This window comes from Cuculus canorus, chromosome 6 (assembly GCF_017976375.1).
Source record: "Cuculus canorus isolate bCucCan1 chromosome 6, bCucCan1.pri, whole genome shotgun sequence".
NCBI lineage: Eukaryota > Metazoa > Chordata > Aves > Cuculiformes > Cuculidae > Cuculus > Cuculus canorus.
This window is the reverse complement of record NC_071406.1, coordinates 39245900-39475604: the sequence shown is the minus strand read 5'-3', so window position 1 is coordinate 39475604 and position 229705 is coordinate 39245900. Positions and strand designations below refer to the sequence as shown.

At 45.1% G+C, this 229705-nt stretch overlaps 1 protein-coding gene across 5 annotated transcripts; it reads right to left on the bottom strand.

Annotated features, from left to right (window-relative positions):
- Nucleotides 1-18321: 18321 nt before the first annotated feature.
- On the bottom strand, nucleotides 18322-226325 carry VWC2L (von Willebrand factor C domain containing 2 like). 5 transcript variants are annotated; one of them, XM_054069933.1, is made up of 5 exons: nucleotides 226257-226325; nucleotides 207051-207177; nucleotides 75016-78821; nucleotides 55645-55774; nucleotides 22328-22566 (listed from the first exon to the last, which is right to left on the bottom strand). In XM_054069933.1, exons 3-5 carry the CDS (start codon nucleotides 75424-75426, stop codon nucleotides 22538-22540), a joined length of 570 nt encoding a protein of 189 aa, XP_053925908.1. In that variant the 5' UTR covers nucleotides 75427-78821; nucleotides 207051-207177; nucleotides 226257-226325; the 3' UTR covers nucleotides 22328-22537. The 5 variants fall into 5 exon arrangements, with proteins under 5 accessions (XP_053925910.1, XP_053925907.1, XP_053925906.1 ...); XM_054069934.1 differs by lacking the exon at nucleotides 22328-22566 and adding an exon at nucleotides 45357-48759; XM_054069935.1 differs by lacking the exons at nucleotides 22328-22566; nucleotides 55645-55774 and adding an exon at nucleotides 18322-20435.
- Between the last annotated feature and the right edge of the window lie 3380 nt (nucleotides 226326-229705).

The window sequence follows — 229705 nt, the reverse complement described above, 5'->3', positions numbered from 1 at the left end:
AGACTGCCTCGTGTGACAGAGATCAGCTGCGGCTCCGCTCCGGTACGAAAGCCTCTGAAGGGAGTTTTTTCGGATTGCCCTACACACCCGTGCATTCCACATCTCCTTGAGGCCATCCCAGCCTCCCTGCAGGGTTTGTACTGGGTGCTAGCAGCAACCTGACCAGGGAAGTGGTCTCTCCTGCTTCCATTCCACAATCTTGAACAGCTGGGAAACCACCATTACCTATAGTTTGAGTCCTTCTGGAATTCATGGTCCATCGCAGAATTCAACTTCTTTTCTGCAGCATAAGAGATTCGGAAGAACATTTTTAAATAAATAAATAAATAAATTAGGGGGGAGCTTTTAATTGAATTAAATATTAATACGGCTCACGCAATCAATGCTGTATTGATTGTGTTAGCCACAATGATGTTTAATTCAGTAAGTCTGCAGTGTGGGATCTTTTTTTTTTCCTCCTATATTTATTTTATGCTGTGTAATGCCAGGCTGCACTCTGGGCTGAACTCCTTCGGGTTGACTTTATAATCAGGTCGCTGATGCAACCTGGATTTAAAACAGGTGCTCTAAAGACCCTGCATGAACAATACTTATATTAATGTAAATACTAATATAAACGTAAATACTTATATTAATGTAAATATTGCCTGTGACCTCCCCGTGCTTTCCTCCCGTAGCCTGGGCGCGATGCAATGCTTCATCCCTGCTCTCAGCAGTTGATTCCCAGCAGCTGCGTGTGTCAAACTGGGAAGATTTTCTACCCTCGGCTCTCTAATGCGCTGCTGAAGAGGTGCCAGGTTGTGGTTTTAAACTCAGCCAAGCATGAACGATTTTATCTGTGGTTATAGGCTGAAGGTTTTTTTATTAAATTAAAATTCACGGTTTTGTTTAACTGAAAAAATCAGAGGCAGATGTTCCCTCAGCTTAATCCACCCACCGCACAAGTCTTTTGGTGTCTGGTTCTTTGCTTGCTGGGTACCTGTTGAACAACATGGTAAAAATATCCAGGAACAGCCTGGAATAAGCATTTGGTTCTTACTATGCATGTCTTTTTGTGGACTCTTTCAAGGGTTCGCATGGAATGTTGCCTTCTGTTTTAGGAAAAGCTGCTTGATGAGCTCAACTTTGACTCGATAATGAGAGATGGAGAAACTGCTTACACTGAATGAGATGTTCCTGTGATCTGTGGCTCAGGAATGGGGTATCCAGAGCTAACTCGTGTCTTGTGGTTGCTCTCCCACACATGGCAGGACACCAGACTTGCCCAGGGAGCGGGGTGCAGCCCTCAGCCTACCCTGTAGCCTGGGTGAGGGTAGCACACAGCTGGTCCCATGGGCAAGGCAAGCTACCAGGCTCTGTGGATGTTGAGGACTCTTCCATCATCAGGAAGGGCGTGGAAATGAGGAGGCCATGGAGATCACCTGAGGGCCGGAGCACCTCTGATACGACCACATGCTGGGAGAGTTGGGGCTGTTCAGCCTGGAGAAGAGAAGGCTGCGGGGTGACCTTAGAGCAGCTTCCAGCACTGAAAGGGGCTCCAGGAAAGCTGGGGAGGGGCTCTTGATCAGGGGGTGCAGGGACAGGATGAGGGGGAACGGTTTTAAGCTGAAAGAGGGGAGATTGAGTGGAGACCTTAGCAAGAAAAGTTTTGCTGTGAGGGTGGGGAGGCCCTGGCCCAGGTTGCCCAGAGCAGTGGTGGCTGCCCCATCCCTGGAGGGGTTCAAGGCCAGGTTGGATGAGGCTTGGAGCCCCTGATCCAGTGGGAGGTGTCCCTGCCTATGGCAGGGGAGTGTGAAACTGGATGGCCTTTGAGGTCCCTTCCCACCCAAATCATTCTATGATTCTTGTTGCATTCCACCTGCATTTGTCCCATCCCAGGAAATCCCATAACTTTGCTTTTATTTCCTCATTACAGGACACACGTGTTTGAGCACGAAGCCTGATTCTTGTGCTGGGAAGCAGGTCGGTCCTAACAGTATCTGGGTGAAAAAGCGACAGGCACAGCGAGCACTACTTAGTCAGCTGTCGGCAGGGACCACGTTTGGAGACAGCCATGAATTTTTACTTTATTTGAGCTCAGGTACTTTAAACTGGATTTGGACTGCAAAGACAGATCGTGAATGCGAAATGGAGCTCTGGGTTTTTGAAAGTGAAGCCCCCAAATTCACGTGTAAAGGAATAGGTGATCAGATGCAGCAGCTCCTACAGGTTGGGATGCTACGGTTGTGGCACGTGCCATCCAAAGGGCAAGTTCTAGAAAGCCCCCAAGTCAGAAGGAACCACAGCTCCTACCTAGGACCAGGCAAGGTATTAGCAGCTCTGGATGAGACCAGCGTGAACTCTTACATTGGAGACGGCACTTGCACCACAGGCACGAGCAAAGAAGTGGCAGCGCGTGAGCAGAAAGAGAGAACGTTCTTCACAAACACAAAGGTCCAAAGTCCTCACTCACTTTCTCCTTGCAAACAGCAAGCTGCAATCCTAGAAAGCCAAAAAAATATGCACCTCGCTCTGTGTTTAAGCAGAGAATGCTCAAGACAGCAGTAGAGAGCCCTGGATGGAAGATCTTAGGTCGTGTTTGCCCCAGGTGCTGTGCTGTTTGCACCCCAGAGGAAGCCATGCGGCCGGGAGATTGTGAAGATATGAGGATTCTCATCCTGGATCCCATTCTAAGGGCAAGCTGCCTTCCAGGCAGTGGTGGTGTCTGCCCAATTGTACCTGCACTTAGTCCTTCAAGGTCTTCTCAGTTGGAGGAAAGGACAGAGATGGCAACCAGAGACCAGAATCATAGAATCACTAAGTTGGAAGGGACCCCCTGGGTCATCGAGTCCAACCTGAAGAGGTTTTATGGGGAGCTGCAAGTTGTGCAAAGTACTGGGAGCGCCAGCACCCAGAGAGAGATGTCCAAGCTCCTGTCCTGGCAGCAGTAAGAAGCCCCAGATTGGTTCTGATGGCTTCTGGCTCGCTCCAGATGGTAAATGAAACTGCACGCACCAGGGCCTCTTCTGCTTTAGGAAGATAACTGTTAGCTGTGACTGCCAAGGAGGCTAAATCACACCTTCCTTCTGTGCTCTACAGGTGATAAATCTTTGTACATTTTATAATATTTGATCGTGGTCACAAAACACGCCTGAGTGCAGCAGGGAGAGAGGCTATAACCAGCCCTTGGGATGCGTCGCGTATTCCCACAGCTAATTAGTGCACATTAAGGTAACTATTGAAGCTGTCTTTGCGTATTAAATAATATTAACTTCTCCTCGTCTCATTCTTTCCCCTTCCTCTTCATATCCCTGGAAGAAAAGCACTTAAATGTTACAATTTCAAAGCTGAGCACCCAGCAAGCGAAGAAATCCTCAAATGAGGCTGTTTTGTGTCTTCAGTGCCACGGTCACCACCCCCGTTTTCTGTTCCTGCTTCACACTGTGCCCAGGCTGCTCCTGGCATTTCTTTCATCTCCAAAATGATGATCTTGAAAAATAAAAATCATTTCCGTACCTTCTCAGAGGACTGAACTGTTGATTTTTCCAGACAGATACTGCTGCGGTGATGCCCCCCCAGAAGGATGCCTGTGTTTCGCTTGGAAAAACACATCCTTGTGGTGTTTCTGCAAGCAGCGAGTCGTTACTTTTCCTATTAAAGGCACTGAAAAGATGGAAATCATCGCTTTGGTGCTGCCCAGACCAGCACGAGAACTTGGAAGGGGCTCATGCCTGTATAGAGTGGTGTTGGGCTGCCCGTCAGCCAAGTGCCCATGGTGAAAGGCAGTGTTGGAGCCAGCAAAGCCCTTTCATCTCCTTTACCACAGTCTCCACCAGTGAGCTGGGCAACGCTTGCAGAGGCAGGTACGCAACGGAAGAGAAGGATACGACAGAAAGAGCGTCTGTGTGGCAGCAGAAGAGGTTTCTGCAGGTTCTTCAAAGCTCTGGTCTTCGAGCAAGAAAGTTCTTCTGCCAAAGGGGCAGCTTCAAAGCTCAGTTTCCAAATCTTCACCTCTGCAAACCCATTTTTTTTTATTTTTCTTTGCAAGGTTTCTCTGCCCAAAGCGAATCAGAGAGCTCCTTTAATCGTTTTGCATTTGCAACCACCTGTGCATGGGTCTCTCTGTCCCTGCCATGTGTGCTCCAGATTCTCATAGACTTATTCACTGCATTATAACGTTTACGCACCATGGTTCCCAGATATTTCCTTCTAATGGATTTTGCATTAGTAGCGAGTACTGGGAAATCTAGTACCAAAAGGTTAATGTACATCCATTAGGCCTTTTTTTTTCCCCCCTTCTTTATGTGCTAGGAGAAGACAACCAATTTTAGTAAATACATTAGGTCTGGAAGCACTTGAAATTCTGTATGTACAGCGCTGTGGGGCTATTAATATTGTCCTGTGCAAGCACTGCAGGTAAAGTGGAGGATTTGCAGATGTTGGATGATACCTTTCAGGTGTTTTCCAGCCTCCAGAACTTTTCTTTTCTCCATAGAAAGACTTGGGGGTTTTGAAGCCTGTTCTTTCCATGGACTGGACTACTTGCTCTGCATCTCCTACATCATGAAGGAAGAAGTGCTTTCATCCGTGTGCTGTCTCCACTATACGCAGGGTAAGTGGGAACGATGTTGGGGTAGTTGGGGCAGCTGAGCCGGATTTAACAGCTCAACTATTCCTCAACCTGCAGAAGGTGGTTTCTCCCTCCTTGCCCCAAAGCCAACGTGACAGTTGCTCTCCTGCTAATTGGAGCAAAGCTGAGCCCTAAGTGTATCTCATTCCATTCTCTGACCTGCACTTTAGACAAGGTTAAGCTTTTTGCTGAAGAAATTAATTGCTCTGATGACCTCGAGCAGTGAGCAGGAGGGGTAGAGAGGGCTTTTGATGTATTTATGATTTTCAGAACTTGCCTTGTCCTTTGACTGAAACCTTATGATTTAGCACCTCAGACCTTTGGAAGATAAGTATTTGGGTCACCATACTCTAGTGCTGGCTGTCTTTGTGATTGGTGAGCAGTCAGCATGAGCTGAACCTCCCTCACCTTTGGAGCCACCCACCAAGACCTTAATGGAGAGCCACACCATTACCCTCAGTCTTTCCATGCTCTCTTCCCCTCCCCAAACCAGGACACAACCTTCAGGTCTCCAGTTTCCCCCAGGTCCTTCCACATAACCAACCAGATTCTCCATGCTCCACGGCATCCCTCTGTCCGTCCCTGGTGGCGCTAAGGGGCTGGGCAGCACAGCAGACATGGTATGGGCAAGATCATGGAATCATAGAATCATTTGGGTTGGAAGGAACTTTAAAGATCATCCGGTTCCAACCCCCCTGCCGTGGGAAGGGACACCTCCTAGTGGATCAGGCTGCCCAAGGCCCATCCAACGTGGCCTTCAACACCTCCAGGGATGGGGCTGCCACAGTTTCTCTGGGCAACCTGGGCCAGGGCCTCCCCACTCTCTTAGTGAGGAAATTCCTCCTTATGTCCAGTCTAAATCTGCCCCTCTCCAGTTTATACCCATTCCTCCTCGTCCTATCCCCACAAGCCTTTTTGAACAGCCCCTCTCCAGCTTTCCTGCAGCCCCTTCAGGTACGGGAAGGTCGCTATGAGATCTCCTGGGAGCCTTCTCGTCTCCAGGCTGAGCAACCCCAACTCTCTCAGCCTGTCCTTGTATGGGAGGTGCTCACTGTTCCGTGATCCAGCAGCTCCTGATTTCTGAATCTTGTCCCTTTTATTTCCCAGTGCCATGTTGTTGTTCAGACTGAGGACTCGTGCCTGGTACTAAAATGCTGTGGCTTATGGAGAACACCTGCACTGGTCTTACTGGTGCCCTTATGTGAACACCTCTGTGATGACCATTGCAGACTGACCTGCTGCAGGATGGTCTACCACCACGTGTGGAGCTCAGTTCTGCAAGATGCAATGGCCCCATGCCCTTGACTTAGCTGACTCTTCTCCGCCAGGGGAGGTTCAGGCTGGATATCAGAAAAAAATTCTTCATGGAAAGAGTCATGGGGCACTGGAACAGCTGCCCAGGGAGGGGGTCGAGTCGCCTTCCCTGGAGGTGTTTAAGGAACGGGTGGATGAAGTGCTGAGGGACATGGTTTAGGGAGTGTTAGGAATGGTTGGACTCAATGATCCAATGGGTCCTTTCCAACCTGGTGATTCTATGATTCTCCAGGTAAGTTCTCCTCTTCTGGAGGTTCACAGACTTGAAGGTGAAATCTGGGTGCACGAACGGCTCTGGGTATATGAGTTCAAAACGTCACAGAATCAAGGCCAAGAGAAGAAAAAAAAACCCATGTGCTTTAATTTCACTTAATGAGAAACCATTCACAACTTTCCATTTCTGATCCGTATCTTTCCATTTCTATTCTAATGGTAATTACTGTAGCAGTTTATTAACAAAGAAATCATTTGATAGCTTTCGCATATTCCCATACTTCAAGTATGTAACAACCTATTGATTCGATAGCTTGGCAGTGTTCCTGATTGAGGAGTTGGAGTTTGACTGGGTTTTTTAAGCACTTTGGTCATTTCACATGCAAAGGACAATTATTTTTCTAGTTGAAACAAGCGATGGATTGTGGATCAACGGAATCTACAGGATGTCCCTGCTTGTGATCCCTACCGTGTCCACAGCTGGAGCATTTTCTTATAGAAGGACCTTAAAATGCTGTCTTTGGCTTGGAGTTCTCATCCCTGAGTTACCACAACCAGCAATGAAAACGTACGCAACACACGTACTGTAATTTTAGTAAATTTAGAGGTAATTTTAGTATTTTACGCTTCTGAGCAGAACAACTACAATTGCCTGAAAGGAGGTTGTGGTGAGGTGGGTGCTGGTCTCTTCTCCCAAGTAACAAGTGATAGGATGAGAGGGAATGGCCTCAAGTTACGCCAGGAAAGATTTAGATTGGATATTAGGAAAAATTTCTTTACCAAAAGAGTGGTGAAGCCCTGGCAGAGGCTGCCCAGGGCGCTGGTGGAGTCCCCATCCCTGGGAAAGTTAAAAAACCGTGTAGTGTGGCACTTTGGGACATGGGTTAGTGGGCACAGTGGGGTTGGGCTGATGGTTGTACTGGATGATCTTTGAGGTCTTGTCCAATATTAATGATTCTATATGTTTATTAAGGGGTTTTGTACTCACAACTGTATGTCCTGTTTTCCACAGGGCCCCCGGCAAAGTGCTCGATGGAAAAGGCTTTGCGATGGCAATGCAAATGCTGTCACTCAAGGTACAGAATCGTGAGGCTGCCGGTTGCTTCACCACCTCTGTTCTTACTGCATGGATGGCTCCTCACTTCTCCCACGTAGCTGGAGGAATTTTCTCTGACACCGATTCGCACGCGTACAGAAGACCAGGACACTGCAAGAGCTGCCAGAGGACTCTGCAACGCGTGATGGGTGAGTCTGCAACACCACAGAAGCCCAACCATGGTCCACCAGGCATGATCCGGGTCCACGGTGTAGGCATGGCATAACCACGGTCCAAAGACAACCAGCACCAGTCTGCCAGTGCACTGGGATGGCTGGCGTGCGTGAGATGGGAGTGAAAAATTCGGTGGTGTTTCTGGAAACGGTGCGTGGTATAGACGGCGTGTGCGCATTGCTCTCATTTTTTTTGTGAGTTTCTAGCAGAATGGTCTCAATTATATTGGAGGTCTACACAGGAATGATGTCTGTGCTCTTAGATAGCAGGGAAAGCTGCCTAGAAAGAGGTCCCAGAGACTTCAGTAAGTGTTCAAGCACCGCTGGTTGCGTCACGAGCTGTCCTCGAAGAAGCGAGGGGGAGCAAAATAGATGGAGGCGATTCGCTCGAAGTTTTCTCCCGCAGGTTTGGAAAGAACAGAAACATTTGACCTCTATGAGGAGAAGCTGTTACTTGTGTCCTCGTGGGGCTTTTTATGCACATGACCCTAATGGGCTTCCTAAACCAGCTTGTTAATAATTCATAGGCGTCTAAAGCGGCCCGGTTTGATCGTGCAGTGACTAGGTGACCCTCCAACCTATTGGGAATAAGGCAGTGGGAGAACTTGAATTACAGGTTAGTCATTTTCCCGTCTAATATATCACAGACTGAAAGCTTTATGACTTCGGAGCTTACTGTATTAATTTTATGCATGAGTGCTTTATTTTTGCCATACGAGATATATCACGGGCTTACTAGAGCAAAATATCATTAGACCTGGAAAGGGATTTGGTCACTTACACTTTGTCACCGAGGATCATTGCACATAGATTATGTAGGGCTGTGCTGTGCCATTTCTCATGTGTTTATTAAGTGATTATAAATATCGACCAGCGTGCCTTCAGGGGACACTTGAGATCTGTTATTGTAGCAACATTTCATTTAGAAGGATGGCACACACGCAGTGATTTGTGCCTTGGGAGGGTCTGTCGAAGGGTTTGTCTGATGAGAAGACAGGGAGGTAGCCTGGTCTGCCTTGAAGCAGCTCTCCTTTGTTGATTTTAGTCTTCGACTTAGCTTTGTGCATCTTCTCTCGTCCTGGTGGCTGGCGTTGAGGGTAGGATCCTAAGACACCTGGAGTGCTGCCCTGCCTCTGCCAAAGCCCTTGAGTACATCACATCCAACTACTTTGGGTCTTTCGTTTTTCTGTAATTTTCGTTCAGGATGTCACTCTTAAAACCACAAACTTGACTCTTCAGAAGTGCTAAGCCCTCAGCCTTTATTGTTTCAATGATAATGGATGGGTTTTGTATACGAACCCTTAAAATACAGCTGTTTATGCTGAGCCGAATTCTGCATAAGCCTGGAGAAAAGAGCCTATGGATGTATCGGACGGATGACAGCTGTACCAATGGCTGAGAGACACCTGTGTCCCACCTTCTTGAGACCTTGGAGTGATTTCCCACAGCCTGAAGCTGTGCAGGAGTCCACCTCAGAGCTCTTCCTCTCCTGAAGCACCAAGATCAACCACCGTCTCCAGACTTTGCTTTCCATTTGCTGCCAAGACTGCCGGTGAGCTGATATCTTGAGTCACACTGTCAGGAGAGCTCTCCTTGGTCACTGCAGTAGGTTTGCTTTATCCATGAAAAATGAACTTGTAAAGCGTCTGCAGCACAGTTGGTGAAGGTGAAGCCTCTCCTAGAAACTGCTGCTTCATTAGGTCCCTTCTTTCCATTTAAAATTTTATATTAAGGTATTTTTCAGGTTGTAAAACACAACCTGAAAATGGAGCTGTTCTGCATTTCTGGATTTCCACTTATGACCAAACAACACACGCCCACCTTTGAGTAAGTGATCCACGGAAATAAAAAAACCAACACTATCTGCCTCTTAAACATTAATTAATGCTTCCGTGATTCATTAATGAAAAAGATCAAGATGAGAAGAAGTAGGTGAGCAGTAAAGAGCCTCATAAATTCGCTTACAAAACTGGTAGAAGTCTGCAATTTTTTTTCTGAGACTGAGAACACGGGGAAATGGGGTAAAAGTGATTTGCGATCAGGAGAAGGAGGAATTTCCTTGTGTTACGACTGCATGCTTGTATTAGTTTGATGATGTACAGTGGGACTGTTTCTCTTGGAAATGGCTTTTTGGTTAACATTTAATTTTCCGTCCCAAACTCTGACTCGCAGTGGTATGAAACACAGCTCCCCGCAATCAGCTAGCCTTAAACTTTATTAATACCACTTCTTGTTGTGATCTATGTCAGAACAAGTAATAACCCTCTTGTTCCACGAGTAAGCAAGCCCTTGCCCTTTATTGCATGGCATTTCCGCAGCAGGGGGAGAATGAAAAACTAGTTAATATAATAACTCTATAATAATAATTCTATATATAATAATTATATATAATCATTCTATAATAATAGAAAAAAAGAATATAACTCATAATATGTTGCATTGATAGTTATATCACTTTTATATCACTCTTTAGGAATTTAATATAACTAAATCGTCCTGTCTTTTGATGTGATCAAGCCTTCGGATAACTGCGTCTCCAGCTGTTATTACTTTGATATTACACCGTGCATCCAAAGAACGACATCTGGAAAACTGTAAAGTTCGCTTCTACCTGCAAAAGGCACGAGTTTCCAGGGTCAGAGAGGTGGTGCAGTTCTGGTGGCGTCAGATTAATGAACATTTATCATCAGATAATGTTCAATAATAAGAGAATCGGATTGAGGGCGCTGTTGCTCATACTCGGGGGAATAATTTCCCCTGGTGAGTAGAGCTATTAATATTGGGGATGGGGAATAATGAGAGCCTCCTGGTGTTGCTGGTGCTGGATGTAGCATCTTAGAATAGTTTGGGTTGGAAGGGACCTTAAAGATCATCTAGTTCCAACCCCCCTGTGATGGGCAGGGACACCTCCCACTAGAGCAGGAAAATCTTCACACAAGGAAAACTGTTTCCCCTGCATCTTCTCCAGGAGCAGGTACTGGTCCAAATTTGTGCTTGTTTGAAGGAACTGTGCCTCAGATATTTTAATGTTTGTTTCTTTTCATGTTTTCTAACATGCTTAGTTTCTCTTTTCTCTTTATTGGTAACAATAAGGCTGTGACAACTCAAGGTTTCCCTCGGGGAAGGCTCCAGCGCTGTCACCCATTGGTTGCCCCTGAACATGGAGGTACCAAAATCGTAGAATCATAAAATCATACAATGGTTTTAGTTTGCAAGGACCTTAAAGATCATCCAGTTCCACCCCTTTGCCATGGGCAGGGACACCTCCCACTGGATCAGGGGCTCCAAGCCCCATCCAACCTGGCCTGAAACCCCTCCAGGGATGGGGCAGCCACCACTGCTCTGGGCAACCTGGGCCAGGGCCTCACCACCCTCTCAGCAAAACTTTTCTTCCCAATATCTCATCTCAATCTCCCGTCTTTCAGCTGATAACTGTTCCCCCTCATTCTGTCCCTGCCCTCCCTGATCCAGAGCCCCTCCTCAGCTTTCCTGGAGCCCCTTTCAGCACTGGAAGCTGCTCCAAGGTCTCCCAGAGTCTTCTCTTCTCCAGGCTGAACAACCCCAACTCTCTCAGCCTGCCCTCATGTTTCGCACGCTGCTGAGCAAACCAGTCGAATTTAGAATGTTTCAAGTAAAACTACGAGGGCTAAAATACCCCGTGAGGCTTCTCAGCATGATAACAAACATACTTTATTTTCCAGGCACATCCTCATTTGCTTTCTTTTCACGCAGGCGGGGCGAGGAGGGGCAACACTACTGTTTGTTTAGAAATGCAATTAGCCCAAGGGTGCAGGCCTGCAGCAAGCCAAGAGGATAACCTTGAATCCGGAGAAAGTTAGGGGAAATTTAAAGCCATCTGCAGCTCCAATGGGTCCCTGTGCACCCTTTTCGCTCGTAGTTTCTATTCACGCCAATAAAGTGCCAGAAGATATGCAATACAATGGGAAATTGCTTCTTTGGGTATCGTAGCATCTTGACTTAGAAGTGTTTTAACCTTGGCCTCATGCTTCCTGTGGGTCCTGTTGTCTTTGCTGCAGAAGTACCGGCACCAGCCAGGAACGGGTAGGATTTTCCATCTGAGTAAAATTAAACCCCGAAACCTTTACCATCCTCTCGATGCCAGACACGCTCTACCTGCATTAAGTTGAGCTTAATGGACTGCAAAACGAGCCTTTCAGCATGTATGGGAGGGGATTATTTGTGGGAGTGCAAGTTCTTTGCAGTTTTATCTCTTCCCTTTTCCCACCCCACTCTGGAAACGCAGCCAGCTCTCCAGGATCGGGATGAAGAGAGTTGATTAGCACAGCGCAACTCCAGCACAGCTCTATCTCAAAACGTTAAGGATGATTTTTGTCCCCTGGGAAGTTATTTGCTGCCCCCTCAAAAAAGCCAAATAAATAAATAAATAGATAAATAAATAGATAGATAAATAAATAAATAACAATTAACAAAGATTTTGTCCTCTGAAAAAAAAAGAAATGGCAAATTCAGGGACACAACTGCACTCCAGAGCTGTTTGAGCAAGGCAGAGGTTGCATCCATCAAGCTGGCTAAGAGCAAAGATCATCACTCTCTACCTATTAAACCAAAAGGATTTTTATTAACTGAGTGCTTGATGGTGATGTTGAGGATGTTGAAGCGACACATTGGCCCAGGGCAGCTGAATGGCTACCTCTAGCTTGGTTACAACCTCTTCTGAAGTCCTTCAACGCAGGACCCGAGGAACCAAAAGCTGGAGCCCACGAGCCCTACTACTGCCGGTGGTAGGACTGCTCTGTCTTTGCAGTCTGCTCCAAGACGTTGTCTGCAATCTCCGCTCATGCCTCGTTTGGTGGGATAGCAGAAAGCTTAGCAAGCCCCATTTTTCACCTGCTTACTTGGAGTTTTTCCTGCCAGATTTATATGATTTTTCCCAAGCTCCCCAGTCTGGGATTTGGCCGTTTCTCCAAATACAGGGCCAAGGTAACACCAGAATACCTGAAGGGATAATCCGTGTGGGTAACAGGATAATCCCTATTGGTGGGTGAGTGGCCTGGCAGTTTCTCTTCAAGCTTTCATGGGTCATCACCATAGAGAAAAGCAGCATGAAATATTGTGTGTATAATGACCAAAAATACCTTGGTTTTGTCCTTTCCAGTACGAGACGCCTTACAGTCTAAACGAGCATCTTTAATAGGGAAATTAATATTACTGCTGGAATGGGTCCAGAGGAGGGCTACAAAGATGATCCGAGGGCTTAAACATCTCCCATATGAGGACAGGCTGAGAGAGTTGGGGTTGTTCAGCCTGGAGAAGAGAAGGTGCCAAGGAGATGTCATAGCAACCTTCCAGTACCTGAAGGGGCTACAAGAAAGCTGGAGAGGGGCTGTTCACAAAGGCTTGGAGTGATAGGATGAGCGGGAATGGGGATAAACTGGAGAGGGGCAGATTTAGACTGGACACAAGGAATTTCTTCACAATGAGAGTGGTGAGGCCCTGGCCCAGGGAAGCTGTGGCTGCCCCATCCCTGGAGGTGTTCAAGGCCAGGTTGGATGGGGCCTTGGGCAGCCTCATCCAGTGGGAGGTGTCCCACTGGGGTTGGAACTGGGCGATCTTTAAGCTCCCTTCCAACTCAAACTATTCTATGATTCTTGGAATCCTGGTTTGTCCTACTGAAACAAACCTAACAGCTCAGACTCGCTCTTTCTCTTGCTCCCTCCTTTCCTCTGACATTGCCAGCTCCTGGGTCGGAAGCAAAGATCACAAAGTCTCATGGCAAAGGGTCCTTTTGACTGGCTGGTTGGACAACCACAGTGGAGAGACCGCACGAGGGCTGACTCTGCTGAGCGCCGTGCTGACCACGGGAGCAGAAAGCCCTGTGCCTTGCATGGAGGGCACAGCTCTGGGTGTGCAGATGGGGTCAGACACGGGTGTCAGCCCCGGGGACGCTGCACAGGCTGTGCAACGGAAAGGTCGTGTTGGGAAGGTTACCTTGAAAGTGTTGAATAACGGCTTTCGGTGCTACTCTACTCACCCTCTGTTTTCTTCTAAGGGAAGCCCAGCGCCAAGAAAATATCGACTAGCAGCTCCCGGGGATAGAGATAATGAATTAATTAGTGACCCTGAGGGAATCAGCGTGGTTGGAGGACTTGAACTCCCTGAGAAAGGAGAGGCTTTGTCTGTCTCTTGCTGAATGGCCGTGGATAACACCCAGTTGGCCGCCTGCCCCGAAACAGAGGGCAGATGGCTGCAAACACCACACATCCCCTTGGCCTCTGCAGGGAGGACACCAGCCAGTGCTGGTGGGGACACCATCTAGCTCTGGGCTACCTCAAAAGAGCCTGAGTTCACTTTTTATTGTGTTGGGGTTTATCTTTCTTTCCAGTTCTTTCCATTCATTTTTCCATCTATGCATTTCTTTCCATGCATAATTATCCTTTTTATCTGGGCTTGCACATCTTGTGTCCACAATCATGCCACATCTTGGCAACAGCTTATTCTTTCTTGTTTTGGGCCGGTTACACACGTAAAGCACAGTAAGGCTCAAAATAATATTTTATAGGGGTTAGTATGGATCCCTTGGCTATATCAGGGCCTCTGTTTGTTGTTTACTTCTGGGTTATTCCTGCTGGCCTGCCTGTTCATGGGCTGTCGGCATGCGTGGCCGTGGCTCTAGGAAAGGGAATTGCCAAAAGAAGAAATTTTGTGACCGAGGGCAGTTACCTGGATTAAGAAGATACGCCGTAGGGGTTTCTGTGGATCTCAGACACTTCATTCTCTGTGTGGAGGTGCCAGAAAGAAAATACCAACTGTCTACTCTGTGCTCCTCTGTTATTCATTCAACGCCAACCTTGTGGCCACGGTGGTTAAAAAGGTTTCCAAGGCAGGGTCAGCTGCTGTCTAGGTGGCTTGGAGGACAGATCAAGCTCGCAGTCATCCTACTAAATCCTATGTATTGAGAGGCCCCTTAAAGAGAACTTAGAGGATCTCCATCACCTTAGTATGTGACCTAAAACAGTCGTGTTCCTAGAGCTCCTGTACCCAGAGGGAAGGAGCATCACCATGTTGTGTTGGGTATTGTCCCACGTTGGGCATCTTCAGATGCAAAGCTCTCCCTGCCGCCTGTGGCACTGGGGTGTTGCTGGCTCTCCTGGAAGAGCACGGCTGAGTGGGACCGTGAACTCTGCTGACTGAAGTTACTTGGGGTGAAAAGAATTGTTCCCCAGTGGAAAGTGTCCCTGCTCATGGCAGGGAGGGTGGAACTGAGATGATCTTTAAGGTTCCCTTCTAACCCAAACTATTCTATGATTCTAAAAAAACAATAACATCTGATAATGCAGGAATAGTAGAATAGTTTGGGTTGGAAACGACCTCAAAGCCCATCCAGTTCCAACCCCCCTGCCATGGGCAGGGACACCTCCCACTGGATCAGGGGCTCCAAGCCCCATCCAACCTGGCCTTGGACCCCTCCGGGGATGGGGCAGCCACAGCTTCCCTGGGCAACCTGTTCCAGTGAGGAATTTCAGCGGCAAATATAAATACATACATATGGAATATTAAATATATAAATACAGGCACTCACTTCATTTCCATGTGCTCTGTCCCCTGTGTTTTAAAAGCTGGCCTTCCACGCTACGAAGGAAGGTGGGTTTGGGATAAACTTTTCATTTTCCATGTTGCTTTGCTGCTGTACAAACACATAATTTCGCTATATAAAATGCATTTATTTGCTATGCAATCACATGGGCCTTCTTTTCCCTTTAACGGCCACCAAAGAGAAACGTCTCATTGCTCACACTGTGCTGGAAGCTGCATATTTGCTCTTTGCCTTTACATTGAGCAAAGCTGTGGCTCAATAGGAGTTGCTGCAGCAGATCCCGCATCCCTGCCGGCCAGGAGAAGGTCATGTCAGGTGGGACTCCACTCATTATATGTCACTGAAGTTGTTGTACGCTGCTGACTCGGGATGCTGATGCTCAGCATCCCAGTGCTGCTTGGAATGGGATTGCAGGGTGGAAAGTACTCAAAGAACAGGTTTTTTTTTCCCAGCCACGTAGCCTGGTTTTGTGTGTGCTTTGCAGGCTCTCGGGGGGACAATAACGTGGTTATGGTTTGCAGGTGATCCAGAGCTGGGAGGGTTCCCCCTGCCCAGGGTATGCGGGAAATAATCTCATAATAATCAAATTATTTGCAGGTAACGGCATATTGATGAGGACAGGGCGAAGGTGATGCTTTCAGGGTGGGCTTTGCCACTGCGTGGAGGAGGAGGGAGGGAGGGAGGCTGTACACGGCTGCTGCACTTGGGGGGTAAAAAATTGCATCAAAGCAAGACTTGGCTGTAAAACACCCCAAAAAGAAGGATCTGGGCTGTTTCTGGCTTTGGGAATGTTTCTTCTGCAAAATTCACTGTTACTCATGCTGAAGGGGTTACCTCTAAGCTATCCACTCTCTGAGCTGCTCTTCTGCTCCAGTCTGAGACCTTTTGGCTCCCTTTTCTATCCACATCTCTCAGGCTGTATCGTATCTATCTCCCCTCATCCCATCCTCTTTATCTGTCATCTTTCCACCCCATCAGCTCCACCTTCCCTTGCGTTCTGCCCTGCTGAGCCCCCTCTGCTCTTCTCTCTACCCCTCTGCATCTTTGTCCACCTCCTCATCTTCTCCATCTCTGACGAATGCCTCTTGTATTTTCCAGAGCGTCAGCCCGGGAGGACGGGAAGGACAGAGCCTGTGGAGGAGGTTGTGCTCCCCCATCTAATAACACATGGATCAGACACCTCTCCCTTGAGACGGCAGCCTCTGGAAGCCCAAGACGAACCTTTCAACAAGATTAAAGAGATGGTATTAATTGCTATTGATCATGGGTCAACAAATTAAATTGCATCTGCAACTGCTTCTCTGAAAGGTCTAAATGAGAAGGGTAGTTAATGGGTCTGGCTGGCCCAGAGCTGTGATTAATTAAAGGGAGAAATGAACTAAAACATTTGGAAACAAAAAAAAAAAAGTAAAATAAAAGGAAGAAAGAAAGGAGATTGAGATGAGGCTGAAACTCTTTGGTTCAGAATAAAAATAGCAGATCTGGAGAGGGCTCAGCTCTCTCAAAGAGAGATTTCCCTTCTGGATCCACGCTCTCTGGCAATGATTTTGGGGGCTGTTTCTCCGGGCACCCCAGGTACTGTGGAACACTGCCCAGCGGTGACCAACAACTCTTCCATACAGGTCTCCAGAAGAGCCCACCTGTGACCATCTCTCCTCCCTACAACCCAAGACCTTGCCCCACTGCCACCTTGGCGCTCAAGAGAGCAACAGGATCCATCAGCAGAACCACATGCCCAACGGTGCTGGATTCATGGGAATCAGATCCCTCCAAAAGTCCAAGCCAGCATCTCATGGAGACTTCTCAGAAACACCCCTAACATCTGTGCCGGCACCTCATGGAGACCTCCCAGAAACATCCCTGATATCCAAGCTGGCACCTCATGGAGACCTCCCAGAAACATCTCTGATGTCCAAGCCAGCACCTCATGGAGACCTCCCAGAAACATCAAGCCAGCATCTCTTGGAGACCTGCCAGAAACATCCCTGATATCCAAGCCGTCATCTCATGGAGACCTCCCAGAAACATCCCTGATGTCCAAGCCAGCACCTCATGGAGACGTCCCAAAAACATCAAGCCAGCATCTCATGGAGACTTCTCAGAAACATCACGGCAGCACCTCATGGAGACCTCCCAGAAACATCTCTGATGTCTGAGCCAGCACCTCATGGAGACCTCTCAGAAACAGCAAGCCAGTACCTCATGGAGACCTCCCAGAAACATCGAGCCAGCATCTCATGGAGACCTCCCAAAAACATTGAGCCAGCATCTCATGGACACCTCCCCGAAACCTCCCTGATGGGATCTGCAGTGCTTCCCACTCCTTTCACCCAATCCCACAGTCCAGCTCACTTGGGGTGTCCTTCTGCCATTAGCTTTTTTTCCGCCCCCCTCATTTTCTTTTTTGACTCAATGCCCTGAAATGTTGAAGGGAAAATCATGTCCACGTTGCTCAGCAATCCCACTGGCCACAGATCCTGCTCTTCCCGCTCCCGTCCTGCGCGGCAGCCAGCCCCCAGGATCCCAGTGGGAGCTGGGAGTAAAGTACTCCTGGGTGGGAATAAGGGCGCTGGCGCAACTCCTTGGGAAATAATGAAGTAGCACAGCATGGGTTGGAGATGGTGCTTAATTAATAATGAAGAAAATAATAATATGTGGCACATATAGCGCTGTACTTGTTCCAAGCACTGTGCAAACATTAACTACAGTAATTAAGCTGTAATTAATTAGAGTAACTACTAATCAGTGTAAATAATGCCGCATCTGGAGGTACTAAATGGAGTTTGTGAACTGAAAGCAAATTTCCATGTTCAGGAAATGGCATCAAATAGAAAATGGCTCCAGAAAAAGGCAAAACCATATGGAGGTCAAAGCGAGAGCCGGGGAGATGTGTCGGTCCACGATGGCTCCCAAATAAGGGAATCCCGGTTTGGCAGATACCTGGTGACAAAGAAAAGCTGATTTCATTGAATCGTGGAATAGTTTGGGTTGGAAGGGACCGTAAAGATCATCCAGTTCCAACCCCCCTGCCATGGGCAGGGACACCTCCCACTGGACCAGGCTGCCCAAAGCCCATCCAACCTGGCCTCGAACACCTCCATACGACTCTAATTTACTGATTTCCTATTAACCGCTGAGGAACTGATCCCATCCGTAAGACTTTCACAGCCATTTCCACGTTCTGAGTCCGCTCCTCCCACCCCATCCACGTTTCCGCACTCACCAACGCTGCAGAATCGGGGTCTGGAGTAAAGGATGCGATGGGGAACCGGGAGCTTGAGGGGCTGATGGTCAGCACAGTAAAATACACCACAAATATATAGTTTTGGGTTTGTTTGTTTTTGTTTTTTTGGTTTTTTTTTTGCTGGTTCACACACTTTATATTTAACAAAATAATTTTTTAATAATATAGTCTTTTACACATCAAATATTCTAGACCTCCCCCTCCCCCCGTGTTTTACAGAATAGTTTGTTTTTTTTTTTTCCTCACTAGTTTCAGGCACACTATTGTTTGAAAGTCTCGAAACCCGATAGTCATTGACAGGCAACAGCGTACGAAGAAATGTGGCGATGACTTCTTTAATGGGACCAGTTCAAAGCGCAGGAAGCCAACGCCCAGCTGCAACACGGCAATCGCTGCGCCAGTGCTCGTCCTACACAGCGGTAAAAATGCAAAAAAACGGGAAAGAAATAGAAGTATAAAGGCAACAGTGTGCATAAACCGAGACCGACCGTGCTGAGCCATTTCTGTGGAGGATGCTGTAAGGAGGATTTGCTGCCATCGCCGTTCAGAGCAGGTGCTGGGCTGGAGTCTGAACAAAGAAAGCGCCACCACCCTAATGGTCATGACCAGAAAGCAGCAAACCGGGCATGGACAGGGATGGGAAAGCGCCCATGGAAATGACATCGGTGGCTTTTCTCTCACAGTATCGCTTGGAAGATGCAGCCTGAGAAAGCAAGAGGCGCCGGGGCTGAAAAGACCAAAGGGGACTCTGGGCTGCTGGCAGGGACTTGGGGGGCTTCTCCTATACAGCATTGCCACTTTCTAGAGACCCTTTCCCAGGAGCTGATCCCTGCAGATGCGGTCAGCCCATCCTCAGCCCCCCCGGCTTTATCCCCAGCAGTACGGATGCTCCCGGGACTCAGTGGGAGCCAAGCAGCTCCCTCGTGCTCCAGCAAGGGGATGTACCCACCAGCCGAGCTGGCTTAGTGATGGGATGGTTCTGGAAACCTCCCTATCGGTGATGGGCAAAGGGGAGAGGTTAAATATTTTCATTTTGACTCACGGCAGCCAAGTCCCGCTCTCGCTGAAGTCAACACACTGGTGTCTTTGGCTCCAGCAAGAGCAGCCTCAGCGCCAGCAAAACAGCAACGGGGCAAGGCAGGTCCTGCAGTGGAACCTTCTCCCCTCTGCTCCACCACCCAGGCCCCAGCCGGGCATCACACAGAGACAACCCAGGGCAGAATGTTGCTTTCTTGGTGCCTTTCCAATGCTTTTGGCTCGCTGCCCCCACCTGCCCGCTCCGCCGGTGTTGGCTCGTGCTCTGATCAAGGTCACGGTGACTGTGTAGATGTCTTCGACTTTATTGTCCCCACTCAGTGGAGAAAGTGTAACACAGATACAGCTTGTGTTTAAAGTGTCCGGTTGTATACCTGTGCGTCTATCTCGGACCTTCCGCAGGTTACATCCCAGTTGGGGTTTCTTTAAACCCTTCCTCCTCTTTTAATTCCTACCTCCCTCCTGTCCTTACTGCTCCCCTCCCTTTAGAGACACGATCAAAACGATCCATCGCTTCACTCAGAGCTGTATTGCCTCGATCATCCCAGCTTAGGAAGAGGCTTTAAAAAAAAAAACAACCAAAAACACAATAGCAAAAAAACCCTCAAATAAATAAATGTGAAACCCCCGTGATCCACATTGTAGAAAGTGAGAGCGGTGAATCGATCGGCGTCTCGGAGGCATCACCATTCCAAGGACTTGCGTTGGCCATTTTCGCCTTCTCCTCCCCAAATCTGACCACCGCATCCCTACCAAGCACTGTTAATTACAAAAGCAGAGTAGATACCTACATACCGGTTACATAGTGTGTAAAGCAAGAGAAGAGCAGGAGAGGGGGGCGGAGAGGGAGACCCTTCCCCGCGAGTAAAATCTCCGCTTGTGTGAAACCATCGCAGGTTTTTTTGCTGGTGACCCTGGTGCAGCTGGCGGGAGGTCGGACGCATGTGTGGCGTCAAAGCTGTTTCTTCGTCATCGTCATCATCATCATGGGTGGGTTGTTTGCCCGGCGGTGGAGAAGATTTGCCGCTACAGAGCCTGCTTGCCCTGGCACTCGCGCTTGGAGCACTGCGCCGGCTTCCACCAGTCCCCGTTGTGGCAGTGGCAGATGTTGCAGTCGTCCACTTTCACTTCGATGCCGGCGGGAATGATTGTGGTTCCTGCAAAGCAGTTCGGACCTGCAGAAACACATGGGAGTAACAGAAATAAATCCTTTTTTTTTTTGTTTTTAAGTGCGGTGTAGCAGCTCTGCTCTGCGAGCCTTGGAGCAGGCAGGCGCTCAGCCCCAGCCCCTCGCTGGGCTCCGGCTGCAGCGATGCTCCCAGCCCGCTCACGGCCAAGGTTTCACACTGACCACTTTTTCTGGCTGTCTCCAGGCACTAAACTAAATAAAAAAAAGCCTTGAAACTTTCCTTCTCCTGTTCCTTGGGACTTTCCTCCTCCTGTCCCTCTACCCAGCCGCCAGCATCAATGGCATCGGGTGCCCCATCAATGCACCCAATGCCCCACTGATGCGCTCAGCTTTTTCTGCTCACTTGCTCACTAATTCAGCGTCGCGTTCTCCTAAAATCTGGCTCTGACAAGGCCACCACGAGGAGAAGCATCAGGACACAGACCAGCCTTTGCTGCCCTGCCAGCTCGTGCCGAGCTGCAGGGACCAGAGCTGATCCGTGTCCCTACCGTGCCCAACTGCCCAGTACCCCCAGGGACCTCCACCAGCTCAGGACTATTAACCAGAAATGATTTATAGCAACGAATTAACAAAAAATAATTACTTCCCAATTAAATTTTCCGATAAAATTGTTTTTTTTTCTCGCAGGTGATTCCTTTAACCTGTGTATTATCGGTAAGGTTTTGGGCTTCTTTATTACACAAGATCAAAGCTGAGCAGCAAGTCAGCAAGAATCTTATTTTCCTCCTTCTCATAAGAGCCTGTGGAGAATGCCCGTGGCCGGGCTGCCCCTCTTCTCCTTCCCTCTCACTCCGTTAGCACTGGGAATTAATGTCAGTGCCAGCAACGCATGGAAAAAACCATTGGGGTGGCGGCATTTGTGGCATCAGGGAAGTGTGAAGACATTTGGAGAGTGTCTCGTGGCTCCAGTGCTGCTCTGAAATGTCAGCCCTCAGCTGGCCACGGGTTTTAATCCCTGCCTCCCGCGCACGAGGTGCATTCGGAAGATGAGAGCACATACGCTACACGGAATTACAAGTCACCAGTGCTTAAAATAAAGCGTAAGACTCTTTGAAAGGGAAAATAGGGTCCCTTTGTGGCTGGAAAGAGGCTGGGCTGTAGCCGACCCAGCACTGGGGTCTCATGTTTTATAGTCTTAGGGAACGATACGTTCCAAGTTGCTGATTTATTAGTGCCCTGACTTCATTAAGACGCTCCTCAGGACCCTGTGTTTAAGCTCAACGGGCCACAAGTTTGACAGCGCTGGGCTTCTCCAGACACAAGCAACTCAGATGCCCGAGTTCGGTTTGTATTTAAGTGCCCTCCTGCCTTTATTAAAGGTCTCTTCAAATGCAGGTCAGCTCTACACCAACTTTTCACATCAGTTTTAATGAAGCCACAGCAGAAGGTGCCCCTCATGGGTCCTGTATCAGAGTTTGGGGGGTGGCTGTATCCCAGGGCTGCTGCTTCAGCCACAGGTGGGACCCGGGAAGGCAGCCTGTGGCTTAGGAATCATAGAATAGTTTAGGTTGGGAGGTCTGTGTCTCTCCGTTAAAGGGAGATGATGCCTCCTCCTTCACCTGGGCAGCACCTGAATCCGTCAGGATGTCAGGAAGAAGCAGGCTTTTGCTCCAAACAAGGGAATTCAGCATTACTTGTTGAACTTGAGTTGATGCTACGCTGGTCTGCCAGGACCAGTGCACTGGGTGGGAGGATTTTAGGTCTGCTTTGAGCTGGGCTTTAGACTTCCAAAGGTCCCCTCCAACCTCAATCATCCCATGGCACAAAGAACATGAAAGCCAGGAGTTACCAGCAAAGAACACACAGTGATAGAGAAAAGCCAAACTCTATGTGTACACACGCGTATTTTACTACATGTGTTTTTCTTTACATGCATGTGGTTGAAAAAGTTCTTCTGCTGAGGTTGGTGTCTCTCCAGAACACACAATCCCTGTGGTATTTCTCTGACAACTCACTGAAGGTGTTACATCTTCCCACGGCCTTTGTGTCCCTGCGCTGGCATCATCACAGGTGTTAATCCTCTGCTTCATCGTGGGTGGTGGTGGTGAGTTATGACACTCACAGCGCAGAATATGCCATCAGGTCGCCTCATTTGCTGCTGCCGAATGTCTGGGGTTCTAAAGCAATGAAAATGGTAGCTGGTGGTATTTAAAGCTGAGGGAGGAGCCCGTCCCTCTTTAATAGAACGCTCCAATTGGCTGCTGACGCCGGAGCCAGGCAGGATGGGCAGCCTCCACACAACAACCTGCTCCGTGCACCCAGAGCAAAAAAACCTTTTCATTAAAATTTAAACAAGAGGTTTCCTCTTGGAAAGGGGAAGATTGTTTTCTCCCTTGTTGCCCCGCGGCTGCCCGTTAATCATCTCATTTGAGAAGCCAATACTGCCTCAACTCCCACGTGCGTCTCCAGGTACAACCCTCTCACTATTGGGGATTTGTAACGCTTCTGGCCTCTTCAGCACAGCGGAAAACACGCGTGAGGCCAAAAGTGATAGGAGTCAGCGTGGCTTCTCGCTCACAGATGGGCAAACCTTCGCCGCCTGCCACAGATTTGGGGACCCTGTGCCCCCTCGATGGGGTTTTGGCTGCATCTATGCACTGAACCACTGCGAGGGCAGAGCACAGCGTGGGTCGTGGTCAGCTGAGGGTGAGTGAGTTTGGATTGGCTGATATAGAACTGCAAACTCGGGAAAAGCTTATTTGTCCTTGTGTCCTGCTTGTCTGTTCATCCCACAGCTGCTCCATCACAGCCACAGCTGCCCTTCTGCCCTTCCTCCTCGAGGCAGCTCCGGGTCCCTTCTCCCTCGTGAGCTTCTCTGGGGAAGTCATTTGGAAAAAAAAAAGCATTAAAACATTCCTCATTAATGTACCTGTCCCAGAATCACAGAATGGTTTGGGTTGGAAAGAACCTTAAAGATCATCCAGTTCCACCCCTGCCATGGACAGGGACACCTCCCACTGGATCAGGGGCTCCAAGCCCCATCCAACGTGGACTTGAACCCCTCCAGGGATGGGGCAGCCACCACTGCTCTGGGCAACCTGGGCCAGGGCCTCACCACCCTCATCATGACGAATTTCTTCCTGAAGAAGAGCTGAGAAGCAGAAAGCAGACACTGAGGTGAAAAGCAGTGGTGGGGTGTACTAAAAGCATCGCCCGTGCCTGTGGATGGATGAGGGAATGACGCATTCTGGAGAGAGCAGCAACGTCCCTGCCCCAACCAAGGACACAGGGCAGCTCTGCAATATAGTAATTAAACACTAATAATCTGCCCTTTGATCTCTGGCATCTATCAAGCCAGGAGAGACCTGGCAAGCATCTCTGTGTCTGACGGAAAATCCTTGGGATGCTGCCAGTCCCCACAAAGGGTCTGGGCGAGGTGAAAAGGAAAAAAAAAAACAGCTATTTTGGGTAAATCTGAGGGACTGAACACTGGGAGGAACAAGGCATGGCCAAACCACCCCCTGCTGAAGTATCACCGAGCATCCCTGGGCTGGCTGGTTAAACATCACCTGAGCTCTCAGAATCATAGAATAGTTCGGGTTGGAAGAGACCTTAAAGATAATCCAGTTCCACCCCCTGCCATGGGCAGGGACACCTCCCACTGGCTCAGGCTGCCCAAGACCCATCCAACCCACCTGGAACACCTCCAGGGATGAGGCAGCCACAACTTCCCTGGACAACCCACCCCAGTGCCTCACCACTCTCACCATAAAGAAATTCCTCCTTATGTCTAAATCTGCCCCTCTCCAGTTTATATCCATTGCCCCTCATCCTATCCCCAGAAAACAGCCCCTCCCCAGCTTTCCTGGAGCCCCTTCAGGTACTGGAAGGTCGCTATAAGATCTCAGAGCCTTCTCTTCTCCAGGCTGAACAACCCCAACTCTCTCAGTCTGTCCTCGAATGGGAGGTGCTCCAGTCCTCAGATCATCTTTGTAGCCTCCTCTGGACCAGTTCCAACAGCTCCATCTCCTTCTTATTTTTGAGGATTCCAGAACTGGACACAATACTCCAGATGAGGCCTCACAAGAGAGGAGTAGAGGGGCAGAATCCCTGCTGGCCACGCTTCTTTTGATGCAGCCCAGCATACAGTTGGCCTTCTGGGCTGCGAGCGCACGTGGCCGGCTCATGTCGAGCTTCTCCTCCCCCAGCATCCCCAAGTCCTTCTCCTCAGGGCTGCTCTCAATCACATCATCTCCCATCGGGCACTGAAACGGGGATTGCCCCGACCCAGGTGCAGGACCTTACACTTGGCCTTGTTGAACCTCATGAGGTTCTCACAGCCCCACTTCTCCAGCCTGTCCAGGTCCTGTTTGTCCAAAACGAGAGGCAGTGAGCGTCGCACTCACAGCTCAGGTATGAGATAGAGGCACTCAGAGCACACTGCGCTGCTGGAATTCAGAGGAATACGCCCCAAACAAGTGGCATTTTCTATGGAAGCCACCAGGGAGTTTCCCAGCAACCTCAGGGTTTCATAGAGCTGACAGCTAACGGAGACAACATCCAGCACCTGGGGACGCTACGTGGCTTCACACCGCTGCGGCTTATGAGGCCACAACCGGATCCCACAGCAAGAAGCAAAGGTTTTGCTCTAACTGGTTGCCTTTAAGTTCTCCAATATTTCTTTTTCTTCCATTTTTAAGCTGAAAGAGGGGAGATTGAGATGAGATTTTGGGAAGAAATGTTTTCCTGTGATAGCGGGGAGGTCCTGGAACAGGTTGCTCAGAGCAGTGGTGGCTGCCCCATCCCTGGAGGGGTTCAAGGCCAGGTTGGATGGGGCTTGGAGCAGCCTGATCCAGTGGGAGGTGTCCCTGCCCATGGCAGGGGATGGAACCGGATGGCCTTTGAGGTCCCTTCTGACCCAAACCATTCTACGATTAGATCAGCCTCCCAACATTCCAAAAGCTCAGCGTCCCAACCCCACGCTGCTGAAGACTGTCCTAAGCTTCTCCTACTGTGGCTTTGTGTTGCTTGGAGAAACAGACTGAGACCAGGATCTGCCAAACTGATGTTAAAAATCACAAAGAAAGGGACAAAACAGCACAGTGACGCGGTTTTTTTTATTATTCAAAGGAAGACGCTACTCAAAACCACTTGATGACCCGTCAAGCACATCAAGAAAGTTACTTATGGTAATAGCAGGAGGAACAAAAAGCTGCTTTGGGCAAGGGCTGGTGTCCTGGTCTTTGTAAAAGCATCTTAAACCATGACTGCGATGCAAACAGCACAGTAATCTCTCTTTTCCTTGCTCGAGGAGACTGATGGGAGAAGTTTGCTGCTCCCACAGACAACGTAATTGTGAGATTTGCTTTGCTTAACATAATTAATACTCATAAAAGAGCGCAGCACTCCAGGCTGTTTGCTAGAACAACTGTGAAGATTTTTATGGAGATCTATTAGGGGCATTCAGATGCTGTTTTGACAGGAGAGATGTAGCGCAGAGAGACAAATCATACATGGCTTGTTTGGGAAGAGTGATGGCAAATTTTGCAACTGTCTGTGTGAGAGCAGATACTTGGGTGACGCCCCACGTTGTGCTGCTGAATTGCACCCCCTCTACGAAGGGAATTCCTCTAATTCCATGCACAGGCATTAATGCACTCCTACATCATGCAGTGCCACTCAGGAGTGTGAGATCAAGTCCTCTCAGGACTCAGTGGCACCTCAAAGCAGTCCAAAACGGATGCTCTCATGCTGGGAAAATCTCATGTCCCAAACGTAAAAGGAGAGACCAACCCATCTCCTCTGCATGGTTCCCACCACAGGGAAAATATCTGAATTCAAGCGCACCCCACGCGAATGGTGAGTAAAGGTAGAAACAGCAGGAGTGTGGAGTTTGATGCTCTTGAACGCCGTTGAGTGCATGGTGTCGCGCTGATGCTTTGGAATCGCTCAGCATCAAATGCTAGCCCGGCTCCCAGGGGCTGCAGGCTGCTCCCAGCTGCTTCTTGGGTTGGTTTTACTGAACTCGATGGCTTTGCCTGTGGCTTACAGAAGCTCTGAGTTTGGCTTCGTGTGCGCAAAGAAGCAATAAAAGGAAAGAAAATGTTAAGCACCGCGAGCAAACACGGATCACTTCAGGCCAACTGTGATATTCAGATTTGCCCTGAATAGCATCTTGCACCAGGCAAAGCTCATCGCCTTCACTTAAACTTCTCATGGTACAACATCAAATTCCAGCAAAGAGTGGTATTTTCCTCTTAGTTAAATATTATCTGATGACAATCTTATGTCTCCCACCACTCCTTTAAAAGCCTCCACATCCCTTTAGGAAATATTACGGCTGACTCCAAGAGAATTTAGCACAGCCAGTCAACGGATAATGTTGTCGAGGAGAGAGGTGCTTATGGCTCCGCTTATCTACCTCGCACTGGTAGTTTAGATAGCTGCTAAATAGCAACTCAATTTAGCCAGCCAGCCTTCAGGCTGTACCCCACAATTAAAGTCACAGGGGATAAACAGAAGATGGTGGTGTTTCCCGACAGTATTTAGGAATGGATACAACCTGAAAGCATCCCCATGGATGCTCATTCAGCTGAACGAGCCTCAACGAATCTGCTTTTGGAGCTCGACTGCAAATGCAATAGAGCAAGGGAATTTACTGCTGGCAAGTCACACCGAACTGGGGCAGCTGTTCCTACTGAACGTGGCCAAGTGTCTTCTCAGTGGGAAGGAGGATTTTGCTTTGCACGTCTCCACAAAACATGCATCTCATAGTCTTCACTATGGCCGTCCCACTCCGTAAGCCACGTGGTCTCCGGCGCTGGCCTCCAGCACACCCAGCATCGCTCGGTTGACACAACCACTCGCAAAGCAACGACGAGCTCAAGATGACACCCCAAAACCTACACAAGGATGCCAAGCAGAGAAAGAGGCAGACCACAGCTGAAATGCTAGTGCAGAGGGCAGAAATCATCGGCTGCCTGCACCCTTGGACTTTATCCATGTCCGGGCTGAACTCTGTGCTCAGAGGGAAGGAAAAACAGCATCTTGTTTTTAATGACAACTCCTGTTTCTGGAGGTTCGTGCAGCTCCTCTGTGCTGATCCAGCAGGATCTTTCCAAATGTTCATCTAGCGCTGTCAACGCTATTTATGTGATCACTTCAGAGTGCAAGGAAACAGCTCAACTTGTGGCTTTAATTAATGAGTCATGGAGAGAAGGACTCTCAGTTTTGCTGCCTGGTACCAAGGCTGCCTGCCCCTCACCTCTCCCCAGGGGGAGGAGAAGGCAGCGGGTGAAGCTGGAGGTGAGACATAAAGACGTCAGCTGATGATGCTGAGTTTTGCCTTATTGAAAATTAAATTTGGTGATGCTCTGCATGTGGGGCTGAAAACTTCACGAAAAGATAACAACCCTGGAGCTCTTTCGTGTTAGAAAGAGGCCGAAGCTGAAAGTCCTGGCTCAAAGCACCGCTGAAGGCCAAGGGTGCACCAGAAAAGGGGCTACCACGACTGTGGCATGTGCAGAGGTGAATTTATACCCCAATAACACCCAGGTCTAATCCCTGGTCTGTGGCCAATTGTTTCTTGGTGGTGGCAGGAGAGAAGGGAGCACACCGTGGCTCTGCTCCTGGCGCTGATGTCCATGTCTCCCAGACTACAGAGGACACAGCTTTTTGCAGATTATAGGACATCTATTCAGCCCACATGTTCCCAATACATACAGCAGATGAAAATATCCCTCTGGGCTCCCGAGTCCATCACCATCCAATCACCCAACCTGCAAACAAGCAGGGGCTGGAGACGGGATTGTCTCACGTCAGTGACCCCACTGAGTTCACCAGCAAGACTTTGAAAGCTCCTATCCAGCCCTCTCACCCTCTCCATCAGCAGAATTGTGCTCCTAAGCTGCTTGCACCCAAACACAGACGCTGCAGCAACGCCTCACCCACCACCCCGAGAGTCTGGAAGCTGCTCCATCTTCGGGAGGGACTGGGAGCCGAGTCCACCAAACCACATCAGCCTCACCTCCGCAAATTAAGAATCCCTACAGCAGGCACGCGGGCGATGCTGGAGGTGTCAGTCGTCACCGCCGTAAGCAAAACACTTCACAGAGCCATCTGCCACTCAAAGGCTCATCGGCTGCACATCTCAGTTGGGAAGCCCCGCTCGCTGGAGCACGTCAATGTTTGCAGCGTGGGTAGGGGAAAGTTGATCACCAGCACAAACAAGCCATCGTCTGCTAATTTCCCGCCGCGCTGCCGCAGACCTGCTGGATGGCAATCGCATCCTGTGGGTATAAGGAAGCCCTACCCAGCACAGCAGCTGCCAGAAACGTGGTGTCTTCCATCTGGCAGGCGGGTGGGCTCCATCTCATGGTGGGACGGGCAGTGAACGGGGGAAGGAAGCCAAAAGCGATGCTGTTTTTTTGGCAGCAGGCACATGAGCAAACACGTGCTGGGATGAAATCACCGTGGGTTTCATCCCATCCTCCTCTGTGAGGGAAGAACACCAAGACAGGCACAGGAAGCTTTGGGGAGGAGATGTGAGCAAGCACAGAGCTAGTGGTGGGCCCTGCAGTCCCTCTTCATCCTCTGCTCAGGAATTCAGGGTCATACAAGAAAGCTGGGGAGGGAATTTTTGTAAAGTAGTGACAGGACAAGGAGGAATGGCTACAAACTGGAGAGGGGAAGATTTACACTAGACCTAAGGAGGAAATCCTTCACGATGAGAGTGTTGAGGCCCTGGCCCAGGCTGCCCAGGGAAATTGTAGATGCCCCATCCCTGGAGGTGTCCAAGGCCAGGTTGGATGGGGCTTTGAGCAACCTGATCCAGTGGGAAGCGTCCCTGCCCATGACAGAGAGGATCAAACTGGATGATCTTTAAGGTCCCTTCCAACCTGAACTATTCTATGATTCTATGAATTTAAGTGACATTTGTGTGACAAGGCCACCTTCTGCCTGGGATGTTTCTACTTTTGGGTACGATGATGGCTCTTAGCTGTGGTAACCAGTGTCACCTCCTTGAGGTAACCACAAAATGCACGGTTCACTCCTCCCTTGCTGCCTCATCCAGGCACACATGGGCACCTCCAATAAACGCCCCAAATTTCACTCCATTGTCTAAAGCATTGGAAAATGAGAGCCTTCTTTTTTTTTTAATTTGTGGACAACCCTCCCTGGAGCTGGCCAAAAGCTCCCTGGAGACAACTGGTGATATCTTCTAGCCATCCAGGAGCTTTTGATCTTGTGGACCATTGCCCCAAAGAATTAATCCCCTTCAAAGCCGGTCTGCAGCTCTTTTCCATCGTTCCTGCATATCTCACTCCTTACAAGACGATGCTAACAGCCTTTCTAAAGCACTGCCTACTTACACGAGAGGTTTTTCCAGACATAATTCACATTGCTGGGTGCCTGAAGATGCCTAAAAGTTATTTAGTCTCTGCGTTATATATATATATATATATATCTATCTCTGCAGTATCCTCCAATCTAAATGCAAGTTGCTCACTCCAAGAAAGCCCTACATCATTAAAAGGAGTGCATTGAAGAAGAGAAAGCGAGCTGAAAAGCTAAATTCAGGGCAAACTCAGCCTTTCCCCTGAGAGCCAGCACAATAAATGAGATAAAACACACCTGCAGCCCAGTGGGACAGGGATCTGGTGTCCCGTGTCCCCTTCTGGCTCTCCCCATGCGGAGATGTTCACATCATCCGGGCTTTGCTAAGACAACCCAAGCACCCACTGCCTCGGAGTCTAATGAATGCAGAGGACCCACTCGAGTTCCGTAAATTATGACCTGGCTTCCAGTGACACAGATTAATTTAATCCTCGCTGCTTTGCACCGCGCTTAGAAAATTACCAATAGTTCGTTATCCATCTTAATCAGGAGCAGCAAACAAATGAGGGACAGGGAGACATCCAGAAGGGAATACACCGCATTACTCCTCCTTATTGATAGCGCAGTTACTTAATTTGATGTGGAGACACAACTTCAGGCATCACTAAATACTGGAGTGGGAATGTTTTGGTGCAAGGAAGATCTATGGGTGCAATTTAAAAGCAGTCTGTTTAGGAGCGGTGATGTCTACCAGCACCAATACAGATCCGAGCTGTGCAGACAGACTTGAGATTATCACTCAGCAAGTTAAATAAAGGCAGTGGCTCTTTGACAGTTAAAAAGCACCAGCTGAAAATCGCAGCCCCACTTCTCTCTTCACCAACTGTGCTTGTGGGATGAGCACGACCAAGCTCAAGGTTGATGGGTGCCTCCAACCTGCCCATCCCTGAGCAGTGCCCACACCGGGGCAGCAACAAAGCTCTCGAGTAGATGTTTGGCACAGCTCGCTGCAGCGTAGATAACATGGAGGTGATGGAGAAAATGCATGTTCCATACAGCTGCAGAAAACAGATCAGCCACAAGCGTTGCCAATGACTGGCAGACGACGCTGCTGCCGGCAGGTACAAGGGCCAACCTTGAAGGCCAACGGCATCTTGGCTTGGATCAGAAATGGGGTCACCAGCAGGTCCAGGGAGGTTATTCTCCCTCTGTACTCGGCACTGGTGAGACCGCACCTCGAATACTGTGTTCAGTTCTGGACCCCTCACCACAAGAAGGATGTTGAGGCTCTGGAGCGTGTCCAGAGAAGAGCAACAAAGCTGGTGAGGGGCTGGAGAACGTCTGACGAGGAGCGGCTGAGAGAGCTGGGGTTGTTTAGCCTGGAGAAGAGGAGGCTGAGGGGAGTCCTTATTGCTCTCTACAACTGCCTGAAAGGAGGTTGTGGAGAGGAGGGAGCTGGGCTCTTCTCCCAGGTGACAGGGGGCAGGACAAGAGGGAATGGCCTCAAGCTGCGTTAGGGGAGGTTCAGGTTGGATATCAGAAAAAAATTCTTCACAGAAAGAGTCATCGGCATTGGAACAGCTGCCCAGGGAGGTGGTCGAGTTGCCTTCCCTGGAGGTGTTTAAGGAACGGGTGGATGAAGTGCTTAGGGACATGGTTTAGGGAGTGTTAGGAATGGTTGGACTCGATGATCCAATGGGTCCTTTCCAACCTGGTGATTCTGTGATTCTGTGAAGGGGACGTTAACCTGGGCAATTCCCAGGGTTAAAGCCCAGAAGGGGCAGAACCTTTCCTCCAGCAGGAATATTGTGGATTGAGACACAATAAGAAACTTCCAGGAGTCTCAACCGTGAGGACAGATCTATTTAATCAACTTTTAGCATGCCAAGACTAGTGCAGATAACCTAAAAAAACCTGATCTGGACATGGTAAAGAAAATAGGGGCGTGCTAAAGAAGATAGGGCAAGAGGTGCACTCTCACTGCTTTAGATTAAGGGTATTTGCCTCATCATATGGGCATTTCGCTCCATCCTGTCCATCCAGCCTCTGTTTCTGATCCCAAGTGCACTAAACCCAAAGCTGGAAGCACATCTGAGCGCATCTCGAGCTCCCTGCAAAACCTTTCCCCATTCTACTGGGTTTCTACTCCAGCGGCGTGTTCTAGACTGTTGACCAGCAGGATTAGGCATTGCAGTAGCGCAAATTAATATAAAATTAATTAATATAAAATTAATTAATATAAAATTCATAATATAAAACTCATAATAATAAGCCACACACTTTGCCAACCAAATCATACACCTGAATTGAGGGCAGCTTTGAAGCACAACCACAAAGTCATGGAGAAGCCAATACGCGGCGTGTCTCAGGATCAGCTCCCAGACAGCAGAAGAGCAAATCATCGGGCTATAAACCTAGCCTTAAATATAAGGTTTCCCTCCCATCTTTTCATAGAAAATGCAGGCTGGCATTTCCAAAGCCACCGATGGGGTTTACGCACCAAATTCCTCTTCATTGTAAACGGATCTATGTATGCAAATACCTTCATCAGCATGGAAAATTTTAGCTTATGGTAAAAAAAATGCCCAGGGAAGGTGCTCAGCATTGCACTGTGCATATGAAACAGCTTTTCCGAATCAGACTTTCACCGTGTACATTGAAGGTTGAAGAGGGAAAACAGTAACACCTCAAAGGCAGCAATAACTATCTATTAAGTGATAGCAATGCATGTTTCACACTTACCTGACCAAACGAAAAGGATTAGCTCATAAAAACCTCTTTGCAGACGGCATAAAGCTTTGGGAGAATATCATATATTTAAAAAAAAAACCATAGAGGTTGATTTTAATTGTGGGCAATGAAAGTTACTCCGAGGTCATTATAACCTTTCAGGTAAGTAATAGGCTTTTAAAAACTTGTCTAAATAGATATTTTCCAAAATGAACTCCAGCAGCGCTGAAGGTACGTGAATTCTTATAATGGTTGAAACATGGCAAATAAAGTGAGGTGGTTTTTTTTCCTTTTGCAGCTGGTATCAGATAGATTAATTTCAAAGAAATCAATTAATGAAAATACCAATAAAATACTGCATCAGCTAACAATGTTACAGGGAAAACCAGCAGTCAATGGGAAGGAAAGCTGAAAATTCCAGAGGCTAAACTTTTAACTGAAGAAATATGTATCTAGAGTATGTGTGTATACATATGCATATCTATGTGTATATTTATATATATCATAGAATCATAGAATAGTTTGGGCTGGAAGGGACCTTAAAGATCCCTTTAAGGGATCCACCCCCCTGCCATGGGCAGGGACACTTCCCACTGGATCAGGCTGCCCAAGGCCCATCCAACCTGGTCTTGGACACCTCCAGGGATGGGGCAGCCACACCTTCCCTGGGCAACCTGTGCCAGGGCCTCACCACTCTCATGGTGAAGAATTTCCTCCTTTTATCCAGTCTAAATCTGCCCCTCTCCAGTTTATACCCATCACCCCTCGTCCTATCACTCCAAGCCTTTGTAAAAAGTCCCTCTCCAACTTTCTTGTAGCCCCTTCACGTACTGGAAAGTCACTACGAGATCTCCTCGGAGCCTTTTCTTCTCCAGGCTGAACAATCCCAACTCTCTCAGCCTGTCCTCGTATGGGAGGATCACCTTTGTAGTCTCCTCTGCACCTCGAACAGTTCTATCTCCTTCTTATGTTGAGGATTCCAGAACTGCACACGATACTCCAGACGAGGTCTCACAATACAGGAATAGAGGGGCAGAATCACCTCCCTTGACCTCCTGGACACGTTTCTTTTGATGCAGCCCAGGACACGGTTGGCTTCTGGGCTGTGAGTGAGCATTGCCAGCTCATATGTGTATATATATATATATATATATATGGTGCTGTTGTGCTTCTGCTGCCTTGACCTCACCACCTTTGTGCCAAGAGCAGCCATGGGACAACACGTGCCATGGGATCGCATGGTGATCGTGCCCTTATAGCTGCTTTTTCCCAAGTCACCCAGGAAAGGAATTGGGCTGTGGAGGGGCAAACTGAGCTGGTGACTTGGCTGGATGTTCATCTGGCCCCATCAACCTCGCAGGACGCCGTCCTTGGACACCAGCTGGGAGAAAACTGAAGGGGAATCTCTTATCTAGCGAAGCGAGTGGCAAAATAACCCTTGATTGCCAAAGTACCAGGTCTTTGCTCTCTGCCTGGATATCTCCATTCAGAGGCGAAGGTTAACAACAAAAGAATAACAACTGGGACTTTCTCTCTGGGTCTTTGGAGCTTTTAGCCAACTTATTCACCTCCTGGTTGTGCTTGGTGTGAAAATTTAATGATTTTTATGGCCCATTTTAACATTTTTATGTCTTTTTTCTTCAGAAAAAACCCCACATTTGGTGTAAGAATTAAAACAGTATTTCATCCTTAACTGCAATCACAGATGATCTATGGAAGCGAGCTGGCTGCACGTCAACTCAATACAGAGCCAGAATTGAATCTAACTTGGTCACTACAGCTGTGCACGATGTTTTATGGCGTGGGTATGAAGTGGAAACAGTGACTGTGCTAATTTTGTATGAAACAGGAGGGGAAAAAAAATGCAAAATAGGGGGCAGGGTTAGAAGAGGCAAGAATCAGGATTACTATACCTTTACATTCTGCATTTAGGTGTGAAACCCAACGGAAAACCCAACTACGCACATTAGTTGTGGCAATGGTTGTCTGGTGGTATCAGTAAACCCCTGTGCAGGGGTCTTCAGCTGCAGGAAACCACACACTCAGAAGGAACCTTCACCTCGCTTCCTCGCAATCCCAATGACCGCAGGAATGTGTCAATAGGAAAAAAAATGCATTTATGCCTTTCCCCCAGTGTGAGATGAAATGCGATTCTTTAAGAACATCAGCACAGTCCCCTCCTCCTTCTTTTTTTTTCCACCTGGCAACAGCTGTTTCTGATGAAGGTCTTGAACGTGGGGTTGTGTTAGAAATGGAACTTCAAAGCAAAGCAAAGACTTTTCATGTAAGGAGAGAGCGGCTTCTGAACCCATTTCTTTCTTCTCCCAGCTCCTGTTTGAGTTGCTGGGTTTTCTGCTGCCGGTTTTATGCAGAACCTGATTTTCACCCTTTGTGTGACACAGCAAGCCCATCTCCTGCCATCTTCACCACTGTTCCACACCCTCCTGGACACCGAAATGACGGGCCATGGGTGGGCAAGACGCAAGGGAGAGATGGATTTAATGAACAAATATGCACATAAAGGCCAGACACATAATTCAGTCACCAAAGATCCCCTTTCCAGGCAAAGGGTGGACTCTCCTGGAGGATGTCTAACAAAGCCAAGCAGCAGCATCCTTTGGATGTGCCTTTTTTCCATCCTTCTAAGTCTGCTGGGTGTAATCCCGCCTCAGCCTTCAGGTCGGGCTGCAACAGGAAATCTAGTGCTCCTATGCAAATCCACACAAACAACGGATTGCCCAGAGAAAGGCAACAACCGCAATGACAGAAATAGAATTTCTTAATTCATTTGGAGAATTTAATTCCCTATCTGGGAACATGGAAAAAGAAACTCGAGAAAACCCCTCCCCACTGACTCCACCGCAATGAGTTTGCTGTGAGAGACACGACACGGCGCCGCTGTGCTGAAATCTGCGGCAACTGGTGGAACAGGAGGTGGAGGAAGGGGTAGGGAAGGATGGATGGGACCTTGAAAGCACACACACGGGGAGCAAACCACTGCAAGGACGGGCACATCTTGGTCTGATGGACAGGTGAGACACACAGAGATGATGATCTTAGAGGTCTTCCCCAACCTAAATGATTCTGTGAACAAAGAGACTCCTAAACCCTTCTGCTGGGACCTGCCCTGATTCTCTAACAGCTGCAGAAGCAGCTTTAATCCACGCTTTGTCCCCAGATTTTGCTCTTCCGAGGGCCCATTATGCTACCTGAATGTAACGGTATCCATGGCATTTGCACAATGCTTTCTGATCACGCCGTCCAAAGAGTCGGGTTGCTAATAAAAATAAAATAAGTGCTGCTGGTTTTGCATGTGAATAGTTGCATTTAACAAAATCATCAAACGGAAAAGGATTGTCCTCTCTTTCGCTAATAATTCTGGGCACCACTACAAAATGCATTACCACAATCTATGTGGGCTTTTATAGTCAAGCAGATGCCATGTGATATTGTGCTGATGTGCCAGGGCACGATAGTTATTGTGCACTAGGAACGATGAATGGCTGCTGAAAATGCATGGCGGTGCTGCATCTTTCCCCCCAAGTTTTCAGAACGCTTTGTTACCTCATTTTGCCACTCTATTTTTATTATTTAATTACCAGATAAAACTATTACACACTCTGTGGTCTCAGTGGGATCTCAATGGTCGAGAGCCTGTTAGAATCACAGCATCCCTGCGGGAGTTGGGAGTGCACAGGGGAAACTGAGGCTGCTCAAGGGGGCACAGGGTGTTAAAACTAAAGGTAAACAACAGGAACACTAAGCACAATGCTGACCTGATGTGCAGCCCTTACATTTTCCTCTCTCGTTAGTCTATAGCTACAAGCTTTGGGGTTTGGTTATAGGAGCTTTTGTCATGGTGCGGAGACGTGAGGTGATGATGCTCCTGGCCCAGGTAGAGGTGGGGAGGGCAGGCCAGCTTCAGAGACCCCTGTTCCACCTTCATTAGACAGACAGTACCCCCAAAACTCCAACAGATTCATTCCACTAATGTTTAGTTGTGGGTTTACTGGGAGAATTAAACCCGTCATCACCTCCTATCCCTTGTTTCTGCAGTAAAGGCCGTGCTGCTCGGCTGTGTGGTGGGGACAACATCACCCTCTTGGTGAAGGAAGCACTCAGGTCACTCTCTCCTCTTTGGCACACCACTATTCTTAACAAAACTTGCGGCACGTGACAGATTCAAGGCTGCAAACTGCATTCCCAAACGTGATGGAAATTGGTTCAGACCTCGTTGGCACAGGGAAGGAACTGCGGGACAGAGCGGCAAAGTGATGGACAATGACTGCCAAATGAAAAACACTCGTGGTCATTTCTTGCTCACCATCTCTCCCGACAATTCCCCGTTTCCGAGTGCCTTCACACTTGTTAGCAAGTATTCCCTGCCTTGTTTTTCCTGCGTTCATTTTGTCCTTCAGAAATATTTTGAAAGCCAGAAGGGGGATTTAGGTATTAGAACAGCTACTGACCTGATATAAGTTAATGATTTTATAAAACACCTAAAAAATGCTTTACTTTAAAAGACTAATGTATCCTATTGTATTTTTTCAATGCCAATTAATTACTTAATTCATTAGCAATGTAGCACAAGAAGGGTCTTTGAAAATCCGGTGCTTTGTGTAGATGCCTTTAATTATGGATAATTAAATACTGTGGAAGGACCTGATTATACCTCTGAGCATTTTCTAATCTGGAAAATGAAACACCCTCTTGTACTCCTGAATGCACAGAATAAAAGCTGAGCTCAACTACTGCACGCGGTAGAAAAAATAAGATGGAAAGAAAGGCACCCCAAAATCCACACCAGCCCCAAACCCCACAAATAAAGGATAGCAGAAATCCTGGAGAAAAGCGAGGGCTTTGTGCACACCCTGCCTGGTTAACTTCTCCACTGTGCTGTACGCAGCCGCTGCCTTGTTGGGAATATGAGTGGAAACCCAAGCAAGCTCAACACGGAGCCGCAGCAGCCAGCGAGGAAAGACGGACTCTGGGTAACTTGATGTTAGCGCTTGCTAAAGTTGGGAACAGATTTCCAAATGTTCCTTTGTACCTACGGCTGCGATAGCCAAAACTGCTAAAAAGAGCAAAGCACGCTCCAAACACAATCAGGGCTGACCTTGGAAGATGAAACCTTGCCAGTGCCAGAAGTTACTCTATTAGTTTGGCTTTCATTCCTTCCCTTTCCCTTTTTTTTTCCCCCCCCCTCTCCTCTTTATTCCTCCACAGCGATCACAGTGAGAAAGTCAGCATGCAAAGGGCTATAAAAACCAGCGCCACCGTCTCAGAAAGGGTTTTAATCTCAGAAGAGAGCCAGGGAAATGTTTGTTTTGAAGACAGCATCGCCCCAGTGCTTTCAAGACAGATGCCCTCCCCACCGCAGCTGAGATCCGGCAGCAGGGCTCAGGGAGGTTTATTTTCGGATCTTTTTGTACTCGCTGGATAGAAGCGAGGAGAAAGGAGGGGCACTGACATCTAAATGAAGCCAATTTGTGCTGTCACGCCCAGCACACTCGCTGCGTGCGCTCTCCCTTCCTCCTCCCCCGCGGCATCTTATTTACGCTGTGGTCAATTCCTCCCTACGCTTTCCGCGCCCTCCTCAACCCATTGCCTTCTGCCTTAATTAAAAGCCACTGATTATGGTGCCGAATGATAAAACGAGGCTCGGGCTTTTCGTTGCTAGCGGCCGGTCCTGCTTGGCTGGCGGGGAGCTGACTTTTGCCGCTGGGCAGCCCGACGGAACTCCCTAATGAACAGCAGGTTATCGATGCACTGAGCACATATGCTGCAGAACAGGGCTGTTAAGAACCGTATCACAAATGAACCATCAGCTGTGGGACTAAATACTTACAGCGAGCACAGGCCAGGGCTTGGTAAACCTCCTGTGGATGCTTTTGAGAGCAAACAGCATCTATTTATACCCCACAGACTCTTATTTTGCATCCTTCTTCCCCAGACCACAGAGCGATTGCCAAATCCAGTGAATAAACTGTCATCTCTACTGAAGGTACTTCTCAGCTGGAAAAATTTGGGATGGATCCTGTGAAACCGTAAGGGCAGGTTGACATGAGAGACACAAGCAAATGGGCTTTGCACTGGCAATGAATGATCCGGAGCACCAAAAAGAGGGAAAACGTCCCTATGACGCATGGGCTGCCTATCTATGTTAAGGAGTCCAAGCACCGTGACTTTGTGGCTGCTGATGTCCAAGTGTGAGGTGTTGCTCCACCCTGGACCTCTCCTCCTGGGGTGCACAGCCAAAATCCTCAGCGGAGGCAGCTGATTTCAGCTAAGAAAGGAATAAATTCAGCTACTGTGGGGTGAAATGCATGACCAGACCCTACGGCAAGTTGGATGCGTTATTGACGCCACCCAGGGATGTGGTGGTCATTCGTCGGTATGTGACACTGCCAGAAAGGGTCCGTCCTGCACCAAGGGTGAGAGACGCACTGCAAGCCCTGTGCTAAGAGGCAACCTCCTCCCAACAGCGGGGGGTAACGCTGAAAAGGGGCTGAAGCAGCCCCCCAAAAGACAGCAACACCACCTCATTAAAAGCTGCCATGTCCACAAACACCTCCACACTCACTGCAGCCTTGACCCGACCAGTTGGGAATGTTTTGGCCATAACGAGCTTATGGGGGAGATAATATTTGATGTTTTTTCCCGACGGATTAGCAGAAAACAGAAAGCCAATGATATGTAATCTCTTCGCTGCCCCCCTGCCTATTAACACACAGAATGGAGAGCCATTGAGATGGCCCCACAAAACTGAAAATCAACAAGAACACGCAATCCCTGATTTACTGCGGACCTCGCTGTGCAAATGTTTCGCGTACTGGAGCAGGTCATGCCTAGAAAGCCCCATCCTCGGTCAAGAGGACAAAATGCACTGATTTCCTTGAGGCGCTGTGAGTATACCCTCCACATCTGGCAAATTCTATTCCAACACGGAAAAGCTTTCACACGCTGCTTTGATGGTGAAGGGTTTAGAGGGGGAAGCTGTATGAGGAGCAGCTAAAGTCACTTGGTTTGTTCAGCCTGTGGTGGAAGAGACTGAGGGGAGACCTCATCATACTTTACAGCTTCCTCACAAGAGGAGGAGCAGGTGCTGAGCTCTTCCCTCTGGTGACCAATGACAGGACCCGAGGGAATGGCAGGAAGATAAGCCAGGGGAGGGTTAGATGGGACATGAGGAGAAGGTTCGCCCCCTGGAGGGTGGTGGAGCCCTGGAACAGCTCCCAGGGAAGCAGTCGCAGCCTGACAATATTCCAGAAATGTTTGGCCAATGCCCTCAGCCCCACGGTGTGAATGCTGGGGTTGTCCTGTGCAGGGACGGGAGTTGGACTCGATGATCCTTGTGGGTCCCTTCCAACTCAGGACATTCTATGATTCTATGATTCCATGATCCACGGGGCTGGGAGAGCCCATCCCGTTTGCTGAGCACTGGCTATCCTGGCCAGTGTGACGATGCCTCTCAGCATCCTGTGTGAACCTGCCAAGCGCGGTCACTGCCGCTGCTCCCAATTAGCCAGCAGTCTCCTCCAATCTCGTCTCTGGCTACAGGACGGTTGTGGCACTTTGTTTAACCCACAGTTAGGAAAGAAGCTTTTTGTTTGATCACAAGTGAACCCAAGGAGGGAGAGCACGGGCAGCTCTTTCCTGAGATGGAAAATCAAATAGGGTGGAAGGGGCAAAGCGAACTGCAAACAACACTACTACATGCAAGACAGGAGCGAGCTAAGCCCTGCGCTTTGGCTGCTGAGAGCTTATCATCCCTCCCTCTGAGGCCATTCCCATTCCATTACCACTCCTTGAGGCTTTAGATCCATTAATTAGGTTAACCCTGTAAGAAAAGTCATCAATTCTACTTCACTGGTGGACCCTGGGGAACCCAAGCGACAATTTGGGCAGTGAAGTCCTTCACAGCACAGGTGAAGCTGTTCAAGAAGGGGCTCTGGGGGAGGTTCACACCAAGTACTGGGAGAGCTGAACCAAGCACAGCGCCGTTGTGTTTCCCAGTCCCTTACGAAGACTTCAGCAGGATTTGTTTGACAAGCCAAGGGAGGCAGAGCAGCAACACAAGAGGATGCGCAGACCCTTCTAGACCAGACAAGGGAGCTCCCTTCAGAGACAAACGCACCTCGGGAGGACAACTGCCTGTAGCTTTGCTGTTCATCCCAAGCGGAAACATCCCCTCACAGAGGTGACAGCAGCAGCATCCTCCGACTTGGAGGCACAGGGCCAGCTTACACAGGCACAATCACTGGTCCTGGATAGTTTTTGCGCATAAAAACTTAATTGTCAAGCTGTTAGGACAAAACGGGAGAGGGGAGGAATCTGGGAGGGACATTTTACAGAGGCTTGTAGTGACAGGACGAGGGCCAATGGGTATAAACTGGAGAGGGGCAAATTTAGACTGGACATCAGGAGGAATTTCTTCACACTGAGGGTGGTGAGGCCCTGGCCCAGGTTGCCCAGAGCAGTGGTGGCTGCCCCATCCCTGGAGGTTTTCCAGGCCTTGGGCAGCCTGAGCCAGTGGGAGGTGTCCCTGCCCATGGCAGGGGGGGCTGAAATCAGATGATCTTTATGGTGCTTTCCAACCTAAACTATTCTATGATTCTGTGAATCCCCAGCTGCTGAAAAAACACAGGAACACAGGTGTTTCCCTTGAAGAGAGGCAGCTGGGCCAATTTACACCAGTCTAAAAGAACTGGATCACAGGGTATTTGCTCTCTAAGGAGGCACAAATGTAGCTGTGGCTTCTGTGCACAACATAGTAAATGCATCTAATTGCTACTATTGTGGACAGGCTTCCATTTTTAATCACAGTTTTCCAAGTCCTTAATAACTACCGTTTGACATTTCCTGCAATATATTTCTTTTTTTTTTGTTTGTTTGAAACAGCTTGAAAAGTAATGAAAAATTCCCTCTCGCTGCTCTCCTCGTAGCACGGGAAGGGCCTCGCGCGTATCAGCTGTGGTGTGTCAGACAAAAGCAAGCTAAATTCCCTCATTAGCAGCTGGCGGCCGCTGCCCCGATCCATAACGCAGTGGGAAGGTCTGCGAGGGCCGTGCCATGGGGAAGGGGCCAGTGCCCACACCGCCCGCGCCACCGCCGGCCTCTGCTTGCCGCGAGATAAGGGATGACGCATCGGATGCCGCTGTGAACCCGGTTCAGATGAATAATCCTCTTGCAGGAGGAGTCCCTTGGATGTCAGTGGTGGCCGTGATGAGTCAGAGATCAGAGAATGAGGCTTTTCTGGAAGGAACACCCAATGCTGGCTCGGCCCTCATGAAATCAGAGCTTTTGACTTGCAAACAGAGCTGGCTCGGCATCGAAACGCTGTGTGTCGGCTGCAGAATGTTCCTCAGCCTCAGCTCAGCACAGCCCGAGGAGCTGACGGAGGGATTATTTACTCCTCACTTACTGTAGCCCTTTCTGTATGCAGCGAAAGCTGAGCAGGGATGGTATAAAAGCATGCTGGTATTTTGGTTCACAAGTCAGAAACCAGGCAGACACACTAACCTGAGCTAACGAGACTCAGGAGAACCGAAGCGGTATCGACCGAGGGCTCTTCCACCCGCGCCTCCTGACATTTCCCATGCATTTCAATCAGACCAGAAAGTGCTATTCAAGGTGCACTTTCGCAAACAGCAAAGCCTGTGGGCTCAATCCTGCAAGGTGAGGAGAGTTTTCCCGAGAAGCCCTGGGTGCTGGCAGCCTCTCCAGCCAGGTGTGGAAGGTGGTGGCCCCAAAGGCATTGAACCCCAGAGGAGTATTTCAGTTCCATCCTGGATCTGACTACGTAGCCAGGGAAGGGCAAGAGCCAAGCGGGAAGGATGTTCCCCATGCCAGCTAAAGCTATTTCTGCTATTCTTCTCTCACTCAAATTGGGGGAGAAAGTCAAAGTCACAAACATCGTTTGGTTTTAATAAAAATCAGAGCGGGTCATCTGAAGTAATTAATCGGGTAAAAAAAAAGCCATACAATCATAGAATGGTTTGGGTTGGAAGAGACCTCAAAGCCCATCCGTTTCCACCCCCTGCCATGGGCAGGGACACCTCCCACTGGATTGGGGGCTCCAAGCCCCATCCAACCTGGCCTGGAACCCCTCCAGGGATGGGGCAGCCACCACTTCACGGGGCAACCTGGGCCAGGGACTCCCCACCCTCACAGGAAAACATTTCTTCCCAAAATCTCATCTCAATCTCCCCTCTTTCAGCTGATAACTGTTCCCCCTCATCCTGTCCCTGCCCTCCCTGATCCAGAGCCCCTCCCCAGCTTTCCTGGAGCCCCTTTCAGCACTGGAAGCTGCTCTAAGGTCTCCCTGCAGCCTTCTCTTCTCCAGACTGAACAACCCCAACTCTCTCGGCCTGTCCTCATACAGGAGGTGCTCCAGCCCTTGGATCATCTTTGTGGCCTCCTCTGGACTCGCTCCAACAGCTCTGTGTCCTTCTTGTGCTAAGAACTCCAGAACTGAACGCAGTAGTCCAGCTGAGGTCTCAAATCCCCTTCATTTCTGTCCTCCCTATTTGTAATTGTCCAAATTATCAAATATTAAGATCTACATGCAGAACCCTGTTGGCTCCTCCGCCCTCCCAAACTTGAGCCAGTTCATTCTGGAAGCATTTAAATGAGGCATCTGATCGTTTCAATGCTTCTTTCCCGGTATTTTTTAAGGTATGAACAGCGAGTATGCTATAATTGGCCTTTTTCCCGGGGACTTTTCAGTGAGTCAGCATTTTCTGACCAACATATTCCCACTTTCTTCCAATACTCTCAACCAGCTGCAGTGAAAATGGTCTGAGCTTTGAAAGGTTGGGGAGAACCTGTGCACTCATCTTCACACAAACCCGTTTCTCTCAACAGATCTTTGTGCAGGCCATCGGTACTTTTCTTTTTGGTACATCAGCTCCTGCTCCATTTATTTTTACAAACATGAGCTTCCCTACCAGCACAAAACATTTTTAACTCGGGCAAAACCATGACTTTATGAAAAAAAATGAGTTATATCAGTTAAACTGCTTGCAAGACTGGTCGGTGTCTAGGTTTTTTTCCTTCAAAACACTTATTGAATTCCTTGTAGCAATTATGATTTCAGAAATGGGTACAAGTGGAAGAGGTACATCCTAGAGTTTACCTGAAAAGAATAAATAATAGAATTGTAGAATTGTTTGGTTGGAAAAGACCTTTGAGACCATCGAGTCCAGCCATACCTGTCTACTACAAAACCATATCTCTGAGCTTCTCATCTGCCTGTCTTTTAAACACCTCCAGAGATGGGGACTCCACCTGGGGAACCTCCATGCACAAGAAATGCATGGTGAAGAGTATGTGTGATGGGGATGTAGGAGCTCAGGGATACTCAAGGGGAGCTTTGATTGCCTTTCCACCTTCCTAAGACGTGAAGTCTAACATGCAGTTGATATCCTTTGTGCAAGCAGAAGGATAATCATAGAATCATTAGGGTTGGAAAAGACCTTTAAGTCCAGTCATACATATAATTAGATCACATACATCCTGAGTGCACTGCAGGCAGGGCAGATCTCAAACTCTGTTTGTTAGGTAGGACTTCCAGTCCATGGTGTATTCCATACTCTTCTGAAGGGGTTTAGCCTGATTTTTTGAGTTTCTACCATGAGCAAATTCTGGTTTTTAGAGTTTTAAGTTTCAAGAGCGTGTACAAAAAGAAATGATAAGGAACAGAGGCACGCCTACACAGGCTTGCTAAGAGTGACCATGTTTTGTAATAAGACCCACCTGGAACACACCTACACCCCAAAGGATGGGTTCCTTTACTCCAGCAGAAGAGCAGTGTGTCTTCAGGACACAGACAGAAGTTAGGAGGACCACAGGGTCAGCACACTTTTTGCTAATGACCTACTGTAGCACCTGGCATGGATCGCTGCCATCCTCCCTGCTCCTTTCTCCTCCCCAGTCCCTATTTCAGGTGTGAGCTCTACACCTCAAGTCTCTACGCATGAGGTCTCCTGGTGGCTTAGTGCTCCTGGAGACAAATATGACACGGGGTACGAGGGCAGTGGCAGCTTTTCTTGTGGAGGGACTCAGATGGCGCACCCATGCTGCTAAATGAGACAGGGCATAAGGTGCTTCTCTGGCTCTAACACCAGGCAGCAAAGACTATCCTCATCCAGACCACCTGGCACTCCTCCTTGGACCTCCTCCAGGTCCCAAGAATCACAGAATCATAGAATCACCAGGTTGGAAAGGACCCACTGGATCATTGAGTCCAACCATTCCTAAGACTCTCTTAAACCATGTCCGTAAGCACTTCATCCACACGTTCCTTAAACACCTCCAGGGAAGGCGACTCGACCCCCTCCCTGGGCAGCTGTTCCAGTACCCAATGACTCTTTCTGTGAAGAATTTTTTTCTGATATCCAACCTGAACCTCCCCTGGCGGAGCTTCAGGCCATTCCCTCTTGTCCTGTCCCCTGTCACTTGGGAGCAGAGCCCAGCTCCCTCCTCTCCACAACCTCCTCTTGGGTAGTTGTAGAAGGCAGTCTCTTCACCCAAAGACGTAACTACTTTGTGTGCATTACTTTGGACTGTCCAAGCCAGCACGGGGCCGCCCCACAGCCCAGAGGGGTCGCGATCCCTTAGCACCAAAGGTCCTGTATTTGCCTTGGGGTTGGAGTGAAGACATGGCTGGGTGCTGGATGACACAAAGCCTGCTAAAACAGCACGGCCTGACTTACACCAGCCACCCACCATGAAACGCTGACAATCAGAGTCCCGCGGGCAAGTTCTCTGCCCAGCTCTCTTTTATTTTGCTGTGCCAACATGGTCAGAGGTACGAGGAAACGAACCACACCAACCCACCCACCAAAGCAAAGAAAGCAACATCCTCTCCTCTTTTCCACCGGGCTTTTATTTGCTGATGACCAAGCCTAAGCTCTTCAGTCTTAGGTACAAATTCAGACCAACACTGCGGAAGGGTTTTCTAAACACAAACACAGAAAGCAAGATATCACACCCAATCAGCCAAGTTCTTTGCAGCCTGTGGGGCAGGAACTGAGGCAAGAAAAGCCTTATGGTGCAGGAGTGATGCCCTGGTGCTGAGCTCATTGATCTGCTGAAAGACCAAGAGCTGAAAGCACACGTGGAAAGCCAGAGCAGGAAAACGGCTAACTGAAAGGAAGAGGCCAAGGAGGTGGAATGAAATGGATGGTGATGTTTTCGGGCAGAAGAGCATCTCTGGACAACAGGGACTGGCAATATCTGATGGGAGCCTTGGCACGGTACCAGCTTTGAGCCTGTTCTACAGGAACCCTCTCCAGGCAGCACAGGTCCACCACTGTCAGACAGCACGTATAAATAATGCTCTTTCACCCTCACCTGGACGCGCTTTAACGAGTTATGCGTCCCTCTGCACAAAATTTGCAAACTTATTTTTATCCTGCCCAGAAGATGCACTCCATCAGCAAATCAGGGATAGAGATGAAGAAAAATGCATCTTAAAAATAACTTTCAGTCTCTTCACTTGACCGGACCGGTGAGTTGGCAAGCGTTAACAGGCTAGGATGATAGTCAGACATACAGTGATACTCAGAATGAGATTACTGCACTGATTTCTTTCACAGAGGTGTGCAGGTGTAGAAGAGACAGAAGGCTGTGGCTGAAATGCAGGACCCTACCAAAGAAGCAGAGAGGATGGAGATGTAGAAAAGGTGGAGGGAAGGGAAGGAAGCGGGAGGAGAAATCTTCTAAGTGCCTTTTTGAATTCTGAATTCTAAGTCTTTTCAGACTTGCTTTGCTCTAATCTTTAATTCATATTTTCATTACAGTCTCTTTGCTCTGTAAAGTCTGCATTTCATGTAAAAGGAGCAGCTCAAACATCAATTATTTGACATAAGTCAAAGCCTTGTTGAAGTCCTCTAACTCTACATATATGTAGGCTCCAATAAAAGAAACATTAAACATTCATTAAATTAGAAATACATGAAGACAGTGTCTGCCACTCTTCCCATACAATATGCTTAACAACCCCAACCTTCTAGAGCAGCAAAAGCAAAGCCATCTCTAATACTTTTGGAAAGCCTGACCATGCAAAACAGCCCAACCTCCTGCAGTCTGCCTGAAAGTCACCCAGAGATATCAGCTCTTGCAGGTCAGATCCTCAGCTGGAGTAAATCAGAGCAAAACAACGCTGGCAGTGGTGCACGAAGTGACACGGACTCAGGATTTGGCTTTAGGCTTCTCTTACAGCAAAACGTTTTACAGCAACGTAATTTGATAAGGGTGTCGCTTCTGGTCTTTTAAGTTACACCAAGCAGCTGATCAGGTGCTTTGATTTCAGCGCTTCCAAGGCTGCTTGTGTTCTGCAAAAGGAACTCGGCTTCCCAACCTGAATCTAGAAATGTTTTCCTCCAAAAAAAAACCCCAACCCCACCCCCTCTTCTACAATACACTACCATGACGACAGTGGAATTTGAGCTACTCTGCCATAGGCTCACGCACACAAATTTCAGCAACATTTTCCCAAGGAGAAACAATCACCGGCGAGGAGATACTCCTTCATAAATATTTCTGAGTTTAAAGAGCAATGCAGACCGTGTAATTGTTTCCCACACCTCTGCGAGCCGCGTCCGCTTAATCCAAGCTTTGGAGCAAGTGGCATCCAATAAATGACTTCTCATAATGCTCCTCAACCCTTCTCTTAAGGGTGCCTGTAGACATTCAGTTTGAACTCTGCTGGGGTGGAATCATGGAAACATGGTTAGGAACCTGGGTACAAGTTCAGGGTAACAGCGTTCAGCTCCTGCCTGGCCTTCAGCTGTCCATCAGAATCTTCTCCTGCTTTGTTTAATATGTGAATTATCCTTTTCTTGCTTCCTGGGCAGAGGACAAGACCACAAATGCTGGGGAAGCGTTAGCTGACCTGTAAGCGCGCAGATGAAGACGTTGGGTCGAAAGGGGCTGCTGTCCTGCTGGCGCCCTACCGCAGCCCTCTCTGAACCAGGTTTTTCCCGTCAGCGTCCCTCTGTCGCTCTGACGCTGCGCAGTCCAGCAGCTCCTGCTCTGCGGGAGCACTGAGCTGTGTGATAGAGTTAATCACATTAAGTGCTGTTCAGTTCATGTCTTTTTTTGTTCTCTAAAGGCTCTTCCTCTCCCTCGCCTCTTTTAGTCACTCTTTTTTCTAAACCACAGGAGGTGGCAGATTCAACTCAGCCCTCCTTGATGCTATCCAGCCCCAGGATGGTTAATTTTGGAAGGTTTAACCTCTATGTACCTTTCCAAAGCTTTTCGCCGTCATTAGATGACTTTGCCGACAGCTGTATCCACAGGGAGCAGGTCACAGTCTTGAGTCAGCAAGGCATTTAAGCACCTGGATAATCCAACTGTGTGAGATTTCCAAAAGCCACGGAGGATCCTGCTCTTGACAGATGCTTACGGATCTAACTCTCACCAGCAAGTCCAGCATCTATGTGTCTTTAACCGCTTGGCTTAAAGTGATGGAGGTGATCGAGCTCTATTGAAAATCAATTTCAGCGAAAAGACTTCTTTTTCAAGGAACAGTAAAGCAAATACTGAAGTATTTTGTCAGGGCGGTGACTTCTTGGCCCAAATATACCGACTTGTTCTCAGTCTTGATCTTCTACCAACTTTTAAATCAATTCTCTTTTCCCCTCCGTTGGTAATCAAATCACTCCTTTAATTGAGCTAATTGGGCACCACAGTTTACATTCCTGCTGGTAAACACAAAGAGCATTAGCTGACAAACAATCAAAACCGCATTCTTTGTAGTCTCGGGAATTATTCAGCCATTCAAAACCACGGGTTTTCACAATCGGCCACAAAGCCTTGGTGCACGGGGGCTTTGTCATCGCAACGTTAAGGTGGCTTCTACAGCTTCTGTAAAAAAAGGAAGACAACTCCTGATTTGGGATGGTGTCTCTTCATCAGAACAGCAACGCTAAGGAGTTGGCTGTGGGACAACCACCGGGCAAGGAATACCCAAAGAGAAGCAGGTCCTTCCCGTGACCATCTGGTTGGGGTGTTGGAGTCAAATTTAAGTATCATAAGTACTCCAAAAGCTGTCTGGCTGTCGTGAATACTTCATCCACCACGAACGAAGGGGGATGCGGCTACGCTACACTACTGGCTTCCGTCTCCAGGACCTATGAAGAGGATTGTGAAGTCCAGCAAAGTCCAGTGAGGGGGACAGATCTTCTTCTCGGCTGGTCACGTTCAACTTGCATCTGCACAATCAATCAGCATATTGCATAGACTTTGACTGAAGGGGTTTTAACTGCAATCTTAAAATCTGGCCATTTCAGGAATTTCTGAAATAAATTAGAAGAGGAATTTTATTTAGTTGTTTTTTTTTGTGAAAGGTTTTTCCCCATGGCTTCAAACCACTGTTTTCCAAAAAGTAAATGAACATGAAGTCTTCTCTTGTCCTCTTGCCACATTTTCTGTGTCATCTTTATCCTGTATATAATGAAATGGCAGACAAAACATCCTCTCCCCCAAACCTTCCTTCTTTTTTTTTTTCCTCAAAATTTTAGCTTTTTTTTTTTCATATTCCATTGATTTTTTGGTCACTGATCACGTTAGAAGCAGATGCTTTCCAAAACAATGACCTGGAGATTCAGTGATCCACATCTTGCAGATAAACAACAACTTATATTTATGCAATAAAGCACAGGTAACTTATTATCCAAGCACTGTATTATTTGATATTAAAATCTTGGCACTTTTCAAGGTAGCTGATAATTTGGAACAATAGAGACCACATGGAAACATTCTTTTTGTCCATATTGGTTAACAACTTGCACTGTTGATCCATTACCTTCGCCTAAGATACAATCAATACTTTACATTCATACGGAGCCTTTTGTCCCCCTCAAAGCCCAAAGCATTTTGCAAAACAAACACATGGCACTGCCCCTCCAAGACAATCCCTGGGGGTTGATTTGATTGTCTTGCTGAGTGGGAAAGAAGAGTCCCAGTCACTGACTGCATCACCAACATCTTTTTCTAGGGCACCTAGACTTTCCCTTGAGTTCTACCCACTCGAGTGGTAATCAGTATTAATCTTGCTTAATTTATGAAAGTAAATTAAGTTCCTGGATGAATTTTTACCCGGCACGTGGCTGGGCAGGATGGAAACAGCCTGGCTTGGGGGCTGCCTGGCACCAACTTTCCTCATTGAAGGACATCCCTTTGGCCCTCGGGGACTTCAAAACCCTCCGGCTTCCAAAAAAAAAAAAGGCATTTCTACATACTGCTTGCTAGGAAAAGGTCAGCCCCTGAGTGTTGTTCTACACAGGAGCACGCAGAGCTCACTTAGGGACACGTGTACCACAGATTTGTTTGCCAAAGGAAAGGCTGCCCTCAGCTTTGACAGGCTAGGGAAATCCTTGGGGGAGTTTCTGGGCAAAACACTCTGTGTTACAGCAGGAACGGGCTGGGGTGCAGCATGCTTATTGCAAATTAACTCAAACTGAGAAATAATGAGCAGCAAGTTTATATTCTGAGTAAATAAAGAGAGAAGGCTGGGTAAAATGTGGCTTGATATGCATAGAAATAAATTATTATTTACTCGCTTTTGTGCTCATGCCCTCAAAGATGAAGGCATTTGGATGGAATTATTAATATTTATAGCATATTACAAAGAATACCCATAAGAACTTTGCCTGAATACACGCTGTTTTACCAAGGTAAAACCTGTTGAAGGTCAAGGGGATCTTGTACTTGCTTGTGGAGGGCAGGGTCAGCCTCTTTACTTTGAAACCTGTATCAGCTGTGATAATTTAAAACTTTAATTAAAGACTCAGTGACAGATTATCTACAAAATGTCTTCCTGCTGCCCAGTATTTCATCACAAATGTCTCCAGAAGCCCACGCTAACGTGAGTAAGCACACTTGCCAGGAAGTATTTCATTGCGGACATGTTAGCTTTTATCTGTCTTGTTGGGTAACAAATCCTTTTGTTGGGGATTGGTGGCAACAAAAATTAAATTAAAAGCAAAACCAGACCCCAAACCGGAAATTTATAATGCTTATTCTCTTCATCCCTCAAGAAAATGAAAGTGCCGAGGTAAAGTCTACTTCAGCAATTGCGTTAATGTATGTGTAAATGGGTGAAGGCGCCTTTGAAATGCTCTGAAAAGAATTTCACACTTCAGAGAGGAGGAGAAGTTAACAATTCTATTGTGGCATTTATTGGAATTCCTAAATTAATTTCCCCGACACAGCTGTGCCCTAAAATCCCCCATGATGATGAATTTTTTGCTAATGCAGAGATTACTTTTGGACACAGTTCTGAAGGAGCACTTTGTAAACCTGAGAACAGAGGTTGTCGGGAACCCTGTGCTGCCCTTTCCTCACCTCCAGTCATCTCCAGCCTTTCCCCAAGCAGCTCCAAGGCTGCAGCTGGTTTTTCTTTCATGGAGAGATGGATGTACGTACAAGTGGCATGAAGCCCCCTTGGAGCAGTGGGCAAAGAACAGCCTATTACTAGTGTTGGACCTCCAAGGACACCCAGGGACTCCCTGATGGAGCACAGAGAACCATAGAATGCCCTGAGTTGGAGGGGACCCACAAGGACTATTGAGTCCAACACCTGTCCCTTGCACAGGACAACCCCAACGTTCACACTGTGGGGCTGAAGCTGTCGTCTGAATGCCTCTTGAATGTATCTACTCATACATCTACTCAACTCCCCCCTAGAAAGGGCATGTTGGAAGTGGGTGGTTTTGAACAAAGAAAGAAAATGCAATGAATTTCTCCCTTTGCGCATCACAGTAGGTGAGAGTTGTTCCAGGATGGCAAAGAAGAGGAACTCATTTAATCTGATTTACAGATTAATCCAGATTAACACACGGGAGTGATGATACGCTGAGGATCCTCCCCATCCCCGTGTCCTGCATCCTTGTCTAAAGGGTTGAAAGAAATGTAAAAAACAACTTCACAGCAACGCTTAAGGGCTTTAAAAAACACACATCCCGCCAATAATCAGGCTGAACTCACAGCTGTGGATGGATTAATGGGGAGGGACCAGCAGAGTTTGGAAGTGAAGAGTTCAGGGCTGGGTGAGAAGACCTGCCGGAGGTATGAGTAAGACCACACAAGCATGTCCACAGCCCTGGACACTAAAGGATGGGAACCTCGTGGGAGATTTTTACTCAGAAAGGTTTTGGTGTAAGCAGAGTGGATGGATGTTCTTGCTGAATCATAGAATCATAGAATAGTTTGGGTTGGAAGGGACCTTAATGACCATTTAGTTCCAACGCCCCTGCCGTAGGCAGGGACACCCCACTAGAACTGCAGGAGAACCTGGGGGCAGGAGGGACAGCACTGATGGTGGCAGCCATGAGCTTGATTTTAACAGTCATCGGCAAGTTTTAGATCCCGCAGAGGAGAGAGTTAAACGAGCTGACACACTTTTGTCTGGAGAACTCACAATGACTAGAAATAACAACTCGGGGCCATAATTCTGCAGTCTGTCACTACCAGGAAACGTGAAATCCAGTGACCTTTCATCTCCACGACAGAAATGCTGCACAACACCTGGAGCCATTGCCCTTAAAATCCACTCTGCCAAATCGGACGATGGGACGCGAAGGAGAAAATGTCCTTCTTTTCCCTCCTCACTCCCCGATTTTAGCCTCCCCGTGAACTCCGCCTGCTCGGCGTGTAATGCGGTATCCCCTGCTGAGCAGAGCCGGCTCTGCCCGAGCTACACCGCATTTAGCAAAGCGCAAGATAACAATTCTATTTCTTTTGACAATAAGGAATAAATCTCCAGAGCCACTTGTTCAGACTGCTCTTAAGTGATGGCAGAGGGAGGGAAATTGATATTGGCTTTTTATGAATCTTCAGGTCAGGTATGGTAGAATCAACAGATTTTCACATTAACCTCACTGCTTTACAGCACTTTTGCCCTTGGCAAGACGTAATTAAGGAAGGCATGAAAATCTATCTGAATGTATCGAGAGGAGATTATTCTCCCGTTAATGGCAGCAACAGCTAAACAAGCAGGCAAGCCATGCTGCTAGCAGGGTGCAGCAACGAAGCAGGGCTGTGTTTTAATCTAAAGCCAGGATTTTCCTTACCAAAATATTAAGGAGTAGCTTTCGAAATGAGGATCTGAGCTACATGTTGTGCTGGGGATTAACTTTTTTTGCCCCTAACAGCTGTATCCCTTGAGCTCCTCAGTTTGCCACTGTAAAATGATGACCAGAGGGAGTGAGACTAAGCTAAAATCTTTTCATCAGACTCAAACACGGCACTGTAACTGCCTTCACCGCTTTGGTAGAACACGAAAGCTACTGGATGGAAGGCAAAAAACCAAATAAATTTACAAAAGGGAAGGTTTCAGTCATTTAAGTGGGTCTGTCAGCTTGTGTTACCTTCATGCATTTGTGAAACCAAGCTTTAATTGACCGGCTGCACCGGAGAGCTGAAAGATAAAATCTTGGTCTCAAGACGAACAGACAACTTAAAGCGTTGCGATCCTTATTCATTAGGATGTGTCACAGGGATTCAGAGGGGGAAAAGACACAGCGATATCCGTTACTCCTTCACATGCACTTCCCAAAAGGCGAAGGGTGTGTGCCACACTCGGAGCAGCATCCAAGGGCATAACATAATTTGGTCATCACATTCCCTGTGACAACAGAGACTATCTCGGTGCCCACCACTCTCTATCACTACATGAATTACTTCATTTTACTTGTGAAGGATAAAACCAAAACTACAAGTGTTGGCCAACTGTTGGCCACTCAGCTCCAACTGCAGCAGGAGGGCAGAAAGTCAGGCCAGCTGGGGTTCCTGCATCTCATCTTTACAGCCAGGCTGGGACGCAAGGAGGGATTCGGCTCCCCTCCACAGTAACCCCCTGCAGATGTGCTCCTCAATCCCAAGGAACAGCTGTGCCACCGTGGCGCTGCTCCCCTTCACCCACGCTGGCTCAAACTGTGCGGGAAGCCCCAGCCTCCCCGGCCCCACAGACCAGGATCCCCTTGGCGTGTGGGCTGCTCTTTAAAGGAAGGTAATAAATATTTCCTTGCCTGAAAGAGGTTTCAGAGAACTTTGTATCTCCAACAGATAAGTGAAGAGAGGAGCAGAGAAGTTCCGCAAAACCATGGAAGAAGCCTCATGGCTTCTAGTTGAGTGTCCAAATCACTACAGTGTGCCCTGAGTCCCTCCAGCAGGTGACTGGTTCTCCTCCTGTCCTCATTCTCATCAGCAAGACCTGCTTCTTCCCCTTCCCTCCTCGTTATCTGGCCGCACAGACCGTATTTGGAAGCAAGACGCTGCCCATTCTCAGTCACCGGGGATGCTGGGGACTGAAACACAGAAAGCCACCGACCCTTCAAGTGGAGACGTCTGCATATTGAGGGAAATGAATCATAGAATGGTTTGGGTAGGAAGGGACCTTAAAGATCATCCAGTTCCAACCTCCCTGCAAGGACACTCTCCCACTGGATCAGGTTGCTCACGGCCCCATCCAACCTGTTCTTGAACACCTCCAGGGATGGGGCAGCCACAGCTTCCCTGGGCAACCTGTGCCAGTCTTCCATGGTCATGGTGGTGAAGGATTTTCCATGGTAGGAAAATCCAGCAACTCCTGGATCTGTGTGAGGCCACTTTTGAGTGGGGAAGCCTGACTGATGCTCACATTTGGATTCACATGATGCAAACCAGATGGGAAGGAATCGGCACCGTAAATGAAGGCGATTCAGTATGGCACCCGGTATTTGATGGGAACACAGAGGCCAAACACACATAAACAGCGCTTGTTCCGGTGGAAATGAGTCTGAACTACAGCGAAAGGCACAGCGATGGCCGGTGTTACTCCTCCCAGACACCAACCCAAGACATCAACCTTGTTGAGTGCGATGGGAAATCTCGCACCCAAGCACAGCGGGCCATACGCCAAGGCGGTGGATAGAGCTGGTTAACGTAACTTTTCTCTGAAATTCATCAACAACAAACCAATGAAATTTCCTACGAACATTTTCTGCTTTTCAACAGAAACATAAAACTCTGAACAAAAACCTTTCAAAGAATTTTTTCAGTAAAAATCATGGTTTCATATAAACCTCAGGTTGTCGAGTAGTATTTTTGGTGTAATTTTCAAGTTCAGCCGCAATTTTGACAATTCAGTAAAAATATTTTGCATTTCCAACTCCTTGCTCTTTCTCTGTCCTAAAGAGCAGAAAATGTGTTGAAAATGTTATTTCTTTGCAAACATTTTCATTTAGATCCAAAAGCAGCCATTACTCTTATCCAGCAGTGGTGATGTATGTAAGAGGAAATATATATGGACAGTGAATTCTAAACACAAGAAGATGAACCTAAGTAGCCATTTCTTATATGTTAGGAAAGCCGTGGAGAGGTTTATGTGACGCTAGCTCACCTTTTAATCTGCCTTCATATCTACGCTAGGAGAAAGGTGCTTTTCCAGAGACATATGTGCGTACAGGCTGCAGTACAAGACCGGGAAGACCTTCTTGGAAACAGATTTATATTCCAAAAGGGTACTTCCAGTCATCTGCAAACCTTTCTTGAAAGCATTGCTGAATCCGACTCCAATTCATGAAATCGTTTCAGCGGGACAATGAGGGCCAACGCTACACACGCAGACTCCGGCACACAATATTTTGGGCTTGGTGGGTGTCTTAGTGGCCCCCGTGGAAGTTTTGCCATCGATTTCAGTGAGTTTTCAACTGGATTTAGATAATCGTGGAATTATAGAATGGTTTGGGGTGGAAGGGACCTTAAAGCTCATGCAGTTCCAACCCCCTGCCATGGACAGGGACACCTCCCACTGGATCAGGTTGCTAAATAAACATTCATTTCTTAATTTTGGGATGAGATGACTCTCTCTTTTTTAATATACTTGATTTCACGTTAGACTAATTATGAGCAAATAACAAACACATGAAACATCTATCACCGATATCAAGACTCAATCCTATAAAGCCTTTCTCAAGTCAGCAATCCCATAACCTCCATGTGAAGACACAGGCCAGGAAGGGCAGCCTTAATTTTCACAGTTGCCACCTTGTAAGTGAAGCCTACGAGCAAGGAGAAGTGACACCCAACACCAGCCTGTGTCGATGGAAGCAAACCTTCTGGCAATGCATCAGTAACAACATTTGAATGGAATGTTTCCTTTAAATCTCTTTGTTAAAGCCAATACAGTACTTTCTTACCATTTTTGCAGACAGGACAACACTGCTCTGGTTCATAGACTGGGTTGACACACTCGGGGACTGCGCAGTCTGCTACAACACAGTGAACTTCATTGCTGGGCTCGCAGCGACACCATTCGCATGGCGAGGGCTAGGAACAAATCTAAAATTAGCCCATTTCCTCCCGTAGCTCACAAGTTTGCAACATTTCTATCTTGCCATAAGATAAACACATCAGCGTTCAATACCTCTCGACCGCATTCATTCATCATGGGTAATACATTAACCTAAAGGACAAAATAGCAACATCTGAAACAGGCAACCAGAACATTAGAAAAACCAGTGACCATGATACCCGTTTTCCCAGAGAGGCTGTGGGGGTTTTGAGCTTTCCTGAGACTTCAGGTCCCTTCGTGAAAAAGACTGAGCTGAAGCCACCAGGTCACATCTCACTCTACCCATCTGCTGTAACCTTACACATCCGTCCAGGAGCAGAGCAGATCTTTTTGGAAGATCATTAGTGGTGGTTCCTCCCAATAATGGGTGGATTCAGAAGGACAGGGTGATTTTCTCAGGTCATACCCGTATCTCATGTAGATCACCACTGTCGGAGAACCCAGAGATGTCAGAAAGATGCTGCTAGGTGGCCTGTCCACCTGCCAGCCTCTCAACGTGCTTTTAATTCTCATTTTTCAGGGCAGAGGAGAACAGTGTTATTATTGGAGTGGCAAAACCATTTTATCTTGTGTTTGTGCAGCACCTGCATCAGGAGTCTGTAAGAGGTCCCACAACATATCCATTAGGTCTGGTCCTGGCCCCATTCCTGCCTCTTTCGACAAGGTTTGTGAACAACTGCCTCACGTAGAAAATGTAAATAATTAAAAGCCTGAATAATTCTGCTGGAGTCAGGGAATTCTAGATTAAAACCCCCAGCTAAATGGTTTCACTTCAGCTCCTTCAATTCAAACAGGAATCTTTATCTACCTCTGAACAGTGGAGAGCTGTCGCTGCCTCACCCTTGGAAATAGGGTGAAAAGCAGAATGGTCAGCGTCCTAAGGTTCCCAGTGTCATGATGTGCGTGTAAGTGTGATGAAAGGATGACAACGCAGATAAAAAGGGAGAATAAGAGGAGAGTTTGAAAAGAAAATAACTTCCTTTTTGGTACGGGAAGGTTCAACACAAAGCTCCCAGTTCCGCAGCAACAGTAGGTCCATCACTAACACTTGAATGAGTAAACGTAGGTATTGGAAAACATTCTGGTTTCTGCTGCATTGGTGGGAATCTGCAGCAGTGGGAATTCCCCTATATTAAAAAACCCTGAGATGTAAAGGAAAGGAGGACTCATCCCCACGCGTTTCAGACCCTAGTGATGCGTCACTTGCTTTTACAAGACAGACACAACCTGTGTTTTACCTGTTTCTGGCAGGTAAAAAGCTTTTCCGTTCACCTCTAAGAAGCTCCATATGTCTCGTGTCAAATAATTTATTCCCAAGAATTTATTTCTACCTTAAAACGCACTAATTAAAGCTTCCCTTGCTTTGTCTCAGCATCTGCAGTCTATAATTCCCATCACCTCTCATTTGCTCACAGCTTTGGCAATTTAGATAAAATCAGCACTCCTTGAGCAAGGGAAGAAGTCTGTGGAGGTGGAATTCCTCTCTCTAATTATCTTTCCTCATTCAATCTCGCTTTGATTTCTGTCTGAAGCACCAGGAATCTAAATTCATTTGACTGACATTTCTTGTTCAAGGCTATTTAATAAGAAGAAACAATACAGAAGAAAATAGACAGAACTATTTGCTGGGGGATCGATAAGAAAATTGCTGCTTTGTTTTCACTCATTTTAATCGCTGATTATGTGGAGCAATAGAACTAGATCTTGTGATTTGTGGAGGCTTTCAGTGGCGTATCCTTCAGGACATCTTCACTATTACATTGGCTACAATGCTAAGAAATACGTGATGCAATTCCAGGACTGCTGCCCAATCTACAGCTTAGAGACGATCAGCACAAGAAGAAGATGCCCCTGAACAACTCTGCAACTGATTTAATGAGACGTGACATACACATCTTTTGGTTTTGCATTGTTGATGTGACCTGAAAATGGCACTGTAATAAACTACGATGTTGCTTGACACCGAAAGCAGCTTTTCAGGAGGGAATAATGGCACACTATTAAAGAAGGACAACACACCTCAGCGGGACAAGGAATGAACAGCCGGCAAAAGAAAAGGCTGCGTAGGCACCAACCACAAGACTTTTCTCAGCCACATCCTCTTCCCCATCTTATCAAGTTCGAGGTACTTGGCTTTGCCTCTAGAATCTTCCTCTATTTGATCGTTCTGTTCACTTGCCGGTGCCCCTCGCTGTGGCTCTTACTCAGGTGCTCACCTCCATGAAGAACTCTGGCCTTCCTATCTCTTATTTCCAATTCCTATCCGCTTACTTTATGACTTTCTCCCATGGGATGTGCTTCAGGATCAAACCCTGACCCTTTCAGAAAGGACTGGAGCGTGTCCAGAGAAGAGCAACGAAGCTGGTGAGGGGCTGGAGAACAAGTCTGACGAGGAGCGGCTGAGAGAGCTGGGGTTGTTTAGCCTGGAGAAGAGGAGGCTGAGGGGAGACCTTATTACTCTCTACAACTACCTGAAAGGAGGTTGTGGAGAGGAGGGAGCTGGGCTCTTCTCCCAAGGGACAGGGGACAGGACAAGAGGGAATGGCCTGAAGCTCCGCCAGGGGAGGTTCAGGTTGGATATCAGATATCTTCACAGAAAGAGTCATTGGGTACTGGAACAGCTGCCCAGGGAGGTGGTCGAGTCGCCTTCCCTGGAGGTGTTTAAGGAAAGGGTGGATGAAGTGCTTAGAGACATGGTTTAGGGACTGTTAGGAATGGTTGGACTCGATGATCCAGTGGGTACTTTCCAACCTGGTGATTCTGTGATTCTGTGACTTTACCCCAAGCACGCTGCCTGAGCATCTTTTTTATCGTTGCCTGTGTGCTCTGCATCCCAGCTATTAATGTCCCTGAAGCTACCCTTTTTATGGAATAACTATGGAATGCTGGCCAAAAAAAGTCCTCTATTTATTCACACAGGCATTTTGTAGAGCAAATGGGAACCAGTGAGGAACAGGGAACCAGTGAAAGCTGTCCCATCTGCCTCAAATGCTTTTCTTTTCCTCCCAATCATAGTAGTTACTCTTCTGTGGTCACCGGCGTTCCCACCTACATGCTGCCGCTTCGCTTGCTCTCTGCTCCAACACATGATTAGGAGCACTAACAGGATACACTAGGCAGCTCTGCCAATCTCTGCACGTCCCAGAGTCTGGATTTAAAGGTTTATCCCCCCTGGACAAAAGGGTGGTTTACACTTTTGTAGCCACTGAATTTCAAACACCAGCAAACATCAGTGCCTGAAAAGAAACTCTCATCCCTACTGGAAAACAAGGTGGAAAAAACACAGAGGGTTTCTGAAGTATGAAGGACAGAGGACACAAATCAGAGGTTATGCCATTCCCACATGGACACTGCAAATGTTTTACTGGTGTCCCTTAAACTGATATGCTAGAAAAAGCGTTAAGATTAAAGGATCATAAAAGGCTTGAGCCACAAGATGATGCATTCACTCTACTTGTCCAAGGCAGAAACATCCTAGATGACTCCCTAGGGAAGGATTTGTTAGGAAGGATTTCAAGAGATGCTGGTGCAGAAACATCCCTCTCACTATGTTCCAAGAGCAAAGGGCGTTCACGGTGCCCAGCCATAACACGGACACACGTCCACACAACTGCACGGCCCCTTACTCTTCAAGGCAGGTTTTAAAAAATGGAGCTATCATCGAAACCAGAGGAGCAAACTGGGTCCTATTGTACAGAAGGTACCAGCAGAGCAATTGGATTCGGGAAACCAGGTGCAAAGCACCTCAAATTATTTTTACCCAGTTTTCACTTACAACAAGGGGTGAGATCAGAGAGACCTTCAGATCTAGTGAGGAAATATGTTCTTTGATACTGTTGTCAGTGCAAAGGCCAAGCTGACCAAGATGGTGGGAAGCAGACACAGGATCATAGAATCACTAGGTTAGAAAAGACCTCTTAGACGATCGAGGCCAACCATACGACCAACATCTAACCACAACTCAAGGGCTTTTGAGAAAAGATGAAGGAGCACACAGACCACAAACGACCTTCTCAATCTCCACCCTGAACCCTACTGTCCTCTCCTTTGGCCAGCCACTTCAAAGAGACCAAGGAAGCACAAGGACGTACGCCCTAAAAGCCCCTGTTTATAACCACACCTAAGATCGTGGCCCAACTTCCATTTCTCTTCTGGACTGTTGATCTCAAGGAGGACTGTGACCCCAGGTTTGACGGGGAGGATAGGTTCATTCCCTGTTTCTACCATCTGCGCAGCACGGCAGCCGGAGGAAGGAGCCCGCGCCCATCCGGCTGCTTGATGGGAAAACCTTGGGCTCAGGTGCCACCAAATGGGAAACATCTGCGATCAGCAGAGTTTGTTAACAAAGAAAGAGAGAAGGGAAATTAAAACGGAGAATAGAGAATACGCGTGGCTAATAAAGATTTTATGTGCTTGAGCACATAATGATAAATTTGATAGATGATATAAACAAACAACCGAAAAAGGCAGCAAAGGACACACAATGAAAAGCAAGATTTACTCTGAGCAGGGGAGATGAGGAAGCCAAACAAGATGTGGATATTATTATCTCCTAATCTTCACTCTGGCTCCCACACACACCAGCTCCTCACCATTTTCACCCTCTTTCTGGAAGCACATGCCAGCATATGTAGGAATTATGATGGCTAAGATCATTAATTCCATCACAGTGATAAGGGGTTCCCTCTCCTATAGGGCCGGGCACCACGTGGGTCCTTCTTTAGACAGCTACTACGTTTCATAAAGCCACGGAAATTTCATACCTCTGAGAGGTCTACACTTCAGGGCTCCCGCAGGTCCTCAAATCATCCAGAAGATGGGTGGACAGAGACAATGCATGGTCAAACGGTTCTCCAGGAAAACAGCCTGAAAAACTACTCGTTTCCAAACTTAAGGGAGAGGTGGGGAAAGGAAAATTGAATTCAAAACTCAGGGTCTAAATCTACTCTTTTATGCCTTTCTACAGCCGTAAAGATCTGAATCAAATGATTTTTTACACCAAGGCAGCTGCTACAATCACACAAATAACCAACACACAACACTTCATGTTTTAAGGCAAGATCTTGCAAGAAGCTTCTTCAAGACCTAAGCTTTACTGCCTCTGAGCACCAAAATTCTCTTGTCCCAAATACTGAACCTTCCCTGTATTTCACCCTTAGCTCACGCCCTGTCCACAATGACAGCAGCCTAAGCCTCATCTCTGGTGTCGCAAATACGTGAAAGACTTTTCTGTAACACGTAGGTTGCCCTACAAAAGCTTATTACTGAGTAGTATGTATTCTTGAGTGAATGGAGGAAGAAAATATATATATATATATATATATGAAACATTTACTGCAGCCCTCCTCCTCCCTGCCTCCAGTAAGAATTTCTCCATCTACACGGCTGCTTGTCAATCACTTGGCTGCTTCTACACAAACATCTCTAGAGAGGTGGGAAGGGAGTGATTTACCTAAGATAAACGAAAAACTCTGAAGATGACATCTGATTGATACTTTTTCTTTAGCTGTTCTTCCTGTCAATCAGAAGCAATCTCCCGCAGCTTTTGCTCTGCTGTCACGTTCACCAGGCTGGCTGTGGCTTCCAAGCGCACTCCTTTCAGCCCGATACGCGGGCTGTCACCCAGCTCTGAAGAGATCTCAGAGCAGGTTTTCAGGCTGCAGTGTCCTCTGATCAGCGGTGATTAATTCAGCTGGCTTCACTCGCAGCGGGGCTTTGTGGCTCATACCCCTCCAGGAGCTGGGACGACGGTGCTCATTTTCCAAGCAGCCTTCTGAGAACAAGTGCTATTTGGCACCTAAGCATTTCAAGAGACAGTGGATCTTATATCACAGACCTGTTACTCCTTGAGGTTCTACGAACTGAGATGCTAGCTCGCGATTCCCTCCAGGCACAGCCACCTCCTGAGGCTTTGGAGCTCTCCTCACCTTTTCCAGGAAAGACTTTGAATTACCAAGTAGCTTCTCTGTACCCAAGTTTTCAGTCTCATGGAAGAAGGTTTACATCTTTGCTGGAGCTAGAGTACAGGATGCTCGAAGCTACCGCAAATTCTTGCAAATGCCTTCCAGTCATCTGTTCTGAGATGAAGTTATCAGGATTTACTGGGCTGCTCTCCTTCCTACACTCTCCAGCTAAGCCTGAAGAAGGTATCTGTAAAAGAATGCCCCATCATCCCACACTCAAAGATTTCATCTCAATGACAAGGTCCCATGAAGTGGTCACGGAAGGACCATGCCCTCGTGCTGCCTGACTATTCCACAACAGCCCTTCATCCCTCATACACAGCTACCAGCAATCAGCTAGAGAGTAATACAAACTTTACAACCACTCTATCGCAAACACTTGACATTTCTTTTGAGGAAGGAAACAGAAAAGCTTCATGTGTTTACAACCATCTAATCGTGGTACAATAGGCACATACTGATCATCATGCAGGGGCTGTTCAAGTTCGTAGGAGACAATCTAAGTATTTCCATCGAATTGAATAGATCCGCTATTGGGGCCGGCGATGCTTTTCGCAGTCAAGTAGGTGTATTTACAAAAGGAGCAGAATGAATGGAGAAACTGGTTTGCTCGGCTGGAATCTGAAGTGGTGTATAACCAAGAAATGAAGCCAGTGGCCTTGCTTTCTGAACCCCACGGAAACCCAAGGATCCATCACACCAGAGCAAACGAAGAGCAGGCTCTGGGGCTCTTAGTATCACAGCAAACCTTAATTAGGTGCGCGAGCTCCCACCTCCTTTAAACACTAAAAAGAAAATGGGGAATAAGTACAGGTCTTTTCTAGATTATATTGCAAGGGGAGAAAGTTTTGATGGTAGTTTTAGTGAATATGGAGTTGCAAAGCTTTCTCCCCCTTCGAGAACACGTTAGAAGTACAAACTCCTTAAAAAGAAGGAGATGCCACTTCCATTTCTCCTGATGTCAAGGGAGTTTTGAAGGCAATGGATCCAACCTGGTACCCTCGCAAACACTTCAACTTAGATTTGGATCCGCTGGCTGTATCCACATGGAGCTCCTGCCTGTATGACCATGGGAAGGACTGGATTTTTTCCCATTCCCTGTGAGTACTGGGCTCCAAGCGAAGGAACGCTGAAAACCATCACTGCTGCCAATCTCTCCATCTTTTAGTTCTCAAGAGAGTGTGTGCGAGCACTCATACAGATAATCACATTCAGTCTCCCCTCTCAGACAGGCTCGACTGATGGCATCCTGCTCCATGCAGATAAAACAGCAGGAAAAGCAGAGTGATGTAAAGCGAAGTCTGTCAAATTGGGCACTTATATCTTAAGAGTAGCTGTAACTTTTAATGGCACTAAGGACAATGGCAATTCTGATGGAAATGATTTCTGTAGCTACAGTTTCAGGTGGTGAATTTATTGGCAGGAAGCAAGACAGGGAAGAAAGTTAAAAAAGACCTGATGAATAAAATCGGAGGCAAAAGCGGTTTCCGCATTACAGCTGAGGTGCGAAGTCATAAACCAGGGGAGATGAATGAAAAAGAAACCGGGATAGCATTCATCGAAGATACTCCTGCCGTCGAAATTAGAATCATTTTCATTGTTATTGAAATTGCCTGTGATCTCAGGCAGATCGGCAGGAGATTGCAAGAAAGTTCAAAGAAAGCTTTCAACTGGGAAATTTTGGAGGTGCCAACCTGGGGGGAATGGGCCAGCGAGTCCCACCTGAGCCGCCTGCTCCTCTTCTGGGCTGCGCACTGTGCCTTTCCTATTAGCAGCGCATAAACAACCACCTGAATTGTGTTTAAAACTCAGTAAATGGCTCTTTTTTTATGTGTGAGCCAGTAGAGGAACTTGCACGGGGGAAAAAATATTCACTCATTGTTGTCACTTACTTAAAAAATACAAATCAACCATCCAGCTAGTGGAGACCCAACATCAACTACGCTACAGAAACCGTAATGACTCGGATTTTCCACAGGTGGAAAGCTGCTCAAATAAACAATCCAGTGAGCGATTAGAAATGAGTACAATCACTGAAAACACCATCAGGTTGCAAATCATTTTGCAACCGGGAAAAAACTACGAAGTCATTAGATAATTTATTTGCAGTGAAAAACTGGAGCCGTGTCCTACTTCTGTGGAGCACGAGCAAAACAAATGAACTGTGCCATCCGAACGGTGAAAAATGCTTGCACCACACTGCAGCTGGGCTAAAACAAGGAGCTGGCTTCCAAGAAGCAGCAGGTGGATACTGAGATCCTGGATTTCTAAGAGAGGCCCCGACACGCGCACAAACATTACTAACGCAAGACTGCAATGAAGTGACACATTCCTCACTCAGTGGAAAGGATGAGACAGTTGTAGTATATAACTGTAAATATCTTCTCTAAACCGCGACTCCGTCCTGTACTCGGAGCAGCCCTCTACCACAAGGAAGTTGAAGATGGTTTGTCTGTTTTCTTTGCCTACAGACGCTGCAGCTTTCCAGTCAAAGTCTGATTTTAGTTAATCCTAACTGCTGCTTATCTATTCACAGCTACGAGAACCTGACCTGGCTGGGATTCTGGAGATGGAAAGGCATGAAGATCGTAGAATCATAGAATGTCCCGAGTTGGAAGGGACCCACAAGGATGATCAAATCCAACCCACTGCACAGGACAACCCCAACACTCGCACCATGGGACTGAGGGCGTTGGCCACATGCCTCTGGAATATTGTCAGGCTTGGTACCGTGACTGCTTCCTCGGGAGCTGTTCCAGGGCTCCACCACCCTCTGGGGAAAGAAGAGCCTTCTCCTGATATCCAACCTAACCCTCCCCTGGCGCATCTTCCTGCCATTCCCTTGGGTCCTATCATTGTTGCCAGAGCGCTCAGCATCTTCTCCTCCTCTCCTCCACGTGAGGAAGCTGCAGATCACCATGAGGTCTCCCCTGAGTCTTCTCTTCCCCAGGCTGAACAGACCAAGTGACTTCAGCCACTCCTCTGGACACTCTCCAGTAGCTTTATATCATCTTTTACACTGTAGCGGCCAAAACTGCACATGTTGCTCAAAGTGGGGCCTCATCAGTGCAGAGTAGAGTTGGAGTACAGCGTGACTGTAGATGCTGTTATCCTCCCAGGTCATGTATACCTCCCCTCAGCCCCACACCGTGCCTGTCCATACCTGGGAACAACATCAGCCTTGCCCTCCTTGCCAGATGAGGGAGAGAAACACAGAAGAAACGTCTCACCGTGGGTATCCTGGGCCACATCTGATGAGTCAGGATTGTCATGGCATTGGGAGCCTTGTGCTCACACATTTGCTACCTGCCACACAACTTGATAGGTTTAAAAAACTCCTGGAACCCCATCTGGGTTGGTTTGGAGAGAGACTTTTTCCATGGCCCTTTTTCCATGGGACCTGCCCATCTGCAGTCTTGTGGTTGCTCTTCTCTCCCAAGAGCAGCAGTAGAGCTTTCGGTAACAACATGACTTTGCACTTCTTCCCCAAGAAAGCGCTCTTTGTTTTGATATATGTCTCATTTTATTCCTTACAATACCTGCACCTCACCTACCCTGGGGCCGAGGGGGATGGAGCTCTCTATTACTTTGGTGATAATTTTAATGACTCTATTACAACAGTTTTTCAGTCCAGACGTGCTCAGTGCACAGGGAACAGGACTCCTTTTGAAAGGTTACGGATATGACAGATGGAACCACAGCTCTAACGCGCAATATGCAGCCCCGTTCGGACACAGACAAAATGTTTGTGTGTTCTTCACATGTGTTAAGCTCCTTTGAATATCAATCGGGAAAGCGAGCCCAGCTGGCGGCTTCCTGCTCTCCATTCCCCCCCTGTCAGCTCTTGTAGTGAAGGAGCCTTGTCTGGAAGAAAGCCCTCTGGGGCAGGAGAAAGGAACCAAGGACCTGGTCAGAAGGGCAATCCCTTTTACATGTGCTTTCCCTGTGCCTAAATCCATTCTTTCCTTCTTCATTCATGCCTAAACATAGGAGAAGGTGGTGATATCAGCGATACGCACTAATAAAGTATTGGATTTGTGTTAAGGAAGCAGATGTAACACCACCAGCCATCACTGGGAAGGAGATTTGGATCTTGGTTCCCCATTCCTGCTCCTGAAACTTTCCTTCTGGATCATCAGATGCACATCCCGCAGCCAGGTAGATTTACACCAGTGACAGTTTGGGCCCTGTGACTCTTTTACTCACCAGGTACCCAGATGACGGCTCTTTGGCCAGACTGAATGCCATCTCTGGAGTCAGTCTGCCTTGTCTGAAGACATTCTCCGTGTTTGCACACAGCTCAGGCAGCTGGAAATAATCACCCTGGCAGATGACTCCTGGCTGGGTCACGGAAGCCAAGGGAAGATGCGACCTCTTCTTGCTGTAGGCTCCACACTGCAGATTCCAGTGCTTTATCACCCTCAGTCTCAGCGTTTTGCACCTCTTGTGCCCCCAGGGAAGCCAGTCCCACCTTCCAGGGAGCTCCTGCGTCCCACTGGCACATCAATAAGCTCCCTCCTTTCCAAATTTGCTCTTGCTCACCTCTGCTGAACTCAGGATTCCCTCCAGCATCGGAGCTGGAGACGAGCTCATTACTGATCCCCATTAACACGCTCTGCTGCCACATGGCACTCATCTCCTCCCAAGAAAAGATGCATTGGCTGAACCTAAGTCAGTGTCCAAGGAGCCACTAGGAGTAGACTTGTTTTTTATCTTTACAGTGCCGAGGGTATAGAAGCTCAGAGGTGCTAAGTATCCATGACTACATCTACAAGCACATCCCCTTCTCCTTCGCTGTTTCCAGGCTGTGCTTCAAAGCCCTGTCCTGCCAAGCAGTGAGCTGAGGTTGTACCCGTGGGTTCACATCATCCCTCTGCGCCGTTTTGCTATGATTTTAGAATCGTAGAATGGTTTGGGTTGGAATCAATCTTAAAGCCCATCCGGTTCCAAACTCCCTGCCATGGCAGGGACACCTCCCACTGGATCAGGTTGCTCAAAGCCTCATCCAACCTGGCCTTGAAGGTCTCCAGGGATGGGGCAGCCATGACTTCTCTAAGCAACCTCTCCCAGGTTTTGGTTTCCTTTGTTCCTGTGCTTTGACATTGGTCCTTTTTTCGTTGCATGTTAAGAGATGGGAGAAGATCAAACACATCGTATCAAACACTGACCTGTTCCTCATTGCTTTTTTTCTTTCATTCTCCACTATCTGTGCTTTTTTGATAGCTCAGCATAATTTCCTACTTCCTGGCAGCTGGCAAGGAACATTAGACTTTATGGAAGCTCCCTCAGGGAGATCCTGATCTCAGGTCAGCATCATGCAAACTCCAGAGAGGAATATCCAACTGGTACTGAACTTCACACCAGTGCGACATTCCCAAGGGCCACTTCTGATCCACGGTGCTCCAGCACCAGTTCATAGCAGCAGAGAACCTGCTCCACCAAATAAATTGGCTCTTTACTGGAGGGCACTGTGGATAAAGTGTTTTTCCATATTCCCTTGTCTGCTGCTTGCATCCAGTTGCTATTGCTCAAACCCTCCAGAGAGAAGCCAGTAGGATCTGGAAGGTTTCTGTCCCTCAGAGAACATTATCACACTCAGCTATGAGCACAAGCTGGGAAGGATACGAAGTGAAAACAGGTTCGAATAGATCATCTGTGATGACAGAATACGCTGGGGTCTGCTAACATAGGGAGCACACTGTGTTAGCCCCCAGGGAGAAAGGTTTTCCTGCATGGAATGACCACAGTTAATAGACTGAGAGTTTCCCTGCTTTGGGGAGTTGTTTCAAACCCTAACGCTCCTCCAAGCATACCAATTTTATTGTAATTCCTGAGGAATTACCTCTCTGCTGTACCACAAAACAAGGGAGCCCAACGCTACGTGCATTTTTATTTTGCAGCTAGACCAAGCATTGTCACTACATGACTTATCTAATTATAGTCTTAAAAACAATAACTAGGATAATTAGCTAACCGAGCATTATTTTTAATGAAGGCAATTCCACACAAAGCACTTTCCAGCAGCAACAAATACACACCTGCACTTTCCCTCACTTTGGTAGGAAATAGTCGTCCAAAGGACTTCTTGCCAAATGATGTGTCAACATTTCCATGGACAACATTCCTCCTCAGGAGCTGGTGACCTGAGGACTTCATGCTCACCAGCCCTACAAAACCCCTCTTGGGTGACAGAGATGGACATGTCTTGGGAGAGCCAAAGGCTGAGCGCTTCTCTCTTTGGCCTCACTGAACATTGCATGGTAATAAAACCTCAGCCTTGATTTTACTGCTCTTGGAAGAAGCTGGTAACAGTCGCACCAACTAAATATCCCATTTTCTTGACAGCATAGCTGCAGCAGCAATAGAGGTGAGAGGAAGTGCCAGAGCCTCCTCTCTGGCTGTGCAGAGACACCTCCTCTCTTTCAGTAGCTCTCTGGACAGCCCCCAGTTTGGGAAGCAAGCAGAGCTGATGGGCTATTTCTTGGAACGCATATCTGAAAGCTCAGCCACGGCTTTGGTGGTACAAACACAGGGCACGTGTTTATTCCCGTGTCATGTTTACTGGAAACCCACCAATTCCTGAGGCTGCACACACAGGCCAAATTCTGCACCAGTGCACTGTGATTAAAACACTGGGGCTTGGACTTAATTCCTGGCGATTTTGAATCCTGCTGACGCTCAAATTTCGGGTCTCATCTATTTCGATGAGGAGCTTTGAGAGAGTATGTGTGTAACGCAGCCGGTGCCACTGAGCTCTGGGAGCCTCCAGAAATTACTGTGATCCAGGGAAAACAGCAACGTGGATTCCCCGTAGCCAGATTCTGAATACAGCCCATCTTCTTTCACTTCTCGTAACAATATACTTGTGCATAATGTAATATATGTGTTATAGAATCAGTAGCTAAGTACATAACGTAATTTAAGAAATAGCTATCACTGTAGACCAATATGTGACATGCCTATCTATTTAAGTATGTTTTCTTGGTACAAATTATGACAGAAGTACAGTAAGTCAGTAATTTCAGATTCCTTTGCATAGGCGCTGTCACTGTAATTTTGCCAGGAGGGAGATAATAAATCATACTTTTCCATCTGACTGATGTTCTGTTTCCCCTGTCTGATTTCAATGGCTGTGTGCAATCTTCAGAGCTGGCATTGTTCATGGCTCCTTTTATTAAAGCACAGGCACGTTATTGAAATTTCTTTTGTATTATGATTTTCGAGCCGTATGTGAAATTGCAGAACACACAAGAAGAAGGAGGGGGAAAAAAAAGCCCTACTCGTTAGAGTCACGGTAGAAAAAAAAAACCAACTCTGCTGTATGTACCTTGGTGAGAAAAATGCCAATATTAAAATCAGGGCCCCACGCCCTTGGGGTAGTAATCACTTTCTTGTAATTTAAGAGCAAAAAGCTAAACCTTACTAATGATTTGGATGAGTGGTTGGTATACTACCAAAAGGATTTAATAATGCTAGCTCGCGCGGTGATGAGCTTGCCATGATTTGAGTGCTTTCCAAGATTTACCGAATGCTCCTATTATAGAGGAGAAAACCCAGGAAAGAACCTTCCTTCCCTCCCCGCTTTGTTTTTCTAGTGACCTGACGATTTACGGCGTCGTATCTCTGTTCTCTCGGGTGGATATACTGCAGTATCCACCCTCCCAACCTGCAGGTGGACAGGGCTGAGGGGCTCTCCAAGCAGCCCCCGCACCACAGCAGGCACTGGAAGGTTCTACGCTTCCTCCCCTCACCCCAGGGCTGAACCACCCCTTGTTTTTCACCTAACAGCATCATCCCATCAGTAATGCTCTGGGAAGATCGCAAGTGTTTCATTCATATTTGATAAGGTTGCTGAGTGGTCAGAGCAAGGGTAGGAGTTTGCACCACTTAATTTCTATTCCTGTCATGGTTTTGGGGGTGGGGAGTCACTTTTTGGTTTCATTGCCTCCTTTTCTCCAGCAGCAAAACGGACACACTGCATTTCAGGGACTGAGAGATGCCGAGATAGCAGCTCTTGCATGTACTAACGCCTTTTGATGAGAGGCCTTACTTTGTTAAGTTATAGTGAGATAATTGCATTAATAAAACATTTTTAAAGAGCATTAACAAAGGCGAAGGAGGTATCTCTATTCCAAAGTAGAAGTTTCCATAATGAGCTGCGAATTAGCATATGATAAAGCTATGCTTCTGTAGTCCCTCATTTATTTTGGATTCTGATTATACCCCAAAGATCTCTGTTAGTGCCACGATCCCTACTGTGCAAAGTGCTGCTCGAGAAGACAAAGTCAGGAGATACAGAAGCCCTAACTGAAGGATTACATGTGATTTGTGGAAAAAACAAAGCAATGAACCTAAGATATAGTGGCAGAAAACATTGCAAAGAAAAATAAAGTAGAACTCCAGCAGTGAAATCCTGGATCTCTTCAAGTCAGTGGAGATTTTGCCTTAGAATGAAGCTAAAATTTCCCCTTTCCTGGTTTTATTTTTCACAGTGCAGGGGCCTACCCAGAGGCAAGGGTTTTTCTCCCACCCCTCCACACCTGCGCTTGATGCAAAGAACAGACAAGGAGGTGGAGAAGTCATTGGGAAAGGCATTGGGAAGATGAAAGGCAGCAGCAGAGATTAAGTATTGGCAGAGCCAATGGTTGGAAGAAATTGCAGGTCTGCGCTTGGCAGATTGCAGGGCACTCACTGAAAAGCACTCAAAAAATGTCATAGAATCATAGGTTAAGGTTGGAAGGGACCTCAAAGCCCATCCAGTTCCATCCCCCTGCCATGGGCAGGGACACCTCCCACTGGATCAGGCTGCTCAAAGCCCCATCCAACCTGGCCTTGAACGCCTCCAGGGATGGAGCAGCCACAGCTTTCCTGGGCAACCTGGGCCAGGGCCTCACCACCCTCAGGGGAAAACATTTCTTTCTAATATTTAATGTCCTTGATGTTCAGAGCTGTTTCCAAGCTCAAATTTACAACTGCAGGTTGAAGCTGCTCTTCTGTCATGAAGAATACCAGGAAGGCCAAGCTGTGATGCCAAAACCTCCCTTTTTCCCACCCAAAGGATGACTCGCTCCATGTCCCACCAGGCAAAAGGAGATATTTTTAAATCTGTGGATGGAAAAATTGTGCCACTGACTTTGAGGAGGATGGCACCTTGCTACTGAAACCCATGTCACTGGGACTCACTCTCCTGCAGGGACAAGGAGCAGCTCCTGCCTGTAGGGTGTAAAATGAAGAGAACCTTTCAAGATGTGGGCTTGACAACCTCTTGTGAACCGACTGTGCATTTCCCAGCAATGGTATTTTGCCACAAATTCACAGAGGTCCATAGAAAGAAGGTTGTTCTGGATATGCCCGTATCGGGTGAGGAGAAATCTAGGAAGTCCAGGAGAAATTATGGACTTCTCCAACTGACAATCTAATCTTTTTCAATTGGCTCCGAGCTGTGCCTACCTTAAACCACGCCATAAATTGCATTCCTCCAATCTGGGTAGGTGTGCGCTTTTCTGTCAGTAAGTTATGCAGGAGAGTGAAAACTAATCAGCGCTTCGGCAAACTGTTGTCTCACTGACATTTGCAGGATTCCTCCGTAAGCTGCCAGTGAACATCCATCACGCCGGCAGTACGCTGTCTCCTAAGTTTACATAAGCTGCTGGCTGGGAACATTCATTTAAAACACAACCATGTCTGCTTACAACAACCAGGACTGCTCTCTGGGTTGTTATTTGCTTGTTTTCTCTCCCTGGGAAGAAAGGGGAGGGTTAATAACCTCCCTGAAAGATCTCTGCTAGTACAGGCGAGCACAGAGCGCTTGGGACTCGGACCTTAACCTCCAGGACTGAAATCAAAACCCGGTTGCTGTGTAAGAGAAAAAAAACAAGCTGCAAAGTGACCCCGAGAGCCCCCACTGGATCTCTCCGAGGAAAAGGGAGAGAGAGACCAGCAGCATCCTTCACACCTTCCCTGCAGCCACCGCGGCTGCCTGTCACCCCACGTTCGCTGCCAAGAGGGACCAGAGGAGACCTGAGAGACCAGATTCGAGGCTGACAAGGAGGAAAGTGGAAAATGAGATGGCAAAGAGAGAAATGGACACCAGTAAAAGCCACCAGATCTCCCCTCCGTCTTGCCCATTGCCCCACAGGAACCAAAATCCTGAACACCAGGCAGCAATTTATAAACATATCTGAGTCAGATCTTGATCCACACTAGAAAGACTGTGCTGACCTTTTCTGCAGGGGTTTGCAGGTGGAACTGTAGCCTCAACTAAAGTCAGGATAAGTCCTAGTCAAACCATAGGGATAAGGCAAGCTCCGTATCAGCAGCTGGGGCCCAAAACCCACAAAGATCTCCCAGGACCCATAGGAGAGCTGTGAAGATGCTACACAGGATTACTAAACCATCTGTCAGGGACACGAGGTTTCACCAAAGGATACAAGAAAAACTACTAATGGGTTTAGATTTACCGTCGGACTTCGGTTCAGCATTTCATTTGTACGTGTTAACAATTTAGGGGCACGAGCGCAAACATTTGGACAGCTGTCTAAGCTGGGTGGCTTGTTGTCATGTTTAGATTTTGCACTTGTGATTGTAATGAGTAAAAATAATCAGATGTTTTAGAGCAGCTACTTAGAAGAAAGCTAAATATTCAAGAAAAGAGTTTTTATTACTACTCCTTTACCCTGAGATAATCACAGGGATAAGAAAAAGATTATATGGCATATGGATTACTCACTCCAAACCTAACTAGAATGCTAGAAACAAGACAGGAAAACTCTCCCAAATGGAAACCTCTCACAGATTTTGATATCCCAAAGAAAAAAATATTCCTAGAGAAACTAAAAATCCTAATGAAAGATCAGGGAGCTGAAGTCTCTATAAGATGAGTCAGTCCTGGTAGTACTACTGGAGTAATGATCAATGTTTGCGTGAACACAGACACAAACACATGGACAAGATATTTAAATGAAGGCGAACTGCAGCTGTAACCAAGGAGGGATAAGCACATCTCTGGATGGTGACTTTGAAGCTACGTATTAGCCAAAGTAAATCTAGTGGGTGAAAGGGTTACAAGAACACATAAAATAGTGCCTCCATTTCCACTGGAGTTTTGAGGCTGCTCTTTGACTTCAGCATGTGTGGAATGGAGTTGAGAAAGTTTGCAGACCTCAGTTCACCAGGAAGAGGAAAGAACAGAGCTCAGAACCTGTAAAACCTATCAACTGCTCAGAACTTCTACAAAGATAGCAGGTAAAATCTGTGTTCTCTTGAAGTGACCATCAACACGCTTGGATGTTTCAGGAAAGCCAAGATTTCACTTCATAGCAGCAGTTTCCTGCATCTTGAAATTCTGTCATTTATAAACTCCCAGTTCATGGGTGTCCCCACCACCACCAAAGACCCCTGGAAGCACATCATAACCTTCTAGTGCCTGAATCTATTCCACTACTTGGAGGAAAATAGAGTTCTGCTATTTATTTTAGGCAAACGCATAGATTTCAAAACCATGGGTTTCTGCTCTGCTCCACAAAGCATCACGCTCCCAGCAAAATACAGATCCAGGTCAAAAGCTCCACTGTCAACTGAAGGAAGTCTGAAGGATCTCACGTTAGTCCTGGACAGAATGGTTACCGCGTGGCAAGAGTAACGGAACACCATCTTCTTAGAGGGTACCGGAACTTTACTTTTCATACCACACCTCACCGCTGTTGAGCCCAGCAAACAATGAACCAGATTTCTCCAACTCCCTCTAACAGCCTTTCTCCTCTGAACTCTTTCTCCAATCTTTAATCTCCTATCAGGGCGCAATTATATCTTTCAGGGAAAGTGATTAGCACTTTTGTATTTCATTCACATGCAAAAGATACTTTAATGAGAAGATCCATCTCCTTATTCTCTCCCTGAAGCCTCCTCAAAAGGAGTCTTTATAACTTTCACAGAAGAACCCAACCATTTGGCATAATTACATCGAAGTGCGACACTCCATCACTCAACGTTGGACCAGTAAGGCAAGATTGTGGGATGAAGTCGGGTTAGGCCTTCTTATGGCAAGAAGAAACTTATTTAAGCAGTTCACAAAATCAGCATCTTCACATTCCTCAGCAAAGCAAAGCAGAGAACAGTTTGATCAGGATGGCCCTCAATAAGATATTCCTTATATGTTTGTTTTGCCTTGTGTCTGGGACATTAAACTGTCTTGCCCAGACTGAGTGACTGCAGCTACAGATGGAGAGGAAAAGATGAACATAAACCATACACGATAGAAGAACTAAACATGACCTACACTGGAAATGACAGTATTTGGGAGAAAGGAAATTGTGATCTATGTTACCTAGAGCTTGCGAAGAATACTTCCACACAGATCTACGTGGAAGTATTTTCATTGTCAGGAAATGAAAATAAATTGGCAAGTGTATAATGAGATCAGGGATACAGCCACGAGGAATTATAGGCTGTTGTTAATTAAGGAGGTACAAATCCTAAAGCCACGTGACCTGGGAGAACACACTCAGGTATATCTATTGCCTTTGCAGACTCTCTTCTTCATCATGAAATGCTATTTTCCCCTAGCAGAGCTGAAAACGTGCAATCAAACTCATTAGAATGAGAGATGCAGGTTGTGTAAAGGGCAATGCGTTTTGAAAATCTGGTCTTGTTTTTAAGATATACCCCAGAAGGATTTCTTTACAACATTCCCAACAGGAACTCAACCATTACAATTAAACCCCACACTTCTCATTACTCGAGATGGTCATCTGCCTGGGAATTCACCTTCTGCCATTCTACACAGCCTTATCACAGTTGAAATGAAAACATTAAACACGGCTTGCAATCTACTCACTTGCATTCTCAGACAGTAACAACTCTCAGTACCCATTCCATCAATTTTTGCCATCCAAATCGGAAAAGGGGTTCTCAACAAGCACTGTGTATTCGTTTACTGCCACCTTTGCAGACACCATTTTCAGTCCAACCTGAATTCATTCCATGACCAAAGGAGGAGTTGGTCTGGAGCAGCAGATTCCGAGGGCTGGTGTTTCCCACTGGGGTTTGGACTGACCACTGGCACTCACTGCCTGCGCAGAAGGGGGCAGAGGACAGCTTTTATAGCAGCCAAACCTGCTTCACAGCTAAAGGGGACTCCAGATTTACCATCAATTAATCGCAGTAAGCAAATACAGAGTGCCTTTGAGAGTCCCCCAGCAGATATAGAACTCCTATAGCATCCTAATATTAATAAAGAAGAAAGGGTTTCTTACCTTAAATTCCTCCAATATTTTGTAATTTTTCCCGTGATATTCACAAAAGTTTCTCACTTCTTTGCATTCTGGACAGCATCCATTGTGTTCCACTTTTGTACACTTTGGGTGGATTTTAGGGCATTCTGGTTGATCGCAAACAGGTCCATCCTCAGTACAGACACATGGACAGTTGGAATGTCCCGGGAAAAAACGTTCTCCCAGTTTGTACACAAAGCCACTGTCATCCACGCAGCCCTTCCCTCGGTAGTCATCAAAGATCAGATTGTCATTACTGGAGGTCTGGTCCCCTTCGTCGGCGGGGTAGTCTTCATGATTGATGGCAGCTGGAGTGACCAAAGCAGGGATTACAAACAGAAGTATCCAGGCTTCATGGATACGAAGAGCCATCCCCCTCCTCGGCTTCTCCATGGGATCTCAGTGCTGGATAGAAACAGCTGCTTCCATAGGGAGACCAGTCTTGTGGTCTGAAAACAAATATTTTTAAGTGAGAACAAACTCAAAAATCCAAGGAATATCGGCTTAGAACAGTGATAGTTTCAACCAGCACCCAATCCTAAACCAGTGCTTTCAAACCCCACAGACAACCATCCCTATTTATTTGAATTAAGCTAAAAGGAATAAAGCAGGTGAAATACATACATCAGACACACGTGCCTGTAAGCATATACCCACAACAGCAGAAATCGTGGCCGACAATCATCTGATTTTTACTTTTCTCATTTGTGCCATTGAGTTTTCTGATGCACCAGAAGTTAAACCGGCTGCCTGCAATCGCATGGGGATGGGCAGCTTGGAAAGACTTGAACCCAAGCTTAAGCATGGATTTAAGCTGCCGTAGGCACCGTCCCCCTGTGCTACATACAGTGCACAGCACTTATCATTAAACTGAGGTGGAAACACCGAGCTGAAACACGAGATAAACGTGCTCTAGGTAGATCTGCAGCCAATACGAAAGATGATGTTAGGTTATACTTGGGTTTTGAGAGGTGGAATAGCAGGGAATTTGTAACATGGCATTTCTGTAGAGGCAAAGGGACTTCCTCGGCCATCAACACAGCTCAGCCTGCAGCAGATCCATATAATCCCGACAGAAACAAAGCTGTAATTCACCTTCTCCATTATTCAGCATTTCAGTAATCCCCGGAGAGAAGCGCAGAGAGTAGTGTGTTAAATGCCTGTGTAACGCACGGAGCCGATGAAATGGGTTTGTCTTATTGAACAGGAGCCTTTCTAAAAGTTTGGGAGTGATGCAGCATGGCCCGACCTTTGGCGAGCTCTCCTTTAGGACCGACCCAGGGAGGGAGAGGAGGTTTGCACTGCCCCCAGGAGAGCCAGCTCCCAGCCAAGGCTCCGCGTCTGTGCGCGTCTGGGGTGCGCTATTGGCTGCCGACAGTGCCACATCACTGCCACCAACGCACCGTCCTGCCTGCGCACCGGCCAGCAGCCACCCCAGCAGCAAAATGGTTTCTGACCTCTCTTCAGAGGACTGGGCAAAGTGTTAGAGGAAACTTTTAAATGAGATGAAATAGCAGCATTATACGGATTGAGAAACGATGGAGCTAAAAAAGCAAAAATGGACTGTTTGGATGCGCATCCCTTCCCTTCCTCCGTTCCCAAAGGATGCACACAGCATATACAAACATGCATTAACCTGCACACAGAGCCAAACACAACCATTCTCCCCCACCCCACCCCTCTGGGAGATATTTCTTATGTATCGGGATTTTTGGTGGACTGCAGACATTCAGCAAATCATTCTCCCTTAACCGAAGCAAAAAAAAAAGCAGCATGAGAAAGCTTTAACCCTACAAAAGCAGCTAAGGGGTCCTGTTGACAAAGCAGTTTTCCCAAAGCCACAACAGAGGGAGACACCGGATATTACACAAGCTTCATCAAATTCACAAGATATCTTTTTAATTGAAGTGCTAGCCAGGTTTCCATCACAAAGACCACGCACTGTGTCAGTATTAGCAGCGGTACCTATCGTAACGTGTTGTTTGGGAGTTGGGTGATACGTGCAGACAGCTCTGCTTTACAGGTCTACCGAGCAGAGAATCTCACCCACCCAAATGCTACAGGTAGGTTGCAATATTGCAGATCTAAGGTGGTGGTGGTGGTGGGGAAAAAGCCGAAGCAAACGAAGTGATTAATGCCTGAGGAAACGCGAATCGAGAGAATCTGTTTAAAGTTTGATGAGGAAGCTCTCCAAATTAAATTAAAAACGAAAAAAAAAAAAAGTTCGCTGAGAATCATAAATAAGAATATTTTGCTACAGTCATCTGAGCTGTCCCACAGCAACTCACGAGCGCTCGGCTCAGCGGTGATCCTGGAAACCAGACAGACTGCAGACGCCTTGCACGGACAGATTTCAACAAGTAAACAAATGCTGCTCAGCTCAGAATTAGTTTTACGGCTGAACTTTCTCATCATTTCTCATTACGAGAGAGGCCAGGATCGGAGGTAAGCCTCCGAGTAAAACGCCTCCATCCGCCTTCCCTCACCCCAAGTGAATAATTTACACTTACCTAATCAGGCTGGATCTGAAAGCTGAAAGGGGTCACAGGCCAACATGGACTAAAAGGTTAGAAACAGATTAGTGAAAGCAGTTCCTCCTAATCACATTTTCAGTGTTGACTCACGGACAATCCCTTTTCCTCCACCTCCCATCATAAAACAGGGGGAAGCGGCAGCCCAGCAACCACAACATGAGAATTAAGCTTTAACCCAGTATTCAGGATTCAAAGCGAGCAGCAGCGAGGCGGTCCAGAGGCAGGGATGCCGCGGAGAAACCCCGATGCCAGCAGCAGAGTCATCGTGGCGAACTTGGGCTGGATTTCCTCAGGTCTTGATTGGGAGCGGGGAGGGGGGGGAAGAGAAAAAAAAATCCCATTTCTATCCCCTCCCTATGCCCAGCGGATCTCTTGCGATTCAGGATTTGCCACGGCGGGGAGAGGAGGGTTGTGGGGGTTGGTTAGGATGTAGGCAGGCAGGAGAGAGAAGGCGGAGGAGCCCCGCTCTCCTGCGGGGACTCCCCAAGCCCGGACATCGCCAGCGCTGCATCCCACACCTCCGCCCGTTAGCCGTATAATTAATATTGTCGGGGGAAAAAAAAAGAAGGAAGAGGCAAAAAAAAATCCCCCCTCACCGCCGCTCTCTCAAACTCATTCTCACTGCCCTGCCGGCATCCAGAGCGTTTGCTGCAGGAAAAAATCCCCCATTGCTGCATTATGAAAACTTCACATCTTCCCACAGGCTGGCGCTGGGGAAGGGGCGCCCGGCTCGTGTGGCTCGTGTGGTGTTACATTAAAAAAAAAAAAGAAAAAAAAATAAAAAAAAAAAAAAATCAATCTCCTTGCAATTCGTCTGCTCTGTCATTAGGCGTCATTGTAAAGCTATTTCTCCAGAAACCACCAAAAGAGAGATTCTTGATGTGCAGAAAAACACGGTGTCAATAGAAAGAGGGAGAAATTGGAGATTTTATTTGAATAAAAAGCAGAATACTCCTCCTTTCAGGCAATTATTCCCACTGCCAACATTAGCTAGGAGAATACCTCACTAAGCCCTCGCTGCTATGTTGTCAAACCGCGTTTTTCCGTAACACCTTGAGATTAAGCTTACGTTAAGCAGCGTGCTGGTCCTCGGTTCCAGAGACAAACCATACCGTCGGCACCCCCAGAAAGCAGCTGCTCTGCTCTGCTCGAAGATAACGCTGTGCATTTCACCTCTGTGGCTGGAGAGCTGCACAAACTCAAGTTGCAGAGCCTTAATAGATCCATCGCTGCTCGCCAGAACCACGATACGACCTGGAATTCAAAGGAAAGTTATTGAGGTCTGCAAAGGCACAGCAAGAGAGCGGCGCTGGAAGTTGTGAGATTGCAGCTTTAAGACACCCACATTTTGCGTACTCCTATGTTCTGAGAAAGTTGGACAGATCGGTAATTACGAGAGTGGATTTTGGAGGGATTAAGCGGATTTGGAGACCCTGGCACGCTACTCGTTAGGAGCACAGTTATTCGGTTTATATTTGGATACAATTATTCAGGGCCAGATTCCGACACGCAGGCTGAGCGCTGGAGAAGTTGATGTTCTTCTGATGCCTGGAGGGACTGGCATCAGATCATGCTCTTAACCACGCTGCTTTTCTTGTACAGCTCTATAAGAAACGAAGATGCGGGTTTTCAACCGAATTCCAAGGCATCTAGCTGAACCGAGTGCCTCATTCTCTTATACCCTTAAGGAAAAATCCTTATATCCTTCTCTTATATCCTTAAGGAAAAATCACCATGACAAAATTATTCATATAACATTGTGTCTTACAGTAGAAAAAAAAAGAAAAAAGAATCCTAACAAAGTTTAAGGTGTTCATAGTTTCCATGTGTTTATTTACAAACCAAACTGCCTCCACTTCCACCAATCTCAATGAGGCAAAACGCCTTCATAAGTTTATTATCTTCCTGCTTAAATAAAAGCAGAGGCAACAGCTGGTAGGAGATATATTTGAAGCACTTTTTACCTATCCAGCCATCAGATAAAGACTCCCCTTTTAGAGATTAACTATAATAACCGTGAGTTTCACGCACAAAAAAATTAAAGAGGATCAATGAAGTCATTTCCAAGATGACGTGGAAAACAAAGGAGGCAGGCACGATCTTGGCCAAACACCTTTCGCCGTTACGAGCAAGTTCAAATGCTTACAGCTCTTCTTATGTATCAGGATTTTCTCTCTGAATGCAAAGTCATCATCAGCAGATGAGTAATTAATATTGACACTGACGAAGTCAATCTGGCTCCAAGGCCATCACTTTTGGGAAGATTATGAAAAACAGGAGCTACTCGGCTATTTTTAGTCGTCTGGGTTATTTGCCAAGCAGCCAATGGGAACATATTGTCCAAGAGAAGCCAGCATGGAGGAATCTGTCCCAGTTTTAATAATACACAGACCACAGGGCCTTGGGTGTGCTGACGTGATGTATAGTTTATCCACAGAATAGATCGTCCCTCCATTCAAACTAATTCATAACAACGATGTTCTCCGCTCTGCTCATCGAGGTCTGATGGCTTCGTTTGACAGGCCAGGATGTAAACAACTGCCCTCTGCTCCATTTATCACAGGAAACGCACAGTCCAAAACAGTTTACAAATGCACGGAGAATATTTAACCACAAGTTATGCTTAGCCCGGTCATGGATATTTGTGCGAGAAAGGGAAGTAGAAAGTAGAGCTAACCATGATAAATATGCCCTATTTGCAAACCTTTATAACTACCCGGCTTCTTCATCTAGAACAAAGCCTGACACAGCAAAGATCCGTAGGATGGATTAGAGTGTCCAAAGCAGCAGATGTGAATATTTATTACAAACTCTCTTCCAGCAAGTCTTTGCTGACAGAAGCATTGCATATGGATTTCACTCACAGCCAGACTCTCCGGGCTATCGCTGGGATGACTTCTCTAGGAGCCAAACAAATGCCATTTTGCCTGGAGCCCTGACACTGCAGCAGCTGGGCAGGGGGTTAATGTCACTTTCAGCTTCTCCAAACCAGTAACGAACCCATTCATTACAAAGGCAGAAGGATGGGAAGGAGAAAAGGTTTGGGCAACCGCAGTGCATATCAAGGCAGGACAGAATAATAACTGAGACAACAGCTTCAATGTCTCCTTCTCCCTCCCAGTTTGGCAGTAGGGCGGGAGCAGAGCCCAAACTCTTTGCTGGGAAAAAATCACACACCCGAAGCAAAACACGAGTGTTTTCATCTGGTCAGTCCACGCCAATATTCTGACAGTACTGGGAAACGGCAAAACCAATAAGAAAACAGAGAGTTGGGGTTGTTCAGCCTGGAGAAGAGAAAGCTCCAAGCTGACCTTAGAGCAGCTTCCAGTGCTGAAAGGGGCTCCAGGAGACCTGGCGAGGGACTCTGGGTCAGGGAGGGCACAGAAAGGACAAAGGGGAAAGGTTTTCAGCTGAAAGAGGGGAGATTCAGATGGGATCTTAGGAAGAAATGCTTTCCTGTAAGGGTGGGGAGGCCCTGGCCCAGGTTGCCCAGAGCAGTGGTGGCTGCCCCATCCCTGGAGGGGTTCCAGGCCAGGTTGGATGGGGCTTGGAGCCCCTGATCCAGTGGGAGGTGTCCCTGCCCATGGCAGGGGGGTTGGAACTGGATGGGCTTTGAGGTCCCTTCCAACCCAAAGCATTCTATGGTTCTACCTATAAAAAAAGGTCAGCTAGGAGGTACGGTAGTAAACTGCCTCTGCCTTCATCACTAGTCCTCACCAGGGAAAGGGTTTGAGTGCACAAGGCAGCCCTGGTGAAGAATGATTCATGTCACGTGAATTTTTGATAGCCAATTTATGATGTGTTACCATCACTGACCATGAGTGCAGCCACTTCCTTGTTCAGTAGGAGCAGCATCCGTTTGCCTGCGTATCCAAGAGGGAGCATAAGGGGAAGGGAACACACAAAAAGAGAACGTGTAATTTCTTTCACCCTGTCTGTCAACACTGATCTACTGATCTACCGTGCTCCTAACAATTTGCTTATTATAATGTAAATCTACTCCCTCCTTCCTTCCAAAAAAGAGATGCTTCATTTTGGAAAGAGGGAACAAATTGTGTTTTATTGTTCTTTCAAAATGTTCTCCAATTAGGAAAGCAAACAAAAACTATTACATAATAGTCAGGCAAAGCTCTGTTTCTATGAAGGATACTTACTCGTGCACTAACAAAGGCACTTTGATACAACACTCAGAGGAGGATAAAAGCCTGGAGATAAATTTTTCTTCATACTTGAGACCGAACTGTTTGGTGGGGCTGGTGTATGCAAACTCACTGAACTCAGCAGTTAAGCACATTCGCATTGAAAGGAACAGTTTCTGCTTAGAAGATGCAAAGCCTCAAAGACTCCGACCTCTAGTTGTCACATCCTCTAGATCTCCAGCTCATGAGGCTTCCAAAGAACTCGCTCCAGATCTGCTGGTGCACCTTCCGATGGGCAACGTGGGGAGCTAAAATGAAGATATGCTTTGGCTGGCATCATGCCATTCCTGAGCTCATCCTCCTCCTTCAAACTGGCAGACTGGGAGTGATGACAAAGCACATTGCCATGACAAAGAGACTCTACAGGAGCGGCTTTTGTACTAATTACAGCTGATTTGCTGTTGCCCATTGCTAAAACATAGGTACTAATTTTTCTGATGTACCCCTATTATGTCCTTCGAACAACATAAGCTCTGACCATCTGGTCATTTGCTTCAAAAAGGATGCAGTGAGTTAGAAAAGGTAGGGAGAGAGAGGTAGCAAAGGCAATGAAAGGTATAAAAAACTACTGTGCAAGGAATCGTTAGGAGGGATGACAACCCTGAAAAAAACCCTATTTGTGCACTAAAACGTACTCGGCTGATCACGCTTTCTCCACAGACAAACCTCAAGCTTCAGTCAGCTCACGATGGGGATGGCAGGAAGCTCTGCCAGGGGAGGGTTAGGGTGGATATTAGGGAAAGGTTCTTCCCTCAGAGGGCGGTGGAGCACAGGAACAGCTCCCAGGGAAGCAGGCACAGCCTGACAATATTCCAGAAGGGTTTGGCCAATGTCCTCAGCCCCATAGTGTGAATGTTGGGGTTGTCTTGTGCAGCGACAGGAGCTGGACTCCATGATCCTTGTGGGTCCCTTCCAACTCAGGACATTCTACGATTCACTATCACTGCTGCTTCCCTTCATGGGGACCCACAGAGAAATCCTGAGCTGAGTCAAACCCCAAACTACCATCCACGTGGTGTGGGTGAAACACAGAATTTCCACCAAAACACCGGTCGGAACCCCAGCTGACCTGGGAGCTGCTGGAGAAGCTGTCAGAAGCACCACAGGATGGGCCGTGGCATTTCTGAACAGTCACCTTTCTCCCTGGATGAATCTAAACATCCTCTGAGCAAATGGTGCACCTCAGCTCCCTCTTTCCCTCATTGGTTCATTCCCTCATTTCCCTCATTCCCACATTCCACTCCCAGTGTCCTACAGAGAGAAAACTCTGTTCCTAATCTCACCCGCGATACTTTGCCAGGCTGCCATCTCCAGGCTGGCAATGCTCTTGCTTTCAGGCCCTGATTAATTACCAGTGCAGTGCTGTTGTTTGGGCTGGAAATACATTTGTACTTAACAAAATAAAAATCACTCATGCCCTCCTGAAAAAACTATTGCTGATATAAAGCCACATCCCTGCATTGTTTTGAGGCCAGAACTTATCACCTAAAAACTATTGCTGATATAAAGCCATATCCCTGCATTGTTTTGAGGCCAGAACTGATCACCTCAAGAGATGGGATTCATTGAAGACATGTACCCCACTTTGGAGAAGAGGGTAATTAAAATGAATTAGCTTGTGTGGAAATTTGGTCCTGTGGATTTTCTAAATGTGCATCAAGTTCTGGGCCTAAGAAAAGCCATAAAGTGTCAAAAGCAGGAATCTGGCAAAAAAAAAAAAGTAATTTAACTGGAGTCTCCACACTGACCTAAACACGTGAGCTCAGCATCAAAGCTCTTGCATTCAGTGAAGCTCAGCGATGTCACACATATGGAAGCAAGATGCTTTTCCTCATCTGCAAGGAACTTTGCTTTCCCGTGTTGCTACAAAAATACCATATAATCATAGAATAGTTTGGGTTGGAAGGGACCTCAAAGATCATCCAGTTCCAACCCCCTGCCATGGGCAGGGACACCTCCCACTGGATCAGGCAGCCCGAAGCCCCATCCAACCTGGTCTTGGACACCTCCAGGGATGGGGCAGACACAACTTCCCCTGGTAACCTGGGCCAGTGTCTCACCACTCTCATTGTGAAGAAATTCTTCCTTATACCAACAAAACAGACTGCACCACTGAGACCAATGGGATGAGGTTCAACAAGGCCAAATGCCGGGTCCTGCACTTGGGGCACAACAACCCTGTGCAGTGCTACAGACTGGGGGAAGAATGGCTGGAGAGCTGCACGGAAGAGAAGGACCTGGGGGTGCTGGTTGACAGCTGACTGAACATGAGCCAGCAGTGTGCCCAGGTGGCCAAGAAGGCCAACGGCATCTTGGCTTGGATCAGAAATGGGGTCACCAGCAGGTCCAGGGAGGCGATTCTCCCTCTGTACTCGGCACTGGTGAGACTGCACCTCGAATACTGTGTTCAGTTCTGGGCCCCTCACCACAAGAAGGATGTTGAGGCTCTGGAGTGTGTCCAGAGAAGAGCAACAAAGCTGGTGAGGGGCTGGAGAACAAGTCTGACGAGGAGCGGCTGAGAGAGCTGGGGTTGTTTAGCCTGGAGAAGAGGAGGCTGAGGGGAGACCTTATTGCTCTCTACAACTACCTGAAAGGAGGTTGTGGAGAGGAGGGAGCTGGGCTCTTCTCTCAAGGGACAGGGGACAGGACAAGAGGGAATGGCCTGAAGCTCCACCAGGGGAGGTTCAGGCTGGACATCAGGAAAATATTTTTACGGAAAGAGTCATTGGGCACTGGCAGAGGCTGCCTGGGTTGGTGGTTGAGTCACCTTCCCTGGAGGTGTTTAAGGGACGGGTGGACGAGGTGCTGAGGGACATGGTTTGGGGAGTGTTAGGAATGGTTGATGATCCAGTGGGTCCTTTCCAACCTAGTCATTCCATGATTCTATAAAACCTAAGCCACTCTTGTGAATACAACGCAAAATCTCCCAGTTTGAACCGGCGAATAAATTAAAATAGCATTGGTCCATTGAAGCAATCTCATCTGTTACTGCATTTCTTCACAAGAGAAAACTAGACACGATCAATTTGCTGGGTTGGTGGAACAAAATTACTTGGGGTAAAGGGAACAAATCCCGTACTTGTCAAAAGCCACTTTAACACTGTGCATTCTCTAACAGCCTGATGGAAATCACAGCCAAGGTTATAGTCTTCTTTGTAAAACGAATTTTGAGCGAAACCTTGCCAAGACAAGTACTACTTTACGGGTTTATGCATTCAGACAGCTGGAAACAGTGACATCTTTGGACTGGGAAAGCAGAAAGAGCAGAGCAGTTCACCGGTATGAGCCTCTGACAGTCAGTAAGTGACGTTGACCAAATCCTTGAGACTTGATAATTTTTAGATGAAATCTCAACTGTAAAAGTGACCAAGCAGCTGATTTCTCAGACAGCTGGAAATGGAGCCCTCTTCAAAGGGAAGGCTCTGACAAACCTAGCCCGACTGCGTCGTCCCAGCGCATCCCACTAACACTGCAGATTGCTACATGCACGCTGCCTTGGCCGCAGAAACCAACAACCACGATCCTCATCAATGAGCCTTTTACGGACACATTGAAGCATTAAACTTCTCTTCAGGCAAATTATTTTACAAGTTACATAACATTTCAAGTCCAGGTTGAATGAGGGAGCAACCTGATCCAGTGGCAGGTGTCTCTGCCCACGGCAGGGGACTGGAACTGGATGAGCTTCGAGGTCCCTTCTGACCCAAACCATTCCATGATAACATTTAATTATTGGATACACAGAAAATTCCTGTTTTAGCAGACACTAAAATAATTCTAGAGCAATCCAGCAGCTTAAATGTTAATAAATAATATTGTTACAACAGTCAGAAACTCACAACTTAGTGCAGCACTTTAGGCTGACGCATTCATACTGATAACTACCACTGTTTGCTCTCTCAGAATACCTTTTTCCATAGACTCAGGAGCTCACATGAATTCTTCTGCTCAGATTCAGAGCAAGACAAGGACACCGACAGATCAAAAACTCTCCTCTCCTTTCTACCAGCTCCTACTCCCGAAGCACGTGGACCCATCGAGGTGCTAGATTTGGACAATTGCTTCTAACGAGAGTACGTTGGTCAATGTAGACATTCTTGTAAATAATTCAGATGCAGTAAGCAAAGCGTTCATTTTCAAAGACACACCCACAGTTACTTCTTGTTTCATTAAAATTATAATAATCTTGCATGGATTGAAGAAATTGTTTATCGTAACTGCATGGAGAAGCCTGAGACCTCTATCGATGGCAGACACGAAATAATATATCAAAGAAAGAAAGAAAGAAAGGCTTTGATCAATAGGGAAATGATTTTTATACACATCAGGACCAATTTAAAGGATTCTCTAGGATCAATTTAGATAGACAGAAATGCTTCTCAGCATTTATTACCTGTGGAGGGAATATTGATCCCATCCATTGATTTCTCCTATGCATGTAGAACAGCATCTGGTTTTGTTGTGTGGGTTGTTTTTTTTCCTAAAGAATGATGCCCCAAAGTGGAAGATATCAAGAAACTACTTATATTGTAAGGACTTACATTAATGGTTCAACCAATGTCATTATTCAGAACTTTTAAACTTTATTCAAGAATAAGAAAAGTGCAATTTAGCTTAGTTTTAGCACATGATAGTTAGTCAATAGGATGTATTTTAAGAGAAGAGGTTTTTTTAAACCTTATGGACCAAAGGCTGCTAAATCCTTGCATAACACATCGTACCAAACATTTTCTTTCCCATTTTCTTTTTAAAATTAATATCTCTTCACGATAACATCACAAATCACACAGTCCTATTGGATTACATACCCTCTGAATTAAGATCTATTGTCGTTATTGGAGCCACAACCATTTGTATCATCATGACAGCCACTCAATGCAGTCTCCCAGGAACAGGGCACATCTCAGGTCAGGTGCAGAAGGCAAAAAAACCCAGTCCCTGCCTTGAATAACCTGCAGTCTAAGTGTCATTAAAACACAACCAACCATATCAAGGAATACTACAACTGGAAGAGGGAGGATAATCATAGAGTCACTGAGGTTGGAAAAGACCACTAAGATCATCAGGTCCAACTGTCAGCCCAACACCACGGTGCCTCCTAAACCATGTCCCAAAGTGTCACATCTACATGTTTTTTGAACCCCTCCAGGGATGGAGACTCCACCACTGCCCTGGGCAGTCTCTGCCAGTGCTTCACCACTCTGTCAGAAAAGGCATTTTTCCTAATGTCCAATCTAAACCTCCCCTGGCGCAACTTGAGGCTGTTTTGTCTCATCCTATCACTTGTTACTGGGGAGAACAGAACGGCACCCACCTCGCTACAACCTCCTTTCTGGGAGTTGTAGAGTCCAATGAGGTTTCTCAGCTTCTGCTTCTTCGAGCTAAACAATCCCAGTTCCCTCAGGAGGTCCTCATAAAGACTTGTGTTCCAAAGTCTAATTATAAACCTAATTAGCCACGATCGCACTGCCTTGCCATAGTTAAATGGTTTATGGGCATTGTGGCAACAGGAAAGGATTTGGGTCCGAAGTCGTGCCTACACATCACCCCATGGAGAGGTACCAGGTAGTGCCCCCTGTCCAGAGTCAGTTCACGCACACAGAGCACATCTAGAGCAGTTTTGGTGCACCCCTAGTTAATACAACTTACTTCTCAGCTCAGACACAACATGGCATGACAGCAGCCATGGGATCTCCAGCTTCTGAGGTGGTATCACCTATGCTGCAGAGGGGCTCGGATCCTGACCTGAGAAGTGCAAGCGAAGCACTCAGTTGCCTTACGCCAGCTCATGCCCTGGCCAATTGTTTTCACTAGGTCTGAACCTGGACAAAACTTGACTTTTGAGGAACCTTTCTAAGGGGAGTAGAGAGACAGAGGGAGAGGTTGCCAAACACTACAGATTCTTCACGCAACTGTTAGCGTGCTTGCCTAAATAAGAGTAAATAAAATGCTTAACAGATGCTGCAAACTATGATTGCAGTGGCTGTAGATAAAATTCTTCATTACTGTCACACCAAGCAGAATGTTATTTACCAAGCAACTGATTTCACCATACGATAGATGTTGTACATTTTTTATTGTTCTGTAAACAGCTTTCAACAAATATAGCAATTATTTCTCATCTTCCAAATGTACAATATGTTTTGCTTAGGAATGCACATTATTTATCTTCTTATAAAGTCCTTCATTCTCCAATGTGACTGAAACCTCCTAAATATGCTTCTCTTGGAAATAACGGCAACCCCCTCCTCCCTTTCCCTTCCCGCTGTGCTTGTTTAGATGTTTCATGGCAGAGGGCATACGAGAATAATCTTGAACAGCAATTTACTAAATATTCTCACTAATGGAGACCAAAAGGCAAGCTGGGAACCAGAGGAGATGCCCAACAATCCACTAATATAGGTCTTTATATATTGGTACCAAAATAAAATCCTTTTGTCATTCTCTAATGTAATAACTTTTTTTTTTTCCCCCCCTTCCTTTCTCAGAAATATTTAAATAGACGGAGATTTGGTAAAGTATATCAGGGGAAATTAGCTCATCTCGGTACGCACTTAAACTCGTGACTCACCTTACGCATGTGAAGTCGTTCGATTCAGTGTAATCATGTGCTTAAGCGACGGTGGGATCAGGGCATCACAAACAGATTCGTTATCGCAATAATGAGTTACACCGCAAGGTCCGATAACGAACAAATTCACTGTTGTTTGACTTTTAGAAGTACACTAACAAGTAGACCCTTGAAAGAGAAAGGCAGCTCTGTAGCCAGAGGAGGAGGGACAGACAATGCAGATTTTCTAGACTGAGCTTTTAGAAGAACAGAAGGGCAACGAAGCTGAGGAAGGGGGTGAAGCACAAGTCTTACGAGGAGCGGCTGAGGAAACCAGGGTGGTTTAGCCTGGAGAAAAGGAGGCTGAAGGGAGACCTCATCGCCGTCTACAACTGCCTGAAAGGAGGTTGTAGAGAGGTGGGTGTTGGTCTCTTCTCCAAAGTGACAGAATGAGAGGAAACGGCCTCAAGTTGCACCAGAATAGGTTTAGATTGGACATCAGGAAAAATTCCTTCACTGAAAGGGTTCTCAGGCACTGGCAGAGGCTGCCCAGGGAGATGGGGGAGTCTCCATGCCCGGATAGGCTTAAAAGATGGGCAGATGAGGTGCTCAGGGGTCTGGTTTAGTAGTGGACAAGTATGGTTGGACTCCATCTCAAAGTTCTTTTCCAACCAAACAATTCTATGCTAACAGAGAAGTAACTGCAAGGAAGTTCCTTAGAGAAATTGCTTCATAGACATTTACAAAGGTGGAAAGTGAATCCCCCAGAACACAGAAAAACTCAATTTATGCAGGCACTGTGTTAACAGGAATTCAGTTATTATCTTTAGAAATTGGTGTATAGAGATTTATCCTGGGTGAAAAGCGAGTGTGCAGCAGGATCTGCCCTTATGCATTTCCCTCAAAAGAGTCAGGGTGTGGAATAATGTTTGGCCAATGGAAAAAGAAGTTTCCACAAAGTTTCTTAACTTCCTGGAAAACGTGACCTAGATGAAGGCGCATCATTTCCAGAGCTTAAACAGATCTCAGAACTCAACAAATCCTTTTTCAATCAAAAAAAAAAAAAAATCACCAGAAAGCTACTCACAGCAAAGAAAGCATTTATCTGATAGAAGAAAATCCTTTATATAAAAGAACTCAAAGCCTTTTTATAAGGATTTCCAGACCTAAACCATTAGTGTAAAGCTACCTTTCAGCTGGACTTGAGCTCATTTATATTAGATTTTAGCTGGCCTTTCGGTAGCATTTAGGATTTTCAAAATAGTTTTGAAGCAAACCAGAAAGTATTAAAGCAGAAACTTTTTGCGGCGGAGTCTTCAATATGTTAAAACCTTTCTGGACGCGTTCCTGAGGCATGCTTGAATGTATTTAGGAAACATTAAAAAAAGTAATATATAGAATAAAAGAGCTACAATCTCCATCTTCTTACCAGGATTCAAGGTTTTTTTCATGAAAATTTCTACCAAAGAAGAATATTTTTGTGCTTGTTGAGCTTTCAGGGTTACCTAGAATGTGTGGGCATGTGTGTAGGTCTATGCTTCCAAGCAAATCTGCCTTGAGGGGGGAAAAAAGCAAATGAAAGACAAGGCAGATGGCAAAACCCCTTGGACTAATGAGTGTGGGACCTCAACACAATAAAGAATTCCAATAGGCAGCATGAGGTTTTTCTTTCCCTCTACTTTGCTCCCATGAGACCTGGAGGTCTGCATTCAGTTCTGGAGTGGCTGCCCCATCCCTGGAGGGGTTCAAGGCCAGGTTGGATGGGGCTTGGAGCCCCTGATCCAGTGGGAGGTGTCAAAAAAGTCAAATTTTAAAATGCTGCAAGATGGGAAAGCAATGGAGGAAAAGAGCAAAGATCAGTACCTTCTGATGATCTTCAAAAATGAATAAATCACCATCAAATTATCCACAGAAATTGTCAAGCCGAAGCTCTGCTTGTAAAGAAATTTTCTCAAGGACTTTTCATGTGATGGCAAATGCTCCAGAGCACAGTTAAAGTTCACTCTAAAAACTTATTCTGAAGAATAAGCTTTTCTGTTCTATTAAATGGAACTATTGGAAGTAGCATATCAAGTATTGTAGAGTGTGTAAGGCTGTATCTATAGCTCATTAGATGATTTCTTGGTGTTTTAAGAGTCTGAGAGGAAAAAAAAAATAACCACATGTACCTTGAATTAAAACTTCTGTTAAGAAGAATAAAACTTACTGATGCGTTAATTTAGAAAAATTAAGTTGCAGAAAAACCGTTGTCACCACAAATCTAAATTTATTCAAGTTCCTGCTACAAGTGAGGTCACTGAATATAGGTTTGGGTGCAAAACCATGTTCCTCTGAACTTCCTACTTGACTGCAGCTGTAGGTATTTTAGGCATCAAGATGTCTCATTTTTAAGAATTGAGTGAAGTTGAGCAATATATAAAGACAAGAAAAATTCCACGTATGCAGAAACATAGCTCTGACTAACAGCAGCACTACTTTGAAAGCATTTAGAGAACTGAAGACAAGGGTTTTTTTGTTAATATTCTGTTATTTCTTCCCCCTCTCTTTATTTTCAGATGCTTGCAGTCATTCAGTTAAAACCTCTTTGATCCTCCTTCCTTTCTCAGATGGTAAGATGGATATGCTTGTGTTACAGAAGCTGAGACCAGGTTGTGAACAATGATTTATTTTTCCCTTGGACAGCATATGCATCATCCTTTCCATTAACTCTAAAGGAATGACCAGATGCGTAATCAGTTTTTGACACACAGTGGGATTCATCTCATCTAACCTCGCCGTCTCGAGACGGGTAGTTAGTTCATCTGGGCTCCTTCTGCCACTACCAGTGAGAAAAACTTCCTTTTCAAAGCTCAGCTTGCCTCTTTTAGACAGATATCGCAGGTGATGGTCTCTGCTCGGACTACAGAGGGGCTCTACGTGGCTCATTCGCAGACGGCAGAGTGAGACTCAATCTCACTCAACGCTCCTGAAAACATAACTATGCACCTGTGTGCATCTCCAGGCAGTTAAATACCATCGAAACTAAGACTTACAGAGGCAATGACCTCTGTTAAACCCAACTCCTAATTATTTGGTGCAAATCCCAGGCTACGGCAACAACGAATAATCTAAGTGGCGTTTGGTAACAAAGCAGATTGCGTGCATCGTCAACTTGTAACCCTAATAACTCTGTGATAATGGACTTGTCTCTGCTATATTTCTGCTCTTATTGTACTGTAAAATGGACAGTAATTAGCACTTCTCTTCTGATATAAGCCTCTTGACCCCAAGCGCCGGCTCTTGCATCACAGCAGGTGATCAAAGCCTAAGATGAAGGTGGACTCGGAGAACAGGGTTTGCCCATGCAGACCTGGAAGCCAAACTTCAGTTTACTACTAGGTTTTCAAGCATGAAAACCACAACTTCAGAGAGAAAGCACTTTCGAGGAAAACCAATATTTATCTTGCTGTACTTCACAATGTTCTGCCTAAACGTTTTATCTCTGAACACACTCCTTAAAGAGAAGTCTGGTGTCCTTACGAGCCCAGATCAGAGCAGAAGCTCTGGGTAAACAGAGTTGATTCCTAATGCTTCTTGCCTTCATCAGTCTTTTCCAGTAAATAAGATCAGGAAATGGTTCTGTTTTGTCCTTAAAGCTAGTTTGTTGTTATCGCTATTATTTCAAGCTTAGAGGATGATCTAATGTATGTAGATTCTGCTTTTTGTCAAGCGAAATCCTTCCCTACACAATGCTCCCTGGAGAAGAAGGCTGATGTAGAGCTGGTTAAGCACTGCTGAGGTGGCGGGGAAAGCTGAGCCCGGCTTGTGCCGGGTGTGCCTCGGCTTAGCCTGAGGTTATCCCCCTCAATTTTCCATGCGCAGTCCATTGCAGCTGCCTGGGCATTTTCCATGGTGACTGGAAAGAGATGAATGGAATAATATGTGCCCACTCTCCATTCACTCCAGATGTACCCCGTGACTAGCTCAAACCAGTCACCTCTTTTTTAGGTAGCCCCTGGGATGCACTCAACGCCATCCCTAATCTTATTAGGCTTCATGAGAGTGGTGAGGTCCTGGCCCAGGTTGCCCAGGGAAGGCATGACTGCCCCATCCCTGGAGGTGTTCCAGGCCAGGTTGGATGGGGCTTGGAGCCCCTGATCCAGTGGGAGGTGTCCCTGCCCATGGCAGGGGGGTTGGAACTGCTTGATCTTTAATGTCTCTTTTGAGCCAAACTATTCTATGATTCAACCCCTAAATTGGTTTGTCTGTTCATAAACTTCTCAGGATAAAAAAAAAGGAGACTTTTAACGCTAATCCACGCAGCCTTCAGGTGTTGCCAGCACTACCCTGATAATTCAAGTGATATAGAGTACTACAGGATGACTTGTCTCTCTCTCTCCCACATTACAGCTAAATAATATTTTACCATGGTTGTACAAACAAACACACACTGGAAGGCTCTGAAAACAAAACAAAGAAGCAGAAAGTAGAAAAACTGCCTTAATAAAATTTTCTCCAAGTAAAAGCTCAAACAAAGAGTCTACTTTTAACGTACGCGTGTTATTGTCAACAGCGGCATCTCTATTAGGCTTGTTCCCTTACCTAAACACTCCTATTACTGTCATTTCTCAGGGCTGTCACATTCGCTGCCTTGACAGCACAAACACCACGCTGTAAAACCTGTCAAAGAGGCCAGTTGATTTCCTGCATCTTCTGACACTTGCAGGTCTTTAATATCAGCCTGTCAGAACACCCAAGAGAAAGGCGGGTGCTTCCCTGTTCACTGCTGTTACTGTGACTACCACCACACATACTTTAATCATTAGCCTTATCCTACTATGAAAACCTGACTTTTATGCCCTTGGAGTCTCATCCTAGCAACTGCTGCTGGCATAAATCTATCGTCAAGGTTAGCTGGCACACTTGCCCATGGAGTTATATTTGTGAAATGAAGCCTTACGTAGTTTTGTTTCCTTAAACTTTCTTCTGTGACTTTATTTTTTCTTTGAGAAGGGAGCTGTAGTAGGTGTAATGATTCTGCGTAGGTGAAACTCCGCTGCTTAAAATAAACCTTCTACACCTGGACCATTTGGTCTGAAAGTACGGTAACGTGGCAGATGAGCCCACTGGGCGCAAAGTTTTCTGTAATGCAAAACTCATAGCATCACTAAGGTTGGAAAGTACCTCTAAGCTCATCTGGTCCAACTGTCAACCCAACACCCACTAAACCATGTCCCACATCTACAAGCTCTTTGAACACCTTCAGGGATGGAGATACCACCACTGCCCTGGGCAGCCTCTTCCAATGCTTCACTACTCTTTCAGTACAGAAATATTTCCTAATAGCCAATCTAAACCTCCCCTGGTGGAACCTAAAACTCCTCTCACTCAACAACAAGACGCAAGCAAGAGGAAAAGAAAATGAGTAAATCAGAACAGAAAAGTCAACAGCCTTCACAGTTTATGGTACTTACTTCACAGTTAAGAGAGCATCTGCATTCCTGCTCTTGCTCTGCTGCTGTCCCCCAGTGATGATGAACAAACTATTTCCTGAGCTAATTATTATACTGGAGAAGACTTTGTTGAACATCTCCTGTTTCAGCATTCCATGTTGTATAAAAAAACCAAAACATTAAAAAGACTATAGAAAGGATTTTATAGCCCTCAGGTCAGGACAACGCTCTAATCTGTAGCAGTCTCTGCTTTTACTAACAAATTAATCAAATTAATCACCCAGCACGCCTGGCTCCACAGATGCCACACAGTGGGTGGATTTAGGAAGCCCCACCTGCAAGAACTAAGGGTGTGATAAGCAAAGCAAATACTTTCAGGTGCTATGACTTAGGTAACCACCAGGAATCACAGGTGGGTGTTTATGTAGCTTTAAGGATCTGTATCCCTGCTTTAAGGATCTTTATCCCTGCTCTAAGTGTTTCTATTCACAGAGAAGAAAGGAGCAAAAATTTAGGGCCGTAGTTCTTTAATTGTAAAAAAAAATAAAAAATTGCTGGAGGAACGTAATAACTTTTTTATACACAAATTCACGAACAACCTGCAAGAGCATTAGTGAGGAATCAACAGACTTGTGTCTGAGTCAGAAGGAGGACAAGTTCCAACAACTGCCTTTCGTTTCCCCGTGCCTCAGCTCCCCATCTGCAACAGAAAGCAATAGCTCTACTTTGTTCAGGTCATCCCCTTGGACTGACTGGGGCAGGAACTCTTACAGATTGCCCGGTGGAGCCTCCAGGCACTATTGAAAAAAAATCATAGAATGGTTTGGGTTGGAAGGGACCATTAATAATAACAAAAGTGTTGATTGCTGTAAGTCAGCTACGGATCTCCCGGCTACACGTGAACACAAGGCATCAACTGAACCATGGAGGACAACACAGTGTTGCTTTAAAGAATCACAGAATGGTTTGGGTTGGAAGGGACCTTATAGATCATCCAGTTCCAATGCCCTGCCATGGGCAGGGACACCTCCCACGGGATCATGCTGCTCAAGGCCCATCCAACCTGGCTTCTTTGGGCTGCTCCGCTCCAACCAGCAGCCAAATTACTCTCGCCTCTCATCAAGTACCGGCTAACTACTGTAAGGAATTGCAGTCTGGCTGCTGTTGCTTACAGTAATGAATGCCGTTGTCGAGTATAACAAATGTTGTATGTCATAATGGCATTTATGACACTAATACTGAATCACTGGATAGCATCCAATAAAAATCCATGGTGAGGTAATGGGATGTAGCTAAAGAGCGTTGAAAAGGAATCAGTTAATATAGTTCTTCTAGTTTCAGGTACACAAAACATCTTGTAATACTACAGCAAAGTGATAGTTAACACCAAAAAAACCCTCTTTGTAGGATACATTGGACATCTTTCAGATTTATGGTACTTCAAATGCAACTCCTTGCAGTGTTCCCCGCCAAGGTTTCACGCAGGGTTAACGTTTTTGACTGTTTGTGGCATCTCCTGTGCTTTAAGTGTCTGAAAGATAAGAATTGGTTTTCACTCGTTGTCCTGGACAGACTGGTGCATTACTGCGTTGACTCACAGCCAAAAAATATTTTTAATTCTTTATGGATTATTCATCCCTTGCCGGAGAAGCCAGCATAGGTCAAGTCCGAATGAGTTTGTCTGCAAATTGACTGCTCTTTCAAGCCTTAGTTCACCATGCGTAACAGTTCTCAAAATGAAAATGTCCTACGAGACCCAAGGAGTCTCTCGTGTACCAGGTTAAAACATACAAAGTGACTTGAACTGTGTTCCCTTCCCTTGAGTTTGCCATTTGCAATACTGCTTTGAGATGGTAGTTGCTCTTTCTGTGCTCGCAAAGCCAGTTACACTAAAATTATGGAGGTAAGGCTTTGTAAACCGAATCCCTCCCTAGCACTACATAAGCACTGGGAGTTTAAATTATTCTCATTTAAATCCAGGTTTCCAAAGCAACCCTATCAAATGGAGGCATCCACCTTTCATCTGCTGGATGGCCCTGGCTAATATTTAGGCTGTCATGGTCTCCGAAAGAGGGAGGATTGCAGTCTTCTCCACCATTGTATTAGCTTTTCTTACTGCTTTATCTACATTTATATTCTGGCAAACACACAGTGATAGGAAGTAATTCTAGCTTGTAAGATCCCAGAAGAATTGAATGCAGGTCCCAATACATATCTTTCATATCTAAACATGTAATTTTCTGCAACCTTCCTGCTTCCTTCCAGTTTATCCCAAAAAGCTCCCGGTGAATACCTCACTGTTCTCCCTTCTTTGAAAATGTACCCTGTGCTCTAATAGCTCTTTTTCTTCCATCAATCATTTTCCTCCTCTTTATACCGAGGCTCTACACATACCCGCAGGTGCTGTTCTCACTGTATCTCGGTTCTTCTATGTCCTCCTCATGTTCTACATCAGCCCAGTTCTTTGCTTCACACTCCTTACGCTTCATCTTCTCACCTATCATAGAATAGTTTGGGTTGGAAGGGACCTTAAAGATCATCCAGTTGCAACCCCTCTGCCATGGGCAGGGACACTTCCCACTGGATCAGGTTGCTCCAAGCCCCATCCAACCTGGCCTTGAACACCTCCAGGGATGGGGCAGCCACAATGTCCCTGGGCAACCTGGACCAGGGCCTCACCGCTCTCACTGTGAAGAAATTCCTCCTTGCGTCAAGAATTCCTCCTTATCCCTAAAGAGGTCCCATTTCAAGCCTCGGTTTCCAGTCATCCACCCAGCATTTCATTCATCAGGCTAAAATAGAGCATTTCTGGTCTTCCAGCTCCTGTACAAAACCTACTCTCCTCCCACTCGAATCACTGGTTTGCATTTTTTGGTGAGTTACGCGTTCTTCTGACGATTTCTGAAAAACCTCTTTTTCATTTGGCTTTCCAGCCAGCCTGTTAGCTCAACTGGGCTTCTGTAACCCCATGGATTACTAAATCACCTAAATTACTATTCTATCAGGACAAAAAAAAAAATGACCGTACGGAAAAATCACTTATAAATTCCATTGCTCCACGCAAATATTAAATGTTACCTGAAATGCGGTCTAGATTATTCTTAATTAGGAAGTGGCTTATTAATATTGTACTGACATAGTCCAGTGTGGAAGTGGAGCTATTACAATGCCAAATTTTCATTGTCAAAGGACGAGTCTTGTTCTTGCAGCACACAGACCCAGGTAGGGTACCAAGAAAAGCTTAGGCTGTACGGTAGGATAGAGTTATCAGCCACGTCGGCCGAAGAAACCACCAACCTTTTTTCTTCATTTACATACAAAGTGTCTAAACATTCTCCTCTGGTAAACAAGAAAGGATTATCTTAGGGTAGAATTCCAGGAACTTATTTTCTGTATAAGGAATCTGAGTTATCTTGCATCCCTCCACAGTGGGAGACCTTTTGTTATTGTAGTCCCGTGATTCCATTTCCAGGGATGCAGCTCTCTTTCATCTGGATCCTCCAAGTGAATGGATGATTCCACAATGCAGTTAACATTCGTTATTAACTTTCAATAACCTCTATGATTAAATTAATCGGACATTTCCATTAGACAATGCTTTTATTGTATCTATTCTTTTTTTTTCCCCCACTATAAGTAAGGCTTCAGATCTGCCTGAGAGTTAAAGTGGCAAATTCAAGCACCTTTATTAAATTACATTTGTTTTAAGACAAGAGTTCAAACCCGGTCATAGTTTTTCTCCAAATTTCGAGACGCTCGAGATCGAGGTTTCTATCACAGCAACTACTGAAGGGAAAAATCAGCCCCCAGTTTCATACCCAAACTCTCATAAATCCTATATATATATATGTATCTCCAAAGGTCTGATTCAGATTCGGCTCCTATTTTCCTTACGCAGTGCTAATATGTTTGCCAGGGTGTGAGTTTGGTTTCACAAGAGCTGTAGCAACATAACCAAAGCAACCATGCCAAGCTGCATAAACAAAATATCAGCAAGTACTTTTGAGCAGAACCTCTTCCCAAAATTGTTTTTTCTGTAATTGAAAAATGTATTTCAAATGGAACCACTTAGCATAGCTCTGAACTGTATCCAGAATGGTCATAAACTGCTGCTCAAAGGCTAAGGGCCAAGATTTTAACTTCAGATACAAACGCAGTAGCAGATGCCAGCACTGCTAACAATGAAATCTGCCCTGATAAGCTTGATTTTAAAGGGTTTGTTTATTTGTTCTCATTTCTGCTTGTAAAATCAAGGAGCATGTTCAAAGCAGAGCTCAGATGAAATATTCTTTGGGAAGTTCACCATGAAAACTCTATCCAATCCAGGTTTCTGCTCTGCCTCAATCTGATCATAACCCAGACAGCTCGTAAGAAAGTATTCTCCAGACTCCCTTATTCTTTATGAGCAATAAACAGGTCAAGAGGCTCAGCATTAGCTTCAATCCCTTCCATCAAAACATCCCAATTATATACAATTTCATCACTTATTCCATGACATCTCCGGTGAATCACCTTCAGTTCTTTCTCACAACATCCCCCCTGCATTCAGGTTTGGTCCTCGCTATACATAAAAAGATGTGAGAAGGCCACTAAGATGATCAGAGTAGGTTAGGAAACCTCCCATATGAAGTAAGGCTGAGAGAATTGGGTTTGCTCAGCCTCGAGAAGAGAAGGCTTAGGGGAGACCTTATTACCATGTACCGCTGCATAAAGAGTGTCTGCCAAGATGATGGAGACTCCCTTTTTACACGGAGTCACATGGAAAAGACAAGGTGAAAGGGGTACAAGTTGCTCCTGGGGAGATTATGGTTGGATTCCAGAAGAAAAACTTTCACCATGAGAACAGTGAGACGTTGGAATAATCTCCCCAGGGAAGTGGTAGATTCCTCTACACCGGACACTTTTAAAGCTCAGCTTGACAGGGTGCTGGGCCATCTCATTTAAACTATCAATCACCTAAAAAGGTTGGACCAGGTGATCCTTGAGGTCCCTTCCAACCTGGCATTCTACGATTCACTCTCTCATTCTGCCTCCCCCATAGCAAAGCACTGCTACCGAGATCACGACTGTTAACTATTCTCACCATTCCACTCTCAACGACCTCCACTCCTCAACCGCACCAATTCAGGCTTCTTTCTGCAAAGACATCTCATTCATTTAGCTTTCTTTCAACTTTCTCTCTTACACCTGTTTAGCTTTCAATGTCTCATTTGCCTGATTCACCCAAAAGGCTTTACGCCAACAAGTTCCACGACTCAAATAACTTGTCGACACTTTCTTCAGGAACACAGAAGACTCGAAGAAGATCAATTGAAGCCACTGATGCTAAATTTCCTCAATCAGAAAGCTGTTCAACAGAGTTCCTTCTGCTTCAGCAAAGGCACCTGGTCCATTCTTCATACTTTTGGTAAAGGCTGTTGAGGAAACTGTTCCACGAGATGTGTTGCTAAGTCAGGAGTCTGAACAGGGGCAGACACTGAAGATGGCTTAACAGGTAGAAATACGTCAGCAGTAAATCAAGGAGGAAGGAGAGAGGGGGAAAATGCCTTTTATGTCATATATCAGCTTCTTTATTCCTCTTTTACCCCAACATCAAGAACAGATCTAAAGGCAGCAACCATGCCACCCCTTTTACAGAATCACAGAATGACCTGAACTGAAAGGGACCCACAAGGATCATGAAATCCAACTTCTGTCCCTGCGCAGGACAACCCCACAGGTCACCAGAGAGAAGAGCTCAGCACCTGCTCCTCCTCCTCCCCCTGTGAGGAAGCTGTAAACTCCTACACAGTTCCCCCTCAGTCTCCTCTTTTCCAGGTGGAACAGACCAAGTGACTTCAGCTGCTCCTCATACCATCGCTCCACCTTAATTATCAGGGTAGAATCTAGATTTTCAGGCTGACCGAGGGTACCAAAGTCTCAGCTTCTGCTGGAAGTTATTTTGGTTTGGCATCCAACGCTCAATTATATTTCTGGTTAATACTCCTGGTGCACTAAGAAGGAATGGCCCTAATTCCATCGCACAACCGGTGTTTTCTCTGGAAGATGTAACGCTGGCCTGCTTGCAGACAACAAACAAAATAAGGACTTCGGTGCTTTGCAGCTTGTAATCATTTAGCAAAGAAATGGGATTCTTAAAAAGGGATTCAGCCTACGGAAAAATGCACTTTCTGTACTTACTGCTGTTGTTCCTGATCTAATATGTCTGGGATAAGGATGAGAATTCCGGCAGACAGATGATAATGAATAGAAATAATTTAGTATTATCTGTTTTTCTATCCCTACTGGTGGTATATTTTGTTTCTTACAATTTTGGGTTTGTACCACAATAAATCATGGGTAAATTCCTGATTAAATCTGAGGTCCTAAAGACATCGAGTAATTGTAATAACTAATATTAGAAAATAATGTAACTTTTAGAATCTAGTGTTTAACACATAATTCATGCGATTCTTCTTGTTGTTTTAAATACAGTTTAATTTAAAGATAATCTTCTAATCCACTGTATTAAAAAGCAATTATGGCAAGAGTGCATTAACTAAGAACCAGCCTCACATCCCAGAGACATAACGGATCCAGGATGCTATTAGAACACATTCATGTGGAGGTGACACAACAACTGGGGAGGGCATCAGTTAATCCATCTAATCATTTAATGCAATAGGATTTAACTTGCTCATGAAATCCACAAAGTTGTTGGATACTGGAAACACGCTGGCTTGTGAACACCAACCACGGCGCTCGCTATCCCAAGCTCTTCCCTTCCTTTGCAGGCGTGGGATGGTGGCGGTGAACTGGTGATGAGCAGCAGTTATATTGAGAAAGGCTTTTCAGATGCCCTTTGAATGGAATTTAGATACTGAGATACTGGAAGACAAAGCAGCAATCGAGCCATCCCATACACAACAGCAACACAGCTTCTGCAAGCATCTCCTGGCCAGTGTGAGATACACTGACTTGTTTAAGGAAATCTGGAATCGTCAGGTGCAGAGTTAGACAGAAAAGCAGAATTCTCCCTAAATTAAAGAAATTAGGGAATGAAAGAGAAACCCACACAGACAGAACTCCATTGTTTAGGATGCTAAAGAGATTCCACTTAAAAATTAAAAACACCTTTTCCCTTAGTACACGAATATCCCTCATTGAAATACTCAGGTCGGCAAAAACTATTCCGTATTGGATCCAAAGGAACAGAAGAAGTCCATGACAAATCCAGGATTAGGACCCAAATGTTTTTTTCTCAGAAAGTTAAACCATGTCAGAAAACCTCCTTTTGAAATGCTCTTAGTGCCGCACGGATCAGTTCTCATCACGTCGGCTGCCTCAATAGGACGCAACGGAGTAAGGATTTAATTCCTCCCGAAGTCAAGGGCACGTTACAAACAGTTTGCATCCTCCACCACTCGTATATGCAAGTTGTACACCTATTTGTACCCAAAGGGGGCCCATGTACCAGAAGGGGCTACAAGAACACTGGGGAGGGGCTGTTTACAAAGGCTTGGAGTGACAGGATGAGGGGCAACGGGTATAAACTGGAGAGCGGAAGATTGACACTGGACAAAAGGAGGAATTTCTTCACAATGAGAGTGGTGAGGCCCTGGAACAGATTGCCCAGGGAAGCTGTGTCTGCCCCATCCCTGGAGGTGTTCAAGGCCAGGTTGGATGGGACTCTGATCACCCTGATCCAGTGGGAGGTGTCCCTGCCCGTGGCAGGGGGGTGGAACTGGATGATCTTTGAGGTCCCTTCCAACCCAAACTATTCTAGGATTCTATGATTTGCCTTCTGCACAACTATATTTCAATCTTATTTTCATTAGGAGCTTGTACTGTGCTTGGATTAATTATTAAATGAAAAAGAATATCATTACATATGGCAAAGATAAAAAGCTTGCAAATGGAGAAGTAAAATTCCCTCATTGCGGGTGTTACGCTCACAGCCTCGCAGAGTGTATTATACATCCACACACGTTCAAGCACTGAAATCCTTCACCTGTGTCTCTGTTAGGTAAAACAATGTCCCCCTTTTGATATCCTTAAGCTTTAGATGGTCTGAAAACAAAATGTGGCCCCAGCAGCTTCGTATTATTTATTGATATTAGCTGTATCTCACTGATCTGCCCTATGGAAAGAGAGATGTTTCTTTGTTTCAAAGATTTATCTGAAAAGCTGACTTTTCATTATTTAAAAGCCCAGCCCAAGTTTGATGTATGACAATAATTAGAAGAAATCAGGTCCGAGTAGAGACTTGTTGATGTATAGTAACAATTGTTTTCTTAACTTCAGCTCCCTGTGATTTTGTAGCAAAGGCAAGCATAGAAACCTAAACCCAATTCAAATCAACCTGTACTTATCCAGACTGGTAAATTATTTTTAAGTGTATAGTGTCAATTAAGAGGAATAAAGCTGCTCAAATTGTTTCTGGCAGAACAGGAAAGTTCTGTTTGGAGGCCACAGGCATAAAAGATAAAGAAGTGTATTAAATTAAGCAAGAGGCCACTTGTAAAAGAACAGAACACAGGCAGTGTTAAAAAAAAACTATGGTTAAGTGACTCGAGGCTAGATTGGAGCTGGCTCTGAACAGCAACAACAGTGCCAGCGATGAGATAGGAGACATCCCACAATGGAAGAAACAACAGAATCACAGAACCATAGAATGTTTGGGTTGGGAGGGATCTTAAAGATCATCCAGGTCCAAATCCCCTGCCATGGGCAGGGACACCTCCCACTGGATCAGGGGCTCCAAGCCCCATCCAACCTGGCCCTGAACCCCTCCAGGGATGGGGCAGCCACCACTGCTCTGGGCAACCTGGGCCAGGGTCTCATCACCCTCACAGCAAAACATTTTTTCCTAAGATCTCATCTCAATCTCCCCTTTTGCAGCTTCAAACCCTTCCCCTCATCCTGTCTCTGCACTCCCTGACCAACAGCCCCTCCCCAGCTCTCCTGGATCTCCTTTCAACACTGAAAGCTGCTCTAAGTTCTCCCCGCAGCCTTCTCTTCTCCAGGCTGAACAACCCCAACTCTCTCTGCCTGTCCTCGTATGGGAGGTACTCCACCCCTCGGATCATCTGGCTCACTCTAACAGATCCATGTCCTTCCTGTGCTGAGGACTCAGTTCTGGAATCCTTAACACAAGAAGCATATGGAGCTATTGGAATGGGTCCAGAGGAGGCGACAAAGATAAGAGGGCTGGAGCACCTCCCATAGGAGGACAGGTTGAGAGAGTTGCGGTTGTTCAGCCTGGAGAAGAGAAGGCTCTGAGGAGATCTTACAGCGACCTTTCCATAACTGAAGGGGCTACAAGAAAGCTGGAGAGGGACTGTTCATAAAGGCTTGGAGTGATAGGACAGGGGGGCAATGGGTATAAATTGGAGAGGGGCAGATTTAGACTGGACATGAGGAGGAATTTCTTCACATGAGGGTGGGGAGGCCCTGGCCCAGGTTGCCCAGGAAAGCTGTGGCTGCTCCATCCCTGGAGGGGTTCAAGGCCAGGTTGGATGGGGCCTTATTAAGCCTCATCCAGTGGGACATGTCCCCAGCCATGGCAGGGGGTTGGAACTAGATGATCGTTAAGGTCCCTTCCAATCCAAACTATTCTATGATACTATTCTGTGACTCCAGAACTGGTTCTGCCAGAATTCAGAGCTGCTACCTGGTTAATATAGAGGTTCTCGGAGACCATCACTTAGTTCAGGGAACAAAGATGAAGTAGAGAGAACTCTATTAGTGGCTGAAGTACATCACAGGGAAAGAAAGTTCCAAACCGACAGTCATTTGGGATCACCCACAGGGGACACCAGGGTGGGGTGGGCTGGGCTTCTTCCAGAGACAATTCCCACCACCTTAGATCAGTAGAGTGGAATGAGAAAGTGCATTTTTGCTGACTGGTCCTAGTCCTTAGAAAAGGAGCTAAGCAGCACCAGGAAAGAGTTAGGAAAAGCGGCTTCCCAAGTAAGTGCAATGGTATCCTGAGATCAACCATGAATCGGTTTGCCCGTGCGTTCTTGAACCATGTCACGATTCAGCATTCCCATTTTCCTCCCATCTATTCCACGATTCCAAGAAAACCCAAAACTAAGACAATCTTCTGAATGCATCCGATTTGCTTAGAAACCAAAGACTTTTTTTGCTCATCCTGTCTGTCTGTGGCTGAACTTTATGGGCTGCATTTCTATTGCCTCGTTCGCACAGTCTGGGGCCAATCTGGATGTTTTTAAGTAAGAGTTATTCGTTCAGTAGGAACAGGTATTTCACTGCCTATCCGAATTGTTTAGGCAAATTCCCTGCACTATCAAAGCTTTTGCTCCCTACATGCTTATGAAGCTTATCTATTACTCTTTGAAATGCACATTTAGCATCTTTTACTGCTTTCCCACAGCTAGAAAATTATGACATTAGAGGTAAAATACCAGCATCTGTCCTGAAAGTCTTCTCCTTCTGTTCCCACTACTCTTAAGCTCCTGATTTCCCATCTTAGGGCCCCGAAGGAGAATAAATACATGTTTTGTATTTGATTTATTTCTATGTTAGTAGATCTTGTTTGTGCTTCAGCCAGATACATGTAACAATGTGAACTTATTTCACCCTGCAATGGATCAAGTCATTGTTCCCACTGGAAACACTGCAGTTTCTCGCAGGCTTGGGAGCGTAGGATACTCCTGACTCAAGATCCTGTGATAGGAATGAAATTCATAGTAAGTCGGTAATTACATCTGGTCCTATAGTGGGGAGATACAGGCACTCAGAGACAAGCGTGTCAATACTCCGTGTTTATATTTTCGCCAGATAGGAGAAATTCAATTTTATTCGGCTATCTCCCAGCAACTTTCTGCAGCTACGTATCGGCAGAACTTTCCCCACTTTTTATTTTAAAGATAAATTGCTTGGTGCACTATCAAGGATACTTAGAATTTAAGAATAGAACCTATTAGCCTGTCACTCTTCAGAGACACAGACCTTGAAGAGCCTGGAGAAGTAGTCTTTCTGTGACAGCATAATAAGGATGTCAGGCCCCCACCCTCCTCCCCCAACCTTCCTGAACGACGTTTTCCCCAGCAGGGAAAATTAATACATTTCCAAAGTTATAACATGCTGGAAAACATACATCAGCCTGGATTTTTTTTGGTTTTTTTTTCTTTTTAAATGAAGCAGTGTAGAAACCACCTTCTTAATCAACTTTCGTCAACCAGCTCTCTTCCTTTTTCTAACAAAAATAATTAAAAAACCCTACTTCATAATGCTTTTACTGTGGAGCATTAGATTTGCTAGCGGAGTGTGGAATATTTCTCTTCTTATGTTATTAAATTTCAAAGACACACTCCTCAGGGCTTGTCTTAAGTCTGTCATCTGTGCTGCTGGGAAAGGCTCTTAACACTCAGGCAGCTCCATCCCTCCCCTTGGATCCCACCAGCAAATCAATCAAAACAGCACCACCTCTCCTCCACGCAGGCTCTCAGCAGCGTGCCAGGAAATGTTTATATTTCATCACCGCTTAGCTGGCTTTTGTCATCACTTGAGAGTTGTCTGTATCACTTGGCAAGAAAGGGATGCGCACAAAGGGTTTATCTCCTTAGTGTGAGAGAAAGCACGATTACGGTCTTTGAGCACGGCGAGGAGAGTGGCTGGTGTCTTGCGAAGGATGAAGCCAGAGAAAAGCTAGGGAATTCAACTAAGGCAAAATAAAAGAGGAGAAAAGAAAAGAGAATAAAAAAAAAGGAAGAAATGGAGATTGATATAAATAAGAGAAAAAAATGACACAGGATGAAGGAATACAAATCAACATCAATACAAATCAAATATTATGTCAACAGGAAAAGTAAACGTATTAAAAAAATAAATTGAGATAAAAGGGAACAATACGGAACAAACCCAGCAGATCGGACTTTAAAATAAGAAGCCAGGTCTCAACGCTGATGTTCTCCTCCCCACCCTTCTAGGCTGTTTTCCAGGTGTCTGTAGAGAGGTATATATATATTCATTATTGCCCACCAATGGAATGTCTGAAAACAAAAGACAAACATTAGATCAGGGAGGAAAGTGCCCTATTTTCTGACTTGCTGAGGATGGGAAGCTTTACTTTCTGGTATTTCTAAGGACCTCAGGAGAAGTTCACGCTACAAAGCAACGTGCAAACAGATGTCCTTGACAACAAAAAGAGAAAATATTCAATGCGCTGAGATGCTGACCCGTCTCTGTTCAGGGAAATACTAAGACTCTGTGGAGTAAAGTGATTCCCCCATTAGCATCAGTCATGTGATGGAGAATCAGAAACTAGTTAAGTCGTCTGTGAAAAATCCAGGAGTCCAGAATTATATCCGAGACTTGCCATGAAAGGGCTGAGCCCAAGTTAGGAGTCTTGCCAGCGAAATGGGAAGGTCTAAAACGGTATTAAAATGAATAGAATCATAGAGTCATTAAGGTTGGAAAAGACCTCTAAGATCATCCAGTCCAACCACCAGCCCAACACCATCGTGCCTCCTAAACCCTATCACAAAGTGCTACATCTGCACAGCTTTTTAGCCCCTCCAGGGATGGAGACTCCACCACTGCCTCCACCGCTGCCCTGGGCAGCCTCTGCCAGTACTTCACCACTCCTTCAGCAAAGACATTTTTTCCAATATCCAATCAAAACCTCCCCTGGTGCAACTTGAGGCCATCTCCTCTTGCCTTACAGAACAAATCTGAGCTTACAACATCTCAGAGCCAACGCAGCAGAACAAGACAACTACAGCATCAACTATGGACTTAAAATCCCTCAGGACAAGAGCTGAATTAGACTGAGTAGGTCCCGAAGCAACTTTGGGGAAAAAGTAAGAATATTGAAGGATGTATCCCACTGACTGAATGCAGAGATGTAATTTATCTGTATTTCGGAAGAACTGATCAGTCACAGGAAAAACAAATCCTGGCTTTGCATCATGTGTGAAGCTGAGAAGGCGACTGGTAGTTGGTAGTAGTTTAAAGCACTGCCAGTTTCCTGATTAGCTCCCGTAGAAATAAAACAAACAGAGATGACAGATGATGATGTCCCTATCACTGAGCAATAGTTTTTGCTACACAAATCCTGTTCTTTTCTGTTTAGAGGAGGCAGCGTGGTTATATCATTAAAAGAATTGCTGACAGCTTCTCTTATTAATGGTCCCAACTGTGCCTCCTGCCATCTGTGATGGGCAAAACATAGTAGGAGGCAACGTTCTGCTCTCAAGTTCACTTGCCTGACTACCACTTAAGGAAAAGGCAGGGTTTTTCTGAAGAACAGATCTGTTTCTTAGTGGCCCTCGAGAATGCTCTTGATATGAGTCATCTGCTCTGTAAATATGGTAATCTCACAGGGCAGAGCCACTATTCTAAGGACTAAAGATACGGTCTGCTCTTAGGAATGTATTTGCATTATAAGCGAGTTTGGTGGGAATTGACTTTGATATCAGTACAGCAAACCAGAATGGTGGGGGTTAGGTTGGTATATATATATATATATATATATATTGGTTCGAGGCATATTGTGTCTTTGAGGTGACGCTGTGCTGGTTTGCTATGGGGTACAAGTCTCTCTTCACGTCAGTTAAGGATTTATCCAGGACACTAAGCAATTGCGTAGCCTCAAAGAGATGTGCTGCTCTCCACCTCAGCCTTCCCTTGGAGGGTTTGTCGATACACAGCTTTTGCTAAAACTGCAGTTTAACCAGTGCTGGGGTTAAATATTTTCATTAGTTTTATTTTCTTGTGCAACCTCAGGATGCTTTATGTTTCCTCCTAGAAGGTCACATCAGTTGATCACGTCGGGACGACGATGGCAGTCCCAGGTTTCTTACATCAGCTGTCCAAAAGTTTCAAAGAACCAACTTGGAAAATGATCAAAAAACCCAGAGCAAGCTGCAAAATGCCTTCCCCCCCCAATATATAAATCAAGAGAACTCAACTGACTTGGTGCTTGATGACTGCTCTGAACATTTCTGCAAGCGCAATGGGAGAGACAAGCATGTACAGGACTGAATTTCAGTGACAGGTCAAGTGCCAGCAAAGGTGGCTTTGTTGGCAGGCTAGTTAGAACTCCAATTTATCCAACATAATGAACACATCCTCTCTTTCCACTCTAAACTGAAATTATAATCTATCTTTAAACAGAAAAGTTTCGCAATCCTCTAATTTACACTCTGCTAAGTACACAAAACCTATTAAGGTTTATAAAGTTTGTAGTAAGGTTGCAAACGTGCTAAAAATTGTGTCTTTACAGAAATGCGGTATTGCATTTTGCATCTAGAAGTGCGGTACTGCAAGCTGATGCTTGGATTTGCATCTGGTTTGGTTGTTCTCAGAACTACCATTAAAGAAACTTCCTTCGGAATAGAAATAGATGACTGCCAAAATTCTCTTAAATAGAATCATAGAATCATTTTGATCGGAAGGGGCCTTAAAGCCTATTCAGTTCCAGCACCTCCCACTGGATCAGGCTGCCCAAGGCCCCATCCAACCTGGCCTTGAACACCTCCAGGGATGGGGCAGCCACAGCTTCCCTGGGCAAACTGTTCCAGGCCCCTTCAGGTACTGGAAGATCACTATAAGGTCTCCCTGGAGCCTTCTCTTCTCCAGGCTGAACAACCCCAACTCTCTCAGCCTGTCCTCGTAGGGAAGGTGCTCCAGCCCTCCGATCATCTTTGTAGCCCTCCTCTGGACCCGTTCCAACAACCTCATATCCTTCTTACATTGAGGATTCCAAAAATGGATACACTATTCCAGATGAGGTCTCACAAGAGAGGAATAGAGGGGCAGAATCCCCTCCCTCACCCTGCTGGCCACACTTCTCTCGATGCAGCCCAGGACACGGTTGGCCTTCTGGGCTGTCAGCGCACATTGCCAGCTCATGTTGAGCTTCTCAGTGACCAGCACCCCCGAGTCCTTCACCCAAGAGCTGCTCTCAATCACATCATCCCCCATCCTGTATTGAAACTGTGGATAAATAAAGGATGAGAGTCTTCAAAAGGGAAGATGCTGCACGTTGGCCAATTTTTTTTCACCCCTCTCAAGTAAACAATGCAAATAAAAATATTTTCCACTGTTTATTTACGATATAAGGATAAAAACATCACTTTAGGGTCAAGTACAGCACATAAAAGTGAATTACTGACACGGCAGGGAATCCTGCCATCAGCCTGCACTGACAGGACGGAGCTGTTATTGAATTACATTATGCTGTTAATTTTCAAAGAAAAATTAGTAACATTTGCTATGAAAAAAACCCCTCTCTAAGCTGTAAACAGTTTCTGTACTGAGATACAGTTGACCCTGGAAAGAGCACAACATGAGCAAGGTGGGCAGGGGGAGGAAAGGCAGCATAGTTATAAACGTTGCCTTAAACAAGCTCAATCTATGGCTCTACTACAACATTTGCATACTGTGTTATTTTAATCATGAGTAATTACTGAGAAACAAAAGCAAGTCATGGCAGGATAAGAACTGTAATGGAGAAATCATTAAAAACATCAGGGGATTTCTATTAAGATCAGATTTAAGAGGGTCATCCCTTTAATTTTAATATTGCCAGCATAAAACTTAATTTAATGCAACAGAGCTCAGCTTTTATTTAGGCAGTTATCCTTCTGGATTAATCGAACGGTAGAAAAAAAAATAAAAGGTCAATAGTTGTATTGAATCTATTCTAGTGCCAAATTAATTTAACAGTGCTCATGCTGAGTCCATTTTAGGGAGGGGGATCTTTGGTTTCTGGATGTAGCCCCAACGCGGCATCCAAGATGCCTTTTGCTGTGCCAGAAAGATCCCTGAGCTCAGAACCTCATCTCAGGGTTTCAGTGATGAGAAGGTGATGCTCGTCCCATGTTTCTATGCTGATGGGTTCAGTCCTAACTTCTGCTGATTATCAGCAGTGTCAAACCGGTGCAACACCGGAGTAATAAGGAGGAGAATCAAGCCCTGATCCCCCTCTCTCATGTACGCCGCGGCTCTCATCTGGAACCTCACAGACATGAAACGGAAAGCCAAGGGTTTCCTCCCACGAGAAAAAAGGTGAACTACTGCTGCCTGGCTAGTGCTTTGGCATTAGGTACTCCTTACAACCACAGAAGCAGAGGAGGAGATAAGAAAAGGAAGAGATCAAACTACTTCATATTCTCATTCATTTACATGAAGTCACTTTGCATCTCAGCATAAAGCTGGCTGGAATACTTAGGAAAAAAATTACTGGAAGGCAGTTTTGCTCACAGTTCTCATTTGATGGTCCTTTTGCATGCAAAATTCCTATTAACCTGTGCATTCGAAACACAGATAGGATTCTAGACAAATCTGCCCAGGCATCCTCGATGTATATTCATCTAGAATAAAAACCAGTCGGGCGCCGCCTACTTCTCTGTAAGGACACTTCAAAAATACAATCCAAATTCACTCTTAAAGATGATATTTGAAATTTCGCGTCCACACTGGGAGAGAGGGAGGTTTTCTCGGCGATACAAAAACTACTGTTGCTTCCAGGTAGACATGAAACAACCCGCCCATCCCTCCCATCCCAATATTAAATGAAAGGATGGCCGTTGTCCAGAGCTGGGTTCCTGACAGCCGCAGACCGGAGAGGCCATGGGAGAGTTGTCACCACCGACAATAATGTTGCTCTAGCATCCCTGCAGCAGATGCTGCTGCTGCCGACAGCATCCACGGCACTGGGGATGGACGAGAGTGCCCTTCTGCTCTGGCATCGGAGAGACTTGTCAAACGTTCAAAAGCATCTGCAGGAGCTGCGAGACAGAAGACTGTTTCTTATGGAAACACAGAGAGACACATGGGCTGGGAAGAGGTGTACGGGATAAATAATTAACGAAGTACAATGCTGGGAAAATAAAGCTTTGGAAAAAGCAACAGAAATTCATGTGCTCGTTGAGATGAGAAATGTGACATTTAAATGACCCACTAAGTTTCTACGAGCAGTCATGGTAGGTTTGTTGTTAAAGGGTTTAAGGGATTTCAGGCCTCATACTTCAGGACATAAAGCAGTTTTTACCTGCTTGAGGTTGGCCAGAACCACACCACGAGCCTTGGCGTGTTATTGCTGAATCATCTGTTATAGGGGTTTTAAACCATTTTCTGAAGCATCTGGTCTTGGCTGCTGTCAAAGGCAAAGCACCTCAGCAACTCCAGATGAACCTTTGCTCTGATGTGTTATGACAATGTCTGTGTTCCTACAAATGTCTGCATTAAACTCGATTTTCATTTCAGCTAAACGCTTCGCTTTACAAAAACAGCTCGTAAAAATAGTCAGCAGAAAAAAAGAGAGGACAGCAACCTGCCCAGAATACTTTGTTGAGCAGGATAATTAAAATATAGTATCAAGGGCTTTGCCTAGAAGTGATTTTAATACGAATCGTGTTATACGGTACAATATAATGTCAGGCAATAGGTATTCCTACTCAATCGACAACTCATGCCGTTGAGCTGTGGAGATTAGTTTGATGTCTGTTGAGTTGCTTTGAAGATGCATTGTGACAAACCCTCTAAAAGGTTCCCCTGGACTGCAACGGTTCTTGATAGTAAAGAAAACATTAACTAGAAAGCCTGGATGGATGCTAGCGTAGCAAGGCTGACAGTGCCAACAGAGTTCCTGTCAAGAACAACAGAAAATTATCCCTGGGGTTTGAGCTAAAAAAGGGCACTGGATGATTTCTGAAAAAGTGAAAACTCTCTTGATTTTAAACCTTGTAAAGCAACGTCAAATCGAAGCTATCACCATAATCTGAACAGAAGTTTCATTTTGAGTCCCTCACAACCTATAACATTCTTATTTTAAAGGTTAAACAAGCAGAAGAAACACAAGTTGATTAACCCTTATCTTCTCCTCTCCCAAACTAAACCTAAGCCAGCGAAACTAGTCAGAGGCCAAGTTTAATGTGGTAGCCGGAGCTGGAGGAAATATTGATGGAAGAGGAGGAAGAGTAAGAAAACAGTAACTCTAGCAAACTTGAAAATGACGTCTTAGAAGATTCCACTCATCCTAAACTTCTGGCATCAGCTGCTTCACAAAAGAGAAAGAGAGGGAGGAAAGAGTTCTCCTTGGAGAGCTCTTTAACATACATGAACATATGAGGAAAATATCTTGGTCCCCCTTGCCAGTCCGGTCTGTCAGAATGAACAATTCCCAAGCCAAAGAAACTTCTTTCTCCTACTTCATCAAAATACTTCGGTTTTCAACATACCGGATAAGATCATTTACACATCTCCTCACTCCTTTTTTTTTTCCCCTTTCAAAACCTGGGAGTTATATCTCTCTTCCCTGCAGAAAGGGGAGGACTTATGCTATTTAATTCACTTCTTTTGGGAAAGGAGAAACATTCTTCTGTACCGGTGTTTTCATTACAGCGTTACAAGCTCTCCTCTTCTTCACAAAGCAAGAAACACAAATGACTTTTTCTATGGATGTGTGAATTGCCAGACAGCAGGGATAAAGATCCACACGTTCAGAACGACACAGAGGACATTTATAGAGGGAGGAGGAAATATTTTCCTCTAATATAACTAAAGGTATGTAAATGTTCAGTACCTGAATATTTTCATCAGCTTCCCATATAGGAATGCCTTCCAAGAAGCTTTCCATGTGTGAAAAGTTACGCATGTGCCTCACCGTACTGAGACAGACCAGAAGGACAGGTTAGTTGTTATTGCTCTGTCTCTCTATTAATTACTTTCCCAACTGCTGCCACTCTTGCTCTTTTTTATCAATGCAGCTACTCACCAGCGTGCAATCTATTTCTTGATTTGTGTCACCGCTACATTTGCATCACATGAAGCTGAATGACTAGGTGACAAAATTCTGGAGATCTGATGACTTCACCTCTATCATCAACGTAACCTGTTTTCCTCTTCTGTAGAGGAAAGGCATACAATCAAAGGAATGACACAGAATTACTGCCTTTCAACGCTATTAAAGTAATGAAGCTTTTCTCAGAGAGCTTACATTCAACCAGGCATCAATCCAAGGTAGATCTTTAGCTCAAGGAGAGTCTTGGGTTTGCCATCAATAAAGGAAGACAAATTGACTTTCTCTTGTCTGAATTTCCTCCCCTAGATGCTCTCCCTAATGAATGGATCAGGAATCACAACTCCTTGCCGCGGAAAAATGAAGGACTTCTGCAATATACCTCTAAATTTGAGCAAGGAAGTGCTGGGTGGTTATGCATGACCCTGACTGATGAAGTTGCTGACCTAAAGTTCTAGGCACCTTCAGCACCAAAGCTCAACAATGGAATAAATAACCAGAAACCACAGCCACAACAGAAGAGCCAACAGCATAGGAATGCTTCTTGGAAGACTTCAGTGCTCTTCTTTCCAGCTGAGAACTCTACGAAATATTTTGGTTTAAGATGGCTAACACTGAAAAACCAAATCTTAAGGGATGAAATTGTGATAAATCATAGACTCATTACAATTGGGAAAGACCTCTAAGATCACCCAGTACAACCATCAGAACAACATCACCGTGCCTACCAAACCATGTCCCCAAAGTGCCACATCTACATGTCTTCCGAACCCCTCCACAGAAGGAGACTCCACAATTGCCAGGGTTTCCCCACTCTTTCAGTAAACAAAGTTTTTTTACTAACCAATCTAAGCCTCCTCTGGCCCAACTTGAGGCCATTTCCTCTCAACCTATCACTTGCTACTTTGCAGAACAGACCAGCACCCATCTCACTACAACCTCCTTTCAGGGAGCTGTAGAGAGCAATAAAGTCTCCCCTCAGCCTCCTCTTCTCCAGACTAAACAATTCCAGTTCCTTCAGCCACTTCTCATAAGACTTGTTCTCCAGCCCCATCATCGGTGTCAATACATGACATCTCAGTAAGGTTTCAGGTTCAGAACTACAATTCTGAGCAGGTTTGCATGTGGATGAGAAACACCATGATGTATGGGGTAGTTAAGCACCCCACACTTGTTGCAGACATGCAGCAAGAGCAAAGGGGCAAAAGACATAGTTATATCAACACCATCTTGATAATTCAGGAAAAAAAATTCTAGGAGGACTCCAGTCTTTTAAGCTTCACTAAGAATAATTTGGAAATCTCATCACATTAAGTCCGTAAGATCCAGTAGTAGGTCTGTAGACAAGGTCCACGCTTGTCATTGGGGAAACGCAGCTACAGCGCTAATATATAAATTATAACAATTTATAATCAGGGAGTTTTCATATAGAGGAAATCCAGATTTGCTGGATTTTGTAACCAAGCAGAGCAGAACAGCCATGTAGGTAAGAGAAGGGAGTACAATTCCCACAAACTGACAAGGAGTAAAAACGACGTTCAACTGTCATAACCTGAACAAAAGGACAAATTGTACGAAAAGAAAGAAGTATATCACAAGAAAGAAGTTTCCGCATGCATCAGGACACCTCACCAACTGCCCGTGAGCATGGTGCATTTACACCTGTCCAACACACTCCGCTCATATGAATCGCAGAACAGTTTTGGTTGGAAGGGACCTCAAAGCCCATCCACTTCCAACCCCCTTGCCATGGGCAGGGACACCTCCCACTGGATCAGGTTGCTCAAAGCCCCATCCAACCTGGCCTTGAACACCTCCAGGCCATAATCTCCTTTCAAAAACGTCTTTCTGCTGGAGTAACTTATCCGTTACTGAGGACATGCCTTCACTCTTATTGCTGAAAAAACATTTCCATTAGAAAAGCAAACCCAATAGGAAAATGTTGAAAAAGGGTTATTTACATCACAAGAAGAAATTCCACATAATTTTGAATTTTCCGTCTGCATTAGGTCTTATGTCCGGGTATTCAAGCCATTAAATTAGGTTAGAATCCTGTCCATTAACTGTAGAACTACTCATAATTCAATCTTCCTAATAATAACATTAAGAGTGCAGTACGATTCTTCCAAGAGTAAGATGACCTATTAGTATTTCAAGCGTGTTTTCATGCAGGGTTACTGATAATAATATAAACAAATTCTATAAAGTATGAGTAATACGTTATTTACTGAAACCTGAAAACAGAACCACTGCCTCATCAAAAGTACAGTTTAGGCTTTTCAGGAGACTTCCGCAGAATTTATTAGAGATGAAATTAAAAGTGTTTTGTATGAGCACATTGGGGTTCTGTAGAAATGATTCAGAATTCCTGCTGTGGTGAGCAGAGGATACTTTTTATTCTCTGTAATTGTAAAAACAGTGAAACGAATTGAGAATGAAGGGGTAGATAGTTGGTATTGGCTCCGTGAAAGCAGGATGCGTCTTCCTGCTGTGGATCAGGAGCTGCAGGTTTCTGTGCATGCATTTACCAACTACACAGAGAAAAAGAACGCATGTTTACCTTCCTCGCATCCACTCTGGGGTGATCTATTAAATGAAAACTCAATGACATATACAAAGAACCACAGAATCATAGAATAGTTTGGGTTGGAAGATTATCTAGTTCCAATCCCCCTGCCGTAGGCAGGGACACCTCCCACTTGATCGGGTTGCTCCAAGCCCCATCCAACCTGGCCTTGAGCACCTCCAGGGATGGGACAGCCACAACTTCCCTGGACAACCTGGGAACTCCTGGACAACTCCACGTTGGAATCACTACGTGCAAGTAAATGTTAAAAAATAGCAAAAATGAGCCAGGAGTTGGAATGAGACATTGGTAGAAATTTGTAAATTAGTTGGTATCAATGGTTATGACACATCAAGAACAAACAGGCAGAAGAGCATCGTCCAGGGAGACCTTAGAGCAGCTTCCAGTACTCAAAGGGGTTCCAGGAAAGCTGGGGAGGGGCTCTGGATCAGGGAGGGCAGAGAGAGGATGAGGGGAATGGTTTTCAGCTGAAAGAGGGGAGATTTAGATAAGATCTTAGAAAGAAATGTTTTGCTGTGAGGGTGGGGAGGCCCTGGCCCAGGGTGCCCAGAGCAGTGGTGACTGCCCCATCCCTGGAGGGGTTCAAGGCCAGGTTGGATGGGGCTTGGAGCCCCTGATCCAGTGGGAGGTGTCCCTGCCCATGGCAGGGGGTGGAAACGGACGGATTTTAAGGACCCTTCAATCCCAAACTATTCTATGGTTCTATGATACATTTAGATCCGGGACAAGGACTGAAGCCCAGGTTTTACTTTTAGTGTGGTGTCAAACACTCCTATTTAAAGTATGCTGAGAAGTATTAGGTAGGACTTCTACCGGCCACGTCCATTTCTTATCACCTGCAAAAGATAACAAAATAACAAACCCCACTGCCTCACTTCAAGGTAGAAATTACATCTATGTAAATTCATTTTTCCATAAATGACTCCTTGCATGTTTGAAGCAATAAATCACCTCCTTTTTCATCTATTTCTATCTCCTTTTAATGTCTTATTTAGTTATCCTAGCAATATTTTTTTTTTTAAACCCAGGCTAAGAAAGAGTCCAGGACTCATGAATTTAAAAAGCCGTTCCGGCTTCGCTGGCAGCCCTGAGGGACTCCACTGCCGAGAGCAGGCGATGAACACGCAGTCAGGAATGATATCCCTTCTCTTACGACCTCTAGTTTTCTTGACAGACAAAACACCTCACAGAGTTGTAAGATAAAGGTCTGCGATGATTCTTGAGGCCACAAAGATCCTGAAAGTCATTTTTATATTCTTTTTAATGGTATAAAGAAAAGGGACAGCAGCAATACTGTTGCTAGAAATGACTTTGTGAAGGATCTCTCCTGATCTTCACACCCTAAACTCTCTTTCACAGGCACAAGTCTAATGTTTTCATTCATCACCTCAGCATAGATAAAAATGATCCATTTTTTTTGAGGGGCTTATTGTCTTTGGATTACCTCTTCTAAACACATAACCTTATCTGTTCAAGGCGGATGCCTGGCTCAACCCTGACCTTGTCAAAATCATTAAGTCTTGAATGAATTCTCTCAAATTTTCTTATCAATCAAGGTAACTGCTTCTTGCAGGAAATCCAATCTTCTGTTAACCACATCATTACCTGGTGATCGAAGTCCTCAAACCCTGTATAAGCTGGAATCATTCAAATCATCCAAGAGAATAGAGAAGCCTAAATTCACAAACAAACCTCCACAGGTAGTTTCCATCTCAGCAGCTGTCAGATACCTTGAACTATTTTTGAGAATTAAAAGTCCTTTTACATCATAGTTTTACCACAGGATTTAGAGTCGCAAAAGCTGAAACTCTCTTCGCAAAGGCTGTGTAAAAAAACATGAAAAGAAGGAAGAAAAAAATGCCTGGAAGAAGTGGATTTTCAGCAGGGATCTGAAGAACATAGTGAATAAAAAACCTAAAAATATAAGAAAATCCATACAGATAGGGCTAAAGGTCCATTTAATCTAATCCTTCCCTACCTGGGAAAGAGTGGTAGAACGGGGCAGGAATGTAGTGATACCTCATAGAATCATAGAGATTGGAAAAGACTTCTAAGCTGATCACCCAGTCCAACCGTCAGCCCAACCCCGCCGTGCCTACTAAACGCCACGTGCCACATCTACACGTTTTTTGAACCCCTCCAGGGATGGTGACTCCACAACTTCCCTGGGCAGCGTGTTCCCGTGCTTCACCACTGTTGCACCAAAGACATTTTTCCTAATATCCAATCTAATTCCCCCTTGGCACAACTCAAGGTCATTTCTTCTTGTCCTTCTCAGAGTAGGTTCCTGGTCCGGGGCAGCCTGGTTATATTTCACAGTCCACACTGGGTTTTTCTTCTCTGATTCCATCCAGCTGATTTGAACCCACACAAGCTTTTAGCACATACACCATCTCCATCTCTGTTTTACCCATGAGTGACTTGGACACCATACTAATTCAGGCCAGAGATAAAATGACTAGCTTTGAAATTTGGGAATGTAATTCAGATGATGGTGAAGAAAGGTTTGGGGAGGGCTGGGAGCAAGTAAGGAAACTGGCTGCTCTGTTGATACAGATCATAGTCAGGAAGATGTTCCAAACGGTGCCCTACTTTCAGAGAGACTACACGTGTTCTTCTCCTACAAACACAACAGCTCTGGTGCTGTGGAGACTGGTATTGTACGCTAATAATGCTGAGCTTTTATGACTCAAAAATAATTATTTCACACACAAAACCAAATTAGTATTTCCAGTAACAATCAATATTTTTACAAACATACAGCTCAGATATTTTATTTTCAACATTTGAGAAGAAAATACATTAATACAGAAATCTCTCTTATCCTCTTTCCTAAGTATCTAGGCAGAAGCCCTTGTCCTATTGAGTTGGTGGGAATGCCGTCATTGACTTCAGTGCGGCAAAGATTTTTGCTGTTGGTGTGTTGTAGTGAAGCTGGTGAGAAATCTAACCAGACCTGTAACTATTTACCTTTATGTATACATGGACTTTCTATAAACTTCAATCATAAGAATCGTCACAGAACGGTTTGGGTTGGAAGGGACCTCAAAGCCCATCCAGTTCCACCCCTGCCATGGGCAGGGACACCTCCCACTGGATCAGGGGCTCCAAGCCCCATCCAACCTGGCTTTGAACCCCTCTCCAGGGATGGGGCAGCCACCGCTGCTCTGGGCAACCTGGGCCAGAGCCTCACCACCACATTTCTTCTTATGATCTTATCTAAATCTCCTCTCTTTAAGGTTCAAACCCTTCCCCCTCATCCTATTCCTGCCCTTTCTGACCAAGAGCCCCTCCTCAGCTTTCCTATGGGCTCTGAGTGCTGGAAGGCTCTAAGAACATATACTGCCCCGCCAGCCACACATCTATACACCTTCCAATTCATCCCAGTTAGCAGTTACACAAATGCTGGGCTTGCTGATGTTCTCTTCAAAGGAAGGATGTTGGATGACGCCATCAAAGGAACTCGAGTCAAACTCTACCCTCTCAGGAAAACCGTGGTTAAACTTTCTCTCCTTTTATGTCCTGTTCCACACCACACAAGTAATTCATCACATCACAAACCTTATTTTGCAGTACAGTAAACATTTCTCAGCCTGTTAAGCTGCAGATTAATTTTCCTCCCACCTCAAGTCTGTTATGTTATTGGAATGGTTACTTTCCTTCCGTTTCCAAATGTATTAGCTTAATAGGATAACTCCAATTGAATGCACGGGATGGAAAGGTGCTTCCCAGCGGTTCCACTACCCTTGGCTAGTATTTGATTAACGCTAGCACTTCTGATTCATATTAATTCATGAAACAACTAAACAACTACAATTAATTCATATTCATTCATGAAACTTACTGGGCAATATCGAGTTATAACGCACAGCTGCAACAGGGAAACTTCCAGACGGTGTGTGAACCCACAACCACGATGCCACACCGTGAGCCAAACGCACTGACATGCTGAGTAAAGATATCCACAGCTTGAAGATGACATGGGCTTTGGCTTGTTTGGACAAATTATAACTTCAAATCTTCAGAAAAACGGCTCAGAAAAGACCTCAGGCAGATTTAGAAGCGAAGATAGATCTAGGATGTAAAATAGACTCAGAGGGAAGGTGTTCTACCTCTTGTGAGGACTATCTCACTCGACGTTTTTCAACTGACGACGGCTGCTCTGCATCACCAGGAGGACTTTGGCACACACAGATGTAGACTCCACCTCCACTCCGGAAACCATCACATCTTGCAAACCGAGTCATTTTTAATTACAGCCGGATTCCTGTTATCCTGTTCCACATCCCCCTCCCACAAGAAAACTAACACCGTGACCGAAACGGAATAATCTCTTTCACGGAGGCTTTTGTAAAAAGATCACTAAGAAGAACAGAAAATACGTTATCACCAGAGAATTGCGGCTATCTGCCAGAGAACTGAAGAACAAGAAAATGACTGTGATTGTACTTTACACTTCACCTCTTAAACAAACACAAAGAACACGAGGAACCCAAGGACAAGGGCAACGCAGAAGAGGAGACACGGGAGCAACCTCCACAAAGTCACCAGCCACTTTATTGTCCCTTTTACGTGACTTAAATCTTTCCCTTTTATCTCTTGTTCTGGTCTCACAAGGAAAATAAATGCCGGATTTCTGGATAACCTGCACTTGCACAATGACCATATTTAAGCCTGGAAAAGATTTTTGGCTGACTGTAAAATTTCAAGACACGCTTTGCATTAAAAATAAAACAATGGCAACCGCAAGGTTTTCATCTTTTCAGGAGTGGAATTCTCTGCAGACGGTGCCCATCCAAGGCAGGAAATGACAGCTGTCCACTTGCAAACTCCTAGGCAGCTCTGCAGAACCTGGGGAGTCCTTACAGGATGCATTTCAATGCTATTAGCTAGGAGGAGTCAGTCATTAGCAATAAACTCAGCCTGAGATAAACAGCAGATGGAAAAATCAGAATCAGGCAGAGGCCCCGAAATGCAATAAAGCGGCAGTTCTCTTAAGTGGAAGCAAAAGTCATTGTGGACGCATTAGTGCCGTGAGGAAGACTGCAGACGAGTGCGTCCTGACTTAAAGCCGTCTGCTCAGAGAAAGATTCACAAAACACTATTACTTACACAGCAGATATTCACCAAATGAGCTGCTCTCTTGTTTCTCGCCATGGCTGGAGGTGAGACTTGGGACTCTCCAGAGACCACGGCGGAGAAGTATAACTTCAGGATGGCCTCCAGCAACACCGACCTCTCTCCACCAGCCTAAAAGGGGATCGAAGAGAGTTTGGCCTTCCAAACCCCAGCTTAGCTTATGTAACCTCCTGTAGCAGAAGCCAAAAAACCTCCTTCCGAGGATGCTTAATCCATGCCAGGCATCTCACATGCCTGCAATAGCAAGAGGATCTCAAGAAATGACATTATTATACAGTGAGAGCTTTATTCTATCATTTTTTATTAGCCCGCTCCACGTGCTGGTATTCCCCCCAAGACCTCAATCAATGATCAGGGCTCCGTTCGGCACGAAAATCTATTCTTATATCATCCCAATACACCGTCACACCATTATTGTACGCTAAGAACATACTGCTGGCATTTAAGATTGATACATTAATCTCTTAATTTTTTAAAATGACTATAGCAGAGTGTTTACAGCTGCAGAATTAAGCCTTTGCTCTATTATTCATCAACACTGTTGCCGCTGATGCGCGTGTCTCATGTGCTAATTGAGTTTAAAGGTTACAGTGTACCCTTCCAGACGTAGTGGCCCTTTTAATCAGCAAAACAAATAACGCGGCGCATTCATTAATGAGATTTTAAAAATCTTTTTGGATGACAGACAGAAGTCAAGCATTAAAACTATTCAGTGGAGAGTTCCTTTTTCTCCTGTTTAGCGTTCCTTGCCTATAGGTATGGGATTATTTTTAAAGCTAAGATAAAAATAAATATAAAATTATTGCTAAATAAATAATCGCTTCTTTGCTGCTCATGCATCATATAATTAATGCCATGATGTGATCTAACATGTTAAGGAAATAAGAATTCGCCATCAGCAGGCTGAAAGAAATTTGTTTATTAGTTTACTGTGATTCAATTTATGAGAATGTGCTTCATTGATCTTTGCAAAAGAACTTTAATTGGAAATGAATATCACAATCTATTTACCACACCACTAAACCCAGTCTGCTACAGTTCATTAAAACTACACCTGCTACTTAATTTTCCAATAAGAGGAAAACTTTGAATTAATACAATAAGAAGCAGTTAGAAGGTAGGCTCAGCAGAGCGCTGCTTTAATCAAGGTGTTCCTTGCGTGCCCTTATGAAATTCTGCGAGGAGCTGATTGGGATTTTGCGTAGCGTTTACATTAGAGCTTGGATTCAGACACTGTGCATTTTGATTACTACCTTCGACATGCAAAGTCATTCCTCCTTTGCTGGAGAGATGTAAAATCTATATCCAGCATGCAGATTCAGAAGAAATATTCAAATGCTTTGGATCATTGATGCTCCTGCCCTGAGGCAAGGACAAAAAGAGCAAAACGAGGCTTTTCCACCGCTTGTGTGATCTCTGGAGATTTAACCCGTGTACCTAAAGAAGCGAATCGGGGAAGAAGAAAGGAGCTTATAATACTCTCACGTCTTTTTCCCCATATCTAAACAAGAATCAGAACAACAATCTTGGAGACTGCAGAAACTGTATTATTTGTGCTTTTTTTCCAAGGACATAAGCCACATCTGCCACCTTTATTTCTAGGTGGGGCAAAGGGGTCCCTCTTAGCCGCTGACTAGGAATGAAGAATAACCTGGGTCCCTGTCTTGCGATAACACAGAATTCAGGATAGAGGCCTTTCCTGCCAAAAGATGAGAGGAAAAAGCCTTGCCAGGTTCAGCTGGCTTAAGACAGCTCTTCACACACCTCTCCTCTGAGCCACAGCACATCCCGTTCAGGTTCACAAGCACTCACAGGTTGCCGGAAAGGCTGAAGTCCTTGCAACGCTGCATGATGGTGTTGGACAAAAGGCAAAGTCTGGGCTGTTATCCTCAGCCTTTAACGCAAAATGAGAGCAGGGAGCATGAAGAATGAGCTGGAAGAAAGCAAGCCTGACATGAGTGACTGTAAAAGTGCCATAAGCAGCTGCCACGAATGACCTGTCTCAGTGAGGAATCGGCAGGAGCCACCTGCATGGTTTGCCAGCGTAACACAAAATATCCCATCCCACCATGCAGCAGCAGGACCCATGACCCAGGAGAGCAGCTACGTCTGAAGCTACACATATCGAACAGACTCAACGTTACAGTTGAATGAAAAATTCAGTAGGGGTGACAAAATTCGATCTGGATATCGTAGGATCATGGAATGGTTTAGGTCTGAAGGGACCTGAAAGCCCATCCAGTTCCACGCCCTGCCATGGGCAGGGACACTTCCCACTGGATCAGGGGCTCCAAGCCACAGCCAACCTGACCTTGAACACCTCCAGGGATAGAGCAGCCACCACTGCTCTGGGCAACCTGGGCCAGGGCCTCCCCACCCTCACAGCAAAACATTTCTGCCTAAAATCATATCTCAATCTCCCCTCTTTCAGCTTCAAACCATTCCCCCTCATCCTATCCCTGCACTCCCTGATGAAGAGCCCCTTCCCAGCTTTCCTGTGAGCTCCATTTGAATACTGGAAGGCTCAAGTACTGAAGACCAGCTCAGCTCCTCATTGCTCACGGAGCACTCCCCAGGCACAAGGCTGTTTCCTCAGCCCACCTGCGGTTCAGTTTCCTTTTTTTTTTCCCTGGGGAGATGCAGCTTCGTATTTATGGCCCTACCACCACAACACCTAGTCAAAAGCAAGGTGGTGAGAAAGCAGGGAAGACAGTTGGCCAAGAGAAGCAGCAGAGAGGCTCAAGAGGAGCTTCCCATGGCACAAGAGCAGGATTGAACCCTGCAGCACCAGCAGTTTTCCATGACTGCTTCACTGGAGCCTCTTCTACTCAACTTACTTGTGAAAGAAGCAACAAACCCCTAGCTGGGCAAGGACTGGGAGATTTTTCCCCTTAATAGTCGTCCCCCTCACAAACAGCCCTCTACCCGCCTCTCACCACTGGTCAGTTATTTCTTAGCTGCGGGGCCAAGGTTGAGTCTTGATTCAGTCAAGTTCCCCAACAGTGAGATTACTAAAATCCATAGCTCTTCCTGATGTAATACGTTCATCTTGATTAAAAAACAAGACTGCGGTGAAACACCGTAGTCTCCTTCATAAAGCCTTTTTTTTTCATCTTAACACAGTGTCTAATTAATAGAATTCTTTTAACATGATTACCCTCTGTGTAATATTTTAAGAGATTCTGAAATATTAATTCTTTTACAGGTTATACTCAGATCGGTATAATTTTTCATTAAAGATGTGTCGCGGGGTCAACTTCTGACCCTGCATTTTGCAAAAATGGAAGGCAGTAGTTATTGCAGAGTGATCATAGATTTATCACATCAAGAAACCACACTATTGTAAAACCTCATTGGGAACTTTGCCCTCTGGCTAGTCAGAGGGGCTCTGACAGAATTACTTTCTTCCTCTAGAAACACTCATTTGTCAAAATTGAAACCGTTCCCCTCAATAAAGAGTTTTCAGGTGATTCTCCAGACCTGGAAAAATGTCGCATAAAATATAAGGACAATCAGAATATTCAGTCTGACGTCTTTAGGATCAGAAATTTCAAGGGGAGGTTTGTATAAAATCGCTTTTGTTTGAAATTTAATTTCACAACTATTTCCAAAGAGATGAGACATAAAATGAAAAAGAATCATGGAACGGTTTGGGTTGGAAGGGACCTCAAAGCCCATCCAGTCCCACCCCCTGCCATGGGCAGGGACACCTCCCACTGGATCAGGGGCTCCAAACCCCATCCAACCTGGCCTGGAACATCTCCAGGGATGGACATCCATGACTTCCCTGGGCAATCTGGGCCAGGGCCTCCCCACCCTCACAGCGAAACATTTCTCCCTAAGATCGCATCTAAATCCCTCTCTTTCAGCTTAAAACCGTTACCCCTGATCCTACCCTGCACTCCCACATCTCGCTATGTTCCTCCTAAATAGTTAGGCGTATCTTATTTTCTGCCCAATTTGTGTTTTCTAGTTGCATGAATATTTCTAGAAAAATAATGCAGATTTCCGCCTCTGTGAAAACATGATGAGAGAGGAGGATTTAACGATCACACACTTGATGGGACAAGCAGAGGCGTTACAGTGATAAGGAAGGCATAAGGGCATCCATGGAATGGAAGGGATAAATCAATTCACTAACAGCCACAGTGAATGAAGTTGTAGTGAAATATTTTGAAGATATTTACGATTAATACTTTGAAAATAACAAAAGTAAATATTTTCAGTGGCCACATCCCTGGAGGTGTTCAAGGCCAGGTTGGACGGAGTCTTGGGTAGCCTGATCCGGTGGGAGGTGTCCCTGTCCATGGCACTGGGGTTGGAACTGGATGGGTTTTAAGGTCTCTTCCAACCCAAACTATTCTATGATTCTGTTTTCCCCCCGTATGTATGAAGATTGTCAGATCACCTGAGTGGGAACACTCCTACAGGAAGAGATGAATGGTTTCCATTTAGGTCTGCTCTCCAACCTGTGAAGAGAAGGCTTTGTGGTGAGCACATATGCAGAAAAGACAGGAGGAGAGCTGACACCGTGGCCAACGCTTGGGAAGGCCAAGATCCGCTGAGGATGGAGGCAGCTCAGTGGTCTGTACGACGCGTTGTGCTAATACTTCACCGCTCCCGAGATGAAGGAAAGCCCTTTAGCAGAGCCCATTTTTCCTGACTTTCTGCATGGCCCTATGAGTAGGACCATTCCATTATTTTTCCCGTACTTAAATTGTTCCCCACTGGCTTGTGAAAGTATGATTAATATTCTTCAGGAATCTGTTATTAATTCTTCATTACAGCGTAGTCACACAAAAGGCAGGGGGAATATTATGTCTGGTTTGTTGCACCTCACCAACCATTTCAATAAATATCTTAAAGAACAGAGGGTGTGCAGAGAATGAAGAGTACCGGGGACTGCTTACATTCCACGCACTGCAAAATAGATCACCGATCTGTCTGATTTAACAAAAAAATAGTACAGAGCAGAGTTAAATCATAGATTTGGGTGTTGAGGAGTACAGCGCTGTGAATGTGCCTTAATATATTCAGCATCGAGATGGATATGTATTATATATGTTATTTATTTTAGCTGCACAAAGGCAAAAAAAAAGGTGTTTTTTAAAATGCTATACTGTTCTAATAAATATCGCGGTTCCAAAACAAAATTATGAATGGTATTAAAAATGAAGTACACCCAAACCACGCGACCTGTAAATAAAGAAAATCCTATGGGGGAGGGTGAGAAAGAGCTAAAAGAATTCACCAGTGAATAAATACAACACAGCATAATTACCAGTTCTTGTGTTTTTCAGCAAGGGTACAATCATACAGTTTACTCAAAAGTCTTCTAATATCCTCTGGGTACACACTGCATTTACGAGAAAGCTTTCTATTCCGAGCTCTGTCTCTTCCCAGCCTGGCCCTCCACACTCTTTAAACGTACTTTTGGGAAGAAGTCGGCACTTGAAAGGGGATGGAACAGATTCTTGAAGAAATAATTGACTTTTTGAGGTTCTAATTTTGACCATTCTCCCTTCTCAGATCCTCCTAACTCCAATTCATAGTTATTTTTTAGCTGACTCTGATTGGCCTTGAATCACAGGGTTTGGTTTTTTTTTTGCCTGGTCTCAAATTTACTTATTTATTATTTTTTCCTGGCTGTTAAAGGAGACGAAAATATATCAATAACTTATTTATTCTAGGTTATCGCCCCACTCTTTCTAGTGAAGGCAATTTAGCACATTAATCATTTTAAAGATCCTACCACAGCAACCCAAGGAGGTGTGATCACACATATTTCGTGCCACCTGTGCCCACCTCCCCCCGTAATGCATCTCCTGGCAACACGGAAAGCGTAAAGAGAGAAAGAGCCAATTTTGCACAGTCCTAATTATTATGCGTAACTTTAAGGGAGCAATAACTCTGAATAAGTGACGTTACGAGCGGACTGCAGAGCTATGTGTCAATGCCAACTAAGCAGGGTCTCGGCTATTCCACCACGAGATCCGGTCCTGTCATTTTTTTCCCTGCAGGTCACGGATATTCAACAACACTGTGAGTTTTGAGGGATATAAGAAGTATTTATACATGATACTTTGACTGTCTTTGAGACTTTCACAGCATAAGGAAAACTCATATTGGAAATCCACTTAATACTGAAGTCAGAGAGATCTTTCATAGCGATTATTTACTTTAAAAGGACCCAAATAAAGCATCTTAAATCCATTTGTCATTGGTACAAATGGATTTGCCTCTTTTTTGCTTTGATCAATGGGAATTTGGTAGTTTGTGAGGGAGTTAAGCTTTCCGAAGGCGGAAAAAAAGAAACCAATCCAGCTACAGGTTGTATTTGTGGAAGCACCAGCTCGCGATAATGATAAAGTTTGACTGATTTACTAAAGCATGAAATCAAAGCTTGCTTTGTTCAGAGCATTAGCACATTTTCTTTTGACTGCGTATTTATAATAGAAGGTGTACTGAAAAAAAAAAAAAAAGAGATAGAATAAAGCTGTTCCAACCCAGGTAGGACATGGATCAACTGGAATGACTCCAGAGGAAACCACAACGATGATCCATGGACTGGAGAACCTCTGCTATGAGGACAGGCTGAGAGTGTTGGGGTTGTTCAGCCTGGAGAAGAGAAGGTTCCGGGGAGACCTTAGAGCAGCTTCCAGTACTGAAAGGGGCTCCAGGAAAGCTGGGGAGGGGCTCTGGGTGAGGGAGGGGATAAGGGGGAACAGTTTTAAGCTGAAATTGGGGAGATTTAGATGAGCTCTTAGGAAGAAATGTTTTCCTGTGAGGGTGGGGAGGCCCTGGCCCAGGTTGCCCAGAGCAGTGGTGGCTGCCCCATCCCTGGAGGGCTTCAAGGCCAGGTTGGATGGGGCTTGGATCCCCTGATCCAGTGGGAGGTGTCCCTGCCCACGCCAGAAGGATTGGAAATGGATGGGCTCCATGGTCCCTTCCAACCCAAACCATTCTATGATTCTATTGGGATTAGATGATGGAGTTAGAACCAAACACCGGTTCACTTAGTTAACCACTAACAGAAGTTCGTATTAAGATACATTTTAAAGCAGTCCTGGGATCTGAAAACAAACTGCCTAGACCTGAATCGGAATCAGCTCAAGAACACCGTTGTTCTTACAGAGAAAGCTGAGGCGCTGTGAGTGAAGGCAGACTGGCGGATCCAGGGTACGAGACTGGACACCACACCAGTCTCACAGTGAAAAGGGCAAGACCAGCTTGCTCCTCCAATACAACTTACACGTGTTGAAGTGAAATACTCACTACAGAGTGAACACTCCTGAGATGAAAATGAGGTAAGAACTTGTTCTCCAAACCCCACTCTCCAAACATCTCAATGTGAGCTCTCCATCACTCCTTGCTGTCTCATTTTCCACCTGCTCATCATTTAAGCTTCTCGTTGTTCCCTCAACAGGAGATTAAACTTTACTTCCCTCCTTCTCAATAACCAACTTCCTCTCCAAACATGACCTCTGGCCTTTGCCATCCTTGTACTGGGAACCTTGCAAGGACAAATATTGTGTTAAGCAAGGTTTCGTCGAAGCTTGTATTGATGCACACCTCCCAAGGCCCACAACAGAGTGCCCAGGGAAGCAGCAAGACCAGGATGGAACAGGACAAGACAAAAGCTTCTTCTAGAAGTGAGGAGACACCCTGCCTTTTCTTTCCATTCTCTTCTCATCATACAAATTCACCACAGAAAGTAAGAGTTGATGATTAAACTGTGTAAACGCGAATGTCCTGGAAAACAGTCATTGATCGCTTCAGAGCATGCAAGAAATAGAAAGTGGTCTTGATCCCTATTATGTGTCAGTTGAAACAGATCTTTGATCTTCATAAACACCTATGAAAAATCCTAAGGTATCACACATCACAGGTGAGGCACATCTCACCCTGCCTGAGCTATCCACACGCTGCCTGTCTCGATTATACTTGTGATTTATTTAAACTATTTTTGGATAAGATGAATCATCGTCGAGAAAATAGCTCTTTATCTCTCCAGAGACCACAGAGGGAGCAACTTCTAGACGAGAAGTTTGACTCTTTCACAGATAAATGAACAAACTGTACAAAATGTACAAATTAGGAAGATGTAATAGAATATTTTGCCTGATTCTCAACTGAAATGTGTCAACAGGCTATTATTTGCAAACTACTGGCTTTGTTTAAAGCTGCATTTGCTGAGCGAACTGGGATTGTTTAGCCTGGAGAAGACAAGGCAGAGGGGAGATCCTATTGCTCTCTGCAGCTACCCGAAAGGAGGTTGTAGTGAGATGGGTACTGGACTCTTATCCCAAGTAACAAGTGACTGGACAAGAGGAAATGGCCTCAAGTTGCACTGGGGGGGATTAGATTAGTTATTAAGAAAAATTTCTTTACTGAAAGAGTAGTGAAGCATTGGACGAGGCTGCCCAGAGCAGTGGTGGAGTTTCCGTCCCTGGAGGTGTTAAAAAAACATATAAACACATCACTTCAGGACACGGTTTAGTAGGCACAGTGGGGTTAGGCTGATGGTTGGCCTGGGTGGTCTTAGAAGTCTTTTCCAACCTTAATGATTCTATTCGTTTCAGCAATAGAATGTAGTTACAAAAGCAACTTCTGTTTCTTTGAGGCACTGACGTTAATTTGCTAAGTTTTGGAGAAATGAAGCAGTCAGCTATAAGTTGGAATTGACTCTAAACATAAAGACACACCTTCAGAACTCTTCTTTCTCAGAAGATGCGTGGTTCACAGGAAAATCTTTTTCAATCAGTAACTGGTTTAGTCTTAAATGACTGATCTTCTTCATGCCACAAAATAATCTGTTCACATTCAGTGTAGCAGCCAAGCCTGGCAAAGAAAAAATTGACAAAACGTACTTTACAGCTGACATGAAAATATAAAAGAGATCCAACAATATGAAATAAGGAGCAGAGCTTTGATAAAAGAGTATGGTGAACACAATCTAGAAATATTCATCCATCAGATTGGTTTGGAGAATTTGGATAAACTACACGGGTTTTGATCTGACTCCGGAAAGACTGAGGAATTGCTACTTCATCCAAGATATGTACTAGAGAAGGTTTTACATATCATACAAATGAGTGTATAGTACAGAGAAAGAATAAGAAAATTCCGATCAAAAATGAAATCCAAATAGATATAGGGACTGAGAAAATTTGGATTCATATTGCATAGTCCGGGTCTGAAAAGGTGTAACTTAAAGACTCCATGCAACCCCAGTCCAGCTAATCAACGGGAATACGTTGAATTTATAGTGGCTGGATTCCTCATACTGAATTAACAGTCGTCCTTACAAAAAGCCCCTCCTAAATTAACGTCTGTTCTTGAAGTAACAGCATCACATCCAGCGTTCCTTTTGTGTTGATATAAACACATCAAAGGTATCTGGTAAAGATCATTCCTGCGATCTGCAGCTGCACAGTATCGGGTAGTTGTCATCCTAATATTGGATATTGGTTCAATTACAGACGCAGATTACAGAAGTGTGTGAACAGGAGGTCCTCATCACACATCAAAGCAGAATTAGCTTTCTCATTAAATAAAAATAATATAAAATACCATTTGGGGGTTTTTTTGCTTTCGTTAAACATTAACAACAGGCTGAGAGAGTTCAGCCTGGAGAAGAAAAGGCTCCCGGCAGACGTTATAGCGACCTTCCAGTACAAGAAAGCTGGGGAGGGACTGTTTACAAAGGCGTGTAGTGATAGGATCAGGGGCAATGGCTATAAACTGGAGAGGGGCAGATTGAGACTAGACATAGGGAGGAATTTCTTCATGCTGAGAGTGGTGAGGCCCTGGCACAGGCTGTCCAGGGAAGTTGTGGCTGCCCCATCCTTGGAGGTGTTCAAGGCCAGGTTGGATGGGGCTTGGAGCCCCTGATCCAGCGGGAGGTGTCCCTGCCCATGGCAGTGGGATGATCTTTAAGGTCCCTTCCAACCCAACCTATTCTATGATTCTAGGATTAAGATGCCTTGATGGCTTTTAAGAAAGCTTTACTGTATATTTATTCCAATCCAGCTCCTCAGAAACAGAGAGGAGTTCCAAATGAGTTACAATCCCTTAAGAAAAAATCTAGGAGCCGTTGGAGACAGTAACTCAGCAACAGCAAAACTGACACCAGCAAACCAGACTGCAAAGTCTACAATACAGGAGTTCCTGTGTTAAGCATTGGCATTTCATAGTCTTAAAAAGACACCCTGAGGTGTGGTCACTCGTGCCTTGAAAAGGTCACAGTGGCTGCAAAGATGCTTCAATGAAAGGTGATGCAGCGGGCACAGATGTGAGAGAGGGCATTCCCAACAAAAAATTACACTTGGGTGAGGTGGACACTCGGCTCTGCTCCCAGGAGAAGGACCTGTTTCATCGACAACCCACGGGATACCAGCAGAGGAACACAAGGGCAGACTACTACAGATAACCACATCTGTGTGAGAACCAACTGCTCCACCCAGACTGCCCTTTTGCCAGAAGCAGCTGCTCCTCCAGCAGACCATGCAATATGTACGTGCGAAATCCAAAGGCTTAGCTCATATTGTCCGTGGGAGAAGAAAGGGCAAACAGCAGAAGGCAGTAGCGGCTGAACTTCTCACAGATGTCTGGCAAGTAAATGAGAAGCAAAGACCTTCCAGAGAGGAAAGAGCGGCCAATGCCAAAAGCCAGAGTCGAGGAGCATGACTGTCCGTAGGGAAACTGCAGGCAGCCTGGCCTGGAGAAAAGCAGGATATAGAAAAACAGCATAGGGTAAGCGGTTTCCTTTCCCACATTTAGCTTGTTAGTACAAGACTACCGCAAAACAGTGCTGTTATCCTGCAGTGCCCAAAGACACTTCACCTTTCTGAGCACCAGAATCTTACAGATCAACTGGAAAGTGTTACCCAAGACTCCGAACTCGTTTGCTTTGCACTGACCATCACAATTCCCTGCTATGTTTGTTAGGAACTGCTACTCTCCTTGCTTCGGGGAAGATAAATAACCTTAAATACGGAAGAAAATCTCTGTAAAAACTAGGAAAGACCTACAGCCCGGCAAATAGCTCGCCAATGATTTCATAGCAACCCAACCTGCTGATCACCGAGAGCGCTCAGGTCTGAGAAAGATGCTTTAATCATAGGATAAACGCAGATATACAGCACAAATGAAGGAGTATTAACGCCCTCTTCCAAGTTCCTCCTGCCGGTTCACCTGGAATACCGTTTAAACTGTAGTTTAACAGCTTAGTCCAAAGCGGAACAGCTGGCAAGCCCAAGGAGAAGAGCAAGGAAACAAGAAGCCTAAAAGATGTAATGCAGCAGATCAGAAAACTGATCTGCTGGGGTTTGAGTGAACCCCATAAGTCTGATGAGATAATGCAAGCTGTGAGAGTAAGCATGACGTTTTAAGTGAAAGCAGAAAATACAGGAAGATAACTCAGTACATATTGACCAATTATGAATAAGTGTAACCTAGAAAACCATTAGAAATCACAGAATGGTTGGGGTTAGAAGGACTTTCTGGAGATCACCCAGTCCACCCTCCCTGCTGAAGCAGGGCCACCCAGAGCAGGTTGCACAGGATCACGTCCAGGCGGGTTTTAATATCTGCAGAGAAGGAGACTCCACACTCTCCCTGGGCAGCGTGTTCCAGCTTCCCATCACCCTCACAGGAAAGAAGTTTTTCCTCATGTTCGTGGTCTCCAAACAGCCTTACACAGCACTATTAGCGGGGAGCTTGAAAAAGAGGTTGAAATGTATAAGCAAGATCTATGGTTTAGGTCTTCCTAGTGGGAGGTGTCCCTGCCCTTGGCTGGGGGGTAGGAACTGGATGAGCTTTAAGGTCCCTTCCAACTCAAATTCTATGACATAAATTGCTCTTCAACAGAAGCTAAGGTGAAACCAGCACCCTACACGTGTCTCTGAAGAGTAAAGAATACTGGACCACAGGAAAAGTCACTCTGTTTCCGAAGAGTATCAGCCTTTTCCACAAGCAAACTGAAAACAGTGGTTTTCCGGTACTTTCAGTGGGATATGAAACATATCTTATACCTGCATCCTCAGTATTTCATGAAGTTTTTCACTTACACGTATATTTAGTTAGTTTTCAGTGACTGAAAATCACCAGGCGTACCAAGATGCACTTGGCATCCAACCTTTTTAAAGGTCGGTAAGTTAATGGATGTAACATTTAGAGACATATTTCACCCTTTGTACACTCCTATTAACTTTCGCAGAGTAGCAAGGGAAAAGATTGCTGCAAAGTTCTCTCACGTGGTTAATTCATCTGTATAAAGACTTCGAAAAACACGCAATACAAAAAGCATTTCAGCTCGAGAGGGAGAGGGAAGGGACGCAGACATTATATGCACAGAAGATGGAAAGGCAAATAGGAAGGGAAGGACTTGAAATAGTAATGTCTTGGCAATAAATGCCAGCCTACCTGTATCCGAAGGCAATGAAAAGAAAAAACAGATTAAAAAAAGGTGCAAATAACAAGATTTTGAATTGCTAAAGACATTGTTTTCTCTTTGGAATAACTGTTTTATCATACACATTAAAATGTATGATTTGCTTCATTAATCGTACTCATTTCCCTTCTGGAGGTACGGATAGGATCACAACTTATTTCACAGGACCAATATAAAAAGGCTGAGCTTTTATTTTCTTTCGTTTGAATGTTCAGTCTGATTACTGCGAAAATCATTTCCACCCTGGAAAGTTAAACGCTTTTTATCTCAATATACCAGTTGCAAGAGGCAGCAGAAGGCCTGCGGTGATAGGACAAGGGGCAACGGGGATAAATTGGAGAGGGGCAGATTCAGACTAGACAGAAGGAGGAATTTCTTCACCATGAGGGTGGGGAGGCCCTGGCCCAGGTTGCCCAGAGCAGTGGTGGCTGCCCCATCCCTAGAGGGGTTCCAGGCCAGGTTGGATGGGACCTTGGGCACCCTGATCCAGTGGGAGGTGTCATGGCATTGGAATTGGAACTGGATGATCTTTAAGGTCCCTTCCAACCCAGACTATTCTATGATTCTAACGGGATTCTATGATCTTCTGCCTACCTGTAGTTTCCATTCCAAATTCCCTTTCCTGACCCAGAAAAGAGAGAACAGTGATTTATTTCTCAACAGCTAAAGATCTGGTTCTACATTTTTGGACTTGGAAAAAGCAAAACCAGCTGCAGCATGAGTTAAAGGGGTAAGAAGACAAGAAAAACACATGCAGGTACACAGACAGGCCTTTGAGTTACACGGCACTCAGATAAAACAACATGTATTAACAGAAGGATTAATAAGGCTTGGGAAGCAAACATTCTGGAGAATCAGAACGGAGCCAAACACCAAAGGTTAGAAATACATGTGGAAATTACTTAGTGAATCATGAAAAGAAAGGAATGACGGGTCATTCTAATAAAGAAACCGAGAAAGGCAAAGTTCAGCAATACCACACTTTAAACGCTTCCCCCTAAGATGCATTAAATGAAATTCATTTAATATGAAGAAAGCTTCTCTCGAATTTATGGGCAGAATTTGTCTTTGTGCAGCTACCAAGGAGAAAAGGCAAGCGCGATCGCATTGAATAACAATCAAGAGAAGAAGGGGAGAATTTTCAAAGACAAAATATGTCGGTGGAGAGCTGCCTGGAAAAGCAGGTTATTCTCTCCACATAAAAAAAAGAACTTTGGATGAACAACAGGCACACCTTTGAAACATTTTTTTTCAGTTAATCTGGCCAGAACTGCTTTTACAAACAGAAATCAGTCCATGGGTTTTTACCCTTGAAAGTATTGCTTCAGTATGAAATTACAGAGGATTCATTAAAACCATGCTCTTGGGCAGGCGTTTTTCCTGGAAACTAAGAGAAAACAAGAAAAATCTTTAATTAAAAAAAACAAAAAAAAGGAAGAATATCTATGAAAGTAACTGAAGTCAGGTTTGCAGCTGGTATAAATGGGAAGGAATTCTTTGTCTTCCTGTTGAGAACATGCTTGTTAGAAGCAGCTGCCCGATGAGAGCAGTGCCCTTCAGTTTTTTCCCCTATTCATCATTTCTACTCTTCTCCAATCCTTGTTTCACTCCACTGCAAAAATGAGCAGGAGAGAAAGGCAGCAAGAGGTATTTGTCCTTATCGGATTTTTGCAGTATTCCCTTCTCATCATCCACAAACTCAGCACGACTGGATATCATTGGATTACTTCGTCCCCAAATTATACCCCAGTAGCAAAATCAATGCTTTCCTCCGTGCAAAATGTTTTCTAGGAGCACAAGCTGGAGCTGCTGGGACCTAAAATCCCTTCTCAGCACAGGGATGCATGTGATATCCACCACGTGCAGGTCACGTCCTGTGTCTGCACAGAGCAGCATCAGTATGTTGAACAAAGATTAATTTCTCAGTATGTTCAAAAAACTATGAACTGGTTCTTGAGCCACTATATATCTGTAGACATGCTTTTAGAGTTGCCCAAACGTCAACTCTCCGGCAAAGAAAATGGCACAGAAAAACGGGGGCCAACTTTTCACGGCGAGAAAACGAAACTCAACCTCTCAAAGTCAAGTGATTTCAGCTGAGTTTTTTGGTTTAAATGTCTTTCTCACCCTCAAAGATCAAGTTCGAATATATCTGATTTCTTCAGTATCAGCTACAGCATCCCTTGAGTTATGTGTCTTTAATCCTGTAAAGCACAGGTGACGGCACGTTCACATGTTTCTAGAAGCGCCCCCTGGTTAACTGGTGAACTCCAGAGCTCCTAAATCAAGAAGTGTTCCTATTAACAATTAGTTTTAATGAATCTGTCTCTTAGTAAACACCAGCTAAGCTTAATATTCATTTTAGTTTACTGAATTTCTTTCCTGCCCTCTGATAATCTGTGCGTGCGCCTGCTTTACTGAAAGCTCAAGATATTACATTTTTATTGGTATGTTAATTTTAATTGCTGCTTAACCAAAAAGGACAGGATTGGAATGATCACAAATGTGAACAGTCTACTCAAATATCTTCATCCTCTGTGCCACGATGGTATGTGTGCACTTAAAGCATTTTCCTCATTAAACACAAAGTGTTGGAGCAATATAAAATGCTGCCAACATTCTTCTAACGCATTGTTGGTTTGGAATAGAGCTTTTTATTCCATTTGAGCTCAAGTGGCTAGGCTGCATGTGAATAATTAAAAATGTACCAACAAAACAAATTCACCTATGTTTGCTGGTAAAAAAAGGAATCCTGCTCTTTAGTAGGCAAAGGGTAATGAGGAACATCATCCAAACTCAAGGAAACTCCAAGGTAGTAACAGGATCATGATGATATCAAGTCATATTTGATAATATATTATCTTGTTCGGGATAGTTCCCGCCTGCATCTATGAACACGAAGTGGCATGGACTGTCAGTATCTTTACTCAGCTCCCGAGGTTGCCACAGGCTCATGTCATCACCTTTTATGAGTTTCCATCCATCTGCAAACATGTGATCCCATCAGCCTGAAGTAAAGCTTGCTCCCTCCATTAGAAAGAGTGTTTCTCTGTCCAATTGGTGTTACACAATACATCAAGATGAAAGGCAGAAAACCAGCCTTGGTCCTTCATCTCTCTCTCAAAAGCTGGTATGTCCTCCTCTCTACCTTTCTCTGGAACTAAATTTAAGGTCTTAAAATAGCTAAGTAACATCTCCTGTGTAACAAGAGAAAAACTCAGAAGTTCTTATTCAATATGAACTACAGCGAGTAACCCAGGACTTCTAATGTAAGAATCTGATGTACTTTTCAGAACTAATATTGGGGAAACAAAAATCATAGAACGGTTTGGGTTGGAAGGGATATCAAAGCCCATCCATTCCCACCCCCTGCCATGGGCAGGGACACCTCCCACTGGATCAGGGGCTCCAAGCCCCATCCAACCTGGCCTTGAACCCCTCCAGGGATGGGGCAGCCACCACTGCTCTGGGCAACCTGGGCCAGAGCCTCACCACTTGAACAACAAAACATTTCTTCCTAAGATCTTATCTCATTCTCCCCTCTTTCAGCTGAAAACCGTTCCCCCTCATCCTGTCCCTGCACCCCCTGACCAAGAGTCCCTCCCCAACTTTCCTGGAGCCCCTTTCAGTACTGCTCTAAGGTTTCCGTAGCACGAAATGTTGGTTGTCATCTAGGAATGGCCACATCATTTGAGTTCTTACGGTCAGCACATGAAAAGCAGCGTGAAGTCCATGGAAACCAAGATGTCAGGAGTATTCCTGCTGGGAAAACCCATATGTATTGATCCGATCCAGCCTGAGCACTGGGACCAGTCACACTCAGTTCAAACCTGCACCTTTCAGAGATTTCTCTTGCCTGAGAAACACATCGGGCTAAAAGAGTGGTTCTCTGATAGGAAAGAAATGAAGATATATATTCAGGATGATTGTATGGAAAAATAATCAATATTCTCTGTACCAGGCAGCCACGCTAAATGCAGATGATATGCACTATATGATCCCATTTACTGACTGAACTGCCTGAAGGCACGGTGGATTCACTCCTCTGAATGGTCAGACATGGATTATTGTTATTGCTGCTTATTTTATGGCTCACAAATAGCGAGCTAAGCACTTCAGAGAAATGGAAAGATATAGTCCCCTTATCCCAGTGGCTGTGTTAATTCATGGACTGAAACCCAGGGCTTAGGAATTCTCCTTACTCTCCTGCACGCTGACCCAGCCCAGCTTCCACAATTTCTAAGGCATTCATACTAAAGAACTGAAGGCGAATATGAAAGAATAATTCAGGTTTTTATAGTGAAGGCCTAAGGGCAATTAATGCTTCAATTGACAGACAAAGTACTGCATGCATTTCCCTATCAACTCGAGATATGCTAATTTAGGGGGAAAAAAAAAACCAAACCCAAACCAAACACAATTGCTTCTCAAATCTGAACTTGAAAAGTTCAGGCACAAAAATATTCAAACTTTAGAAATGCACATTTATATGCAAGCACGGCAAAGATGTTTGTCTCCTTCATTTGCATACACACGTCTAGGAGAGATGGACACAGCCTACCGGCTTAGATCTGATTATACGGAGCATCTCACCCCTCCTGAGCTGCATTTCTCTACACTGAAGCAGAGACGCACAATAATTTCCTCTTGCACTTCAGAGCCAAATCATAGCTCTGACAAATGAGTGGCTCCTTGACTGTAGCAGGAGTTGCCTGTAGCTAGAGATGAGACCTGTTATCCCTTTCTACAGAGCATTTATAGCTTCATAGTCAGGAGATCTTCCTGAAGATACTCATATTTCCAGATTTCAAAGGTCTGGGACACCTCTCCTATGGGAAGAGGCTGAGAGAGTTGGAGTTGTTCAGCGCAGAGAAGAGAATACTTAATACTTTCAATACTTAAAAAGGGATGATGAGAATGATGCAGAAAAACTACTTAGCAGGGCCCGCAGCAATAGGACTAGGGGTGATGGTTTTAAACCAAAAGAGAAGTTCAGACTAGATATTTGGAAGACTTTTTTTTTACGCTGAGACTGGTGGAATACTGGCCCGAGTTGCCCGGAGAGGTGGTGGATACTCCATCAATGGAAACAATCAAGGTTGGATGGGGCTCTGAGTAACCTGATGTGGTTGAAGATGTCCCTGCTCACTGCAGGGGGGTGGACTGGATGACCTTCATGGTCCCTTCCAATCCAAACCATTCAATGATTCTATGAGCTGTTGTGCATCACCTCCATACCTGTAAAGCTTCGAGGTAAGAAAAGCATTCAGAGGCACAAAGCTGAGAGCACCTTCTTTAAAAAGAGGCTTTTCTCCATTTGTTCTGCAGAAACACCCTTCCTAAGCCCATCGGGGAACTTGCGAGGACTCAGCAACGCTCCTGCAGTAAATGATGTACTATCAACAACTTCTCTGCTCAGTGCCAGTGGTGGGGCAACTGCCCAGCTAAACACAGAAAAAGGCAGAACATGATGTGCCCGTTCGACACGTGTCAGTGAAATGAAGAAACTGTGACACTGATAGAGCAGACAGCTTGTACTCTGCCCCGATTTAGCTGTGACAGAGCAGACAGAGAGCTGGCTTGACTGGCCTGATTTTGTGTGTGTCCTCTGTACAACACAGCAGCTTATCAGCTTCTCTCACAAACATCTTTGTTCCTCCTTCCTTGCAGTCTGTACACGCAGCACAGCCTTCCTCAATCACTCTGTTAACCATCGCATTTCCTTTTTCATACTTCTTTTAGACCAACCTATTTCAAAATGGCTATAAGAAAACGACGAATTTACAATATAAGGAACCAACCTGATATATTTGCATGATGTTTTTTTTCCATATAGAGACGTTAAACAGCTGCTTTTCTGAAGAAGTAGCAGCAACACAACAGGATTTAATGCACTTGGAGTCTAGAGCTACCTGCAATACCCACAAAAAAAAAAAGAAACCAACAGAAAAATCATTTAAGGCATCTCAAAGAAGCATAAAACATAACACGCTAACAACAATATCCTGAACATATGGTTTTCTTGAGCTTCATTCCAGCGAACAGGTAATAGATGACTTTTCAAAATTAAAAGCAATAACAGAGCTCCTCAATAAATCACAATACAGAAGTTGCTGGTAAACACATTACGGCAAAGATCTATCTTGATTCCAGCAAAAAACCTTCTAGTAATTCCTGCACTGAGCCTCTCTCTTATGGAGATATATATACATATATATTACCTCTCACGATACTATATCTCAGTGTTATATATTAGGTTGTACTTCTGTACTTCATATGTCACTTCTATATAAAATCTTGGAGCTTATGTAAGTTCCTGGGGGAAAAAAATCCTGTCTCCATGGATGAAGACAACTCCAGCACAATGCCCTGCCAGTTCTGCTTACAGCCTGGAGGCGTTTCTTTATGGTATCACCACCAAGCGCCCAGCAGCGTGGGTGTACCTGGAGGAGGTACAGCAATTCACTGCTGCTTTGCTGCCCCTTGGAAGATGTTTTCAGCTCTTCTGTGGCCGCAGTTCTGCTCTAACCTCTACTGGATGTGAACCAGCACAGAACTAGGCTGGAAATTAAACCTTCAGCTCTCGTCGGATCCCCTCTGAGTCAATATGAAGTCAAGATTTGGCTTTCTTAAACTGCGCCGTTCTTCCTGAAAAGTTGCCTGGCAGTGACCCTAAGAAGAAAAATGTATTTTCCACCACGCGGTACCACATTTCTCTTTATATTAATCAGTTCTTGCTCTTAATAATACGAAAGTTAGAACATCCATACGGAACCATAAAGAATAGCACTGCAGTGCCAGAATGCCTGACAGCTTCCATAGCTTTGGCACTGACGTTACTCGGATGATGGAAGGCACGTCCGGTGGCAGTGCCCGAAAGGCTCAATATATTGTATTTCTACAAATTCTGCAGAATTTGTGAAAAGCCCCTTGGCCACAGCGTAACCAGAACTCCTGTTAAACCTCACAGATTGTCCTCGCTCCTCCCTTTCAGGAACTGCAATTTGCAGAAGTTGTCACATGTATTTCAATGTTTAGCAGAGAATAAACTAGCCTGAACGCTTCTTCTCCTATTTTAATTAAGCTCAAGCTTCCATCTACTTACATTTTCTTTAAAAATGCATAAAACTATGAATTAAATATATGCATCACTACTCATCAAACTGTTTATCTCTGTACTGATTTTATATATATACAAAGATTAAATATTCATGGGCTCCTTCTCCCTTTCAAAGTACCTCCTGGTTCCTTATTCTCCCACTCTGGTGTTCCCAGTCTCATTGTAGAAGTTGAAGATCATTTAGGTAAAAGCATCCCTAGGGATTTCTGCTTAAAAATTCCCCATTAAGTAGGTTTTTTTTCCCCCATATTAGTATTGGAGAGTTGTCCATATGCTTATGTTAAGCTTGACAGAGCTTCGATTACCCCTTAGCTTGTAGTTATGCAGCTATAATGGAGTTTAGATACATTCCATAGTTGTTAATGGCTCAACACACTGAGACCTTGAAGAATAACAACCAAGGTTATTTAGCAACGTAAAGCAATAAAATAAAAGACTTCACCATGTATGCAAAAGTAATAAACGCTTTGCCGATTTTAAGACATATGTTTCTTTAAGGTTCTCAGCTCATAAATGATTTAACTGCTACGCACACGCACAAACACAAAATCATAAGCCAAATTTACTGCAAACTTTGCAAGCTGCAATAAATAGGTAAAGGCATAAATTGCTGGCAATTAGGAATTTACTGAAGAGAGTAGTTAGGGGAATTGCGCTGATTCAGAGAGATGAAATGCAAATACACCGTGCTACGTGTAGGAGGCCACTGCACCTGTGCCCCAGCTAAAGCAAGAAATCAGCAAGTCCAACCCAGCTCGAAGACCCCAAAGACGCTGGAGTCCTTCTCCCATTGCCTCCGCATGCCCTGCTTTTCCCTCACGCTGAACGGAGATGGTTGTTGCTGTAAGAAATCACTAGCGTTGTAAGAAGTCCCTCGCTACAGTCAAATTATCATTAGAAGCAGAGCTATTTCAGTTCCTGGAGACTACACGGCTGAGCGAGGCCATTCATGGATGAGCAGGGATCAAAATGTCCCCAGCGCCCGTGGGTTAGCAAACCTCCACATACAGAGTTACTGCTCTACATTTTATACGTGGCAAGTATTCAGCTTGCAACAAACCCTTATGGAGTAGTCTGAGCTGCGGGAAAAGGGCTGGAGTTTAGGTGAAAGACCTCTCTGGCAATGCTGCTTCTACAGTGGCTCTGGCAGTTGGCTGAAACAGAAAGGGGGATGAGATATATAGCAAAGGAAATAAAGGTGGGAAGAGGCATAGTTGAAGTTCTACAGTGCAGAGCACAGAGGAATGACGCACAGAGAAGCCAACATACAGCAGAAATGGACCACTGGAGTGGTTGCAGAGCCTCGGTGGGCAGGAATGCCCCCTCCCCTCCTCTGCCAGTCCCTTCAGCAGTCCTAATCCCAAACCCCAAAACTGCTACGCAAGCGGCAGATGAACGTCCTTGCAGAAGCTGATCTTAAATAAAATCTGTGCTATAAAAAGCCTTTTTCTTTCCGTTTCACGTATGTGGTTTGATAACCTAGCATTGCACTTAGCGCCCAGTTGCTGATGTTCACGGTTGCTCAAGTCTCTACCCTGGAGCGTGCAAGGTCCTCCGCTCTCAGGTCAAGTGGGGTGTTGGGGTACAGCATCCAGTGGAGGCAGCCGTTGGCAGGAGTAATAACTATTGTTCGGATTCAGTCTATCGCTAAAATAAGCTGTAACACAAGCCAGGCACGAGGGAAATCCATTCAATGAGCAGCTTGAACAAATCTATGTTCAATTAATGTAGCTTTTCAAACACTGTGACAGTGTTTGTGCTCCAAGAAGATGGTTAAGACATTGCTGCCACCAATCATTACAGCAGTTCTCCTTCCTCTCGGGAAGCAGTGTCAGTCCAGGAAGGGAGCACAATTAGCAGTAACGAGAGAGTATGTGGGGGAGTGCAGGATGAAAGGCAAGACTGGAATTACTACTGAGGCATTCCTTAGGAGAAAACGGATTTAGGAAGGGAGGATGAGGATGCAAAGGTGAAAAAATGAAAAAGAAGAAAAGAAGAAAACTTTAGAGACAAGAACAGGTGGAGATGGGAAAAGAAAGAGGAGAAAATCTGGAGGAAAATCAAACAGAACAAGGCATCGGAAGGAGCAAAAACGTTATTGTGTCATCCATGGCATTAAAGCTGTCTAGTTTGGGGTAGATTTGCACCTTCTGTTGCCTAGCCCTGCCTTCCTTGTCACAATTGCCCAGTTCACGCCACCTATTCCATTGGGACAGCAGAGACAAGAAATAGCACTGTGTGCAAGAATAGATGGGACTGGACAGCCATTTTCTGCCAGATGTAGCGTGTAAGGGCTGAACTCCACTATGTATTCCTCCATTCATCACTCACATGCTCTGTCCGCTCCCCAGTCATTCACTGTCATGAAACCTTCAAGATGTGGCCATCTCGTACCCCTTCTGGTTTAGCTCCAATCAGCAAACAAGTTTCAAGTTGTTGAAGGAGGAGGGACAAGCACATGGACACCTTGACAGATGGACAATTACATAAGCCTTGCCTCCTTAGGCATCCAAGCTGGAAAGAGGACAAAGCACGAGGAACAGGAATCGTGCTGAGAAGCAAGAAAAGTGTGGGAAGGGAGCTCAAAGGGTGGGTCAGCAAAGGACTACAAGACAAAAGAGATGGCACAAGGGGGTTGAAACGGAAGGGAGTGAGCAGCAGAAGGTGGGGAAGGGGTCTGGAGTTACGCATCAGTAAGAGGCAGTTGGTTTTGTAAGGAGAGATACGTGGAGCTGGAAGACGATCTGTAATGTCAGGAGCACCCTGGGAGAAAGAGTTCGCTGGAAATACGATCCATGGAGTAACCAAGGGAGAGCGATAAGTTAGGGGATGCGGTAGAGGACAGAAAAGCTGCGAATAACAGCTGAAGTATTCAAGGGACGAAGGAAAAATGAAGAACACAATAGATTTCTCATTTGTGCAAGTGAGATTCACCGAATTCGATGTTGCTATGGTGATTTACACCATCTGAGGACCCAGGTTCAACTCTTTAAGGTGATGCATATAATTATTCTTTTTATTTTTCCAAATAAGTACTTGCAGCCTCTTGCTTATATAGTTATGTGCTTCATAATTCAGAATTCTGCCAGAGGTTGACAAGTGATTGATGCACTCGCAATACCAAAGTTAGTAGCAGCCTTAACTGGAAAGGTGCAATTAAGAAGTATGTTACAAAACAAATGACCTTTACAGCTTAACTGGTATCTGAAGAAAAACATTTTAGTTAACAGATACGTACAAGAGATAGAAAAGAAGCAAAATTTTGTCTTTAGAAGATTGGTTCCATTTAAAAAGCAAAGAAAGCACAATAACAAAGGATAGCGCTACAAGGGTGATACAGAGAAAGAGACGTGTTATTCTGCATATGAATCCAAGTTATCCCCAGCAGGGATCCAAGAATCCGGTTCAGCAATACTACAAACATCTCCTACAACTTTTGGCAAGTTATTTAAACCCCTACGTTTCTGTTTCTCAACCTGAATAACTGCTGGAACTAAACTTGCCTTAAGGATGTATTTGGAAACTTCAGTAATAATTCCTAAGTGCTTTGAAAAGTGCTACATCATGTCAGTGAAGAATGTCATTATTAAAATTGTGCTTCAGCAATCATCACTAACAAGGATTTGTTCTATAGCTAAAACCGCGCCAAAAACATTATTAGCTTGCAAATCACAAAGCTCTTATTGACACACACGCGGCACAGGAAAGAGCTGTGCCGGGACCGCAAGCGTAGGATACGTACGTGTGCACTGGCCTCACCGCTTGTTATAATTATAGAATCTTAGAACGCCTTAGGTTGGAAGGGACCTCAAAGATCATCCAGTTCCATCCCTTCCTGCCAGGGACACCTCCCACTGGATCAGGTTGCTCCAAGCCCCATCCATCCTGGCCTCAAACACCTCCAGGAATGGAGCAGCCACAACTTCCCCAGGAAACCTGGGCCAGGGCCTCCCTGCCCTCTCGGGAAAGCATTTCTTTCTAAGATCTCATCTCAATTTCTCCTCTTTCAGCTTCAAACCATTCCCCTCATCCTATCCCCAGCCCTTTCCCAGTTTTCGTGTAGGCAAACGCCCCGCTGCTACTGCCAGTCAACCTACAGCAGAGCAAAGCTCACTGCAGACCCACCCGCTCAGTCTCTTTTCACCTGCAGAAACTTGACCAGCAACACCTCAGCTAAGCAGTAGAAATGTCAAACTGATGTCTGCTGGCAGATGCTGCAGTCTCCGCTGCAGCGTAAGGACAGCCCAGCCAACGGAAATCATCGCTGGGGTGAGCTGGAAGAAGGAGACATCGCTGGAAAGGGGTAGTATGGACCTGTGGAGGTGTTGCAGGCTTGGTTCTTCCTCTGGGATCCGACAGCCACACTGGTTTTGTTCCTTGGTGGTGCTTCTATGAGACAAATGGAGGAATTTCTTCATGATGAGAGAGGTGAGACACTGGAACATGTTGCTCAGGGAAGTTGTGTCTGCTCCATCCCTGGAGGCGTTCAAGGATAGATTGGATGGGGCTTGGAGCCCCTGATCCAGTGGGAGGTGTCCCTGCCCATGGCAGGGAGTGGGACTGGATGGGCTTTGAGGTCCTTTCCAACCCAAATCATTCTATGATTCTATGCTCTATATTTAGTTTTCTAGGGTACCTTTCTTTGTACGGTGGTTGTTTTGGTAGAGACATTGGCTTCATACTGAGCAATCCTCTTTCTAGATGCATTTTAGAAAGAAGCCTAATTGGCTGAACACAATATAGGGAGAGAGCTGCATTTAGGAACATAGAGGAGTGTACGCAAACTTTACCAGACATTAATTATGTGAAAAGCAGGCCTGCCTCCATCCCACTTTGCACAGAAGGTTATTAAGCTCATGCTGCTAGAAAAAAGGCTAAACATTTTCCTAGAAATCACACTTTTCCCTCGTAAATTCTTAAATACTCTGAAATTTTAGGAAAGTTGCTCACGATCTGCACTTGCTCTAAATCCATTATTATTTCCGACATGCTTGTCTTGCAGGACTAATGCTCATATAACCTGATATCATTTTTATGTAAACACAAAGATGACTGCTTGTGTAATACAACAAGGTTACTTGATGCTACAACTGCTTCCTAATGTGAAAATCTTGTTAGCGATCTAGTCATCTGGCACTGCTTAACCACCTCTGTCTACAAATTAGATGAAAAATTAACACCTTTCCAAACAAATTCAGACTCAGAAGCAATGTCTTCTGAAATAGATACATAATTATCCTGTTTCAAGATTACATTAAGAAAAAGTGGTATTTTGAAGCACCCAAAGTAGAGGGTATCATAGCATCACAGAATGGTTTGGCTCAGAAGGGACCTCAATCCCATCCAGTCCCACCCCTGCCATGGGCAGGGACACCTCCCACTGGACCAAGTTGCTCCAAGCCCCATCCAACCTGGCCTTGAACCCCTCCAAGGACGGGGCAGCCACCACTGCTCTGGGCAACCTGGGCCAGTGTCTCACCACTCTCACAGCAAAACATTTCTTCCTAATATCTCATCTCAATCCCCCCTCTTTCATATTCCAACCGTTCCCCCTCATCCTATCCCTGCACACCCTGATCAAAAGCTCCTCCCCAGCTTTCCTGGAGCCCCTTTCAGCACTGGAAGCTGCTCTAAGGTCTCCCCAGAGCCCTCTCTTCTCCAGGCTGAACAACCCCAACTCTTTCAGCCTGTTCTCATAGCAGAGGTGCTCCAGCTCTCAGATCATCTCCGTGGCCTCCTCTGGAATCACACCAACAGCTCCACATTCTTCCCATGCTGAGGGCTCCAGAACTGAATGTAGGACTCCAGGTGAGGTCTCACGAGAGCAGAGTAAAGGGGCAGAACCCCTTCCCTTTACCTGCTCTACCACACTTCTGATACAGCCCAGGACACGTTGGCTTTCTGGGCTGCAAGGATATTTTGCCATGTCACGTTGATACACTAAGGAAAACCTCTGAAAATATTTCAACCTTCTTAAATCTTCTTTTAACTTCAGGGCAAAAAGATTATTTTGGAAAACAAGAATAAAAAGAAGACTTAAAATCCTACCTCTGGTCTGCGAGTTTCACACAACAAGAGCAGAGGCAAATAAGACTACGGTATATTTGTAGTGCACAGCTTATGTATGCATGAGCTCAAAAGCTTACCGAGACACATAACAATGCGGAGCCAACTGAAGGGTAAAAGCTAATTTTGGATCCAGACGTACTTGGAAAACGTAAGTTTTTCCATCTTCTATGAAATGGCGAGGAAAAAGGTGTCACGAACATTCTTCAAACGGAATGTTGCACTTTTTCTCCAGTAGAGTATGTGCCTGACCTTTATAGCCGGGATGTCTCCCGAGGGAGGTGCATCTCCCCAGCTGAGAACCAATGGCTTAAACCACATATCCTGCAAACTGAAAATGGTTATAGCTGTGATTTACCTGTTCCAGGACAGCACCTCAGGCAGCTTTTTGGAGCAAATGGAAATTTACTCCAATTCCTCCAACCTAACCCCATTTTCCACACTGCAAGTATATAGACTGTATATATATATATATATATATATATACGCTGTATATCATTTAACTGTGATGCCTCAAACACAAAGCCAAGACTCAAAGGCAGTTTTGAGTAGTTGATCTACTAACTATTTATTTATCTGTGGCACACACAAAGGTAGGACAGTGTACGGGAACTCATTGCTAGTGTCAGGATGTTCTGCTCCCCTTCAAGAGCAAATCTACTGACTAAGGCAAAACGTGAACTAAAAATACAGATACAACAAACAAAGTGACTGGAATGAAATTACAGTTTCACTTTGAACGTTTCCTGTCTTAAATAAAGCAGCAGCCATTCCTCATCACTGCTTGTTTTTTTCGCAGTGATGTCCCTTGAAGTTCAACTACTTTTGCACCAACAGAAAGAGTCCAAATCCTTGACTTCCTCACGTAGTGACAAGTCATGAGCCTTAGTCTGAAGAAACAAAAGCAATACTTCCTGCTGTTTTCAGGATGGATTTTAAGACAAGATATGTCAATATTCAACAACCCAGAATAGCTCCTCTTGCCTCCCCCCCAGGCTATGAGACTCACTGGTGAGACTCTGCTCAGCCTTAGCGCTGACTGGGCTCTGCTCTCACTGTGTTGCTCCGGGCAGTCACTGTGCCTCCCTTTGCTCCTCTTCATCTGCACCTCATCCCCGCGCTGGACCTCCCTGCCTGCCTCAACTGCTCCTCATTAGCCTTTTCATGCAACCACAGAGCATACTGGGACATCAGCATTGGATCGGGCTCTTAATTGCTGTTCTAATATTTAATGATAATGACCAGAATATTACTAATGAAGGTTCATAAATATCTGGCAAGCTTACGCAAATGCTCAGTCCCCTTCCCCAAAGCCTTTCAGGATTTGATTGTACATCTTTAAAGGCCCCAGACGAGGCCACGGAGATGATCTGAGGGCTGGAGCACCTCCAATACGAGGACAGGCTGAGACACTTGGGGTTGTTCAGCCTGGAGAAGAGAAGGCATTGGGAGAACTTGGAGCAGCTTCCAGTGCTGCAAGGGGCTCCAGGAAAGCTGGGGAGGGGCTCTCGGTTAGGGAGGGCAGGGAGAGGATGAGGTGGGATGGTTTGAAGCAGAAAGAGGGGAGATTGAGATGAGATCTTATGAAGAAATGTTTTGCTGTGAAGGCAGGGAGGCCCTGGCCCAGGTTGCCCAGAGCAGTGGTGGCTGCCCCATCCCTGGAGGTGTCCAAGGCCAGGTTGGATGGGGCTTTGGAGCCCCTGATCCAGTGGGAGGTGTCCCTGCCCATGGCAGGGGTGGAACTGGATGGCCTTTGAGCTCCCTTCCAACTCAAACCATTCTATGGCGATTCCATAAAAGCCAGAAAGTTAAGTTTAAAAAATAAAAAAACCCACTTGTGTTCTGGAAAAATAAGGCATACGAAAGTCACCGCAATCAATCTGAATTTCTTCCTGTTAAAACCTAACCCTGTCTTACAGCTTTGTTTTGTTATTTTTGTCAGATCCCCAGATTCATCTTGTAATAACGCATGCTCTCCCCAGAGACCTTAGCTGGTGCCTTTCATCAGCAACAGCCTTCCAGAAGTTCCACTTAGCTCACAAAGCAAACACAATGTTTGGCATAATATTTCACAAAGGTCATACTGTGCTTCCTAACTTAATGGCCATTTATATTGCTTTACAACATTTAAATTCACACTCTGCTATCAAGAGGAGCCACACCATCTAAAAATAAATGCTTAAAAGCTAAAGAGAAAAAAATAAATGCCCTAGATACCTGGGTTTGGAAATGTTTTCTGCTTATCTGAAGACAAATTCTGATGCCCTTCTTCACCACTCCTTAAACTCAAGGGTAGATACACTGAAAATAGCGGGATGGACGCTGAGGCCATTACTCCTGGGTATTAGATAGTGCCACAGGTTCCAAAATACCCACAATCTACCTCATACGGCCAGCAGTACAGCATCCAAGTACCTTGAATTGAGTATTTATTTTCACCTTTGCAAGAAGGAAAGGGTATTAATCTCATAGGACAATGATACGCAGAGAAATTCAAAGCACACGTATGCCATGTGTCACAGTCCCAGACCTGCTCTATGCGTACATGAAGTAGTGCTAATTTGGAAGTGTGTAAACCACACACCAGCCTGACGTGGAGCCAAAGTTGGAATCCTGCTCATAGGCACATCCTAGGAATTTCAGCCTAGTGTCCCTTCCCTTCCCTTCCCTTCCCTTCCCTTCCCTTCCCTTCCCTTCCCTTCCCTTCCCTTCCCTTCCCTTCCCTTCCCTTCCCTTCCCTTCCCTTCCCTTCCCTTCCCTTCCCTTCCCTTCCCTTCCCTTCCCTTCCCTTCCCTTCCCTTCCCTTCCCTTCCCTTCCCTTCCCTTCCCTTCCCTTCCCTTCCCTTCCCTTCCCTTCCCTTCCCTTCCCTTCCCTTCCCTTCCCTTCCCTTCCCTTCCCTTCCCTTCCCTTCCCTTCCCTTCCCTTCCCTTCCCTTCCCTTCCCTTCCCTTCCCTTCCCTTCCCTTCCCTTCCCTTCCCTTCCCTTCCCTTCCCTTCCCTTCCCTTCCCTTCCCTTCCCTTCCCTTCCCTTCCCTTCCCTTCCCTTCCCTTCCCTTCCCTTCCCTTCCCTTCCCTTCCCTTCCCTTCCCTTCCCTTCCCTTCCCTTCCCTTCCCTTCCCTTCCCTTCCCTTCCCTTCCCTTCCCTTCCCTTCCCTTCCCTTCCCTTCCCTTCCCTTCCCTTCCCTTCCCTTCCCTTCCCTTCCTTCCCTTCCCTTCCCTTCCCTTCCCTTCCCTTCCCTTCCCTTCCCTTCCCTTCCCTTCCCTTCCCTTCCCTTCCCTTCCCTTCCCTTCCCTTCCCTTCCCTTCCCTTCCCTTCCCTTCCCTTCCCTTCCCTTCCCTTCCCTTCCCTTCCCTTCCCTTCCCTTCCCTTCCCTTCCCTTCCCTTCCCTTCCCTTCCCTTCCCTTCCCTTCCCTTCCCTTCCCTTCCCTTCCCTTCCCTTCCCTTCCCTTCCCTTCCCTTCCCTTCCCTTCCCTTCCCTTCCCTTCCCTTCCCTTCCCTTCCCTTCCCTTCCCTTCCCTTCCCTTCCCTTCCCTTCCCTTCCCTTCCCTTCCCTTCCCTTCCCTTCCCTTCCCTTCCCTTCCCTTCCCTTCCCTTCCCTTCCCTTCCCTTCCCTTCCCTTCCCTTCCCTTCCCTTCCCTTCCCTTCCCTTCCCTTCCCTTCCCTTCCCTTCCCTTCCCTTCCCTTCCCTTCCCTTCCCTTCCCTTCCCTTCCCTTCCCTTCCCTTCCCTTCCCTTCCCTTCCCTTCCCTTCCCTTCCCTTCCCTTCCCTTCCCTTCCCTTCCCTTCCCTTCCCTTCCCTTCCCTTCCCTTCCCTTCCCTTCCCTTCCCTTCCCTTCCCTTCCCTTCCCTTCCCTTCCCTTCCCTTCCCTTCCCTTCCCTTCCCTTCCCTTCCCTTCCCTTCCCTTCCCTTCCCTTCCCTTCCCTTCCCTTCCCTTCCCTTCCCTTCCCTTCCCTTCCCTTCCCTTCCCTTCCCTTCCCTTCCCTTCCCTTCCCTTCCCTTTTCCTATTAGTGGAAAGGAAACGCACTGCGGCTGACAGTGCCGTTTCAGAATGTGGCTGCTGAAAAGTCAAAACGGAAGCATTTGCCTATAGGTAAACACTGAAACTAAAAAGCTGATCGTCAGTCTTTTTTGCTGACGTGGAAAAGTTTGAACCTAAACTATTGTTGCTCTGAGGCAGTACAATCTGATTAAGCAGCACAACAAAGCTGCACCGGAATTGAAAGCAAGCACAGCTGGAGAATACAGCCACTATTGATAAAGTAAGTTCATACAATCATAGAATAGTTTGCGTTGGAAGGGACCTTAAAGATCATCCAGTTCCAACCCCCCTGCCATGGGCAGAGACACCTCCCACTGGATCAGGCTGCCCAAGGCCCATCCAATCTGGCCTTGGACACCTCCAGGGATGGGGCAGCCACGACTTCCCTGGGAAACCTGTTCCAGGGCCCCACCACCCTCATTGTGAAGAAATTCCTGCTTATGTCCCGTCTAAATCTGCCCCTCTTCAGTTTATACCCCTTCCCCTTCGTCCTTTCACCACAAGCCTTTATGAACAGCCCCTCTCCAGCTTTGCTGTAGCCCCTTCAGTTACTGGAAGGTCACTACAAGGTCTCCTCGGAGCCTTCTCTTCTCCAGGCTGAACAACACCAACTCTCTCAATCTGTCCTCACATGGAAGGTGCTCCAGCCCTCGGATCATCTTTGTAGCCTCCTCTGGACCCATTCCAACAGCTCCATCTCCTTATGTTGAGGATTCCAGAACGGGACACAATACTCCTGATGAGGTCTCACAAGAGAGAGGCACAGAGGAGCAGAATCCCCTCCCTCGCTCTGCTGGTCAGCCTTCTTTTGACGCAGCCCAGGACATCGTTGCCCTTCTGGGCTGTGAGTGCACTTTGCCGGCTCCTATCGAGCTTCTCATTGAAGTTATCCTTTGCCACTCTTATACGCGCTCATAGATAACGACGAATTCTATCAGTTCATTCATTTAGATACAAAATGAGCAGAAGGGCACAGGGTATTTCTTGCATTATTACTTATTTCTACTTGGACCACTCCACCCGCACTCTTTTCACCTGCACAAAGTGAAGCAGCTCCACATGGACCCCACTTCAGTGCAAGCTCTACAGTGACAAAATTCAAACAGCCTGCATTCCACAGCTATCAGTACATGGGACACTAAGAGTTAAAAATGCTGATATTTCCCATATCCCAGTGTTTACCTCACCTGCAGAATTTGCGGTGATTCCCTACGCTCTGAGGGGGAATCACTGCAAATACCACTGACCCAGTTTTTGCTTCCTGATTTGCATACGCTCGTGCGTATTTCATTTTATTATCTTTCAAGTGACACCAAATCTTTGAAAATTGCAGTGTGCCAAAATCGTAGGCAATCCACACTGACAATTTCCCAGGTCTGGGAATCCTCCCTCATTCATTTGGACCCATTTATTCAAACCACAGGTTTTCTCTCACTGGCATTTGAAGACAACGCGATCCAAGTACTTCAAAGATGCACATTCATCATTATGTTTCCCACAGTACGCTAATTAACCCCCTCTCTATTCTATGAAGAAGTACTCCATCAAGTTATGATTTGGCGCACCAACATCATAATTGATCAGGTACCCAAAATAAAAACCATAATTTTGCTAGTTTTACATTACTTTTCAAATAACTACGCTATGTAATTCTCTGTTATTCTAAAAATCTCCATTTCCTACCAAAAGATAATAAACGCTAGATTAATGCAAAGATGTTACTGTGAGCCCATGTTGTAATTAGTAGTGTCAAAGTTTACTATGCCATGCAGCTACTTCTCTATTTCTTATCTCCAATGAAGCCTGAATTTTGCTTAAGCTGATATCATGATGGATTACGCACATCGCGTCTTAAATCTAATGTATTGTCCTAGCGTAGGGTCCCCCGGCCAGCAGCTGACACTGGGCACTGCTGTCCCAGCTACGTCCCCACAGGAAAAGGGAAAGGAATAAGGAGAGAAAGACTTATGGGCTGGAAAGAAAAACCAAAACAAAACCACCTTCAATGAAAAAATAACAATAAAAAAGTAGAGATAGTTATGAATAAGAGAATAACAAAATATATACCATTATATATAAAACCAAAACCACACTCCCCTGAGGATGATCACATCTGAGGACAGGCTGAGAGAGTTGGGGTTGTTCAGCCTGGAGAGGAGAAGGCTCTGAGGAGACCTTAGAGCAGCTTCCAGTGCTGAAAGGGGCTTCAGGAGAGCTGGTGAGGGGCTCTGGATAAGGGAGGGCAGGGACAGGATGAGGGGGAATGGTTTTAAGCTGAAAGAGGGGAGATGGAGATGAGATATTTGGAGGAAATGTTTTCCTCTGAGGATGGTGAAGCCGTGGTCCGTTGCCCAGAGCAGTGGTGGCTGCCCCATCCCTGGAGGGGTTCAAGGCCAGGTTGGATGGGACTTGGAGCAACCGGATCCAGTGGGAGGTGTCCCTGCCCGTGGCAGGGCGATTGAACACGATGTGCTTGGAGGTCCCTCCCAACCTAAGCCATTCTATGACATAGCTGGTGTCCTGCCTGTCCTAAACACAGGAAAAGGCACACGATCACCAAATGAGCAAATGGAATAACAAGCAGAAAGTCTGCCAAAAAGAAAATTCCTGAACCTTGGGTTCATAGAGATCACCTAAACCGCAGAGAAATCTGACTGAGAGAACCCCTAAGGAACCACCTCAGCCCCGTGCAGGAGATGCCACAGCTTAACACCAGGATGGGCTTTGGTATCAAACATCTAACAGGGGTTTTACTACTAAAGCTGGTTATATTCCCATACAGCCTCACCACAGGCTGTACAGTCACTTAGTCACATTCCATAAAACACAAACTGTCTGCCACGAGACAGAACAAAGACATATTTTCAAATAAAATAACTTTTTCTGGCTAGAAATAGCTACAAATATCCTCAAGTTGCGCCAGGGCAGATTCAGATTGGACATCAGGAAAAATTTCTTCACTGAAAGGGTTCTCGGGCCCTGGCAGAGGCTGCCCAGGGAGGTGGGGGAGTCCCCATCCCTGGAGAGGTTTAGAAGAAGCGTTCATGGGGTGCTCAGGGATCTGGTTGAGCAGTAGACAGGTACAGTTGGACTCGATCTCAGAGGTCTTTTCCAACCAAACGATTCTGTGAAATACTGAAATATCCTTAAGTTAGCTGCACAAGTCAGGAAAGTAACAGCTTTGATAAATTAGTTCATCTTCTAAACTTTCTTCCTTTGGGCATAAACTACTCTCAGTACATACAATTTGAATATCTAAATTATATTCTTCCATGAACAGAGAGAATAAACTAGAAATGAGATGCACGGTCATCCCCCCTCACATTTCTGTGGATCTGTAATGAAACATTTGAGAAACCGCATATGCTGCCTCTGATCATGATTGTTCCGTTCATTAGTAACACTTTTGTAAGTAAACTTTCAGCCACAGTGCCAATTAAAGCTACTTAGCGGTGTTTGGAAGTTAAGTAATAGTAAATTAAAGTTCTGAATTTCATGCAATATTCTCATCCATACATTAAATTTATCTCTAAGCTGGCATTTCAGCAGGATTTTTTGACAAAGTATTTTCATCTACAAAGGAAGCAACAAAAATTGCCCCTTCGTGCTTTGTTTCTTAGTGTCACCCTTCAGGATATTTTGCCAAATACCTTCATATAGTCCTTTCTCTTTCTTCAAACACGTAGTACCTGCCCATATTGCGCTAGCATTAACAGAAATCCCATCAAAAAATGAGAAAAGACATCCTTCAGACTTCCAACAGACCTCACCCTTGTCTACTCATACTCAAAGGACTTTCCAGCAAGCAGGCTACCATATGCATTAAAAGGAACCAAAGGAAACCATCCACTCATAAGGTAAGTAGGGATATCTACGACAGATATATTGTTTGTCGCATTAAAACATTTAAATTGGAAAAATTAATTAAAACTGACATGCAAGAGTAGAAAAAAAACCTGAAGAACAGCTCAGAAAAGAAAGAAAAGGGTCATAATTATGTCAGGTTTTCATGCAAATTATCCCGTGGACTCTCGCTTCTAGTACTGAAAGGTGGCCTACAAGAAAGCTGGGGAGAAGCTCTCAGTCAAGGATTGAAGAGGAGGAATGGTTTTAAGTTGAAAGGGTGGGGATTTAGATGAGATCTTAGGAAGAAATGTTTTCCTGTGAAGGTGAGGAGGCACTGGCCCAGGTTGCCCAGGGAAGTGGTGGCTGCCCCATCCTTGGAAGGGTTCAAGGTTGGATGGGCCTTGGGCACCCTGATCCAGTGGGAGGTGTCCCTGCCCATGGCAGGAGGTTGGAAACGTATGTTCTTTAAAGTCCCTTCCAACCCAAACGATCCCATAATTAATTTGTTCCATAAGCTTTCCAGCTCCATATTTTTCTCAGAGAACTAGTTAGCTCTTTCATCAATTTGCTTCTGGATATGCTAGGGGTTATGGAATATTTCCCGACTCACATCTCACATGGGTGGTGAATCCCCTTTGCAAGAGGAAATACTGCAGCAGGCTCGAGCTGAACGTGCATCTTCATGGGATGGCTTTCTTTTGCCCAAGGAAAGCAGGGATTACACAGGAACTGTTCAGTGGAAACGGAGAGAATCCAAATTCTGGGGTCCTGGAAAGCTATGGTGAATGGTGAAAGGCACTTTCTTGACTTAATAGTGTATTACACACTCACACAGGGCTACAGACCAAAATGACAATGATGGTATAGCAGCCTCGCTAGCTTGCTTTGCCCTGGGTCTTCCTCGAGCGGAGGGTCAAATTCCATCTTGTTAATTTTTCTGTGTCAACAACCCCCAAGGAAGGAGTATTGAAATCCTTCAGGTCAAACCAGTAGAGCCGTAGTGACTCTACTCACATTAGCTTTCTTATGTATCTTGACCGGATCAAGAGTCAACAGCTCAAATCTACCTCACGGAATCCCTGGGGCCACCGACTTCAGCGGAGTTGGAAGAGACATGAAACCTCTCATGACCACAGCATCCGACTGAAGATTGGAAATTGCTCGTTCAGGACCCATCGTGATTTCAGATGTCAGTGGGAAGAACAAGGAGCCGCTAGAAATGGAACACAATCAATTCATTTTGATAACAGCTATTTTAAAGAACGGTTGAGGTCAGCTGTAAAATACAACTGTAATTGTACGGTTTAGCCTGTAAAATTACTCTTCGCTAATACAGCTATGTCAGCTTCCACTAAGTAATCTGTGCCACAGAGCTTACGGAAACATTAAATTTGCTTAAAATTCCACTCTGCTTCAACAGGATGACACTCAGAAGGATGTCTGGAGGGAGTGTTAGTTTATATGTAACGCACAGTTCTGAGTCACCAGTCAGCTATGTGATATAATTGCCCGTGTAATTCTAATGGTGACCTGCTGAACAGAAGCTGAAACCAGACAAGAATCACTAAATTACTCGTTATTCTGAAAGAAAACGTGTTTGAAGAGGACTCGTGATGGCCAGATCCTTTCTGTGCGCTCCACTGTGTGTTAGCATGTCAGAAGACAAATAAAGAGATCACAAATCTCTGCAGGTTCTTCTGATATCTCACTGGTATTTCACTTTAAAATAATGCTTCATCTGATCTTTCAACTACATTTAAATTAATGAAAACCCATTTATCACTACAAGCCCTCTGAAGTACCAGAGGATGCGAAGTCGGTTTTTCTTGCTCACCAAACATCCTGGTTTTCTGAGTGGGTAGGATGTGACCTATAAATTACCATGGTGAATAACTCCATGAGTAAGAAGGCAGGTCAGTTTTTCATTAAAATTAAAAGGTCTCGATTCCCTGTTGTCGGTTTATCAAGGGCTGCTGCAAAAGGAAACAAAGCGCTGTCAAAGCAGAGCGATGAGATTTTTACATCCAGTTTGCCCTGGTGTAAGGAACGCGTCACGTCACAGGACAGTGCGTAGGCAGAACCATTACACTCTCTTTTCCAAGGACAGCAAGTAAATTCTGATTTATTCATGAAGAAGAAATTTCTTGCTGGTTGAAACTCGCTTCCATGAACACACAGGGTCAATGTACCACTTAATTCCTATATAAATCTTCTGAAGATGGACAAATTTCAAGTAGCACAACGGTGCATCGTTTCTACCAATCGGAGGGAAAGACAACGTTACTGATAATTCCTTCTTCTGATCCAAGGGTTTTGGAAGGCAGAGAAATGTGAGCAGGCTGTCGAGCTATGGAGACTGCTGGAAAAAGACAGATTTTAGGGTATTTCTTTTTTAAACGCAGCAATGAAGCCTCCTGGCATTATTGTGCATTTTACACAGAAACTATCAGCAGTATAAGATGCAGCTGAGAATCCTTAAAGAAACAGCTAAAGGTAAACTAAAAGCCAGTTCAAACGCAGCTTGAAAACTCACAGGACTCGACTTTGCAACATCAAATTATACCTTTTCATGCTGGGGACAGCTGCTCCCAAGTGAAAACCTGACAGATGCCATGTAGGAACAGCGAGACTGCTTACAAACAAAGGATTAAGCGCACCAAGGAGCCTGCACAGAGAACTGGATTTCTCTCAATTATCACCACGGCCATTTGTAGGAATCATAAAGGAGAAAAAAAAAAAGCTCAGGTAAGACCTATGATGGTTTTCCATCAACGTGCCACCCCTCTGGTTTGCACACGACCTCGGTCTTAGCCGGTGGGAGGCACCGGATGAAACTGCGTCATGCCAAGACGCCGCATTAATGCTCAAAGACTGAAAGCTGCCTTCAGGCACAGCCTAAGCCTCTTACCATTTTTGCCACAGACAGGACGCCCCTTTGCGTCTCCATCCAACCTGTTGCTTCTCCAAACCAGTCGTTTCCCCGATGAAAAGGAAACACATCTGACAGCACTGTCATTTTCCATCTAAAACAATTTTCTGATGAGATGGGACAGGGAGGATTGGCAGAGAAATGGCAACCCCTCGCCCTAAAAGGAGAGTTGTCACCTACAAAATGCCTCCTCACGCTCCGTAAGATGAGGAGGGAACCACAAGTGAGCCTCTCCGGCTCTGCAATCTGGCGGCAGATACTTCGCAAATTTGGTGGTTATTTAGTGATTTATAACAGTGTCCTTCGCAGCGATTTACAAGATTGTATAAAGCAGAACAAAGAAATGCTTCAAGTGTCTCATCTCAAGTGAGTATATAGAGGGAATTTTTAATGTTTGACCTTAAACATATTGAAAGCATAATATGGTTTCATCTGTTTTCTCAAATGGGAGAAACGTCTACACCAAGAAACTGCAGAGGACATAAACAGTACATGAAGTGAATTATCTGACCTGAAAAGTAAGGCTTTGGGCAAAGATATGAACATTAATCAGCGCACAAAGATAAAGGAGAGCCAAGGAATGAGGATTCTTCAATAGAAATACTGAAAATTTACCTTTTAATCATGAATTTGTGCTAAAAAGGAGCTAAGGAAGCTGCCTGAACAAAGATGTGAGAAAGACGGATGGCAGAGAAGTACCTTAGATATGTTACCGGACTCTGAATAGATCAAGCTAGGTAACGAACAAGTAAAAAATTGTAATAGAGAAATACTGTAAATAATAAAAATTATCACATAGAAGATCGTATAGAACAACGTCTTATGTACAGCACGCTACAGCAAAAATGATAGATACGTGAAGGCAAAATCAACGCCTTAATGGTCTAACAGCTTTGAACAGCAAATTACTTAGAAGGACTTTGTAACGATTTTCTGATGTTTGTCCTGAAAGCATCAGTTGCTTCAGTCTCACACCAGTCTGAAGAGTGAAACAAGATGTTCAGAACGCTATTGTCAGTCACATCCAAGCTTTAACACCCAATGTGCACAGAATCATACAATCACTTGTTTGGAAAAGACCTCTTGGATCATCGAGTCCAACCATTCTTATCTGCTACTAAACCACGTCCCCGAGCACCTCGTCTACGCGTATTGAATCATAAGGTTGGAAAAGACCTCGTACTCGGGTGTATTCTACGTGCTCACACACGAGGTACAGATTGACTGTCTGCCCATTCCGTTCTATCATCTCCACGTACCCAGATTCCCTGTCTAAGGTCAAACAGAGGCTTCCCAACAGGGAAAAAATCCGGACAACGGCAGCTCCCACGAGGAAAGGAAATGTGACGCATTGCTGGTGGGAGCCACTGAGCTTTAGAGAGGCTGTTGAGGAGGAGAGATGTGTTCAGACTGATTTATTGAAGATGGCTCTGGGTGTCCCTGGAGATCTGGTTCAAGGTATTTCCCTAAGCCAGCACGGAGGATGCATGCTAACCAGGATGAAGCACACTTGGAATTTCCAGGAGCTCGGCCGACAAACAAGCAAAACTGAACAAGTAGCTCCCTTTTTTTTTTATCTTTTAAAGCCAAAGGGAGCAACCTAGCTCGTCGAGGACAGATGTCAGCCTTATAAGCACACAAATATCAGTTCTGTGGATTTCACTGACCTGAAATACAAGTTCTTGGAGTTGCAACGTGAATCTTTTGAACCTACACACTCAATCTTACTACAAAGACATGTTTTTAAAGAGTGGATTTTATAGGGAACAGCAAAGTACGGTAATGATTAATATCCTGATTGCCAGCAAGGGCTCTGAACAGCTCTTACTCTGCAGACACTGACATTCTCTTGCCAAAGAAAAAACACAGTGGCATTTCACGTTAAAAAGACCAATGTTCATTGAAATAGAAAAAGCACTGGCTGGCAGAGAGAGTAACAAATGAGAAGGTCAGCTGAGCAGACCCAAACAGTACAGAACGTATGTGCAACATATTCGCAAAACCAGTATTTAATTTGGCCCGTGCAGTATCCACTTCAGCAGTATTATTAAAGCTTATGTTAGTTTAACAAAAAGAAAGAGGTATTACATTAGATTTTCTGATTAAATGTAATTATAACTCTTAATCAGCATCTTTTAGCAGTGTTACTAATGGAAGTGCATTAATTAATGTTGGGCACTTATAATTTCATTTCAGTTTAAAGAGTCGCTGTTATTTGCAGTATTTGTTAACCTGAAGAACACCCTTAATGTGCAGGAAACCCAATCAAACCTTCACAATTGAGTTTTAGCCTATGACTCAGCAAAGGTTCATGTGCTCAAAGTCCTACCAAAATCAGATCTGAAGGAAGCATCTCTCAAATTGTGTTACGGGGATGGAATAGAGGAAAAAAATACTTCTACTTTTCCTTTATCTAACGCATTTCACAATCTGAAATCAAGGTGAGCCACTGCTCCCTCTGCGCACCCCCAAAGGGTTTACGGTACTCTGGAAAGGTAAGCCAACCTCAGGCTAGGCTGTAAAACAGCTCTAGGGCTTTGCTTAGCTTACACGTATTCCTCTGTGCCAGGAAGCTCACAGACAAGAAACAGCAACTTGTCCTTAAAGGTCAAAACCCAGATCAAAATACGTAACCAATATCTGGAGCGAAAATATACCGGTGGGGCAAAAAACCAGAATCATAGAACAGTTTGGGTCAGAAGGGACCTCAAAGCCCATCCAGTTGCACCCCCTGCCATGGGCAGGGACACCTCCCACTGGATTAGGGGCTCCAAGCCCCATCCAACCTGGACTTAGACACCTCCAGGGATGGGGCAGCTACGACTTCCGTGGGTAACCTGGGCCAATATCACCTGCACGCATACAGTGGGGCACACAGTAGGAGTTTTAAGTAACCAAAAGAAGAAAAAGAACGAACAAAGAACACATTTCCTCTGGATTAGGGTACTAATACTTAGCTACAAAATTTTCTGATGATAAATAGAAATCCAAGTTAAATTTGTATCAAAACAGGAGCTGCTTAAACGATGCTCTACACTACTCAAAGTCAGGCTGTATTATCTAGTAAAGAGAATATATAAGTGACGTGAAACTTGGTAGCTTGATCAAACTTCTGTCCCCTACCCCAACTCACTGTGTGTAGACATAAAAGTAAAGAACACGGCAAATGCCTTGGGTTCCTGTGAAACGAATGAAACTTCCAAGCACTTCTCAACGGTTTGGTTTTTAAAAAGGAAAAGCCACATACGGGAGAGCAGAAGAGACAACACGATGGCATTTATGCAGGAGGACTCAAAGGTAATTGTACGATGTACAGATTCTAAAGTGAATCTCAAGAGATAAACTAAGAACGCTGAAACACAACGCTGGCTATGGGACAAACCCTAATACAAACCGTATTTTTTGATTCACTTAATTCGAAAAGCTATCAGAAAAACATCTGATCATCACCAAATATTAAAGAGATGGAAAAATACATTCAATTTAATTATTTCCTCTCACTGAATAAGATTAGATAATTGCAACATGTAAACAGAGCCCATACTAACTCTTCCGTCTCGATGCATTAACTGGATGCATCACCTTGCAGAACGTGAAAGCTTAGCCTCACGTGCATGGTAATACCAGCAGGATCCTTAAAGAGTGAGTGTATCCTGAACAGCAAGTGGTCACTGGTGGGATCCCTCTGCTTTGTCTCTCAGGCTCGTACGTTGGGGTGTTGGAGTTCATGCATATTCCAGACAGGGTATGAAAAAAACCACCAACAGGGTTTGCCAACCGGGCAAACACACAGAATAAAGAGAAGAGGCCACTGTGTGAGGGTAAGGGATTTTTCACCCTCTCCAAAGAAGGACTTAAGGTACAGCCATCCAATTATACAACACCTATCACACCAGAGAACCGTGTTGTAACACAGTGGACATCGTCATTTCCTTTTCCTAGATGTTTTTATGAAGTCTTACAAACTGCATGGATTTTGGGAGGCTTGTGGGTTTGGAACTAGATGACCCTTTAAAGTCCCTTCCCACCCAAACCACTCATAGAATCATAGAACGGTTCGGGTGGGAAGGGACTTTCACGATCATCCAGTTCCGACCTCCCCTGCTATGGGCAGGAACACCTCCCACTGGATAAGGGTGCTCAAAGCTCCATCCAACCTGGCCGTGAACATCTCCAGGGATGGGGCAGCCACAGCTTCCCTGGGCAACCTGTTCCAGGGCCTCACCACTCTCATCATGAAGAAATTCCTCCTTATGTCCAGTCTAAATCTGTCCCTCTCCAGTTTATACACATTCCCCCTCGTCCTATCACTCCAAGCCTTTGTGAACAGTCCTTCCCCAGCTTTCTTGTAGCCTCTTCAAGTAACTGGAAGGTCACTATAAAGTCTCCTCAGAGCCTTCTCTTGGCTTCTCCAACTCTCTCAGCTCGTCCCTGTACGGGAGGTGCTCCAGCCTTCACTTCTTCAACAGTAGTTTTTTACCACATCGCACCCTTGTTCTCCTGGTCAGCTGCATTCTCAGAAATAAGTCCTCAAAGCTTTATATATAAAGGGTGTATTAACAATTAAAGGTTCATCATAAAGAGCTTTGATACATCTTAAAGAACTTGGTGACATCAGCTGGTTAACACATTTAAAAGTGTATTTGGAAGAGAAAGTGTTTGTCCTAAGGTCCGTGTTAACACGTGACAAGAGGTTGTGCCACACTGCTGTGGGAACAACAGGGAATAAAAGGTTTTAACTTACAGATTTGAGGCTTTTTACTAAATAAAACAAAAAAAGCACAGACCTTAGGAATACTATGTTCACCCACACGCTTGACATTACCTAAAATGGAAGAGGAAGACAAGTGAAACAGCCTCTTATCACATATTATATCAGTTCAAAAAAGCCCTGAATATATGGCGTAGATGGAAAACCAAACACTGTATGGAGTGAGTTTACTGCCACAGTAAGAGAGGCTCAATCCTTTAGTGAAAAGAGAATTGATTTTCTCTTTTTTTTTGACCAAATAAAAAGAAAAGGTAAATAAACTTTATCTGGATTCCTGTAAAGCGTCAAATTAACTGAAAAATATTGGAAACAGCACCAAAGCATGCTTTCAAAAAATGTAACTGAATGGGATCAAATAAGATGTGGTTAAATAGAAAACTATGAAATGAGGAGAAGCTTATCAATGCGAAACATCCAGGACCGGGCTCAAGACTTATTTTATTTAGCATTTTCATCAGTTATCTTGGCGCAAAATAGAAGAATCAAACTAATTAAACATTAATGGCACAAAGTTAAATGGCAGTGACCATACTGATGAGGATCACAGTCACATACAAGAAGAGTTGGATGACATTAAGGACTGGAGTAACAAAAATGAAATATACTACAACAGTAAGAAATGCAAGGTCTTGTCCTGGAGATAAATATGGATTTCTGCTATAAACTGAGGGCAGAGGAGGAATATTGGCTGGTCAGAGGAAGGGGATGCTCCTGCAGGGTGATACAGACATACACACCACTGCGATGCAGCCCCAGGAGATGACACATTGAGGTGGATGATGGGGTATTTTAGTGTGTTTCTCCAGTTTCCCTGTGACCATTTCATCAGAGGGCATTATAATATCCTGGTCATCTATCTCTTGCAGTGGGTCCGGAGGAAGGCCATTAAAATGATCAAAGGAATGGAACACATCCCCTATGAAGAAAGGCTGAGAGGGTTTGGGTTATTCAGCTTGGAGAAGAGAACACTCTGAAGAGACTTTATTGCATGGCCTTTCAATACTTAAAGAGGGCTTAAAAGAAAGCTGGCGAAAAGCTTTCTAGCAGGCCCGTAGCAATAAGACAAGAGGGAATGGTTTTAAACTACAAGAGGAGAAGTTTAGACTAGATACTAAGAAGAATTTTTTTACAACGAGGGTGGTGAAACACTGGCCCAGGATGCCCAGAGAGGTGGTGGACACCCCATCCCTGGAAGCATTCAAGGTCATGTTGGATGGAGCTCTGAGCAACCTGATCGATTTGAAGATGCTCCTGCTCACTGCAAAGGTGTTGGACTGGATCACCTTCATGGTCCCTTCCAACCCAAACAATGATTCTATCTCCACTAAACGAAGGTACAATTGCTCCTACGTACCAACAAGGAGAGAAGGACCAACATACACAGGAGAAGAAAAGGGGGCCAGAACACAGGATAAAGGTTTTAACTCTCCAGAGAACAAGATTCTGAAACAGTCTTTTAAAAGCTAATCATTTTTAAGGCCAATTTTATAAAAAAAGGATTATCTGTTGTGTTTGCCTGCAATTACAGAGAAGTAAATACGCTCACCCGGGAGAGCCGCCTTTTATTTCAACAGTCGCTGTTCCAAATGGCCAAAACCAGCTTGGTAAGACAGACGGAGCTTCATTCCTTCTGCCAAGCCCTGATCTGAACTTACAGATCTCAGAAACCAAGACAGTCGGAGACAAAATAAAACACAGTCCACATCCCACCCTCCTGCGCTCTACTATTTCATCTCCAATAGCACCACGGATAAAACTCCCTTTGGAAAGCACTGCAGACTCTCGGCAAACTGGCTAAAATAAGGCAAAGTTTTTTCCTATTTAATTCTGCATTTGGCAGTCATTTTCGTGTGATTTCCCATATTATTTGAGCGAAGGTTTTTTAAAACCTTCATAAAACCAAGCATGCATTACAAGAAATGACTATGTTTATGACCTGACATTATGTCAAATAATTACCTATTAATGGAATTCCTAAAATGACTGCTTTTTTTTTTTTCCCCCTGATTGCAGCAGAAATTCTGTACATTCTGCCACACATAAATCCTGCAATATCATGTCTTGCTTTGGAATATATTAGTGTAGAAGAGTGGATTTTTGGTCTGACTCCGAAAGCTGTGTACTCGGTACATGCTGCTCTCACCAAGGCTGTTCTACATTCTGGGCAGGGGTGAGGGTTATCCCATGACACCAGAAAACGTTCCCCGACAGTCTCCGAGACTCGACAGGTTCACCGGTAGTTTAGTGACTAGAATCCAACAGCGGATTCACTCTATGACTTGGAAACAAATCTACTCAAGTGCAGAGCTTTGCAACAAAGATTTCAGATGCAGAGTGTTTTGAATATATATTTGGGTGATGTGACCATGAATTTTAAGCGGTCTACTGCCAGCCTCTCTCTTAGAAACTCTTAACAAAAGCTTAAGTTTTCATCTTTCAGTCTTGCTGGTGTTCATAATCAAAATGAAAGACGCAAAATAGCATTTAACAATAATTAATTATAGCTTGACTTCTCTCCCAATTAGTTGGCAAGAATTCTTGCTTTATTCACCAATGAGCAAAGAGCAATCATAGAACCATAGAATAATTTGGGTTGGAAGGGACCTTAAAGATCATCCAGTTCCAACCTCCCACTGGATCAGGCTGCCCAAGGCCCATCCAACCTGGCCTTGAACCCCTCCAGGGATGGGGCAGCCACACCTTCCCTGGGCAACCTGGGCCAGAGCCTCACCACTCTCATCGTGAAGAAATTCTTCCTTATGTCTATTCTAACTCTGCCCCTCTCCAGTTCATACCCATCGCACCTTGTCCTATCACTACAAGCCTTCGTTGAAAGTCCCCCCTCAGCTTTCTCGCAGCCCCTTCTGGTACTGGAAGGTCTCTAACAAATCACTGATTTCTTATAGAGACGGAATTATTAAATTGTCCTCGCCTGTTTTATTTCCCTACTTCTGAGCAGATATCCCCTAAAACTACACTAAAATACTCCAAAATCTGCTCTCATAAATCAAAAGCCTTGGAGAGTAGGGCAGCATTGAGACAAGGCAAACCTTCAACATGCTGAGTAATGCTTTTACTCCATCGATCTTTCACTTTGTCAAAATATTAGCTTTTTACTACACCTCACTTCCCCGTGCCACGTACAGCAATTACACTGCGACTGGAAAGAAAGGAAGCCTGATGGGTTATGCTCCGGTACAGTCTCCAGATCTTAATGGGGCTGACAAGTCCCAAGGACTCTCCGACTGCGACGGAGGTGCTGTTCCGCACACTATTTCCCACAGCAGTGACACAACGTAATAATCGAGTTCACCTATTGCTTAAAAAAAACCCCTAAAGCAGTGAGGAGAAAAGGTAGAAAGCTGCATATGGGCTAAAAGCGAAGAGTGGCGTAAATCTCACCGGATGTCTGCCAGTAATTATTCATGAACTCAGGAGGTTCAACAAGGCCAAGTGCAAGGTCCTACACCTGAGTCGGGGCAATCCTCGGTTTCAACACAGGATGGGAGAAGATGTGATTGAGAGCAGCCCTGCGGGGAAGGACATGAGGGTGCTGGGAGAGGAGAAGCTTGACATGAGCCAGCAATGTGTGCTCGCAGCCCAGAAGGCCAACCATATCCTTGGCTACATCAAAAGCAGCGTGGCCAGCAGGGCTTGGGAAGTGATTCTGCCCCTCTATTCCTCTCTTGTGAGACCTCATCTGGAGTATTGTGTCCAGTTCTGGAATCCTCAACATAAGAAGGAGATGGTCCAGGGGAGGCTACAAAGATGATCTGAGGGTTGAAGTACCTCCCATATGAGGACAGGCTGAGAGAGTTGGGCTTGTTCAGCCTGGAGAAGAGAAGGCTCCATGGAGACCTTATAGCGACCTTCCAATACCTGAAGGGGCTACAAAAAAGCTGGGGAGGGGCTGTTCACAAAGGCTTGGAGCGACAGGACTGGGGGCAATGGGTATAAACTGGAAAGGGGCAGATATAGACTAGACATAAGGAGGAATTTCTTCACAAAGAGAGTGTTGAGGCACTAGAACAGGTTGCCCAGGGAAGCTGTGGCTGCCCCATCCCTGGAGGGGTTCCAGGCCAGGTTGGATGGGGCTTGGAGCCCCTGATCCAGTGGGAGGTGTCCCTGCCCATGGCAGGCAGATTGGAACTGGATGATCTTTAAGATCCCTTCCAATCCAAAGTATTCTACGATTCATGTATTTGAACCGGCACGTGCAGAACGGTATAAGCTCTTCCTCACGGAAGGAATTAAAATCAAAACGCTCTTGTAACTGCAAGAAGAAGAAGGGGGTGGCGATTATTCTGAGGCCATCACTGAATTCAAGCACAGTTTCAGCCGTGATCTCTACCTGATTGGAAACGTGCCTAAGGCATGGCTGGACGGTGTGTCAGTTTGCTGCTAGAGTTCACGTGGTAATTCTCTTACCCCTCCAAAGAAAATGGACTGCAAAAGGCTCGGACAAAAAGTACCGTTGCAATGGCTCTCTCTTGTGAGCCTCTGCTTTTGTCAGCTACTTCTTTTGTCCGTTTCTATTCTGGTTCCTTCCCACAAGCAGTGTTGCAACTGCAGAACCCACAGAAACCTGTGTGTATCCATCATAAGGCACAACCGTGTTTGGCAGCTTCACACTGCATCCCTGGAGGGACTGAGAAGCTGCGTAGACGGGGCACTTAGAGGCATGGTTTAGTGCTGGACTTGGCAGCGTTAGGCTTATGGTTGGACTTGATGATTTTAAAGGTCTTTTCCAACCTAAAGGATTCCATGAAAGCGGCCGTTCTAGGAGGCTCTGTACCCATCTGCAGTACCCCCTTTAATTCTCAGCTTTCAAGAAGCATTGGCTTGAGAGCACTAGACTAATGGGTTGGCCTCCTCCATCCACTCCTGGGAGAACAGCATCACCCTGCAGTGCGGTCGTGCTTCCACCCTAAGTGAGCACACTTTGTTTCTTCCATCATTTTGGGGAAGATGACACGAACTCTTCATTTCAGTGGCCTCATTTGCCATTCCTTCAACAGCAAGAGAACTGACACAGCATACTCTGTCTGTTGTAATGAATTATGAGCTTCCATTAGATGCAAAAGTCGTTTGAGGCCAGTCAGCACTAATATAACGCAGCAGCCCTCCAGCCAGAGGTCTGGGAGCTGCTGTGGTTTAGCTGCTCAAGATGGTTTTTTTTTCCCTCTAGCTCCCAGGAATCCAGCAGGCATTTCAGAATCTCAGAAGTGAGGGCTGGAGGGATGCTGAAGAGGTCATCACTCCTCCTGCCACCTCAAGGCAAGATCAACTTTACCCCAACTCCTTGTGACGGTTCTTTGTTCTTAGAGCTGTAAAATGCTGGAGCTCCCACAGCTCTTCTCAGCACTGTTTTTCAGCAATGGTTAAGCAACTTGCCTTAGAAATTCACTTACATGAAGAAGTTTGCATCTCAAAGACTTAAAAGAGGTATTTCATTCAAGGCAACACAATGACTGCAGTCAATGCTGATGAGGGGAACCTGAAGTTGAGATGTGTGTGGGCCACTGCTATCCTGACCCTTACAGCTGTAATTCCCAGTCTTTGTGATGCTAAAAAGCCCGGAGGACTCCTTCATTCCTGGCATTCCTGCTTCTTAAACTCACAGATAGCGAGAAGATCTTTCTTTGATAAAGTCAAGTCAATATCTAACATGAGAATGGGTGGAAGCAGTTTCCTGTATTGCAGAGGGTTTGGGGGCAGACTGGAATAATTTACATTACAATTACCTGTCTTATTGTTATAGAAAAAAAATCTGCAGAAAGCACAAGGCAGGGAAACATTTCACTCTGCTTGCTGAGCTTGAGCAACATATAAAGAGCTATTCCCGGGGACTTGGAGAGCCCAGCAGCTTGTAATGTGTGCAGGCACTATGCATTACTTCTAAAAATAGGGCACTGTAGGAGAGGGTGGAAAAAAGGAGAAAGCCATCAACAAAAAATCATCTCGAAGTTTTCAATTTTTCAGTCTTACCTGACAAAGTGTCTCACACACACATACACAAAAAAAGAAACAAACACAAAAGATGTGAACTCATACCCTGAGCCCCTCTGAGAGCATGGGCAGTGATACCCAGCCCAGCTGTTGGCTCTGTTATTGGTGCTGCCATGTAACCACAGACAAGTTCCCCCTACCTGTTTCTCTGCCCATCATCTTTTGTGTTCTCCACCTTGATTATACAGCTTACACCCCTGAAGATCCTTAGACACCTAATGCCTATGAGGGCACCACTCTAAGACCTACAAGTCAGGCACTTTTTCTCACACTGTGTACAGAATCATGGAATGGTTTGGGTTGGAAGGGACCTTTACAGGTTATCCAGTTCAACCCCACTGCAGGAAAAGGGACATTTTTAACTCGATCTGGTTGCTTAGAGCCCCATCCAACCTGACCCTGAATGTTTCCAGGGATGGGGCCTCCACCACCTCTCTGAGCGACCTGTCAACCTGTGCCAGTGTTTCGCCACCCTCATCGTAAAAAATTTCTTAAATAAATCCAAGTCTAAATCTCCCCTCCCTCAGTTTAAAAACGATTCCTCCCCGTCCTGTCACAACGAGCTGTGATAAAAAGTCTGTCCCCACCTTTCCGGGAGTCCCTTTCAGCACTGGAAGCTGCTCTAAGGTCTCCCCACAGCCTTCTCTTCTCCAGGGTGAACAACCCCAACTCTCTCAGCCTCATAGCAGAGGTGCTCCAGCCCTCGGATCATCTCTGTGGCTTCCTCTGGACTCACTCCAACAGCTCCATGTCCTCCCTGTGCTCCAGAGCTGGATGCAGGGCTCCAAGCGAGGTCTCACCTGAGCTGATTAGTGGCAGAATCCCCTCGTTCCACCTGCTGGCCAAGCTTCTTTTGATGTAGCCCAGATCAGCTTTGACCTCACCTACATTGTCACAGATACAGAAATTATCGTCGCAGTTCTTCTGTTCTACAATACGAACAACAACCTCACGGTCCTGTGGGAGTTATCAAGTGAATTCACTCCTTTTATATATTCACAAAAGTCAGATTGAGAATTGAAACGGAAGGAAATGCATCTTGAGAAACCACGTCACAAACCCACCGTATAAAAAAATCACATCCACTATAATTACAGCTTGATTTTAACTGTAAAATTCATACAGAAGACAAATGAAAACAGCAGTTATTTTTGAGAACGGAAAACTCCCCCAGGATTTGCTTCTCCGCAGACACTGGGCTCAGGATGACTTGGCTTCCCTAAGCTTTAGCAGCCTCATGTGGCCATGTCCAGAGCAAGGGGGAAGGTGGGACAGTTGAAAGTAAGCTCTAGCTTGGAGCAGGAGCTGGGCAGATGCAAACCCACCCAGATTCAAAACATGCAGTCCTTGCCTATGAAAAAAAAATGGCTGAAAGGTGACCTATGGGACTGATTGCAGAGAACTAGACATAAGGAGGGATTTCTTCACCATGAGAGTGGTGAGACCCTGGCCCAGGGAAGCTGTGGCTGCCCCATCCCTGGAGGTGTTCAAAGCCTGGTTAGATGGGACCTTGGGCAGCCTGAGCCAGTGGGAGGTGTCCCTGCCCATCACAAGGGGTGGAACTAGATGATTTTTAAGGTCCCTTCCAACCCAAACAATTCTATGAATTTGTCAGTCACCTTAGATAAAGGCATAATCAAACCCTGGAGCTGGAGAAACTGGGTCCTAAAAGAGATGCAACATGGTGGAGTGTTCTTCAATCCTGTGATGGTTACTGGAAGTGATGGTGCACCACCTGAATTTTTCAGACACTCTACAGAACTGTGGGGAAAATGCTTGATGTCTTATACCCTAATCTGATTAGATGTGCCTAGTTTGGGATGATCCATCTCCTGATACCTTAAGATCTCTTTCAAAATGTTAATATCTGCTATTATTTCTGTTTTTCTACAGTGGCTCCTTCCGGCCTCAGAAGGTGGATTTTGCCCTTGCTGAGCAGTACCGCAGCGTCCTTATCCAGTCCCTGAATAGAGGCCGATGAACAACACGCCCCATTTGGCAAGTGCTTTCTCAAGTGTAAACAAGTGCAGTTATAAAATGCCCCTCCCTCGCCTCCTTCGTACAAAAATAAACCAAATTCCCCATATTAGCTGATAAACTGTGTATGCAAGTACTGACAGAAACCAGCAATAAATAATAAAAGCACAACTCTGCACTTTAAAAGAAGCCTTAAACCAGAAAGAAGTTATCACTTTAGCTCCCAGTACGAAGAAGGATAAAACCACAGTGAAATGGTCTTCTACGTTTTATGAAAGAGGTGAGATGAGGAGGAAGAGCCACTGGAAGAGTTCAAATAATTACACAGTACAGTATAAGCTCTATAGGGACAGAAATGCTCATGTCTTTTTAAACATTTAGATGCTCCAGGTAATATTTCTACTACATGCAATAAAGCAAAAAGTACCCAGAAGTACGTTTTCATTTTTCACCTGGCTCCTTAAGGAATTCCAGGGAAAAAAACTAAATAAATTGAAGTCTGTATTCCATTTTTTTTCTATACATACTGTCCATATAGGAAAAACCAAGTCATAAGCAAAAAATACAGGAATTAGAAGTAGATATTTGAAATAAAACCCCAAATGTTTAACTAATAAAATGTAATGTGCCTTTTGGTCAATAACGTTCTAACATTTTCTATATTTTGACTGTTGAACATTTGGCTTTTTACTGTTTTGATACATATTTTGATACTGTTGAAAATCATTTTCTTATTTAAAATTGAGGCACAGCACACGCAGAGCCTTCTTTTCAATAGCAAACTTCAGACGCGGAGGGGATGAAGGAAAGGTTACTGAGCCGCTGGGATTCTTGGAAAACTCTAATAGACACACAGACTCAGGATAAGTCAAGTTGGAAGGGACCTTAGGAAGCTATCAGTCCAAGCTTCATCTTGAAATGCTCTGAGTAGTTTGGAAACCCCTTAGAAAATTAAAGTCCTTCCTAGGAACCCAAGTCCAGAACTGAGATAGTAACCTCACGTTCTTCCTATCATCAGCACTGAAGTCTTAGATCTAATAATAGAAGCACAGATACTGATCCATCGTTAACTAAGCACCTGGAGGTATCGCAGCCAATTTGAGGTTCCCAGTATGAGAAATGTGTTGATACACTGGACTGAGTTGAGTGGAGGGCCACCAAGATGGTCAACGGCTGAAACACTTGTTCTGTGAGGTGGAGGAAGGTGGGAGACTGAGAGATAAAGGGCATAAAATGGATTCAGATTGGGCGAAAGGAAACTTTTCCACTATGAGGACAGTCCAGCAGTAGAAGTGGCTGCCCAGAGGGGTTGTGCGCTCTCCATCCTTGGAGGCTTTCAAAGGCAGGTTGGACAAAGTCCTCGAGCAGCCTGGTCTGATGTCATATCTGATCTTGCTTTAGGCAGGAGGTTGGACTAGACGGCTCCTGCAGTTCCTTCCAACCCGATTTGCATTATGATCCTACCTTCCCTACCAAGGAATTCTGAGCGGAAGAGCAAAGCAACCAGGTGTACGGGGTAGTAGAGAAGCAGAGAGAGTGATGAGAAATCTTTCCCTGTCCTTCTTCAAGGTGACCCTTATACACTTCCATATGTAAAATTCCAGGCCTCATATGCAAGAAATACATAAAAACTTACAGTGTAATTGGGGTTTCACAGAGCAGCGGTGGCTGCCCCATTCCTGGAGGTGTTCAGGGTCAGATTGGATGGGGCTTTGAGCAGTCTGATCCAGTGGGAGGTGTCCCTGCCCATGGCAGGGAGTTTGGTACTGGATGGGCTTTGAGGTCCCTTCCAACCCAACCCATTCTATGATTCTACGAAGAAAGGAGGGCAAAATTGCTTTCCCAAAGCAAACACCTCAATATGCACATAAATAGATGCTATCATTGAAAGGGACACAGAAAGATGGGTATGAAACATGCATCACATTAAAGAGAAGACATTGTCCAGCTTGGTCTTCTAATGCTCAGCTATCTCTGAGAAGATCTAAGCAGAAAACAAGATGCTCCAAAACCTCAGGCATTGTATCCCAAGAGCATTTCCAATGACACTCTAATACCTTCCTGCGTAGGATGAAATGAAAACCAGAAAACTTCAATGAACTTAAAGGATTTTCAAGTCAATTCCTGCACAGGCAGATGTGTACCATTCAGATGGTGAAGGCACTGTCCCAATACTTTATCTGAGACAAGAACCTACCCTATCCCCAGGGAGCTAAATTTTAGGAGGAAATCCATATTGAATTCAGAAAATTAAACAGCAGAGAGAAGCAGCACTGAGGCAATTGTCCAATACACTGCAGTCTTCTCATTCTCTGTAGATCTGACAGATTCCCTTATGCTTGGCTTTGAGAGCAGGGAAAACATCAGGTTGAGATGGGGCTTCAGGTACAAGAAAAAAAATAACACTTTGAGAACTCCCTTTAAGCGGAGGCATCTCCAGTGTTAAGTCAGACTCCTGTCTTGTACACAACCATGCCACCAACACAAAAAGTTAGAGACCCTGACTTCTAATTTGGAGAAACAGTATTTTGTGGGATACATAGAATCATAGAAGGGTTTAGGTTGGAAGGAACCTCAAAGCCATCCAGTTCCAACCCTCTGCCATGGGCAGGGACACCTCCCACTGGATCAGGCTGCTCACAGCCCCATCCAACCTGGCCTGGAACACCTCCAAGGATGGGGTACCATGACTTCCCTGGGCAATCTAGGCCAGGGTCTTCTCCACCCTCACGGGAAAACACTTCTTCCTAAGATCTCATCTAAACTTCCTCTCTTTCAGCTTAAAATTGTTCCTACTTGTCCTGTCCCTGCATTCCTTGATCTTTCCTGGAGCCCCTTTCAGTACTGGAAGCTGCTCTATGGTCTCCCCGGAGGCTTCTCCAAGCTGAACAACCCCAACTCTTTCAGTCTGTCAAGCCACAAAAAGAGTATTCCACCCTGGGAAGAGATAAAGGACTATGCTTATGTCAGATTTCAGGGAGAAAAAACACACAAAATATAGAACAGTGGAAAGAGAAACTGCAGAGTCACAGCATGAACCTCTGCTAGTTGGGGCATTTCCATCCCTGATGCATCCCGTAATCTGCGTCTGAACAATGTCTCTAAGAATTGTAGCATACAAACGCGCTAGCAAAGCAGAAGAAAATGTTAATATATTAACCCCCCCGCCCTGAGTCCTCTGCACAGACATCTCCAACACCAGCTGCGTGTGGAAAGGAGAATCCAGCTTGCAGAACAAAACCTATCTGTAATAATATATACCGGAATGGAAATCTGCCTTCCAGCCAGTTACACAGACTTGAAGATGCAAAGTCTTATTCACAGTTCTCGAGATGATTTTCCACTTTTCTTTCTATTCAAGTACACGTTTGCAGCATATAAAATCATGGTTATGAAAGAATATTGTGGGAATTCAAAACATATTCCAGTGTAAATACAGGAAGATAGTTAGCAGAGCATTTCTGTACCGTGCTTTTATCGTATTCCACAGAGGAAGATCCACCGATATCTCTCGATGGATTAAATGAAGAGCCAGCATTTCTGTCAGAAACGAGAACTCACAGAAATTATTTGCCTTTGGAGACCGATTCTGGTGTTTTTCTTATATTAAAGTCAGGTTCCTATTAAGTCTTTGGATTTACTGTGACTATGTCCTAAATCTTAGGAAATGCCAATATTGTCCTCGCTTTCTTTCCCATTTATTGCAGAATACTACTTCTTCTTCTTTCTGTCAGCCTCGATAATTGGTAGAAAGTCAGGGAGATGCCCAGCATGGTGCTGAATCAATCTAATAGTGAGTTACAATGATTGCTGGTGGATCTGAACTCCTGGAGGGAACAGCCTGTATTTTCACAAAAGGTAGTAATCTTTTTTATTTGGCTTTCATGGGTTTGGGAAGAACAAGTAGGCCAAGCCAACGGTGCGTCCCTTAGCATGGCGTGCTGTGGAACACGAGGGTGTTCAGCGTCAGATCCAGGATCTACCACGACACACGAAGTAATAGCATTTTGGAGAGATTTCCCTCCTATCTCCTTTTTTATAAAAACTCATCCTCTGTGCAGAATTACAGAATGGTTTGGGTTGGAAGGGACCATGAAGGTCATCCAGTTCCAACCCTGCTGCAGCAAGCAGGGACATCTTTAACTCGATCAGGTTGCTCAGAGCCCCATCCAAGTTGACCTTCAGTGTTTCCAGGAATGGCGCATCCACCACCTCTCTGGGCAACCTGGGCCAGTGTTTCACCACCCTCAGCATAAAAAATTTCTTCCCAATATCTAGTCTAAACCTGTCCTTTTGTAGTTTAAAACCATTCCCCCTTGTCCTATTGCTGCAGAGCCTGCTAGAAAGCTTTTCCCCAGTTTTCTGTTAAGCCCTCATTAAGTATTGAAAGGCTGCAATAAGGTCTCCTCGAACTTCTCTCCTCGAAGCTGAGCAACCCCAGCTCTCGCAGCCTGTCCTCGTATGGGAGGTGTTCAGTTTTGTGGCCTCCTCTAGACCTACTCTATCAGATCCACGTCCTTCCTGTGCTCCAGAGCTGGATGCAGTGTTCCGGGTGGGATCTCACCAGAGCACATGGATCCAGCCCAGGATACAGTCGGTCTTCAGGGCTACAAGCACACATTGCCGGCTCATGGTGAGCTTCTCATCCACCAGCACCCTCAGATCCTTCTCCACAGGGCTTCGCTCAATCTCTTCATCCCCACAACCTCTATCGAAACACAGGGACGCCCTGACCCAGGAGCTTGCACTTTGCCTCGATGAACCTCGTGAGGCCAATTCCATGCTTCTAGCCGGCTAACTTCCATCCTACCTTCCTGAATAAGGAACTACAAGGAGGCAGCCTGCTCACAGTAAGCTTCTGCTGTGCTCTATTAATAGAACACAGGAACAACTTGGAGCTGTAAATAGTTCCTGGCGCTCAGACCCTGACTCCACTCCGAAGCTAGGTCAGCTTAGAGAATATTTAAACTTTGCCAGGCACAGGCAGACATCAAACACCGAGGCTGAGATAAAAGAAACCACCTGAAAGGTTTCCCTTTTGCAGTTACTATGCAGGTGTATTCCTTTTTCCTTTTCTCCCCCCACCTCTTGGAGCTTTTTCATGCTTTTTTTAACTCATGTTTCTGTTTTGCTACATGCTTTTATCCATCCGTCTCGCAGAAAAGGAAAACTAACCAAATTACAGAGCGAACCAAACCCAAAGTTTTGAGCAAGAAAGGATATAATTTCATCCAGTAAGATGCACTTCAAATTTACAGGCAAATCAAAGCAAATTTATAGCTGTACGGATGTACATCAGCTAAATAAAACATAACAGTTCAGATATTCTTGCGGAATTTCAATTACCAGAAGATCCCACACATTTCAGAAAGAACATTAAACAGTGCTCATGAAGCCATCTGATATTCTGAAATATATCTTCGGATGTGTATTTAAACTTCTAAAGCAATTTATACAAAATTCAGATTTTGGCTCCATTAGGAAAATACATTAATGATTTTTATGCTCATTTAAGACAGGCAGTTTCTTCCTGACAGATTCAAGTGCCAAACAGAAAATTGTTTAGATGATTTCAAGCATTAGTGCTCTCCGATACTAATGCAGCAGCACACAAACAATAAAAGGCAGGAAATTCTTCCTTCGGAGCTCACTTAAAAAGCAACAGTCTAAAGTGATCCTCAATTCTACCTGAAAGTGAGGTTCATTCATCAGGTTTTTTAGAAGCAAAGAAAAATGTTACATAGCAAAATGACGCAAATCAGTCGAGTGCTTCTGCCTGCGCCTGTATTTGCCTCCCTGAGATGGCGCATTAGCATAGAATAGGTAAGTTTTCCCTCGCGCTCGCTTGTCAGCACTGTTTGGGTTACGTGTCCTCTCCTCGCTTGTCCAAGCCCCCCCTCCATCAGTGACTTAACCACGGGAGGCAGAGAAGCCAGTAGCTCCCCACGCACCCTATTCACTGAGCCTGCAATGATCCAACTTGACCTCCATTGCCTGAATAAAACCAGGCTTTCCTTATTTCTAAGCATAATCACGCGTTTTGCTCCAGTCGCTTCTACTCCCCTGGCTTTGACAACCTAAGAAAAGCACATTGTATCCGCTGACCATTCCTCAGATCCCCTCCAACTCTCCCTTTCAGCAAAGAGGGCTGTGAATATAAACAGTGTCCCATTCAACCAAACACAAACGCGTGCGAGCTCGTTCTTTTCAGCATAAAATAAATCTATTCCCTCCACCTGGAACTGGAAAGCACTGCGCTTGTGCTTTAAGAACAAAATATGACAGGGAAGGAGAAAAAGAGCTGATGTATTATTCTTTGCTCGGTCCAAATTGGAAACCTACACGCCCTAATGGCATTTTGGTTTCCAAATGAGTTCTTTGAATAATATTCCCTTCCCCTCTTTCCATTAGATTTTCCAGAAATTAATAATTTAGTCTAGTCATACTGTAGGCCACATGAGCGGTAACTTCTGAATAAAACAATAACCATTCATACCTCCTTTTAAATCGCTGGAAGGCTTTTGAGGTTCAGTGCCAAATAACTAACCCAGCTCAAGCATCCGTCGTAACTGGAACTGCAGCTCAGTCAGCCTTAACTTCAGTTTAGGAGTTTGGGTTTAATTTGTTATGATGATTTGTCTGGGATTTTGTATCAGCAAGGAAAGGGGCGCCCAGAGACGTTCATTTGCAGTAATACAGCAATTTGTGCCTCCTACAGCCAAACGCAACTCCCGGGGCTGCCGTTCGCTCCCGTGGCTTCTTGTATCGTCAGGTTACAGAAACAGTTTCTGGACTACGACCCCTCTATCAGCCTTTTGGGAAGACGTAGGACTATTCATAAAGGCTTGTGGTGATAGGATGATGGGGAACGGGTATAAACTGGAGAGGGACAGATTCAGACTGGACACCAGGAGGAATTTCTTCACCATGAGAGTGGTGAGGCCCTGGCCCAGGTTGCCCAGGGAAGCTGTGGCTGCTCCATCCCTGGAGGTGTTCCAGGCCAGGTTGGATGGGCCTTGGGCAGCCTGATCCAGTGGGAGGTGTCCCTGCCCATGGCAAGGGGGTGGAACTGGATGATCTTTAAGGTCCCTTCCAACCCAAACTATTCTATGATTCTACGTACAATCACGTCAGGCAACGCTGAGGGCGCATACACAAACTGAACTGATCACTACATCACTATGTTGGGAAACTCTGCGCTTCAGGATACACAACAAATACTGTGATGGGAGTTTACAGGATTACAGGGTTCGAGACTACGGCTTCTAAGTGCAATCGGAGTGTGCAGTAGGTGAAAGGGAAAAACTGAAAGGAAAAGAACCAAAAAAACATCTCTGTACGCTACGTCACCTGAAAAACTCGATCCTTATGTTGTCAGGTAGATCCCCTAAATGCTGAGGTTTAAAACTGCTGTGTTTTATTACAAGGGAGCAGAACAACAACCACGGAGGCTCAACCCGCGCGGCCCTGGAGGGTTTAATCCTCAGCGGTGAAGGAGGGGTGTTCCACAAGCCGGGAAATCTGCTTAGCACTGATTGCGCTCACCTCTGCCTGCGGACTTCCCTCTGCCACCGCTTCCATTTCTCAATGTTTGGATGAATTAAATTCTCCACGTTAGCACGCTGGCTTGAAATACCGGCAGGGCTTCGTGAGCGTAATTCCAGACTCCAGCTGTGATATTAACACGGAAACACGCACGGAGCACGTTCAGAATTAAAAAGCCTGCTTCCCCCTCTTCCAAATGATGAGACAAAAAGGAATCAGATGTCTCAGGCACAAGTGTAGCAGAAGCAGGGGCTTATGTCGGTGAGAACGAGTCCGTTACACGCCTGTTAGATACTCCCAGATTCTTAAAAGCATTACTTTAATTTTGTCACTTATTTCCATTTTTCTCTTCCTGCTTATTCCCAAAGCCGATTAAAATGCAAACAGGACGTTTTAAAGGCTTCAGTTTGATAACAGGCAGCAAGACAAGCGAGGCATGGGACAGCACTGAAATATGGCTCTTTAATGCAGGCATATTAATAGAAATAATTGGATTTCTAAAGTCTCACAATTGCAAGCATTACCTCTTATCGTCCATTAAATCAATTGACATCCTGCACTTCTTACTTCCAAAGTGTTATCCTTATTTCATGAGAGTGCTAAACACGTTCGGTTCGCTCTAATGAAAGTTGTGGAGGTTTCAGCCTCATAGCACACACTACAGCCAACGGATTCATTAAAGCCAGGATGGGAAATGCTGGCCACAGAGATGTTAAACTCTCCATTTCATTTTTAGCAAGGCTAGTTTCACCCAGAAACACATAATGCTTTATTAATTAAGATTTAATAATTATAGTAAGAGAGTTAAACAATTTAATCTCAACTTTTCCAAGGATGCTATGGGAAGAAGATGCCGGAACTTGCCTGGATTTCAATTGAAGGCTTTAGCAACTAACATTCTTGAGAAATCCCTGCTTTATCTTACTGCCGATTCCCTTGTTTTCCATTTTATATGTCCAATTCCAATTATTCCCCTGGCTATGACTGCTGTCGGGCGAGGAAGCTGCCAGAAGCTGATGAAGCTGCCACAATCTTTAACCTCATCCCCACAAGGCGACACCCAGTCCTCCTCGCTCCCCCTGTTCCTGCCCCTTCTCTTACACCGCACTCATGCTAAGGAGCCAAAAGCAAAGGAATACAAACACCCCCACACATACCTTTTTGGTCGCAGTGATAGTTTTCTGTAGGTTTTACTCCCTGAAGAGGTTCACTGAGACGTCGGATAAGACCAGAGGCACCTCAAGGAAGCAGGCAAGAGGCAAAATGTGCCAAGGGATAAGGAGAGAGGAGGAAACAGGTGGGCAGAATTGCCTCTTATGGTGACAATTAGCCCTGAAACTGGTTTCAGCTGTTTGCCAGACCACTTGCTCCCTAAGGCTAAGCTACACAGGATCAAGATTTCGCCTGGTGGTATAATTTCAAGTTTATTTATCCCAGCTGCAAGCATGTTGCTGACACAAACGGTGGTTCTCCTTTTCTCCCCCCTCTTCCTTTTGCCAGTAGAAACATCCTAGTGCCTGTGCCGTGAGCTGAAACGGGAAACAAATACAGCTGAAAACTAACTTCCATTTTCCAGAGGGGATTTTGTCTGAAGTGGTTCCCCGCTCTGGCTCACAAAGTGGCTACAAGTGACCAACACCAGGAAAAGGCGAAGCGAGAGAAGCGGCGTCCATCCTTCCAGGCTGCCCTGGGAGCTTCTGCCAGACCATGGAGCTACAGCCGCGACCCACGAGCTGAAACCAACCCTTCGGGACAGGGAAATGAAAGCAAACCCATCTGTGCTTACAGCACATACCATGATAGGTATAGAGGCTCTTGAAGAGCCGAGGAATGAAGTTCCACCAATGATGAATTAGATTCATGCCCGCTAGGCATGGTTATACATCCAACTCCAGGTTTTAAGCACCCATTCGAAACATAAATTAAGATTAGAAAGATACATCTAATTTTTTATACGTATTCATTTTCTATTGCTTTTTCCAACACAAACATCGCCCTATTTATAGCATGATAAATGATTTTCTATTTTTAAGTCTTTCTACCAGCACGATTTAAGTTTCCTTTTCAGCTCCTTCAAATACTACCTTGTACAGAAATGTTCAAGTGCCATGTTTTTACTAACACTAATCATTTTGCCTGTTGAAATTATGATGACTATGTCACAAAGAGAGAAGTAAGAGCAAAAACGTGTCTGTGTTTCTTTTTCTAATGGTTAAAAATGACAAAAAAGGACCACTTTTGTTGTATTTCCTGGAAGAACTGTCAGTGGAAGTTGAAGAACACTTAACATACACCTGGTGACCTTGAACACTAATAACTTCAAGATAGGGCTGACTGGGAAATTGCTTTGCAGTTAAAGGTAAAAACGCTATAATATATGTAGGGGTTGAAGGGTCTTCCCGACAGAAAATTATTTTGACTGAAAAGTTGGATTTAAAAAAAAATTTTTTTTAAGCAAATGAGGGGAGAAAATAGTCATAGATTCATAGAATCACTGAAAGTCCTGAGTTGGAAAGGACCCACAATGACCATCAAATCCAGCTCCTGTCCCCACACAGGACAACCCCAACATTCCCACCGTGGGGCTGAGGGTATTGGCCAAACACTTCTGCAATATTGTCAGGCTGTGACCGCTTCTCTGGGAGCTGTTCCAGGGCTCCACCACCTTCTGGTGGAAGAACCTTCTCCTAATGTCCAACCTAATCCTCCCCTGGCATCTTCCTGCCATTCCCTCTGGTCCTGTCATTGGTGACCAGAGAGAAGAGCTCAGCACCTGCTCCTCCTCCTCCCCATGTGAGGAAGCTGCAGACCACAATGAGGTGTCCCCTCAGTCTTCTCCAGGCTGAACAGACCAAGTGATTTCAGCTATTCCTTGTGCGGCTTCCTCTCTAAACCAGCTTTGTGCCCTCCTCTGGACACTCTCCAGTAGCTTTAGATCCTTTTTGTCTTGGGGCGCCCAGAACGGCCCCCAGTGCTCAAAGTGGGGCTGCACCAGTAAGGAGTGGGACAATCCTGTCCCTCGGCCAGCTGGCAATGCCCGACTTGATGCCCCCTTGTTCAACTTCATGCGGTTGTCACAAGGCTCAGTTCTAATAATCCTGCCCTCAGCTCCGGGTCTCTTTATTTTACACTTAAACACGAATAAAATAAAGAAATACAAAAGGCCAAGAAAAAGAAATAGCGCCAAAAATGGTCAACCCGCAAATCATGAGAAAAATAATCCATTAAGAAAAAGTCCACCAAGACAATCCTTCTGCTTTACACCACTCGTATGAAGTTCTGAGTGCAGACCGAATGTCTTCCATCACTGAAGTGGCATCACGCGGAGAAAAGGCATCTTTAAAAATGAAACTAATTTGGGGCCACAAATAGGAAAATACCTTAATCATAATTTCATAGCGGCATTTTATGTCAGTACATAGTTTTTTAGATGCCTTAAACCGCTAATTTCCATAAATTAACATTCCTGGGTCTCTTTTAATAGTAATCATAACTTTGCATTTCCTGCTTGTAATGCTTGGGTTTAACATAATTACAGTATGTTCCTTGTTTTCAGCCCCATACAGACCCCCCTCGCTGCTCTCTCCCCAGTCAAGCTCTGCTCAGAGGAGTTTCATATTGACACACAAAATGAACCTGCAAAATTTACTCAGAGATTCACTGCATACATAACACTGGCACACGTATAAGCAAACTCACATTTGCATATTCAAAAGTCTGTCTGCTCTTGCCAGCAAATATGTTTTATTTTTGCATGCTGCACATGCAAATTTCCTTCTTTCAGCATCAATTACCCACTCCCCCACAATCAATATGTTCCCTTTCCTAAACCAATCCGTTTCAGGCTCTATTTTCCTTTGCTTTCCCAGAAGTCTATAAACACTGCCACATCATCCTATGCAGATGTCTCTGCCCAATTCTTTTTACTGATTGCACTCACAGCCCAGAGGGCCAACTGTGTCCTGGGCTGCATCCAAAGAAGTGTGGCCAGCAGGTCAAGGGAGGGGATTCTGCTCCTCTATTCCCCTCTTGTGAGACCTCATCTGGAGTATTGTGTCCAGTTCTGGAATCCTCAGCGTAAGAAGAAGATGGAGCTGTTGGAATGAGTCTAGAGGAGGCTAAAAGGATGATCCGAAGGCTGGAGCACCTCCCATCCGAGGACAGGCTGAGAGAGTTGGGCTTGTTCAGCCTGGAGAAGAGAAGGCTCCGAGGAGACCTTCCAGTGACCTTCCAGTAACTGAAGGGGGGGCTACAAGTAAGCTGGAGAGGGGCTGTTTACAAAGGCTTGTGGGGATAAGACTGGGATGAGAGTGGTGAGGCACTGGCCCAGGTTTCCCAGGGAAGAAGCTGTGGCTGCCCCATCCCTGGAGGTGTTCAAGGCCAGGTTGGATGGGACCCTGGGCAGCCTGATCCAGTGGGAGGTGTCCCTGACCATGGTGGGGGATTGGAACTGGATGATCTTTAAGGTCCCTTCCAACCCAAACCATTCTCTGATTCTATGATTCCACAATGAACAGCTTCTTAAAGGTTTGTTTTAGCCCCCCTCAGCCTGCAGTGGTGGCAGCCTGGTCTGCAGTCCAGACCACGGAGAAACGCGGTCAGCTGGAGTCCATAGAAAGAAGAAGCTTTATCCCTGCAGGACTGTCTTCAGTCCTCAGCTTTTTCCTGCTCAGAATACGCTTCACACCTGGATAAAGGAAGGTTTTGTTCTGTTAAAGAATCAAGTTCATGCTAATTAAAAGAGCCGAGCTAGCTAACCTAAAAAAACAAAAGTAAAATGTAACTATGGATCATGACCATTAAACCACTTTAAAATATAAAATAGATTAAAATGGGACTTGGTAGGCTCAATTTGCTTTCAATTTTTCCCCACATATAAGGCTTATTTGCCTAATTTAATGTTTTACAGCTATCTTTAATGTGCAAATACTTTCTACAGTGAATATGCAATATAAAAAAAATAATCAGAAACTCTCATTCCAGAGTTATGTTGTTTGTTTCCTTCCAGAAAACTCAGTTGAGTGAAGTCAGGTTAATTGCCTCTAAGTTGCTCTGAATAATGTTGCAAAGCCTTGTGCTGACACTCACCATTTTTCTGCTCGTTGTGTATCCCAGAGCTATTCCAATGTCTCCCTGTAATTCATTTGGACTGCAAGATCTGCATGTAAAGATAGGAGCCAACCGCAAACTTCCTTAGTTTGCCTTTGTTCTTCATCAACTTTCTGTCCAGTGGATGTAATTTTGGAGATGTTACTTGTTCTAATGCCTTCTGAAAGAATTGAGTCTTTGCTCCCTATGATCTATTCCCTGCACATTGTCATCATTGATGGTGGTATCATAGTATAGTTTGGGTTGGAAGGGACCTTAAAGATCACCTAGTTCTAACCCCCTGCCATGGGCAGGGACACCCCACTAAATCAGGCTTTCCAACACCCCATCCAACCTGGCCTTGGACACGGTTGGCCTTCTGGGCTGCAAGCACACATGGCCGACTCATGTCGAGCTTCTCCTCCCCCAGCACCCCCAGGTCCTTCTCCTCAGGGCTGCTCTCAATCACATCATCTCCCATCATGCACTGAAAAAGGGGACTGCCCTGACCCAGGTGCAGGACCTTACACTTGGCCTTGTTCAACCTCATGAGGTTCACGCAGCCCCACTTCTCCAGCCCGTCCAGCTCCCTCTGGATGACATCCTGTCCTTCCGGTGTGGCACCTACACCGCTCAGCTTGGTGTCATCTGCAAATTTGCTGAGGGTGCACTCAATCTCGCTGTCAGCATCATTGATAAAGATATTGAACAGCACCGGTCCCAGTACGGACCCCTGAGGGACACCACTCATCACGGATCTCCATCTGGACTTGGAGTCATTGACCACTAGGCTTTGAACACGACTATCCAACCAGTTTCTTATCCATCTTACCGTCCACCCATCAAATCCATATCTCTCCAATTTAGAGAGAAGGATGCTGTGGAGGACCATTTCAAAGGCTTTACAGAAGTCTAGATAGATCACACCCGTCAGTTTACCCGTGTCCACTGCTGCGGTTACCCCATCATAGAAAGCCACCAAGTTGGTCAGACAAGACTTGCCCCTGGTGAAGCCGTGCTGGCTGCCAAATTACTGGTAGCGGCAGTACCAGTCATCTCGTTATGCTGTGCTAATCTTGCTACCCAATATTCTTTTCACCAGTCAATCTGTTGATTGCAGCCAGTTTAAATCCTAGCAATAAACAAGATTCTCGGATTTTTCGAAGGACAATGGAATCTGAAATAATTAGCATCCATCCGAGGAAAACCAAAATCCTCCTACAGATGGAACTGAGAAACTCAATAGCCCACAAGGACAACGTTTATGGAGCAGCGGATGGGCTTCTACACACTCGCAGAACAGGAGAGCGTAGCAAATTCAGCTCTCAGCTGAGCGATCAGGCCACGGAGAAGTTAACACTCATCCGGAAATTTATTAATTACACCTTGAAAGTCTACCAACATAGGCTGTTAGTGACGCTGGATCTCATAACTCAGCTTTAAAACCCGCAAGGATGAAGATTTGAAGCTTCTGCCCAAGTATTTCCAGGTGACACTTGCTATCCTAGCAACCACAAACCTCACAGAGCCTCAGTGGCTCCTTCCAGCCCAACAGTTATATGGATAACCAGGGGAAATTCGTATTAAAAGTGGGGGGAAATCATACCTGTTTTCTTCAAATTATCATTAATAATTTGTCCCATAGTTGGTAACTCAATTATGCTTCTGACGCTAACAAACTCTCACAACCTACGTGCTTTCCAAAAAACACTAAAATACCTGAGAATGTGGCCTTTGAAAGAGAGGTTAAAAAAAAATACAGAAATACAGAGACATTATTTACCTGGCTGGCATTTAAAGAAATAACAAAAATCATTCTTGCTTTTATGGACAACAGTAACATTTGCAGCACGAAACATCATAAATGTCCTGTAACAGATGATGATAGCCTCCCTGACATGACAAATATGAGGCATTTAGTTTTTAATGGCTTTTGTATTTCTTTTTTTCCTTATGAGAGCAGAGCACTGTGTAAAATGTATTTCAGTCTGCAGTACTCGGAAGGAACTTCACACGTTATTATTCTCCATTAGCTCCATTTGTCGATTTGATGACTGAAGACCTATTGGCCAGATGCAAACGCTGCTTTCTAATCTTAATCTATAATGGAGAGCAGCCACGGGTATATCATTCCCCATGAAGGAGGATGAATCAGGAGAATCATTCCGTAAGGAGTGGTGTAACGATAACTGGTTGCATTAATTATCCGAAGGAAGGTCTTGCTTACCTGGGAGAACACTGAGGTACATAAAAAAGAAAGAAAATGACTCCAGGCCTAAAGATAAGCCCTGTCAGAAGTGTAGTCCTTCCCAGTCAAAAAGATCATAGAATTCCAGAATGGTTTGGGTTGGAATGGACCTTAAAGGTCATCCAGTTCCAACCATTCTCCCACCACTATTTATGTTTTGTGTATTCTGGTTGGTTGACTTATTTCAATATCGTTCTCCACATGGAGAAGTCCCTTCAAATGGGGGCATCTCATGTGTTAAGGCAGACTCCCATCTTGCAGAAAACCACACCAGTAACACAAAATGTTAGAAACCCCAATATCAAATTTGGAGAAACACTTTTAAGTGGGATACATAGATTCCCAGAATGGTTTGGGTCAGAAGGGACTTCAAAGCCCATCCAGTTCCAATCCCCCTGCCATGGGCAGGGACACCTCCCACTGGATCAGGCTGCTCAAAACTCCATCCAACCTGGCCTGGAACACCTCCATGGACTGGGCAACCACCACTGCTCTGGGCAACCTGGCCTCCATATGTTGCCAAGCTCTTTGCCCTTGATCAGCCACACGTGAATAGTCTAGAGAAGCTCGCAGGAGTTTTGATGCTTTACTGGACCCAAGGCCAGCAAATCTAATATGTTTTATTTATCCTTTCCATCATTTGCCCATGAGATGAGTTCCTCTTATTCAGACATACATAAAACAATTATCATCTTTTTCTTCAAGCAAGCATCAGGTGATACCAGTGAGATGTGCTAAGGGCTCACTAATTGATGATATATTGCCTTAAATTAATTTTCCTCTATTAATGTTACTTAATGGAATTTCATATTTCTTATTTGAAAAACGAGGGTCAAAGGAAGCAATGATGAGAGACAATTACAATTGCCACTTAGGACCATTAATATGTAAATATATGGGTAAGTTAGGATTGCTAATTTAAGTTGCATAATTGCTGGATATTTTTTTAAGTTAGAGCCTAATAATTTCTGCCATTATTTGTGTCTATTTTATGCACACAATGTCAATGATTTCTATTCTTAAAAAAACGTGAATAATAGCATCACATTTATTTTATTAACTGATAGGGGCGTTAATGTCATTTTATGCTACTCAATCACTTGCTAAAAATACAACAGGTATCTGAATATATGGAAGAAATTGTATCACTTGCGCATCTTCAGGCGCCGGCTCATGAGCCCATCACACGGAGCTGCGTTTGAGAGGGGAATTCTTGCATACGGGGTAGATTTCTCCATAATCGCCCAGTGGGTGTTCGTCAGCCTTCCTTTGCAAAAGCCAATATTACAAGCCTTGAAGCACAGATATTGTTGAAAGGTCAAGGTAGAGAATGGATCTGATCCGAGGATCCCCAGCTTAGCAATTGAAAAGTCAAGAGAACTCTATCAAACGTCAAGAGAAACTGGAAAAGACTTCAACAAATTATTTCTGCAATACTTCTCACTTTTGCAATATGTGTGCAAGAGAAATATTTTAACCAGATCTAATTCAGTAATATTTTATAAGTTTAATCTTCTTTCAGACACATGAAATGAGAATGTTCTCAGTTATGATTTTTTCTTGAATTTTTCACTATTACCTAAACGTTTGAAATAAAAATATAAACCTAAACTATGGCCTGTATTACATGGGCCATGAAAACCAAATCAGAAATAAAACAGTGCTGCCCACTTACAATCCAGTATGGTCTTCATTTTAATTTAAAATGGAGTACGTGTTCTCATAAATATCCATATGTGCTCCATCCCTGGAGGTGTTCAGGGCCAGGTTGGATGGGGTTTGGAGCTCCTGATCCAGTGGGAGGTGTCCCTGCCCATGGCAGTGGCGGGACTGGATGGACTTTGAGGTCCCTTCCAACCCAAACCATTCTGTGATTCTCACAAGAACTCTGCACCGACTGCCAGGCATTTTCTTCACAGAACGGCGCAAAACCGATGGCTGGAGGAATTTTTTTATATTTCACTTTAAGAAATTTTTGGAAATGGATTTTTTTTTTCCCTTGAGTTACATTTTGAGCAAATATTCAGGAGTCCCACAGGAAAATAAAGGCTTTGCATTTCCTGAAGTGCAAGGAATTGCAAATTTGCTAAGATATAACCAAGCTAAAATCATTAAGATCTTCCTTTCCTTTGCCTTGCATGACTCAAATTAATGCCTGGTAGTTTTAGGGAGCAATAAAATCAAATCAGATCCTACCACCAGGTGAAATAACTTTCTTTGGTATGCATAAAACTCATTTATATAAACTACCTTCGAGCTTATCCTAAGTATAAATAAATGTGTTATTAACTTACTGCAACAACCTCAGAGGCATCTTATTCAATTTCTGCATTCTCTGAAAGTGGAAGAAGTGATTTGGGCCCAAGAAGAAGCAAATACCTTTGCTGTTTGTTCTTTATTCTATAGCAAGCACGATGTGGCCTTTCTCTATAGACAACTCACTGATGTCACCACAGAAGATATAAAGAATCAATCAAGTCCAATATCTGAGTCATCTGTAATAAAGTTTTAACTACTGATTCAAGAGATATTCTCTCCATGAATTGAGTCGCTATATGACTGGGATTGCTCCAAGCCTTTAAGACTTTATCTGCTAACCATTTGGAAACAGTGGATGATAACTCCTTCATAGCTGATAGAGCCAAGTAGTTAAAAAGTGTTTTAGACGATATCTTCAAAGGCCTTGACAGAGAATCCTTTAACACTCTGCTTTTCTTCAGCCGTGATCTGTTCTTAAATGTAAACCTCTCCTTTAATCCCTGCTTTGGACTGCTGGAATCATTGGATAGGTCGGGAAAAGTATTTTGTTACAGCTAAATAGTTGGAGAATGTGATATCCAGATCCCTGAAAAGAGACAGAGAGATCTATTTGAAATCTATCCAGAAAAGACGTGACAGTAACGAGGCAAAAAAAAGAGGTGAATGCTGTGTATGAGAAATACCTGCTAGAGGAAGAGTCAACACAGTAAACAAATATTAGTCGAAGAAATGCTCAAGCAGCACATCCTAAGCCCACGGAAACTCCAACACAGTCAGGTGGGAATTCAGTTCTTGTGGGTTACTGAGGTAAAAAGCCCGGAGTGGTCTGCGCTGTTCATTTTTCTAGATTCACTTCTTCCACGATTCAGACATCGCCTGCACACACTCAGGTACCACTTGTACATGAAAGAGCAACACACAGCCCACCTGATGTGTAACAGAGCAGATCTCCATGAAAAGGTGCACCAGGACAGTCAGGAGAACCAGACCACCTGCTTCAAGCACCAGTCCAAACCCTTCCGCGTGAAGAAACTTCAGCAGCCAAGATTTGCTGTCTCCAGGGCAGCAAAGAGCCACTCGGTGCAGCCCGTAGGTACAGAGAGAAACATCTAAAGCCTCACTGGTCTTAAGTACCCGATCTACTTCTGCCTAATCTTTTTTTGCCCTTTGTGGAAAAAGAATGTATTCACACCTCCAATCCCAAGAAGACTTTCAGTTTGAGAACTGGTCAGCCCACCAGTTCCTTTTACGTTCCATACAAATACCAAACCCCACAAAAACATCGGATGACAGGTCCTTTGTGCGCTACATCCTACCCCAGCACTTACAAAGAGACACAACATGAACGTAGCTCATAACCAGCCTTTAGCCATTCCTACCAAGCGAGCATTGCCCTTCCCATTTCCTTCTGTCTCTAACTCATCCAACGCCACAAACAGGTTACCATGGGATAATTTACATACCTAAAACACAGGCAGGCCACTGTTTACAAAAGAGTTATTAATTATTATTATTATTATTATTCCTGAAGTAATGCAGAAACCCCAGTGTCACCTAGGAAATGAAAGATGGAAGCTCATGGAAAACCTCTGCTAGGAGAATCATAGCATCATAGAATAGTTAGGGTTGGAAAAGACCTTAAAGATCACCTCGTTCCAACCCCCCTGCCATGGACAGGGACACGTCCCACTGGATCAGGCTGCCCACGGCCCATCCAACCTGGCCTTGAACGCCTCCAGGGATGGGGCAGCCACCACTGCTCTGGGCAACCTGGGCCAGGGCCTCACCACCCTCATCGTAAGACGCTGGAGATACAGAAGTGCATGTGCTGGGAAAGGATGCTGGACCCCTCTTTTCTCTGCAGAGGACGCATATTGCCCACCCAGACCCACAAATTAGTAGCAGCAGCCTCTCAGCAAGCAGGAAGCATACGGCAGACACTTCTAGCCAAAGCCAACATGAAAAGAACAACAATAAAGCTCAACAGCAATAACGTACACTTTAGAGCTACAAGTTACTACTAATATGACCTTCATTGCTTCATCCGCTCCCCACTGTAGCTCCCAGGAATTGTGCAAGGACCTGCATCTGGTTCCAGATATCTTCAATTGTGCAAAAGCATTAATTAATGAGTGCTACTCGTTGTTCTGTCTGAGCTAAGTTAACCTCGCTACGTTGGTGCAGGCAGGCTGCCCGAGTCCTGTAGAGGTGGAATGGAGCCGAACGGGGTGTGACGCAAAGCACTGCAGCTGGCAAAGAACGATCAGGGCTTCCAAAGCGCTGCCCTCCGAATGAAACACGGGCAGAGCACAGCGCTTCTCCTCCTGCCTTCAGCGCCAGAAAATCCAAAATAGAAGGAAGATTTGGGTGGTCAGAATGGAATTACCTCAAAAGAGAGCAGCACGACAAGTTCACAGCCTTCCAAGCACCTGAACTGCTAAAACTGGTTGGGAACTCAGTGCTAGAAATGAGATGAAGTAACATGTTACAGTTCCACAGAAGCTGACAAGACAAAAACCCAACCTCATCCTAAATCTGCAATTCGAAACTCAAAATCGAATCAAGATTTCTTTGAAAGGGTTAAATGAATTTTCTCTTTTTTTTTCCTTGACCTCGTTTTATTTTTTGTTTGCTGTGCCACTTAATTTTATGTAAAGAACTTACACTTTGATAATTACATCAGAAATTAGAACTCTTAGAGATTTTCTTTTCTCTGCTGTAAGAATCCTAAAACAATTTACTGAAGTTCAATCAAGTAGGAAGAAGATCAGGCCACCGAATTAAAGAAATTCAAATGGTCTTCAAAAGCTGGCCTCTCTCCATCTTATCTTTGAGAGGAGAGAAATCCGCTTTGATACTAGGATATAATAAAAAGATCAAAAAAAGTCCACATGCTTCTGTCTGATGTTATTCAGGTATTTTTGTTGTTGAAGTAGATCTGAGGATGGAACATAAGCCAAGGAACGTACATCTGCTGCTCCTCAGCAGTAAAGCACGTGCTCTGCACCCGCAGAACTTCTAGGACTGGGGGATCCAGGGAAAGGCAGAGTCTGGAGCTCATGAATATCTTCTTAAAAAAAAAGTGTTATGGTCTGTCACTGACCAGGTACCATGTAAAGAGCAGCCTTTCCATAGGACCAGTTAGACAAAAAACAACCAGTAGCTTAGGTTTAACAAGAGACGGCCGGAGGAAATGGCCTCAGGTTGTGCCAGCGGAGGTTTAGATTGGATAGCAGGAAAAATATCTTTATTAACAGAGCAGCGAAGCCCTGGCAGAGGCTGCCCAGGGCAGTGGTGGAGTCTCCATCCCTGGAGGGGTTCAAAAAGTGTGTGGACGTGGCACTTTGTGACATGGTTTAGTAGGCACGGTGGGGTTGGGTAGATGGTTGGACTGGATCAGCTTAGAGGTCTTTTCCAACCTCAACAATTTTATGATCCAAGATTAAAGTAGTAAGAGGGATAAATAGAAGACAAGTCTAAAGGCACTGAGAGTCAAAGGTATACGTAAATGCTTTCTGCCCATTTTTATTCATTATAAAATTAGAAGAGAATAAACTCATTTAATTTTATATGCTAAGTCTGGTATTCGTCTTGTAAGTATTCTCAGGGACAGCACTGAAAACATTAATTCTATAGTTTCTTATAAAGGAAAGAGAGAGAACAAACAGGAAGAACATTCTTGAATGATAAAATGTCTGAGGGACCTGGTGGGAATTCTTCACATAAGATATATTCTTCTTCAGGGAACGAGCGTAGATGTAAACAGATGGGCTTATATAAGTAGAATTGGCAGCTCCACAGATAGCTGCTTTCTTTTATATATGAATTTCCAGACTCACCAGGGTATTGAGGGCCACTCTGCTTAATTATTTTTAACATTTCACCCATTTCATATGCTTGCAATATAATGGAAATATCGAAATAATTAAAGCAAATCGTAGTTTAAATCTCAGTGGAAACAATACATTTTATTCAAACAAACCACTTTCAAATGGGACTGTCTGCTTTATGAATGTTAGTCCATCTGTTCACAACAGCTCCTTTGGAAGTATTTGTTTTGCTTAGGAACACCGAAAAGTGATTATGTCTATGGTGGTAGATGGGCTGAGGTGTGTTTGCTGTCTTTAAATCACTGAGCTTATAAAGACGTTTTGACGTTTCTTGGTCTGCTACAACTGAGGAAAGGAAACGCTTCAACACATTTCCACTGGGCTACGCTGCATGTATGTTCTGTACAATAACTATTGCAGGTGTTCCTCTTCTGGAGAGGACATCCTGGCAAGCATGTTTTTTCCACGATGATCATAGAATCCCTAGAATGGAAAAAAACTTGGAGATCGAGTCCAACCGTACCTGCCCACTACTAAACCAGATCCCTGAGCACCTCATCTGCCCATCTTACAAACCCCTCCAGGGAGGGGGACTCCCCCACCTCCCTGGGCAGCCTCTGCCAGAGCCCGAGAACCCTTTCAGTGAAGAAATTCTTCCCTAATATCCAATCTGAACCTGCCCTGGTGCAACCTGAGGCCATCTCTTCTCATCCTATCACCTGTCACTTGGGACAAGAGACCACCACACACTTTGCTACGACCTCCTTTCAGGTAGTTGCAGACGGTGATGAGGTCTCCCCTCAGCTTCCTTTCCTCCAGGCTTTTCCATGGCTGAGCTGTACTGGGGTATGGTTTTTCACCTCTCCTCCATGAATTGCAAGGAAAGAACGATGCAGCCAACACTAGAGAGAAGTCCCGCGCAGCGCACTTTCAATACGTGTAGACATGGTACAACAGTGCTCACCACACAGCTTACAGATACAGCCACGGTCATCACTCGACTGGGAGCCTGGTCTCTACGACTGTACAGCGGAAGGATCGTAGTGGTCACATCTTTATACAGAAACCAGCTTCAGACCCCTAGTGGGGTAATAAAACCTCCTCATCCAGCCATCGGTACGTCATTTTAAAAAGCCTAATCAGAATATGGACGTTAAGAGCAAAACTGTACAGAGCCAACGGACTGCAACCTGCACCTACTTGTGCTTAAGGTGGATGTCAGCCTGTGTAAACGGGTGTGATTGTGCTCTCATCTATTTACCAGACCAGTTTGTGTCATTTTGGATCCACTCCACTGAATTAGACATTCATAGAATCATAGAACCATAGAACCATAGAATCACAGAATAGTTCGGGTTGGAAGGGACCTTAAAGATCATTCAGTTCCAACCCTCCTGCCATGGGCAGGGACATCTCCCAGTGGGCAGGGGCACCTCCCAATAAATGTATTTAATCCATATTTAGAATTACAATAACCTTACGTCAATCACAAGACCTCTACGACAGGGCTCAGATGTTTCAAGGTTCAAACACTTCACATCAGCTGTGGAAGCTGCTGTGGGAAGGTCGTGTGGTTCTAAAGCCAGGGAGTTCACGGAGTCCTGGCACACGGAGCTGCTCAGGGACGAAGTGGAGCCCCTCCAGCGAGGCCAGCCCTGGCACTGACCTGCCCTCCCTACGGTGAGGGCTCATCTGCTTAAATGAAGCCCATTATTTTGCTGCTCCATCCACCAATGGCTCCAGGCAAGTCTTTATTTCGCCAGTGCCTAAACTTCGCTTGCAAGCACAGCTAAAATATTCATCATTAATTAGAAGCACTATTATAAATGCCCATTTATACGATCAGAGACGTTCCCAACGTCATTCAGGCCAATCGGCTCATGGATGAAATTGAAGGAAAAAGAATCCACAATAAAATTAAAAACCTCCAAATGCTGGACACAAATTGGAGAAGGTTAATTTCACTGATGTAAGGGAAGACCTGTTTAGCCAAATACACATAATTGAGTATTAGAGTTTTAAGTAGACAGTCTGGGACAGAGAGAGGCATGATCCTCAACAAAAGGCTGTTGTCGACTACTACGACAGTTCTGGCAAGGAAGGAGGGAAGGCAATGAACTCAACAGACAATGGTGTAAGTACTCCTTTTTCATGGAATGCACAATGAAGTTATCAAATTCAATGAATCTCGCACTCCAAGGACAGTGTTAACGATTTAACTCCTGATCTTAAAGCTTTAACGCCACAATCCAACTTCAGATGCACACCCCGCCGAGAAACCAAACCACCTTAGATTATATACATAGACATCTTTGGTTGAAGGAACAGCTGATGCATTCCTGTATTGGGAATAGACATCCATTCCTTTAAAGACGAGGTCATGCAAAGAAAGCACATGCTACATGTACCAATAACCTAAATCCCTCTTCTCTGTGATGGATTCGGTCACGCTAGCAAGCAGAACTATGCGGAGAGCTGACTGCTTTTGTAACTCCCGAGACATAACCTGACCAGGATGTTTTGGTTTCTGAACAGGGATGAGAAGTCCAAAGGATTAGAATAAAGAGATTAAACATTTGCCAGAATAAGAGAGTATTCATACAGGAGTTTTATAAAACCTTAACAATGTCATTGACCAAAATTGTCACTGAAGCACGACACCTATTGCTCAACCTGTTCCACGGAGCAGAGGAATGGAAGGTGGCTCTGAAAAGGGCTTGAGAAACTGTCAACTGGTACATCTGATTTCTTTACAGGTCTAATAAACTCAGTCATATAATAAGGAGTTGAAATGTAATACCACAGTGAAGAGTTATTGTTTCTAGCAGGAAACCACAGATCACCAACCTGCTCCGGTTCTTTGATGGTGCTGAGACGCATAGGAGTAAGGGTGACCTGGCTGACATAAGATACTTGAATTCCCAAAAGTGATTGACAACCAAATCTGGGAGGGGACAACGTAAAGGCAAAAAACCCAAGAGGCTTTCCAACAGGACACAGTCAGGAAAATACAGGAGCAGATCATCGGAAGAGTGTGACATCTATTCTGCAACCTGTGCTAGACAGCACATTAATAGATATCTTTTAAAAAGGTGGGAAGGTGAATATTGAGGTGACAGGCATTGACAGCATAAAATTGTTTGTGTTTTTCAAGATGACAGCACTTCATAAACTCACTGAGAAATCTCAAGATGCTACCAGATTCCGTAAGAAAGTGGCAGAGGAAAACGAATTCTGAGAAACGCAAAATTATTCAAATGAACAGAAATATCCTTAACTGAACAAATCCAACAACAGCCTGTAATCCATCCTTTGTCATTCAGGAGAGAGTTCTCACAGTCACTGTGGGTACTTCTTTGAAAACATCAGCTTGATAAACTGCTAAGATTTATTGTACGGAAAAAAAATAAAGCTAGAGAGCAAAACCAGGGAAGCTCATTAGGCTTCTGTTTAAAACCATGATTTAAGCACATCTTAAGCATCACACAAGCCTCGTCCTTCTCCTCTGTTTCAAAAAGAACGTACCTGAAATCAGATTTATAAAAGGGCAGCAAATGAAGAAAGATGAGGAGTGCCTGATGTATCCAGGAAAATACATAAGCATCGGCTCTTCAGCTCTGCAAACAGGAGAGGGGAAGATGTGGCAGCATGAAGAGGCTGAATGAGGAACAGTTATTTCCTTAATTCCCCCAGTATGAGACTCAGAATGCATCATTAAGAGGTTGAAGGCAAAGGCAGGGAAGCACTTTGTCACTGTTATGGGATCTGTCAGAAACTGAAATACAAAGATGTTCCAAACCAAAAGATCAGACAGGTTTGACACAGGAGAGATCCATGAACACCAAAGAAGGTGCGTGAGGTCCCCAGCTCCGGGAGGTCCGAATCCATAGGGCACTGGAGAGGAGTAACAGAGAATCCTTAGTGATTACTCATCTTGGTTTTATCTGTTTTCCCTAAGCATCACCTCCTGCCAGGCATGGGATCCTGGCAAAGCAGGACTTTGCTATGACCCAGAAACACTCAGTTTTTGCTCTTCTGTGTTTCCAGGCAGGATCACTCGGGTATTCCACACACACTCATTTACAATATAAAACATGAAAAGGAGAATGATGTTTGACATGAATCCAACATTAAAGACCTCTCACTCCTCACCACCACTCCCTCTTTTGCTTTATTCTAGAAAGAAAAATAAAAAGACATGATTCTATGTCTATGATTCTAAATACTGCCCAAAGATTGTTTTACAGATTTTTTTAACATGAAAACACCTGATATTTCATTGCAAAGTTTTCATTCTAAATATCAAAAAAAAAGAAATATCATTAAGATATTTCCTTTTCTTCACACGATTTAATCCAGAGAGGAAAGATGACAGGTAAGTAGATTTTACCCTACTCCCAACAAGCATGTGATACTCAGAGAGGTCACAGCTTTGCAGAGAAGATATTTTCACAAACTGAAAAGCAGGCAAAGAAATAAAAACAAAATCGCTTTCCAAAGAAAAGAAAAAAATACAACAAACAAACAGCCCAAATATCTAAGTCAAGCTTTGGAGTCTGTTTATAGAATTTCATTTCTTTCTTATTTCCCCATTCATCACCATGTTCAGTGGTGCCACAGAAAAAGAAAGGGAATTAAAAGACTTTATTTCGTTGCCCAAAAGTCTTTCTGCCCAGGAAATGACCGTGCGCTCGCTGGGGTGAGCCTTTACAAAAGGACGGGCAATATTTACGAGCAGTTTGAAGGCTTCCTAGTGAATATCCATCTGGAAAAAAAATGGATATGCAAGTTTTGTGCTCTCTCTCTCTCTCTCCTAGGTCAGTTATCTAACCCTAAAATTTCTCTGAGGAACAGTTTTGCAAAAGTTAAATGCCTCAAAGGCATCTAACTCATGATTTTCATAGGCGTTGAACGGCATTAAAAACAAAGACACGAAAATCACGCTTTCATGACTCGGGAGATTTTATCTCGGGCCTCAAATTCATTTCAAACCAAGGGGTTTGTTTTGTTGGCATGCAGGCCTGACAAAAAGAGGCTGGTGGATACCGTGGTAGGAGCAAATTTCTCCCGTTTTCCCTCTTCAGCAAACGCAATGCCTTTCTGTGTACATTAAACCACCATTTCAGTCCGCTCGGACTGCTGACAGCGATGGAATAACTGCAGGGATGCTCTGAACTTCGCCTCGCTCACCTTTTTTTCCACCTGGTCCATGAAATGCAAGCCCGAGTCCCAGATCGGTTCCTAAAAAAATAACATGCCCTCCTAGGACATCTGTATGGAGATCGGATTGCTAATCAATTTATTTTGCATGGCCCCATGGATCACTCGCTATTGATGATTACGTATTTTACCTCCAAGCTGTCAATAAAATCAAAATTAAAAAAAAAAGGGCCAAGGACAGCACGCTTTTAATTTAAAGATAATCTCTTTCTTGAAAAGAGATGCCACTTTCCAAGCTCTGACAAAAACTAGCTCGAGAATGCAGTCCATTTACCAAACGGAAGAGCTGTTCAAGGAATTACAGCTTTCCTGGTAATGACAATACAGGAAACCAGAGGCGAATAATTTACTTTTAGACCGCAGTTACTTTTAAAAAGGAATACTGGAAAAATAGGAAGCTTGATAGAAAAGTAGGTTTTGAGTTGCTGAAAGTGTTTTATTCAAATTAAACATAGGCTGGCATAGATTTTTACCCCTAAAAAGTGGAAAGCACGGCATGCAGCAACAGAACGAGGGGTGATGGTTTTAAACTAAAAAAGGACAGGTACAGACTGGATATCAGGATGATTTTTTCATGTTGAGGGTGGTGAAACACTGGCCCAGGTTGCCCGGAAAGGTGGTGGCTGCCCGATCCCCAGAAGCACTGAAGTCAGGTCAGACAGGGCTCTGAGCAACCTGATCGAGTTGAAGATGTCCCTGCTCACTTGGGGAGGATGGACCGGATGATCTTCATGGTCCTTTCCAACCCAAACCATTCTATGATTCTAAATACTGCCCAAAGATTGTTTTATGGATTTTTTTTAACATGAAAACATCTGACATTTCATTGCAAAGTTTTCATTCTAAATATCAACTTTGCTTCTCAGCAGGGAAAAGAACGGTGGATAAATAGACCAAATTACATAAATTATCCTTAAGTTTGAAACAATGTACTTGAATTGGTTTTCACAAGATTCATTTTTTTTCCTCTGGAGCATCCAATCCCAAATGGACTCTGTCTCCTTCTGTCTAAGCATTTGTTCCCCTTAAAAAAACCCACCCTATTTCTTTTTTTTCATAAGTGTATATTCGACACTACCAACACAATTGGTTGGTCTGGATTGGTCCACAAGGCTACCGGCTACCCAATAATTCTCGGTTAGTGATGAAAACCTAATTTTAACAGTGACAAATCGCTCCACCCTTACAGATTCCCTGCCCCATCCAGTCCTTGGCAGAGAACTCCATGGCTGTTCCGCTTTGCATGTTTAACACACACAAAGTACACACAAATACCGGATCGATATAACACCTCCTTTCAAAAATCCCTTCTTTTATTGCAGGATGTGAACGATGAATGCAGTATAGATTCATTTCTTCACATACAATACAGATCCTTCACTCAAAACACAAGATAGCCGGTGATATTTAAGAGGAGCTTTCACGACAGATAGGCTGTGCTGACCTTGAGAGGTCCTCAACTCTCCGACTGTCTGCAGGAATATATTAATCAGGAGATGAAGCTCTTGTATCTAAGCCAGACTTGAGCTGGAGCTGTGCAGTTTGAGCGAAAGATTCTCATTCAATCACTGTAAATTCCTTTAGAGTGGGAATTTGCTAATTGCAGCACTCTGTAAGCTGGAATTAATATAAACAATAAATATAAAATAGAGCACATGGACCTAGTAAAGCTACGAAGGCAGTAAACGCTGGAGACGGGATGCTGAATGCATCATTATTTTAAGCCTGGTGCCTAGTTTAAATGGGATTAGAAAAAAAACCCACCTGTTGCAAACCATTTTAATTCAGTTTGTGGAGAGCTGCTGGAGAATCAAAATTTTCATCAGTTATGCCCCACCTGGGATACATAAAGCTCCAATTTTCAGCTTCTGTTAGTTTAATACATGGATGGCAAAAATTGTGTGGACGTTCCCTTCATTTACTTTTGGAACAAACAATTTGCTCATCACCATGTTTTGGCTGCCTGCCTGAACAGCTGAAACTGTTGCTTCTCCTTGAAGAATAACGTTTAACCAGTCAGATAATAATCCATTCAACCTGGGGCCCTCAAAAAAAAAAACCCTTGACGGGTCAATACATGGCTGTAATGAGGCACAACCTTGGCTTCCAGAACATTGTTTTTCTGTCGGGTGTATGCAGGGAGGTGAGATGGGAATATTTAGTACTCCAGGATCTACTTGAAAAAGGCTGGCTCTATTAAATAGCTGTCCATCTTCCGGCACTCCAGGGAAGGAAGCATTCCGCTCTACCAAAGATGAAGGGAATATCAATGGGGCTAATCTCTTCAAAGTGCTCAGCCTCAAAGCAATTGCCGGCAGTGGTACCCAGTCCCCACCCTCATTAGCTCAGCAAAGAAAACACAGCCAGAGACAAAACACTACCTTGCAGTTAGGGCAGAAAATGTAAAACGAGGGGTTTCTAAGCCACCTCCCTCTCCTTTCCAAAGGACAAATATTTCATGCATTTTTAAATGATGTGTGTACTGAAAATGAAGTTATATATTTGAAGAATCCCTTTTTCTTTTCTTTCTAGTGTAATTTAAATATGGTGGAGTTGGCGTCTGTTGAGAAATGGCCGTGACACAACAGAAATACTGCACGGCACAACTCTTCTCCCGATCAGCAAAGGGGAAAAATTCATTGCCGACTTTTTCCCGTTAGAAAAACTGCAGCAGTCAGAAATAAGGAAAGTGGTAGTTTCATACCTCCATGAAACGAGGAGACAAAAAGACCTGTCAATCAGCTCCTATTTGTGTAAGTCCCAGTCTTCCCACTGCCTACAAATTAGAGAATTCTATGGTCAGGAATACAAATGCTGAGAACGAGAAAAGTGAAATACAACAGCACGGAGGGGAGAAGTGAGAATTATGAGACAAGGAATTACTGTTGAATAACGTAGTCCTCCAGCACATCCTTTTACTCCCATGCTAACCACAGGAATAATTAAGGATGGTCAACAGATGTTGAAAGCACTCCTGGGAGAGCGAGGGCTGACAAGGATGTGCTGCCAATCTGACTTCCAAGCCTAAGCAGCACGATCAGGACTAGAAAACAGGTCATGGGTTGTGTAAACCAACTCAGACCACACGGGAACCTCCACAGGGAGTCCACTAATGGATTCATCAGTTCAAACCCACAAGCTGGGCAGACTACCGAGGGACCAAACATCAATATTGGTGCATTGTCTAAGAGCACACAGTTGGGGCAACGGCATTTTGCTTATCGTAAAGCTCTGCCAAAGCGGTGATTTCAGTTTAAAGGACAAAGCACAAGACATTTCTGCTAGTGGGGGTGGGGTGCACCAACCCACCACCATTTCCTCAAGCTGAGATGTAACTTTTGAAAATCTTTTGCTTGTATAAGAACAGCTTTGTCAACACACAGTGCACCTGAAAGTTTATTTCCTTCAGATCAGTTTAAAGTAGGGATGAGCATTCAGAAGTGAGCCAAACACGTGCAACAGACCTTAAAAGTGTCTTCCATTCTCCCTTTTAATCCTTGTCCGATTGTTGATTGGTGGTTCCTTTGCTTACAACAGTTGGAATGAATCATCTCAGAGGTCTTTTCCAATGAATTAATGATTCTATGAGAAATTTTATAAAGGGATACTCAAGCTTGGAGTAATGAGATAAAAAGAAAGAGAGAGATGGTTGGAGCACCTCCAATATGACAACACGCTGAGAGAGTTGGGCTTGTTCAGCCTGGAGAAGGCTCTGAGGAGATCTTATAGCGACCTTCCAGTACCTGAAGGGGCTACAAGAAAGGTGGGGAGGGACTGTTCACAAAGGCTTGTGGGGATAGGACCAGGAGTGATGGGTATAAACTGGAGAGGGGCAGGTTTAGGCTAGACATCAAGAAGAATTTCTTCACCACAAGAGTGGTGAGGCACTGTAACAGGGTGCCCAGAGCAGTGGTGGCTGCCCCATCCCTGGAGGGGTTCAAGGCCAGGTTGGATGAGGCTTTAAGCAACCTAATCCAGTGGGTGGTGTCCCTGCCCGTGGCAGGGAGGGTTGGAACTAGATGATCTTTAAGGTCCCTTCCAACCCAAATTACTCTATGATTCTATGATGATTCTACCTACGGACAAGACAATGGAGAAATGGAGACTGACCACTGCTTGCAACTTGCCAGTGTGAAGTAAAAGACCTGACTTTGGTCTTTATCTCTACTCCATTCTGGAAGGAAGAGGAGTTTTTTTGTGACCAATTGCCACTTGGCACAGTTTCTGTGGCAGTGGCACTGGCCTGGGAGAAGAGGAGAACGTGCTTAGATGCGGAGCACTGACACGGCACTCAGAGATGAGCTGTAGCCAAAAAAGTGAAGACAGACAAAAAAATGCTGGTCACCAAATAAAGAATGGAGACCTAAGAGATGCGAGTGGCTCATCTGTGCTCATCCAGCAAAACTTAAAATAATATATATCAATTATAGTTAAAAGACACAAACCACACGAATCCTTAGTCCGTATAGAAAAGCGAGCGTAAGGATGCAGTGAGGAGACGCAGATCTTGCAGTGCTGAACCAATGGAGGAGAAAAGGGTTCTGATGGGTCAGACATGAAACATTTCATGATGGGAGAAAGGAGAGGAATGAGTGATGTACAAAACTGCAGCTTGCGCTTTACAAAGAAACTTCAGAAAACCCTGAGTGAGAATTGAAGCAGGAGGCAAAATAGGGCAGAACTAGCCTCAATTTTCTAAGTAAAGAGAAAATGTTCCAAAGGAATTGGAAAGATGTGTTCTAAAAACATGGCTTGATCGCCTTCCCACCCTGTTAGGTGGAGCTGTAGCGAGTCCAAACTGATTAAGACCCAGAACTGGGAGTCGTCCGAGCTCTGAGTGAAAAAGCAAGTGCCAGGTCAAATCCAAAGAATCACACCTGGATCTCTTTTGATTTATTCATATATCGAACTCTCTTTGCATATCGGGCATAAGTTTTCAGTTTACTACATTCATGCAGGAGTGTGCAATTAATGCATGTACAAACAGCCAATTAATTCATGCATACACAGCCAATTATCTTATGCATGAATGTCCCATCAGTTCACGCATTGACACCAAATTAATTCACGCATAAACCCCCAATTAATTTCCATGAGAGCCCCATCAGTCTCTGCATGGATATACACCAAGGCTGGGGCAGGGACAGCCGGGGGGACCTGCAGGGTGGCAGCACAGCCTGGAGCTGCCAAGGAAGAGCAGGAAGGAGCACGGAGAGAGCAGCAAACAGGAGCCGTTCCACATACAACCCCAACCTCCCGCACCACCCATTCCCACATCACCCATCGCAGAATCAAAGGAACTGGGATGATGGAGCACAGCCCAGTGAAAACACGTCAAGCAGAGACTAGAAAAGGGGGAGGATGCTTGGGTTAAGCTGAGACTGGGAAAAAAGGAGCAAAAGCATTTACTTAAGCTTTAATTCTCCATGTTTTCTTTCTTTTTTTACACCCCGAACCAGTGATCAGAAGTTTGCATTAATTGGCAGTAATTAATTAAGTAAAAATTTCCCAAGTTGCGACTGTATTGCCTGTGACAGCGTATACACAGTCAGAATCGAGGCGGGACTCGGGCACTGAACCACAAGGGAAAAGCACCCCAAGGAATCAATTGATGTTATCAAGTAATCTGCCTTGGAGATTAAAGAACACACAGCAATAAAGTGTTGTAATGAAAAAAGCTTTTTAGTCAGAAATGGGGGTCATAGGGAAAAACACACATTGATGTCAGCCCATAATTGCACTATATGGACAAAATCAGATGCAGCTAAAAACATTACTGTGGTAAATTCTGCACTAGAGGCTTTTTCTGCCATCAGGCCTGACTCTAACTGTAAGCAAGGGAGAGACAAATACAAAAAGCAAGCTTCAGAAACCACAAACAAAGTGAACTAAAGAATCGAGACGTTGTCCTGCTCTGCTTGTCTTGATACCTGGACACAATCCACTCCTGAGATTCAAGAGGTGCAGATGCATCCCCTGCTCTCCCCACATCCAACCACCAGTTACAAAATCCATTGGATAGCTTTCCAGCAAAGGAGAGCTTCTTCTATCCTAGAACAGAAGAAATCCCCCACCCGCTCTTCCCAGCACTTGTCAGGCCACGCCTGGAGCACTGCATCCAGTTTTGGTCCCCGTCATACGCAAAAGATGCTGCCAGGTTGGAGAGAGTCCAAAGAAGAGCCACTAAGATGATGAGAGGACTGGGAAACCTTCCATATGAAGTAAGGCTGAGAGAATTGGGTTTGCTCAGCCTTGAGAGGAGAACCCTTAAGGGAGACCTTATTACCATGTATCAGTACATAAAGGGTGTCTGCCAAGAGGATGGAGACTCCCGTTTTATGAGTCACATGGAAAAGACAAGGGGTGATCAGTACACGTTGTCGCTGGGGAGATTCTGATTGGATTCCAGAAGAAAAAATTTCACCATGAGAACAGTTGAAGATTGGAATAATCACCCCAGGGAAGCCGAAGTGGTGGATTCCTCTACACTGGACACCTTCAAGGCTCAGCTTGACCGTGAACATCTCATTTAAACTATCGATCACCTAAAAAACATCGGACCAAATGATCCCTGAGGTCCCTTCCAACCTGGCATTCTGTGATTCTGTCAAGATGAAGCCTTGCCTACTCAGTGCCCCTTGAGTGGTATCAAAGAACCAAAAATGTGAAGGGAAAAAGGAAGGAAGGAGAAAAATCCAACACGTGGCACCTCAATACCAGCTTGTCCTTGCAGCCAAAATACCGACTGAAACTGAGAAAATCAAAGAGAAAATTGAGTGGGTGCCTCACTGCAAGATCAAACCTCTGAATAAATGAGACTGCCATATAATAAATCAATATTATTTATGTTTCCTTTAGGAAATAGAATATATACTCAACCAGGCACATATGAATTTAAAAATACAACTTCTACTTCTGAACTTTTAATCTCAATTTACAAGGACTCTTCTTCCCAGTTCTGTTCTCAGCACAGGAATTGTTTACCTGAAAACTGTAATTTTGGAACTTTCCCTGAAGACTCAATATTGGCAGAAGTTCTGACAATCTGAGGTTTAATCTTTGTGCCTCCATCCCTCCTGAGGTCTCTGCGGATCGCCTGTGGCTTTAATATCAACAGCAATAGCCCAAATAATGTCAAGTGCAAATAGTAAAAACGCTTCGGCAATGGCATCCCAGAAAATCCCATCAATAATTCTGTATTGAGTAAAGGGTGAGTGATAAAGACAAACAAATTCTTCAGACAACTGCTTAACACCCAAAACCAACCCCAGACCAAACAGCAAACAATTTGCACGCATTGGTGGTGGCTGTCTCATGGTGAGGTCCTGTGTAATGCCATGGGCAGGGACACTTCCCACTGGATCAGGGGCTCCAAGCCCCATCCAACCTGGCCTTGGACACCTCCAGGGATGGGGCAGCCACCACTGCTCTGGGCAACCTGGGCCAGGGCCTCCCCACCCTCACAGCAAAACATTTCTTCCTAAGATCTCATCTCAATCTCCCCTCTTTCAGCTTAAAGCCGTCCCCCCTCATCCTGTCCCTGCCCTCTCTGATCCAGAGCCCCTCCCCAGTTGTCCCGTAGGTCCCCTTTCAGTGCTGGAAGAACTTGAAGCAAAACGGAGAAGACCATTTTTGAAATCCAGCATAATATTACAGATCGTCGCTGCCAGTGGGCTGAGTCCCAGGCAGCTCCATCGCCACCTCGCACTGCAAGACCATGAGCTGGCTTCAGAAAGACCAGGGGAAGGAACAAAATCCACATAAAGTGCAACGTAAGGTAATTAATCATGTAATTAATTTGTCCTCCTTGACAAGTATGCCATATGGAACAGTTCATCTCTACGGTGAGTTAAAGACAAGCTAAGGCAGAATAGAGCTAAAGCAGAAAGACTTACACATGACTTCTTTCATTAACTTATTGAAGATCCAAGTGTGGCTCTGATAAAGAAGAAAATGGCTTTATGGTCAAGTATTTATGCCATGAAAAGCATTTGAATCACTGGAGTCTGCAAGAACCATCTAGTAATGCCTTCAGAAGAATCCCAGTAACTCACAAACTCATTCTCAGTCCCAGCTCTTGGCTAAGCAACCCCCACCCGTGTCCTAGTGACAATAGATAGCAGCACTTAAAAACAAAAGGTGAGATGTGTTTATCTACATTGCATTTGCAGTGATAATTACTTGAAAACAATACGAAAGAAAACCAAACAGAAATCTTCCATTAGCCGGGGCCTTACTATCTCTGACCTCAATCTCAGTTGCTGATACTGCCAAACTGTTCATAAACCCCTCCTATCATCATTAGCTCTAATTTAAATAATTACCAGGCAGAAGAAAAAATCCGCTCAACCATGGCTCTCTAATCTAGTAATTAAATCCACTTGTAAGACGCAGCACAATTTATTTCCAGGGTCTATGACTATTAATGCAGTCGAGTGCTTTACACTAGGTGGTATAACAGCACCAGGAGACGCTGAGAGATACAACTGGAAATTAAACCACACTTTAATAAGGTCAGAAGACCCCACCCAAGCAACTCCACAGAGGTCCCAAATGAGATAGACAACCTATGCCTAACAGGCTGTTAGTTAAACACAGGATCTATTTATAGAATCAAGGAATCATGGAATGGTTTGGGTTGGAAGGGACCTTAAAGATCACCCAATTCCAACCATTCTCGCACCACTGTTTATTTTTTTGAGTATTCTGGCTGTTTGATTTATTTCAACATGGTCATCATTTTTAGTTAACTCCACTCAAATGACTGAGTAGTTTAGATTGACCAAACCCACGAATTACTGTTCAGACAAGCAGTGCATGAACCTGCTGGATCATTGTAGCGGCTGTTGAGACAAACACATGATTCAGCCTCTCTCACCGAAGCATCAAGGGCCAGTTTAGGCTTACTCAGGCTGACTTTGCTTTATCTGGCTTGGCAACTCTGGTATTAGCAGACAAAAGCTATGACAACTTGGTGCCAACATGAATTAAACACCTGCAAACCCAGGGCCCCCGAGATATTCACCTCGGACTGGGTCACACGCTGCACTGCTAGCAGTAACCAAAGCAGCTGCACTCACGCAAGGCCACGTCTGCTGCACAACACCGCACCATTTCTCCAGACGCAGTGAGAACTGCCGCATCCCTGCTGGATGCAGTGCAGGACCGCATCCTTTCCCCTAGAACCGCACGATTAACTCACATACAGTGCAGAACCGCATCACTTCCCTCTGGATGCAGCACGGAACCACATTGTTTCCCCTGGATGAAGTGCAGAACCATGTCGCTTCCCCCTGGATGTAGTGCAGAACCGCATCATCTCCCCCTGGATGCAGCACAGAACCCTGTCATTTCCCCCTGGGTGCAGTGCAGAACCCCATAATTCCTCCTGGATGCAGCACAGAACCCCGTCATTTCCCCTTGGAAGCAGCGCAGAGCTGCATCATCTCTGTTGGACGCAGGACAGAAATGCATCATTCCCCAGATGCAGTACAGAATGACCTCGTTCCCCTGGATGCAGGGCAGAAAACGCATCATTCCTTCCAGCCACTCACCAAGTAAATGAAATCCCGCTCCATAACAAATAGATACCAGCCTGCTTGTGTTTCTACAAGGTACCTGTTCAGAACAGGCATTGCCTTTTCCATCCTTGGGCGTGGATGGTCCCTGCTCCGCCTCGCCCTTGTCCCTGGGCAGGTGATGTAGGCACTGTCTGTCCTCACACCACAGGAACCTCTCTTTCAGCTCCTTTCCTATCGTTAACTAGGGGTGATTGCACCCTGTTGCATTACGGCTCCTTGTGCGCATCCATCCCAATCTGATCTCCCTATTGCGTGGTTGCTCCTGCAGAGAAAAATTCGGATTTCATCCAAATAATGGAGAAGTTTGTCCATTTACATCACCTGAAGGTGATAACCTTTCTGCTGGAAACTTCCCATCTGGCTAGAAATATTGCTGCTGCATTTTTTCAGGGATGCGGTTTCTTTGCAAAGGACCCAATATTACACTCCAGAAATAAACCCACAAAACTTCTTCCAATCCTCCAGAACAAAAAAAATGAGCTCATATTCCAAATTACACACATAAATAGGAGAGTGGTTAAATTTGTCTTTGGGAAGCTGTCAAGAACGGACAGTGTCAAGGCATTTTTTTTCCCTCAGAAATGAAAACCCCTTATTTAATGGTGCAGCAGAGAGATCTGTGAAATCGCTACACACAATATAGAATCTGACGGCAAAGCTTTCTGCCAAGTGGCTCAATATATTGATATTGTGCGCTCTACAGTATGTGGGTCATTATGACAAAATACCATACTATTATTTTTGTTTAATGGTTCCTTAATCATCCCTCATATTCAATTGAAGAACTATATTTCAAGCGCACAACATACAATGTAAATGTGTATATATATATATTTAATATACCTCTATATATTGCATTATGCATTACTGTTTTGTATCACGGAATCACTTGGTCGGAAAAGGCCTTTGAGATTGAGTCCAACTGTACCTGTCCACTACTAAACCAGATCCCCAAGCTCCTCATCTACTCATCTTCTACATACCTCTAAGGATGGAGACTCAAGTGCTGTCCTGGGCAGCGTCTGCCGGTGCCTGAGATCCCTTTTGGTGCAGGAACTCTTCCCGATATCCAATCTGAAGCTGCCCTGGCACAACTTGAGGCCATTCTCTCTCATCCCATCACTTGTCACTTGGGAGAAGAGATCAGCACCCACCTCGCTACAACCTCCTTTCATACTACCTTTGAGTAAGAATAGTTTCCTAAGCTTGGATCTAATTCTGTGCTGCAACACGAGTGCTTGTTCGTGCTTTGGAACTGAAGATTAATATTGGTTTTAAAACAAAAAAAACCCTGTTTGACAACAGCCCCTCTTCAAATGGAAATGCACGTTCGCTCCCAAGATTGCTGACATGGTAATACATGTTGATGATGAAAAATACTCCAATTCTTTGCGCATAGTAAGCAGAGCTGTCAACACAATGAAGTTCTGAGGCAATTAGGAGAGGAATTAGTAAGACTGGTTATGAAACGCAACTACAGAATTAGCGAATACAAGAACGAAGTAATGGAGAATAAACATCAGTAGAACACAGGTAATCGCACTCAGTTTTTTACCCCAGTGATCAGTTCTGTATTTGATGTCATATTTTTGTGATTAATTGCACTTTTTGTTATTGCACGTTTTTCACTCTATATAAATGGACCACTTGTCCAATCTGCCAACCTAGTCCATAAAAAACAAGAGTATTGATCATTGGCACAGTCAGGCATGTCATCTTCAAAATTAACCCATCCATGCTGTCTCACAGACGCTCTCTGGCTTCAAAACCAGAGAGAGATTAGAGAGATTTCAAAATAAATCACATCTTAGGTAGAAAATACTGCTTTGGAATCCTACCAGAGAGATCAAAGATGAGCTGGTTGGCACGATGTGGGCCTGTATCTATGGATAAAGTAGGGACCGACTTCCAGATGTCCCAGAGCTTCATCACGCTGGAGGAGTCACAGGAAGGAATCACATCACCCTGTCAGTGTTGGAAACAAAATAGAGGCATCGCTTTAGTACTTCTGAAAAGAAGAAAGCCATGTGACACAGGGCTGGACAGCCTTTGATGCCAGACAGAGTAACTGCCTGCATTGAGATAAATTTAAGTTATTACACGTGAGGTTATCGCAGCCTCTTGACACCGAGTTGACTTGAAAAGCAATAATACAATGTGATATTTAAAGAGAACAATTCAGGAAAAACTGTAAGTAAAAAAAAGAGAAATGAAGTTAAATTGAATTCAGATGCCAGTGTCCCCTAAGAACATGGTTGTGAGGACACCTTTTCTTCTCACAGAGACCCAGGAACGGCCCTTTAGCCTGGATTTTTGGTCTATCTACTCATGTGTTCAAGGTGAAGCATAAGATTAGAGCAGAACAGACACTCTTTCGTTGCTGTACATTCATCAATCACCACGTTAAGGACAATCTCACTCATACCAGTGAGACAGAAGCATGCAGGGACTGCGCAAGAAACGATAGCAGGACCTTGTCCCCCAAACCTCTCTTCAATATACGTTTTTAAAACTACCAACTGAAAAAGTGGCAGAAATATTTTGAAAAGACAGCGTATGAACAAATAGAACGCAGGGGAAAGGACGCTCAGACATTTCTTTAGCTATTTCCTGCCACCACAACAGAAAGCTACCAATGCAGAATCATCTAGTTTTCATTTTAACCTAAATTAAAGATTCAACCCCCCCGAACCAGCTCAGCTGGTGTGCACTCAAGAGTTACCACAGTCAATGTCCTTTCCAATTTATGCAAGAGTGTCAGATTGGATTAAAGGATATCATTTTGAAGGTGAGTCACAAAGGTATGGATCGGAGAATCAGGTAAAACATGGGTCAGATGCTGCATCCACGACTTTTTTTTATATTCAGTTAATTTTTATGTCTTTCACGTAAATAATACCTGCAAGAAAATGTGTGGAGTTATCTAGCAAATAGAGGAATTAAGATCTGAAAATATCCATTGCCTTCTCAAGTAGAAAGTAATGGCCTACGAAACACTATCATGGTCCAAGTATAATGAAATCTTTAGGTTCATTTGGAGGAGCACTAAAATGTCATAACTCCATTCTGGTTTGTAACAAGGACTAATCCAGTGAAACATTGAGAAACAAAGTAATCGTGGCTTGGAGAACTCAGCTGGAAACCAGTATTCGCTGCTTTGCACAGAAGCTCAGTACTCATAACCACATCACACCACAACATAATGGTGCTGAGCATTGTTGGTGTCCCCGCCCATGGCAGGGGGGTTGGAACCAGAAGACCTTCAAGGTCCCTTCAAACCCAAACCACTCTATGATTCTATGATTATGAAAGAGCTATTTGTTTAACTGTTTACAGCTGTACCTCCCTGATTCTCTTTCATTTCACCTGGTTCCTTTCCTGACGTACAGCCTACACGGGTGATGAGGTCAAGCAGGAATCGAACAACATAAACCCCCTGAAGACAACAGTTACGCTTCAGATCGTGGCGTGGCTTGGACTGGTTCTCAACAAAGCAAATTTTGAATCAAGTAAAACAAAGCATCGTCATCATGGCTGTAGACTGGAAGAGTCACCAAATCCTATCGCTACTACAAGCATTGCTTGTGGTGACAAAAGCACTGAACTCCAGACTAGCAGTGGCTCCCCCAACCACTGCTGCTGCTGATCTCAAACCCGCCTGTCCTTACATTCATAAATCTTTCAGCCCATAATTATAAAGTGAGAGTTTAAAAGTACTTGCTGACATGGAATTGGTATCCTTTAGGTTAAATACAAGAGGGCTGTTGCAGATATACTCTTCCCTTCTTCCCTGGCCCTGATGGATTCCACTTACAGTATCATTCGTAGAATCATAGAACAATAGAAGGGTTTGGGTTGGAAGGGGCCTCAAAGCCCATCCAGTTCCGCTCCCTGCCATGGGCAGGGACACCTCCCACTGGATCAGGGGCTCCAAGCCCTATCCAACCTGGCCTGGAACCCCTCCAGGGATGGGGCAACCACCACTGCCCCAACAGCCAACAGCAAATCTGCAGATTTCCATGACATGGAAGTAGAGCTTCAACTGCAAACACAAGTAAGAAAGCACCGGGTTCTGAGGGTAACACATCAACACGTACCAAGAGGCATTTTATCAGCCTCAGCATACTCTGTCCACACACTTATTATTAAACGCATTAATTATGACTGATACCAAGGCAGCTGCTGCACTGAAACCATACCAAAAGGATAGAAATCACATTTCACCACTTCTTCACTTGATGTCATCTCCGTTGCATACCTTTTTAAATCAAATGCTCTGGAGATGGGGGATGACAATGTTTCAATAGGAATTAAAAAAAAACAGGAATGTAATGAAGTTTATGGATAATTTGAAGCTATGTGCCATTTAAAGACAAAGAAAGGGGTAAGCTAGATGTTAAAGGAACTCATGTTCTGTAAACCAGAATCACTTTGAGTTCTCCTATGAGCTTAGGGCTTTTCCTTCCTTCTACAGTCATTATTTTAGTTACTCACGACAGACCCTTCTGCCTTACTCTTCGTTTTCTTCTTGCGTTTCTTGCCACACTAAGGTCTTTTATGATGTCTTTTGATGACATATTTGACTGAACAGCAAGGTGGACTATCAGGGCTTGACTGATTTTCCTACAGGTAAAAGGAGGAGACAATGAGATCCAAGGAGAAAAACGTGCAAAAGCAGATTCCCATTGTACTGATTTTCCTTTACACTACATTTTATGCTGCGGCAGCCACAGCTCAACTCTATTACTTCCTTGAATCAAGGAGCACGTAGAACGATTCATAAAACTGGTAAGACCTTCTCCCTATTCTATACAATCAAGCTGGTGCTTTTGTGTGTGCGCACGCTGAAGCAATTAAAGAATTTATACACGGATTCAATTAGTCTGGATTCAAAGACTGGTTCTGTTCAGGCTGCACTTAAAGGACTTTGTAAGTCCTTTAAGAGAAGCCTGAACAAGACTTTGCAAATCTTTTAACTGCCTTTACAGTTCCACTTGCCATTCTTTACCTTCCTCTCCTACTTGAAGAACCTCTTTTCATCACAGAAGCTCTCCCATTAAGGTGGATATGCTCAGCTCCACATACGTGATAATCCCCATCTCAACTGGCACTTGCAAACTGTTGCAACACAAATAATTATCACTTCAGCAATTAACAGATTCATATAATTTCCACAGAGTTCTAAAAATCTGATTCCTTACAGAATCACAAAATCATTAAAGTTGGATAAGACCTCTAAGATCATCCAGTCCAAACATCCAACCTTCTTTCTTTTTTTTAACTATATATTTTTCTTGTGACTATTAATAATGATTAACAATGGGAATAATCACCAGGTACGCTTTAGACACTGAAAATTGCTGTTTCACACCAGCAATCAGGATAAAAATCTAAATAATCGTTCTTGCTTCCGAACACATCCCTGAATTTATTGCTGAAAGATCAATAACACATGAACCACAACGAGCGGCTTTATCTAATTTAGACTGCGATAAACTCCTCTCAGAGGAATCCTCTTCCAAGTTTAATTTGAAGGTAGATCAGAAGTCATTTCAGGACCTTTCGCAAATACTTTTTAAACAGCAAAATAGCAAGTGAGTCGGGAGCTCTGTTTCTCTAGGACGAGTTCCTATCAAATCAGTCACGTTTATGGATTTGCAGGTGCTTTGTTTTCCAAACGGACGTAGCTGAACGAAGTATATTTTAAGGCACTCTTATGACAACTAGACTGTGATTTTCATAAACCTCGGTGGAAAGAGATTCAAGCTCTAGGCCCCTTGCTAACTAGAAAGAAGCTTGATAATTATGTTCTCTTGCCATTACTGTGGGGAATCTGGTTGACCTCTGGCATAACAAAGGGCCAATGAGTGCGTTACGGGTCTTACCAGTCTTATTACCAGTCTCTGAATTAAGTAAAAGTAAGTTTCTGTGGTGGAAACCTTTTGCTACCGAGTGCCAGTAGACAAAATAGCCACAAGAGGAATAGCGTCTCTCACCGAGCCAGACTGGAATAATCTGCATTTCTAAGATGCTCCCTGTGGGACACATCTTGAGTCACTTAACTCTACCACTATTTTATATGCGTTAAAGTGAATATTTTTAAGAGAAAGAGTCATTACCTCCCACATTTACAGGATGAAGCACATCAGAAACCTGATGAGAGTTACTACCTCAGGCCTTGTCGCAATGCAAAAACTAACTACACTCAACAAAAACAAGAGAGGACACGCGCTCACGGCAGGCAGAGTCCCATCGCTGTGCCACCCCATCCCTCCGGGTGGAATTGGGCTCTCCGAGCAGCAGCGAGGAAGAACAGAGCAGAGCGATCTCAAGGGAATCGAAGCTGGGGTGGGGGAATCTGCTGTAGTCATTATAGGGAAAAAGATTGTAATGTCCAATTAAACCAAATGAATTATGCAAAATATGATAAAGATGGAGGAAAAAAAACGCAGATGTAGTCCATTTTTAGACTGATGACTAATCAATCACCACCCATTTTTGAAATCTCAGGCTTAAATCATCCCAGTTTCAAATGAAAATAGCATCTTCTTAGAAAGACATGGAAATACTTAGCAAAAATCCAGAGCTACGCTGATTACTGCTTTGAAAGTACAGTGGTCTATTTTTAATAATTGTGTTAATCAAGACTGGGGAGAAAGGGGTGGTTAAAGGTTATTTACGGGCAGTGCCAGTGTTTTCCCAACTGCTTTTTCCTTTTACAGTTTTGGCTTCTGCATCACAATCAAAAGTGACAAAGGACCATTTGTGTCTGAAAACAACTTGAAAACCCAGAGCTCAAGGAACTGAGGTCTGGCCCTCACTTCCTGTGACAGCTTTTACAGCTCTGAATAGACACAAGCTGGTGAGACACCAGATCTTCTGGAGGTGAAGTGAATCCGAGATCTTCATGCAGAAACAACCACCTCTCAGAGCTTTGCTGGCTGAAGAGGAATCCTCCAACTTTATCAGTCGTTGTAAATGAAAAACAACTACTTTTGCACTGTGTAGAACTGGTACAACTTGCTGTAAGAATCTGGCTTCTTTCACCGTACCTCTTGGGATTAGTGATCTACTGCAGTCCCTTGATGTTACTGTTCAACATGCAGGTGTTGAGAGCTCACTGACTGTGCATCCTCTGCGGGAAAAGCATCCTCCTCCTCCTCCAGCTCTTTGGCACTGTGAGCATTTGAACAAACAGGCAATACCTTAGCAAGTTTGCGGATGACACTAAGCTGGGAGGAAGTGTCGATCTGCTGGAGGGTAGGGAGGCTCTGCAAAGGGATCTGAACAGGCTGGACTGCTGGGCCGAGACCAATGGGATGAGGTTCAACAAGGCCAAATGCCGGGTCCTGCACCTGGGGCACAACAACCCTGTGCAGCTAAAGACCAGGGGAAGAGTGGCTGGAGAGCTGCACGGAGGAGAAGGACCTGGAGTTAATTGATAGCAACTGAACATGAGCCAGCAGTGTGCCCAGGGGGCCAAGAAGGCCAATGGCATCTTGGCTTGGATCAGAAACGGTGTGACCAGCAGGTCCAGGGAGGTTATTCTCCCTCTGGACTCAGCACTGGTGAGACCACACCTCGAGTACTGTGTTCAGTTCTGGGCCCCTCACCACAAGAAGGATGTTGAGGCTCTGGAGTGTGTCCAGAGAAGAGCAACGAAGCTGGTGAGGGGACTGGAGAACAAGTCTGACGAGGAGCGGCTGAGAGAGCTGGAGTTGTTTAGCCTGGAGAAGAGGAGGCTGAGGGGAGGCCTTATTGCTCTCTACAACTACCTGAAAGGAGGTTGTGGAGAGGAGGGAGCTGGGCTCTTCTCCCAAGTGACAGGGGACAGGACAAGAGGGAATGGCCTGAAGCTCCGCCAGGGGAGGTTCAGGCTGGACATCAGGAAAAAATTTTTCACGGAAAGAGTCATGGGGCACTGGAACAGCTGCCCAGGGAGGGGGTCGAGTCGCCTTCCCTGGAGGTGTTTGAGTGACAGGTGGACGAGGTGCCGATGGCATGGTTTAAGGGAGTGTTAGGAATGGTTGGACTCAATGACCCAGTGGGTCCCTTCCAACCTGGTGATTCCATGATTCTAATACAATATCTATTATTCAAAACAATTATGGATTCAAAACTACCAGAATCCATTCCAAGCTCTTCCTTAATCCCATTTACAGGGAAATATCAGCACCTACCCACCAGCTCAAAGGAGATGCCTCAGGATAACTGCTGTTTTACGCCTGTGGGAAGCAGGGATCATTTGTATCTCTGCTCCATTCTCCTGCTGGCTCTTTTTCCTTCAGGCACCCCAGCAGCTGGGGCTCCTAATGAATGTGGTCCGTCAAAACACTCTTTACAAACATAATAGGGGAATCTGTGTCAACGCTTGCCTCTTCCACCTCATGCTGCAGTCCTAAACACAGGCAGTGAACACTGACTGTAACAAAGGTGAAAGACTGTCAGTTCATCAGAAGTGGTGGAAAATTGTAGGGTTCTTCAAATCAGCCACTCTAAAGTATAGTCCAAGATTAAATGCTTCACAATTACTGCTGGGACACGCTGGGACCTGACCAGCTTCGGTTATAAGGTGAGGAGTGTCTGCAGCATCTCAGATTGTGCAGCTGGAGATGGCAAATTCTGGTGGGAAATACAAAGGAGAGAGATGCACCTGGAGAAATGCTGATGGAGGGATGAGTGCTGTTAACGCACCGAAGGCAACAACCAGGGAGTCCTCAGGAGAGGTTTTGAGCCGAAGGGGAATTTATTACAGAAGGGTAGAAGCACAAAGATGCCTCTTTAATGTGATCAGTGACAAAAAGGCTATTGCTATTAGAAAGTGGGGGAGAAATAAATGCATTGAGAAGCAGAAAAAATACGTGGACCATGTGTCTGCGCTGATAAATGAACAGGTATGTGGGGCATCGCACACTCTGAAACTAAATGATATTAAGACAGAATTTTTTCACTTTGATCCTCATTTTCTCAGTGATGAATTTGATCAAGATGAAGAGTATGCTAAAATGATATTATTTCTAGGTTATTAATTTTATCCTTTCAGAGCATACGGAGACTACAAAAGAACACCCTTCATGTCCTCCAAAGGAGGATTGACCTTATCACTGTCTGCAATTCCCTGAAAGGAGGTTATAGCGAAGTGGCTGCTGGTCTCCCAGGTGACAGGCAATAGGACGAGAGGAAACACCCTCAAGTTGCGTCAAAGCAGGTTCAGATTAAACAACAGGAAAAATTTCTATACCAAAAAGGTTTTCAGACACTGGAACAGCTGCCCAAAGTGGTGGTTGAGTCCCCATCCCAGGAGGTGCTTAAAAGATGGGTAGATGAGGTGCTCCAGGATCTGGTTTAGTAGTGGACAGGTACAGTTGGACTGAAGGATCTCAAAGGCCTTTTCCAACCAATTGATTCTATGATTCTATGATTAAAAGTAATTAAAGGAACTTGGTTGCAGCAGAATTTCCCATTCTACTGGCTTTCAGAAATAACGAGACATCACGGGTCTCCTGCTTGTTTACACGCACTCTGCAGGATTCCTCTTGCTGTGTGAAACAGAGGGAATCTCTTCCCTTTGCCACATCAAGTAGCATGAAGTGCCTTGTGGTGTTTAAGGAGAACAACACAGCACGCCTTGCAGAAATCCTTTGCATAAATTTACATACCAAACCCAAGATCACTGCGCTCCCTGCAGAGTTACTGCTAGCCACAGTTGACACCGCACTTGAAACAGTGCCGCAAAGAGAGCAACGTCTTTTGCAGAGAGGTTTAAAATAATCAATTTTGGTTTTCCTTTCTACCCATCAAAGCAGTACCTTTGAATTCCAGGAGCAGTGCAGTGAGAGAAGGAGAGGAATGGTTATTGCCATTACTGGCTTTTCTGCATACGCTGAGTGATGCTACGACTCAAGTGAAGTTAGGTGCTATCATCACCTGATTAGACACTCCAGAGCACAGCACGCACAACGAGGTTCTAGAGTATGCCATGCTCTTGTAGAGGGATTTTATTGCCATCCAGTTCCCTGAAGTCTAAATAAGTACAGTTTTAAAAACAGGGTAGTGTTTACTGCAGTAATGATAAAATACAGATGTAATACATAGAATCAGAGAATTGTTAAAGTTGGAAAAGACCTCTAAGATTATCCAGTCCAACCATCAGCCCAACACCACTGTGCTGACTAAACCATGTCCCCGAGTGCCACAGCTATATGTTTTTTGAACCCCTCCAGGAAAGCAGACTCCACCCCTGCCCTGGGCAGCCTCTGCCAGGGCTTCACCACTCTTTCAGTAAAGGCATTTTTCCTAATATCCGATCTAAACCTCCCCTGGTACAACTTGAGGCCATTTCCTCTCATCCTATCACTTATCACTGGGGAGAAAAGACCAGCAGCCACCTCACTACAACCTCCTTTCAGGGATTTGTAGAGGGCAATAAGGTCTCCTTTTAGCTTCCTCTTCTCCAGGCTAAACAATCCCAGTTCCTTCAGCCTCTCCTCATAACACTTGTGCTCCAAATCCTTCACCAGCTTCGTTCCCTTCTCTGGACATGCAACTCAAGGTCCTTCTTGTAGTGAGAGGCCCAGTTAGTGGCTACTCATCTATTGCTGAAATCTGAAATTGTGCTTTTTAAAATACAGAACATCAACGTCACTTAAAGAAACTGAGCGACAGTAAAGTGCAGGTGCTTTTTTTAAACGGAAACTTTAAAAGGAACACGTAAAATGAAAAAAATTGAACTTAGCATTTGGCTCTTTATCTTGGTTTTAGGCTTTTTTAAGGGAAACTAAATGTATAAAGAAGAAATATCAACAATATAGAAAACATATTCACAGAAGCTTGTGTAGTTGTGTCTCCTGGCAAGTGGATCGTAGAACCACAGAATGCCCTTGTGTTGGAAGGGACCCACAAGGATCACTGAGTCCATCTCCTGTCCCTGCACAGGACAACCCCAACATTCTCACCGTGGGGCTGAGGGCGTTGGCCACATGCCTCTGGAATATTGTCAGGCTTGGCACTGTGACTGCTTCCCTGGGAGCTGTTCCAGGGCTCCACCACCCTTTGGGGAAGAACCTTTTCCTAAAGTCCAGCCTAACCCTCCCCGACGCATCTTCCTGCCATTCCCTCTGGTCCTGTCATTGGTGACCAGAGAGAAGAGCTCAGCACCTGCTCCTCCTCCTCCCTTGTGAGGAAGCTGTGAGCTGTGATGACATCTCCCCTCAGTCTCCTCTTCTCCAGGCTAAACGACAAAGTGACTTCAGGTGCTCCTCACACAGGTGCCCCTCTAAACCCTTCAACAACGTTGCGCCCTCCTTTGGACACTCTCCAGTAACTTTAGATCCTTCTCATCCAAACCCGCACACAGTACTCAAGGTGGGGCCACACCAATGTGTAGCAGAGCAGGATAATCCACTTTAAAAGTATTTAAGATGAAAGAAGGATCCGTTCCACAAGTTGCATCCTATTATTTCGAGAACTACCTCACAAAACAAAGAGCTAAATATCAAACCAGAATAATCTCCATTTCTGCTCATGATGGACTTCAGCTGTGCATTCTCAATTATTTTCAGATTAAATCGATTTGATATTCAAGTACCTTCTAAGAGTCATATTTATTCAGCTACAGATTAAGTGCGTTTTCATAACAGAGAGGCCGTTCCAAATTTGGCCCGACTTTCACTCTTGCATAAATTAATTTTAAACCAACTTTGTATATTATAAAGCCACGTACGACACAACCACATCTACAGCATTGTTTCAAGTACTTTGCTCCCCCTTTTGCCATGATTTGATAAGTGGCAAAATCAAACCTCTTACCAAACACAAAACATTGGTCTAAACTAAACCCACTTCTCTAACCCAAATTTAGTTTAAATCCTTTTTGAAAAGTCAGGTTTGCACAAGGCTTTTTATTGGGAAAGCTGTTACCTGTCTTCTTCTGCCAATGCCGGGGCTGTTGGCTGACAGCAGCTGAGCCTGAGGTGGGCAAGAAGGCCAACAGCATCCTGGCTTGGATCAGCCATGGTGTGGCCAGCAGGAGCAGGGAAGGGATTGTGTCCCTGGACTCGGCACTGGTGAGGCCACACTTAGAATTCTGTGTTCAGTTTTGAGCCCTCAGTACAAGAAGGACAATGAGGGGCTGGAGGGTGTCCAGAGAAGGCCAATGGAGCCGGGGAAGGGGCTGGAGCACTCTTGGGACTGGCTGAGGGAATTGCGGTTGCTTAGTATAGAGAAAAGGAAGCTGAGGAGAAACCTCATTACTGTCTACAACTCCCTGAAAGGAGGTTGTAGCGAGGTGGGTGTTACTCTTGTCTCCAGTAACAAGTGACAGGATGAGAGGAAATGGCCTCAAGCTGTGCCAGGGGAGGGTTAGATTGGGTATTAGGAAACATTTCTATACTGACAGAGTGGTGAAGCACTGGCAGAGACTGCCCAGGGCAGGGGTGGAGTCTCCATCCCTGGAGGGGTTCAAAAGATGTGTAGACGCAGCATTTTGGGACACGGTTTAGTAGGCATGGTGGGGTTGGGCTAGTGGCTGGACTGGATGATCTTGAAGATCTTTTCCAACTTTAACAGTTCTATGATTATATTTATGAAAACCCTACCGACAGCATCTATTTTAAGAGGTAACCTGGCTGATGTCTGGTGAGGCTCCATCCATCCACAGCCAACCCCAGCAAAGGAAGAATGCTGGGTGAGGCGGAGGTGAGCAGAGTCAGTGTGAGCAGCCGCTGCTGGAGTCTCTCGACTCAGCACCAAGTGTTGGCTGTCATTACCTTTCAGTCATTCATAACAACAGTGCTGCAGGGGACAGGCTGAGAGAGTTGGGGTTGTTCAGCCTGGAGAAGAGAAGGCTCCAAGAAGACCTTGGAGTGACCTTCCAGTACCTGAAGGGGCTACGAGAAAGCTGGGAGGGGGCTGTTTACAAAGGCTTGTGGTGATAGGACGAATGGGAATGGGGATAAACTGGAGAGGGGCAGATTTAGACTGGACATAAGAAAGAATTTCTTCACGAGAGTGGTGAGGCCCTGGCCCAGGTTGCCCAGGGAAGTTGTGGCTGCCCCATCCCCGGAGATGTTCAAGGCCAGGCTGGATGGGCCTTGGGCAGCCTGATCTAATGAGAGGTGTCCCTGCCCATGGCAAGGGGTTGGAACTGGATTGGCTTTAAGGTCCCTTCCAACCCAAACTATTCCATGATTCCATGATCTCTGTGTTCTGATTTTGTTTGGTTTGCAGAACAACAAATTTAGAAAAGAGCCGTTAAAATAAAAGAGGAACAATGCCGGGGCTGGATCCAGAGGGGCCTGGACTCACGGTGTACACGCACCACAGGACAACCTGGCATGCTGGGCCAGGAGATGCACTGTAAAAAAACCCTTATTCCTTAGGATACACGAATTAATTCTTCTCCTCTAAGAGAGAAGGGCAAAGTTTTCCAGACTGCTCGCAGTTTTGCATGCTAAACAGCGCATCCTTCATGTACTGTAGGCACAGAGAAGAGACAACATTCACTGCAGAACACAGCTTCAAGCACACAAAACCGCATTAGAGGAGAGAGTCTTTGTTTCGGTTACGCTTAGGAGCAAGTAGACACACGTCTGAAAACATAAAAGAAAACACTGCATGGACAGTTAATTATCATTTTTCTGCGGAGGATCTTTCCATGGGCCAATCTGATATATAACATAGAGGATTTTATATAGTTACTCAAAAGCAAATTATGTCAAAGCTAGTTGAAAATTAGACAGTACCCACACAGTGTCCAGAGGGTCCTTTACATGGATCACTGCTTGGTTCTGGGGTCTGTGTGCCTGGGCATGAGCTAACTGGGAATGTTTGGCCCAAACTTAGTTGAAGTGTGCTGTGGGCATGGATTTGGTTTCTCTGCAGCCATGTGGCTGTGCCATATTAACACCTACACAGCTCAAATGGTATATTTGGTATCGTGCTGCACTCGCTCTGAATGGCGCAGCCTTCATGGAATGCTGCACTCCTTTGTCTCCTTATATCTTTTGTCTTCATCCCTTAATTACCACATTTTCCCTTCTTGGGCTTCAGAGAGATCTAAACCCCCAAAGTCTATGCATTACCCCAAACTTTTATCATTCAGAGTTGAGACAAAGCTTCATCACAGGCAAATGTTTAAACGAGAGCAAAATCTGATTAAAAACTTCAATTAGAAAAGTCAAAAATTTCATCTACTGCTGGTTCAAAACAAATGGATGAGACAATATGATGGCAGACACCTACCCTGCTTCCTACCTCATGTTCCTCATCTATACCTTCTCCACGTGGTTCACTCGTGGAGCACAGAAGCCTCAGCCATCATGGTATCCACAGCTTGCTCCACGGCAGAGGGGCTGTCCCTCCGTTAGTTCATGTTTATAAAGTCCAGGTGCAAATATCATAGAATCTTAGAATGGGTTGGGTTGGAAGACACCTTAAAGCCTACCCAATTCCTACTCCTGCCATGGGCAAGGACACCTCCCACAGATCCAGGTGGTGCTAAGCCTCATCCTACTGTCTAGTAGACATCTCATGAACCTGAGGAATGTCTTGCGCTCTCGGTACTCAGGCCACGCAGAACCACTGGGATCCAGGAACGAGTAGACAACGCAAAGAGGGGACTGAAAAGACTGAGTATGTAGGAGTGCAACACCTCTAACAGAACGTTAGGCCTGGTGGTAACGCCGGCAGACAGGCAGATATCCACGATGTCATGCCTGGTGGCAGAAGGCTGAAAGCGATGTCTCTGCAAATACAATTATTGGGAAAAAACTACATTCCTTTTTTCCCATGGCAAATCAAGGAAAGGGAACAGGAAGCAGTGGCTTCTTCAGCAGTGATCAATGTTAACGTAAGATCCTCTGCTCTGCGTTTCTTGATGGATTTGATATACTTTCTAGAATCTACCGTCAGAAGGAAGAACAAAAGGTGGTCTTCTCAAATCTAATCTTCTCTGAGTTTTGAGTGGACGTTACAAGATCCTTCATTATTTACTGTGAGTACCCGTGTTGTGACAACACAGAGCAGCAGAAGGGACTCCTGCGGTTAAAAAAAAACCATTAAAAATCAACCCTGTGGTAAATGACAGAACGATATAAACCCTGGGGCTGGAGGAGAAGGCCCTGGGGCAGAATGAGCTCACCTCACCTCTCATAACACAATGTATTGAAAGCTTAAACCAAATAATCACTTGACCTGTGATTATTTTCAGAGACAGCGATCTTGACAAGACTGGGTTGAGAAACTCAAACAAGTACATTACACTGGGGAGAACAGAAAGGCTGGTTCATTCCAAGTTTCTGAAGGCAACGTGGGCCTTGATTAAACGAACTTAAGACTAAGAGAAAGTATTTTGCTTTTCAGAAGAAATTACAACTGGGAAATTGATCAAAAATAGTCCTGGAAGCCAAATTTCTTCCAAACTAAGGTAGAGAAGGGACTGCATTTAAGCTCTGGCAGCAGTCGGTGCATTTAAACACTGACACTGAAAGTTCCTCGGTCACCATCGTCTCCTGTGAGTGAAAGGAAACATGATTTTTCCTGTCATTCCCTTATCAAGGTGTTTGACATCTATTAGTAATTTTTTCTTTGCAAATGATCTCTGATAAGGAACTAGAAATGGTGATGGGAAACTGAATGACACAAATAAGGTGTGACATTTAAAAATCAGGCTGGGATTATTTTCGGTCCCATCGAAGCGTCTTTGCTCAGAGGCTCCCTCTTTCCTCAAGGGCACGGGAATATGGCACCATGGGAGAGAACCCCCACAAACCAGGAATTCCTTGGGCTTCGAACACGGTCAGACAAAGCCACACGTACTGGAGCTCATGAACAGAAAGAGCTGGAAGAATTTTTTTATCTCTATGATATTTGCTAGACAGAGTCTTATTTCTTCGTCCAGCCTTCTATATCAAGACTTGTACAGCCTGGAGAAGAGAAGGCTCTGGGGAGACCTTAGAGCAACTTCCAGTACTGAAAGGGGCTCCAGGAAAGCTGGGGAGGGGTTTTGATCAGGGAGAGCAGGGATAGGACGAAGTGGAACAGTTTTAAGCTGAAAGAGGGGAGATTGACATGAGATCGTAGGAAGAAATGTTTCCCTGTTCAGGTGGAGAGGCCCGGGCCCAGGTTGCCCAGAGCAGTGGTGGCTGCCCCATCCCTGGAGGGGTTCAAGGCCGGGTTGGATGGGGCCTTGAGCAACCTAATCCAGCGGGAGGTGTCCCTGCCCATGGCAGGAGGTGGGAGTGGATGGGCTTTGAGGTCCCTTCCAACCCAAACCATTCTGTGATTCTATGAATATTTAAACTGATTGAAATAAAGACAGACCATAGATGGTCTCCATGTGATGCGCAGAACAGGCGCATCAGCCCGAACTGTAGGGGTCTGTGAACAACAATAGCATCAGAGATGATGGGAAGTGATGAAATGGTATGCCAGGCCGAGGGGAGAGAGCATTCCAGAAAAATTACTTCCAAAACCAGGGAATAATATATTTTAGAGAATGGATGTAGAAGTGGATTGTAGCACAGTTCTCTGAGAGCTTCTCTGTTATCAGAAAGAGGTTTTTGCCAACAAGTGTAACGAGCATATTTTGATGCAGATTTTGTTCTTTGCCATGACAGAGAGACAGAACAGATCTATTTTTTTTGCTCCTAGCAGCATCCAATGGCCTGAAAACAGTTAACTGATGATACTAAAAATCTGTATTTAAAATGTAATTCCGTTCTGTAATTATATTTTGTATGCATGGAGACAGAAATAAACCAAAGGAAGAACCCATTAGCCCTTTTGCATGTATAATTGAACACGTTTGGTATTACCAGGTAACCTTTGTAAGCAACTGGCTTTGAGTTTATGCAAAGAGGTGAACACTTTGAATACATAAATAACAATAAGAGGAGATAGGCTTTTGATTTTGTATTCTGCTCTCTTCTTGTTTGTGCCTGTTAGATGCAGTCAGACATCCCTGGTTTTACTTGGCCAGCCATAGAAACATCTGAAAGATCTGACTTTTGCATCATTTGGATGCAGTAATGAATAAGAACTGACATCAAATATCAATATTATTGGCCCGGCTAAATGGTAGCTGACATCCAACTGGACTGCCGAGGAGGTAAACAAAATTGAAGTTTTGTTTGTGTTTAAAAACTGTCTGACATTATTTGTCCTTCAGTAAATCAATGGAAGAAGAATGACCGAAATGCTGTTTGCGTTTTGGCTTGGGGAGGTAAAATCGGGCACTTGCTATCAAGCATACTTTGAATAGACTTTTAGGTTTTCCTAATGCAACCTGTAACACAAAAGTACTTTTTTGCTCTAAGGAATCACAGAATGGTTTGGGTTGAAAAGGACCTTAAAGCTCATCCAGTTCCGCACCTTACCATGGGCAGGGACACCTCCCACTGGATCGGGGGCTCCAAGCTCCATCCAACCTGGCCTTGAACCCCTCCAGGGATGGGGCAGCCACCACTGCTCTGGGCAACCTGGGCCAAGGCCTCCCCACCCTCACAGGGAATCATTTCTTCCCAAGATCTCACCTCCATCTCCCCCCTTTCAGCTTAAAACCATTCTCCCTCGTCCTGTCCCTGCCCTCCCTCATCAAGAGCCCCTTCTCATCTTTCCTGTTGCCTCTTTCAGTACTGGAAGCTGCTTTAAGGTCTCCTTGGAGCCTTCTCTTCTCCAGGCTGCCCATCCCCAGCGCTCTCAGCCTGTCATTACACACCCACGTTCAAGAACAGACCATTGCTGGTATGAACTCTACTGTACGAGATGGCATTGTCTTCCCCTGGCTGTTAATCAAAGCGTGTACTAATGTAAAGATCTGAGTGCTTTGATGTTTCTCTTTTGCATGAATTATGCAGATGCATAACATCTTCTCCAGAATTATCCACAAGCCAGAAGGAGAAAGGTAGGGCTGACATGGACATCCCTGCCTTGACGTTCAGATGTGGGCGTTTCGGTAGCAACAGGGCTCCCTTCACCACCTTTTGCCCACCACGAGCCTACATGTGTGCAGCCAAATGGAATCCAACAATTAAATGGGGCCACCTGAAATCCTGATAACATTCAAAAAGTGGGGAAATTGCTTTTCCTCTTCTGTGCAGACTCACCTGGGTTTCCCTAGAGTGGGTATCTTTGCTTTCCCAGGTACGGTACGTTCACATCTATCTTTCACTGCACTTTGAAGAGAATCGGAGCACACACTGCAGCCTCTAAAAACACTCTTACAAGCACACATGCATGTTTCTACTCAAAAGGTTTAGCCCTCAGTGGAAAAGAAACATCTGAAACATTTTTCTCTACAAAAGGTAGTTGTGCTGTGGGGGCACGGGAGTAAAAGGGATGATAACATTAACTTCTAGGAGGAAAGATAGCATTTTTCTACCGCTTCAATTCAAAAGCATTGGTGGATTTTGCTCGAATTTGCTCAAACTTTCCACAGGCAGAGAACCAACTTGGATAAGGGCAGAAGTCACCCACTGCTGAAAGTGTTATGTGTTAAGCCCTGCCGTAATCACAACGACAGAAGTTTCTATCAGGGAGATGTGACTATCCGCATTTCAGGTGCCAAACTGGCAGTTCTGTTCCTTAGAGGAATGGCTAATTATGGAATATGAGCATTATTTAGAGTTCTGGCTGCTTCACAGAAAAATAAACTACAGTTCCAGAAGCACGGTGTAATAAATAACTCAGATTTAAGCAATTCCACGAGTTTAATGAGGATTTATTCCGTTTGTATAAATGTAGTATACTGTTCTTCCTTCTTCCTCATACAATTCCCTTCCCATAAAAATCCCTTTGTTTTTGGACACACTGCTTGGATGATGTTCTGATCTAACTGGAAAATTTGGAGTTTGTTCTTGTATTTTCTCTACAGGACAGTGAGTAATGAGAATTCCACGTTCTTTTAAAACTCCTTTAGGCACCAAGCAGCCTGAGAGCTGATAATCACAAGTCCTCCGAAGTGACTTAGGAGCTTATCTAAACTCATCTGGATCCCAGCAGAGAAAAGAATTAATCTCTTGGGATCTCTCACCACTACAGCACAGAGTCGTACCAGTAGACAAAGCTTCTGACAAAGCATGGGATCTGCAGATTTGTGGCATATATATATAAATATATATATATATATTTATATATATAAAATAGATATAGATATAGATATAGATATAGATATAGATATAGATATAGATATAGATATAGATATAGATATAGATATAGATATAGATATAGATATAGATATAGATAAAAAAACATCAGGTAGGGTTCTGTTAGTGATCAGCCTCCAGTTCTACCATTTCAGACTCAAGAAACTAGACTTTTCCAACATATCTTTGCCTGGCTGCAAAGTTTCTTTAGTGAAGTCGAACCACCAGGCTTTCTGTTGGCCACACGAAGCGACGTTGCACCTTTGTCCATGATCAATCTCCAAAATCTTTCCCATGAATGTGTTGTAGAAAATAATAATGTTCCTATAAAAACCTTTTTTTTTTTTCCTCATAAAATATGCCTCTTAACAAAAAATCATCACTCAGAACACCTTAATCAGCTTGCTTAGGGGTGAATATTTCAATTCCTTTGCGGGCAATCACTAGAGGGTAAGAAAAGAGTTCTCTAGTGCTACATTTGGTTGAAATACAGCACTTGCTTTGCCAGCCAGCCAATGTGACAGCTGTAACTCGAACAGCTCAGGACCATATGCACAGTCTTTCCAGTAGCTTCCCAGTACATATAGAGTTAATTTATATAACTGCAATTCTATTCCTCACTCAGCTTAATCAACGCTGCATTAGATGTTTCCATTTTTACTCATTCAAACATTGTGAACGTCAACCAACGATTTCAGTCTAGAGTTGAGTGCCAAATATTACATTCTTTATCAAAATAACGTGCTTATCTGGAAGATTATCAGCACGGTCTTCCAGCTTCCAGTTAATCACCGCAGGTCACAGCAGAAAACATTACAGACAAAGCTGTATTTATTTGTATTATATACAAAAAAGTATTGCCATCCTATTCCCCTCACAATCCTACCTACTGTTAAATATTCTTTCCCCTATACCACGGTGTTTCAAAATAACAAGAGGTAGGTTGTGTCTTTCAAACACAGAGGTACAAGAAGGAATTAAGGCGCCTTGGGAATTTCTATGCTTCGCTTCGGCATAAGTTTCTCCCATATTTTCTGCTATGCCGGCCCCTGGGGTTTGCCCTAGAAACACACAGGGTTGTCGTGAGCAGATGGTAAAGCACTTGCTGATGCTCAGCAAGAGGGGAATATTCAAGATTTCTAACAGTTAAAATTGGTACCTTGCACTGCGTGTAATAAAAACGGCCGGGAGAGTGCAGGGAGCAGGAACAGCATTGAGATATTTTTCAGGAAAACTGGCTTCGGAGAGAAAAGAGCACAAGTGGGAGCAGAAACCAGCATGTGCCTCACCGGTTCCACGCCAGTTTTGAAGAGCAGCGTGGCCAGGGGAGCTCCAGGAACTGCACGTCATAAATGTCTTGATAATCTCAGAGTACTTCATATCTTCTCAAAGAAGAAAAAAATTCCTCCCTTCTGAAGTTAACAGGCATTTGGGTCACAGTCTGTCACCAGTCCCAACCAAAACCACAGAATCATAGGATGGTTTGGATTGGAAGGGATCTTAAAGATCCTCCCAGTTCCAACACCCCCTGCCACGGGCACGGACACCTCCCACTGGATCAGCTTGCTCCCAGCCCCATCCAACCCGGCCTTGACAACAACTATAAAATTAACCATCCAGGAAGAAAACTAACAGTAAACTTTAAGTAAAGCCATTAAATGATCATGACAAAGGGGACTGACTTAGATATCACGCACTGATCAAAGGAGGTGGGCGCAAGGAGAGGGGAGTTTTGTGATAGCTCTGCTCGGGCTGCAGACGTGTGTCACGCTGAACTGCTCTAGAAGTCATTGCTAATAACGAATTCATCCACAGAGATGTCTGTTCACCAAAGTGTGCGACAGTATTGATCAGAGCAAGGACTGTGATGATTCAAAAAGAAAATTCATACACAGAACTTACCCTCATGTTGAATGTAGCACGATTAGAGGGATGCAGGTGACCATGGAACATGCAAACACGGAGACCCTAGGAATTAAACATAAAAAGAAAGCCATTAAATAAGTTACAGTGATATAAATTACTGTATACCCTTGTAAATAGAAATACATTAATCTTATGGCTGTGGGCAAACCAAGGCACTGTGTGTGCTAAAAACCAGCTTCTGGTTGATAGGTGAGGAACATATTCCTTACAGTGACTGAGGATATCACAGAATCATAGAATGGTTTGGGTTGGAAGGGACCTTAAAGCCCATCCAGTTCCACTCCCTGCCATGGGCAGGGACACCTCCCACTGGATCAGGTTGCTCAAAGTCCCATCCAACCTGGCCTTGAACCCCACCAGGGATGGAACAGACACAACTTCCCTGGACAACTTCTGCCGAAGCCTCAGCATTCTCACAGGAAAACATTTCTTCCTAAAATCTCATCTCACTCTCCCCTCTTTCAGCTTAAAACCATTCCCCCTCATCCTGTCCCTGCCCTCCCTGATCCAGAGCCCCTCCCCAGCTTTCCTGGAGCCTCTTTCAGTACTGGAAGCTGCGCTAATGTCTCCCCAAATCCTTCTCTTCTCCAGGCTGAACAATAACAACCCCCTCAACCTGTCCTCTTATGGGAGGTGCTCCAGCCCTCGGATCATCTCCGTGACTCAGCCAGCAGAAACGGTGCATTCAAATATGATGGAAAAAAGCCATTTTCCCTCGCTGGAGGGTTTGAATCAGAAGGTGTAGTCACTGCTTCCGAAAGACTGAGCTCTTTCTCTGAGGCACTGATTCAGCACATGTCTCTGGATATTCCGTGCACACCACTGAAGTCTTCCTTAAGGAATCACAAGCATCAAATCAAAATTAATTATCTTTTGTCATCTTGCACATTAGGCCCTAAGTGACCTATATAGTGCAGTAACATATGTCAGATGTCATCAGTGATATCTGACTTCTCCCAGCACAGGAGGCACACAACTACAGTATCTTCCACTAAAAAAAAAAAACCAATCCAAAGTCTTCAAGACATGAAAACAGAAGTTTTAAAAATAGATGTGCTCCTCTGGTTTCATAAAAATCACTGGTTTCAGGGGGAACGGTAACAAAAATACTTTCTATTAAAAGTGAAACCCAGCTTTGAACAGTAGAATCATATCCTGAAGAACAGATTTTTAGGCTAAGAGAACATTTCATTGACATGGGAATCAAAAGACAATTTGTTGCATTTTTCTGGAGAGAAGAAAAAAAAGCTAAACAGAGATCTGAAATACCTCTACTCATCCTAGGAGTCCTTCTTGGTACTTGTTCCAGGTCGAAGGCAGGGTTAACATAGGTCATTCCTAACTCTGTTATGCTTTTAGAGTTTATACCATCAGCTTAATTTTATTTATTCTCCCAATCTGCAAAAAAAAAACCAAAGCCAAACCCCAAACCAAACCCTCCCACCATCCCTACTCTGATGCAAGATATCTGAATTCTTCGTTTTGCTGACAAACCCTCCTACATTTTATAATCATTGGGCTCTGTCAGGGTATTCTCACTGTTCGCAACAAGTCCATTCCGGAAAGTAGTTAATGAGGTTTGACCACAAAGCAATTCTGGACCAGAAAGTACTCTTCCAAACAGAGTACACCTGGAGTCCTTGTATCCAGTTCTGGAATCCAGAACATACGAAGGCCATCAGGGCGAGGGAGGGGATTCTCTCTACTCCTCTTTCATGAGACCCCATCTGGAGACCAGCTCTGGAATCTTCAACATAAGAAGGAGGTGGAATTGGTGGAACGAGTCCAGAGGAAGCCACAGAGATGATCCGAGGGCTGGAGCACCTCTGCTATGAGGACAGGCTGAGAGAGTTGGGGTTGTTCAGCCTGGAGAAGAGAAGGCTCTGGCAAGCCCTTAGAGCAGCTTCCCTTCCAACCCAAACCATGCTACGATTCTATGAAATCCCGCTCTGTATTTCACATTCCATCTCGGGACCACTGAGCAGAACTCAGTCCAACAAACCAGCACTTAGAGAGGATTAGAGTGCTGTCGTAAATATCTCGAGGGTTAAGAGCAAAGACGGAAAAGAGCCATCAAAGCTGGAGAGCAGTGTTGATGCAGGAACATATGGGTATTCATTATCTGCAGATAAATTTCAGCTGGAAATTAGAAGACAGCTCTCAAACAGTGCGATATGAACACTCCTCTCCACTCCAAGTAGTGAGGATAAGAAAAAATCTCATTAATTGTAAGAAGCTGCTTGAAAAGTCTGGAAATAAATGACCTTCTCCTGCACGTGAACGTTTGCCTGAACTTGGAGACCAAGGAGACTCTTTCCAGTCTTGTTCACATGGCATTAGAATACAAATTTCTGATAAAGTCCTGCATTTAATACTTCACAGAATTCCTTTTGTTTAAAAATAGTATCCCAGAAAAGGCAGCAGTATTCTTTGGCAAGTGTCATTTTGTACCTTATTGTGTTTTCCATTTACTCTCCTGTCTTTAAGTAGTCTTTGCTTCAAGGCCACATATACTACTGAGATCACGCTAGGAAATTAGTGTTATTCCCATGGAAGGACTGCAAGGCAAACATAACAGGACAAAAAAGGCTTTGGACTCTTTAAAGCAATCCTCTATCTCTAATGCGCAGGAACGCCATCGACTTTGAGTATAAAAACAATGCCAGAGCACAGTGCTTGAGCCTTCCACAGTTTTGAACAGAATTACCGAGGGGAAAAAAGTGCTAGAAAAACCTCACTCAAAAGAATGTGTGTATCTATGTGATTTCTAAGTGACAAAATATAGAATCATAGAATAGTTTGGGTTGGAAGGGACCTTAAAGATTATCCAGTTCCAACCCCTCTGCCAGGGACACCTCCCACTGGCTCAGGCTGCCCAAAGCCCATCCAACCTGGCCTTGAACACCTCCAGGCATGGGGCAGCCACAACTTCCCTGGGCAACCTGGGCCAGGGTCTCAACACTCTCATCGTGAATAAATTTTTCCTGATATCTAGTCTAACTCTGCCCCTCTCCAGTTTAGGCCATTGCCCCTCATCCTATCCCCACACACCTTTGTGAACAGCCCCTCCCCAGCTTTCTTGTAGCTCCTTCAGGTACCGGAAGGTCACTATAAAGTCTTCTCAGAGCCTTCTCTTCTTCAGGCTGAACAACCCCAACTCTCTCAGCCTGTCCTCATACGGGAGGTGCTCCAGCCCTCGGATCATCTTTGTAGCCTCCTCTGGACCTGTTCCAACAGCTCCATCTCCTTCTTATGTTGAGGATTCCAGAACTGGACACAGTATTCCAGATGAGGCCTCACAAGAGAAGAATAGAGGGGCAGAATCCCCTCCCTGGCCCTGCTGGCCACGCTGCTTTGGATGCAGCCCAGGACATGGTTGGTTTCTGCGCTGTGAGCGCATGTTGCCAGCTCATGCTGAGCTTCTC

Bases quoted from the DNA above. Each gene is read 5' to 3' on its own strand.
- VWC2L (XM_054069932.1), bottom strand. From the start codon at position 75,426: ATGGAGAAGCCGAGGAGGGGGATGGCTCTTCGTATCCATGAAGCCTGG. The intron at 55,775-75,015 runs GTAAGAAACCCT...ATTTGTTCCTAG, and splicing joins AAATATTGGAGGAATTTAAG to CCCTCGCCATGCGAATGGTG. The intron at 20,436-55,644 runs GTAAGAAAGTAC...GTGTTTCTGCAG, and splicing joins TTGTCCTGTCTGCAAAAATG to GTCCGAACTGCTTTGCAGGA.